The 203200-nt window shown below is 40.8% G+C and overlaps 1 protein-coding gene across 1 annotated transcript; it reads right to left on the bottom strand.

Moving 5' to 3' along the window:
• Positions 1-3734: 3734 nt before the first annotated feature.
• KCNH1 (potassium voltage-gated channel subfamily H member 1) lies at positions 3735-198204 on the bottom strand. Its single transcript, XM_052805900.1, has 11 exons — positions 197972-198204; positions 184069-184192; positions 183716-183822; positions 173118-173246; positions 164427-164545; positions 156686-157078; positions 143752-144181; positions 109024-109223; positions 105270-105522; positions 90152-90348; positions 3735-10774 (listed from the first exon to the last, which is right to left on the bottom strand). Exons 1-11 carry the CDS (start codon positions 198042-198044, stop codon positions 9926-9928), a joined length of 2874 nt encoding a protein of 957 aa, XP_052661860.1. The 5' UTR covers positions 198045-198204; the 3' UTR covers positions 3735-9925.
• Positions 198205-203200: the final 4996 nt, after the last annotated feature.

Raw genomic sequence — 203200 nt, 5'->3', positions numbered from 1 at the left:
GTCTACCACTGAGGTCAGAGCAACCAGCCTGCAGCTTCTCAGCACGCCCGCCTACAGCTGCTTTATTTGCTGCTCACAAATGAGACATGCCCACCCCCTTTTTCCAGAGCTATTTACAATTCCTGTGGCCAGAACTGTAATTTCATGTAGTTCATGCACAATTTCTGCACACTTTCCTAAAGGATGCTTTTTTCAATTTAGCTTTCAGCTGAACTGTTGTAGTTTGTATTTGTCTCCACACTTCCAATAGCCAGGTTCAATGTGGTTGCATGTGCAGTGTTATCATTCTAAAGGAAAACCAAAACAAATACTTTATTTTGACTTGGGGCTACATATGGATTATCTTAGCTCTCTTTCGTATCCTCACACCACAGCTGAGAATGTTCAATAAATTTTCCTGTTATTGTTAGTTCTTCTAAAATACCTTCTGCTTAACTGTAAAACTCTCCAAAAAAAGATTGCCGGAGAGGTTTGAAAGCAATCTGTATTTCTGTTCACTGTAAGCCACTGCTTGCAGGGAACCATTTCTTGTTGAGCTGTCTTGGTCCCATTACTGAGCACACAGTAGCTCCCAGGTTTAATACCGCACTCGGTGTGCTACCGCTGCTTAGCATTCCCCCCACCATGGCAGCCCCTGCTGAAGAAGAGGCCATAGTCCTCCTTTTATAGGAAATCCACACATGTAATAGATATTCCAGCACAGTTACTTTCTCCCCGAGTTCTGTATTTCAGCTAGGCGAATGGGGGATGTGGAGGCAAATACCCGTACTAAAGCACGTCCCCCTCAGATTTGCACGTACAAACTGGAGTGACATTCGCAGGGGCTGCATGTCCCCCCAGGCAGACTTTAACAGCAAAGCCAAAGTACCATTGCCTCATTCCTCATCTGCCTGAACAGAAATATGTTTGAGGAAAACTCTAAAAGTGAACAAAGCTTAAAAAAACAAAAATAAAAGAAACACTTTGGAGAACAACAAAAGCGTGTTGTCTCAAAAGCAAAGTGTCTCCGTACCTGCTTTTGACAGACACATTAGGAGTTCAGTTACTCTAATGCCGCTTTTGGATCTCTCACAGGTTTTTACTCATTCTGCCTTTCAAGAACAGGACAGGTTATTCCCCCCAGCTTCCACATACTGTCACTGAGGTTGTGGTGAATTAGAATGAAAGGAGCAAAAATGCATTTTTCTCTGTGAAAAATATTTGTATTTGCTGATATTTTTTATATGCTATATGCCTGTTGCTTGCAATTAAACCCCTCACACCACTGGCCGTAGTAAATACCATAGCAACACTGCATCCTTCTCAGCATTTTCCAGTTGGTTGGAAAGGCAGCCTTACTAACCACCTGACCTCAGTGGAGCACAAGTCGAGCATGGAAAGCAGCTCATCAGCCAAGATCTCAAGTCTCAGTGCCCACCGTGGGTGGGCAGGTTGGAGCGTAGCGGCCATCTCTCACAAAGTGAGGGGGCAGACAGGCGCTAGCCTCATCGCTCCCCCAGGTTTTGGTGGGCTGTCCCGAGCATCCTCCCACACCAGACACACACATTGCTGGCACACACAGAACAGGAACAGTTTTGATGTTCCTTTAGTGATGGAGGGGGGGCAAATAAAAGACATTGCTATTGCACACATGCGCGAGAAGGGGTAAATTTGCTACAATTCAGTCCCACAGGTTCTCACAGCACAGAAGAGCTGGTTTATGCTAGTTGTACTTGCTGCAATGCAAAAAAGCATTGGAGCCTGAGTGCTTCTCACCTCAACAGAGATACTAAAATGCACCACCGGACAATTAAAGAACACCCATTACCAAATGCAAAATTCACAACTGCATAAGCAATGCTCCCCTCCCCGCAAGCCGACGCACCGCCGACCGCTCCAGGAGTTGTTGTTGCTGTCCCTGCAGCCGAGTGCCCCAGGGCTGCAGACCCAGCCAGGTAAAGCCCCCACATCCCTGGGAGGGGTCCCCAGCAGCTGCCACACACACGGCAGCGTAGAGGCGAGGAAGGCTCCATGGGGTCCGGCCCTCTGTCAGACGGTACTACCAGCAAGGGGCTCCTTTACAGCCCCGAGGAGGCTGTACAGCGTTACACAGGCTCCAACCGCAAGTCTACACACCTTCAGGTATCTTGTAGGTGCTGCCCTTTGCACACTAACCGATAACAAAACAGAAGCAGCAACACCTGCAGCTATTGCTGAGAGAAGTCAGAAGCTGCAGCGCATACCCCGTGGTCTAGGAACCTTTAGTCCCTGCTCTGAACATGCTCCCAGGTGCAGTGAATGAGCAGCAGGGGCTGGCACAGGTGGGCCAGGGGGTGCTCGCTGCTCGGCTGAGCCCAGGCCTGACAGGCCAGCAGGTGGAACATGAGCTTTGCAATGTGGCACACAAAGCTGGGCAAAAAGTGCTGCAGTTAATAACCCTTGGCTTGAAATGCTGGGGGGCTGACAAAGCGGGGGAAGCTGGGATGGGGCACATTGTGTGGGCAATGCTATCCCTCTTTGTACTAATTTAAGCTTGCAGCACAGCCAGCGAGGCTGCTAAGAATGCAGGAAAAGGCAGAGCAAAGACAATAATGGAGAGTTCAGAAAATGAGAACCACCACCTCTAGAGACCTCAACACACACCCTGTCCCGCCAAGTACATGCCTTCACTATGGTAATTTACCCTTTTCTCATAAGTACAGGGAACACTGTATAACATTAGGAAAAAGAAAGCTGGATTTTCATTCTGGCCAGTGAAACAATGCTAGTGACTGGAGATCCTGTCGCACCACGTACTACAGTGGATGCAGAAATGGTGTTAAAAATAGCTCCTCATTGTATTCCCTGGCTGCTTTCAGTACAGTTTAACCTCAGCTGTGCAGTCTGAAAGCTTATGCTTTATTGCTGTTCTTTTGAAGATGAGACTCAGAATCCCAGGAAGTGTCTTAATACAGGTGGCAGGCACGTTCACTAGACCCTCAAGCAAGAGGATGGAGAATGAACCACAAAAATGGGTGCGAAGCTCACGGGGTCCAGGCTGACATCCTGAAGACTAAAACTTTGTTTACACATGCAGAGCGGCTGCTGGCCTGCAGGAACAGCTGCGGTGCATGATCCTGTCATGTATGCCCGTCCTGACCTGAAAGGATCTCCCCGTCACCTTTGGTTATCGATTTCTTCGCTGAGGTAGCCAACGAAATAATACTCATTGCTGCCTGTTGCAGTAGTGTCACTGGCAGGCGACACACTACTAGGGGCTTCATTCTTGTTGTTTTTGTCCTCATGTAAGTCTGTGGTAAGTTCACCACCTTCTGCAGCAGATGACAGGACAGCATAAGCCTGTTCCATCTCTAGTACTCTGGTTTCCAGAAGTTTCGTAATAGTTCTCAGATACTGCAGTAGTGAACACAGTCTAAAACAGACCGACGACGGACATGTGTACCCTCAGGTTATCAAACGATCATTTCAGACAGATCACAGCCAGTCCTCTGGCCCAGACTGGAGTTCAGTTTACAGTGCCCTGGAAGTGTAAATCCCGACTGTACTGATACACAGCAGACAGAAATCTGAGGAAACAACCGGAATTGTTTACAACCAAAACAGTAATATCAAACTTCTCTACTGACAGCACTCAAGATACAAAACAACAGCAACAAAATGGCTAGCCGGAAGTTCTAGAGAGTTACTTAAAACCCCCTCGTTGATCTTATAAGCACATATTCAACACATAGAAAAGCACACCAAAACAACTAATGTAATGTATAAAATAGTTTATTACTATAATAAATAAAATTAAACTTTTTTTTACAAATATTATTTGTGCTTGTTTAAAAATGTTGAATAGGGATATTGTTAATGTAGGTGGCTGCATTTGTAACTGAAACAATCCCAGACAGTGTGTATACATACATACACACACTGTCTTACCTACTGGCAGCTGCTTTGCTGACCACAAAAATAGTATCTACTCGTTCTCTTTTTTCTAGTCATGCTTCATTGAACAAAGTGACAAATGCAAAGAAAAAGAACCAAGAGTATCTGGTGGATTTCTGAAAGGATAAAAACAAGTGAAGTACATTGAAAAGTGCCAAAGCAACTGCATTAACTGCATATCAATAAAGTGTCCATGCAGTGGTGGCTAAATATTGAAACGCAGACAGGTCTCCAACAGATGTACAAATATTGATTGTATGTAGGTACAATAATATTACACATTCATTAGAAAACTTGGTATTTCTTTATATAGCAGTTCATCCTGATACAAGATTATTGAACTTCTTTCGTCTACAGCTAAAATGATTCTTTTTCTATGTTAGTGGTCACAGATTCAGTGGGAAGAAGAAAAAAAAACCATGAGCCTTTCAGAACAGTGAAAACCCCAAACTGTTTTGTTAACACTAGGCATTTAGATCCAGTTACAGAGATGTTCTGGGATTACACATCAAATATGTTTACACAACACTCAACAATCAGCTTGAAACAAATTACAGTTGCAGGTAAATTCACATTAGCTTTGTCGAACTGTAAAAAAAAATCTTTGAACACTTTTGCAATATGACAGGTTGGCTCCCTGATATACAAAAGTGTTTAGACAATAGTTATGTCTCTTTGTTTTGTGAGGGGAGAGGGCTATTGGAGTAATTCATTATCCTAATAAGGCGGCAATAAGTGGAGAAAGAAATGTGATTACCAGCAAGTGATTTCCATTAGATTTAGAAAGCTAATCAAAAAGTGCTTCATCTTTAGGCAACACTGTAAATACTACAGAACATTACGAAGGAAGGAGAATGGAATCACAGTTTGAATTATATCACTTATGAAAGGGTCTTAAGGCTAAATGTTGGATATATCTTATTGCAAAAAGCTTTATTTAATTGAATCAATGCTTGCCACAACAATGTGGTCAAAACTATGTCCGATTGGAAGATACAGTATCCTACTGTGCCTCACCTCAAATTTCTGGAGCTTCCCCTGCGCGGGACTCTCTCTGAGAGGTTTGTCTTAATGAATCAGAAGTGCAGCTGAAACACAGACTTTGTTATTGTGAATACACCCACAGGAGACTATGTTGAAATGAAGAATTCAGTAGAAGATGCTTTTTACCACCTAACATCAGGACAAGAAAGCAGAGATGCAGCAACCATGTGTTAACTCTGCCCATGAGAAGAAGGATAGGCTCGGTACCTTTGAGACAGACCCTGGTACCAGGAAAAAGAAATCCATTTATTCCATCATCTCTCTTGCAGGAAAAGCCATGAGAAGCACTACCAGGGCAGCTTAGCTTCAGAGATACTGTGAGGAACAAATAGTGGCTTATGAGCCTTATTCCCACCAACTATGATACGGCGTTTTTCCAGTTTCACATGTATTTCTGTTTCCTGACTATCACAATGCTTGCCAGATATTCTCAGTCACAATACTCGCCAGACTAACAGTATAAAGTTGAGGCCAACTAGAGAAACCAAAAGTCATGGCCTTAAAAGTTCAACAGTTAACAAACAAGATACTAACTAGGACATTCAGTGGATGTCTACTGGGAAGATTTAGGCTCCCTTCTTGAACTGGAATCATTAAATGAGGGACGTGCTTTTATGTAACAGAAACGCAATCCATAGACTTATCTATACAGAGATATTATATATATGTGTGTATGTACACGCATCTGCACAAGTGTAATCATACACATTGCTGTTTATATAGTAAAGACAAATTATGTATTCAATTCTTTCACAGACTGGTTAAGAGTGATTGAAAATATATCACCAGATATTCACAGTAAATATCTTGTTCGGTTCATTAAAGTGAAGTACTGTAGAAACAGAACATCACCTTCGAAGCTGTTAAACAGGGTGTTCGCTGGGATTCAGGGCAGCACTGTGAAAGAGATTTAAAACAAGAATGGTGTTTTTAAAAGTACACATGTAATACCAGGCAGAATTAAATGTATCTGAACATGGTAGGGGTTAGGGTTGGGTTTTGCTTTTTTAATCCCGTGCTGCATATTGGTATTCTTTCTAACAGTTTAAGCATGAATTTTCAGAAGTTCCCGTTTTACCAAATCATAACCCGGGCTCTTTCACTCAACTATCTTCTTTTGCCTGAAATCTAATTCCATCATATAGTAAAAATGCAACACACCATCTCGTTTAGATTAATGCAGTTATTTAGCAGCTTGTTAAATAGCAGAAGCACTATGCCAGAACACAGTTAAAACTGAGGCTTTTTGTTTTTTTTTTTTTCTTATAGTATGTACAAGCATTTGCTTGTTAAGGGGCAGAGTCTCATGTTCAGAGATCATTCATTTCTAAGCTGGAAAATAATTTAAGTGAAAAGGCTTAGCCAACATGTAGAGAGAAACAAAAGAAAAAGGAAAAGCTGACAAATAAAATGAAAGAACAAGTAACAATTACACTGGGTATGCACACCATCCAGCCGTAGGCATCTAAGTGTAAGGCTCAATTGAGAAAGACAGATTTGTAACACTGATGCTTTTAACCGGTCTCTAAAGCAGAAGTGCTGCATTGGCAGAGCATGGGCACCACAGCACAGGTCCAAATTAGTCCGAGGTTCAAAGGAGTTACTAGTCCCATAGCAGGCAAGGTTTTGCTCATTTTAACCACTCAGTAGCCCAGGGAATCCAAAGACCAAAGTTCATTCTAGACAGTATATTTTTTTCAAATTCTCTTACAACATATACAGGTTACTGAGGGATGATGCAGTCTCCTACAACTAGTTTTAGTGCCTGCCAGTTCATAAAATCATAATAAAATGGGTCTAATCTCAGTTACAGCTCTGCAAATCTGAATGACATTGACCGCTGTCAGTGCTGACCTGGAGCAGTCACGCTGAAGGTGTCATCGTAAGGAGCAGAGTTTCTCTGGAGTTTCATGACCATAACAAAATCAAATTTGGCCATAATCTTTAAAGACATTAAATTTTAAGCATAATTCAGGAGTATATTACAATCTTTGAAGGCTTTACAAATGGATTATAAATGGCTTTATAGGCCATTATAAGAGCCTCATAAAAGCCTTAAAAAAGGACTCCGTGCTGCACCCACCCATTGTCATACAGGGTGTGCAGGAGTACAGTATCGTACTGAACATCAGGCTACGCGAGAAGTACCCCCAGCAAATGGGGACTTGTCTTCCTTTATTCACAGGTGTGGCTAATTATGCTGACCTAGCGCTGACCCTGCCAAATAACCTTTAACATATCCCTGAGGGCACATAAAAATACCACTGAGATACTTCAACTCCGTATCAGCAACAAAGGGCCAGGTAACCTGCAACTGCACATTTAATTCTACGTCTGCACTGCAATTCTGGAGATACTAGGCACACACTTTGAAGGTTATAAGCAGTTCCTCCCTCACCCACCTCGGATAAGCTAATTTCCGTGTTTATCCAATTGCAGGTAAATGAGTGACACTTTCACAAAACGTTTCCTAAGTTCAGCAAGACTTTCAGCCTTTCAAAAATTTTACGAAGAAAACCTAGTATCAGGAACATAACACTGATGAGGAATTTGCCTGGATTGGGAAATTGGCTCCAAGCCAATCTCTAAAAACTTGCTGGAACTTTTGGGCATCAATTATAAATCCTTGTATATCAGTACACCTGTGTTCTACTTCGGCATAATTTCATTATCCAATGAATTTACTGACTGGGGAGACTAGAAAGAAAAAAATCATTCAACAGTTCCTAACTGAAACCATTGATGTATGGATTTCTTACGGCAATCACGCCATCACTATTACAGGTAACTGTTGCCACTTACAGTGATTAAAGCACCAAACACACAGCGTGACTTTGATCAAAGAGAGCCTTCCTCGGTACTGCATGTCTGCAGCGTGCAACTGTAAAAGACACCAGTTACCACTGGAAAATCCTAAACATGGAACCAGAAATAAATTAAGGAAATAGCACCTCGGTTTCAGAGCAAGTCACCTCCCTACTGCCTTTTCTTGTGGGACGGAAAAGGTAACCTACAGATCCCAATAGCTGTTTCCTGGGAATATTTCAGTCCTTGGATAAGAATTCACAATCTGTGGGCACTTCTATGTCAAACCAAGACCCTTGAAAGCAAATCCTAAACCAGCTGCCTCTGGACCTGGAAATGGTGGTGCTGCGCTCAGAATAATCAGCATCTTTGAGAGCAAGGGCAGTTACTGCAGGAACAGATACAAACAAATATACTGACTTCAAGACCTGAGCTGGTAGCTTTGCACAGCACGGCCTCACCACTGTGCCGGTTCATCACTGGACCTCACACTTCCCCAGGGATGTCTGACACAGTTCTGCATTGCACCGTGCAAGCATCAGGCCAGCAGAAATCCTTTCAAATGGGTCATTTTCCCTGCCTCTTCCTTACTTAACATGAACAAAAATCTTCCCCCCAAAATCATGTGGTTTTTTGTAAATGACTTAGTAGCATGGAAAAAGAATGAGACTTAACTACTGCCACACTGTGTTAAGACCTATTGCCATTAAAAATGAAAACCCCAAAAAGTATTGCACCATGCTTCTGAGCTCTAACCTACTGTTAAATAGTGAACATACCAGATCAGTGGAGAGAATATACTGTGAATATACACCTATATCCCAAGGTGATAACCCAAGCCATGATAACCAGCTATGCTACCCTATCTAATGGATAATGAAGAGTAGTTTTGGTAAAGTGCTTCAATCTTCCTCCAAAAAAAGTTATGAAAATATAAGTTTTGGAAACATTTCCTTCTTTAAGAAGCAGATCTTTTTGTTTCCTTGCTACAATAGCACTTGTATACAGTAAGCACTGTATTTCTACCTCTACTATCCATTTGCTTACTAGATAGATTAGATCAGGAACAATACATCTGGATGTAGAGGAAAATGCCACAATCTAAAATCTTTAAAAGTTCTGTGAAAGCCTTTGGCTACAATGAACATTATCAAACCAGAAACTTCTGAATAATTATTTAACAAGAATTAAAAGAGCACATTCATAGCAAAACCAGGACATAAATGCCACAGTATATTTTCATGGGGAGGCAAATCTGCATGACCTGTTATTGATGTTCACAATACGTTGTGCAGCAGGCTGTGCTCAGGTATGCTGAACACCCAACCCTCTGTCCTCCAGTGGCTGGAATTAAAAGCAAACGTAACAAATATTCAAAGACATCTGAGACAGAAGTTAAGTTTTTGAAAATCAGTATCCTTGACTCAGTGAATGAGAATGTGGAAGATCCCATTTACTAACAGACCTGAAATACTGTGGCTATTGTTGAGGATGTTACTAAATATAATTGCTTTAGCAATATATCAGTTTGCAATTAAAAAGTACATTTTTTTTCATCTTTTTAGCCCTTCCTTGACTACCCAAAAATAACTTCACTACCAAGTAGCACACATTCTACTGAAATGAAATATATGTCTCCTACTGCTCTGTGCATTATTACAGATATATGAAAATATACTGTGACATTTAACATGCTGTACAGGTGACTGAGACAGTGACAGCAGCAGCGAACACCCCCCCCCCCCAACGCTGAAAATTTAAGCACCCTGGCAAGTGCTTATTCATATATTCATATAGGCGAAACCCAAGCTAATGACATAAGGCATGCTCCAAAAACCTCAGAGGTCACCTGGGGCTCATGGGGACGGCTGCTGCTGTCAGGATTCTTATTCCAACATCCCGAGGGAGACAGGGGGAGCAGGGGGGAATGGGCACCAATGGAGAAAAGAAAAACTTTAGAAACTGTACCCTTGCTGTCAAAAAGGCTTCAGAGTCAGCTGCCATCTTGACATGAGGTTGCAATTCCTGTTACCGTACCTTTTTAGACACAGGGAACATGCTTAATGAACTGGTCCCTCACTCGTTTTCAAGAAAGATTAAATTTAAAATATTAGGGGGGCTGTTGGTTGGTTGGTTGGTTGGTTGTTTTTTAAAAAGAAACACCTCAGCTAGCTCCAAACATGTCTTTTTCTGATTCTGGAGACTGGGGCCTTGATATTTCAAATAACTCCTGTGGCGACTGGGAGCTTCTTCTTGAGGTTAATATCCTAAGTATCTCAGCAAGCTGTTTTTCTATATTGGTCATTTTTGTGTTTAAAGCCTTGATGTCCTCTTTCAACTCGTGTTTCACTTCTAGCATGGTGGCCTGAAGAGTCTGTTCTGGGATGGGATAAAAAGAATGCTTGACCTCGGTGAGGACGGGGCTGCGGTCCTGCGGGCTTCTTGTCTCCCCAACGTTATCTAAGCGCAAGTCACTTTTCGTGATGCCACTATCACAAGAGTCTGTCTTCTTGAGGGTAGCTTCTCCTGAAGCTTTAGTTCTCTCTGGTAAAGTCTCCATGGACTCTGCTTTAGAGACCTTGTTCCAGTCTTCACCCTTCCCACAGGCGTCTCTGAATTTGGCCCAGCCTTTTCGTCGGGGGTAGTCCCCCGACGCTTTACACCCTGCGTAGTCCGATGTTGGGGCCTGCAGCTTTGCCTGGTCAGATGCCCCAGATGTTGAAGCGGACTGGTATGACACAGGGGTCGCCGGACTCTCCCGTACAGTCACAACGCTGGCTTTGACCACCGAGCGGGTGGAGGAGTGCTCCCCTAAAACGTTGCCCTTCTCCACGTCCAGGTCATCCGGATCTCTGCCCCTCTCTGCTGCGAGCCGCGCTTCCTTCTGCTGTCTGAACCTCTGGAACAGCCGGCGGACGGGGTGGTCTGGAGGTAAGATCAGAGGTGCTTCGTTCTTCCTCTTCATTCTTTCCTCTTCTTCACGTTTGACATCGCTGATTTTCCGGAACACAATCTACAGGGGGAAAGAGATTTCACTCTGTGATTAACTGCACATCCATTAAGGGAGAAAAGTTATAGAGAAAGAATTATTTGAAAGAATTTATTTTAACTGACAAATGCACAACCTCTGCACATTTATAGCAACATTGTCAAGTGTCTTATCTTGTGTGGAATGTGGCTTATTTCATTATTTAAGAGCATACACCATCTGTCTTATAACACCAGAAAGGAAAAAAAAAAGAAGAAAAAGATTTCTCCAGTTACGAGAGGTCAGCAAGGCAGTGCCATTGTAAACATAATGATCCCAGGAAGTTACTGGTTATATTTTGTGTTAAAAGTGACTTCTTACATTTGTTTTCCTGACTCTATGGTTTAGCACCAGGTTTCTAATATTACAAAGAGCCATTCCCATTCTTACATCAGTCTCATCCCAGAGCTTGCTCACTACATGCCATGCGATTTATTATAACTATTTTAGTATAGCTTGGCCGCTAACGGGGTCAGTACAGCAGGGACTACTCTGGACTCTCCAACAGCAGTTTGCAAAGTGCTTCATACCCTCCCTCCCTTCCCATACCCTCTTCTGGAAGCAACTTGCAGTTTAGGGATGAGGCAAAGCTCAAGTCAGTCCCATAGTCAAGGGTACAAGGACAGTGGGGAATGGGCTCTGCAAGACATGGGGAAGCTGTTTGTGGCTTGATTACTACAGAAGCTTGAAGAGCTTCATGTCTTGATTTATTTCTTTATTTCTATGGAAAGAGGGACATTTTGGACACAGAAACATTAACTTTCCATCTACCCTCCTAATTATATCTTCCTGAGCCTGTAGGCTAAGTGATCTCTGTGGAGCAGCCCAAGGGTCTCAAGGTACTGATGAAAGCTTCACAGTGCCCCCACACAACCCCAAAGTGCAGCCAGGCAATGTTTCCTCCCTGGACTTGATGGCAACACATTCTCTTCAAAAACTCCATGTGTTTTACACTGGTATTCGTATTGGTATTTTCCAAGCAAAAAACCTCCAGTGTGGTATTAAAGGAGAACAAATAAGTAAGTATTCTGGTTTGAAAATGGGAAGTCCCCTAAGCTGAAGTTTTCAATACAGAGTATAAAAGATGTAGCCCCCAGCTTCTACTGAATGCTGAGACCTGATCTCTTTAGCTGCTTTGGGGAAAATCCACTCAAAGTCCTTACATTCCAATGCAGAAATAACTTTCAGATTCAAATCATTATTAGGAAATGTGTAAATAAACCCATCCCTCTGTTGCAGACAGATTTAAATTAAACTAAACATAATAAGCACTGCTTCACTGGCACACACAAAATGCATGTTTCTCCTGACTCCAATGCTTCTTGACAGTTTTGTCATTGTGAAGCAGGAAAAAAACATCTTAACACTGCATTTTTGGACGGAAGAACTTGTCAGACTTGGCAGCGTTTCCCAAATACAAAAGAATAAAATTAGCAGGAAGGATATTTTATTTCCAAGCTGCAATTAGGAAACTAATTGTGAGATAAGAATAAGAAAACAGCGTTCTTGACAGTATTTTTTTTTCGCCAGGAAACTCGGTCTGCAGTGAGCTCAGTAGAAAGTGGACAAAGCAGCGTAATCCTTAGAAGTGAAAGAAAAGCACTTACTCAGTGGGAAGGGAGAATCAATACAATGCTCCAGGCTAATGGCTTCCCACACGCTGGCAGTCCCCTGCTTTAATTGAAGGAAGAGCGTCAGCCCAGCGTTAGAGCGGCTGCCCTGCACAGTCAGACGGAGCCTAGCGATGCCAGGCAGGGTCTCAGGGGGTCATTCCAGCAGCAGGCTGAGGCTGGCTCTGGTGGCACAAAGCCCCAGCAAACCAAGGCAGCTATAAGCCAGGTCAACTTGTCTCTGCAAAATTCGGTGTCCCCAAGCCCTCCCTCTCCCGGAGTCTGCATGTTTGGCGCTGGTGTGGACATCCACATTCTGCACGGCGCTGTGCTAGATGGTCATGCAGTTAAAGGGGCTCACTGGTACATGAGCATGTCTTTGTATGTGAGCGGTTTCAGTCTGACCTATGAATCTGGACTGTGTGTTTTCCTTAAATGCTCAGAAGGGGCGTATGACTGGGTGGTACAACAGTCACCCTCACAGGGGTCATCAGGGAAGGCACTTGGGTGCTTGAAAGAGCTAGAGGCTGGGCTACCTCACAGAGTCCTTGTCTAGTCCAGCTCCTGCTCCATGCAGCCTGCTCAGCACCTTGTCTGGTAAGCACTGGAGTACCTCTCACTATTTAATGATTGGCTTTTGTAACATAAATGGGTAAGTTATTTGACAGAAGCTGCCTCTGCTATGGCACCACACATGTAAGAGAGCAATGGAGCAAGTCTCAAGCAATAACTTATTAACAGCCTAGCCCAACCCATACTTGTACTAGCCACTGCATCTCACACAGCTGGTAGTGTGGTCACCATGCTGGAGTACATGAGAAGCAAATTTACTAGCAAATGCAAAAAGGTGAACACTGAAAGACAAGTTGTTGGTAGTGCTTATCTCCCCACAGCCGCCACTGCTTTCTGTTGCACTGCCTAGATGAGCCCTGTCGATGCTACTAAGTACATCAGCCATGGAGGAGCTGCCATCAGCTTTCTCACTGTGTGGTGCTCAGCCTCAGGGCCCTGAACATACCTCCACTCCTTTACCTTGAGGAGATCAGACTGCAACAGAAACAGGAACATACGTGGAGGGAGCAATTACATAAATACTGCCTTTGCTATGGGTAACTGCTACCACACTAATGAGACCCCTAATTTCCATTTTCTACATGAGGCCTTACACCAGCTACAAGGCAAGTACACCACAGCAGCAATCACCTGCGTGGACGCAGAAATGCAATCTTCAGGTCTCCCATCCTGTTCAAGAACTTTTATACACATGTGACGAGCTGCACTCATGCGGTGCAAATCAAACTTACGCACATTTGCCAGAGGACACAGCCTCTGACTCTTGGGTTGGCTTCTTTTAACTAGCTCCTAAGACACTGGATAAATACCTGTCAGAGAACAACTTGTCTTTGGGAAGCCCACACAAAGCTGTCGCTGGTCTCCTTTTTTGCAAGCTCCCCAATGCCGTATTTTCTCAAGACAGCTCCATATTTATGTATTAAGTGTAAGTGTTATAACTATGCAAAGCTCAGCAGTAACTGAAAAGAGTTTACATAACTGCATTTTGGATTTTTTTTTGTTGCTGTCTTTTTTACGATTAAGTGCAAGTCCTTAGAAATAAAAATACAAATAACTGTTTTGAATGGACTGTTTTCTTACAATTGTTAAGGAAAAAGCAATTTTTAAGTGGTTAAACAGCTTCAGCAGCATCCAAGGTATTCAGAAAATGTGGTTGTTACGTTGATGTATGTACACCTGCTCCCACAACCAGTAAGAATACAAAGGGAAAGAAAATAGGTTTCATTTGTTATAAGGAAGAGAGGTCTGAGCCTACACAGGATTTTTCATGTGGAATTTGATAGGGCTACAGTCATGGACCTTAATCAAAATTAAACCCAAAATATTATGGCAAAGATCCAAAGATAGTTTTTAGAGCAGTTCCTCTTTATCTCTCTCCAAGCATTCATTTTTGTCTGGGAAGGGATAGTGCTTTGTACCCTCAAAATCTCCTAGACTGTGTGTTACACACCATGCAAACACAGGAGACCTCTACTTCACAAGCTATGTAGTTCTCCATAACATCATCCTCTTCGAGACCTAAGCACACAGAAACAAATCTAGTGGGAGCATTTTAACAGTATGTGAAGACCAAAATATGGACAAAGAACCTGAACTGAAATGAAATAACTAGAAATTTAAACACCAGGCCTAAAAGTGCATAGATCACGCATCCAATCTCAAGTCTCGTTTCATAATTCCATTTTTATTAAAAAGGTGCTGAATCTTGTAGCTCCACAGGAAAGCCTCCCAAGCCGCCAGAAATGTGAGTATTGTGGGGGTATCAGCCTAGATTTGCCAAAAACTTGAAAAATAGCTATGTTAGGCACAGATTGCTGCAATCATATAAATATTTAACTGATGCCTGCCATTATGATGACTCAATAAAAATTTTATTTTTGGACAATGCACTCAGAGGAGTGAAGAAATGCACTGACATGTCCATGTGCAAGCACGCACCGTATGTCCCACTGACCTGTGAGAGCACACACCCTGTGGCCACAGTGCTGCCCGTGCATGAGCTGTGTCCAAGGAAGAAAGACAGGGTTACACCCAGCATGTTTCCCTTTCCTCAGTATTAACTAGCTGTGAAGTCTTTAGTAAGTTTTGGGGAAAGACCCTGCCTCTTCTTAATCTTCAAAGAATTTTCAAGCTGTATTTGTAGAATCAATGTCTTTAGAGATTAAGGTCAAGACTTCTCCCCAAAGTATTAAAAAATTAGGTGGACATAAATGAATACTTGAAATATCTTATTTGGTTGTCAAATGTGGAGTGCCCAGCAACTGTTACTTGGATTTTCCTGTGCTCAGCACTGAAACCCAAGCACCATTTAAATAACACAACATGGACATTTTTCATGAATATGACTTTCATAATTTCTTTATTGTAAGACCAGAAGAACAGACTGCAATGTGACCTCCAGCATAAGGCAGGACATAAGATTGCTCTGAAGGGGCATTCCCTGAAGGGAATCTTGTTACAACTAGATTGCATCTTTTAGAAGAACATCCAGTTTGACAGTAATAAAGAATCCATCATCACATCTTGATAAAAGATTCCTGCAATTTTTGCTTCAAGACTGAGTTTGTCCAACATCAGTGATGTTTCTGTTCCTTGCTCCCTCAGACGCTTAAAAATTCACTTTTAGACACTGATTCTAGAGTCTTATGTTTAAAAATCTCTGCAGAAGTATTACATCTAGTCAGTTACTACTGTGAAGGATTTAGACAATAGTTTTATTGATATGAAACAGGCAAAGTTCACACTTTTAGAATTTTCAATTTAACTCTAAGCTTTCCAATTTTAACTCTTTGGAGATGTTTGAATTATTTCCTACCTTCCAGCATCTTTAACAGGCAGTGCTCAGTGCTAAAATTCTCACTCTTGCCCAGAGCTAGAATATGTAGTTCATTTAGTTAAATACAAGGTTCCTTTTAAGAATTCAAGCAAAACAACTAATCCTACAATGAGTCTTCAAGCTGTTTCCCTCTGCTGGCTCACTGCTACCCACTGCTTTCCCCATCTCACTACTTGCTGATGTTTCTGTAGAACTATCCAGCATAGCTCCAAGTTGTTTTTACTGAGCAGTAATAAGAGGGGAACGGGCACAGGGGTACTCACTTTGTTTCATAAAGACATTTCAGAGAACCTATGCTAAGTTGGCCATTAAAACTGAAGACTGCCATGCAAGAAGACAAAAAGCTGACACGCTCAACAACAGCACTATCTCATCTGACCAGATGCAAATACAGAGACAGTAATTTAAGCGCCTGCTTCCTTTACACAAGATGGGGGCAGGTGAGTGAAGAATATGACAGTCGTATATAAAATCAGACAGGGCATGAACAGGGGTAGGCAGGGATTGATTATACAGTGTCTCATCTAATATGAAAACTACAGTATCAAATGACAGCAGGAGGAGTCACATACAAACCAAAGACAAGTTCATGGTTCTTTACCTGAACGTATTAGACATGTCTAAGATGTTAATAAAGGATGCTCTGAATGCAAAAAGTCTGCACGGATTCAATAGACTGGGCAAGTACTTGGCAGAGAAAGCCATAGAGGGCTACCAAACAGACAAAACTGGTATCCTGCTCAGGATATCTCCTGAGGTAAAATTAGTTGGAAGCTGCAAAAGTATTTGTAGAAACTGCCACATAGGAAAGCTTTGTTCTTATTGCTTCCTTAGGCATCCCTAGGCAACCCTGAATAATTACATAGGCCAAATCTGGAACTGCTGCCTCAATCACTACTGAGGAAACATTCCAAATGAGTGTGATAGAAGAAGTGCCAGAGGGAAAAACATCAGAAGAAACTATAATAAAGGCTCAAAGATTTGAGCCTTAAACTTCTCAGCAGGCTGTCCACCTATTTCAGACAAAGGTTTATTCCCATTGCGCCCTTCACTTGCATATAGGGAGAGGCAGGACCCAATGAGCCATTAGAGTGTAGTACTACGTAGATTTGACATCGCTTTGGAACTTGCCCAGGTTTGAATGAAACAGCTAAAAATGGCATGTTGTTTTGTTACAGTAGGGAAGACCACTTGGTGCACATGAGGAATTCAGAAGTTCACTGTCTCTAGTTGCTCTTGTAACAAACAGCTCACTGAAGAGTTTCACCATCTCTGAACTGTTGATAGCCCACAAAATGCACTAGAACGATGCTGCCTGCCAAACCGTAGCAAGTCATGTTCTTTAACACTCTGCACACTCCCACAAAGGTAACCAACAGAAGGGCAAGGCAGAACCAACATATTAGCAACCGTATTCTGGTCTTGTTGTTATCTGATTGTAAATGCAACCACTGTGCCAACACTGCCTGAGACAGTCTTAAAGATCAGGGGATGCTTCATTTAAAACACATTATGAATAAATTGAAAACCTTATCCTGTCAAATGCTAAAAAAGACCTGCCTGCATCTGAAGAGGAAAGGATCTTTTGGTCTTATGCAAAACCATCCAAACTTCTTTTCAACTTTGATTTGTAAGAACTGATCCAAGACCCACAGGAATAGATAGAAATAAGGATTTCATCATGTTTTGAATCAGACTGTCATCATGGAGTTACAATTATGAGGCTCCTAGCCACACAGCTGCTGCTATTATTAGCTCCGCAAGCTCCCCTTCTTTCCACCTCTATAGCATGCACAAATACTGCAAGGTTTGGCAGGTCTTCCTCAGCATTAACAGCAAGTAGCATGGCAACAGTTTTTTCTGGTGCTTAATAATTGTCTTTCACAGATACAGAAACATTCACAGAGTCTGGAAGCGCCAGATATCATAAACAATTAAAAGCTTAAAATTACTTCATACGGTGCTCACAGAAAATGGACTCAAGTGTGAGGGAAACAATCACAAAAAGGCATTTATTAGTACGCAGTCCATCTAGCATCTGCCCAGAACTGATGAAAATATCTTCAGGCTGATGTTAGTCTGATGAAAATTGGATCCAATCTTTCTTTCTTTTTGTTTTTTAAAGAAGAAAGCAAGAGGAAAAAAAAAAAGGAAAGAGACAGGAGGCTTGACAATAAACATGCTTTTGACACTGATGTCAAAGAAACCAAAGCTGCGTGCAATCAACGTAGACTACAATGATGAAGAATCCCTATAGCAGCGTATTAGCAGGTGTCAGGGAAAATGGTGGAGAAACGAGACTATGTCTTTTGCAATTACATGGGATGGTTTGTCAGAAAGAAAGGAATTACTAGTCCCACCTTCTCACAAAATATAGATCAACAGTGCAGGCTCATGAAGCTTCCCACCAAAATCTACAATGGGTTTCACTTCCATTATCTATTACCGCAGACAATTCCTGGGTTTAATGCTAGTCTCAGTTGCACCTCTGGTATGTAGAGGTTGTAGGAGTCGGTCAGAAAATCAGCATTGTCTCAACATTGTCATCAGGAACATGAACAGTACGTTACCGACAACGGCCTGCTTGGAGCGCAGTGGCCAATCCCAAGAACGGAATGTGCGGTACAAGGCTCCTGGAAGGCACCTGGCTAGAGCCCTTAGACTGTCAGAAAGGATGGATTGCAACTGTTGCCATAACATCGATGAAGAAATCATGAACTTTAGACGAACTTTGCTTCATTATAATACCAAAACACACCTCCTGGTCGAAGGCTACACGCCTCCAAGACTTACCAGGCCTCGGACACTGACCCTGCGCCTGTGTGATAGCCTCACTCGAGAAGGGCGGAGACTCCTGAGGCAGAGGTGGAGCAAGGTGTGTTACTAAGCATAAAAGATGACTTCTGAACAACGGAAGTTTGGAGCTTCCCCACCAAGGACCACGACAATCGACGACGCAGCGTTAGCTGGACCCGGGACCGTTAGGACGTCTTGAGATCAGAGGTGGTAGCTATAACTTCTCTTTCTCCTCTCTCTAAACTTAACTTTACTTTTCTCCTTTCTTTCACCCATCCCTAACTATCGCGTGCCTCTTCACAGGCAATACAATAAAGTTTTACTGCGTGATTATTGCTATCCCCTTTGGTGTTGGTCACCTTAATTTTGCACTTTCGAGATCATAGCAAACGAACCATCACGAGTCCACTGAGTATGTATGTGAGAAGGTATATAAGTACACAGGTCACATTTATGACAGGTGAGAGTGCAGATCCCATTATGCAGTTTAAGTTTCAAGGCACAATCCTCAAAGTCCACACACCTGTTAAAAGGCAAATTACCCAGTTTGTAGTCCCATGTTGTTTGGCTTTGACCCTGGGTTTCAGCAAATGAATTGTGCATGGGACTTGGGGCCACACAAAAAAGCACAAGTCTACAATAACGCTGCAGATATCAATAAGTTTTCTCTAGATTTGCTGGCTACAACAGCAAAATTTGGTTTCTCCTTCTGAAGAGGAACAGGTTTCTCCCCAGCTAATGTCACATCCCTCCAGGGCACTCCCAAACATTTCTAGTTTTGAGTAATAATCTGAAAACTCAAAGCAAACTAAGATTTGGAAGGTCCTGGCAGTGGGGCTGCAAAGGACTGCTGGTATCAGGAGTGCTGGTATCAGGAAACCTCAGGTATATACCTGGGCACACACAGCCTGAGCCCCAACATGTGGATGGGCACAGCCCTTTTGCATCTCCAAGAAGTCTTTGCTCTGGGGGGGAGAGTCAACCCTGCCCTTCAGATAGAGCAGTACCTGCTTACTTTTAAAAAATCAGGCTTCCGTGCAGTACTGGGTCATTAATATAGAAGTGCTTGGAAGAAACATGACTTCATAATTTAATGAGCATCCATGCTCTCCAGATGAATAGAGGTAACAAGGTTTTTAGTCTATACAGAACAACATCTGGGCTAACTGTAACTGTCATGAGCACCATTGGCTTCAACAGTACTGAAGCTCTTCTCTGTGACAGCATATTTTGTAGCCTAATTACAAATTCTAGAAATACTGACTTGAATATTAGTGTTTAATCATGTCACTATCATTTACTTAGAAGTTCTGCACAACTCAAGACTCTACTCCTTTATGTCACACTCCTCATCCTAACTCGTGTTTACAGGCTAGGCTAGTGTTGAAAGAAAAGGAAAAAGATTTTACAAAAATACTACTGAAAATAAGACAGAATTATATGTCCAGAGCAATTAGTGGAAATAATAGACAAAACCTCCCTGATCTACAACAGGCTTACTAGCAAGTTTTGAGGCAACAGGAGATGTCTATTCCCCCAAGTAGGCTCTAAAACATTGTCATTAATAAAGTTAGACAACCACACAATTAAAACTAAAACCCACATCATTGACACTGGTCAACAGTTTGGACAGACATTCACAATTACAGTACACTATAGCTCATTTGGCAACCTTCTTCACTAACTTACAAAAAGAATAAAAGAATAATATGAAAAAACACTGAAATACATATTGCTAAAGATCTACTAGAACTTCATTATTTCTGAGAGGAAAAGTAGCTGTTACAAGCAAATACCTAACATGTAGGCAAGGGCTTTGTGGAAATTATGCCAGATCTGAGGGGGGGAATGTTGTACCACTTGAGAACTACTATGTCCGTCAAAACATGAAATGCTCTGTAGGAAATTCTTGTTTGTAGTTAATGAGGAGAAAAGAATGTTTTTCCTTCCTGCCTGCCAAATGTCAGCAGTTTCTAGCAGCACCACCTATAAAAAAATATTTTCATGTTTGTTTGGGGCTTTTTTTGCCTTTTTCTTTGCGTTTTTTTAGCACATAGGGAGCTTTTGTATCTGTGTACACACATCAGACGCACAAACAGCCCATATAGACTCATCTTCTACTCCAGATCAACATACTACCCTCATTCTTGGGCAGAAAATGCTGCCTCAAAAAATGCTTTAAGGAGAGCCCAAGGCACAGCAGGATCTTACCTCTCTGTCACCTAAATTAGAACTATACAAAATGTCATATGATGTGTACAACATGCCTTCTCAAGAGTCAGAGTCTGTTTCCCCAAGCTCCCCGTGGCTTGCTGCCATTTACCAAGTGTTTCCTGAAAGAAATTAGCAATTTGTGTGAGTCAAGGATTTGGGTGTCGTCGTCCCCCCCCCCCCGAAACAATTTCACTTGAGATCTGAAGCGGATGCACAGGTTGTAGAGCTCAGGAAAGCAATGATGTGTTGAGATAATAGTTAAATTGTATAGTTTATTTTCAGTGATTACATTTTAGACACTAGCTTGCCCTTAAGATAATTTCCTCTTAGCCAGTGTCTTTCTTTCATGCACTTTTTTTTCCTGCTTTCATTTATCTGCTTTCTGTCATTAGGCTTATAGTGGTTGACAGGTATTTTTCATTCCAAGAGGGTATCAAATGTATTTTCAAATATATTCAAATCAATCAGGCACCATCAGTCCCAAGAGCTTACGAGTCATTCAGCTACCTTTGAATGCCCACTCACAAACGAATCCACACAAACACAACGCTCAGTGTCACTGATGTACAAGGCTTGTGCAGCTCTTGAAATTATAAACTGAGAATTACATTAAGCTCAGCTGAAATTTCCTTGCATAAATTGCCTATGATAGCATGAACTCTTCTTCATGTGTCTCTCTCTGAGTTAACAGGCTTAAAGTTCAGCTATAGTATTGAAGAAAAACAAACTAACCTGCAGCTCTGCATAAAAAAAGAATAAATCTTCTACCAGACTAGGTAGCCCAGTGCCACTCAACCAGTCTGTCCTTTCCCTGTTCAGAGCACTGCTTGGATAACATTATGTGAGAAGGAAACAAACTGTTAATAACTGAATGAGAAACAGCAATAAAAAGTACATCGCTTGCTATTTCCCAAAGCAGCTGTCAAATCTCTTCAGCCCTAACTAACAGCCAGGAGCTTAAACCTTGAAGGGAAGAAAACAGTGGACTGTAGTGAGCTGTCTCGGATCTTCTCATTACGAGGAGCTCCTCTAAGCTAGCAGTTCCTAGGAATAGGTCTCCACCAGTTTGCCACAGTCCTGTTGCAGCTGGTGGTAAGTGATGGCCCTGTCTTCTTTGTCAAGTGTCAAAACTGATAGCTGTCTCCTGTGTGGCAAATGCACATGTGAACTAATTAAAATAGCCAAGAACTGACAGATCGCTCCAAATAACTTCACAGAGAATCCTTTAGAGCTGTACTTCTTGATTTTGTTTCAGGTATTTTTATTCTGTGAAAGCAGACACTTAGGTCCCATGGCAAATACAGATTCAAATACTGACAGACGTAGATGCTTTCTGTCTTATCGGTGTATTTCATTCACACATCTCCAAGTGTTTTACAGCAATTCCTCAATCCTCTGAATATCACCAATGCCATTATTTTTATTTATTATTTACATAGCAGCAAAGCTTAGGGTTGTGTTAGGCTTTCAGTTTATACACACACACACACAGAGCAAAATGTCATTATTCAATGAGGCAAAATGGCCTGTTTCATGGGAAGACATCACAGGCCCAGCACATACTGCAATGTCTGATGTCAGCCACACAAAAATTTATGAGCAGTTTGAATGTTACTTGTGTAACATGTCCCTTTCTGTTATGACTGGTAAAGGTTCACCCTTACAAGGTCCAGGTAAGAGATCCTGAATACAATTTGTCAAGAGAGTTGTGATTTCAAACACACTGAACTTAAAACATTCTCAAATTTCTCCTGAAGAAAACAACTGCTCTAGAAGAGGAAAACCAGGATAATTCAGCACAAGCATATTGTTTCCTCACAAGTAGACTGAAACACTCATTTTAAAAATATTTATGATCATGTGTATTCAAAAAATGACAAAGTTAAATCTGAATATTGAAAACCTCTACATGCCGACGTCTATTACCAGGAGCAGTAGGAACCACAAACTCAAGATTCCCTGGCACCATCAAATGTAAGCCTAAAAGCTGCCTTTGGCCCAGCCTTCATTTGTATCACACCTCTCCCTCTTGCATACAGATATGGGCAGTGTGTATTCACAATGGTTTATTCATCCCCAAATGCCATTTCAGTCATCATAAATTCAGACTGCATTTGCAACTGCTTTTGTTAAAATGTTTTGTTTAGAAAAAACGAGCTTGCATCTGACTCTTGGACTACACGGTCATGGTGTTGTCTCCCTTTCCCTGAGTAGTTGAGAGCACCCATAGACAGCTGAAAGCGAATTCCCTTTTCCCCTCTGCCAAAAGGATTTGAACACCCCTTTCAGGAGCACGCTCCAGTCACCACATTATGGGGCAGGGCTGCCCAGCCAGCACAAAAACTCAGTTCAAACTCTGAGGTGCACAGAGACGCAATGAGGGAAGCTCTCCCGCCCTTCCCTCCCTCCCCAGAGCTTTGCACTGTGACGAGGCAACTGTGACAAGAGATGCCCGCTCGCTGCAAGAAAGACACAGGCCAGAATGGCTGAGGTTACTCTGGGGAGAGCTGCTCTCAGTCTCCCCTGCCATTTCACTTCAGATACATACACAACGGGGCGTCCTGTCTTCAAGGCTACAGAGCCAGGCTGTCGTGTTTCCAAACAAGTGAAATGAGTCCAATAGGAAGGGCTGAAGGAAGTCCTCCTGCTTTCAAAAGCAGGGGTTGGAACTGAGGTCCCCCAGCTTCCCTCAGGCAGGTGACAGAAATGGTGCTCCAGCCTGGAGACACAGGCCCTCACCAGGAGGTGGGATCCCCACGTTCTGGCTCCTGCTTTAGCAAACACCCTCGCCGTTGGTTCAAAACAGAAAGTCTCAGTCGGAGAGACTACAACACCTAATCCCAGAAACCCCCCTGGATAGCAGTTTTACCATTCTCTTCATCTTCTCGAATCAATGAGAAAAATGAACTTCCTGGACCTGAAAGTTAGCCCAGTTTTATCTAATAGCCACCTCCTTCTGCTTTGCAACTCTAACCCTTCATTTCCCCAAACTAAAATGTTTCATTTCATCTTACAGGCAGCTTTTCATTTAAGCTTTCTCTTCTTCTCCTGTTTTTCCACTTCACTGAGGCAATGCAAAACATTTGATTTTCATCTGAGAGGCCGGTTTGAAGAGTTCAGCTGTAGCTTAAGTGAGGCAAAGCACAGACTGTACATCAACGTGGTTACGTGCCTTTTAGTGATCGATAAAATATTGATTGTTTAACTATCGTGCTTTGCCATCTCTACCTCTTCCACGTTCTAACGTCCCATTGGGCTAAACTTAAATACCTGGGGTGACGTCTCCTTGCTTCCTCCTAAGGGGCACTGTAAAACAGTTTTCTCCTTGATCCACTGTTCTGAGGTGAGGAAAGAGAGAGACGTGACACAGAGCTTGCCCTTGAGCAAGCTGCCTCTCTTCCACTGGTAACACTGGGATGGTAACTCTTAACCTCTAAGCCTCACTGAAACATGTCATATTTTGAGTTTCAGAGTTGTACCAGTATCCAGAAGAAGCCACCACCAAAGCCGTATCTCAGGTTAGGAGTGCAGTGAAGCCTTGTAATCTCAGTTTAACTCCCCCCTCACACTGCGCCACAGGCTCTTTCATTCTCCGTGTGTATTTACAGTTTATATTTACAAAGGATAATTTTCTTATTTTTAAAACAAGAGAAAGGCATTTTCAAGGAGGTTGTCATACTATGTTTTATGTCACCCATTTTCTAGTCTCGTATTTCACACAAACTGATTCTTATCCCAAGTGTAGGAATATAAAACACCATCATCCTGATCAGAAATAAAGGCTGTGAGCAGCATGCTATACTCTCATCTTCCTGAAAATGGGAAGAACTGCAGACACAGAGATGTTGGAGAAGCTGCTGGAAGCCCAGTGGGTTTCACACTGCCACAGACCATCGGCAGGTGCTGGGACATTCTGCTTTATCACCATTACATTGCGCTGTTGTGCATGGGGAGCGGAAATAAAGGTTTGCCATGTACCTCATACAACTTGGGGGACAGAACCAGGGCCTCATGCACTTGAGATCCCCTTGGGAACAGCTCCCAATGCAAAGCATAACATAAGAGTGGACACTTCAATGGTGCTGTAAAATTTTTCTGTTATGACAATGATTGTACTTGACTACAGTGTACAAATTAATTTAACTGTTCACAATTAAGCAAACGAAACCAAAAATTGCTCTCTTCCTGCCTCCATGAGAGCTCTCCTCTCCTTTCTGCTCTTTGTTATGCCTTTGTAAGACCTCTAGCCTGCAAGAATTACTAGTCCCAAAACTCACTTAAATATGTTCAGGTGACAAGATGGATGATCTCATAAAACAGGCATAAGCTGAGACATGAAAAATATGTATCAGGAAAAGGAAACTATTTCTTTAGCGACTGAAGAGTGCAGCAGGCACTTCAGCAGTTAAGTACACAAAAAAAGACATTATTATCCAAAATAATGTTAGCCATTGTCCTGGTTTCAGCGAGAAAGCTGGAGGGGCACAAGAAGTTGGCACAGGACACAGCCAGGGCACCTGACCCAAACTGGCCAATGGTGTATTCCATACCATGGGACTATTCCATACCATGTGACGTCCCATCTAGTGTAGGAACTGGGGGGAGTGTGGGGGGGGGAATCGCCGCTCGGGGGACTGGCTGGGTGTCGGTCGGCGGGTGGTGAGCAATTGCGCTGCGCATCATTTGTACATTCCAATCCTTTCATTATTACTGTTGTCATTTTATTAGTGTTATCATTATCATTATTAGTTTCTTCTTTTCTGTTCTGTTAAACCGTTCTTATCTCAACCCACGGGTTTTGCTTCTTTTCCCGATTTTCTCCCCCATCCCACTGGATGGGGGGGGAGTGAGTGAGTGGCTGCGTGGTGTTTAGTTGCTGGCTGGAGTTAAACCACAACAGCCATGGAGCTAAACTCAAGCAAAGAAAACAGCAGGTATGGCCCAGTGTACCACTCTGAATCTGAGTAAGCAATGGTTAGATTGACCTGTTATGTGTGCATATCTGACAATGACACAGCTGGACAATTTAACAGAAAGCTCAGAAAAAATAAAAGTATTTGCACATACAGCAAACAACACTGAAGAACCTCTTCCTGACATTGTTTTCAGCTAAGAGGTTATAATCCTTAGAAACACAAAGCAGTCATCATTATACAACCAGCACCAGCGACTGAAAGCTGGATTTTGGCAATAGCTTCAGCATTCCACGTAAAGGAAAAGTGCTCTTCGTTTTTCACGTAATGACATCCTAATCAAATGAACTGCTTTTAGGACCATCTCCCTTTCTACATAATAACGCAGTTTCTCACAGGCACTCACCTGCCAGTTAGGATTTGACACCTAACTTCTTCTGTGCACCCACTTCTCTAAGAGAAGTCGTACTGAAATCACAGCTCAAGAGCAGGTGGACCCGAGCCATCATTGTGTCTTTCTAATCACAGGCTATCCGGGGGCTGGGAAGGACTGACAGATTTTAGAGAACTCAGAGGCTCGTCAAGAATGCATCTCCTCCCCCACCCCTGCTGTCCTCTCAAATGCCCCTAACTGTCCCAAAATGCATTTTTTATCACCAATCTGCCCACGGCATAGATTTTTATCAGGCTACAAAATTAAGTCCGTAAAAGGACTTAATCTGGCTCTGTGCTACTGACAGCACAGGGGCCTCGCTGCAGAGGTTTTGGCACCAGGTTCATAAAAAGGAGTTACAGCGCTTTCAGATTTCAAGCAGGTTTTTCAAAAGGCCACAGGAGCAAACATTTTAACTCGAGATGAAACCACAGAACTCCTACAACTCCTGGCGTGGGGACTCCACATTGCCCCTGCTGAAGCAAGCCTAGGACACGTGCACACACCTAGGCTAGTCTGCACAAAGCAGGTTTGCATTCTTCTAATTTACCCATTTCCCAACACTTTGAGCTACTATGACATACTATGTAACGTCCAGAGAAACTTATTTTTTAAAGTTGTGACTTCTACGCCTCCCTTCCTGATTTTTATCTAATGCTGGACTTTCTAGCAAACACTTGACTACAAAGGCACAGAAGGGACAAAGAGATCGTGCATGCGTTACGCCAGCATGCTGGCAAATTTGCTTCATATTCAGATGGAAACCATTTGGCTCAGAGGCACCACTGCTTAGTAAATCAGCTGTAATTTCCATTGTTCTCATTGTGCTACAGGGGCATCCAGCCCAAAACGCCTGTTTGGCTGAAGTGGATGGGAGCACCAGGCAACTGCCTGGATCCGGCTTTTGTTCTTTGGTGACAGAAGGCTCTGGAAAATGCTGTCAAGGAGTGCACAGCAATGCCAGCAGAGATTGTTTAATCCCCCTGAACTCCGAAACCTGCTCGCTTGTAACTTGGATCTGATGCCAGCCCTCAGGACAAGAGTCCCCCAGCAGGATGCCAGTACTGGAGCATCTCTTGATGTGCCTCATGATTTCTTTACGTGGAAAAGCTGTCCTCTAGCTCAGTGGTGGGTAAATGAGCTGCCCCACTGTGTGCCTCGCCTGGGCGGCTGTCCCTGTGCTCAGAGGAGAGCCCTCAGGACCACTAGTCCTGCAAGCAGAGGGTGGCACAGTGGCACACAAGGCAGGTGGGGTGTCCTTGCTGCAGGGCAGCATGGGGAGGAGGTGGCACTCTCGAGTGCTCTCACTGCCTCTGAAAAGTGGGTGAGAACAGCAAATACACTGCCTGCCTTTGCTCTCTCAAAGCCGGGTCTTGCATCAGAAGAGGTGAAGAATTAAAATACTTGCAAACTGCCCTCTTCTCTCCCTGCTCCCCAAAGCTCAGCAGCAGAACAAGCAGGGGACAAAAATCCTTTTCCACTGCACAAAGCTGGACCCACGAGGCCCCTCTCTCATGGACAGACACTGGGAAGTGCTGGGTATCACCAGTTTCACCTGAAGTCCATTTATCTCTAACACAGTGCCAGACTCTAAACTTTTTAAAAGAGATTTCTGGGGGGAAAAATAAAATCATATATATTTGACATCTCAACTCTTAGAAGGCCCTTGGGAAGATTTGTCAGAAATGTACTGTGCAGGCTGAACATGGGCATTGCGAGGAGTGGGAGATGTGTCACTAACACCTGCTGCCTGGACAGGCGTGATGTGCAGGGCAGTGGAAGGTCTGCAGGCAGATGTGTGGTGCTTGGTTGCAGACCATGGCAGAACATGAGCTCGGCTGCTAATAGGCATTCCTGCATAGACAGATGCAGTAACTTCCACAGCAGCTCCAAGATATAAAGTAGGTTTCACTTGTGACGCTGGACTAAATGAAAACACCCTTTGAAGAAGCAGTGCCCAGGAATCTTTTCAATTGTGTTTCCAAATTCACTTTTTCCCCTCAAACAATCTTTCTTACCCAGTTAGGAAAAGCCCAGTCCAGCCTCTATTAGACATTTCTCTAACAGGAAGGTTTGCCAGATCCAACATTTTAAACAGATTTTGTCTTTTGTATTTCTTTTACTTAGCATTTGTAATTTCATACATGACTTCTTAGAAAATAAAGCATCTGGTTTATTAATAAAGAGGATTTTTTCTAGAACATTAGCTTGGGTTAAAACAGCTAAAATTCAAACTGCTGCTCTTCAAAATCATCATCCTTAGAATACTATAAGTTGAAAAGCTGTTACTTTAGTAAGTCACGCAATTTTTCAGCATTTATCTTAAATATGGCTATGTATCATCACCTGTTCTGCAAGCCAGCTGCCCATAGCACATGCTGTCTGGAACTGAGTTTGCTGAAAATACGAGTTACAACAGCATGATCTGATTTTTCTTTGCTTTTTTTTACACTTATATCACCTGCATCCAACCTTCCAACCTTGTTCAGGTGCAGTGGTGATTAAAAGATGATCTTTTTAACTTTGTCATCACAACTTCTCCCCTTGAAGAGCCTCAGGTTTGCCATTAAAGGGTATGGAGCTGGGCATGAATGGCTGGCTGCCTGCTGCTGCTGTAGTGTGCAGACCCAGAAGGATTTAGCAGATGATGCAGCACAAGATGCTGCAATGACTCTGTTAGCTGAGTCAAGTTACTTCACAGGGGATATTGTAACTAACCAGCATACAAGCTTCATCTTTGCCTGACTCAAGAGAACAGGATACCTGAGAGGGAAGGCAGAAGTTTTTCTGTCTTAATAGATGTTTGACGCGTCATGTTGCATTTGATTATCTTCCTGAATCCATCATTCGCTGGATGCATCCACCACATCAAAGCTTTGAAGAAGCAATTATCAGGCAGACAAGACGACTTAGTTAAATGTGAGAATACTTTTACTCCTTACCTTGGGGGCAGGGAGAAGATACGTTCATCTCTGCACCACATCCAGCTACACTGGGTTAGGTGAAACCTCCACTCTCTGAAAACACTTGGCCCTTGTGCCTGTATTGGTTATTGAAATTGCCTCTTGCCAAATGATCCCCGGCACTGGTGCTAAAGCAGTGAGTCACTCTCAATTGCCTGAGAATTTCCAAGGCGTTTACATGCTTCAATACAACATGCTGTTCTTGTTCGCAGAGAGGCTTCTTCACATTCAAAACTTGTTCAAGGACAAAGCTACAACAAGCAATTATTGACAGCAAAGCAAATGACAAGAAAACATGCCATTCTTTGCTGAAGCACTCCAAAATTTGTTGTTGCTGTTGGCTTTGTAGTTGTTTCTGTTTTTTCACACTGTCAGAGACTGAACGCTACCCCGTTACTGCTGTGTCCAGAACTTTAGCTGTGCTTACAATGCCTAACAGGCAGCAAGGGTGAGGAAGCAGCCCAGCTACTCCCCTGCCAGCTTCATGCAGCAATTCACAGACCAATCACACAGCACAGATGTGACCTGGCTGCTCTGCAGCCTCTAGCTCAACCCCAATGAAATGGGAGTCCGATGGCAAGGCTGCTCTGTTTCCCTTTTGGGTACCTCAGGAGATACAAACTAGCCTCCTGAACTGCATGAAAACATTCTGATGACTGTGGGGACACCTGCCAAACAGACGAAATCAAAACTCCGAACAGACCACGTTATCCTTTCTATACACACAGACCATTAATTCTCCTAGCCGCAGTCTGGCATGATGATGCCATATCTGTTTTATAGACAGGGAACAGAAGACAGAAGAAAATAAATTATTCGTTAGACGCCACCGGAGAAATCTTTCTGCAGAGCAGAGAAGTGGACTAGTATCTCCCAAGTCTCAGATTAATACACCACACAAAGGTCCCTCTTCCTCTTGTAGGCTTGGGACTAACTGATCAGAAGCTTTCTATGCAGCTTAGTAATACCAGCCACTGCAGAGGTCCTGCAGGACCTAAATGCTGCATAGTGCTGCATAATGTCAATAGGCTGATGTAGGAATGTGATGATCCAGCTACTCCTTGCTGGATTTGTAGTAGCCACACACACAGAAGCTAAACTCAGAAGGCTTCTGACTAACCTAAATGGCTCCAAACAGCAACAATTCACAGACCAAATACCCAAAGGGAATATTGACTGGCCTACGTCCTCACTTTAATTCCAAGAACAAACCAGGCAACAAATTTGCAAACGCATCATACACTGCATTGAGATGTGTTTTGCATATAAGGGAACCAGGACTAGGATACCTCTGACTCCCTGTGGCTGATGGCAGCAGCTCGGCTATTTTTGTTGCTTGCTAATCTGGCCTGACCAAAGGAACTAGGGTCAGGAGCCAGGACTGAGCTGCGCTTGCTGCTGGGAAGGTCAAGCACTCCTGGGCAGTGGAAGATGCAATGGGAAAATTCATTATCTTTGATGAGGCCATCACTCCAATTCGATCTTTTAAAGTCAGATGTTTATAAAAGAAAACCTAAATGCCCGAACAGGTGAGAGTGACAGTTCTACTTTCTCCTTTACTTTGTCAAAGCTGAGATAGGGTCTGGACTCAGATGTATGTCTTCCCTCTTCCCATACTTCACTGCCAGATTGAGGCCTAAATTTTGTGTCTAACTATAGCTGATGGCACCCTCTTAGCACTGGCAGTTTTAAGCAGCAAGCAGATGTCACTATGGCCTCTAAGACATTGCTGGACATAGCTTTAAAGCATCATAATTTTGTTGAAAACATTTCCAGTTTGTATTAGTATTACAAAACCAAACAAGTAGAATAGAGACAAAGTTCATAGTGTTTAGCACATAACAAATTCTGCTTCATAACATGCAGGAAATATGTGTCACAAGCAAAAGGCTCAGAAAATCAAATCCTGGCCTCAGCTGAAGAAGCAGGAATCATCCATACTGTTTCATTTCCTGGCCACTTTCTATCAATCCTGTAAATATCTGGCAATCGAAATGTCTCCTGCACTCTGTCCTATATAGGAAACAGACCCAGAATCAACAGAAAAATAACAGTCAGAAGGGAAAAAAAAACCCAAACCAACCCACAAATATTTCAACTAAAGTAAGTGTCGGATTTTACAGGTAGTTTGGTATTAACATGAATCACCATACTTAAACCCCTCCACAGGACAGTTACTGCACATCTCTTTTAACTTTTTAGGCCTTTTCCCGCTATTCTAAGAGACCTTTTTAAGATTAGAATAAAAAGCTCCAGCGATAGTCTTTACGTCACTAAAGATGTTTTCGCATGCTCCAGGAGCTCCAGCAGCCGCTGTCCTCCTCACAGGAGGCTCCAAGACAAAAGGATTCAAAAGTTCCCGCTGGTGTAATGACATTGAGGAGGAAGACAGGAGGTATATGTTAAGTCTTTAATTTCAACTGGAAAACTAATAAGCACTGTCAAAACATCAGTCTTGCTGCACACATAAGAATCGGTAAAAAATCCCAGTAAAAACAAGTACGTTAGGATTTGATCCAAAGTTTATAAACAACAATAGTCAGCTTCATTTTTTTTTTTTTTTGGACTACTTATCTAGGTTGTGCCATAAGCTTTAGTCCCTCAAATAGTATCTGTCCACTTCAATACCACCTTTTACCTGGGAATCTTAAGTAGATTCAGCTTTGTAACAGCTTCTGAGGCAAGGAAAACATAATTGCTTTTGCTGCCTGGATGGAGAGTGAAGAGAGTGAATAATCAGTCCAGTCCTTATACTAGGTGACTGCAGTAGAGAGAAAAGCAATCCTAATTTTCCCAGCAATACAGGATGTTCATTGTAAGACTAAATATTCCAAGGAGTTATATATGCTTGCAGAACAGTTATACACAGTGCATTTAATTGCCAGTGCTGTAAATAAATTGCTTGGACTTGTGTAACGCAACAGGAATAAGCGGTCCCTACTTTTAGTTCCCCATGATCTGATGCTTTCAGGCAAAATGGAAGACATAGTGGTAAAGCAGAGATTCTAACTGCTATAACCATAATGGAAATGAGAGGAGTTAGTTTATCCAAGGGCATTAATTTGACCATGCTCTGCTAGACTTATGTACAGATAAAAAAAATTCACTTCAGGTAAATGCAAATTGATCTCACTCCCATAGTGGTGTGCAGGTCCCATGAATTTGCATTACTGTAAAGAAGTTCATATTGCCAGGTTAAGTTTCTCAGGTAGAAAATACTGCATACATAAAGTCTGTAATTTGCATATCTTTCAATCTCCAGAGGATGATACTTCAGCTTCTGAATGCTGGGGGATTTTAGCAAATTCACAATCAAAACCAGTTTGATTTAAAAGCCTAAACAAGCTTAAACAACCAGATTCTTAATGGAGCTGAACGCCCTAGACCTCCCCATAGCTCAGTGGCTACACAGAGTGCTCAGCACCAGCGCTGACCTCAAGCACTGCTTCTCAGCCTCCAGGAAACCCTCCACAGGTAGCCCTCCCTCACACACACATGCACGCACGCTCAGAAACTAACTGCACTGGCACGAGGCTCAGGCAGGGCTGGAGTGTTAAGAAACCCCAAGCTCTGGTTGCCTCTGACAACCCTCCTGTTATGCCATGGTCATTATTTATGAAAGCTCTGCCCTCTAACCCAGGGCTCCTGTGTTATGAGCAGTGCTGAGTTCAGCAGGTGCTAATTTTCACAGCATTTTGCATGACCTGGTCTTTCAACCACTAGCATACGCAGCATCCAAACCCTGCACAGCCAACAGAGTAATTTCCTCATGGGCTTTTCTTGTTGCAGTAGCTTTATCCTTTCCACAGATTAATGAATTCCTCTTTGCAATGCCCTGTGACATTACTACCCATTTACCCGCAGAAGAAAGATTGCACGACTGCTCCTAGTACAGGCTCGTGCTTTATAATCAAGCCAGATTGTTTCTTTAATATCAATGCATGTAGTTCATCCTTTAACTTAAATCAATAAGGATCAAAATAGGTTATGACTTCTATGCATACAAAAAGGCTTGAGGCAGTCTGTAAATAGCTACGGATTTTGTGGAGCCTGAAGGATGACTCTGTCAGAAGCATGGAAAGCTGCACGTTTTCAAATAGAAAAGGAGGAAAATGTCATCGGCTAGCATCAGTGCAAGTGTGTCTCTCAGGAATGCCAGAAACTAAGTAGGATTGTGGAAATAATTAAAGCATACTGCAATGCAACACTTACACACACACCTCAACCCATACTCCTTTATATAAGTGAGAATTTAGGGAGAACCCTTCAAACTATACTGTGATCTATCTTCCTGTAAGATAGCTGTTTGTAATTTTTTTCTAGGCAGCTCTTTAAGGAAGAGACAGATACAATGAAGAAACAGAAGTTGAAAGCAAAGAATTTCCTGAAAATGAAAAGTCTGTTTTCAAGTAATTAAAAAAAAAATCCAAAAGAAATAAAAATGTACGTGCATTGAATTTTTTTGTAATGAGAATCAGCGTTGTGAAAATAAAATAATAAAAAAAACCTCTCCAAAGACCTTTGTATGCTAGGGCAGTAGAAATTTTTCTTAAGTCTAAGGAAAATTGAGACAGAGAATAGCTATGACTCAAGAAAATGTATCTTCTGAAATGTCTGGTTTATCAATTTGATACATTTACATTGAAGAATGTTAAAAACCCCATGCAATGGAAAAAAAACCTGAGAGGCATGAGTCAGCAATAGGACAGGATCCATCTTTCATTTGATTTAAAAGAGCTTGAAGAACCTCTGAAACATAGAAGCATTCAGAAGCAAGCAACCTGAGGAACATTATACTTTTTTCAATCTATACAATGGGGACTGATTGGACAGAATTAATGGGTGTTTTGCAAGAGCCCTGCAGTCATCGTGAGATGACTAGTGCTATGTTGTTCTTATACAGCACATGAGTATGGAGATCTTTATATCATATTTATATGCTACAATATATTTACATTATATGCAAAGATTTCATGTGACCAGAACAAGAAAGTGCTTCCTACACTGAAAAAATGTCATTTGTATTCTACTTTAATACAACTAACACCAAGCAAAGAACGGTCTGCAATGCACACACTGTGCAAAGCCACCCTCACCCTGAAAAGAAGGAATTGCTGGCTTTCCAACCAATACCCTCTGTAACTCTGCACAATGGAGAAGAGATGCCTCAGCTAATGGGGATTTCATTAAAAACAGGCAGCAAGATGCCACTGAGCTCCAGCAAGGAGCTGCTTCTACTGCTGACGACAGTGTAACGGAAACGTATCCTGGACAGAAAAATTTTGAGAAAAATCTCCCAGTTAAAAGTTTGTTTCATCGTGTATCCATGTGGCATAACTGTAGGTAGCTCATTTTAGACAGTACAAAAAGACCAGACTTCTGAGAATGGCCACACAGAATCCGAAACGTTACAGGTTTTCTCAGTCTCCAGACTTGTTTCACCACCAGTTGCATTCATAGAATCATAGAATAGTTTGGGTTGGAAGGGACCTTTAAAGGTCATCTAATCCAACCTCCCTGCAATGAGCAGGGACATCCTCAACAAGGATCATGTTGCTCAGACCCCCATCCAACCTGACCTTGAATGTTTCCAGGGATCGGGCATCTACCACCTCTGGGCAACCTGTTCCAGTGTTTCACCACTCTCATTGTAAAAAATTTCTTCCTTATATCTAGTCTGAATCTACCCTCTTTTAGTTTAAAACCCTTACCCCTTGTCCTATTGTTACAGGCCCTACTAAAATGTCTGTCCCCATCTTTCTTATAAACCCCTATTCATTTTCTCCTATTCTTATTTTTAGGAAAACATAGTTGGAATGTCTCTGTGAAGTGCTACAACATGATTGTGATGCTCCTAGAAGAAAACTGTAAGGTGGGTATGGAGCAGAAGCCAAGCTTCTTAACCCAGAGTGAAATTAAATGTCCAACAAATGGCTGAAGCAAGATACCTAATCCTCAGCATATCAAGAAGGCAACTTCATTGTTTGTCTGGTGCACTAGAAATACATTTTCAGAAGTCTATTAAATCCCTCAGAGATTTCATTGCTTTGTTTTGGTTTTCCAGCTGCACTGGAATCAGTTATCTCATACCTTTTTAATTATTTTGTCCAAAACATAACTTACTCTCCATTGGTTCAATCACCCTTTACAATGAAAATCTTAGAGGAGATTATTTTGCCTTGGCTTCACTTCTTTTATTCTGCAGGAGAGGATAAGGATGCTGAAAAGGTGCCTTATAAACCTACTGCCAGCAGAGCAAGGTCTCCTCTGGTGACAGTGCTGTGGACAGAAGCTACAGGCTGTCTTTGTGCACAGCCGCTTGCAGACACTTGAGTTAAGAAAACCATTCTGGACACAAAGGTCTGTGAAGGACACAATACTGCTACAGGTGGTACAAGCCCTGGGAGGTTGCCATAACACAGATAGGGCAATAGGTCTGCTAAACTTCACTATGGCCATTCCTGCCCTTAAAACAGCCCAATTTAGGAGCACACAAAACTCCTTCTTATCACATCCTTCAGAGGTGCAAGTTCAGCATAGCTTCACTGAAGTTACTGAACTGCCTAAATTGAAAAGCAGTTACCCAATCACTGAAACCCCTGGTTTCAGTAGTAAGAATAAAACTATACAAAAATCCAGCAAATGAAAAAAACATCTGAGTAATTTTGGAAGACATTCAACCCTTATCTCACTTCAGAGCTTGGCATCTTATTTCTCTTACCAATTTCTCTAAGGAAGATTCACAATATTTTTGGTGATCACAAACATAACTGTTACAAAACATCTTTAAAGCTTTAGCTGAAGTAACTTCCACAGCAAGCTGAAATTGGGAGGCCAAGTGGTGCAAGCAGCTGTAGTTAGAGCCATACCGGAGCTCTTAGGACACCTGAGCCACAGCTTGCTTACAGGCGTAAGTTCCCTACAAGTCACCAGCACTTCTCTTGAAGTGCTACATACTTTTACAGCATAAGCTTTTAAAGGAAAAAAGGCTTTGTGACAAATTAAAAGATTAAAAATTTCAAGTATCTAACAGCATCTTACAGCGATGTTCGAAAGTTGCCTACATGCAGTCATTATTCTGCCTTTATTCACTGACCCACATCACTTCCTTACTGTGCTACAATGTTAAAGCCAATGAGAGTATAGCCATTTCACATTCACTTTTTGCTCAGTCTGAATCTTTAATGTCCCTATTTTACCATCCTAGATAAGTAAAATGTCCTACTGAATAGCAGTGCACAAATTAGTAATACTACTGCCTGTTAGATTTATCTTTGCTTCCCTCACCTGAGGTATGCTTTAAAGCATCAATCTACTGTCAGATTTGCAGTGAAAACCCACTACAAATTTAATGCACTACAGTTAAATGCAAGTGTGCAGCCCAAGCCTGCATTTTTGAGAGATGTAACTCTAGGAAGTGAGAAGTAGTCAAGAACCCACCTAACACATTACCATTTTGTCCTGCTTTTCAAATCCTATCAAAGGTTGAGAGGAAGGCAAGTACATGCACACACTTGCTGTTCAGGGTCTCCAGTCCCTCTTCGCATTCTAGAAAGGAGCTCTTCTAGGTTGGTGGGTTGGGTCTGGCTGAGATGGAGTTAATACTCCCCATAGCAGCCCTCATAGCACTGTGCTCTGCGTCAGTAGCTAGAAAGGTGTTGATAACACACCAGTGTTTTGGCTACTGCTGAGCAGTGCTGGCACAGCATCAAGGCTGTCTCTCCAACATTTTTGCCCCCCCCTCAATGGCAGGCTGGGGCAGGGCGAGATCTCGGAAGGGGACATAACCAGGACAGCTGACCTGATAAGGATGAGCAATAAGGCCTGTATTTCCCAGTTTATTGAGGCTGAGCAATATCTTTTACCTGCTCTAATGCAAAAGCATTGAATTGAAGAAAATTGGCATTGTACTGCCATGAGTCACCAGAACAGTAGTGGAATAAGATTTTATCTACAGCATAGGAAATCCAGTGTGTTTCTCTAAAAAGTGTATTAATGTGGTCTTTTGGATTCTGAACCCACAAGCACATGATAAATCCACATGCCTCTCAAGTGCTGTATTTTGGTTTTGGATCCAATTTGCACAGATACTAGTTTGTAAAAAAACCCAACAAAACAAAACAAACTGAAACCAAAACCAAACAAAAACCTCAATGTATGTGCTTCTAAAAACTCCCAGGAAACTCTCATATGGGGTAGCTCATGCAAGTACAAGTTCTACTATTTATCATTGGCATTAATGTATTAAAATCTTTCTCCTCTGGTCAGTAATTGCTATTTTTTACATCTGCCAGCTTTAGAATGTGCCATGTAATTGCTGCTTAGTCCCACTTCAGGTCAACCAATTTCTTCATTTCAACTTCCAACATAAATGTGAAAAACACATGGCCTGGAAATTTGCCTACTCTTCATTGTAAGAGGCACACAGAGCAATACACAGAGATTGCTGATAGCTCACTAAAAGCCAAATTTTGAACAATCTGTATCTATACTTTGGAGCAGCCCAACTGTAGTGGGTTGACCCTGGCTGGATGCCAGGTGCCCACCAAAGCCGCTCTATCACTCCCCCTTCTCAGCTGGACAGGGGGGGAGAAAATATAACAAAAGGCTCGTGGGTCAAGATAAGGACAGTTTAATAAAGTTGAAAGCAAAGGTCGCGCGCGAAAGCAAAGAAAAACAAATGATATTATTCTCTACTTCCCATCAGCAGGCTGTTAAGAAGGGGTCACCCAAGAAGAAGGCTGTCAGTGTCGTTGCTGTAGAGGCCCAAGAAAGCAACCAGCGATCCTCCAGGCATAGAAGAACTGAAATGACCTCCCTTGACTCTGGTGAGGGGACTTCTGGTCTGGCACCGCAAGGGTCAGACAGTGAATACTCTGATGAGGAACAGCAATAGAGGGTCCCTGCCTTCGGCCAGGAGGAGGAAAGGGATGACCGGATATACTGGACTGTGTGGATTCGATGGCCTGGCACATCAGACCCACAGAAATATAAGGCTTTGGTAGACACTGGTGCACAGTGTACGCTGGTGCCATCAGTGTAGAGGGGCACAGAACCCATCTGGATCTCTGGAGTGACAGGGGGATGCCAGGAATTGACTGTATTGGAGGCTGAAGTGAGCTTGACAGGGGACAAGTGGGAAAAGCACCCCATTGTGACTGGCCCAGAGGCCCCTTGTATCCTTGGCATAGACTACCTCAAGAGAGGGTACTTCAAGGACCCAAAGGGGTACCGATGGGCTTTTGGTGTAGCCACTGTAAACGCAGAGAAGATAAAACAGCTATCTACCCTGCCTGGCCTCTCGGAAGATCACTTCATTGTGGGACTGCTGCAAGTTGAAGAACAGCAGGTGCCAATCGCTACCAGGACGGTGCACCGCCGGCAATATCGGACAAACCGAGACTCCCTGGCTCCCATCCATGAGCTGATTCATCAACTAGAGAGCCAAGGAGTCATCAGCAAGACTCATTCACCTTTTAATAGTCCTATATGGCCAGTGCGAAAGTCTGATGGAGGGTGGAGGTTAAACAGTAGATTATCGCGGCCTGAATGAAGTGACACTGCCACTGAGTGCTGCTGTACCAGACATGTTAGAGCTCCAGTATGAACTGGCATCAAAGGCAGCCACGTGGTATGCTACAATTGATATTGCCAATGCGTTTTTCTCCATTCCTTTGGCAGCAGAGTGCAGGCCACAGTTTGCTTTCACATGGAGAGGTGTCCAATACACCTGGAATCGACTGCCCCAGGGGTGGAAGCACAGCCCTACCATTTGTCACGGACTAATCCAAATAGCACTGGAACAAGGCGATGCCCCTAGACATTTACAATACATAGATGACATCATCGTGTGGGGCAACAAGGCAGAAGAAGTGTTTGAGAAGGGAAAAAGAATAATTCAGATTCTTCTGAAAGCTGGTTTCGCCATAAAGAAAAGCAAGGTCAAGGGACCTGCACAGGAGATTCAGTTCTTGGGAATAAAATGGCAGGATGGACGCCGTCATGTCCCTATGGATGTGGTTAACAAGATAGCAACTATGTCTCCACCAGCTAACAAGAAAGAAACACAAGCTTTCCTAGGCCTTGTGGGGTTCTGGAGAATGCATATTCCAGGTTATAGTCAGCTTGTGAGCCCTCTCTATCGAGTAACGCGGAAAAAGAACTATTTTGAATGGGGCCCTGAACAACAACAAGCCTTTGAGCATATCAGACAGGAAATAGCTCGTGCAGTAGCTCTTGGGCCTGTCCGGACAGGACCAGATGTACAAAATGTACTCTACACTGCAGCTGGGGAGCATGGTCTCACCTGGAGCCTCTGGCAGAAAACACCAGGAGAAACCCGAGGTCGACCATTAGGGTTTTGGAGCCGGGGGTACCGAGGATCAGAAGCCCACTACACCCCGACTGAAAAAGAGATACTAGCAGCATATGAGGGGGTTCGAGCCGCTTCAGAAGTTGTTGGTACAGAAGCATATCTTCTCTTGGCACCACGATTGCCCATGCTACACTGGATGTTCAAAGGAAACATCCCCTCTACACATCATGCAACCAGTGCTACATGGAGTAAGTGGATAGCATTGATCACGCAATGGGCTCGACTGGGGAAATCTAACCGCCCAGGAATTCTGGAAGAGATCATGGACTGGCCAGAAGGCAGAGATTTTGGAGCATCGCCTGAGGAGGTGGCTCGTGCCCAAGAGGCACCACCATATAATGAGTTATCAGAAGATGAAAGGTGTTATGCTTTGTTTACTGATGGATCCTGTCGTGTGGTAGGGAACCATCGGAAGTGGAAAGCTGCTGTGTGGAGTCCCACACGACAAGTCGTTGAGGCCACTGAAGGAGAAGGCGAGTCAAGTCAGTTTGCAGAAGTGAAAGCCATCCAACTAGCCCTAGACATTGCTGAACGAGAAAAGTGGCCGGTACTCTACCTCTATACCGACTCCTGGATGGTGGCTAATGCCCTATGGGGGTGGCTACAGCAGTGGAAGAAGACCAATTGGCAACGCAGGGGTAAACCCATCTGGGCAGCAGCATTGTGGCAGGACATTGCTGCCCGTGTAGAACACATGACTTTAAAGGTACGTCATGTAGATGCTCACATGCCCAAAAGCCGTGCCACTGAAGAACATCGAAATAATGAACAGGTAGACAAGGCTGCCAAAATAGAAGTAGCTCAGGTGGACCTGGACTGGGAGCGTAAGGGTGAGCTATTTGTAGCTCGCTGGGCCCATGAGACATCGGGACATCTAGGGAGAGATGCAACATATAGGTGGGCTCGTGATCGAGGGGTGGACCTGACCATGGAGGCCATCACACAGGTCACTCATGAATGTGAAACATGTGCTGCAATCAAACGAGCCACCAGAGTAAAGTCTCCCTGGAACAGAGGGCGGTGGCTGAGCTTTCGATATGGCGAGGCCTGGCAAATTGACTACATTGGACCACTGCCACGAACACGCCAAGACAAGCGCTACATACTCACGATGGTGGAAGCAACTACTGGTTGGCTAGAAACGTATCCTGTAAACCATGCCACTGCCCGAAACACCATCTTAGGCCTCGAAAGGCAAATTTTATGGCGACATGGTACCCCGGAAAGAATTGAATCAGACAATGGGACTCATTTCCGAAATAACCTCATAAGCTCCTGGGCAAAGAAACACGGCATCGAGTGGGTGTACCACATACCCTATCATCCGCAAGCATCTGGAAAAATTGAGATATAATGGACTGTTGAACACTATGTTGACAGCGCTAGGCAGTGGGACATGGAAGCATTGGGATACAAATTTAGCAGAAGCCACTTGGCTAGTTAACACCAGAGGGTCTGCTAACCGTCCTGGTCCTGCCCAAACAAAACCCCTACATACTGTGGGAGGAGATAAGGTCCCCGTAGTGCACATGGGGAAGTGGCTGGGGAAGGCAGTGTGAATTTCTCCTCCCATGGGAAAAGGCAAACCCATTCGTGGGATTGTCTTTGCTCAGGGACCTGGGTGTACTTGGTGGGTAATGCGGAAGGATGGGGAGACCCAGTGTGTGCCTCAAGGACATTTAACCTTGAGGGAAAAATAATCTGTGATGTGAGTTGTATGTTGTAGGAAGTAATGTAGCAGGAATGACCTGAACTGCAGAGCAGTGAACTTCGTAAGGAACCAGACAAGTGCATCGGTGACCCAAACCAAGCCGGTGTTGGTGCCCAACGATCGAACATACTGCTTCTCCTGTCCTGACCACTCATCTTGATGGATGGGGCCCAAGTCATAACCTGTGTGTGAACATCTGGAGGAGTGGAAGAAGCCCACGGAATATCTATCTCTTAAAGGACAGGGGATAGTAATTAATAAGAATGTATAAATCTGTATGTTGGGTATAAAAGTGGTTTAAGTATGTAGTTTCAGTTGTAAGTGTTGGTAAGAAGGGATTTCAGTAATGAGAATTAAATACAATGGCATGGTTAGAAGATATCTGTATTAAATTATGTGGGACCTGAGCATGACGCAAATGGTATGGAATAAGGGGTGGAGATTGTATTGGGTCTGGCTGAGATGGAGTTAATACTCCCCATAGCAGCCCTCATAGCACTGTGCTCTGCATCAGTAGCTAGAAAGGTGTTGATAACACACCAGTGTTTTGGCTACTGCTGAGCAGTGCTGGCACAGCATCAAGGCTGTCTCTCCAACATTTTTGCCCCCCCCCCCCCCAACGGCAGGCTGGGGCAGGGCGAGATCTCGGGAGGGGACATAACCAGGACAGCTGACCTAAACTAACCAAACAGATATTCCATACCATATGATGTCAGCTCAGATATAAAAGCTAAGTAAAGGGAGACGGAGGGGGGGCATTTTTGTCTTCCGGAGCAACCACTACGCGTACTGAAGCCCTGCTTCCCAGGAAGTGGCTAGACATCGCCTGCTGATGGGAAGTAGAGAATAATATCATTTGTTTTTCTTTGCTTTCGCGCGCGACCTTGGCTTTCAGTTTATTAAACTGTCCTTATCTTGACCCACGAGCCTTTTGTTATATTTTCTCCCCCCTGTCCAGCTGAGAAGGGGGAGTGATAGAGCGGCTTTGGTGGGCACCTGGCATCCAGCCAGGGTCAACCCACTACACTTTTAAACTGGTTTTATAACACTGCATTTGATCAGTCACAGCTGAAACGGAAAGCTCTCCTACAAAATCTAAGAGATGTTTTTTGCATGATTTGCCATCAGTTCACACATAAGACTCAAAAAATGCCATTGCAAAAAAATGGCTAGGAGAGAGCAAAGCTAGGGAACATCACAATTGAAACAACAAGATTGTGCCTTGTGTGCATGACCCTTGTGCTAAAATACTTCATTCCCTTCTGCATGATGCTACCCTATAAAAAGGTCAGCTATATTGTATTACCAACCTATAAATAATTCAGGGTTATAAAGCTTCTTATCTGATGTTGAAAATGCAGAAGGCACACAAGAGTGCTCTTCGAATAAAGTCTTCATAAACCTTACAGATCAGAGTATGTTAAACTGTGCTGCCTTTACCACAACCCTGAAGAAGGATGCATTATTCCCTTAGCCTACATCATATGCCACTGGCAGGTCCCTGAGATTGTCTGCACAAGTTCCCTGGGAAGATACATTGCAAAGAAGTTTAGCTACCTCAGCTCCTGACTCGAAGGCTGAGAGCACAGGCTACTCTGGGCTCAGAAGCTAGAAAGAAACCATTGATTTGCATGTGGGCTTTTTCACACTAGACTTTGTACAAGCACAAAATAATAGCCGATGTTTTCCACAGTGAGCTTTGGTCTAAATGCTCAGGAGGAAAAGATATGCTTTCTATTACCCCAGTGCAAACACAGATACTTATCAGAAGTCAAGATAACACTGACTCCATACTTCCATACTCTAAACCCATACATTGCTGCACCTGCAAACTTAAATGTGCCAAAAATGTGAATACATTCTGGTGACAGCTCTGATGCCGCTATCCATACATTGCCATTTTCATGTAACACGCAGCTTGCTTTCTCTGTTTCTCTTAGTAGAGAGATTTTAAAGAGTAGTATTGGAATTTTTGTTTTTACAAGTATTTTAGCATATGGGTTTTCAACTTGTTAAAGCAGACCTGATATTAAATACCAAAATGCCAGCCATTTTTTAATCTCATTTCCTGACAATTATTAACAAGAATTAAATCACCTTCTTTCTTCTTTTCCTTACTTGTGACTTAGAAAGTTCATTCTGCTTCTGTATCAAACAAAGAAGGAAAGAGACGGCTTTGAAAATGACTGGACTTTATTAGATAAATCAAAGCTAAATGTTTTTCTTTCTAGATGACATTTTAAAATATTTGCAATAAAGCAAAAATATACCCTTAATCTGTTTGAACCATTTTTCTTCTTTATATATTTTCCCACTGTTTTTATGGATTAAAAAAAATGCTTCAAGAAGAAACATCTGTTTGACCTTAAGGCATACAATCTGTCCATTGTCTCCTATGGAAAACAGAAATTATATTGATTTTCCAGCTTTTTTTCCTCCTCTGCAATGGAAAATTGAAAATGACTTCAGCATGCTTAGATGACCTTACACTAGATCTGTATGGTCCAGCTGGCAATTCTGTAGGCCAAATTGATCCTTTGGGATTTTTTTCTACCTGTGCAACTATCTTTTCCTCAGAAGAGATTGGGAACAGCTGCAGAGAATGACTGCTCAGCACTGACAGATGACTGTCTCTGCCTGTGTCTGTACCTACACCCCAAACTACAGGCACATCACCCACTTTGGTGGCAGGCATGGGGTTATGATGCACCTAAGATGCAGCCCAGCACTTAAGAACACTTATCAGTAGGAATGGGGGAGATGGAGGGGAGCCATGATCCATTTCTGACAGCTGATGGGGATGGATCTGCAATATTATTATCTGAATATGTCACTATCATTGCTGATTGTTTAAATATGAGCCCAAAGCATGCTATGTGCTATACAGGCATGTAAAAAGAAAAATCCTTGGCTTAAAGGGAGGTATGCTGTCCCATATTATATGGCTACCACGCAGAGACAGCCTTGAATAGCTTCCTCACACCTTTGAGCACACGTGTGGAGAAGCAAGGCGCCTGCCTATCTGATCAGGGGCAAAACACAAGGGAGCCAGCCCTCACCTTCTACCCTGATGAACCAGCCACACAGCACAGGGGGAAAAACCCCACTAGTCAGGAAAGGTAACAAATGCAATGCTTCTCCTGAAGGCTGCAAATTACAATTTTCTTGGAACAAAGTGGAGAAGTGATAATTTTTTTGGACGGCAAATCCTTTCTAAGGTGCTGTGAGGAGCAGCACAGCTATATACTGCAATTTACAGAAAGATTATGAACTGTGACCAAAGCCTATACTCCCCAAGTTAAATCACTCCTTCTACAGGACTGAATTCTACCAGAGACCTACTGCAATCAATCACATTCTCAGAGAATAAGAACTGCAGAACATAGAGCGGCAGAGCAGCATCTCGAATAGGAGAAGAAAAAAAGAACACAAGGAGAAATTGTCATGACTTTTGTTTTCTGAGTATTATTCTTCCTTTTCACTTGTTTATCTTGTGCCAAAATTCTTATTTCTGATACAAAACAGGAAAGCAGGTCCAAAATGCATTATATAAGTGCCTTAATAATATAGTCTTAAAACGTTAAAATGAATGCTTACAATTTTTTTTCATTTTATTTTGGTGAGAGAAATAATTAATATTAATGCAGGGAGCACATTATCAATTTACATTCATTTTGCTTGCTGTTAAATTGCTGTAAATTCCCTACTCACTCTTATTACTCATTGCTATTTTCCTGCTCCCACGGTAGCTGTAGGAGTGAACTCTCAGCTGCTGTCTGTCCGCAGCACGTAGCTGTCTCTGTCAGCTTTAGAGCATTAACAGTCATGCTCTGATAAACCTGCCATGGTAGGAACAGGATTAGGTCTTATGTTACTTTAGTAGGATCAGAACTAAGCTTTGAATCCTTGCATATGTTATACACGCACACACCAGCAAGCAAAATACGTTAAGTGATTCAAGAGCCCTGTGGTACCTCAGCTTTGCACCATTTGTTGTAAAGACTATTAGGTAATTCAATCAACAGGAGTCCTCTGTCATATGAGTCATGGCGTGGGGATGGACATGTAGTTCAAATGAGTGATACCAAAGGAGCCCCGCCAAGGTAGCACGGCAGAGCCAGGGAGAGCATGGCTGCCCAGGGAAGGCACAGCAAGGGATGCTGAGCACAAAGCATCGCGCCAACAGCCCGCCCTGTCTCCTTGGCTGCTGCCACACACCAGAGATTGGCCAAAGTAAAGGTGATTGCAATGCCCAGCAAGCAGCTAAAAAGCGCTGACCACTGAGAAGAGTTCAGTGGATGGCAGCAGTGACAGCAGCACAGAGTGGATCATGGACTGCGTGCAGGTGTGAGGCTTTCCAGGAGGCTTTCTCCTCGTGGTGCCCTGTGCCAAATGCCTACTCTTGCAGCCCTGGCTAAGCCTCCTTCCAGAGGCACAGGAGAGGAGCATAAAGGGACACAACCTGTACATCCATCCTGTATGAAAAGCTTTGTGCATATGTACCCTTAACACATGATTTGGGGAACAGGAAAGCTTCCTATGTTCATAGTAGCCCGCATGGTAGTTGGGTTTGCCTTAGAGAGCCAAACATCTCACTTATCCAGCGACCCAGCTGCAAAGACATTGCCCCTTCCATCCACTACAGAAATGGTGTGAGAGCAAACAGTACATTCCCTGAGATCCCACAGCACGGGACAAAATTTGACTCGAGGACTTCCATTGCAGCTTCTTGTCATCATTCTCCAAAGACAACTGTGGCTTCAGGTCAGCACAGACAAGTGTGACCCCCAGGAGGGGCAGAATTGCAATTGCAACATTAAATAACAACTAACTAGCCATAGCTACAGATATCTCTACAAAAACAGAGTTATACAGAGATAAACTACCATAGCAATATGTAAAATAGAAAAGCCTACTTTGTGCAAAACACACAGCAATGGAAGCATGTAACCGTCACATCCACTGCTTCAATTTCAAAGGAAATCTAATTTTCTGACATTTTAAAGTACTTCAGAAGACAAAGGTAAATCCTCTGTCACCTCTAATCAGCTGCAGCTGCAACCAAGGAATGAGAAATCACACCAATGAATGTAAAAACTAGAGCAGTTAACTGCTTAGTTGAGTGGACAGTCCATTTGAACATCTGGGATTCATGTTCTTTTTTCAAACCTAGCTGATAACAGGCACAGAGGCACAGGGCAAGTCACTGGAGAGAGACTTCACTTGGCCTAAAATGTATGGCTAGGCTACCCAGTTAATATTTCTGTAGTGACTTGTGAAACTGAAGATACCAGATCAGTTGAACTTTGCTGAAACATTACAGTATTGGGAATCCACTGCTTCTTTATTATAAGGAACAGTATTATTAATGTATTTTTCTAAACAAAAATTGAAGAAAGAGATGGAATTAGTCATTGTAACCACAATTGAACATTTTGCTTAAATCTATCTTGGTGTTAAAACCCTCATTTAAAAGAAAACTAAATGCTCGTACATGGCACACCCCACGCACACAGGTGGCTTGGAGGCACATGCTCTCACAAAGGCAGTGCCTGATCTCTGTTTTCTCTATTAAGACTAAAAGTGCCATGCAGCTAAACCACATGTAAGCAACAAGTGCCTGATGATCCACTTGCACTTACATTTTCCATAGTAAAGGAATTATTAAAGAAAAATAAGTAGTCAGAAAGGGGCAGTTTTAGAGAAGGGCAAATGAAACTTTTTTAAGCTCCCTTTGCCTCCCCAACAGCTGTTTCTGGCTTTGCTTTAAAACTGGCTGAAAGATGCCAGACGTGCAAATCCCTTCCCCTGGCACCTGCTCCAAGAGGAGCAGAGCTGCAGCAAAAGGAGGAGCAGAGACCAAAGCTGAACATCTGCTGCATTAAGTGGCAGCTCTGCGGCCCCCAGAGTTCTCTCTGCTCCTTCCAGCCCCAGCTGCCCTGTATCACCCGCCTGTCCTATGAGCCACTTGCTGGAAGAGGTGGTCCTTGTCCTTTATTTCTCCTTCCAGTCCCACAGCTCCAGTCTTGGAGCAGAGTCAGCTCCTCCCCTGGAATGTGTACTGCTCTCCTGAATTAGGGAACACCCACCTCCCACACAGTTGTCAGACAAAGCCCTAAATAGTACCCTTCTCAGTAAGAAACCACTGAGCAGTTGGCTAAGACTGCTACAATAGAAACTGTTACTGGATTGGGGAACCATTTAGGAAAATCTCAAAGGGATAGCAGGAAAAGAGCAGGCAGAAAAGAGGAACTCAGCTCAATCTGATTTGTAAAGCCCTGGTCCAAGTATTGCTGTATTTACTGTGTCCTTCTTTTGGGACCTGTACATGTGCAAGGATAAGTCTATGACATACGTGCAATTTTCTCCAGAAGGCACATTTTCAGGGAAAATGCTCAGTGAACTTCAGGTTAGGAAACGTGGCTTCAGTTACCATCGCTGTCCCAAACAGCATTAAAACGTCTGTGCAGTTTGTCACGTCAGCTACCAACTGAACATCTCCTTCTACCTCTTCAGAAAGCAGGAAAGCCTCGCTCCATTTCCAATGAAGGCAATATCAATGATCGAATTAGACAGTGGCAAACACCACCCATGTCTGTAGAAAATCAGAGGCAAGTCTCACTCAGAAATGAGCAAGCCACCTGTGTAAGCATGCAGCATCTAACCGTTAGGCAACACACTTCGTTCAGTGCGTCCCCTCAAAAAACTTGAAACATGTCCCTGCTTTCTAGCAAACCATTCTGCAGACACTGGTAAGACGCTTTCCAGCCTTCCCATAGAACATGCAAGGAGCAGCAACTATTCTCTTATCTCAGTGGCTGGGTTTTAGAGTATGGAAAGGCTTTAGACTCTGCTTTTGTACCACAGAAAGGACCATCAGTACCCTTCTCCATGTGCTGGCTTCTCAAACATATGCTACAGAGATCGTCTTAACAACTGAGGATCAATTCATTTCCCTTCAAAAAATGAATGGAAAATTCTGATGAAAACCAGTTTCTGCTTCTCACAGGAGGCATTTTCAGAACCATCGCACTAGGATGGCAAAGCTGCTCACAGTGAGCTTGCCTCAGAAGGGCAAAATGTCAGGAAAAAGGGTGTTAGTGGAAAAAAGCCACAGTAGATAACCTTCCACAATAGGCAAGATCCATTTGCGTGAGAAACTGTGGCTATCCCTTTAGCCACCTTTAGTGCAGTCCTCAAGGAAGACAAGAAGTAGACTCGTTGGAGAAATTGGGGTACCCCTGTCTGAAAGGTCTAGAGAAAACACCCACTGACACATACCTCAGCACAGGGTCATTACCTGTCACTGAGATTTCATTCACATAATTTCATAAATAACTGTGTATACATCACTTCTATTGCATTTATCAAGCTGACAGCTCTTGCTTATAAAATATAAATAGAATAGATAACAACAGGATTAGTACAGTTTCATCTAACTCAGCACTGTTAATATTTTTCCATAAAAATGCACTCAGGAGTCTGCATTGCACTCATCCAGGCATAACTTTGTTATCGTGAACTAATTATTATAGACAGTTTGCAATGGCTACACATTTCTGTCTCTAGTAAACAGATTAAATCACTGCAAGACGTCTACAGCAATAATCATACAAGACAGTTATGGTGAAAACTCCATTTGCTGGGTCTTTTTCCTTAATGCTCTGAATATTACAACCAACCAGTTCAGTGGTGAGGATGCCTGTAGGACTACCAGTGAACATTTAGTATGAACACAGTGCCGTAGAGAAAAATGCCAATATCTTTTGTGGAAGAACAGGAAAAATACAGCCTCACTTTCATAATTTTTTCCTCACAGTAAGAAAACAGTATCTCAGTGCTACAAGACACACCAAATTAAAGAAGTTCATCCCCTCTCCCTACACAGGTGGTCAGAAAGAACAAATACTAGCCACATACAGGGCGAGAGAGAAAGTGGACAGCCTACAGTAATGCAGGACACAGCTGATAAGCAACAGCATTGCCAATCATCTATCTACCAATCTGCAGCATATAAATGAAACCCCATCTCACTGATGGTTGGTTTTCTACCTGGGCCTCATCACCCTCCTGTAAATTCTTTCCTGGAATTTACTGGAGTTGACACCAGCTACAGAGGCAAAAAGCAGGCACACCACCCACACAGACCTCTTCCAAAGCAATTTTTTGCGTCCGGTGCTTTGGCAGCTCCAACTAACTGACAATAAATCATAGCTGTTGGCTGAGTCAAGAATTGTTTTAAATGCCATTGTCTGTAAAAACTCATACCAATTTACTGGTGCTATGCTCCGATGAATGGAAGACAACAGTGTCAAAACCCAATTTCGAGTGACACCTTTACTGGCAGTATCTTGTAAACACTGTTGAGGCTGATCTGGGTTTCAGAAAGGAGCATGTAAATATTTTGTTACAGCATTTATTGCAGGGATTTTATAAATAAATAAATAAATGTATATAAATGTATATACACAGAAATTGCAATTAAAATCTTGGTTGATGTTGTTCAGTCCCTTTGTTCTTTGAAGTAAAATTCAGGCTTGTAGGAACCTCACAGTACTGTCGCAGCATTTAATTGGAAACAGCTGTTTTCCACCATTTGCTTGATGAAGTCCCACAGAAATTTTGTTTTGCTCCTGGTGACAAAGTAAACTTGGTGTAAAGTTCCAGAAATTAGTGATACACATCGGCAGAGCCTGAATTACAGATTTTGCCAATACTCAAAAAGAAAAAGGCAGAAGCAGATTATATACACAACGAACTAGCAGCTTTCTACCTTAGTCTTAACCTGAGGGTTGAAACCAGACTGGCTGGCTAATCCAAGATACACAAGAGTTTCCTAGAGCCACTTCTATGAAGAGGATAAAAAAATAAATGCAATCAAGTATAATGGAACTTGTTTTTATCACTCAATTGCCTAGAAATTACCAGGTACATTCATACCACTGTTGGAAACCTATTATCATTAACAACCATATTGATTTCCATTTACAAAGATGTCTTTGAAAGAGATAATTGCCCAGTTTGACTAGACAATTCCCTTTTAACACCACACAGAAATCTGCAGCATTACGACCTTCTACTCAACAGCTTGTTCTCTAGTAAAGAAACACTTGCTCCTTTTGTATTTTATGATTTATGGTATAATTCATGGGATGGCCATGCTTTTTCCTTTACTGCCCTCCCAGTGTGACTTAAAGCTGACTTGGAAGAATGGTATGTAATATTTCTGTCTGCTCAAGCTGTGTGTAAACAAACTACATCCATTAAAACCATCAAGTGTCTCTATGTTTGTTAAGATGACAACCAACTAATAGTTCTGGTTTTGTGATGTACACTTCACTTGAAAAAGGGGCTGTTGGTATTGTTCTGCTAGTCCTTTAAAAGAGGAAGCTGTGATCTGCGAGGTGCGATACTGAAGGGGAAAACTTTGCGTAATCTACAAGTCCTGTTCAGGTTTCATCAAAAGGTTGGAACAAATGGCATGAATCTGCCATGAATTTAGTCGCATGATGGAGCAGATGTCCAAAGCGGAGCAGGGCTGGTCAGGGGTGCCGATCACACATGAAAAAAGGCAAAAGCTGTTGCTGATCTTGTGCCTGATCTTGTTGCCGATCTTGTGCCTACTGCCTAGTCCCCAGATCAGTCTGTCCTGAACTACTTGAGGGTGGAAGAAGATTTGACCCTACCTACGCTAAGTCAGCGGACAGTATACTTCCTTCTAGAAGCAAGTTTTAATGAAATTAAGATTCTCCCTGTGACTACTTCTCTTCTAGAAGTAAAACTTCTGATGCATCAATGTGAAAGCATAGACCAGCAACAGCGTCACAGTCGTCAACAAGGATAATTTGCCAGCAACTCCTAGACTCTAATTTGAGAAGGAAATAATATATTTAAATTACATTGCAGATTCAACAGTTCATAACAGATTTCTCTCAATTACTATGAGAAAAAGCTTTTCTCTTAGTTCTTTTATAATGCTTATTTGCCTTTTAACTAGTTTTCCTGCAGGCGTACACTATAAAGGCATAAAGGCGAATTTTTATACTGCAACATCTTAAAAGCTGCGTGCCTGCAGCTACCTTAATGTTATTCTTTATTGAAGTCAGCACCATCAAATTTATCCTTTTATCATTCATAATCTTCAAATAGCTGATACAACTGCACTAAGATCCAAGCACATTTATTTCCAATGCACCCAGGATCGAGCCATTTATTTTGCTTGACTGCTGACAGTCCTACACAGTAGTAGAAAACATTTTTGATTAGCTGAACTAAAGCACCCTTCTAGCAAATGAACTCTTGACGAGGGTGTCATTTTCTATCGTTCACTGAATTTGTTGGAGTTCTCAATATTTAAAGTTGCTTAGACTGATAGTTCATTTGGGCTGGAATGTTATTCTTTATACCTATTTATACTACAGTTTATAAATTATTACTTTGATCCTGAATGGAACACCTGGAATGGGGTAATAGAAATATTTCAGTTGTTGTAGATTTAAGGATTTACCTTATCTGCTTCTCTGTCCAATATGGAGCCAGAAAGATTTTACTCTTTAGGGTTTCTGGGATTATGTTTTTCACTCTTTTAAGCCAAGATCTTGACTTCTGCTCTTCTATGTACAATTCCCTACTCATCCTCCTATCCATTAGAGCCATTCAAAACTTATACTTACTTACTGCCCACACCATCACCTGTGCTGGTCCTCTCTGGTTATGTGACACAAAGCAAGCATTCTTCCCTGCTTTTTTCCTCCTATTGGAATTACATCAGACTTATGATGCTGTCAGAGGACAAAGTTGGACCTTTCCTAATGACTACACAGAGAATCAATAAAAACCTAAAAATAGATTTCCCGAATAATTCTATAAAGGTACCTTTTCTGTTCTAAAAGTCCATTTTGGCTAAACACACCCTACAAATATTGGGCCTTACCCTGTCATAACAGCTCAACACTGAGATCTGCATTATCATCAGTCTGTGCTGCAGCCTTTAGACCTATTCAGGAAGGTTTGTACAGTATAACAAGGGCAAGCCAGTGGGTTGTGGGGCAGCAGAAGGCAAAAGTAACCCAATGTGATTTTAACATAAAGGCAAACTCAGCCGCAAGTGAAGAATACTGTAGTGTCATTACCCTATGCAAAACGTGCATGTAAATTTGGAGCAGATTCCACCTATGGTTAGCTAAGCACAGGTGCTACCTCCACCTTTATATTCTTTATGGAGAGTTCAGAAAGCTTCTCCTCTCCCCCATCCCTTCCCTTCATGTCAGCCATAGGCCCTTCTGCAGTGGTAATTCCCTGAAACCACCACTCGCTTCCAGTGCCCAATTTGAACAGGAACACACTTTTCCGCTTCCTTCAGAGGAAAAGGAACATTTCAAACACAAAGCAGCACAGATCTTCCAAAATCCCTCTGAGAAGCTCATGGCCTCTCCCCAGTTCTGTTCATCTTTCATGCTCTCCCTGGCAAATGCCGTCAGTGAGCCCAAGGAGCAGGGACCGCACACTTTGGGGCTGCTGGTGCATGGTCCTCAACTGAGGTTCCTCAACAGTGGCCCACCACAGGAAGCAATGGAAGGAGAGATGACATTTGCGATTAAGGAATATTTCAGTTTCCCTCTGACATTTAATTGTCCACAGTTGCCTTTTCTTGGTCGTGAATGCTATTCTAAACATCAGCTCTTTGTTGCATTCAATGCCTGTCCATTCCCAGCACTAGCAAGTTCCTGCAATGTTTTGCTTCCAAGGCAGAGCACAGGTTCTGTAAAATGAATGGAAACGAAGAACAGATTTGGAGGCAGGAATGCAGGAGGGAATAGGGAGAAGTGTTCCCTATAGTGAACAGTTCATATAGATACACTTGTGTGCTTTTCTATCTATAACACACTGGCAATGCTTTGAGAGGCACTAAGAAGATCACTGTTAAAAATGGATTAGGAGCAACATCACTTTTATTTGCTGGGTCATGCTTTAAATATGCTAAATAAAAATAAATTCATTGTGCAATCAACGGAGAGTTAAATCACAAAACATCTTTTTATCATCTCTTTGTCAGGAATACTTCTGTATCACCAAAACATTACAGCATACATTGAAAATTAGCAGACAAAACCTGCCATGTTTAATGAATGTTGTGCCAAGATTGCTTTTTAGCAGGGCAAAATCACCGAGACAAAGACACTGTTACTGTTGTGGCAGTCACAGTATGAATCAGAGATACCCTTCTGTGATGGGTTAACCCTGGCTGGATGCCAGGTGCCCACCAGAGCTGTTCTATCACTCCCCCTCCTTCTCAACTGGATAGGGGAGAGAAAATATAACAAAGAGCTTGTGGGTCGAGATAAGGATAGGAGAGATCACTCACCAATTACCGTCACGGGCAAAACAGACTCAGTTTGGGGAAAAATTAACTTGATTTATTACAAATCAACCGGAGTAGGGTAATGAGAAATAAAACCAAATCTCAGAACACCTTCCCTCCACCCCTCCCTTCTTCCCGGGCACAACTTCACTCCCGGATTCTCTACCACCCCCCCCCAGCGGCACAGGGGGACGGGGATGGGGTTTACGGTCAGTTCATCACACGTTATTTTCTGCCGCTTCATCCTCCTCAGGGGGAGGACTCATCACACTCTTCCCCTGCTCCAGCGTGGGGTCCCACCCACGGGAGACAGTCCTCCACGAACTTCTCCAACGTGGGTCCTTCCCACGGGCTGCAGTTCTTCACGAACTGCTCCAGCATGGGTCCTTTCCACGGTGTGCAGTCCTTCAGGCACAGACTGCTCCAGCGTGAGCCCCCCACGGGGTCACAAGTCCTGCCAGAAAACCTGCTCCGTGGGCTCCTCTCTCCACAGATCCGCAGGTCCTGCCAGGAGCCTGCTCCAGCGCGGGGTTCCCACGGGGTCACAGCCTCCTTCGGGAACCCACCTGCTCCGGCGTGGGGTCCTCCACGGGCTGCAGGTGGATATCTGCTCCACCGTGGACCTCCATGGACTGCAGGGGGACAGCCTGCCTCACCATGGTCTTCACCATGGGCTGCAGGGGAATCTCTGCTCCGGCGCCTGGAGCATCTCCTCCCCCTCCTTCTTCACTGACCTTGGTGTCCGCAGGGTTGTTTCTCTTACATGTTCTCACTCCTCTCTCCGGCTGCCGAAATACCGCCATCCCAACTTTTTTCCTTCTTAAAAATGTTATCACAGAGGCGTTACCACTATCGCTGATTGGCTCGGCCTTGGCCGGCGGCGGGTCTGTCTTAGAGCCGGCTGGTATGGGCTCTGTCGAACACAGGGGAAGCTTCCAGCAGCTTCTTACAGAAGCCACCCCTGTAACCCCACCCGCTACCAAAACCTTGCCACACAAAACCAATACACCTTCACGTTGATTTTTCCAGTCATGGCTAAGTGACAGAGAATCATTTAGCCTTTTAAATGCCAGCTTTCTTAAAATGTGAGCTGGGGTAGTTGTATTCTCTGAGACATGTTTGAATCCCACTGCAATAAAGCCACGTTTAAAATTAGCTATCAACACAACTCTGTCACGAGGCTAACTCTTTTCTCTCGAGAGGAGTTAGAAAGACTTCCTGTATTGCAATATTGCAACCTTATCAACAAAGCTAATTCTTACTAAGCTGTTATTTTTACTTTTTGAAATCCATTAATACCACCATTTAAATACAACATACCTTATTTTTGCATTTTAAAATGCTGCTTCAGAGAATTTATTAAGTTATAATCAAATGAGAATCTAGCCCAGGATATAGAATACACCATCTGACAGCAAAATGTCACAGACTAAAAACATATTAATTTATCTTTCTACTCTGTAAGAAAAAGATTTTGCCTTTTAAAATTGTCTTAAATTAAAACAAAACAAAAAAATCCCTTAGCTTAATCTTCTTGTGGTAAGGAATCACATTAGAGGTAGATACAAATCACTGTTACCTTCTCAATCTATTTTCATTACACAGGCAAGGCAGTCCATTGGCAAGTGGCAGATTTAGCACGGGGGGTGACTTCAATGACTCATAGACACCCCACTATTGCAGAATCATGCAGGAGAAGATGCAGTGGCTTCAGCTCAAATTGCTTATTTGTGGAAGCAATTATAACTAAGAGCAGAATAGTTGCATTTATTGCAGCTGGTAGATGCATTTATGTAATAATTTAGTGTTGACGGATGCAAAAACACAGGAAGGACATTTGCTGTATAAGTTACTTGACTTGATGTCTCAAGACTGACAAACCCAAGTGATTAGACTTACACAGAAAGAAGCCATGCTGGAATAAACGCTGGAAGTGGAGGCCTTATAGACACCTCAAGTCAAAGACTCTTTCACAAGTGTGTGTGAGCATTTGTACACACAGACCTGTCTCTGTAATAACAGTAAGATTTGAGAGGGCCAAGGAAGGGAGTGTGAAGAAGTGCCAAACATACTTTTTGGTCCCTTCTGGCTCTGCCAGCACCTCTGGCTCAGAAATACTGTGAAACATGGAACTGACTCAGCAGGTTTCAGACTTTGCACCTCAAGCATAAACACCCTCACATAGGCATGGTCCTAAGGGCCCATGTGATTCCTCCAATTACATGGAATAAACAGATCAATAAAACAATTCTTGCCAGCAGGACAGGGGAACATAGGCTTGGAGGGCAATGACAGTTCCTCCAAGTCCAACCCTGTGCTGTCACAGACAACTGCATCCTCTCCATCATCTTAACAAGTTCTGTCTTGGACCTAATTTGACTGTTTTTAATTCTTTAAAAGCCAGTTTCAACATCTCATCCTTTCAATAATTAGAAAACTTATTTTGAATTGCATTTAAATTTATCCATGATCAATGTAGATCAATTTGGCATAAGCCTTACTCTTTCTTTAGTAAGTAATGGTCCTGAAGTCCCATTTTATTTCCTCTTGGAGTTCACCACTATAATATTTTATATCAAAAGCAATGCTATGCCATTCTCTGCTTTCAAATGAAAGAAAACACATTGGCAGAAAATTATTTGACCACCAACTCTAAAAGGACTGGAAGAAAAGACCAGCACATGAAAAACAAAGATTTCTGATGAATGCCATATTGACCTTGAATAAGCCTGTGAAACATTCATTGTGGCCAGGAAAACGTTTTCAAAAAGCCAATTTTGGCAGCAAGGGCAGGCTCCCAGCTGGCAGTGAGGTTACTCCATATCTGTTAAGAAGCAGTACCCTGTTTCCTATTACTTGGAAATTGTTAGGAATTCTCCACAGTTTCTCCAGGTAGCTTTTTTTTTTTACTATTCATACTTATTAGTTGTAAAAGAAGGACCATATTCCTAAAAACATCTTGTCACAATATGTTTGTTTGTTATTCAAATAAATATAGTAGGTGGAATTCAAAAAAAGGTTTAGGGCATTTTATTGAGTATTAATATATCAGTATGTCTAGCAGAATTTCTACTTAGTGCTTTCATCAGATGCTTACAAAAGTTAACTGCACATGCATAAATATATATATGTTATACTTCTGTGTGAAGTAAAATGCAGTTATGCTGTAAGAGTGTATGCCTACATCTTTACAACAGAATAACAAAATACATTTCTGTGAAAACGTTCTCATACTCAAAATCTTTAATGAAAGTCCTATGGCTTGTGACTAGATTCTTTTTCCTTTCTCTTATTTCATATTGAAGCAGCTATTTTATAAATAAATGTTATAGCAAACAAATATAAAAGCTTTATTATTATTATTTCAGTGCTTTTAAAATTACAGCCTAATTTAAATAAAAATAAAATTGTTGATTTAAAATATGTTGGTTATCTATAAAACACAGGATCAATAAAAGACCTTGAAAAGTAATGCTAAGAAGGGTATAAAATAACCTTGCTGCTTTTTTCCTCTTCATAATAGGGAGAAAACCATGTTATCAACAATATTATTGCTTATCATCATTAAAAGGCCATGAGAGTAGATTTGGAATTCACAAGATTAAAAACCAAAAATACCCTGCTTTTTAGGTTTTGTATCACACACGTTTCCAAAGATTTATAATTGTGGGATTCCTAAATGTATGAGTTGGGTTTCTTGCATAGATGCTTGTCTCCAGGAATTGTGCCATCAGGGAAAAAAAGCACCAAATGGAGTCTTTTCATGAAATTACAGGTGCTGGCAAGTGCTGTGACTCTTGCTATTTTATTGTGAATCTTAAAGTGGTGTGGGGTTTTTTTAATGGTCTAGTTCTCAGAACCAAATGGTGCCTGCAAATGAAAATACTTTCAATATGCAAAAAGAAAGAACTAGCTGTTGGTCTACAACGGTAGGTTGGCTAGCACTCAGAAGTGTTAGTTTAATGTGCGGTTAAAAAATTCTTCACCTTCATGTGAAATGAGATTTCTGGCCCATCCTGAACCCTTCATCTTATACCATCTGCTCTACCTCTTCTGTCTTGTGAAGGCAGCTCTGCCCCCACCTTTGACCTCTAGAGAGGCAGAAGAGATGCATGCTGCTGAACATTGGGCAAGTGCACTTTTTTCTTCTCTGGCTCTTTCGTTACTATCTCTCATCTTCCTAACACTATAGTAAAGGTAGAAAACCAGTCAAATACAAGCCGTTCATCATCCAGAGTCTGTGTCAGAAACAGTGGTGAAAATTAAGAAGTAAAAAAGAATACATGCTTTTTTAGCAGAGGCAAACAGTAAAAGTCCATCAGAAAATTGAAAAACCATTGAGAATTATCACAGCTTCAGAATCTGAAAAATTCAAAGCAACCAAAGGGAAAAAAGGAAATAGCTTGGGGAGTATGTCTGCAGATCCGTTACACCTCATTCAAGCAACTAAGCCAGCCTCAAGTGGGTTTAGAAAAGAAAAATACACCTTGGATGTAAAGACCATTCAGAGCAAAATGCAGTTCTGCATTAGGATTAGATTTCATGCAGCATTCACATCTCAGCATAACCTGGAGGCTAAACGGCAGCAGACAGCAGAAGCAAATGGGGGAAGGAAGAGCAGTAAAAGAGGAAGAGCTTTATCCCATGTCACTGGTGTGCTGCTGTCAGTGTCTGGCTGCCTGGCTGTTTATTTGGCAGATCTCAGCTAGGATTAGACTTTTCTATAATTCCAAGTATGTTTTACCTTTTCTACAAATTAAAATTTTAAAGCTAATACCCAAAAGCAAACCATTCATATTGCAATATTTTCATTTTACTTTTCTCTGCTTTGGAAGATTCTCAGCACTGAGGCTTTTAAAGTAATATCAAAGAGAATTACAACGATATAAGCAAAATCATGGGCTTCACTTAGAAAAATTAAGTCAATTAAGCACCTGAAAACTGAACTGAATGCTGAAATACTAAACTGCACAATGAGTGGAATTGAGAAAAGCAGGTTGCTACACAATTTTAAATACCATGATGAGGTACATTTGGAAAAGAAACAAATTAAAGCCATTTCTACTAACATCAATGACTTCACTTCCACAGGAATTACTCAGACAAGTTACTCATCCACGTTCCCCAAGACTAATCAGCGTATCTCTAACATATCTAGAGGACACCATGGAGAATGTCATTTAGAAGACAGACGTGCAAGAAGGGAAAAGGGGCTGGGAATGGAGGAGGGGGGAGCCAGTGCTGGAGTCGCTGTCATTGTGACAGAAGGAGGGGGAGCAGGGTCAGGCCACAATGAGTAACATAGGGTGGTCACCACCCCCAGGATCTGAAGCCTGGAGCATCTGAATAAAGAATGTATTCCAATGATACTGTGGGGGAAACACTAAAGGACTTATCAGCCAAAGTCTTACAGCCAGCTTCCTTATCACTACTGGTTGTACAGCAAGGTGTTGACAAGCCCCTACTCCACACGGCCCTGTGTGACCTGGGACCTGACCATTTTCCATCACAAAAACTATTTTACTCAGAATATTCTCCAAAAATTCTTGAAGCTGCTCGTTCACTTCAGGTCACTCCCTTCCCTGTGTTCAGCAGCTCACCAAACCTCTAGCTTAACAGCAAAAGATGGTCCACATCACCGTTCATTTTGTACAATTTTTTTCAGTATTGTTGACAAAATAACTCTGATTCTAATGCTACTGATTGCAACCAAATGTAATGAATTCATTACAGATTTCATTTCATAAATAACCATCTTGCTCTTGCATTATTAGATGCTTTTAGAAGTAATAAACCAATTAATAAACACAGCAAGTGGCTTTTCTTTTTCAGTGTTGACAAGGTACAAATTTTGTTAATTTTAGATGTCAAAGTCTATCATTAAACTAGTAGGCATACTCTGCATAATAAATATCCAACCATCACCCTTAATTCCAGTTTAATGTTTGCACTACGACACTGTGTTTACATTTGAGGAAAAAAAAAAAAAGTTGAAAATTATCCCTGCTGTGACCAGTTATCCTGAAAGAAATGAGAAAAAAAAGGCAACTTGTTATCAGATTGTTTTTATTTCATTCTCTATGTTTTAATAATTCTACTTTCTTTTTCTGAACAAATATCTTTGTTCTTTACTGGAATGTTCTGATGGGAAATCACAGAACATATAAATTGGCCAAAAAATTGTAAGCAAGTTGTTAGAAAAATTGGTAAGAACAGCAATAAATAGGCAATTCAATTACAATGTATGCATAACTATGAAACAACTGTGTGCTTTATTCTGTCTGGAAACGTTGATTTGCAAACACTGGGGTAAGTAACGTGATTCTAGAAGGACATTTGTATCTCATAGCAAAATGGATATTCACATTCTAGCAATATAAAATATTTTTTCTTTGGGATCAGAGGTAGAAAAACTGTAACCCGAACACTCTAAACTGGAGGGAAAATAAGCAGACTTTGCCTTTTTATAGGTAAGCCCAGCCGACTTGAAACAGCCCATGCAGGGAGGAGAGTCCTGCAAAAGGGCATCATCAGGTTATACTGAAGTATTTATATTTGAGCTCCTTGTTCTCTGCATCAGTTTCCAGATTTCTTTCAGACAAGTATTTTCATATTCTCAAAGAGCTGAGGTTGAACTTGGCTGTTAAACTTATTCCTCTATACCGAATATGCTTCTCTATCAAAGACTTCTAAAAATCACCTCAAAGAAGTTGACACCTATCTGCAGCATGCTTAGCTTCCCAGCACAAGTAATACCAGCAGAAATCTAACCTGATGCTTTTGTTTCTGAAACTCTCAATGGCATAACTCAGACACAAACAAGAGAAACACGGGAAATAAATTTGCCCATCATGAACATTTTATGATCATTTGAATTTTGTGTCATGTTACAGGCCATGTACTTTTCAGAATTGGACAAATTAAAAATGTCAGAGATGTTAAAAAATATTGTTAAAAGATCTAATTAGCCCAGAATTAATTTGGGGAAGGAGGGAAATAAATTTTTTCATTTAGAAGACATAATAACAAGTATGTTTGGAAAAAAAAACCCTGTAACTTCAAATAATTTTTTGTAGTTTCAGAAGATGTTCCCCAGTAGTAATTTCCTTTAAAATTTCTGCCCTGCTCCTCATAAGATTTACAGGAGTTTGGGTTGCTGGGGTTTTAGGACAAAAGGAAGAATAACTAATATACATAGCACTGTCTTGCACTTCTGAGTGCTAACTTTAGTATCAAGATTTATTTTTAAGGGTTACTTTTCCAAACTGGCTAGCTCCCTAATTTTACTGACTGAAAAACAACTGAAACTGAGTAAAGGACACTTCTTTTTCCTCTTTCCAAATTCTTTTTTTTCAGCATTTCTGTCTGTTTGTTTGCTTTCTATTATAAGATAATTCTCAAAAGGACGTTTTCAGCTAGAAATATTTTTTTTTTTCCTTTGAAAACTTCCAAGGAGATAAGTAACCTTTTTGGTCATTTGCAGTATTGAATCTATGAAGAAAATGCTAGGTTATAGCTGCAACTACTCTCACAGCTCAGACCAAGTCTGATTTCTGGTATCTGCTGATAAAGCACTAACTTCCCAGAAGAGACCACTACTTAATATTACACTGTTCATCATCTCACAGATTCTCAAAGTGCTGATTAAGCTTTCAGTTTAATGAATGGTTACCTTAAAGTAAAATATGTTTCTAATTTTAAAAAGTAATAAATGAAAGGTTTGTGTTGAAGGAGGTAGAACGTCTGTACACTTAAGTTCTTCAGTATATGCTCTTCACTATATATTGTTCAAAAAAGCATAATGTTGCCCTAAGCAAAATTATGTGGAATCATAAATGAAGGTCACTGCAATGGTGGCTGAGCCACCTTGTCTCTCCATCAAGGAGGAGTGCAGATCCACTGCAAGGAGGAGAGGTGGTCGACTCAGGTCCTGCCCGTAAGAAGCACACAGGTAGCATGATCCGGGGGCAGCATACCATTTTCCATTGCTACCACCATGGATGAACTGCCAAAAGTGCACATGGCTCCTATACATGCAGCAAGAAGAGTCAAATGGCTGCTAAGCATGATCACTATTGACCATACTTTTTATCAAAAGCAAAGGAGAGTGCTAAACTTTAAACACAGGTAAAGGTATTCACCATGGATAAGAAAATGCTTAACAGCAGCAAGGAAACAAGTATTTTATCTACATTGATCATCTCACATATTTCATCACCATGCCATGGAAATTGAAGTCCACGTCTTCAGTATAATTTTAACTCTCTGCAAATACAATTCTGAATGGTATAGAGCTGTGATATTCCCACTTTGGTCTTCACATATATCAAATGAGTTACATTGGCTGCCACCATGTTGTTAAAAATAGAAAAGGGAAAGAACTGCCCAACCATCTATTCCATTTCTAAGCCAAGGAAAGGTTTTTGTTTGTTGGGTTTGGGGTTTTTTTTAAAGTATATACTTCAATGATGTGCCCAGAATAGATGGGCACTGTGATTTACATTTCTTTTGTGATACTTTTTAATGAACTAATTAATTCTACCAGTAATGACCTAGATAGTGCTTGAAATTCTTCTTGCTACAGGAAATAATTTGCATAGAATAATAAAACAAGAGAATTTTTTTTCTTGTTGAACCTGTGCTGAAATATGGCACACAGAAAATCTCATCATCTAGCATGTTGCAGAGGAACATCTATCCATCTAGGAAATAATTCAGACCCCACAAAGTAACAAGCAAAAGTGCTTGTCCCTTGCCACTATTGCTACTTGTGAAAAAGCAAACTGGGAGAAACCCAATAGTTGAAATCTACTGGCTTTGAACTACCCACTCATTGCTATTCACACAATTACCAGCCAGCATGTGCATTTCTATTTCTCATTTCTCCCTGGAACTCATCTCCGGGCTGAATCACAACCACATGAAAGATGACTTTTCCAAGGCAGAAGCATTTCAAAATTTAGTGTGTGCATCAAATGTTGCTTGCTTAGTTTGATCACATTGCTTTTACTGAACACTCACCAAATTATTGCGAGCAACACCCCACCCCCCCTGCTGTCCCTACAGCCAGTGGATTCTCTGCAAACCACCTCATGATGAAAAAAGTAAAAAGGGTTTGGTTAAAAGGTACTTTCCAGGAAGTTTGTCAGCCTTCCTCAGCAATAGCAAACAGATCTGATTCCATACATTTGCTTCATGGGCAAAACCAGCCATGCAGTCTCAACCATGTCGTGAAAAAGATACTGGTTATGAAGGTTTCAAGGCAATAGTGAAAACGGTTTTTAACTGGAAAAGCAATTCCAATATTTTAAAAGAAAAGAAATCCAAATGTTCCAGAAAGGAAGAAGGACTACAAGAAATTCTTCTGAAATATAAAGCAAGGTCCCTGCTTTGACACAGCTACTCACACATCCCGCCCAGACACTTCATCCTTCTATTGAGAGTTAGAAAAAGAATGACCGAAGATCAGTCAGACAGCGTAATCCAAAACCAGATTACAATATCCCTCTGTCTTTTCACCCATTTAAAGATCCCAGGCACTACTGTAAATTGTTATTAGCCCTGCAGTTGTAGTAGCTATGTTTTGAGTTTAAAATCAAGAAGTAAATTAATAAAAACATAAATCTGAAAACAACAGCAGGCTCCAAAATTATTCTCTGCTATCCCACTGACACACAGAGTATTTGTTTTTAATTTCCACCCAGTGAGCTGAAAGCAGTATGGTCTTCCAGAATTTCTTATATGCACGTCCAGCATTCATGCCGCTTACTCCTCTGAGCAACTTTGCATTACCATCTCCTGTTTTTCAAAATGCCTCTGCTGTGTGAAAAATAAATAGCTTCCCTCCTCTACACTACTATTCACTTAACATTGTGGTGTTAAAAAAATATTAATGTAAGACTAGACTCAGGCTTTTTTATTACTAGTACGTGGTACCTTACTCTGCAGATATTTCCGTTCTCTTTAACAGAGCAAGGTATTACTCTGCAGAAGTAAAGGAGGCAGAGCCTGGCTCAGCCCAGCAGCACCACTTACTCCTCTTCCCCCCCTTGCTCAACTCGGTCCACTTGGGCTCAAACACAGAAACCTGCTGTCTCCAGGGAGGAGAGCAGAAGATGGAGACAGCTCTGCAAGACACCACACTCAGCTCCAGAGGACACTGACATCCAAACACATCAACCCCTTCCACCACACCACAACACCATGCAGCACCCTTCCATCTCTTTTCCTCTTGGAGAACTGCACGTGAGTGAGGCCAGGGGACAGCAGCCTGGGCCAGAGCCTCCAAAATACAGCTGGCATCTAAGCTGAACCCGCTGAACACTCAGGCGCAGGAACAGTGTGTCATGAACGTGCACATTTATGTACTTGCACCTTTTTTTCCCTCTTGGGTTACAAGAACAGAAATCTAACTCCCTTGCTTTTTGAGAAGGGGACAACAAATAATGTGGCGTTATCGAGGCTTGTAGCCACTTACCCACCTAGCCAATTCACCTTGCTGCGTATCGTCAGTTTGTAAAATATTCCCCTTCCTTCAAAGACTCATCTAATCTCTCCAGTTTTACTTTGTGGTACTTAGAATAAAACACCAAACATTATGCTGCTCTGTGCCATTTCTCCACAGTAAAAAAATATTAAAAGCTGCAGCTTCTTTTGCTCGTTTTCTGCTGATTGAATTTTTTTTTTCTTTCTTGACTCCTGTTTACTATTTGTATTTTAATGTACACTGGATTGAAAGACTGTATTTTTAAACAGAAAATGTTTAAAGGTATTTAATCATACGCCACATTCCATCCAATTCATATACTGAGTTTCTATTGAGCTTCCTCCAGTTTGTCTTCCTACATCTTTCTAATAAGAAGATGCCAGCAACTAAAAGCAATACTTAAGTTCAGCCCATACACAAGTTGCATATAAAAAAGCATATTAATTTTCATCTCTGTATCCCCCCATCTAGCACTATTTCCAGATTTTCCTCACCATTTTTATTACACTAACTGCTCTAGAGTTTGCAGAGCACTTTTTTTTTTTAATGGGGGGCTCTAGCTTGCCACTTTAAGCTTTTTGATATGCCACATCATTGAAGAAACTGTAAAAGGATAAAATGTGACTTGTCTTCATTCTACTTCTTCCAGGGTTTGTGCTAATCATCTAGATGCCAGTTGGCTTGAGATGTGCACTGATGTACCTATAGAGAACAACCATTTCCCTACACATATCTAGAGTATTTTTCCTCTCAATCAGGTTTCACACTTTTCTCCATTACAAAGAAAACTGAGCAGTAACAGCTTAACAAATCACTACTCATTATCAATCCCCATATCATTTTCTCAAATGTTCAGCCTCCGTGTACCTCCACAATGTTCTAAATGGATAAAGTCTGTTGAGAGTCACTAACTAAAAAATTCTCACTACCCTCATTATGTTTGTTATTGCTATCTAAAACGTAATTAAGGATCAGAACAGTTACTTTGCTGTGGAACAGACAGCATCATTTTCCTATTTCACCTGTTTGTAAATTGAGTCTGAGAAAGTTCAGTCAACATTACCTAAGAGATCGCTATTTTGACCAAGTCCATTTTAGACCTCTGATGGGAGACAGGCATGGCAGAATAAGGAAAGCATGAAGGTGTCTACAGAGAGCTGTAAAATCACTAGTGTCACAGTAGAGGACAGGGAACAGTTACTCACCCTGTCTTCTGATAAAAGAATTAAGGGTTATCAAATTATATTAGCAGGTTCAAAAGAAGAAAGACAGCTCTTCTCACGCAGCTGGTTACTAACCTTTGGATCTCCTTGTCATGGGCCTTATGAATTTTTTAATTTTAGCTTTGAGGAGATTCAAAAGGTACCAGGAAATAGCCATAGACGAAAAATACACAAAGGGTTATTAAATACCAACAAACTGCTTCTGATCCTTTCCCCTAATTGGTTGGGTGCCAGGAAATTATTCCAAAAAGTACTGTGATGTTTTCATCCTGCGCTTGTGCTGTCCACTGGACACTGTCCAACACTGGACACCCGGTTAGATGGACCTCTGAGAGGAGCAATCTCTTTATGCTTGCACCTGTGCTCTTAAGGACGTTGAGTAAATATTTGTTGCAAGATACCAACCCAGCTAGAGCCACATAACCGTGTAGTCCACAGTTACTATCCCAGACCACACACTTTTTTTTTTCCTGTTTTACATAACTGACAGAAAAGCAGAGGTCTCACTTTTATCTTCACCAAATAATTTCACTGGCTTTGCAAAACTGCATTCCCCTCAGATGAAGGTGGTTTAGAAACCACAGCATTCAAATAAATTCTCAAAAGATGTGCTGGTAAAATTGCAAGCACAAGCACTCTCATTTATCAGGACAAACTGAATGATTGCATGCACAGTTCTGGAGCACAACTGCACCAAAGCCATGCATGCTAATGCTGGCAGGCAGAAATGAATACAGAGTAACTCTGGAGCTGCCTCTGCCACTAAGTGTGAATTACAACATTGTAAGTCAGGCTTTCATCAGGTCCAAGTTTGTGTATCTTTAAACATTATAACATCTTTAAATGTTAAAACAAATAATTATTTGCACTTACGGTGTTCAGGCACAATTTACTTTGCTTAACAATTACATCAGAAGTTCAGCAGACTGACAATATACTTTGGACTTAATAAGGAAGAGTACATATTTCCTAAGAACTTGATAAACGCTTTTAAAAAAGGTAACTAACACAAAAACCACAGACATCAGTTTCAGCAGCAGTGTAAATTAAAAATTCCAAAGAGTCTCAGTGAGGAAAGAAAGAGAAAGGAACCCAAAGTCAGGGATTTAGACTTAACAGACTCTATATTGACATGTAAAATGGCTACTGTCATGCTGTTCTGTGATCTTGAAATTCTAATACGATGATACAAATCCTGGACAAGAGCTGGAAGCAGGCAGCATATGTCCCTGCAAGCTCTTTGCACTTTACTCCAAACCTTCTACGTAAGAGCAGAAGCCAGAAAGAGATGTGATTTATTTATTTTTAACAGTTTACAGATCTATTAATTATTACTAAGCACACACATGACCTGAAAGCTATGTGCAGTCTCCTAGACTTTATCAAAATCCTTCCTTAATTCATTGCTTATAGGCAACGCACTGCCATCATACAAAGATCTGAGAGGACAGCAGAAAGATGCTGTGACAGGCACAAATTTTATACAAGTGATTGTTATTTGCACTACAAAAAAAGAGGCTCAACATAACAATAAAAGATTGCAGGAGCATCCCATTGTGATTTTTGATAGAGTAAGTAATACTTAGTATTCAATCAGATATCTTTACAGTAATGCGAAAGAAGAACGCAACACAAAGAAAGCCACAGAATCTCTTACTATTCAGGCTGACGCACAAGGTTAGAAAGAAAATCACATTTCTATTTTTGGCCTCTGTGACGTTGAGTACATGGGGTGCATGTAAACCTAACAACTACCATTTACTGATTGCAAACATTTAGCAGGCATGCTGAGAAAGTCTTCATTGTAGCTCTGCAGAGACAATGCCATGAAGGAGACTTGGTGTGAGAAGGAAAAGCTGCCTACCTCCTCAAACTGTGAGCAGGTGGCATGCCCGCTGAGCAGCCCCATCTCACCAGCCGCTTGGGTCTCACAGCTCATTCTCAGGGCAGAGAGGACTACACGTGACATGGGGTCCTGTCAGCGTCCCAGGAAGGTGGGAAGCTGCAATGGGCTGCAGCCAGCAAGGGACTCTGTGCAGTCTGTTCCCAACTGCTCCCTTCTTGGACATGACTTGGGAACTTGCCGTGGGCTCCTGGCTGTCATTGTCACTAAGGATTAATGAAAAGGCCCTGAGCAACCTGCTCTACATGACACTGCTGAAGCATGGGGAGGTTGAAAAGGTGACCTCCAGAAGTCCCTTCCACCCCCAACCAGTCTGTGATTCAATGAACAACTGAACTGAGAGAAGAGTCACCAAGGTACGAGGGATGCCAGCACATTCCTGTATGTTGTATCTGAGCCTGTTGTCATATATGAGGCTGTAGGTATTTTCACATCCCAGAGAAAGGTGGTGAGTGGAAGCTCACTATGGGAAAACCCAGCCAGCCCTTGCTCTGCTCCTGAGGGGCCCTCGGGAAACAGGGTACCACAGCTGGGTACGGCACCAACCAAACTGTCCTTGGAGGTTCACAGATTGGGCACCCCTCCTCTAGGTAATTAATTTTCAATCTCACAGCAAGAATTCAAAAGAAATAGAAAGTATTTTAATACAGTGGCTGCACTGGAGACAGCAGAACTGTGTGGCTCGGAGCTCCTTTAGGGTGACAGAGCTCTGCCTCACTGTCTGAGCTGTACCCAAACCTGGCAGGAGACTCTAGTTCCAGCCAGCCCATAGAGAAACCTCTAAAGGACACAGTGCCCCACTACATCTCGAGGCCAAAGTCAAACTGCCACAACAGCACAAGGCAACAGTGAAATTAAATTGCAGTCCCTCACTCTCTGAAACTTTGCCATCAGATAAATGACATCACCACAAATTAGGCACTGTGGACGTATAGAATTAAGTCAAGGTGAGTTGTCTCTGCATAGGGTTCTCTAGCTAAGCATAGGATTATGATTAAAATAAGACTCAGAGATTTCTGTAATTCAAGATTTCAAATGACAGTTTTTAGCGATGCGTCACTAAAAGATACACTAACACTGTGCAAAAATGGCTACAAAATGCAGGTTTACTCTGTAGGTTTCTAGTCTAAAAGGTATTATGGCTTGCTGGAAGTGCCACTTGACTGACCAGCTCTTTTTCAGGATCTAGCTTACAGAGAAGCCACCCCGGAAAGTTCCTAAGGACGTGGACTAGAAGTCTGGCCATCTGGGTTTAAATCCTAAGCCTGTCACAGATTTCCTGTGTGAACTTGGACAAGTCATTTAATGTCAAGGGATCAAAAATAAGAAAGATGTGGAGTAAAATTATTAATAAGGTTAAGTGACTATTATGGGCGACTGGACCCTGACAGGCTTAGGAAATCCCAGAAGGTACTGAACTCTTTTGTAAATTCCAACCCTTCAGACAAAAAGAGATTAATTCCCTGTCACTACAACAGGAATCACGCGTCCTCTGCCTTAACCTGTTTTGCTTCAGACCAGTATCTTTGACATGCTGACTGCTCCTTGCAGGCAGCAGTAGCCAAGTCTGAGGGTCTCGATTTGCTAAGGACATTTTACTGGTACTGAATTGAAATAATGAAATATCACCACCGCAGCCACTGCCCTCAACCCTCAGTGAGGGCACAGGTAAGCAGGAACTTTTCAGCACCTTGCAGTAACACTTACCGCTGTCCAAACCCAACTTTTTAAAATGAAGTCTGAGGTCGGAATAGTGTCAGACAAGTAAATAGCCATCACTGGCCTATTTTGTGTTCTGAGCCAGATCTCTTGAAATTGAAGAACAAAATAAGCTTATTCTGGTTGGCATAGCAAAGTCAATTCCTATGCTCAGGAGTAGCCTGTAACGTGAGCAACACTTTGATCATCTCAGCTGTCTGATAGAGATTCTATCCCTTCCTCTCCGATGCTAAGCTTATTTACTCATCTCAATTCATTCTTAATTAGACTACAGACTGATACACAACGCACAATTTCTAATTACTGTAGGTGACCAATGTGAACCCTCAGTACCATCATCTTTTGTGATAATAGTATATACAACCTCAACTTTTCACTGAATTCCCAAGGAATGTAAAATCTTGCTCAGTTTCCCATTTTCTCCTCAGCTCTATAACTTTCAGGGGTATGTTAAAACCATTTAAGTTCTAGGGGAAAATCCTTGTAAAATCTTCCGTCCATCAGGATGGAATCACTTTGTACTGTAAAGGCAAAGCCTACTTGTGCAGGACACGAAGGTCTCTTAAGGGTCAGAAATACCAATAGAAAAAGTACCCTCACAAACCTTTCAACTTTCAGTCTAAAGTTGACAGATCTTTTCCTGGCCTTTTCTAACAAAAATAATGCCACACGTGCAAAAAAATTAATGTAAATACACAGTGAAAAGTAAGCATACACAACTCTCCCCCAAGGGAGGAGAGAGAGAAGACATGTTGGTCAAGTTGCCAGATGCCCTAGACAGGGGGGCAGACCATACACTAAAAATGTAATGCAAGAACCTGCCCAGAATCAGAGAGAATGAAAGGGACGGAGGAAGGGCAGCATGACCTACAGCTCACTGCAAGACTCCATAGAGCTGGCAGACCAGGGAGGGGAAAAAGGCAGCAAGAGATGACAAACCTTTTTTTCATAGGGAAAATTCCATGCAACAGTTGAATCTATCAGCTTGTTGCTGCCAAAACGGGGGAGACCTCACTAACCTGCTTTCGACTCCAGCTCCTTTCTCACTCCTGCTTCGCAGCCACCCGTGGTCCCTTGCTGCTACCCAATGGTGCTCATCAGACTGGAATTCCCATGACCCATCTTCTCTCTTTTTGCCAGGTCAGTGAACTGAATGGGCCTGCAGATGGGGTCTGAACAGTGTCAGAGTTGCCGGGCACAAAATAAGTGACAGAAGTATGCAGCCAGAAACAGGGAAGAGGAAAGAGCAGGAATTCCTCCCTCTCAGCCACTGAGGACTACCAGGTCAGGTCAAGTCACCTCATGCAACTTTAAGTTACTTGAAGCTACTCAAGCTTCTAGAATATAAACTGTCTTTCAAAGCAAGTCTCTCAAAGGAAGAACAACCTGAGAAGCCCTCTGTGTAACTTTTTGGATTAATGGTATATTCCAGAATCACACACAGGGGAATGCATTTTTAGAAGATTGCAGCACTACTTGAGTGCAGAAAAACTATCCCCCTGACAAAGCATACAGAAAATTTTCCTACAGTTATGAGATGTTACCCATTCTTCATTGTTCAATGGAGATGCAAAGCTGCTTTTTTATTGTGAATTACTAATATCTTTATTTCTATGTATACGGAAAAGCTCCATTTTTCTCAATACTCACAAAACCTCCTTAGGTATGAGATCTTATGGAAGGAGTTGCATGAATGGCTCCTTACCTTTCCCAGAAAAGTGGAATGCCTAACAGGGCAATAAGAATGATAATAGGTCTCCAGCACTAAAGAAATGACCACAGATAATGAAGAAGAACTGTTCTAGGGGAGGAAGGCAATTCAGAGAAGACTTCAAAGTGATTTCCTTGCAGTTCCCAATACTATTAAGAGATGATAAAAAAGAAACTTGAATAAAGATAAGACAGATGAAACAAAGAGGGTGAAGATTAAAGAGCTACTAGGAATGGAAAGGACAGAAGTTAAAAGCAAAAAGAAAAGTGATTATCTAAATTTCTTAATGCACAAAGTACTGGGAGATGTATTGAAAGAAGATGTGTCAATCTTTCCAAGAGACACCATCCTTGCTGTGTTTGCCCCAGGAGCCAAACTCATTAACTGGAATTATTATTAGGAAGAGGAAAGAGCAAGTACCCACAGGCTTTCCCTTGTTCAGCTCAGCTCGACCAGTAGGTGTCACAGCAGTCAACGTTATCGTTGTATGGCAGTTTTGAATCCACATAGGGATCTAGTTTGAAGAAAGCTAAATTACATTAGTCAAAATAAATCGGGTTTAATTAAAAAAAAAAAAAGAAGTAGTCATTATTCATTTCTATGATTTTCTATCAGACATTTCAAGTATCCTTAAAGAGCTTGGAAAAAATGCAAACCAAACAGATTGCCAAACATGTCAGCAAATACCACCACTCTTACGCCTGCACTTAGGGCTTTAGTGAGGCATTAAATACTCCATGCTGGCACAGGTAAAAAGAACAAAGATGCTTACTGCCCCCTCCCCAGTTGTATTATCCAACTGAACTGGCACGTAGGGCTGAGGTTTCTTCCCAGACATGCCTGGTCTGCGAACTACAGCCAGCAAATGTCAGGCTGTCACAATACAAACATAAAGCCAAAGCAGTACGAGTTGCCGAAGGAAGAGAATTTCAAAGAAATTTTAAAAATTCTGTTCTTCAAAAGAAATGGGAAACAAACACATCTGAGAGAGCTCCTTGGGTTTAGCTTCCTTTTTGCTGGCGTGTATGCTCCAGCAGCAAAACTTTGGGCTGAATGTTTTCCTACCCTTCCCCAGCACTAAGGGAAGCAGATGGGCTCTAATCATGCTCTGATATAGCAAAGAAGATGAAAAGCATATGATGGCATCCCCCATCATGAGTCTACCTTTCTCCTTGCCAGTCAGCTGTGCACATATAAAGCGATCATGACTTTGGCATTTCCTCTGGAACATACGGTGATTTACTATGCAGTTTCCAGCATGTATTGACACTGTTTTGAATTGCACTTACATCCTTCTCTACTACACACACAAACATAAATACATGCGGTTTATGTTTAGGGGCATGTCTACCTGATAGCAGAAGAGTCCTGCCAATAGCCATACAGCAGCTGCTGAAAGCCCTCCTGTCCCCAGTGCCCAGAGATTTAAGTGGGAAGAAATGGCTTTGTATTTTGGGGAAGACCATGGCAACTTGCTACAAAGCAAGACAGCTTTAAACAGACCACCTGTGCCCAGAGGACCCCCACAGCTTGGCTGAACACACCAAATGGTTTATGTTTATCAGCACCCAGTCCTGCTCTATCCCTTTCTGCCTAGTCCCACTGAGTAGTGGGTTGCATAATGATCCAAAAATAGATCACTAAAGTATGAAAATTATTAGACATACTTAATAATAATCCCTGCAGCTACAACACTTTTCATAGCAGGCAATTGGCTGGCAGGTTACACAATTTAACATCCAAGATGTGAGTCAGAGCAAAAAAGAGGGAAGTTAAAAGCACATCAGTTAAAAAGCCCCACAGATTTAGGCAGTGCTCAGTTCATTACCAAGATACAGCAACTGTGACAACTGGATCTTAAAAAACTCTGCAACTTTGGAACAAGTAACAGTTTTCTTTTCTCACCAGTAACTGAAGAGACCATCCAACAATTAATTTTCTCATGCTAGAAAATACACCTTTTTTTTTTTTTTTAAAGCAGCATTAATATGAAGAACATAAGTTAGATTTAGCAGAGTCTGGGATTTCACTCAAATTTTGTAAAATCAAAAGAAATATTAAATAACATGTTCTGTGAAACACCAAGATTGGAATATTGTTTTATTGTATGTTTTTCTTAAAACAAGACAAGAAAACCCATTGGATTGCCGCTGTGTTAACTGCTGATCTTTATATAGTCCTATTTGTAACACTCTTGAAACACGTAAAAGAGGAAACATAGTTTGTCTTTTAAAAGACAGAAGTAATTCCAGTGAACAACCTTTTAGCCCTTCACTCCTAGGGAAAAAAACTGTACTGCCTGCAAGATGCATCTCATCAAGAAAATGTAATTATGTATAATATTAGATGGGGCTCTACTTCATCTTGCTTTTAAGAAGCTATTACCATTTGCTGTTCTCAGTGCATAGACTCCACCTTCTTCAACATAGACAAACTAAGAAACCCTACCAAAATAAACCAGTATACTGAACATACATTTACTTCTCCAAGGAAAAGAGATGAGAAAGAATAAACTACATGTGTGGGATGTTCAGATGTTAGTGCTTTTGCTTTGTGGCTCACCAGAAGACACTGGGATAACATGGTAATAAAGGCAGAATGAGAGCCTGCGTAAACAGAACTAAAGTTAAAAGAAAAAAAGAAAAGTCAATACACTATTGCTATTTCAGTGGTACAAGTACTAGAACTAATTAGGTGAAAACAGGTTATTAATAGCACTTCTAGAGCCTGAGAAAGTGTCATGCAAGCAAGAAGTCTGCCTTCAAATGTCTTATCTTAGAGTGCATTAAGCAAGCCAGATAAGAAGCACTCACGATTACTCAAGGTACTTAGGTTAGTGGTTCACTCACCTGGAGCTCCCAGGCTTCTGCAAAAAGCTGCTGACTACTGGCTTCGAGATCTGAGAAAACTTACTAAGGACCAAGAATGACATGAACAAGAGTGCTTCAAGTATCACATTCAGTCATCAAAACACTGATTTCAACAATAGCCTTATCGAAACAGTTAGATTTATAAGTTAAAATTAGACTATTGTTGTCTTCCAAAGCCCCTGCTCCAATCTCACCTAAATGCTGCATGCACGCAGATCCCCACTTAAAGGAGGTAAGAAAAAGCTTCAGTGTTCTGCATTAAATAGCTTTCTGGAGACAAGTCATTGCCTTGTAACTCGGGCTCTCACAATGTAACTCACTCCAGGTTGTAGGGGGCAGATGTTCTCTGGAAAGCACAGGTTCCAAGGGAAATCAAAGCGGGACCTCCTGCCTGGGCAGCAGCACTAGAATCATAATCAAGGAAATAAAAGGAGCTTGATGGAACCCTAACAAGCATGAGTCAATGTATTGCAGGCTTGTCTGCCATCAGGTAAGGCAGACACACTTTACCAGTGCCCAATAAAACGAGCAGTTTAATTTCCAAGGTCTAGCAAGCAGCTTGTTCCAAATCTGTTGTTTGCTTCATTGGAGTATAAACCAAAATCAAAATTAAATCATTTGTCTGTTTCTCTAAATCACTTAGGATGTCTAAAGGCAATTGAAGCTTTTTAATAGTAAACAAAGAATATTTGTATTGCAAAGCAATCTTTACCAATTAATATGCTATTAAAGTAAGTCTTTCTGAAATCTTTTCTTGTTCACTCTCTGCATTAAGTGCAAGTTACAATATCTATACCCTAAAGAAAAAATAAAATGGGAAGCCTTCTAATGCAATGATGATTAGAATGTCCTAACATAAGCATGCAGGAACAAAAGAGCCACCAATCCAGCAACAGCCAAATAGCGACTAACATTAGCTACCTTTACGCTACACCCATTACAAAGGTAATTTGTTTAGCTTATTATTGTTGTATTATAGACTTCTTCCCACTCTACTCCTATCTGCTCACTCTTGCCTTACTGACCATGCAAAGAGTTGATTCAGCATGTACAAAAATAAAGGGACTAGAAACCTCTGGTTAAAGAAGGATCATGAAGTTCTTCGATAGAAGCGTTCTCCGCTGATGTCAGATCCATTTGAGGAGGCTCCCAGCCATAAGAACTATTCCTATTTGTTTGTTGTACAACTCCATGAACCACAAAATACTCTGCACTGAACTTGCTGGATTTGTAAGCAACAGTTTATGCTTTGAACAGTTCGCGCTAGAAACCTCTGAATAGCTCAGAAGAACAGTAATCCTTTTTAAAAAGTTTGTTTTCTTCCAGATCAATTAATGCTGACACTCCTACAGTAAAATTAACAATAATCAGTGTCACACTTCCCTTTCAGAACATTCCTGAGTACTGTGTATGCAAGATGACCTCAGGCTGAACCATGAATGTTATCTTCTCTGCTGCTGCCCAGCCTGGTGTCTCCAGCAGGCTCTAGCTGTTCTTCAGTGCAACTCTGAGAGGGCACCTACTGCCAAAGATACCACCATCCCTTGTAGCTAAGCCAGTTTAGTCTTTAATACACACATTGTCTGTCCACACCATACACACTCCCATAATACAACCCAGTCCTACGGAAGGGGTCCTGCCTAGCTCTGCTACCTGCCAGCATCTCTTCAGGCAATGTGAGGGGAACAGAGAAAGAAACCAGAACCAGGAAAGATCCAGATCTCTGAGAAATCAGCCTTTCTCATCTACCTCCCTAGGCCCATCAGGGGCCATACCTGACAAGCCAACCACCACTGAGCTCTAGGTGCTTGTCCCAACAGACCTGTTTGCTCACATGGGGCAGAACACCCATTCTCCCCCTTCCTCAGGCTCTTGGCTCCAGCACTTCTCCTGAGAAGGTGCTCTCACAACTCAGCAATATGACTGGCCCAGGTCACCTTCAAAAGCTGCTCAGAAGGCGTGGGGCTCACTTGCTGGTGGGCAGAACAGAGCAAAACACCCATGCAGAGTAAATCTCAAGGGAAAACATGACCTGGTGGCATGCTCAGGCAGGGGTAGACAGCGTGGTGTGCTGAGACTGGCTTGGCACATCCCAAGCACACAGGCAGTTGCTAAGTGAGTCTGGGTAGTCTGACAAACCCACATTTGGCTCTCATCCAGCAACTGTGGAGCAGCAGCCTCCAGCTTGATCACATGTTGTTTCTCTAAGGTGGGAGGGCTGCAGGATGCAAATGTTATATCTCTTTTGGTCCCTAAAGCAGCTTTGTCACTCATGTTCACATGAGAGGAGCAGAAGCAGGATCAATCATGCACCATTTGGGTTACCATGTGGAAATACCAATTAAGATTGCTTTTGGTGATCACCATGGCACAGGCCCAGCAGCATGACCTGCCCAGTGGGAGAGGTGGGCTCCATATCCATGCCACACAGCTTTTGAAGCAGCATGTTGGGTATCCCTGGTTCTAGGACACTTTGTGGTAGTAGGAAGATGTGAAGCAGCCTGCACCACCATGGTCTCATGTCAGACTTTCTGGAAGGCACTGTTTTGTATTGGTAGGGTTAGACTTGGGTACTAGAGCAACCTCAGATACTAGGTCATCCAGATAGCTGAGAAAGCACCTCAAGTGCAGTAATGTCACTAGAAGGTCCTCCTGACTTCTCCATCTCCTTCTGTTGGCTGCTTTAATAATATTCCCAAGAGATCATGAGAGCACAGATGTTGCTGTATTGCAACTTCTGTTGGCCGGAAGGGGTGGCAGATAGGCTGTCAAATGGTGTAATCAGAAGGGTTTCCTGGGTGGCCAGCTAGGGAGAAGCTGGTGAATAACACAATTTGAGGTTGCCCTTTATTGCTTTTATTGTGTCCACCTGGTCTAGGAAAACACTGAAAGAGAATGAGCTGCCTCTGTCCCCAGTCACCTACTGCTGTCCTATAGCCTTGTGGATCACATACTACCAGCTGCTCCCTTCATCCAGTTTTTTCCACCCATCTCCATGGAGAGATACCAGATGATCCACTCCTTTTCTCTCCTGCCCTTTTCTCTGTTTACCTTGCTTATCTACAGAGAGGCTCTCTTTGTACATGCAGTATTTAATAGGGGAAGAGGGACAAGCTTGTGTTCCAAGTGCCATTCTTCTAGTCTCTCTTGGCAACCTTGTCCTTGTTTTTGCTCACTCAGTTGCTTCCTTTAGAACACTTTGTATGTACTATTAAATACTTATTCATAGGGTGGCTTGTCTTTCAGACAGAGAGCAGACACAAAGGCCTTTTACAAGACTGCAGCACAAAATCAGAGTCTGCTCTTCCACTACACACGGCATAATTCAACACGCTATACTACATGCTGCAGACCTTCAAAGTTCTTCTACACTGTGTAGAGCATATGGCTAGAAAATCTTGGTTCTGTTTCTCATCATCACTGACAGATGCTGTACAATCCAGCAAGTCACTGAATCCTCTACATTTGAGTTTCCCTTCATATAAGGACAAGAAATTATTCAATATCTTATAAAAAAATAAAGAAATAAAACCCCACATGAGATCTTTGGATGAAGTGCTCCATTTGCATACCTTAAATTGTTCAGTAAGGAAATTCCAACATGTAAGAAAATGACAATATTATTAAAGGTAATCTGGTAGGGGCCTTATAATTCTACAAAGTATGCCTTTCTGAACAGCTCTGTGGTGACAATGATGGGGTTTGGAAAATCTTACTGACTGGAAAATGTGGTGAACCAAGCAATATGCAATATTTAATGATAGATTTTCAAAGAGCACAATAAGAAACACCCCCTCAGTATTTTTGAAGTTATGCCATCATAACACTAAAAAATATGCTAGATATCATAAAAATAACAGAGCAATAACAAATTTAGACAAACTATGATAAATCTCTGAAATATATTACAAACCAGAAGCCACAAGTTTTTCAAACTCCCTTCATGGCTGCATCTGTGTTACAGGATGGTTTAGGTATGAATGATGAAGGTCATTTATGAACTGTCTTGACTGTCAAAAGCAAATTACATTTCTGAATGCTACTGACAAAGAACATCATAATGCTTTTATGTTAAAGGATAGAACTGTTCCCAAATGACACCCCAAATAAAAGCTTTTCATTATTACTTCTTCCACTTACTCCAATGAATTTGTCATTGGACTAAATGTGAATCTCCTCTTTTGGAAAGCGTACAGGATAATCACTGAAAGCATGTAAGCCACTGAACTACCCAATACAACTTTTACTCCTACACAGCTTGCTCCTTGAGCAATTTGAAAAATGCAGGCAAGGGAAATCAAAAGCTAATAATATGTTTCTAGACTATACCAAAGTTCTAATAGCAAAGCCAATATCCATTTGTTAGAGCTAACGCTATTTTATTCCTCTGCTATTGCTTTGTATCTTAACGTTAGCAAAGATTACAGCATCCTCATATTTCATCTCCAACCTAAACCATCTGATCAAGTATGTGATGAAAGTCAACAGCAATTTTGTTTTCATTCATCAGGATAATAACTGGCCGTAAATAATATCTTTCCTGTTACTGTGAAGTAACAGTGAAACCTTGGAAAACAATTAACAAATTGCCCATCCCCTTACTTAGAGGAAAACTGTAAGATGCCTCACTTCTGCAACAGTGCAAAGAATGCTGGAGTTTACACGATTTATTCAAATTTCATATAAAAACTAGGCATCAACCCTGAAGACTGGAGGCACAGATTTACGTATTCTTGTCAACCGTCAACCTGGGTATACTATTAGCTCTTATTAGAGAGATTTGGGGGGGGGCAGGAGGGGGTAAGAATAAAGGAAAAAAATATTTCCAGAAGGGGAACATAATTCTGCATTTTCACACAAAGACAATGCTTATGGTAGTTTACAAAGTAAATCATCCAATGTGTTACAAAATTATTTTGGCAGAAATTTTCTTGGATTGTCTGATGTCAGCTGTGTAAATGAATCACAAAATAATTTTGTTGTGTGGTATATTTATTACAGAGCATATGGGAGAAATTATCAAGCATAAGGTTTATTGGATGTTGGAAGCACATCCTCTGAAATTTTAAGATGAAGGCATAATACCTTTAGATGAATTGCAAGGAAAGGCCAGGTAGGGCTGGCTGCATGGTTCCTGGGGACACATGCTGGGGACCTGGTGTAGATGTGGTTTGCCAAAGTCACAGAGACTTGGAACAAGGCATGTGTTGAGCATTTTCCTTCCTGTATTTGGAAAAGACCCCAGAAGATGGTGATGAAAAGAAGAAACACCTACGTATATGGTAACAAAAGCACATAGTATTCAAGTCTCAAATATTACTTTAATTGGGTGTCAGGTTTTCACACTCATAATGCTGTACTAATTAAAAATGGATTTAGCAGACTCAGCTCCTGATAAAAATCTGGTGAAAGCATTATGCAGTCTCACAGCTGCATAGAGAGACAATGGATTTGGACCTGTGGTTAATTAAGATTACTTCATGTCCAGCTGCACAGTTGTTCGTGGATAGCGCTATTCCCACTCCAAGTCCTATATGGACAGTATTTTGGGACACAGAGTATACTCAGAGTAGCCTACCACTGTATGCTCCTGCTTCAGTTGAGGGAGATATTACTGAACTCAGTATCTATCAGTGCCCTTACACAAGATACTGAAGTTCACACCCCATTTTGGAATGTAATAGGTAGAAAGAGAAAATGAATGGGAACAAAAAAAAGTGATAGCAAGAGAGAGAATACTGACAGTGTTTTCAAGTGGAGCTGAGTGTAAGTCCCTTCTGCAGTTTGCTAATTTAGAAAAATTACTCTAAAAACACTTAGTACATTCATTTGCATAGGGCTTTAATATTTTACATCAGTGTCAGATACCACATTTCTGTTTGAAAATCTGAAACCAAACAGATTGTTTGACACAATAATGCACTACTTTTTGAGGAAGGAATCATACACAGTTTGAGGAAAAACCCAGTTACCTGCTGCAAAAATAATACCAAATAAAGAGGGGTTGATTCATGATTCTACTCTCAAAATATTTCAGTAAGTTCTTATACTGAGCCACAGCCCAACACAACACCCTCCTTACTACTTGACTTTAGCTGTGGCAATAGTCAGTAGCTACGGTGATAGCAGGTGATTGGCAAGGTGCCCTATCAAGTTTTGTTTGCAATTGGTTCATTCCCATGATGGTAAATCTTACTGAATTTCAAATTCAAAAACTTTCACAAGGCCACACCTAGCAGTTACTCCACTTCACGTTCAGCAGTCAAACACTTCAATGTCACACTGGGATGGGCAGCAGCCTGTAAAGCAGGCTGACATCAGACACCACGCTACCTGTGTGACTATTTTGAGCAGGCTTGAGACTGAGGAATGTGGTACGCTCCTGGCTGTATCCCCCCAGCAAGATACTTGTCCAAAGGTAACTAGAAGGCTGATTCTCAAGCATAGATACAGGAAAAACATAAGTTGTCTAAACATAGTTTGACACAAATATTATGGGCACCTCCCAGTGTTCATAAATCAAGCTGGAAAACTGCTTTGTTTCATGCAAAATCTTAACAGCATTTGTCACGTTTAAGGTGAGCTACTTGTTTTATGCCCATCGTGGTGCATATCAAATAGAGTCCTTGGAAGAGCTGTGGACACCTGGCTCAGGTACACCAAGAGGAAAAAGACCTCCTTTGTCTCGCTGTCCAAGAGCTCACAGTTACAATAAAGGTCTCAACATTTAAGCAAGAAAACAGAGGACCTGTAGGTAGGGTTTGGTCTGGAGCAGGGATCACAAAGTCTCTACACATTAGCAATAGCCTCCAGAATTTTATTCCTTTTTTTATACGGGGTAATTATTTCAGCTTTCATTGGAGAGCTGAAGAAAGGACCAATCTGATCACTTAGATTATAAAGTTTGATTGCTCAAGGATGTAGGTTTGCCATTGCAACTCAGCTTGCATATTGCACAGCTATCTACATTCTCTCTCCTTCATGGAATGCCTTGAACAGGTTGAGTGTTTGGATTTGCAGTCCTAGGAGTTAGGCTTTTAGTGACCTTAGAGAAGACCAAAAGATTAAAGCTGTTATGGCAGGAAATCACACCCTTTTAGTAAGAGTTTGTCCTAGAGTCACCTGCTTCCCAGACCACAGACACCAGAGATAATTTCTACGGTTGAAAAAAAATAATACAGGAGGGTATTAGGTCACTGTTCTGTCTTTTGCTTGGTCACTAATGCTCCACAGTATATGAAGCACCAGTGTATATCAGAAAATACAATCACTAGGGCACCAGAGGCATGACATAATTAGTGCAGTTATAATACATGATAGAACATGGCACATACAGGCAAAAAAGCCTGGGCAACAGCATTCGTATATTACAAAAAGTGCATAATATTTGAATTACTTGAGAGATTCAGCAATAGGCCAGTCATTACACATATATATACACAGGTACACACACAGGGATGACAGGCACCAATAAAAAAATATATTTTACTTTTTAGATTAGAAATACAGAGAGATTTTTAAACTCTGGCTGCTCAGTCATGGTAAGCAGTAGAAGATAGACTTCAAGCTTTGGAGAAAGGTTAGGAACTCTTTGAATTCCCATGGAACGTCCCCTTCCTCTTTGCCAGCATGGTCCGAAACTAACGCACTTCAGTACACTTAACTATAAACAGGTGGTAGTGTGCCATGCACATACTGAAAATGAGAATAACACACTACACAGACAAGCTGCTGTTCAGCCTCCCTTATGTATCTGTATTAAACTTCTATTTATCTAAGTCAACACAATAGTAAGAAAAATATGAGTTTAAACTAAGGACTGATCCTTCCTACTGTAAAAATACTAGTGAGCATTTCACAACATTTTCACAACGAAGACCAGATTCCCAGACTGCGTAAGAGCAGTTACAGTCTTTTGGATTATTGTCTTCTGTCTCTGGTGGTGGGCCAACACTTAGAATTTCCACAGTTCCTAGGAAATTAATTTTCTATTTTAAAAAGGCTTGGGGGAGCTATTCTGGGGAATCCTCATTCACACTGAGTAACCTTTATCTATATTAAAATTGTTTCTACGCTTTAATCTATGTGGGTGGAGAAGGGTAAAAATCAAAGTAATGCATTTTCTTCTGTTGGGATAAACAAGCTGGTGTGGGTGGTTGTGCATGTTAAAAATGCAAGAAGACCCCTTTTTAATGTTAACTTTCTATTACTCATCTGAAAACAGCTTCACAAAAGCCAAATGTGCCTTTTTTTTTTTTTTTAAGGATTAAAATAGTCTGAAAACAAATTTTATTTTAATTCACCATCAACCTTGTTAACTGTATTTTTCATCTACTCAGAATAGCTTTACCATATATGGAAAGACTTTATGAACACTCTACAGATTTTGGAAAGGTCAGAATATTCTTCTTTTATATTTAAGGCTGAGTATTTTATGGGTCATTGAGGAAAAAAAACCCTTTCCAGAAAAATTCAAGTGGGTCTACTCAAAGTGTGATAAAACAAACAAAATATCAATCCTGTTTCTGGATTAATGAATGAAGTGCTTAACCTCAATTTCAGGATGACCAGAATTTGTTCCATTTACCACATCTTTTTTCCAAGTACTGACATATAATTGGAATGCCTTTCATTGACATAACATTGACATAGTTTTCCATACTTAGAAAACACATTGGGAAATAGCTAAAATTCTGATTCTATAAATTCAGTCTGTACAAATTTAATTTCTAATTCAGTGATCAGAATGCAAATGATCATTAAGTATTTAGCGACCAATGGGGGAAAACCTATAAATCTACGATAGCACAGAACAGGAAATACTCTTTTACTGAAGATACTTCAAGGCAGTTATGGTTTTAGTATCAGCGTCATAAAAGAATCATAGTCTTCCATTTTAAGACAAATTGTAATTCAAAATTTACCCTTACCAGTTCTTCCATCAATTTATTTTACTGATGGTTATTAATATCTATTGGTCACTAGGTTACTTTTAAAGTGATTTACTAGTGAATGACCTATCAGAATTTCAACAACTTAATATCCATTTGGGGAAATACACATGTTATTTTGTATGGTATACTAAGTTACTTCTTTATAACAATTGTACAGACATTATACTACACCATCTAAATGTATGAAAAATTGCTCATTATTCATAGTAGAAGAAGGCATCTCAAACAAGTGATGAATTCATCACATCAGTTTAGAAGGGATTAGTCATTTAAGAGCATTTTAAAGAAGCATTTCACTACTTACCACACAGATTAATCTAAGTTACAGCTAAAATTTACATGAAAATGTATCATGTACCGAATACCAGCAACAGAATAGTTTTGTTGTCTGTGTTGGGTTTATGTGGCAAGGATTTGGTAGCAGGGGGGCTGCAGGGGTGGCTTCTGTGAAGGCAGGCACCAGAAGCTGTACTCACGTTGGACAGAGCCAGTTCTAACAGGCTCCAAGACAGACCTGCCCCTGGCCAAAACTGAGCCCATCAGCGATGTTAGTAGCACCTCTGTGATAATGTATTTAAGAAAGGGTAAAAAACACCGCACAACAGCAGCAGAGAGAAGTGAGAATATGTGAGAGAAACAACTCTTCAGACACCATGGTCAGTGAAGGAGTGGAAGTGCTTCAAGCACTGGAGCAGAGATTTCCCTGCAGGCCGTGGTGAAGACCATGGTGATGCAGGTTGTCTCCCTACAGCTCATGGAGGCCCACAGTGGAGCAGATACGCACCCTGCAGCCCGCTGAAGGGAGCCCATGCCAGAGCAGGTCTTCTGGCAGGATCTGTGGTCCCATAGGGGACACACACTGGAGCAGTCTGTTCCTGAAGGACTGCACCCCATGGAAAGGACCCATGCTGGAGCAGTTCTTGAAGAACTTCTGCCCGTGGGAAGGACCCACATTGGAGAAGTTTGTGAAGGGCTGTCTGCTGTGAGAAGGACCCCATGCTGGAGCAGGGGAAGAGTGTGAGGAGGAAGGAATGGCAGAGAGCAAGCATTACGAACTGACTACAATCCCCATTCTCCAACTCCCTGCACTGCTCAGGGGGAGGAGGTAGAAGAGTTGGGAGTGAATTTGAGTCTGGGAAGAAGGAAGGGGGGGGCGGGGAAGGTGTTTTTTAGATTTGTTCTTATGTGTCAATATCCTACTCTGATTAATTGGTAATAAATGAAATTAATTTCCCTACATCAAGTTTGTTTTGCCTGTGACAGTAATTGGTAAGTCATTTCCTTGTCCTTATCTCGACCCATGAGCTTTTCATCTTATTTTTCTCCCCCTGTCCTGTCGAGAAGGGGGAGCAATAGAGCAGCTTGGTGGGCATGTGGCAAACAGCCAAGGTCAACCCGCCACATTGTCTTAGAACTTCTTAGTTAATTATGTCTTCTATTGTAAATCTACATCCCCACTATGTAAACTATTTGTCTGCAGCCAGATCTTCCTCTGTATAAGCATAGGACCCTAAGGCTCAAGGCCATATAGATTTAAATGGAACAGAAATAACTGTTAACCTCTAAAGTTTTGGAATTAGTTGAGACATGATCACTTCAAGATGATGTCTCTGAAAGGTAATGGAGTTACCCTGGGCTGAACACTTAACAATCACTGTAGAAATATGAATGTTAAAAGCTTGCAGTTGGTCAAACCCTCTCCAAGTCTGGGTTTTAAGGCTTTACCTGAAGGGGTGCAACAAGCTGCAGGAGAGGAGAAGGAAGAAATCCAAGGGCACATGCTCCTCAGAGCATGGGGTGTCAACCAGTCCCATCACTTAAATTATCCATAGCAGACATGCAAACCTAACAACACACAACATGCCTCAGAGCACTTTCAGTCCAGGGTGCAAAGACAATTTGCATAAAAATCTGTGAGCTAGATAAACAGTCATCTGTTAGGGACAGATAAAAGTTAAGTTGTCCAAGGCCAGAGAGAAGATGCAAAAATGCAATATGGAATCTACCACTGAGGAAACAGAATAAAATACATCTTGCTTAGATTGACACGGAGAAACAGGGAATATAGGAACATTCAACTACCTGAACAGCTTTTAAGAGGCAGCATGGGAAAGAACAGAGTTGATTACTTAAGTGCTTATTTACATTTGGAAGGTTTTTTGGAAAATGACAGTTTTGCCTCCTGGCCAGCTAATATGGCATAACTCCCAAGCCACAGACCCATCCAGACATCTCAGTCATGCCCAGTGTCCTGGGTTTTCAGTGCTGTAAGATGCATGCCAGTCAAGCATTAAACCCCTCTTCCCACATGACTTGTGGCATTGTTTTGGTGAGTACAAGCACAGGAGAAAGAAACAGGCTGTCAGTTTGACCATTCTGAAATCTACCATCAAATAGGCCAATATTCTAAAATTAAAACCTTTCACTCTTCTTATTTTAAGAAAGTTTTGTTAAGATCTTCCAGCAATTCAGCCTTCCATATCAGAAAGAATTCTGGAATACCATTTTGAACCTGTATCATAAAAAAAGAATTGGAAAACTTGTCATGTGGAAAGGCAGAATACAAGGCCATGGATTGCCTCTCTGAAAGCAACCTGCTGCCAAGCCCCCTGAGATTTAAAATCAAGGCTGGAAGCACTCCTAACTGAAATGTTTGATCTGAGAGAGGTTCTCTCTCTAGTTAGAGCTTACAGTATAAAAAGAAAAAAGGTGAAGCTAATGCTGAAGAGGAAGGCACAATTATATTTTTTAATTGCTTTTACAAAGACGTGGTGGGAGCTGTGTCCGCTGGCACAGTTGGAATGGCATAGAATAAGCATACCCCTACATGTACAAAAGCAAGCAATCTTACACCGGCAGGGAGACAGACTACTTTGTTGCAATCGTTGCTCTCTCAAGAAGTATGTTCTGACTAGGAGCTTTGGCTTTAAATCACTAAATCATGCTTGTTTTGTAAAAATGCAGGGTGTTCTTTGCCATTTCTTTCAGTCTTACAAAATCCCAAATAACATATCTACATCCTACTGCATTACTACTTTTATTCCAGGGCACAAATTTCAGCTTCTGGAAAAGCTACTTGCGCTTTCTATCATGATACTCCAAAGTATTCAGAATTAGTCATTTAATCTCTATCCAGGCTAAAATGGCTTACTAGAGAAATCTCAGCTTAATAAATTACGTATGAGAATTCTCTCTTTTACGTAGCGTGTGCGATCATTTGAGCTACAACATCATTTATGGCTGCAGCAGAATGAACTGAGCAAATACACTGTGGTACAACAGTGTAAGTTAATGCTGGTCACAAAGCTCACACACATGGAAAGAAGCAACTGCCAAAACCAGAACACTTGCAAGCGCTGCCAAAGGCCTTTCACGTTCATAAAGAAGGTGCCAGCAAACTTGCACCTCATCACAAGCAAAAGACAACTAAAGATCCATCATGCAAGCTTCTGTCTTGTCACTCTTCTACCAACCCGGAGCTATGAAGTCCAGGCTGGAAACCCAGAAATGTTTAAATATCTGTTGGGAAAAAATAGACCTCCATCCAGCCTGTGAATCTTGCTGCCCTCCAAACCTGCAGTATTCTCTTTCGTCTAGCACACCCTCCATAAGGGTGAGTTTGTCACTTGACCATCCCACATACCCCAGTGTCTACACTCTGGTTCCTCTCTGAGATTCCAAAAATGGAGAGAAACATCAAGTCAACCTGCTTTAATTTCACAACATTGTTACAGAAGGAAGTGCTCTGAGAAATCCTCTGTCAGCTTCCTTTCAGCTGCAAAGCCCTCGAGTCTGACATACAGCCACCTGCAGCCACAGACTGCAGTTCTAGTTTCTTAAGATGTTAGAGAGAGAGATGCAGCAGCTGATTCTCCCCCTGCTTCCAGTTAGATGAAGATTTCAATGACTAGCAGCAGAAAGAGTTAATTAAGGATCTCCGTTCTCTTCACCTTTAGGAAAAATAAAAAGTTTTCTAAGTCTGAGCTCCAGCCAGAGGCAACTAGACAGCTAATAACTTCAGGAGGGATTTTAGTAGCTTGAGGAACTGCTTGGGGAGTCACCTAACAGTGAGCTGACAGTTTTAGAAAAGAGGATATTTCACCAGTTTGTCGAGAAAGTGAGTGAAAGGAACTGTTTTCACAGCACAGCCAGCCAGCCATGGCATGCCAGGAACAGAGGACTGGAAGTAGCTCCCTTGGCCATGAAGTCCTCAGATGTCACAGGCAGTAACATTTCATAACTGCGGCCCTGTTCTAGAGAGGGCATAAGGGGGACACACAGACAGAAGCGTCCTCCCCTCCCAGCTCAGGTCAAAGCACATTCAAGACCGGTAGGAAGAGCAGCACAAGGAATGGAGGGAAGATGCTTTTTACTTTGCCTAAATCCAGCTCTAGAGTTACCTGAGGTCAAGACCAATTGGGTTTGGTACCTTACAATGCATCTGCATTTCTGCTTATTTCTGTCACAGTCATTAGCAAGTGGATCCAGACTCCAGTAAGCGTGGGGGACATCTCTACGATGAGCACTGCTCACTGGCACCAAAGGGTCTGGGTCAGGGAGTCCCATATCCACGAGGGAAGGGATCACTGGAGGAGACCCAGCAGCCAAGGAGTATGTGAACATGGTGAAAGAGAGGACCAACGCTAAAGCTCGCTTAAGCAGAGTGAAACCTGGCTAGAAAGCACCTTGCACTATGCAGTGAGACACAGTACCATGGCCAAGTGAAGGCATATGCACCCTGGAGTTGGGGACACCTCAGAGGAATAACCAAGTCTAAAAATATATCCATGAGATCCTTCAGGCAAAAAAATCCCCAAAGCTGCTTTTTCATGTATTTGGAATCTGTATGAATATATTTGGGATGAATATACAGTATCTACACTTCAACAAGTTGAACACTTTTGGAGCCAGAGATGAAACTGTTTATTGAAATGAGAAGTGCAATTCTGGTATTTATATTCCAAAGGATATGCAATACATTACAAACGTAACTCACAGAAGGTACCGGTTCATCTGAATTCTACAAAATTCCATTTGCAGAAATAGACTAGAAGTGTTAGAAGTGACAGGCCAGGGAGCTATTTCTATAAAAGATTCACAGATATTTAAACCAGATTAAATTCCAAAGTCTAAAAAGTTGCCTTTTAATGTGCATTATCTCCAATCTCTAAAGTACCATACCTTCTATGCATTTCTGAAAGTATATAGTATTTACATTATTTTGCATTCTGATTGCAATCAGCCTTCTTTCAATAAAATAAATAAAATTACAGTCTGTTAACCTAGAACCATCAAACCGTCACTTCCATTATCAATCAGTGCCACTTTTCTGCTGACTGCAACTCAATTAAAATCCAATTATTTGAATATCTGTATGAAAATTGCTATCATAAAACATACCTTTTTATTAGGAACATTTTGTGTAGAAAACTGACAGCACAGGAATTACAATACTGTGGTTAAAAAGTGTTTTGTAACCTGGGCTGGGAAAAACTACACTGATGAACATGGAGGGAAAGAGTGTCACTTCTGGAGTAGCCATTTGATTCCAGAATTGGGACTTCTGGCTCAGAGCAGATCCAAAATGATGCGACTCTGCTAGCGTTACTGTGAGCTTTAAGAGAGTTGGTCCTTCTGTGCCTCAAAGTTTGTCATTTCTACTGATGTTAGAAAAAAAAAGTAGTTAGACCATCTTACCACATCACCCACAGTGTTACTTTAAAATATGTCAGTCAGTTATACTGATGCTTTAGGTGATCTCGATACCAAATTCTTTCATTTATTTTATTTCTTACTTTAATTAACACCAGGTAAGTAGCTGGTTTTTAAACTTAGTTTTTAACAGGACATCTCTCCTAATCTTCTTGCAGCTGTATATCTTTTCCTTGTCCTTCAGGAACATAATGTCATTTGAAAAAAATGTCCTACGAGAAAATCCTCAAGTATAAATTTGCTTCTTAGTTTTTAATTACCTCTATTTTCTACTAGAGCTTTGATTTATTTGACTAAAGTGTGGATAGCACATTCTTCTTTGCCCAATACTGAAAAGCTGAATTCTTTGATATTGATAACACATGCAGATAGAAAACATCATCACACTATTTTAATTTCAGTGTGCCAACTCTAGGTACAAAAATTAATAATAATAATTAATAAAAAATATCGATACTCTAGCCTTAAAGCCTAATTTTACAAAACAGACTTCAAAGATGAAAAGGTTTCTATTTTTTCAGGTGTAATTATCTAGGACTTACTTGGCACCTAGAAGTTACCATGGAGAACTGTTTTTAGGAACAACAACAACAAAAATCTATCAAAAGTATTTCTTTAGCTGATCTCAAGTATCTCTATATCATAATATTTTAAAGCAAGTATTGGTGCTCCCATGTATTTACTTTCAATGTAATATTATTGTCTTCTACATTGCATCTTAAAATCATATCAACTGAATTATACCTACTACAGTTTTAATAAATATCTACAGAGGTGGTTCACTGAAGATTACACAGAGAATTTAAAATGGGATATGAGGTTATGATGATTCGCATTTGACAAAATAACTTGAACTGGCACACAGGAAGAAATGAAAAGAGCCAAAAAATCAAGGATAAGAAAATGGAAACATTATAGATAAGCAAAGTAATTCCAAAATGTGATTGATACTAAAAGAAACAACTCTTGATAGAATCAGTGGTGTTCATATTACTTTTCCATTGTGACTACTGTGGTTGACTTTTGTTCCATATATTAGATTTCATACCTTTCCTTCCACTTTCCTTGTAACTTCGGGCAACACCCCTAACATCTTTTTAGCTGCTTTACAAACTAAAGTTGCAGAAAGTAGTGAACACTGTTTATCACAAGTGCATGACTGTCCTGGTTTCAGCTGGGATAGAGTTAACTGTCTTCCTAGTAGCTGGTACAGTGCTATGTTTTGAGTTCAGTATGCGAAGAATGTTGATAACACTGATGTTTTCAGTTGTTGCTCAGTAGTGTTTAGACTAATGTCAAGGATTTTTCAGCTTCTCATGCCCAGCCAGTGAGAAAGCTGGAGGGGCACAAGAAGTTGGCACAGGACACAGCCAGGGCACCTGACCCAAACTGGCCAACGGTGTATTCCATACCATGTGACGTCCCATCTAGTATAGGAACGGGGAAGTGGGGGCAGGGTTTCGCCACTCGGGGACTGGCGGGGTGTTGGTCGGCGGGTGGTGAGCAATTGCACTGCGCATCATTTGTACATTCCAATCCTTTCATTATTGCTGTTGTCATTTTATTAGTGTTATCATTATTAGTTTCTTCTTTTTCTGTTCTATTAAACCGTTCTTATCTCAACCCACGGGTTTTGCTTCTTTTCCTGATTTTCTCCCCCATCCCACTGGGTGGGGGGGAGTGAGTGAGCAGCTGCGTGGTGTTTAGTTGCTGGCTGGGGTTAAACCATGACAATGACTGTTCGCAAATATGCTGGAATCTGTCCACTTCATAGAAATGTAAAATACTTTCACATATACACAGTCCAGCTCTCTATAAAACTAGCACTGAAATAAATACTTATAGCTTTTTAAACCTACATGCTAGCAGTGTCTCTTAGGCAAGCTCTGAAAAACCTTCTTATGAAGAATGCCAAAATTCAAGCAATTCTGTTTTTTCATACAGACAGTCCTTAAAAGTGATCATTTATATGGTGCATGTTAAAATCAAAGCTACTTACCCTTTTTCTCAAGTTGTAGGTCAAAATGAGATTTCTGGAGAAGGAGTGTGAAAAGGCCGTATAGAACTCCAGCACTTTCTGCAAGGCATCTCTCTTAATCACATGAAGATCACAGTAAGTCAGAGCCCTTACATTAGCACAGGACTGGGCGAGGGTAGACTCCTTCCAGAACACATCACCAAAAACGTCTCCTTTGCCTAGAGAAAAGCAGCAGCATTGCTTTCAGTAATGGTACTATTTCCACCAAAAATATAAAAGAACATGTATCTCACTTATGCAGTCAAGGTTCTTCTATTTTATGAAGTCAGAAAAAAATTCTGTCTGGAAAAAAAAAAATCTTTGAAATATGTCATTGATAACCTTTTCCACTATCTTTTTCTTAATTACAACAGCCCAGTAAAATTTCATAAGAATAAACCACAATCAAAAGTGTTTCATGTGACAAGTCCCCTTTAAATATCAGTAAAGGTTTTCCTCTAAAAAAGACAAACAGTTCGTTCTTGGTTCATGTTCTGTTCTGATCCCTTTCAAAGAGATTAATTAAGAGGAAATGCTTTTTCCCTTTCTTCTTTTACCTGGCAAGCAAAGGATTTGTTTCTCACATCTGTGTTGTTGAGTTTTCTTAATCTGGCTAACAATTACCCACTATTGTGTCAATAAAACCATCTTGTATAATATATCAGTGCAGTTACAGACCGTAATGAAACACTACCATACATCAGTATTAAAGTAAGTTTGCCCTAGTTTGCTAGATCATTGCCAGAAAAGTCTGTCTTTACAACAGTATGAAAGAGCAGATCTCTCAAATCTGGTGGCTCTAATGCTTTTCAGCTGGTAAGATTCTCAAGAAAATCTTTCAGTAGTTGTGCATGTGTGTCCCCATATAATACAGCGGAGGTTTGAGGTAACAACATAGTCCAAAACAAGAAGAGTACATGCTAGTTATTGCCAAGATAATACTGACAAGGCAAGAATATTTAGCTGTTACACCCTGGAAGAAAGAAAACATGGCCATTTCTTTACAACCTTCCCATGTGCCTGCCTCTATGAGCTTGGGGCAGCCAGTGAAGTCCCTACTGAGGAATATTGCAATGAGGGCATTTACACCAGTCTAGGCACTACAACGCAAGAACAAGTATACCAAAATCTGCCTGAGGAGCAGCCCCCAGTCAGGATTTCACTGGTTATATTCCAGCTTAGGCTGGGTACCAAAGGGAGTGTTTAGGAGAAAGTTACAAGCTCCTTTAAAGAGTAATGGTCTTTTTTTTTTTTCTGTTTTCTGACATATAATGATAACAAGATAGAATATTCAGTTGTTACCTTGATAATGAAAAACTGCACTGTTTTTGTTTTGAATGGTATTTTCCTCTTAAACCTCTGCTGTGTTATATCACCACTGCACATCACTTTTAACACAAACAACGAAGAAATACATTCACAGTGTCTATCAAGTTGTGGTAGGGATGGACCAGATGGTCCCTTGTCTTACAAGTAATACTTTGCCCGTAGCAATTCTTAAAGCCAAAGCATCAAAATATATATTCATTTATTGACTTCACCCGGGCCCTTTTAGATTTCATTCCCTAAATAAATAGTCATGTATGAGAGTCTATATGAAAGTCAAGACAACCATCGTGAGTAAAGAGATCAAGAAAACTTCTAAATTAAACCCAGAAGTCCCATTTCAGCCCTTGAGCTGCACTTCCACCATTATGCAATCTCCTCCATTAGATGATAAGCATTTTCTCTTTGAGGAGAAGCTATCAGCCTGATGGTAATCTACGCCGTAGTGCAGTAAGTTGTGGTTCACACTGATGTGCCCCCAGTCTTCCACAAAAGCCCTATGCAGTCCACCTGCCAGGGACCAGTTTAGTCCCTGAACACTTTGGAGGAGCATAGACTATATTTCCATTTTAAATGCATATATACACTGAAACCACCTGCTCAATATACACATTTTTTCCCCACAAAGTCAGGCAAAGGCACCATAATGATACCCTTCCTTCCACCTCTAGTCTCTTTATATAGGACAGTACCAACATCCAGAAATACTGCAAAGGCTGCATATCAGTAAGCATGGTGGCAGTCCAATAGCCCCATGCAGTAAGCAACTTTTCATTTTAATGGCAATGACTTTTCACACTTTCAATTATTTAAACATACACTTTTTTAGTAGATACATTAAAAATGGCCTAAGAAAAAAAGCTTCCATGAACTTAAAATAGATCATCATCTACAAGGCTTTTAGACAGACAAACGCACAATATATTCAAAATTGAAGTAAAACAATTTTTATGCACCATAAAAACTGATATGCTTCACTGGGTAAAAATGGATTGTTTGCCTTTGGAATAAATATGCTTTTACTTGCAATCTTCCAGGCAATTAGCTAAACAACTGTTTTAATTAACGTTCTGGAATCTATCAAGCATTGAAATGTGCCATCACTGATGAGCAACAGTTAGAGCTGGTAGTCCAAGCGTAAGGGAGAGGAATTCTAGCTCGATTCTAAGCGTATTTCTTAACATCTCCAGACAAGTTTCCCTACCTTAAAATGACAATAATTATTTTACTGCCCCACAGTAACATGAAGAATAATTAGTAGAATGCAAGTACAAACAGCATGGTGCTGCTTTGCCTGCATATGAAATGGCATACAGCAGAAGTTAGTTACATCTTACTCTTTTTAACATTTCATTCTGCTTTCAACATAACACAGAAAGACACAACTCTTTTCTTCACCTGTGGCAGCAACCCCGTTTTTCCCTTGCTATTTGTAACTCCTGAAAAACTCCCCCTCCTGCAGTTTCCTGCCACCCCAGGGAGCCGCTTCCCTTTGGTGACAAGAGCAGCACATGAAGGAGCTACATCTGCTGGTGCCCACTGAGCCAAACCAAAACAGAGAAAAGCAACACATGAACCACAGACTGAGTCAGATCACAGAAGCCTCAATTTTTTAAAAAAAGACAAACCAGGCTAAAACAAGAAGTTGTACTGTTTTCTATCATTAAGAATTTCCTTGAAGTTCATTGAGTTAACAGCCAGTGATCTAGTAAAAAGTCAATCCTACATTACAATTCCATTTCCAAAGCAAGGCACACGCGCAAGCATCACACTGCTTGCTTTCTGTCAAGTGCATTTTCTAAATGATGCACACCAAAACTATCAATCTAGATTGTCAGATTTTAAAAAATTTGTGTTTGACATTCACAGAAAAATGGGGAAAAAAAGGAGCAGTAGCAAGTCTTTATAGCAAGCAGGAATTAAAATTCCACCCAGGAGTACCTGCACTGGATTAGAACAATAATCTTAAACATAACAAGGAACTGCATACCATCTCCCTTCGTTTATATGTTCTCCATAAAGTAAGATCAATCACTCAGGAAAAAGGAAGGAAAAAAAAAGGGAAGATTAAGTGGGTGTTTTATCAAAAACATCTGTAACTGGGAAGCAAGAAGAGTAAGATGAGACTTATAGGTGAGTCAGAAGGTGGTTGGCAAAGTCTAACGGCTGCATTAGAGAAACTGAGTCAAAAGCCTCTTTTTACATATAACTCCAGGCTTTATATATTTCACCTTACCTCTGAAGAAAGATTAAAAAACTAGAGAAATGCAGATGGCCGTTTGTAAGTACTTTACATTTCTCATTCCCAGCTTGCTGAATTCCAGACATTTGCCAGGAACACCATCAATCACACTTAAAGTGGATGATCTAAGCTTTACCATCAATCATTTGTATCCCCTGCTGGATTTGTGGGCTGAGGACCTTTTCCACCATCAGCTCAGTATGCACTGGAAAGCCAAACAGTTTTCTGCCTTTTATGTTTGCTTGTTTGTTTTAATTATAATAACAAGTCCCCAAACCCTCATATATTTAAACACTGAAGAATTATTTTATAAAACCAGCACCTTCTGTTTCCGTATTTTTTCTTTCCCAATCTTTTCTCCATATCAGATTTGCTATTCATCTTATAAGTGAAAAGATTTCTCTGTTACCACTGCAAATTCAGCCTGAGTCAGCCAAAAGGTCAAGCCACATCCATTCCGTCTCCTGAAAGCAACACCAGTAATGAAGATCTGATTATTGCAACTTAGCCAAGTGTTTTGCTGATTCTGCTTGAGAAAAAAAACATGCTTGCACATTACAGCTGTATTGCCTTGATGTGCCTACCAGAACAATGCTTAGTTTTTTCACTTCTACAAACAGGAAGTACTGAAGAGCTCTCAGACAGAAGATATTCCACCCTACTCTGAAAAAATATGACTCTATGTGCAATATTTTGACTAATAAGCTACTCAGTTCACTTTTGGGTTCTGGGTCTCTGGGGGTCATGGTGCAGTTTTGGTGTGATAGCAGCTGGGTGAAAAGATGAGGCCACGGATTCATGTGCTAAAGGTCTTCCAAGTCAGTATGGACTTCGATGGGATTCACATGAATCCATGGATTTTCAGTATATCAGACAAAATATTCACGTTAGAATCATTCTTAAATCACTAGTAATAGTTGTTACAGCAATCAACACCAGAATCTAGCTGAGGCCCCTTCCAGATCTGCCTTCATCTGCACGTTTGAACTATAGAAGTATTGTGATCTGACATAGTCTCAGCAAACCCAAAGATAAGCTAGAATGACCAAACACTGCTTGATGGTTCCTCAGTAGCAAGGCAGCACTAAGCATATCTTGGAAATCAGGTGTTAGCAAATACAGTTATCTGTGATGCTGATCCACAGCTGCTGCCACACCTGCACAACGACTTTCCCATCACAGCTCCCTGAGGCACCCAGACTGGCCTGTGCCCTCAGGATTTGTTCTCCACCTCCAAGCAGAGGGAGACACCAACAGCTGTAAAGGCAAACACAGATTCTTTGTGTGTTGGTCTCTATTTTATTGACTGCTCAGTAAAAATGCTGCTGAAATTCAAAAACAAACAAAAAACTTGGCCTGATCTTTCTCTTTTTTTTTTCACCTCCTAAACAGATTTGAACAGAACCAGAGGATCTGAAGTTAGTCCATGTCACAGGGTCCTACCAATTGTACTCAAGCATAATTCCACTAAGGACAGTGTATTTACCCCTCGTGTTCAAAGCCAGCGATAAGAGCCTCGGGTCTGTTGTGGTTTAAGCCCAGCCGGCAACAAAGCACCATGAAGCTGCTCCCTCACTCCTCCCCCACCAGTGGGATGGGGAGGAGAAAATATAAAGAAAAGCTTGTGGGTCAAGGCAAGGACAGGGAGGGATCACTCACCACTTATGGTCATGGCCAAAAAACAGACTCAACTTGGGGAAAAAACAAAATCAATGTAATTTACTACCAATCAAATCAAAACAAAGATAATGAGAAGTAAAACCAAATCTTAAAACACCTTCCCCCAGCCCTCCCTTCTTCCCAGGCTCAACTCCACTCCCAGTTTTCTCGACCTCCTCCCCCCCAGCAGCACAGCGGGACGGGAATGGGAGTTGCAGTCAGTTCATCTCATGTTGTCTTTGCTGCTCCTTCCTCCTCAGGGAGGACTCCTCACACTCTTCCCCTGCTCCAGCGTGGGGTCCCTCCCATCAGAGACAGTCCTCCATGAACTTCTCCAATGTGAGTCCTTCCCACAGGCTGCAGTTCTTCACAAACTGCTCCAGCATGGATCCCTTCCACAGGGTGCAGTCCTTCAGGCACAGACTGCTCCAGCGCGGGCTTTCCCATGGAGTCACAGCCATCTCTGGGGGCATCCACCTGCTCTGGTGTGGGGTCCTCCACGGGCTGCAGGTGGGCATCTGCTCCCCCACTCCCCTCCATGGGCTGCAGGGGGACAGCCTGCCGTCTCACCACAGGCTGCAGGGGCATCCCCTCCTCTGGCGCACCTCCTCCCCCTCCTTCCTCACTGACCTTGGTGTCTGCAGAGGGTTCTCTCTCACATTCCAATGTCCTCCCCCACTGCAGGTTCCCCTTCTTCAGCCTGTTCTCCCAGAGGCGCTACCATCATCATCATCGCTGATGGGCTCCGCCTTGGCCAGAGGCTGGTCTGACTTGGAGCCGGGGAATCTTCTAGCAGCTTCTCACAGGAGCCACCTCAGCAGCCCCTCCCTCACTACCAAAACCCCACCACACAAACTCAAAACAGGGTCCAACCCACTCTGTGATCACCACATGTCTGCTTGGCTTCAACTGAAAATCTTCCCTCACCACCTCCTTATCTGAGAAAGGCATGCAATTTAAATTCTCCCATTTTACAGAGAGAAGGAAGATTCAAAGGAAGTAGAGGCACCAGAGCAAAAATAATTTTTCCTCTTGGTGCATTGTTTTAAGGCAATGAATATCTGTCAGCCAGAAAAAAACAGAGCTACCATTTGGTATCAAGGTAGAGCATTCTGTACCCGTCCCACAGATAAATTGCACAGCTTGACAGCCACAGAATAGCCTGTAGTTTGGTCCTCCAACACAGTACGGCTGGCAGATGATGATGCATGGAGGTGATTTGCTGCTTTGGACTTTCTTAAGATTTCTCAAATGCAAACTGAGACACATAATGAGAAGCAAATGACCAACTGCACTGCAGAGAACATACTATTTTTCATTAACCAGAGGCTTTAATCACTCTTTTCCTCTAGTAAGACCTTAAGGAAAAAAAGCCAGAGTATCAGTGCCACAGTAACCCAAAGAAGTGTTACAGTGATAATAAACTGAAGTTACACTTTCAGTGATTTGCCTGGTACACAAATAGAAACACAGTTTATCTGTTCATGTTTTAAAACACAGCTTGGCAACATTTTGCAGACAGTTTACTATACAAATGCATTAATTTTCTCTGTTGAAGCACATTACTGTACAGACAAAATAAAAACATTTATTTTAGAGCACCAGATGAGTAGCAACAACATGAATTAGTTACAGCTAAGATTTCTATTATTATTATAATTAATGTGTTTATTTGTCTCACTGAATAGAGTGTGGATTATATGTCACTGCTTGACTTACTGTGATGAGAAGAGTTTTAAAATGTCAACTGGGCCCTACCAGGCTTATTCACAAAAAGCTAGGAGGCTTCAACAGAATCCGAATTGTTTATCTTTATTTGATTTTTAATGGTTACTGTAAAAAATGTAAATATGTGGCTAGTTTGTACAAACCCTGAAGACATGGAAGTTGCCAACTCAAATAGCTAGTCACAAATGTATTTGAATTTAGTTGCATTGGTTAAGTAATAGGAAAAACACTGCTCCATCTGTGTTGTCATTGCATGGACAGTGCTAGTTCTCTGATTGAAAAACCTATACCAGAGGCTCAAATTGCAATATCCTCAGAGTTATTCTCCAATGACTTCAAAACAGGTTTTATGTTATAGCTATTGCTTGCAGCTTACATTAAAGCCCCCAAATTTGATTTTTTTTTATTTCAGACAAAAGGATTCACAGGAGTTTAAAATAGTAGATTTTACTTTATGAAATATATAAAGTAAATATTTTGAAAACCTCGCCAAGTTCAGAGCTATGGTATACTTAATTTTATTTAATATTTCTAGCAACTCATTGAGGATAAATTTAACAATGTTTCAGAAACGTACCTCTGAAAAAAGTTTTAAATTTGAAACCTGGAGAAAACAAAGAAAAATAAGTGTTCCATGAAGATTTATTTTTTCGATTTTTTTTTTTAACCTGGCTTTTCAGTGAAAAAAATTATTCTTCTTCCTCCAAAATTCTGAGACATAAACAAAACCCTACCCAAAACAAAAATGAAAATTAATTCAGTGGTTCACCTGCCAGAAATCAGGGCCTTTATAGAAATCCAACTTCTTTGTTAAATTATAGTTTCTACCTCTTCATATCTCTGGCTGGAGTATGCACACAAATGTGATGGGCAAGTCACCTTAACACAGCCTGAGATATCAAGGAATACACTGGAAAAGAGCGCATCATCTCCACCACATCTCAGTTTCAGCTGCTAGTACATCACGGATCACTGTTGCCAGTAGCCTGCCACCAGACATTACCATCTTCCAAAGGGGACTTCTTCCACATGTGGTGGTGTCAGACTACTTAAGAGCACATTATGCAAAGTTGCATAAATTCGCAACAATAAAACATGAAACTCTAGAAGAAAAATAAACTGATTTGAAGTGCCAAGAAGTTCACGACTGAGGCCTCTATTCACAGGGAATCCCCCTCTTCCCCAGTTATTCCAGCAAGTCATTAATCAAGTGTTTTAAAAATCTGTTTCTCTAATTCCCTACACAGTCTTAGACCATCTATAGATAGCAGTGGACAAGGGCTTGGTGATTCCTACTTTTAATGCGGTACCAGAAGTTAGACACAGAACAAGTAATGTCTGGCTGAAGTCTCAAAATAGGCAACTCCTGATGTCAACCCACATTACATTTTCTAGATGCCTGGCGCACATAGGAATAAGGAATACTCTCTGTCCAAAAACACCACTTGGAATAAACCTATACTTCTCAATAAAAGTTTTAGTGCTGCTCCTACATCCACTGTGAAATAAAAATTTTTTATTAATGTAGACCTCTTTATGTTACTGTCTTTTAAAAAGTTTAGCTGGATCTCCATTTCTAATACTCTTGCTAACACTGTGCTTGGACACGTATTGAGGAAATCAGACTTTAAAATTGTTCCTGATGTTTGCTGAATCACTTCATAGAAACATACAACTTGTCTGACCTGCCTATATATGTAAACCTGGAAAAAAAAAAGCTTTAAACTATAAATAGAAAAAGCACAACAGAGCTACTGAAGATAAAGCTGGATTTTAATTTCAATCATTCCTTTTTCATAGCACCGCTGGTCACATTACAGTCTTATTCAATAGCATAAACAATGCTGTTACGTTAGATACTGTCTTTGAAAATAGTAACAAAACTCTAATGCCATCCATAATCCTGCAACCACTTCTTAAGCCTAAGAGCACAGCAGCTTGGCATTTTTAACACAGGGAGATCTAACTAAATTTATAACTCAGGTGAAAAATGAAGTAGAGAAGTAAGGGACTTTTTCAAAGACTTGGCATTAAATAACAACAGGCCCCAAAACACACAATGAAATTCTCAGAATGGAGTTGTACACAAAGCAGTTTAGTTTAGGGAAACCTGAGTTAGCTCAGGTACTGGGGATAGTCTAAAGATAGCCTGTCTGAGCCTGGGCTCAGCACAGTTAACTTACCTGACATCTTCAAGTCTGCTGAGATGCAATCTGTACACGATTGTGTGGAAGGTGCAATGCTTTCCCACTGAGTACATCTAAGACAGACAATACTTCTGCATTGCTATTTTCCCTCCTCTAAAATAAACCATGCCTGTGGTGCAGTTGCCCTTGCAGTCTGCACTGTCCTATCTGGATGCAAATCTGTCCCACCAAAATCTGAATCAAACCCCTTGCGTCTACATCTGAATGAAATGCTTATGGCTAAATGAGTAAGCTAAAACAATTGTAAAGAAAACAAACAATTATTCTTATAACGTTCCTTTAAGATTGCAATTAGATCAAATTAAATCAGCAGGAATTTCTCTACACAAAGCAAATGGAGCATTTAATATCCTGCTGAAACAAAACATGGTACACCAAGCTCTCCTACAATATCATGTTAAAACCACAGTCTCCAATCTTGTCAATGTTATAGCTTTGTAAATAACGATAAAAGATCTGTATTTCAGGGACATCCAATTTTCACTTCCTCAACTCACATACGATTCTTTGCACAATTCCTCCCTACCCCCACCAGAAAAAAAAAGAACGAACTGATATATCCCACTTTCCCCCTGATGGTGAAGAAGGCAGCCAGGTCTAGACTATAAATTCCCGTTCTTGACATTCTGTTACTGCATACTTTCACACTTATGTAATATCTACATTCTGTTATTTCACTTCAGCTTTGATAGCAGCAAAAGAAATAGCATCAGCAAACTGTCCTTGTGGAGGGCAATGATTTTCCTTGCTCACAATAAATTACTGCCTTGATTTCCCTTCCTATCTCATTCACTTTACCTGCCCTTTGTGGAGTCAGGAGTTGGACTCGACAATTCTCCTGGGTCCCTTCCAACTAAGGATATTCTATGATTGTATGATTAATACTCTTTGCTAAACCAACAATCAATAAAAAAGTTTATTCTTTTCAAAGTTTGTAGCTCAAATAAGGTTAGCAAGAACATAATAAATGCAGAACAGCTGGGATGCAACACTTGGGATAAACTGCTTTACTCTTGGGATAAACTGTTTTGTGTGGGGGTTTTGTTTTCTCAACTAAACCTTCTAGTAAATGTTATTTTTCTCATCCATTGCTCAGCTCTGAAGATCACAGTGGTTTTCAAGGACTTGTTTTTTAATTGCCAAATAAAGGCTTAAAGGCTCCCAGTTTCTAATCAAGTCCGCAAGACTAACCTCCAGTCTTATCATCCATACACACAGGGCCCCCTTGCAGGGATCATCAAGACCACTTCAGCAACTCTGAACGATTCACATAAGTGAAGATCTGCTGCTCAGTCAGGCCCTCTAAGAGTCATTAATTGACAAATTTTGCAGCAGTCTGAAAATTTATGGAAAGACACCACTTTCCCCACTGCTATCTAGAAAAAAAAGCCTGTCACCCTAATTTCAAGGTCCCTCCTCTCTCTGGCCTTTTACTGGAATTTCCTAAATTTCAAAGATTACCCCAATTTTAAGCAGAACGGGTTGGAACCAACCTGGGTCCGAGAATCACTTGCTTCCTTCAGATTTCCTAGAGAAGGGGGATTTTCTGTTCAATCTTGGAGTACAATTATGTCAGTCATATCTAACTTAGAATCAATTATTTTCTAATAAGATCAAAAATGGTTCTCTCAGTCATTTGGATATTTGTACATAAATATTAACACAACATAAATCCTTTTCTAACAAGGCCTCCTATTCAGTCCTTCCATGTATTTCCAGAAAATACTTACAAAAGTTAATTTTGCTACTATGCCATTATTTTCTATAATTCTCATTAAATTATCTACGTACACATTCAATTGGAGATGTAACACAAGAACTAGCACTTCCTCTAGCAGTGGTGACGAGAAATTAAAAAGGTCCAGACTAAAAGACTGGAGGACCAGGGAAGTACCCTGTTAGCCCCAGCAATGGTGTATCATCTGCTCAGGTAGACTTCTAACAGCTTCTTGATTAACGCAGTTCCAAACAATCTACATTCTCACACTGCACTAAGGAAATGTGTACCTTCATAGTGTAAAAAAATATAAAAAGCGCATTGAAAGACAGTTTAGGTCTTCAAGCTACCCTAAATTAAGAAACAATAACCAGCTATGCAGGCTTATTTCATGCTTCCATTACAATCCCTTTTCCCCTGCATATTTCAAAGAAAGCTGCAGCCAGACCTTATGGTCCCTACCTGGAACACATTTAATTCAGGAGGAATCTTTTAAGAAGACATTAATTAGATTAAAATGTAGCAAATCTCTCCTGAGCATGTGTAAATTTTAACTTTTCAAAGACCTGCAATAAGGTCAAGTTTTCAGATGGCCAGTGGCTCAGCCTGAAAGGTCTGCTCCAAAGCAGAGAAACTAGAGCTACCAAATGAAGTGCATGTAAATGGTTGATTGTTTTTAACAGTGACAAACCAACGCATTTTCTCTAACTACATTTGGATAAATGGGTAAGTTTCTAAGCAAGAGTAGTTCAAAGACATATGTCAGTCTCAGATGAATAAAGCACCATCAGCCCAAATGGGAAGGCTTAGAAAAGTTAAAAGCAAAGCCAAGTTGAAAACAGTCTCTTAATGGAAGTCCTGCACGACCAGTGCTTCGCTCAGTTCTCTTCACGGCAGGGACTATGGGATTTGTCTCTATCTTCCATAAAGTGCTGAGTGTACATCAGCACTTCACCCTACGCAATGACAATGGTGTAAATGGAAGAACAGTGAACTACAGGAAACAGAATTGTATTTCATCCAAGCACCTTTCCTCTAGTTAATCTTCACTTCTACATAGTCCCACTCATATATTTACACATTAACTTAGAAAACCATAGTAATACAGTGGCCTTTCTTGCTATGTCCTCCTTTTCTGACCCATTTGTATTAGAATGAATCACAAATAAATAAATCACCTGGCTTAAAGGTAATTTTATACTTTTTTATTTTTGTTTCTTTGACACATCAAATCCAAAGATTGTGTTGCATGAACATCAGTAATTTCTTTATTTCAGCAGAAATTTTGGACAGAGTTCAGAAATATGTCTTTCACCCCAACAAATCAAACTTCATACAAAATGCATCAATTACTTTAAATTTTGCAAAGAATTTCCGTAAACATTGCAAAGAATTTTCTTTTTTTATTTGTTTACTCATTTTTGTGTTTTTCTCTAAGTCAAATTAATGGGGAAGGCAATCTTAGGCGACACAAAAAAAAAAAAAAGTACATTTCTTTCACTGCTGGCCTGTGTGCAATTTCTTCCAACTCAGTACTCATATCAATCCAAGTCAATCAAAGTCAGTGCTTTGTTATAAGAACATAAGCCTGAACTGAGAATATACCTGTCTCTTGCGTATTACACAGAACTGATCTGGAAGGATATTATGCAAGTGTACACAACACACTCCAAACTCCAGGGCTACGCAATACAATTTTATATGCTAGTCTGCAAGGCTAAATGATTTCAGAACTTGAAAATGTTTCATATGAATTGGGTCCTTTAAGGATTAAGTGTAGTTTGCCTTTGGTTTATGTAATGCTGTACAGCAGTCACACAGACTAATTTAGAGATGCAATTTATTTCTCTGTTGTAAGGAAGATAGAGGCTACATTGTAAATTGCAAAGGCTGCTTTATTAAGTGACAGCTAAAGCTGAGCAAACATTCACCTTGAATAATTTATGCACTTACTTTTTATTTTTATTTCAAGAATACCTGAGAGAAGATTACGGTCTCTCCAACATACCTGTTAACTGACATTACCCTACAGAATTCCTCACATGGTTTGCTGTTACATGCCTGATGTTAATAGCTATGTTTAGCCGTGATTAGTAAACAAAACTTACAGCATAGGCTGTTCTGGCTGAATGATCAGCAACAATCACGTTTCTTGTACAATATAGATGTTATTTTTTTTTTGCTTGTAGTGCCCTGTTCTATCTGCGGTACTTTTATCAAGAACTTGACAAGTTTAGCTGAACATGAAATTAAAAAAAACCCAAACATTGCTATTCTACAGATAAGAAAACTGAGAGTAAAAAGGAGTTAGGGAGAAAATCCTGACCCATCTCCTGCAGCATCCTTCAGTAATGTGGTGCTTACATTATGCAATGCTGAAGGAGAAGAAAGTCCAACTGGTTTAGAATAGGGATTAAAACAGTGAAAAATTTAGTTAACCACACCATTTCTTATCAGGATAGAGAAACCTTCAACAGAAGGCTTCACAGCCTGGGGGAGGAAGGTACACACGTGCGTGGAAGGAAAGGGATTCCTTAGTCCAGAAACTGAAACACAAAAATCAATACATATTTATCCAAAATGAAATCTGTCAGAATGACAAACAGATCCCACTTCATTTTACTTTCCTCTCTGATCACACTATTCACAAAGAAAATGACAGAGCTCATCAACTTTAGTGCAAGCCAGAGAACTGACTCCAAATTCCAAAAAAATAAAGGTGTGGAGGGAAGACGATCAATAGTTACTGTCCCAGGAGAACAGCAATAACAAAATATTTCTATTCATTCAGATACCAAGGGATCAGCCTCATTTATCTGTAGTTATCACTCCGCAGCAGCAGAGATTAGGGGTTCATGTTTCCTTAACGCTGATTTCTCAAGGAATCTAGGCCAAGTATTTTCTAAAGTGAGTATTATGATAAAACATGGAAGATACCAGTAAAGGTGAGGAGAAAATTGGTATCTTTAAAGGACATTTTAAAAAATTTTATTTCAGTGCTTTTTACCTATACTGATTAAATAGAGCAGCAAGATGTTTTGAGGTTTTCTTCTTGTGATGGACACAGGAGGAGGCATTATGGGATAAAAGGTGACACAAACTGAGAGACTTTAGTTTGTTCTACATTTGCCATGTTAATTCATGAGAGTTCAGCATGGCAAAAGGTAGTAAATTCTTCACGTGCAACTTATAAAAGCAGAAGTTGCTAGTATCATATAGTACTGAACAGCACAGGTGATTCCCGAACAAAAGAGAATCAGTTATCCCCCTACTTCTCACCGTTTTAGTTTCTTGTGTGGCACAAAATATTATGAACTGGATTCCCCAGGACACTAAATTCACCCTATGCTGTATATGCAATCCTGTTCAGAAGTCGAGAAAAACCGAACTCAGTATATTTATTAGCCCCCTCATCTTCCAGTAGACATTCCTCTTAGGAGAGTTGGATGTATGTGTTCAGAAACAGTAAGGTTACCAAGCTGTTTTCTTCTCTTTTTCCGGGCTGCTATGAGTGACAGGTACTGGATTAAGCCACCGTGAGAATTTACCTTATCACAAAAGGGTCTGACAGAATCAAATGATAAGTATCACCTCCTCAGTGCTCCAGCCACCCCATGATTCATATACATCTATTGGATTATCACACTCTTTTCTCCTAGCTTTGCCTCAATGTTGTTCACACCACTATCAGCTTCTTTTTAATGCCTCCAGCTGTCATTCCAACTTAACACAAATCAGCTCTAAATTTTTATATTACTTTGACTTTAAAAGAGAGAAATATTATACCAACATGAGATCTTAAATGAATCTAATAGGAAAATTTCCAGCAAAAGTGGATTATTATCCGGGGGGTGGGAGGGAGGCAGGGAAGCCAGGCACTTTAAAAATAAGTTTTCTGAAGTCCTCAATGGAATTTCTAATGAAGAGAGATGTGGCGAGACAGGGAGAACACCAATAATGACCAGGATCCCAATGCCCAAGTAGAGTTTCCATTGACCAGAAGAAATAGGGTTGAAGCAATCTGGAGATGAGGTGCTTGCCCTTCCTATTTACCTCTGTGGAACAGGAAGGACAATAAAATATACTTCACCAGGCCATGCTAAAGCTAACTTGACTGAAGCTTTTTAAAGAATGAGTTAAGTGCTTGAGTAGAAGAGGCTATAAAAATGCTCTATGCATCTATATTTGTGCACAATGCATATTATCAGCTGTGAAACTCACCCAATATAGCAACGACTTCATCATCCTGGATTACTTCCAAAGACCCCGAAACCACAAAGCAAAGGCTGTCGACACTCTCGCCAGCGTGGTAGATCAGGTCTCCGGGGGCACAGTGCACTGTCTGAAATTCCATGGCAAGTGCTCGAAGGCACCCATCGCTTGCCAGCCTGAAGGCTGGGTGCTCCTTGAAAACTTTGCGGTTCAGATGCACACAGATATCTGCTCTCATGTCCTTAGGGCATATCTGCAAAACCTGAGAAGGAAATTAGGCAATCAATTCCTGTGCATGGCTTATATGTGCCTATTATCCTTAGTTTACTATACAGGGTTTAAGAACTACTTTCCTCCTTCTTTTAAGATTTCTAATCTTAGTCTGTATATTTATTTTTATATTATTTATACACATAAGCCACAATACTAACTTAGACTACTTTACAATACCTGAAGGAAAATAATGTTTTCATCTCAGCAACATGCTCTGCTGGATATTGAATTACCAGAATAAGGCCTCAGGTTTTTAAGACAATAAAACTGAGAGCACAGCAGTACAGAAAGTGGTGGAGAAAAGCTTCCTGAAGGATTGTTTCTAGATTGTCACTCGTTTGATAGGCAGATTCCATGAAAAGCCTGCACAAATTATACACTGCAAGTAAGAGAATATTGTATAGAGGAGAAGTGTAATCTCATATCCCTTTAGTAAAAAAAAGTTATTAAAAGTTTCATTAACTCATAATACTGAGATTTACAGGTATTCAAATTCACCCCTCAGTGGCAGTAACAAGTTTGTTGTTCACACAAGAAAGGGACTTTGAGGTATGATACTGTGTTGGGCAACTTTTGATCTTCCAAATGCAATGTTCCTCACGGCAGTTCATGATGTGTGCTCCTAAGGGTACACAAACTGATGTTTAGCACAGCGGGTACCCATCAGGGCCATTTCTGAAGGTTTTTAATACAATACAAACAGCCGAGTGGAAAGAATACAGAATTACTACTGCATGTACAGATTAAAAGTTCCTGGCAAAAACACTGGAAATACATAACAGGAACAGGGTTTTGGGATGACAAAATCCTTGGAGGATAGTCTGTGATGAAGTACTTCTCAGGACATATTATATGAGAAAAACATTGAGTAGTGGAAGTCTGCCTCATTTTTTTTTCTTAGTAATATCTATTCCATCCAATTAATGAGCACTCTGGGTGAGCTTCAGAGTTACTCCGACGCATTTTCCTGGATGGAAAGAGACGGTTGCTTCAATGCAAACACTCCTGGAAAACAGGAAGCACTATGGCTATGCCTACACCTTGCGATAGGGCTCTGTGCAAGATCTGAGCAGAGAACCAAGCTCATAACTCTGTGCACGGCACTGGTTCCAGATATTACACTTGCTACTCCAAAGGCAAATGATTATCACCAACATCATCATCTTTGGCCCACCTCCAAGCAGACCTGCTATTACAGATACTACTTCTGAAAGAGATATATTTCCATAGCGCTAAGTGTAGGGCACTCATGGATGATCTCTCTTGGCTGCCCCACAGGGAGCAGCATCCGAACCTGCCAGTTCTCAGTTTTCCAGGCTCAAAGTAGTGGGTCGGGGCACCAGGACCTGCATTTAACATGGAACACAGGCAGCGGCTATAGCTGTCTTTGCAATTATCTTATTTACACTGGCAACAAAACCATTCTGTATTTGCAGATGCTTGCCAAACTTTGCTACTGGAATTACACACACACACTTCACAGTTACTTGATTATCACGCACAAAAAGGGTTGTTGTAATAGAAATAGTAGTAAAAAACCCAGAATATACAAGAATATATTTAAAATTAGGCTCTTCGCCAAAAACCCCTTGGTTTCCCAGTCTCAGAGGAAGTTAACTCATTTTCCATTCTCCATTTAGAGAAGTTGTCTGCAGACTTCACAGAAATTAAAGGGATTAAAGACATTTGAGAGTTACAGACAAATGGCAGAAGACTTTCATTTGTATGGGAGGTAAGAAACATCTTCATGGATTAATTTTAGAATGTTTCAGCAGCTCTTGGTTAAATTTTGTTATACTGGCATTTTCTAGACTTACAGACTTTGCTTTTAGCTGATTATTCACTCCTTGGCATGCCTGCAGTTAACACCAAACTAACAAATTTGTAGCCTACAAAATAGCGAGAAGATTGATTCTGTGCTGAGTTCATCTTTAAGTATCTGCCTCATCTGTAGAAAACAGCACTGCATTACACAGCAGCACAACTACCACTGTTCTGTCACAGGAGCAATACATGTTTTATTCATTGCATGACATCCTAGCAGTTATACACAGGCATCAAACCAATGGAGCTCAGACCTGAGAGTTTATGGATTGGCACAGCCATTAGTCGGTCTTATATCTGCTAGCTTTTGCTATGCAGATGAAAGTTGATTTCTTGGTTTTACAGTCATCACTACCGGCAGTTCAGCTATGAACACACCAGTTACTGAAAACAACACCATATTAAGCTCTTTGATGTCCTGATAATTGGAGACTTTTTTCCTGTTTATTAAGATAATTCTCAAAGGCTACAGTGAGTTGTACTTGGTTTGGTTATCCTGCTGTCTCCAAAGGCATTTTAAAGCATTTCTCTCCTTATCAGAGGAAGCCAAGAATGAACTTTGAAGATAAGCTAAAACAAACATGTTTTACATAGCAATTTTTTCTTGTTGCTTTGTTAAAATGATGAGAGGGACTTGTACTGGGGGAATGAATGAAAGCACCAGCATTCATTACACTATGTGTCCTCAGATGTTGTCTCTCCACCTTCCCCAAATAGCTCAAACTCATAACCCCACACAAAGATATTTTATGAGAAAACAGGCAGAGCAGTTTCTAATCAGCACTATCCAGTACTAAAACACCATTTCTTTCTGACAGCTAGTATGACGGAGAGTGCTTACCAGAATCATGGTCTGGGATCTAAATGGCAGGTACGCTGAAGCCCGTTTAGGAAAGCAAACAGTACTCTGTGTACCTATTGGTCTCCAGACAGCCCAGTGGAAGGCCACATCTGTTCTACTCTTTCGTAATGACACTTTAACAGCTAGACAGAAGTGAGATTGTTTGCTCTTTAACTGCATCATCTACAGTTTAGAATACTAAATTAAGCTGCCAACCAGAAGGCTGGTGACCAGAGCATTGGTATGATTTCCTGAACGAACGACCCCACAAATCATATCTCTTTACAAACGGAAGAAAAACAGTATCTATCTCCATAAAAGCTAGCAACTAATATGAAAGCGGCAAGTAGTTAATTAGTATCTTTAACCTGCACACAGAATATTACATTCAAATTCTATGAAGAACAAACAAATTTTACTTTGTATTCAGGTCCACAGAGCTGCAAACAACCTTACACAACAGAAATATTGCAAATAAAAAACAACACAAAAAACCCAACATTTGAAGAAATTCTGAGGTTGTGTTAGAACTTGGAACTTTTTTAGTTATCTTCTTTACTTACTGAAAACCAAGCTCTTTCCTTCATCATTTTCATACTATTTCATGCCGTATCACGAGAAAAACATATGTACTTTTACCACTAACATATGTCAGTATGATAGAGTAGCTGAAATACTGTATTTGAAAGTTTAAAATTAAGGGAAGCTACTACGTGGAACTATTTAAAGAATATTTGTCGTCTTTACTAAGAAAGTACCTCCTGTTTATTTTCATGAAATACTTTCAGGATGTGACTTCTTTCCTTGCAGTTTCACTTAACTTACCTTTTCAGTATCTATTCCTCTGGACATTGACCAGGTGGAAACGATGTAATCCATCACACGTTCACTCAGTCCTTTAGGGACCTGGTAGAGCTTTAGAAAGTCTCGGACACTGTTCAGCATTTCATGATATCTGTTTGTATTAGCATACATTTGCTGAAATATGGTTGTCACGTTACCAAAAATGGTTGCATACAGAAGGGCTGTAAAAAAGAAGAAAAACAATAGATATAATACATAATAAGTTGTGATCATCAGTCTGTGTTTCACTGTGCTGTAAGACAGGAAATTGCCAGGCCCATAGAAATTCATGCAGTATCAGTGCTTTGTTAGGAAGGCCTGATGAGCACAAGCATTTTATAGGTCACCTTCAGCACTACAAATTGAGGACCACCACCTACTTTTGTGATGGCGAGTCCTGCAACACAACTATTTGTCATTGTCCATCAAACAATTCAGTAGTATCCAAACCCTTACAGAACCACAATAGAAGACACAAGAATTTTAAGACAAATAGCTGGACAGCAAATACTTTAAAATTTCATCTCTGGTTTATAGCGTCTGTGTTGAAATGCCATCAGTGACAGATTTCCAAGCTTTAAGTGCATTACCACAGTAGTAAGCCGAGTCATCATTACCCACCTCAGTGTGACAACAACAATGCCTCAAAGCAGAAGATGGAATATGTAATAAACAGCTACCATGCTCAGTGATTTATAGATGTAAGTTTAATAATACATAAAAATTCGCATTATGTTTTATATTCTTCAGGCAAAAGAGCAGCAAGGCCTGAGGCAAGAGCTCGAGCCCTCAAAGGCAGACTGCTGCACAGCCCTTCTGACTTCACTCAACACAGTTGTGAAGCCAGCTGGTTCATCAGGATGGGTTTAAGAATAAACATGAGAGAGAAAAAACAGACAGTATTTCCAGGTGTGGAGAGAAGCAGATGAAAACACACAGGACTTGAGAAGATCCGCCTGCCGAAGCCCAAGACAGAACAGCAGGCTGGTGGCAGTCTCAATGGTCATCTTTTGATGGCTTGCAGAGGCTGGGGCGGAAGCTCTTCCAGCCAATCCAGCCCTGAATGAAAGGGAAGGACTGGAAGCCTCAAGTGCAGTTTTCCTATGTTGTGAATCAGGTTAGTGATACGTGAGAGGCCGGCTGTAAAGGGAGACGAACAGTCAGATGGCAGATGCACCGATAACCACCAGTAAGTGCTTTGGCTTGCTGAGGAAGTTCTTCCTCTTTATCATTTCCTATCCCCCAAAACAGGCACCAAATTGTCCATATTATATCTCTTCCACTCAAGATGAAAATAAATAATTGAGAAGTGAAATTTTAAAAAATAAGAAAATATTTTGCCTTATCTAAATATACCCTAAATAGACCTTTTTGCTGTTTATTTCCTCCCTCACCCCCTCTTAAAAAAAAAAAAAAAAAAAATCTATTCCCTCATCCCATTAATTCCTTTGAGAATGCAGCTATTTATTCAGGTCAGTATTATAGGCAGATATCCTTAAGCCAACTAAAATGCTTTAAGGTTTTATGACCAACAAAAAACCTTTGATAATGTGCAAAAGAAACTTACAGAACTGTCTTTTCCCTTATCACCAAGAGATGTAATTTAAATTTAGACTTACTCAAGGCCTTTACACTCCTGATGCTCTATAGAATTCCCTCTTGATGCTGTATGACTTCTTTTCTTTTTATGAGTTCCTGTAGAGACCAGCTCTCCCCCTTTCTAACTACTGCTCTGTACAGACGGGTATAAAAATATATTAAAAATGTGCAAACTCAGTTTAAAAAGAAGTGGAGTATGAATAGGGATACAGTGACCAGAAATGTATAGATTATTTCTCTGCTTAACCTTAACTCATGCCTGAGCTAAACCATACCAGGAAGTCTGATGCAATGAGTACTGAAGAATGAAGAAATGCTTAAAAAAAAAAGATTTACTATAAATGCTCCTTAATCCATGAGTATTTTGTGTTTGAACAGCATTACCTTTCCCTATGTCCTGTTTTGCTCTCTGTTATGCAGATGCAAACACAACCCCACAATATTGCTACCTTAGGCCCTACTTACATGGACTTTTACCAGGTTCCCTAACAGAACATGAACCCAGGGCCTCCAAAACTGCAAAGTCCCACTGGCAGGACACTGCAGCAGCACAAGGCACTGAAAATAGGTGACAGTTTAGGAAGAGGGTCCCAAGCAAATTCTTATCTGCAGATTTCTGGGCAACCATACTTGTGTGCATACAACTATCTCTTGCTCTCTGGTGAACAGTGAGACCTGAGGGTTCAGTATCTTGGGATGTATAGCTCTATGCCAGAAAAGGTAAAATGGAGTCCCTACTCTGTCCCGTTACTGTCCAGCTACATGAAGACTAAAGAAAAACCAGAAATTTGGTTCCTCACTTTGATTATTATGAGGCAAGCAGTCCTAGAGCAATTTCCACTGCAAATTGCAGCTACTATGCTCCACTACGACAATTATTTTGGCAAGAAAAATTATTCCTGCCTACATTAATTTTTTATTTTTAAAAAAAATCCCCGAATTTACAATCCTTAATTTATCATTAGCTAACCACTTTATTACTATTAAAGACACATTAAAACCAACAATTTTTGCAGCCTAATATTGGGTAGACACTTTAGCATATTAAACATTGACCTCTTCCGCACAGAAATAGCTTGCTGTGTGCCTTTTCTTCTTTTCAAAGGAATAATGAAATGAACCCACTGCAGTACACTGCAGGCCAAGAAAGATTTCAGAAACACACACTCTACTACAGGAAGACAGTTGGGCAATTTATGACAGAGCACAATCTCCAACATCTCCTCTCCATGAATGTCAAGATCCCTCAGAAAAGATAGAGCCCCTCACCCTTACATTAATATTCTTTTCTGACAACAGATAAAGAAAAACACATTGTCCCCAACAATGTGGCTACTCATTTACAATGCAGTCTGTGTCACCCCATTTAAACCAGTGTTTAAATAACGTCAAAGATAAAAGCATAGTAATTTCAATAGCCAATTACCCGCACAAGTGAATCATGAAGGTCAGACACAGGTTGGAAAGGTCACCAAATCATCTGCTCCTTTTAATAATGTAACAAATAAGAATAGAGACATAAATACAAGTCAGTGCAGGTCTCAGCTACCACAGTAAAAGATCTGGGATGTCATTTTAGAATTATAAGAGGAAAAATTTCTATCTGTAAGAATGAGAGGTTTGCAATTATCCCAATTACAGATGTAAGTGCTGCATGCGGTTCCTGAGATGAATCATTAGATTGATGATGATTTGTTCAAAATGCACTCGTTCAAAGCCCTTGCATACAAAATGTGTGCATAAAACCTATACAGCAACAAGAAAGACCAACATCAACTAGTGAACAACTTCTTACATCTTGCCCCCAAGACTTGCAGTGCTTTCTAAAACAGAACTGCCTTCACTTTCACTTTCTGGAAAGCTGATCCAGAAAGTCTGTCTGCCTGCATGTAAATTCCCCTTAACAATGAAAAACCCCAAACAAACGCCTTTTACATACTTAAGGAGCAGCCTGTGCTAATCTAAATACCATTCAAAGAGCAAGCACCTGGATTTACAGACAGTAGATGATTTAAATGCATAACTGCACTTTTGTTTCACTAACAAGTTCCTAGTTCACAACAAATTATTGAGTTCATAGATGGCTGAGAGAAAGCACAGCCTTGAAAACCTGTTGCACTATATCACGTCTCACTGAAGATGAAACATAACCATAAATTAACCACAAAAATTGCATGCCTCAAAGGCATTTTTCAGATAACACGTTGTGAGGTCACACAAAATTAACATTGATCAGATAAAAAGAAAAGCAGAAATTAATAATTGTATGGATTATAACACAATTATATGAGAAAAACACATTGTTTTTAAATGTGCAATTAGAACCATGTAAGAGCTTATAATTGCTTGAGATTAGGGGTCTTGATTAGTGATAATTATGCCTACTTATGGGTAGACAGCATGCAGTTAAAAGTAAAACACTGAACTGTTAATTACAGTCTGCAACCAAATACCAAACTGAACAGGTATCTATCAATGAATTGTTTACAGCACTAGTTTAGATAGAATTGTTATTTGTAGTGTTGCAACTTGAAACCAAAGCATCTAAAGCAAGATTTACTTATCAAGTATCTATATAACCTTCTAGAATAGTACAGAATTAAATAGGTTGCCCCATTTTCTATCAAGACAGATGCAGAGCTGCTTAATTTGCTACTTCTTAGGAAGCGTTGTATATTATAAAGTTTCCTATTTCTAATCTTTTCTCTACCTTTTATTTTTATTAATACAACGTATAGAGATATAATTTCATTTAGCTAGTAAAGAATAAATGGAAACAATTTAGCCATAACCTGATAGGTCAATTAATATTATGCACTTCATGAATTTTCACAATATATTTACATAACATTTTCACGTGGTATAAAACAAATTACAACTGCTACTATCTTCTTAGCATGTACATCAATTCCTGAATTTCACAACTTGGGGAAAAAGACATTTTTTTAAGTGAAAGTAAATTCCCAGAGGAGCTGTCCTCCATGCTGTTCCAGTGACTGCTAGATCCTGCTCTTCCCACAGCTCTCTATTCTCCCAGACTGAACCAATACACTGCTCCACCTCCCTCCTCTTTCACTCCACCAGCTTGTAATTTGCACCTCAGCTTAGGTACCCTACAAGCAAAAGCAAGGCAGTAGCAATGGCAAAGATCAAAGAACTGGCACACTACTGTCAATTGAGCAAGTCTAAACATCAATTCAATGGCAAACAGCGAAGCAGAAAGACTGACTAGGCCTTAAGGGACATGAGCATCAAGCTATGTGGCAGAACCACTTGACTTCTAGGATGAAAGATGAGAAACCACCGGCAAATTTTGTTAAACTCTCAGTCAAATCCTACCGCAAATCTTCTCACACTCATCACATTTGCTGAAATCATCCTGTGACAACAGATGGGACATAGAAGGACCACACTAGGCTCCAGCTACAATGAAAATGTCTCCCCTGCAGAAGGATAGGCCACCAGTGAGGACACAGTTGATAAGGGCTAAACAACAGCACATCAGAGACGTGATTTTTTTTTTTCCTCTTCCCATCACCAGAAAAAGCAGGAACTGCAATGAAATGAAAGTCAGAGACATAAACAAAGGAACAGCTGGTCTAATAAGCCACTTAAGCAACTACCAAGGACTAGAGTAGTAGAAACATCTGTGCACCTTAAAATAGGCTGTCTGCAGTGTGTAAGGGCAGAAAGGGAAGAGTTAAGAACAGCTATGGAACAAACACCACAAACAGCTCCCACTGCTTCTCTCCTCACACCCTTTCCTAACTCTACAAAATAAAAGCAGACTGCTACTACTGCAGCACAGACCCACAAGCAAATAACCTCCTGTTATTTCAGGGACTTGAAACCACTTACATTTTGCCACTTTAAAGCTTAATGTGGAAGAAGAGAGGTAAGTGTTGGTAAAACACCAAACCTTCCAAAGATGCTGAACTCCAGCATCCCTCAGGACGCTTCAAAACTGAAGTTTTTTTACTTTGATTTGATCTGGTAGCACCCACACAGCTGGTAGCAGCAATCACAGGTGTTCGGCTCCCAAGAATTCCACAAGCCTGGGCATTGTGGGCAGCAGAAATCTCTAACCGTTTTTGCTTATGCCTTCAGCATGTTTGGGCTGAGATAAACAGCATGGGAAAACACACAGACCAAAACTGATCAGAGGAGCAATCAGAGCCAGAGTGAATAAAAGCCAATAAAACAAGCTTCAGCATCAGCCCTGCAAGAAAGCTCCTGGTTGCAAAATTAAGGAAGAGTCTGGTCGTACATTACATTTGTGCTGTAAAGGGAAGCCAACAGAAAATGACACATGCATGACACTGAAAGGAATTAAGAACATCCTGGATACAGAGACTTCAGGCTGGTAGACTTTGAAATCCCTAACCACGATCTTCTCTCACCTTCAGGAAAACAGGGCTGCACGTTCATATTCTATAAACAAACAGCACTTGCAGACCAATGAGTTCACATGACTCTTCTCAATTAAATTATCAGAAGGCATCAATATTTCTGTACCTCCACTGACTGGTTAGACACAATGAGGCAACATCATTTTACATCCAAAGGTACATCATAAACCAGATATGAAGATACATGTTTTGCCTCAACTTACAGGTAAATTCTTCAACCTGCCGGATAGCCATGACTAACTGCAAACACAGTAATGCTTAGTAATTCATTGAAATTAAGGCCTTAACCCTTGATACCAAAGACTTTCAAAGAACCATTACAGTTTAATCAATGAGTCCACAGAAAGCTCCTTGCGGAATCAAATTTTGTTTCAGTCAAAGTACAACAATATGGGAAAGCAAGAGCAACAGGCAAGAAGATTTGCAAGGGGAAACGTCAGCATGATTACTCAAAGGTAAGACCAGAGAAAAAGGAAGATAATTCCACAGAAATGGCGCTTTCTGGTTACCTCTTCGTGTTTTATCCCCAGCAAGATAGGTTCATCTCTAATAAGGTAAGACAGAATGGCCAGGAAACATACTGATTTTCACAACTAGTTAAAACAACTAAAATTCCTGTAAAGAACAAGATATTTATCAGAACATTTTCAGGAGGGTCATAAAGGGTTTTAAATGTGGAGCAGGATCTTGATGATGCTCTATGTTTTAAGCATGTGTACTTCAGTGAATGCTAAGCCTTGCTCTAGCGTAAGCCAATTTGATTATCAAGAGGAAACTAACTGTACAAACAGATTACAGCTGCAAAAACCATCTGTATTCCAAACAAACAAGGCCAGACTCACCAGTAGGACACTTAACAAGGGATGACTTCAGGTCAATGTATTCACCAGTGGGTTTTAGCATGATGAGAATTATTAAAATGGCAAAATCTGATTAAATCCTCTGCAATGTGCAAGAAAGCACACTATTTTACTGTTTTGTAGAATTTTATGGACAATAAAATTTAAATTGTCTAGAAAATTGAAATGGATTTCCATTTCATTCCCAGCACTAATGAACAGATCACCATTTAAATGACAACTGAGCCATTTAAGGGCATCATTTTTCTTCTACAATTTATACAGAGTAATGCATGGCCATTTTCAATTACTTGGTTAAAATTAAATCTCCAGATACTCCTTCTAGGTTTTTACTGACTTGCACCAATATGAAGGCTTTTACTTTGAAAGCTGTTTTTTTATCTACCCTCAACTTATCTGAAATGGTTACTCCCAATTAGAAGCAAACTCTCATTTTTTAAAAATCTATTACTGAAATAGAGCTACACATAAAAAAACAGTTAGGAAAAGATTCAAGAAAGGAGTGAATAAAAATGAAAAGTTGTTCTCTTTTCATGTGAAACTGCTTACATACAGACTTTTTATGGTTCCTCTGTCTACCCTATTTCCTCTATGATTTGTATGATGTTTTCCACAAAGCCTTGCAGGAAGGAAATCTAGAGAGGCTCGAGGAGATCATCTTTTACCCAAACTTTCTGGCCCTTTCCCTACAATACTGCCACACGTTCTCCTGGGCTTTGTACTGCTGGCTCAGGCCCATTCCTGTTGGCAATTGCTGAGCCTGATTTTGCAATAACCTACCTGTGGCCTTTGAGAGTTCAGAACTGGATCTGAATTTTCTACACCAAAGCCATTATCCAGCACTTACGCATACTGAATTCTAGACTGCACTTCCCCCCGTCATTGATGCAACACAAAAGTTTGATGGCTGAAGTCACTTGCTGACAACTGCCCAAGCAGCATTCTCCAGTGTGATTACTTTTGGTCATTGCTCCAGACCTCATTTAATTAAGGTATCTTACATTCGAGTGAGATATTTAGAGTAATCCTTTGTTCCCAATGATAAATGGATTCAGGTAGATTCCTCTACTCCTACCAGAACGCCTGTCTGGAAAGTTGGTAGTTGGCTGCATTTCTTGCCGAGTATGTTCAGATCTGAATCCACCAGTGAGACTACAAGGAGGAAGGACCCAAGGCGTCCCCTGAGGCTGCAGTGATCTCACTTCTCATTAGGCTTAAAACCTCAGCTCAGCTATGCACTTAAACATAGGCTTTAAACACTACTCCATAGGTGTGAGCATGTCTGCCTGTGATTAAAGTTAAGGACACAGGAGAAATACTGAGACAAAGCAGCTCTCTTCGACCACTAACTATCATTCACTGACTTACAAAAGCTTTTGCTGTCCATGTAGCAAGTACATCACAGTCTTTTTTTAGGCTTTGCCTTCTCTGAGAACAAAAGAAAAGGTAAAATTTTAATGCCTAAAAATTATCGCAATATAAAAGCAGGGTGGGATGAAGGTAGTTTGGTTTCATTGTGAAGTGAACCAGCGGTGGGTGGTAGAGTGCTGGCCTCACCCAGCCAGCTGATGTAAAAATTGCACATCCCTTATCCCACAGATTCCAGAGAGAAGTAACTTCTCTGGATTAACTACATTGTCCCCAGACCAGAAACTAGTTAAGCAAAACCCTTAAAACAACAGAAAGTGTGTAATTGAGTCAGAGCCTGGGTCTCCTGTAGCTTACCTGGCTTACACTCACTAGCACCCTTCAAGCTGACTTTTCTCCAAGCAGTCACACTGCAAAACAACCAGGGATGGAGACATTGGCTGCACAGAGAGGTTGTGTTAATCACCAAGGAGCTGTCAAGCCTGTTCAGTTGACAGGCCAGGCAGCTAGGGTTAAGAGCATGGCTGCACCTGACGGGATGAATGGATACCAGAGTTAAGGACAACAATTAATTCTCAGTTCAGATTGACTTCGCTGGGAAATTAAGCCCCTAAAGCTATTGCACTTAACTGGACTGTGCTGTACTTGACTGCTTTGCTTCTCCGCAGCTCAGTCTGAAGTTTCTGATGCAATAACCTTGGTAAGCCAAGCCCCCGGCGTGTTGTTACTTCAATAACCACAGAATGACTGCAAGATGCTCTTCAGCCAACACCGAGTGACCTGCCAATCCTGTCTTGCACATGCACATCTTTTACTTCTGGGTGCAACAAGTACAAACAAGTTATGTGACTATATACCATACAGGGTTTTCAAATGCTTACCAAACAAACCTAAAGACAAACTGGTCCAAAAGCTTCCCTTTTCTGGTGTCATTAAATAGTTACAAATATTTAATGGTGTTTAACACAAATCAGAATACTGAAGTTTTTTATTAAGTTGAGTAAACCAATGAGGTCTGAGATAAAGATGACATTCACAGATGAAAACTAATTTGAGGCGGTTAAAGAGTAACTGTCACTGGAATGACTAGGTCTGAGTCATGCTCCTCCCACACACTAATCACAGATATGCTTGCAGACCAAAATCAATAGGTGCACACAGTATGTAAAGGAATGTGAAATGGGAAAAGCTCATAAAACAGCGTCTTCTCTAGAGGGCCTGCTTTACTGATGAGTAAAAAGATGCAGGTTAGTGAAGATGCATATGGCTTATCAAAAAAATAACCAAAACAACTATTTGGGTTTTTAATGAGAAACCATGGATGACTGCATGTGAGAAGAATACTTTTCTCTGGAGTGGTGAAGAGAGTTATAGACTAACTTTCAGAAATGGGTAATCGTTACTGTTCCTTTGGCTCCAAACTTGACGATGCTTGTCTTCCAGGCTGACTCTGCTGTTTTATTAGAACTCAGCAGGACTAAAAGCTGCAGTAAAGGTAAGCATGCATACCGCTGGGAGTTCCACACCTAACTTCTAAAAAAGATACATCATTATATTAAGGGGTAGATGTCATTGCATAAGAGATACTGCCTGATTTCTTTTTAAAGCAAACATTACGAAGAAATCATTTGACATTTAAAAAATGTCAGGTAGCTGCGTTTTGTGCTTTGGTGAGTTTGTTAGCAAGCCAGCACAAAATGCAAATATATTTGCACATATACAAACTTGTACAATCAGAAGTAATGATGTAGTAATAACCCACTGGGACCTTTTTAGAGAACTATACGGCTTGTGCAGTGCCTGAACCCGTGAGGCACACAAGAATGGCATTTGCAGATGGTAATAAGCTGAAGCTGGCCAACAGAAAGTACAGAGGACTCTCAAAGGTAATGAAATACCTCTGTCAATAATTTGCAGCTACAAACCTCATCCTGTAATTAGGGGCACAAAGCTTTTCCTTGCTTAGGGAAGAACAATTTAGGGAAGACTGCAACCATACTCCCTTGCAATCAGTGTACATCTGGGATACAACAGGCCTGCGTTTCAAATCTCAGCACAAGAGTAGAGACCTAAACTCAGGTCTCCCATTTTCCTTCACCTGAAGGTTACTGGGTATTTTGAGAGAAAGAGAAAGGAGAAGAAAAGAGGTTTTACTGTTAGACCTGTTCCAGTCTCCATAAATACAGCAGGGATACGTACCCAAAATTTCCATATCCTTGGAGCCTTTTAACCATGAAGTAATTGATTAGAATGGGAGAGGCAGATATCTCTGGCCATAAACACAGACCTCTCTGCTCTCATCTCTCCACAAACTAATGCATTTTCTGGCAGGCATGCTCTGGGAAGCTTTACTTGGCCAGCCCCAGCAGGTGGAGAACACCTACTACTAACCTAGCTCTCCTAAAAGATCATAGGAAAAAGGTAATTTCTAAGATTGTTTTAAGTGATTTCCCATGTGTGCAACAACAAAGTCTTAGGGACCACAGGAATATAAGGTGACTGTAGCAATTGGTAAAAGTAGCCAGAATCTCAGTTTAAGTTAGCCCTAGTACATCATCAGGAGTCATCATCTGTTTATCACTGTGATACAGGGCACATAATATGAGAACAATGGCTCCTCCTGAACTTAAATCCTGATCTTTGGATTCCAAAATGAAAAGTCCTGACAGTGCAGATCCCCACTCTCTGCTGACGCAACACTGGATCCAGCCTAATACTGCAGCAGTCCCAAAGCAGTCATTAAGCAAGCATTCCCTGATAATTCTTTCAGGTCAGGGATCACTTTCACAACATCAGAGGATTTCTAGAAGAGTTTTTGCAGTTATCACAAGTCTTTCCCTTGTGTAAGCACTGAAGAACTTGCCTTCTGTAATTCTCTGCCACATATATTATCACCTAAGTAGCATCTACCAGATCTTCTTAAATTCTACCTTCCCACTGATGGAGGCAACAAGATCTTAGAGCTCATACAGTAACTGGAGACTAACAGTAGGAGCTGGGCAAACAATTGTCATAAATATATTCCATGTCATTCACAGGCATTGAAGTTATCAAATTATAAAGAAGTAAAAACTCAGGAACTCATTTTAGCATTTAACTTAACCTGCATGCTCACCTTTTAAAAGCTATGTGAAGTGAAGAACTGTTTGTAAGCTGTGTGTGCTACCATGAATTTTCATTTACCAGTCTTAGGAACAAGGCAAGGATAGAATGCTTCTCAACAGCTCAAATTTTTTATATTATATAGCTACTACTGGCTGAAAGATATTAATGATTCTTGACAGAATACTTATCTTTGATCTGTTGCTGTAATCAATCAGCACATGAGCACCGGGCTATTAAAATATTTTTCTGTCAAGCTCACTTGACATGCTTTGACTGGTACACAGCCACAGTGCTGGTTTGGGGTTTTTTTTATGTTTTTGGTTTGTTGTTTTGTTCATTTGGTTTTGGGGGGGGGGTTGTTTGGTTTGGTTTTTTTTAATAACAGAGTCTACCTGCAAACCACACGGCTAGATTTTCTGGGTAAGCGTCTCTTGAAGCTGTCCCTAAATATCACTCCTGATGTTGAGCATTCAGGATCTGGTAACCATGGTTTCAGCTCCCTCTGACAAATGTCCCTCTGATGGATAACAACCTATTCTGCCTTCCTCCATCTACACACGCATACACACACACTCTTCTTTAAACCATTTCCCACTGTCAAATTCTTGTCATCTACCTGGCCCAAAATTACTCTTCATGCTTCCTTCCAGAAGTTCTGCCCTCCTGTTTTCTTTCACCTCTTCCAATTTTCTATTCAATACTCTGTCTTCCTCCAGCCTTTCAGAAACCTGTCATGGGAGCAGTGATTTAGCAGTCTCTCTGCATCACAGAGCCTGCAAAATTTAAATCAACCACTTAGCAGACCCATCAAAGAGGCTGCCAGACCTTCTTGGCCTCAAAAGAGAAGCCTAATGACTAGGAGGGAATCAAAGTTAAATTAGATGGTCAAGAGAACAGGGAGTCTTCACAGCTTGGAGGAGGGGAGGAAGGGGAGGGACAGGGATGTAAGCCTAAATAAGTAAGAGGGGGGATGGAGGAGCAGAAGGGGAAGGTAGGTGAGGTTAGGAACGTGGAACACAAAGCACCAGATGATAGCTGAACTGCTGAAAAATATAGAGAGAGTTTAAATGTCCAGTTTTCTGTACAGGCTTGCCTTTACTGAAACCAGTACCTCTGAAGTAAAAAAGACACACTTCAGTAGCACTGCAGAGGGAGGGAGTAGCTACACAGTGGTACGGTATGTACAGAGCACTGAGTAAAAGGCATTCTGCAAGATGTGAAGAGTTAGGGAGGCAAGGCAGGCAAAGCAGAGACACGGAGCAGTTTGCATAAGGTCATACAGGGGAGTGTGTGACAGAGCTGGGAACTCAACCCAAACCTGCCAACTCAGGTCCTCTCTCTCCCCTGTGCACTAGAGCCCCCAGTGGCTCCCGCACTGTACTTGCGGTATTTTTCAGCACTGATGAGATAAGCAGCAAGGTTTTTTTCACCTTTTGCTTTGCCTTTTGCCTATCAGCTTATTTCCTTTGCAGGCCATAACATCCATTTTCTGTGTCCAGAACCTTCTGCAGTTTCTAGAGGATAACAAGCACCAATTCTCTCTGAACGTTTGGTAACCAGCTCCCAGGAGAAAACAGAAACACTGTCTCTGGGTGAATCTCCATTTCTCCAGGAAAAAGAAATTGTACCAAAAGTCTGCTTAATGAAGAAACTGTTTGAGTTAAGACAACATTCACTAAGATCAACAAGTGAAATGCAGCAGTAGTAGGCTGAGCTGTGGCTAACAAGCACTCCTAAAAGCTTTGTTTGAAGAGTGTGTCGGCATTGTGGCTGCAATGCAAGACACTTTAGACTGTGCAAGTCAGACCATAGAAACACAGTGCTTGTAATAACAAATAGTACGGTGAGAATGTTGTCTTTGCTAGAGGCTAATGAAAATAAATTGCTCATTTTTTATATCTTAAAGCAAATACTCTGTTATTTTTATTTACTTTTCTCCATTTTTTCAATGCTGAAAGCTTAGGCAATAAGCCAGAAAGATGAAAGAATAAACACTTTAGGACAAGCCAAGGGGACTAGACAACAAATCCAGAGAGATTATCACAGAGGGCACTAAAGAGAACAAAAATGTTGGGTCCTAACAGTATCCTTCATACAAAGCCTAAGTAAACAGGTTGTCACCACCAGGGTGTGAAAGGGAGGGATAAAGTCCTGTGTGCTGCTCTGCAGACTGGCAGAAAAGAGCTTCAAGAGCTTCTGCACAGCCACAAATCTCTTCAGAGCATTTTCACTTGCCCAAATTCTTCTAATCACTGTGCCATCAGGGACAGCATCCATCCATCTAGAGATCACTGCTCCACAGTTGGAAGGAGAGGAGATACTGGTTCTTCTGAGCATGCTGCCAACATCTTGAACCATTTTTCCTCCCCAGCTGTGTGGCTCTATTTTGCTAGGAGCCTTTCCTATTTGACATTATTTTTCTACCACTGACAAGGTAGAGATGTGAAATCCTGAACAGTTCTAAATGTTACCCCATTCCATGCTTCATATTAGTGTGGTCTGAGAAGGGTACAGGAAGGAAGGAAATTGCTCGGTAAACCATTTTTGACTGGAATCACCATCAGGATTCCCAAACCAGAATACTCAGGACTGTGTTTTCATGTTTCTAATCAAAGTGCAGCAGGGAGAAAACACATATGTGTATCACTCAGAAGGCAGCAGATTCTTAAAGGAAGTCTTTTCATACTTCACCCCACACATTAAGAATATGTTTCCCCTTCCAGATGATGATCACTGTGACCTGAAAATCTCCAGCAGTTAATGCCCAGTCCTGACTCCCTCTGCTGGTACTTGCATACAGTGTCCTCTACCTCAGCCTTAGAAAAGGAGCAATGTCCTTTAGCGTATCCAAGAGGAGTGTGATAGTGGGAATGTGTTGTCACAGCAGTTTAACGAAAAACTATAAATATTTTGTTAAGCATTTAAAAAAATGCTTTGGAATCTTCCGAGTGTTCATTATCTGGGTTTTTTTCCTTCCTGTATTATACTACCCTTGTACTGTCTGATAGACTTCCAGCTAAACTAAAGTTAGAACAGAATTAAGTTGTAATGAATATAAAACCTTTACTTGCCTTCATCCATGGTTTCATAATCCACGCAAAAGGGACAACTGCTAATAAAAGTCTTTAAAAAAACCAAAACACTTCATCAACATTACAATAAGAGTGAAAGCACAGAGAAAGCTTTAAATACTAGAAGTTGCAAGTTGGAAGTGTGGGAGCTCATTAAAAAAAGCACTGCACAAGAATGCTCAAGGCAAATGCCATTCAAACTTTTTCTACTCTGAAGTTATTTAATCGTCACAGCAATCACATGGGATAAGGCAACGTATAAAGGAATTGGCTTCTGTAGGCTTGCTGCTGTTCAGTCTTCTGGAAAGGTATTCACTGCAAAAGTGCCATCAATTTAAAATGCTTCTCAGTTCTGAAAAGCAATCTTTCTAACCTGAGGCTTGATACTTCAAGCTGCAGAGCATCCTCAGCTGAAACAAGCCAAATGACATGGGGCTTCTGAGTGCCCCAAAAGACCAGAACACCAAAATAGGAGCAAACTTAAGTATTCAGCAAGTAGAAATACTTGTTCTATACACACACCTTCCCCCCCCCCCATTCCTTCTTTTTTGTGTGTGTGTCACCAATTCCAACAATCCACCATTAAGACAACATAGTTCCTGCATTAGTTCTTTCTGCTTATTCCCTGAGCATTAAAAGCTAAGCTAGTGGGCAGCGTCAGGAAAGTCGGTTTCCACATAATATACGTTTGCATGGAACTGCCCAGTTTCCCTTTTCACAGCATTTACAATCACATAGACCGTTCTGCACAGACTGGAGATGAAAACATGCTACAAAATCAGCATGGAAATTTTTATAGGCATATAAATTATTACATTTAAATTTTTATTTTATATATATAATTATATATAAATTAATTGCTACAAGGCTGTGGACAAACCAGTCCTAGGCCTGTGCTTAAGTACTCAAATTTAAAAGATCTGAGTTATTCTGAAAAAGGTGTAGCAGCATCAATGTTGCCATAGGACTCACTCCACCAGAGTTACAGTCCTTTCTTGCTGAAGTATCTGTTTCCTCATTGCTTTCTGTCAGCTAACAATCCATACGGAAGACCTACATTCCTCCTTGCTTTCAGGAAAGCCACAATGTATCCCAGCCTTCGCAGCTGTATGTTCAACAAATTGCTGTGAGGGGACACAAGTGTGGTTGGACTACAGGTGCTCGGCTGAGCTGAACCTAGCTGCCATCTCTGATGTTCAACTTCTAGGCACAAACCCTTTGCATTGGCTTTATGTGCAATGCATCTCATTTCTAAACTAGTACCACGTCCCCATGTCCACACCTCCTGCTCCCTCTAAGTTACTGCCAGAGTACCCCTGATGAGAGCTACTCAGTTCAAGAAGAACTAACACAAACCACCAAGTCATTAAATGATACAGTCTGTCACCAGGCTCCCATTCAACAGCCCCATATTTGCAGTGTGTTTGAATTGCTGTTGCCTGGTCTATAAAGCCAGTCCAAGGGCTAGAGCTTTTGCACAGATAAACAACTAGACAACACGATGAGTGGGAAAGGAAAGGAGTTTCTTCACCGACCAAGTCCTTCTCTCCCTCATAGGTACTTCAAGAAGAGCAGCAGGCAGGTACCCCTTAGCTGACAAACACTGAACCACTAGACTGACACTTCTGCAATGAGAATTAATAGCCACTGCAATATCTCCATGCAGGAGATAAAGGAGAAGCAACCAGAATTGAAGAGTGCAAGATTTAATCAGTGAGTCTCTGCCATTATCTACTTCCAAGAAGTCAAAATGCTACATTTCTTTTCTACCCTGAAGTAAATTTTAAAAGTGCTTTCCACTGAAAATCCACAGGCTTACCGATTTGCACCAGATCTTTGCAGACTTTCTAAAGAGCAGAAACACCAAAATTCACCACTCATTTCAATATGGCTACCAAAGATGGGAATATCTCATAAAGCTCAGAAACAGTACCTTCACTTTCCTATCATGCTATGCCACTGCTGGTTCTGCCAGAGCTGATTCTGGAGTTCGTTGTAGCTCACCTCCCAAATCCTGCCCCTTTACAAGTCAACAGCTCTCCAAAACAAGCTGTGATGCAAAACAGCTAACTGTACCAGGGGGAAAAAATTATATATATTTTTATATATATATATATATATATATATATATATAAATGCTACAGCAGCAAAGCAAGGCTTAAGTTTTTCTCTCAGGGTCTGTGCATCCAGCACAGCATCCATAAGCATAACACAAAGTGCACATATGCACCAAAAGTCAAATTAGCGTAAACTGGTGCAAAAGACTCTCCCACCACCTTGGAGTCACACTTTCAAGAGCTTCCAAAGAACAGCAGTATAGAAGTTGATCAATGACATTTAAAGTTTTACAATAGGGTTTTAATAAGAGAAAGTTTAAGATTAAGGGGAAAAGAGTCAGCACAGTGTTGGTGCCGACACACTTATGTCAGTATCACACACTCATGACTCAACTCTGCCAACCCAAACCAGCAGGTTTCAGAATGACCCCAACTGAGGGGGAGCCTGAAGGCAAATGATTAAACAGCTGCTGTCCAGGACAAGAGTTTAATTAATGTAATCAAACCCATAATTAGGTTAATTGCAGCACGCAGACTTCACCAATCAACTCACAAATTGCCAGTCCCACATATCTAAAAATCAGTGCCTGAAATCAAGTGCACACAGCACTCTCCGGTATCACAGCAGGCTAGAGAGGAACACAGCAGAAGGGAATTTACTCCCCAAAAGAAGACACAAAGGAAGATGCTTTTAAGGATCTCAGCAAACAAAATAATGCAAAAACCTCCAACTTTAGACAATACAAAACACACCAACAAGTCGCACTTGGCTGACAGACAGACATGCTAACAAACACCTGTGCGTAGCAACACAGCTTGGGCAAAGTCTAGCATAGAACTGACTGTGCAGAAAACCATGTCTGTACTCTTTGAGGCAAGCTTACAAAGACAGAGGTACCAAAGATCAGCTTAGCTAACCCAGTAGGTACATACTGTCCAGTATTTAAAAGTTCAATCTGTCCCTCACCTACCACCTTTTCCCAGATGCTCCTAAGTTTCACACGTGCCCTGGGCTCCAGGCAGCACCACTCCTCCACCAGATGCTACTGCTGCCGCAGCTGGGTGGCCAGCCCATGCTGCTTCTCCCAGTGGGTGCTTCCCCGTAGCACCCAGATGTGGTCAGCCTGCCAGGCTGGGCCACAGGCACTGGCAGCTAAAGGGTGCCTATATGTCTTAGCTTGTCCTCAGAGCAGTGGCTTTCAGGAGCTAAACATGCCCATCTTTTCCTGAGTCACACTAAAGTCAGGTATCTCCCTGTCGCTTCCATGATTCATTCTCCTGTGATTCATCCAGAGAAGGCAATACATGTAATTTTTATGTCTATTCAGCACTTCCACTGACATTAAACTATGTATATGGCTAGCTCAGTAATTGCATAATTTTGTGTGTCTTTCAAGGTCAGCATTGTCCAATGGGTCACTATTAAAGATCCTTATATAGTTGGTATCTTTCTTGAAAGAAGGCTCAGATTTTTTCTAAGAATTCTCCTCTATGAGTATTCTCTTGCTGCCAAATTTCAATTTCCAGCCCTGCTGTTCTTATGTATCTGCTCTGAAGATCAAAATCTTGCTTTGTTAAATGGACAAACAACACCCTTGCTCTCAGAAATGGCTGACCTTGATTATCTCAACTTGGAAATTGAAAGATTTAGAAAGTTAGGAACATGAGTCAAATGGAAAATAGAAGGAAAATGTGTAGACAACCCTAATTATAGATGTTGCTACATTTTGTTTCTAACACTACTGTGATGGCAGCAGACAGATAATAGCAGTAAAATCAAAAATCGTAGGAAGGACTCAGAACACAAGCAATAACATAAAATACATCATCAGCCTGTGGAAGGCACAAAGCCATCAGTAAAAGAGCTCTTTGTTTTGGGGTTGAGATTTTTTCCCTTTCTAATGGGAAGACACTGGTCCAATCAAGCTGTTTTGAATTGATGATCATAGTTGTTATGCTCTGTTTACTTGTCTGATTGTAATTTTTGAAGTCCACAGTCTGAATTACAGCATACCCAGTGTATTCACTACACAATGATACAACACAGAAAAGCACAGAAATCACGCAAGGAATACAGAAGCACAGCATGGTTTTGTTGTTGCACAGGTATCAGCACTAAGCTTATCAGCTGATACTGGGAAGGTGCAGTCATGTCTCTCACTAGAAAGACTGCATATCTGCAAGTTGCAGCTCCTTGCTGACAGGACCAGAAAAATCAGTATCAGCATTGAAAGTGCAGTTGTTTCCACAAATAACTAGGAGGTTTAAGCTGGCAGAATTAGCCTATGCTACTAGGCTTCTCTATTAAAGTTTTTCATTCACATTTTAACTTTTACAATCCCATCTAGATTTTCTCTATTGAACATCCTGCTTAGGTGCCATTGACATCTAGGTATCTACATCGTTAACTTGAAAAATCATATAGTCTTACGCCTGTCTTACCTCCTGTTGTCCAAGGTCAGAGTTTTCCAGTGGGTCACCAGTATAGATAGTTATAATTCTTAAGGCCAGGTTCATTGGTTTTTATAGGTGCTAAGTACTCATAGCTCTATTTTGCATCAGAGGCTTAGCAACATAAAGTCTGGTTTACCATGTACCAAGTGAGGAAAATCAGAAGTTAAAGCACAAATGATCAAGTACCCATGAAAATATTGGTCAAAATAACTTGCCAAGGGTTAACAGAAAAATGCTATAACAGCACATGAAATAGTCTCTAATTCTGTCAACAGGCAATTTTTTGTTTGAACATTCAAAACTGACATAATTTGAAAATCTGCCCCAATAACATTTTATGAGGAAGAGTAAATCCATTTACACGCAGAGATTCTGAGTCAACCTGAGAAGAAATCCAACCCTTCAATGAAAGATGTTTTGCCTTCCTATTTACTGCAAAAGCTCTCAAAACACTGGCAGCTCCTGCAGGGTCAGAGCCTTTGAAACTCGTCCTGGAACACTTCAGTAACAGCACCGCTGGAGTCAGCAGAGGAGAAATCTGTGCAAAAGTAAAATCTGATCCGTGGGGTAAACAAGTTTTGTGGATTGTCTGTTGATTATTTCTGTCAGCTGGCACATTTATATGCTGTCCTCTCTCTCCTAGAGGACCTGATCATTCAGAACTGGGGCACAGAAGAGCAGCTTGCTTTCCCTACCCACCCTGGACACAGGCTCAGCCCAGGCTCTGGAGGAAACTTGCTGTTTCTCAGCTATAATTACAGCAAGTGCTCTTCTTTCACTTGAGATGAATCTACAGCCTGTTGAACTGTGAGAAGCAAGCAGTCCTGCAGCATTTAAAATGACCTGCAACTAATGGGCATTTCAAACAGCAGGTCGTTTGGGAAAGTAGCCCTGCTTTACAAGAATGCACTTGGTCCACCAGGCAACCAGTGACTGACGGCAAGGTCCTCCAAAGCTGTTAAAACAGAAGTACTACTGTGTAGCTATTGAAAGACAAAGCTTTTCTGTTAGCAACTGGTGGGGAATTTGGCTGTGCGGCCTCAGGCAAACATTACAGAGTATCAACCATTTTGTGCATCACTGCATAGAAAGTGGTACAGAACCAGATACTTTCCTCTTAAAAGTATAAAGCAGTACTCTCTGGCAGTATAGGGTTAGAGACAGCAATGGAGGAGGAAAGCAATGCTAGCAGCACACGTACATGCACAAATATAGCAGTCTCAGATTTAAGTCCTTTTTCCTCCACCCATATTGCTGCCTTCTGGGAAGCAGCTTCTTTCACTGCCCATTTACCCAAAATTAATGAAACTCTTCAGCCACCTCCAGTGCTACCTTAAAGCCTGGGCCTACAGACCCTGGCTCCAACACCTCCCAAGCCCTACCAGGCCAGTACACTATGTTTGCATATTGTATGGGATATCTGCCAATACCCAACATCAAAAGCTTACAGAAAACAGCATTTCTCATTCATGTGCAGCTGCCAAATGCTTTCCCAGATTCCCTCCCCACTGCTCTCCACTTCTGACACTATCTCATATTAAATCTCTGCTGAAGAGAACACAGCCATGATGTGGCTTACAGAACAGCTGTAGGAAGGAAAATGCATAGCTACTACTATGAGGACAGTATTTATGTCATAAACACTGATTTATGCATGTTTGTGCAGAGTGTGCTAGGCTAGAAAGTTAGTTCTGTTCCTCACCAGTTCTACCACAGCTACTCCCCTTAATGCATCAGAAGACAAGCTTCATCGCAGACTGCTGTCCTTCTCAACTGAAGGCGAACAGCTTGAGAAATGTGGTTGCCCTCACGATCTCGTCTCTTCCCTGCTTTTCTGACCCAGTATTTCACTGGCCACTGAACTACTGAACTGCCCATTTCATGGCGCTGCGGACCCTTGCAATCATCCCAGTACTCCATGTACTGAACCATTCATACCTTTCTGCTACAGTTGCCTGCTGCATCATATTTTCCATTTCAACCCAAAGTGGTAATGACTCAGAACATTTTCTTCTGTCTGGCTGCCCAATGATACAACACAATGGTCCCATAAAACAGTAGTCTCCCCTCCGGTCTTGTGTATTATTGAAGTCTGTGTATGAATAAAAGAGAACTCTATTCTGGATCTGAACTACACCCTCATGAAGGGAGATTTCTTTTACATGATCAGAATCTCATACACTTTGTACAGTACAATAATCAAACCTGATAAAATCAGTACAGTCAACTGGCCATACTTACTAGCATGCACTCCTCCTCACATAAATAAGTATTTCAAATTCCCTTTTCAAGTCTTTGTCTGCTTCAAAGCATCATGCTTCAAACCATGCTCTTTCAGCTGCAAAGACTGAAGAAGAGAAATATTGCTCATCTGTTGGACTACAGGTCTGTAACTAGTACAAGGAAACAACCATCTTAAACATGCACTATGTAAGATTCTGTGTATTTTGGGAAGCAGTCAAAAAAGAAGTTCAAGAGTTTGAAAAGGAAAGAGAAGAAACCTTAGTTTCAACTTCAGGTTCTATTTCTCTCTCTCAAAGCCCCTTTTGTCCACCCACACACACCCCAGCATGAAAGCAAAAGCAGCAAGGGAAACTCAGTAGCTACATGCTTCCATCTCACACCTGTCAGTGCATTTACTAACAGACCAGCAGGAGTCCCAAAAACCAGATGGTCAGCTGTACTGCCCTGAACGGACAACCTTCTGATGCCATCACTGAAAAACAGGAGCATCCATCCACTTGGCAGCTCCAAGTCATACCCCAGAAGATCCTTGGCAGTGTCACACAGATCTCTGCCTCGCAGGTACTGCTGTTCCCATAGTTCTAAACACAAGTGGAGAAGCTTTGATTGACTTGTTTGTTGTAATTTTCACAAGGAGTGTGCTGTCTTCTCTTATACCAGCAAGAAAAAAAGAAAATTCTGACCCACCTGCCTCTCCCCTTTTCCTGTTTTTCCAGAAGACTGCCCTCATGGTCAGACAGCATATTCCAGTGCCATTCCCAGCCTGTACTGGGGACACAGCAAGCTCAGGTATCTCTCGGAAACACCTACAACAATGCAGGCAGCATGGGGAACAAACAGGAGGAGCTAGGAAGACTATGTACAGTTACAGGGAGATGACCTCATTGGGATCTCGGAGACATGGTCAGATGGTTCACACAACTGAAGCCCTGCAATGAATGGACACAGGCTCTTCAGGAAGGGCAGGCGAGGACAGCGAGGAAGGGGACTTGCCCTTTATTTGAGAGAGCAGCTGGATGCATGGAACTCTGCCTGGGGATGGGTCAGGAGCCAGTTGAGAACTTATGGGTCATGATTAGTGGGTACACCAACACAGGTGCCATTGTAGTGGGTATCTGTAATAACACCTGTTTGCATTTTAGCAGAACTTCAAGCTCAAGTTCTCACACAGCTTCCTGTCACTAAGTTTGCTATATACATGAAGGTTCAAAGCAGTATTAGACATTATTTTCTCTGCATGAGCAGATCAGAACAGCATAATAGGCCAAAGGTGGCACATAGGTAGGTCTTCTCCTCCTTCTAGCTGCCCACAGTCAGTGTGGCACCTACATGACACAGTGGTTTGCTCAAAGTAATTTGCCTATTTGGTAATTCCTCTATGATTTTCGCAGGAGGTTGCTAACTTTGTGTAGAATAAGGCTCCCTTCCAGAAAAATGCTCATTTTCCCCTCCCACGTTCTGTAGCTGTCACCTCATTATTAACCTGCAGTCAACTTATTTGCAAGGAGTGCGAGAAAGCCAGTTCCTAGAAATTTTAGTTTTGGCATACTTAGTTCCTGATAAAATTGATTTTATAATTTTCCCAGTCATGTGAAGAAAGGCTTTTATGAAGAAAGAATAAGCAGAATCAAAAATATTCAAAACAAAAGTGAATCAAGAAATCAAAGCCTATTTGGATCTTTGCAATACAGGAAATCACCTTCCTTTCCCCTCCCTCTGCATTTAAATGCACCGAACTGAATGAGAAGCTTAAGTCAAACAAATGTTCAAGGAATAAGAAGTTCCAGGAATTACTGCTTATAACAACTTCCTTCTCTAAAAGCAAAGGGGCAGAACAAGGCAAGTTGCATATCTTTTCCAGTTCCTTGTTTCTTATGAAATTCTCTCTGTGCAAAAAAAACCCAAACCAGGATGAAGCTGCTAGTGTGGGATGGCGAAGCTCAGAGCAGTGACAGGCCCAGAAATGAAGGTTTATGCAGGGAAGTGAGAGAAAAGTAGGAGGAAGGAACTGGTGGTCCATTATAGGAAAGAAAACTGGAAATAGGAGAATGGCCACATCAGATTTTAGGTGCACTTCTATTCTCAGTGGATACTGGGTTGTTTCCAACACCACAAAATCCTTGCAGAACCTGTGTGTTTGATGCAAAAGGACACGCACTGTCCAGAACCACACTCGCAAAGTGCCACAGTAGACCTGACCATTAGGAGGTAGAATTCCACTCATTTGCCCTCTGAGTATGAAAGGGGTGAAAGATTTTGAAAAAGGAAAACTAAGATAGGGTTGGTTCAAAACTGGAGCAAGTGTGCTACTTCATATTTTACAAAAGTTGTACTAAAAGTACGAACAGTCAATAAGTGATACAACTGTAATAAGCAAGCTTACGGTTTTCAGAATTCACTTAAACTGCCTAGAAGCTCTGAGACTGTTTAAGGTCTCCGTGGACCAGGATGATCCAGAAAATAACTCACAAAAAACCTCATTCAAGTTCAATTTCAAAGACAGAAATTAATTCTATCTTAAGTCCAATTTTCTCTCCTTCAGTTTGGCCTCTGAACACTTGGAAGATGTTACCAATCTCCAGCTCCCTCTTATTTTGTAGTGAAAATCCCTCAGGATCTTTCCATTAACATTGAAGAATTACCAAACTGTGACCCTGAATCATCCCATTCACCTGCACTTACCAAGCAACCCATTTTTGCTTTTGAGATGGTGACAGGGGAGAGCAAGGGATGCCTATGATCTGACCAGAAGCATTTACTTCCACACCACCTGGAAGTTACTGGTTTGATTTCAAAGCGGAAGGAAAAAAGCATTCCCCATTCATGTTGAGGTGAGTAAGAACAGTCAGGCCTTAATACCTGAACTATTTCATTCTTTACCACAAGGCACTTAGGATTTTAGACCCTACTGGCTGTTGAAACACTTCAGTTGGAATAAATTTTCTACTTTTCTTCCAGGCAAGAGGACCTATTAATAAGTTACTTGTCTCCTTCCACATTTTTCACACCAGTTTCAGCAAGAATTGCTGTACTGTGGATAAAAGATACTGACATTTTCACATATATTCCATATTTTCTCAGGAGATCAGATTTTCTTCCATCAGGCTGCTGCTTATGAAAGGATATGTCTTCATATAGCAACTCAAGTCCTGATCTAGAATATTTCAGGGCTCTCATCTCCAAGAAATAAATTGCATATGACCCACAGCAGCATCCACATCCTCTAGAACATTACTTATCATTTTATAAACTGACAAATCTTTCTCTAAAATATAAAAGCAGCCAAATGCATTACAACTCACTGATCTGGCAAGCACAACTAATCCTTATTCATTCTCAAGATGTCATGAGATAGCTCATCTGAGTGGTTAGGGACATATCATGATCCATAAACCATTTATATACTACAGCTAGGCAAGCTGTTTCTACTCCAACATTTTGTAACCTACAGCAGGCCTGTTTGAGTCCAGTAGCAATTAGCTATTAAAATAACTATATCGTTTTTGAAGCTGATGCAGAAGTAAAAGGTGCTTAGAAGATGCTTCAGATCTTCTGTCATATTCCACATACTAGATGACAAGTGGCACGATGTGTCATATGAGTGGATGTGCTATTTTGCTATTTTTTCCTATGCCTATCTAACTGGATTTTTCTTAGACAGAAATGGCTTTGAAATACAGATTATTCTCATGTAAAATCAAATTCTTGTCCAGGATTTCTCTCCTTCAGCAAGAGTTGGGCTTAAGGAAAGGCCTCTCAGGAGCTTTTTGTGTGCTATAAGTATTTAGCCAATTTCACAGGTGGGAATCGAGAATAAAATTCCAACAAGACGAACCATGCTGTTCTAGATTACACTTGTGTGCCTCAGTAATTTAAGAATAAAATTATAAACTGAACCTCCAGGTTTGCTGTCCTGCATATCAAAACACAATGTTTCTTGCAGATTCTTGAAGCCTTTTTCCTAGGGAACAAAACACTTATCTTGTATATTATCCCCTGGTTCACCTGCCTGAAATATTCTTTCTTCCTCTGACGCTCCTCTGTCCTCTCAGTTCATGTTCTGGATGCATCAGGCACTTCCCTCTCAAACATTAACTTGATTTAATGATGTTCCTTCAGGATTCAAAACAAGTTGGTTGTAGATGCTGATGAAAGTTTGAAAGAGCCAGGACGTTTCAGTGTTTCAAATCTACTTATAGGAAGAAATGTTAGAAATGGCCTAAAGAAAGCAAAATTCTGCACTAAGCAGCATGTGATATGAAAGGCATCAGGTGAAAGACAGACACCCACAGCTGGAATACCCATTTATTTTCTTTATCCTCCTCATTACTATTAAATAATTCAAGGCAAAAATTTAGAAACACTGTGCAACAAAGAAAAAAGGCAATTATCTATAACATTACTGTAGTGTGAGTTCTCCCTCATACGCTGAAAAAACCCGAACCATTAACACTTTATAGCTTTCATCTTCTCTCCTGTCAAACAGAACTATTTTTTCTCCTTTTGCATTTATAGTTCTTCAAAAGTTGTCCAGTGTCTTGGAGAGCAAGGTTAAGCTCTGCAGGAGACAACAGATTGTAAGAATCTTGAGAATTAAAAATTTTCACAGAAATCTCACTTCAAAAATTATCCTGATTGGATTTGCATGATATTGACAGTGATTTGGAGTAAAATTTCCTGGGACTATTCTAGCAATTAAGTTCTAGTATATTCTGAGGTAGGACCATTCCCTAGATTCATTAGGCTGAAGTACAGCCTGAAATTTTTGAAGTCATTAAGGCAAGATGACACATCATGAGACAATTCATCAAGCATATATATGTGATATAGCTCTGGAATTTTTATCTTCTTTTTTCCCCTCACAACCAAAAGTACATGAGCAATTTACCCTTGCCATTTGCAAATTGCATTTTGTGGGAAATTTAATAGCAATAATTTAATCTAGCTTTAATCTGGTCATACACACTTTAAATAACAAGAAAAAGAATACTGCTTACTCACTTTTGCATAGTAAGAAATAACATCTCACGATGAGTTAGTTTATGTTTCCCCAAACCAGGCCAGGAAACAAAGTACTACCATATTAATATACTCACAAAACCCATTTTCTTTCTTCCATAAATATTGCTTTGAAGTGTGTTGTGGTGAGGAGATGACTAACCCCACATGAATGGGCCACTCCTCATATAGCTGTGGTCGTTAGCTCAGATTTATTACAGCATTAGCACTAGTGTTGTGAACCTGAAAAAACCTTCCAGTCCATCTTAGCCTGGAGATGATGATTTTTGTAGGAGTTTACTATTTACATATGTGTCACCTAAAGTCTGCCTTTTTGCTGGCTTTGACACCAGAGTTCTATGTTTCAGTAGAAGCAATTCTTAAAAAATCTGCAGGCCTTGGATGTCCTTATCCAAAGAGGAGGCAACTTTTAAGAGCTACAGTTCAAGGTTTGGAGCTTGCCGTGTTGTGAAGTCTGTCAGCACTGACCACATCTCTCCAGCACGCCCTGTCTGTACTGAATATCAATGATGTAACTCTGTACAGTCCAGATGCTCCAGCTCATCAGTGGGTCTGAAAATGCCATCGTGACCTGGTGCAGTCCCATGCTTACTGATGAGAGATACCGATGCTCTTCACCAAAAACTGCATCCCTTAGGACTCAACTGTCTGAAGGATTGTTTATGTGGCCTAAAAGCCTAAAACAATGTTGCCTATCCGTTTTTTTGATCACAATGACTTTGGGGTTTTGGTAGGTGGTTTTTTGTTGTTGTTTTTTGGAGGGTTTGGTTTGGTTTCGTTTTTACTGGGGGTTTTTTACCCATTCTTTACTCTTAACAAGAAAAACTGAGGTATTTTCACATTTAGAGATAACCAGACCAAATCCTACCCTAACAGCCAAACCCTCCTTCTAACCTTCAGAGAAACTCTATCCAGATTTTCTGCTGGCCCTACCTCTTTGCTGAAACTTGGTGTAGCTGAGAAACACATCCACGACACTTCTGGTGGTTCATTCTAATGGAGAAAGCATCCAAGCAAAATAACATTCTGAAATCCCAAACAGTTGCTTAACAATTATAGCAATAACACACCAGCGCTCCAAATATCATGACTAGCTTCAAACAAGAAGTAATAAAGCATAGCAGAGAGGGGTGAGGGAATACATCTGCAAAGACTGTCCCTACTTATTAAAAAGAAATAAAAATTTAAAAAAATAAAATAAATCCAGGTCCTTAAATTAGGAATTAGTAGCTTGAGTAGTGCTGCTGGTGGCTAAGATAGATGTGAATGAAAAGCAATGCAAAACTATCAGCCATATGGAAAGCATGCCAACCGCAACCTCAGTGGCTAACGAGAAGTCTGTGGTATCCAAGAGATTTTTGTCATCTTGCCAGGGTTAGTGACAAAGAGCAAGTATCCAAGAGACCACTTTTGCAAGGCAAGTTTTCTTCTTCCTTTCCTAGCATGTTCCCAAATCAAAACATCACACTTGCAATAACCATGAATACCGAAAAAGTTGCTTTGAGTTTGAAGTCTCATAGGCCTTTGTACTCAGTCCCTGAATGATATCCTCAGCAAACCAAGCCAGCGCTTGGCACGTGGCTGGCTCTCAGTTTCAGGCCACCAACTTCCAGCAAAACCAATTTCAACATGCCCCTGCCCCCCATCCCCTAAATGGGGTACTAGGAGTATACATGCTTCACTCACAATTAAGTATGTGTTTGGTAAGTACACACACAGTAGGGCCACATCCATTTGCTCTAACAAACGATGAAATGCATTATGAGGGGAAAATCATGCCTCAGGAACACCATCAAACACGACGCTGCAACACATCTGTATCTTGCTTAGGTATTTTGATGCTAACAGTCTAATTTTCAGCAGTTCCTGGCTATCCTTGTTCACAAGAGCCTTTGAACACTTCTACCCTGCTGCGGGTCACCAAAGCACATTAATCCTCCCTCTGTGAGGCTGTGAAGGAGCAACACTGACCCATGTGTCATGATACCAGCCACCAAGATTTTCTTATAGTTCAGAGGGATGTTCACATTACTAGGGCAGATTTCTGTTCCTTTCAGCAAGAGTGCTGTAAATAAAACTACCTAATTATGTTTTCAAATTTACTTAATGTTATCCTCATTCCTGGTTTAATGTCTAATGAGAAAGAAGCTATTCACAAAGCTGAACAAAGCTGAGACAGCTACTCCACGCTCCCGGGATCTGCGTCTACCTTAATCAGAGATAACAGCTGAAGTGCTGCAGACTGCATGATGCTTGTGTTGCACAAGATCAATGAAGATGAGTTTTCGGTCTCTGGTCTGTTTTGATTAATGAACTTGGAGGCTGAAAATTTATGTATGTGGGCATGCGTGTCCTCGAGTCTGACCTTTTAACTCCTATTTTTGCTCTTTTCCATGATCCCTCTCACTATCTGGTCTAATCATAGTGTTCACAGGGGGATTTATGATTTAGTTTAGCATTCAAACATATGCCTTTTCCTCAGTGAACTTCATACTTTGGATGAGTCAAGCCCTGTAGTTCCAGGAAGTTCCTACTTAACAAGGACAATTTAGTGTGAACAGGCACCAAAAGCTTGGTATCTTTCAGTGCAACTGAGAACACTAACGAAGGGCTCCCAAACTGATAGGTTTTGCTCAGTTGCTCAAAATCCAGATAGGCAAGCATCCATCAGTATTATGGTATGTTAAAAGTGGAAAATGCAGAGCATTTTCAGAACCGTTCATCCCTACTCCACCTGCACAGCAAGGGGACTGCTGACACAGTGCCCAGATATGAAAAGAGCAAATGGAAGTCCTTGGGTTTCTGCTATTGCTTAGGAAAAATAAACAATGCGCAACACAACCCGACAGCTTCACTGAACAAAATATACGAGAACTGTTATTTTGAGGCATATGTCTCCACAGGGAACAAACTAAAAACTGAAATAGCTTTTTTTTCCCCCCAAGTATTAAAAATGGAAAATATATGTCTTTCCACAGACCCAGACAGTGGTTTTAAACCTGGTTTTATGTAACATCAGCCTCTCTAAAAGATCTGTCTGTAGACATATTCCCTATTAATTAGCAGTTTAGTGGCCATCTGTGAAAAGGGATAAGCAAATATGTTTTGATTCATTTAAAATGAAGCTGAGGAGTTAATTGCTTTTACTTCCAGTAGTAACACTCATACTTCTCTCTATATATACACAAACACTCAGTAAATAAAGTGAGGCAAAACCATGCAGGTCAGTTCACTGACAGATGTGAAGACAGTTTGCTTTACAAAACTATAATTTACCATATGTTCAGGAAAAACAGCTACATGGTAATATGAATTGTGTATCTTATCAGAGGCATCAAGCCTCCACAGAACAGAAATCCTTAAGAACAGCCACTGGATACTTCATCTCTATTTTAAAATAATTTGTTCTTCCCAAACAGACGTGCATTATTTGAGGTCAAGAATGAACAGTGCTTTTTACCTACCCACGTCCCCCTTCGGTGGAGCTGACCAATAGACCATACATCCCCAGGGCTACACAATGAGTATGCTGCAGTCCCTCATAAATCTCATTAGGGGTTGCACCTACTCATGTCAAAATAATCAACAGTAAAAACACTTTCTCCCTGAAAACTGCAGCCACAATGAAATCAGTAAGACAGCATGTGCAGTCATTGCATTTGAAAGCACAAGAACACCTCCCTGCAGAAGATGGCCCCAAAGCAGAGACCAGAGCCACCGAGACCAAGCCATGCTTTCTTATACTTTGCCCCAAGTGTAAAACCAACCAATCCAGCCAGCCCCACAGGCTCAATACCCACACGCAGCTTATTCACCTCCATCAGCCCTTCCCAGTGTCTACACACTGCTAACATGATATACCCACCCTTCCCTCTACAAGCTCACATACCTTAAACTTCTTACTAGGCCAACATTTGCACTCAAGTCAGCCAAAATTCCCACTGGTCCAGGTAGCTTCACTAACATATCTCTAAATTTTTAATTAAAAGTTACCTGGATTTATTATTTACCATAATGAAAGACTGAATAAAAAAGAAAATGGAAGTGGTCTTACCTACTTTTTTAAACAGCTATCTGACATTATAACAAAGTACTATTACTAGTGGTCAATGGATTTACAAAATTTTAGTGTAACACATGTCTTTCTGCCACAGGATCAGCTTTACAGAGGGAGTAAGCAGTGAGCAGAAGGGGATGTATCAGTGGCTGAGCAGCAGAGAAAACCGAATTTTGTCTTACGGAAGATGGAACATAATTACAGAGCATTAATTCTACCTCTCTATGCATAAGCATACTACACATATGGAAGGACACTAGTTAAAAACTGCTTATGCTTTCAAATACCTGTAATATTCCAAGCCCTTCTGACACAAATGTCCTGTTTGGATGTCACCATAGTCTTGCGCTGACAGTACCACAAGCCTTTCAGTCAGTTTGCCAGTGCAGAAGACAGCAATACATGTCTTAAAATCACTCGTTTACACAGTAACTCCTCTCCTGAAACAGAGAGGCTCAACACTCCAAGATCAAAGAAAAAAAGTATTGCTGCTATTCACAACTTTCCTCCCCCAAAACTATTCCAGATACTTGGCCAGTAAATCAAGTAAACAAAACCAAAACTAAAAACTAAGTTTGCTAGAAATAAGAACCAGAAAGCCTTGCAGAACTGCGCCACCTGGCAATGCTCCTCAGGGTAGCACACACCACCTCCAGCCTTCCCCAGAGATACAAGAACTTTGCACAATCAAATCCATTCTATCAAAAATAACTCCAGAATATCAAACATGGAGGAAAAAAATATGCTTTTTCTTCTTTTAAGCATCATAATACATGTGCATTCTCTCTGTGTATATATACACATATGCTATGTACATATGTATGTATGCATGTATATATATAAATTATTTATTCTTAAGTTCACTGAGTAGGATGAGTTCGCACTTCTAAAAGTAAATTCTTCCTTTCCCTCCACTTGATGCCAACATCTGCGCTCCAGGGAAGCAGTTCTTGAGTGCCCCTACCAAACCACGGTGGCATAGCTCATGGAGCAAACTGAAGTCAAGATCACTGACGCCAAAAATCAGAGGAAGAGCGCAAAGGCAGTGCTGTAACGCTAAACTGGATCCAGGAACAAGCAACCACCACACTGTTGTAGTTTCTCGGTCAGCCACCAGTGGGAGGCACGGGCTTACCGTGCACTGAAGTGGTACCTGCACCCTAACTTTCTGTAGGGTAGCTACACATACAGCCCATGCAAGGAAGGTGGGGGCAGCAGACATTTTCAGACATGTTGACCACCATCTCCATTTCAAGAAAATTCAGTTTCTTTCACAAATACAGAGAAGATCAAAATTTCAAAGGTGATCTTGCTAGTAAAACTGACTTAAGCTTAGCTGGCCACAGTGTTGTTTAACAAGCCACTAATTTTTTGACACAGCGCTTACTGCTATTCAAAAAGAGCAGAGGATAAAACACACAAGGAGAAGGAAACAGTCTAATTTTCTTTCTGCTCATCTAAATCTGTCCCCATCAGGCTAATGGAAGTTTTGCTATTTATTCACAGGAGGTTAACTGGCCCAAGGGGATAAAGAATTACCCTCCTATTAAAAATTTCCAGCCTATTTAAAGTAAAATTTTGCTGGAATCACTTTGAAATATTAATGCTGGCTGTTATACATTTGTCCCCAAATACTCCTTTTTTTTGATGACACTATAGTGGCAGTTTTGGCATCTCAAAACCAATCTTGTTAACATACTGTCTTACTCAACTAAACAAAAACGGTAACATCCTCAAACAAAAAGTGACAGTGTTGTTCCTATTTCATACAGAAAGGTTGTAAAATTACTTTACTTATTTCACTAGACTATTTAAATATACAGGTATGTATTTTTTCCCAGACTATACTTAGCCACTTTAAAAACAAGATAAATTCACACAGTTTTTAGAGACTTATCCTCTAGCAGGGAAGAATTTAGTGGAGAGATACGTTTGAGATTGGACTCAGCAAATCCCACTGATCTTCAATTGGAGTTTTAGACAGTCAAACAATTAACTGTCTCTGCACCCTTCATGGAAAGAAAATGGCACTCCCTGTGCTACTAAAATACAGCAGTAGCTTTTGAGAATGCATCAGTAGATAGGTGCTGAAATAAATGCAGTGTTAATAGCAAAGTATAAACGAGAAATCATATACCTTTTCCTTTTATTAGTGGAAAGTAACACATTAGCAGAATTGATTTGAAATCGTTTATTTCTGATGCTTTGGACATCCACAGCCCCTACCCATCCCATGTGCAAATCTATGTGATCTGAGATCTGCAAAATGAGGACCATAACAGGAACATGTAGCCACCAAGTGTGTTGTAAGTGAGGAGCTCAGCTCATAACAAACATGTTACTTCGTCAGGGACAAATATTATTTTTTCTGAGTGACATTCCTTTAGCCAGGAAACTTCTTCTCTCTCCCCCACATCTATCCCTGATATATTTGCTATGTACCTTTCAGGTTCCCAACAGATCAGACAAAATTCTTACTAAATAGCCCGAGTTCAAGCTCAGATCAATGTTTGAGAGCTTAATTCTACAGGCAAAATAGTGTTATTTTAACATAAAATTTTATAGTGGAAGAATGTCTAGCAACAATTAAGCTCTAAATAGCTGCAAACGAAACAAACCAATTTTGTTCCTCCCATCATAAGAAATGACCACAGCTCAAAACTTCAGTGTGTTAAAAGCAATCAAGACCCTACAAAATCCAGAGAGGTAAACTCAAAGATTGGATTACTTAGTTGCCATTCCTGCAAACACATACTGTGAATAGTTCTAATGGTTTCCAGGCAGCTGTTCACAGGATAAAGGTGCTCAGATACACAGACAGTTATAGGGTTAGAAATGTAAGGTTCCGTAAAACCAAATCCAAACAAAAGCATTTCCCTGAAATGTGATTGCGTTCATGAGATTTAAAATTGCCAGAATGCTATTTTTACAACTTGCTGAAATTAAAGTTCATTTTAGAATTCAGAGCAGATATCTATCAGCATTTATCTTGCACAAATTCAGTTTCTTTCCACCACATTTTCATATGAATAGTTTGGAGCAGGTACAACTCCAAAATATCTCCATGTACATTCTTGATTTTATGAAGGTTATGTTCATTCAGTATTCATAGTACTAAATAACAATACTGAATAATACTAGCTATTCTTGTCTAGCTAGTATCATAAGCATAACTCAATGAACAATAAGCCAAAGGTCAGGATATTTCCCATTAAACAGGTACCTTAATCAGGAAATATGTTTGGAAGCCTGTTTTGTACTACACTGCTACATTGTCTAATGCACCTTCTCATGAGGAAACCACGTAATTTTCTCCAAATTTTATATAAATTTCCCATCTGCTACATGGGTGTTTTATTAGGATGATGGGACTCTTAGTAGTGGAAAAAGCTAGAAGAACAAAATTAACAATTTTTATAGCTAAAATATCCCAATCCCTACACAATCAAGAATGCTTGCCTTTATACTTCTCACTAACCTTCAGCCTGCTTAACACTCCACACGTAATCTCAGTACATGATTTCAGTGTTGCTGTAAAATGACACATCAGAATCTAAGCTTCACATTTCTACCATAACAGGCACTGTGCTGCTAATTGAGCTTCATTATATATTTGGTTTTAATTTTCTGCTTAGCAGGGATTGACTTTTTTTTCCTCTAGATGTAATATTACCATACAGAAGCTTCTCTCTTTCTCCATACAATGATATGCTCTTCCATGTACAAAGTAGATTTTTTTTTTTTTCCTTATTTTGATACAAATTCCACCCTTATCTGGAAAACCATGACCTAGTTTAATGGTGGCCTCTGTATGGTTCTTAACTCCAAGTAGCAATCAAGGCACTTTGAGTGCAGATCCTGCATTGAAGTGACAACATGGCCAAAAGCTGGACAGCTTGGCAATATAAACCCCTTGTGATGTGACAAGGAAATGTGAGCCAGAGGTGCCCAAGGCCAGCATCATCCCAGTTGCTTTCGGATCTGACTGTATGTTCAGTTCACAGCGGAGTATATGGTCTCTAGAGAGCTACTGTTCTCTCTCCCTTATGAGATGCTCCTGGACCTCCTCCCACTCACCCACCTACTCGTCCAATATATACAGCTCTCAGACATACAAAGATTTTGCCGCATACCAAATAGAGGCACAGAGATTGTCTGCGCCTACTGTGGTGCATTAATTTTTAATATTTCAGGCTTTACACATTTTAAGGTTTACTTACAAGATAATATTTAAAGGATATTGACAGAATATTGCTTCCAAAATGACTGAATTTTTGCTAGTCACAATACTCCCATTTGTGATTTTAAAACTAAACAGTAAGCAAGTAATACCTATACTGCCACCAAAAATATTTTAGGCTGCGTAATAACATTTGACACAATTCCAGATGTTCTTATGAGATCAGTATTCATGACACACAGCTATTTGGCATTGTGTGTGTGAGAGACAGAATCTCTAATACTTACAGCCAATCATCATCATAGCAACAGCAAAGATCTTCTCCCCATCTGTAGTCGGAGCGATGTTCCCAAATCCAACACTGGTGAGGCTGGTCATTGTAAAATACAACGAGGAGATGTAGACCGAATCTTTGCTTGGTCCGCCTTCCCATTTTCCAAAGCCTGATGTGTTAAAGCGGTAAGGTGTTCCTATTGACATCCCCAGCTGATAGAGCCAGCTCTCAGTTCGGATAGTGTTTGTATCCTCATCGATAACTTCATAGTCTCCTATGCTGTACCAAATGCAGGCCAACCAGTGTGCTGCAAGACCAAACACACACACCAGCAGAACCAAGACTGCTGCTCCGTATTCAATGTAGTGGTCCAACTTCCGAGCTACGCGACCCAGCCGAAGTAGCCTGACCACTTTAAGTGAACTGAAGAGGCTACTGATGCCCTAGAAAGATAAAGCACAGCGACCATTAGAATTTAATATTAAAGCAACAATATTCATAACTGTGGTTTCCAGAGACACAAGGTGATCCATAACAAATAAATGGTCATCAGATAACACCTGAAAAGAGAGATTGTGAAACATGAAAAGGTTAGTGACCCTTTTCAGGGATGGATATATGCACTCTTGTCTTCATCCACTAACATTTTGTGGGTTGCTCTCTGAACTCCCCTTTCAGATTATTTGAATAGGTCTACAAATACATTTGTAAAAGACTTCAAATGACAGGCTAGTTATTGCACGTCCAGTTGTGCAAGTAGACCGTCCCTGAAGATCCTGATGCTACTTTAGGCTGACTGAAAATAAACGTGGAAGTCACTGACCATTAACCTATACAAATCTAATGTTGAGAGGAACATAACCAGACACCTATTGAATTCACTGCAGCATCTGGAGTCATGAACCTCTTATGGCTATTCCTGACTTCCTTATGATCCTGGGCAACACATGTCCCCTCATGTCTCAGATGTAACATGGTTTGCAGTATTTAGCTCAGATACAGCAGGAAGATAAATGAGGAAGGCCAAAAAATACTGGAAGTACCTGGCGATTTGTAATTTTTCAGTGTAACAGCAGATTTCCTATGACTTTACTTTCATATAAGAATTCAAACACTGATAATCAGTCCTCTGACATTTCTCACATGGACTACACAAAGCTTAACTATTTCAAATATCTCACTGTCTAATCCCCACATCACATTCTTTTTATGACAGCTTTGTTATCAATGTAGTATTTCTGTGCTGATACTAATACAGCTCCCATAAAACAGAATTAAGCCAGCATACAGGATTTTGTATTGTTAACTTTTCGATAGATTTGCAATTCCATGCAGAAGAAGTTAAATAAAAAAAATCCAAAGGCATTTGGGGCATGAGAAGATCTGAATAGCCTTTCATAAAAATACTTTTTTTTCTACTCCCTCTTATTAATATTGTTTCATACATAGAAGTCTGATTAAAATTTAAGCAGACTGGTTTAATGAGTATTTCTGGAAATGCATAATTGCATACTTCTGGTCACCAGCTTTTACTGGAAGTTTGTTTATTCCTGCATAAATACAACTGCTTCAGTATCTTAGGCTGGTTCAATGCACTAGAAGAGATGTTTTATTAAATAATTGCATAAAGCATATTGACTCATGTTGCCCAGGACTGCAGCAATGTATTTCGCCTTTATTTCATGAATTTGTCATGATTACATTGACTCATTTTCAGAGACAGATGTAATTTGTTACGTGGGAACACACTACCAATTTCTATTAAGTATTTGGACAAGATCTAACACAACCAGGGGGAGGGGAGTAAAAAGGAAGAACAAAAAGAAAAAAAAGCAGCCTTCCTTTAAATCAGAGATATTTGCAGGGACCTAGAAGAGACCAAGTGATCTATTCTTTTCATGATTATCTATGCCAAACTTTTCAAGTCTTCCTTCACAAAGTAAAAGTTAAGTTCCATTTCCCATTCATTCCATACCCTGCTTCATTTTGTAAACAATGGAGCAAAGCCTTGATGCCAATTCGGGGAATATGACACAGAAGGCATAAGGCCTTCATTTCTAGGGGAGGGAAAAAGCAGGTACTTCTGAACACTCAGTATGGAGAGGAAAAGCAAAGGGAAAAAACACAAAAAAGTATAACACGATAACTGTATTTTAGAACTGGATATGCAAGTCCCTGAGTGACAAGCACATATAGTCTCCACCTTTTAAACATCCGCATTCTGACATTACAACAGCCTTCTGGCCTTTTTCCTCAGGACCAATGCCCATTTCTCCCTTTCCTCTTTACAAACTTTAACAGCAAAACAATAATGTTTTACATTTTGAGAGGTCTCCAGTAATAGCCTGCTTTTAGCTTCAGTCTAAAAGCCAAGCTTTTTAAACACAAAGTGCTTACAAGTCTCAGGCAAGGACAAGAAATTTTTCCATCCCAACATTCTAAAAAACAGTTTCATTTTTGCTCAAAAATAGTGGTGCAAAACTTGTTCTTAAAATTAAAACTCATCACTGGGATTTTAAAAAAAAATAAATGCTGTTTGTCAGTGAGAGTCCTACCAAAGACAAAAATAATAATGATTCAGGAAGGACTTAAAAGTTTGGAATTTGGTTAATTCTTAATTGAAAAAAAAAAAAAAGTCAAGGATTAGAAATACTTAGGAAAAAAAAAATCACAGAAGGAGAGTTTAAGAAATTGGATATGAAAAATTGGAATACAAATTAAATATTTGAAATTAGATTTAAAACGTTTACGGCAAATTACTTTGCTTTCAGAGTACTCTTATCCTAATTTCCCTTGTGAAATTCACAGAATGAAATTTTGTAAAAATATTTAAAATGTGATAGAACTGCATCATTTTGGAGAAAGTAATTCTACCAAATTCTGACCAGAGGTAGAGAGAATTAGGTTTTTTTGTACAAAAAGAACTTGCTTATTTACAGTAAATATATACTTGATTTGGTTGCATTGAAAGGATGCATTTAATATTCAAATTAGTCACAATATTTCACCTGACTGCATTGCCAATAAGATTCTAAAAGTTCAGAAAAAGCTTAAAAAAGAAAAAAATTATTTTATTTCAGCATTAACAGTATTTTCTATTTGATTTCCTCAGAGGAAAAGATTTGTCTATTTTAAATGGATCAATATCAAGACGAAGGAATGCCCAGGGAAATAATTATTCATATAACTCTCTTAAAAATTTCTAAGTGACAGAATTTCAAAAGGGTATAAACAATGGAAACTTAATAGACTGTTTCATAGATGATACAGTAGAAAAAAATCATATAATTTTCCAATACTTTAAACAGTACTTTTTGTCACTAAATTTAGCAAGTAATATTTTAATACTCACAGGAATAGATCTGCTGGATTCAAAATTGACATTTTTAGATTACCACTTTCCAAAATAGAACTGTACTTTTAGATAACTGTCCATTTTAATGCTCTTATCAGTGCAGATTATTTTTATGCTTTTATCATACAGATGGCTCCACGATGTCATGCAAAAGAGCCTGAACGCAATTTACTCCTCTTGATGCATGTCCCACTCTCTTAGCTCTGCTACTCCTATAACCTTTGAGAGTCAGATTAGGAGACACTCAGAACTCCTTCTGCCCAAAGGAAACAGATGAACCTCAGTTCATAAACAGCTAGAAATTGCACTTCGGGTCCCAAGCAGGCACCCCCAGATGCTCTGCTCTGAAGTATCACCATAAGGAACGTCTGAGTGGCAGTCAGGGTAAGGACAACACTAAGTAATATCCCACAAAGTTCTACCTACACCTGATTTACTCAGACACAGTTCCAACTATTAGTACTCTATCCAACAGAAGCCTTCCCCTCGGGGTATACAGAAGCTAAGAAATCTGTTATATGGCCAGGGTAGACAAATAGTACATTTTTACTGTATTTTGTTACAGAGAGAACTTGAGTGCAGCACTTACTTAAATACACAGCACTTAGTCAAGTACAGCAGAAAATGCTGAATTTCACACAAACTTATACTTCAAATTGTTTGAAGTAACTGAATGACACTAAAAGATTCTACTACTGATACCTGCATACAGTTGTTGACAAATATTTAATAGGTTGGCAGGTTTACTTTCATTGCCAGTGATGGCTGCTGCATAAAAATGGAAGAATCTGTAGCGAGTCCCCTCCAAACCAAAGGGCAAGCTCAAAGCACCGAGAGCCAGAAGAGATAACTCTGTATTCACTGATTGAGCAAATCTGAATGCCAAATGCCCTTAAAATAATAAATACAACCACTCCCCCTTCCTCTCCTCCTACGCAATCTTTGCAGAGTGAAACTGCACCTCAAACTCAACAGAAAAACAGACTAGACTCAGTCCTAGAGGAAAGCAGGACCCACATTTTACATTCAAAGAGAACGTTTTGTAAGTTTGTTCATGAAATACTACCAAAAGTAAATTCCCATGTATAATTTGTCATTAATTAGACCTACTCACTAGATACTGTGCACATTTACACAGATTTTCTTTTGTATCTCCTTGTTTTCTGCAAGGTATGATCTACTGTCAGTGCACCCCTTGTCTCACACTGGTATCTCAGCCATGTAAGTAGTCTTCTTTCCAAACTTAAGATCCAGGATATCCATGTTTTGGCTCTAGCTTTGCATCAGACAATGCAAGATTTGCGCCATTACTTCCATATCCATAAAAAGAGATACAGAAGAGACACTGTGATGAAGTACTTTGTGAAGTGTTTTGAAAACATACGGGCTGTAAGCAGAGTAATTATTAGCTACTTGTGTCATTATGGTCCTCAAGAACAGTAACAGTGGACACTACAGTGCTAGATGCTGTACAAATAAAAAACAGTTGCTGCTGTTCATTTCCCATGCAAAATTAAATTCAACTCAATTCATCGAATAATAAAATTCTAACTAGAAAAACAAAATACAATTTTTTTGAAGAACAGCAATAAAAATTAACTACTAAAAAAGAGAAATAATCCATTTTCCCTTCCAAACAAGATGTAGGATGAACAACTTTAGAAAAGAACTAAAATGCAACTTTCATCCCACCTCCTACAGCTGTAGTAGCACTACACTTTAGTAATAGATTCAATCTGCATGACAGTATTCACTTTTTAGACCATTATTTACTTTCCACGTGTACAGAAAGAAAATGCACTTAACCCAAGCATTAAGATATTTTCTAGGCTCAAAGGAAGTATAATTTACTTCCTACTTACTATCTATTTTAAAAAAGAGAAATATTCAGTATTGGCACAAATCTGTTCTAAGTTTTCCAGCACTTTCCTCTCATATGGAACTGCTGAAGTTCAGGCTTCATCTCAATTAAAGGGAGATGCAGGAGACTAAAAGCTAACCATTAAAAGAATGAGAATGAAACAGAACAAAAAAATAAATTATTTATCCAAAAAAAGGAGGCAATGAACCAAATTTACCACTACCATAAGTGAGGCAAGAACCATGGAAAGCAGTGCCTTCTTTCTTGACATTTGATTCTGAACTCAGCTGTGCTGCTCTGCCTATCTGTAGTAACATGGCCACCCTGTCAGGTCATTATTAGGACTTCTCATTTCTGTTATTTGCTGCTTCTGATTTTCTTAATTAGGTCTGAGAACATGACCTTTCCTACAGATTGCCATATTTAGCAACCAAGAGATGAGATAACGTTATGCACACAGGTCAAAATCAATATCTAAACCCTCTGGTTACTGTTGTGGTTTTCAGCACTGAAGAAAGCAGATCTCTAGACTCAAAAAGCTTATTTTAGTCAGACATCTGTGAGCTTTGTTAGAATCGAGGGAGAAACAGCAATAATTCATCTATAAGAGCACAGGGTGTGAGAAGAGATAGAAAGGCTGATTTTTTCATTTATAAAACTATGTCCATGCTTGCTTTACACACATACATGCACACTCAGAAAACCAACAAATCCAGGAAACAAACTCTTTTTTTCACTTTGAGAAGAAGAACAAGGATAAAGATAACACATAAGTAATCTAAAGAAATCCCACTTTCCACAGTATCAAATAAAAAAATTACCCCTGACAGACAGCAATCTGCTTCCCAATGCTTGTGATTCAAAGAAGTGATCAGTTCCAGAAGCTTTTTACTTATCTTGAAGAGGCAAAACACGCAAATAAGATTTAGTATTAGAGGCATCTAATACCACTCCATCTTTCCAATTCTAATCCAATCCCAAATATGAAATGGACTATAAAGGAACCATTTAGTTACTCAAATAAATACCCTTTGCTGTCTCATCTGACTTTCTGCCTCAGATCGATACAAGTATGCTGAATGGGGGAAAAAGAACAGAGTACTGATCCCCATCTCTGAAACATGCTTCCCTTTATATGCAGTGTAAGTATCACTAACAGCAGCTTTTTGAAATAATTCAGAATCTAATGAATTCAATTTAGTCTCCTTCTTGGACAAAGGCTATCACCATATATTATCAGTGAAAAATGTAATTCCGTGTTTTAATTCTTATAGCCTAATACAGATTGAATAGCTTATGTAGACTACTATTCTCTCTTTAATAGTATGATAAATTATGTCGGTCTTTTCAAAGCTATGAAGAAGTAGCCCTGAAACCCAGTAACACCCTTACTTATCTGTGACTTAGCAAAAAGACTAATCTGAACATTAATAGTACAGAAGAGGAGTTAACTGGCATCTTAAAAGCCACAACAGAACCTACAGAGTGGGTGTTGGGCAGGGACACAGCAACGCATCCTGTTCTGGTATTCTCTTTTGGGAGGGGCTATCCATCAGCAGACAGCATAGATGTCTCTGAGCCACCAAGGTGTATGAACTTGGGGAAGACCAGGGAAGCGAGCAGAATTTAAATGAACTAAACACCTTAAGCAGGCTTACAGCAGAGGAGAGAATTTAACCCTGAATGGGTTAAAAGGCATGAGAACTCTGCAGTGCCTATATACACCACCAACACAATTTGGAAAACAGAGGATTTAGGGGGAAGAGGCAGCCTGCCCCTTCAGAGGGTAGCATAGAAGAGGCACTTCTTAGTACCATGGAGGCTGGGTTTTTAAGGAGGGAAGTTAGCGAAACTCATATCTGATTGAAAAAAAAATAGGAGGGGAAAAAAAGGTAGACAAAGAAGAGAGACACCCTGAATCAAATCCTCAAGAGCCTGTGAACAGTAAGTGCTTCTTTGCCTACCTGGTTTATATCCTGGCAGTCCGCTTTACCCCAGAATCTGCTTTACCCCATTTGCATTTCCCCAAACACTACTTCCACCTACCTGCCTGTTAAGGAGTAATTCCTGCCTGGCACAGCCCCTTGGGGCCGTGCTGCAGTACAGAGGCACCTACAAAAGTCAGTCAAGCAGCCCTTCTCCTCCATGACCACCTTTCCTTTCTTCTGCACTCCCCTTCTTCCACAGGTCAAGGCCCCCAAGCTCCTTCTGAAGGTCCCAACACCACCTAGAAGCCCCAACAACCACCCCCCCAGCCTTGCTCCAAGGGCTTCTGGCAGGTTACAGCCCAGAGCACACCTCCCTTGGGCTTTGCCCTATTTCCCAGGGGTCTCTCACAAGGGGACACCCAACCAAGTAAACCTCCACCACCACCAGCACACCCCCCAACCCAAGGCCCATGCTCTAGCCCTCCCACTGCCCTACCTGGCTACAGTAACCCAATTGCTTGGTTTTTCCCCAGGAGCACCAGTAAGGAGTCACCCAGTCCAGGGGTCTCACTAATCCCTTCTCATCTACTTTAATTATGTCCAATTTCTTGACATTTCCTCTATGCCTGGATCATAATTTGTGGTACTTAGCTGCTTTGTTATAGGTGTTACAAAGAAAGTAGGTTATGACTATTTTAATTTTAATTAGTCACAGAAAAATATTCATTCATTACCAGATCTATCAATAGACTCACATGCAAAACACAGTATTGCCTAATCAGACAGATCCAAATAAGAGCAGTGAATGACACACTGTTTCAAACAGATTTCATATTATACAGCTGTTTACAGTTTAAAAGACTTTTTGCAAAATTCATCTAACCCAAAATCTTTCTTTATAGGCCCCTGTTTCTTCCATAAAACTATAAATATGATAATTTATTCCCTTGCCCCTTATTGCAAGCAAATGGTAAAACAAGTCTAGGGAAGTTGCATGCTTTCCAGTGTAGCTACTTCAGTAATTCCTAGATAGCTAATTTGTATTAGCATGAGAGATTATTCCACTAATAAGGTTTAAATTAATCTATTGCAAAAGTACTGCCTCAGAGAGTTGCCAACAATCTGACCAGCAACACATTCATTTTTTCCTCTCTTAACTCACTGTTTACTTTCCAGCTACACCATGCTCACTTAGTGCTAAATAGCTTAATTTACTTCTACTACTTCTGTATTATGTTTTTTCTGGGACTTTTTTTATCATCATAAATTTTGTCCTTCCAAAGCTGTGTATCTTCTTTGCCTACATGCTAGCTTCTCTCTCACTTATCCACTTAAGTGAACACTAGATCATTTATATTGAATATGTCTTTCCTGATGATCTTTTACTATGCATTTATTTCTCTTCTACCTCAACTAATAAGAGTGATATATGGTTCTCAATTTGGCATCAGCCAACAATTGATCACAGTGTTCCATTCAAATACAGATTGCAATTACTACTACAAACTCCCTATTTCAGAGATTTCTATGGTGGTGACATGACTAGATTCCACTCCTACCATGAGATTTCACAACAACGTCGCATGTAATAAGTCAAATTTTTTCCAATATAAATTATATCTTATGTTATTATGGCTGAAAACCACAGTATAAAATTGCTCAAGCTGACACTGCAAAAATATGCTTCAACTTGCCTTTGGAATTCAAAGTCTTATATTGCATTGTCCTTAGCAAAAATTGTGGAATTTTCTTTAAACCTGTTTTTTATTAAATCTACTGACTGATGTCTGAACACAAAAAAGATAACATTATTCCCCAAAGTAGGTGGTATTTCCTTAAGTGAGGAATAATACTAATTACTGTAAAGGATTACTGACAAATGTTATTGTGATCATTCCAATTCAAAAGAGATTAATACCACATGTTTTAAGGGCTGTGTAAATTTTAGACCAATATTTTCTTTTCTGACTCAAACTATACTACAGCATGATATATTAACAGTAGAAAGTTTAAGCCTAGCATTAAGTTGATTCATCAATCAGTGGAATATTTTCTTTTCTTGAAGTTCTATGGCAGGTTAAGAAAGTAATTCGTATCTAACTGTATAATTAGCTTCCCATATAGAAAAGCCAGGAGAAACATTTATAACTTTTCTTTCATTTGGGTAACAATGGAAATTTCTCTACGGCTATTCATTCCTTCATTTGTTGAATTCTGTTCATGTCTGAATGTGAGATACTGTACTGTCTCTTTGAGCACAGCACTTGAGATCAGAAGCTTCATACATTCTCATATTTAATTCTATGGACTTGAACAAAGACATTAATGTTTTTTCCTTCCTCTTCAATCTGTAGAATGTGGCTATTCATACTTAAGTGCCTCTTGTATTAATTGTAGTTATTAATAGTTGTATTGATTAATAGTTAATGAATTCAAGTTATTTTTCTGGACAAAAATATTCTCAACCGTGCAGAGAGGAAACTGGAATTTCAATTATATTTAAAAATGTGAATTGAAAATACACCAATGTTCCAAACTGCAACAAACCCAAAGAATGTTGAAATTGCCTGAAAAACACAGAAGTCACACTCAATTTTGTTTCAAGAAAATATTTTCCATTATACCTTATAATGGAATAATGAAGTAAATTGCAAAACAAAAAGTTACTTCAAAATAGAAAAAAATCCAGTATCAGAATTTTTTAAAATTAGTATCTGCTTGTCAAAGATAATGATCAACTCTAGTTTCATACCTTATGATTAATCATATATTGGTGGATCACTTTAAAGATGACAAAAACAGTTTCACTATTAATCTATCAAGAGCTAAGTGATGGGACAGTCTCAAAATTACCCAGAGCCAAAAGAGCCTCAATACCCTATATACACAGCTTTTTACTTCTTTAGCTCCAGGTCCTGTGTCCCTTGCAAATCAATTCATCTCCATCACAGTAATTATGGTATTCTTAAAAACAAACTGACTTGTCAAGTTAGTTCCTCCATGACATCCTCAGTGTCTTCAGTGAAGTTTCTTTTAACAGAGAATGACAGCAGGCAGAAAAAACAGTGAGCTTCCACCTGTCCCAGTCCCCCTTCACTACAGGGACTGCAACAAAGCCAGGGTCCTATTTCCTCCTGTTTAAAATCATATATGGAAAACATAAAACCAGGAAAATAGCAATTCATATTCTTCATCTCATTTTATCACCACTTTTGACAATAGGTATCATTTACTCTCTGGCGATTCTTTTAAGAGTATTCACATAGGACTAAAAAAAAAAAAATCCCTGCAGCAGCCATGGCTGCCTATTAACTCCAGTCTCATGGCTCCAAGGGAATTCCCTTTAGCAAAATCAAAGTGACACACAGATAGCAATCCAGTTTGGCTACTTGTAAGGGGAACAGCGCAGCCTCGCAGCTGACAATCAACTGTGAAGTAGTGTGGTGTGTAATCCAGGGTGAGCGACAGGTAAAATTTAAACCAGCAAGTTCAAAAGAAAGGGAGTTGACCCACAAGGGAACGCTCTACGCAGCGGAGAAGATATAACACAAAGCCTTTCTACTTTCAAGACTCCTTCAATGTGGCTCCCCCCCGCCTTCTTTAATAAAGGTTATCTTTCTCTCTACAGGCAGTTCATGAAACAGCGACCAGCATATACTGTCATAAATCCCCACCTGATGTGCACTACGTTATTCTGCTGACATTGCTGGCAAAGCCCCTCAGGTCCTGTAAACCAGTCTATGAGCCCTTAATAGAAGTACAGCAATTTACACCAGTGGAAACTCTGCTCTAATGACTCTACAATGATTTATACTAGCTAAATGTCAGAACCCACTAGGGGAAACAGGGACAAACAGTCTTGAAAGAATAGCATCAAGAAAAATGTTTTTTTCCTTGGGCACGATAGCTAGAATAACTAAAACAAACACTATTACACTGATTAAAGAGACTGTTGAAGAGCCATAGGAAAACTGAAGTACCAATCAGCTTCTCATTGTTACAAGGCAACACTGAGACAGAGAACTTGGAGAAATTCAAACTCACACAACAAGAACTTCCCTGCAGAATTGCTACCATGAGTCTGAGAGCGCCTGTGCTCAGCTCAAGGGCTGTCACAGCCAGTGGTATAGACACTTTCCTCAGGTGATGTAGGTCACATCACCAGTCTACAGTTATGAAACGTTCCTCCAGCAAAATCATCAGCCGATTGATACCATCTGCAGTGGGTGAGAAAAGCCTCCTTCCTTTTTTTTTTTTTTTGGTCTCTTGCCTTTTTTTTTTAAATTTTTTTTTTCCTCTTTCAGTCTAAATGTCCAAAACTGACATATAGCCACTCCTTCCGCTGCTTTATCAGTGCCACGGCAAAGTAGTATGTGAAAACCCTGCAGAATAATCTGCAGTCTGGGTCCTTCTTATGACAAACAGGACAGGTCTCACAAGGCTTTTTCACTTGATCTCATTTGTGTTATTTCAGTCTGTAGCTTTATATAAAATGAAAACCTCTCTAAGGAATTAAATATCAAATAATGTCTTGTTTTTTCCACTACATTCAGTAGTTTGCCTACTTGTCCTCAAGTCATTGAGGAAAATACTTTAAATTTGATAAAAACCTGTGTAATGTATTTTTACAAAAGTAATGCGGTTTTATGCTTTTACCCAGATATTTCGCTTGGCATAATTTTCTTTTAATAGCTAGGTTGTCCTTTATAACATGGGCATATTTTAAAGAAACTCATAAAAATTAAATTTTACAGGCTAAAAATTAAATACTAAGCACTAATGAGATGTGTATGTATATTACAGGTTTAGTATGTGTCACAGATAAATACAGACACATAATTAGTTGTTGGTACAGATTTTGTAACAAGTAATTAGAAAGTGGACTGCTGCAATCCTCTTTAAGATTTTGTTAACAATTCATTAACTCTCTGAACTATTTAGGCATGGAACCTTAATATATTTAGTTTAGGAATGTTTTCTTGGCAGCCTGATCCAGTAGGAGAATAAGCAGTTAAAACAGGGTAGTATTGTGGATTTAAGTGTCTGAATGTTAGTTCTTTAGCTGGCTTGTGACCTGTTCCCAAAGAAATGAGCAAGAATTAAGGAGGAGTCTAGATTTCCAGATTTCTCCCTATCCTTTTGACTAATTATGGAATTACCAAACAAGCATCAAAACAGCACCTTTAATTGCTTCACCTTCCTCTAAAACAACTGTTGCCAAACAATGCTGCATGGATCACCAGATACCCACACAGTACTTTCTGGCAGTCTAAGAAGATTTAGTGAGTCACTGTCTGCCTCTTTGCCACCTGCTATATTGTATTAGAAGCAGCTGAGAAAAGTGTATTATACTTCCCAATTGTTCATGTGAAGAATTGCCATTAGTGGACATAACCTGTTCAGTCAACAGTGAAAGCAAGAGAACCCTGCCCCAAGAAACTAGCCTGACACACCAGTTCAAGCTATTCATGGTAAATCAGATGAAGCAGTTTTCCTCAGTGCTGTACAGAGGTTCTGCTGTCTGCTTCTGCCTGTCGTCCTGAACTCTGAGGATGTAGAATGAAGGAAAATAAATACAGATTTCTGACACCAAAAACCTCAGCCTCTCTCCTAGTGCAGTTAAAGATGGACCTTTCTGGCTAGGACTCATAAGCAAACTTCTACGTGCAGTGAAGACAGCTACTAGAGACGTACGTACACTAGTTCAATATATTTAAAAGCAAACATTTCTTTCTTCTCTCCCCCACCTCCCCCCAACCATTAAGTAATAATTAATGGGTGGAAGTGGAACTAGTATACTGACCTCATCGACATTCTCAAATGCATTGATGACATCATACGGCAAGCATGAGAGCAGATCGATCACAAACCAGGTCTTCAAGTAATTCATGCGAATCAGCTTTGGGTCAGAGATCACCTCTCCTGCTGGCCCCACAAAGGTGGTATGGAAATTAAGCACAATGTCTACCAAAAAAATGACATCTACAATGCTGTCAACTACTAGCCATGCTACATTGTTCTGTTTGGTTTTAAAGGAGACATTGTAAGGGACCAAAATAGCAGTGTAGAAGGTTAAAATCAAGATGATCCAGTCCCAGGTAGTCTTGAAAACACAATAATGCAAAATTATATGCGGCGGAGTCTTTGGTGCCTCTTGTTTGTACTGCGGGAGGATTTCAGAGCCCAGCTGCAATACCTGTAGTCACAGAGATTTCAGGAGAAAAAGAAAACATGCTTAGTTTTTTAACGTTATTTTTCACATCGTAGATTCTCAAGGTCAGTACAACAGTTGATAAAAATACATGTCCATTAACTCCTTTTATCATCACCAAATGGTAAGCAAGTCAGGATAAGTATTCTGTTAAACAAATCAGCATCAACCTTAGAACAGCTGTTGTTTCTTTTAATGCCATTAATTATTTTTTGACACTAAGCCTAATGTGCTGGGTCTCCAAGACATATAGAGAACAGACAGCTCCTTCAGCAGTCTAAACAGATGAGACAGATAAATGATGGGAAGAAAGGCAGTTACAAATAGAAATCAATGGCAAAACCCAGAAAAAATACCGCAACTTCTGAGTTCCAGTCCAGCACCAGGACCACTGGACCACATTGTTTTTCAACATTGTCTATTTTCTTCACTATACTGTATCTGAAATAGTCTTATACTACAATCTATCACGAATGCATAGGCTTTTATTCCTCTTTTCTGGACCGTGCAGGACCAAAGCCCATGGATAACTATCATTAGCCTCAATAAACTCATTTTGAACTTTAACTTTTCACTGAGAGGAGATCAGCGTCTTCACTATCCGATGGTGTACAGTCAAGTTACAATGCAGTTAGGTATGAATTCAAAAAAGCACTACAGCAAAAGATGATCTGTCAGCATGTGTTTTAAACCCTGGACCTCAAGCTGAGCACATGCTCCAAGTGTTTTGTATAACTGCAATCTCAATCAATGCTGCCCATTTTAAGTCTACTGTCTCTCCAGTTCTGCAAACTAGTGCAAAAACAGTATGATCATGTATTTAATTCTTAGAAACTAAATTTTCTTTTACATATCTATGAACAAGAATGTGTTTGTTTATATCTATGGATCTACACAAGGGTGAAACCAACATGAAGGACCTGTCTCCAAATAAAGACAAGTTAAATTTTAAAATGAAATTTATCCTGGGTGAGTTATGGGTGCAAACTGAAAGGAAGATGGAGGTTTGCTTGAGTGAGATGTGTTTGCTAATGCCAAATGCATAGAACCTGTGAGAACTATTTAGGAGCATGGTTCCTTTTTCACATTTATTTACACATAGTTCATAGCAATAGGGAGCAGAGAAGGAAATTAAATGGCCATCTTCCCATGGAAAAGATCAGACAACATAGCTTTAATAAGAGGATGTCTTCCTTTCATGCTCCTTATCTCAGCTTTTTTAACGTCAGTTATTTAGACACGGATTTTTATCTGCAGGCTTTTCTGAATGCTTTTTATTATTCTTTTTTTTGTTAACTGGCAGGCTTTTTTCCAACAGATTAAGCCAAAGGGGACAAAAGAAAACAATCAGCTACAAGAGTCCTACTTGGACAAAACAGCCTCAGATCAAGTTCCCTGCTGCTTTGAACCTCACATAATCACTTACTCTTGTGCACAACAGGGGTCAGACACGGTCAGATCACAGTCCCTTGCACATGTGTAAATGACAATGGGAGTTGCAAGCCTGCTGACTTTGAGCCCAGTATGTTCTCCAGAAGAGAAATAGCATGACTTGCTCAGGGAGACCTGCGTGTTACAAAGGCATCAACAGTTTGAAAAAAAATAAGAGGACTTAGTATTTTTGTTTCACTGAGTTTCTAGTATAACAGCAAAGAGGGAAAAGGAACATTTTCCCCTAAATAGAATGCCTGCAGACCAAACTAGGACTCGGACATGTCTACTGCAGTATTAACTACTCTGCCACTCCTGACCCTGATTCATGCAGGTTCTCCATTCTACCAAAAAAGATTTTTTTTAAAAGTTGCCTTATGGTGAGAGGAGCTGCAAGCAGCACAAGACAGAAGCAGTCTCTTCTCCGCAGGAGGCACTGGCCAGCCAGTGCAGTCCCCAGAAGTCACTGGTAGTGACTGGAAGGACGCATAGGTTGTGTACTGAGTTAGTAGGTGTACTCAGAGCATTGTTCCCTTCAGAGCTTGTTTGCAGTCCCAGTGACAAATGTTAGGATGTCTTTTCTTGACAAAAGCTCTAGCCCAAAATCAATATTGCAAATACCTCCTGCTCTCCCTTTTGAACATCGCAGCTGTACCTGAATCAGTTGGAAAGCACTGACCTACTACTGACTTTTATGAGGATTTGCATGAGTAGTGGCTCTAACATAAGATCCAAAGCCTGAAATGTGTTTCACTGGGCAAGGAGAGTCCTCTGCAATATTCACTCACTGGAATAACTGATCAGCAAAACCAAGCACTTTCAATCACATAGTAACATTTTTCAGTCAGTTAACTAGATTTCAGTTCTAATGCTGAGATCTTACTAGCATGGGGAGATTCTATCACCCCTTAAATGCAGGGTGAAAACATAATTGCTTCTTTTGCAATCACATGTCTCCTAGAGCTTATTTTTTCAGCCTCTGTTATTATCGGAAAAAGTCAAACATTTTTGTGACCATTCTAATTGTCACAGGAACCTCAACCATGAAACACTGAAAAAAATAATTTTGTTAGTTCTTGTCAGATTGATTCTTATATATACATACAAAAGTTCTAGACTGAGAATTGTGTAATGCACTCCATTTTGGCCACTGCTGGTCTCTTTGTACTTCAAGAACTTGTGGAAATTCTGCATCATCCAAACTAAAGTTACTGGAAAACATACTAATATATTGCCATATACCTGAATAACAGGAACAAAGGCAAGAACAATCTCTGTTTGGCAATAAAGAAGGGGCCAAATTATAGTGTCTGGTATTTTGCTGTAAATCAAACAAAATTACAGTAAAGCCAGTGGAACTGCAGGGACATTGAACTGAATGCAGAGAAAAACAGACTTCTAGTTTCAACTCATTAAGAAAATAAACAACTTTGCTGCTTCAGTGTTTTAAAATGTCATCACCAAGTCCAAAGCACTCTCCCCTAGCTTGTTTGAGGTTCAAGGGCTACAGCACAGGAAAATAAAAGGATTGATGTCTCCTTCCCTTTTTATTTAGAAAGTAAATGTACTCTAAACTATCTGAATGGCTAAGGACCTTACTGATAAGTCTTTTGAACTTCTGTTACCACCTTGGAGTCTCTGGTTAAGTTCTACCAACAGCTATTTAAAGTGACCAGGGGCCATGGCTTTAGCTGGTCTCCAGTGGAAGGATGTGCACCAGCAGTGTGGGTGTGAATCTCGAAAGGAGGGGCAGGGACAGGGCAGGAGATGGGTATCAAGGAATGACGTAAGGGTATCAATCACTCACAAGGTGGAGAAAGCCACCTGCAGCAAGCCTGAGATGTCTCCGGTCTTTTATTTGCGTGGGGGTAAAAAGTTCTAGCCCTGGCTCCCTCTCACTACATCACTAACGTGCACCTTGTAAAACCACTCCATCTTCCCAGCATTGCTAGAGAGATGAACTGTCATTTCACAGCTTGAGATAGAAGAAGGGCAGTGTCCCAGCTCACACTACCTCTCCCGGGAAAGGCAACTTGCTTTACAGATTGGCAAAGGTCTTGCAGCCCTCAGGACTGCCAGCCAAGAGCTTTCAAAGGCATCAAATTCTTCTTTTCATTGAAGGAAGAGAAAAACACCTATAATGAAGCTTAATTATCTCAGAGAACAAGCATTGGCTTTTAGCATTAAGTATAGTAAGAGAGCTCAGTGCTGTACAGAAATAATGGAAAGAGGTCCACAGAGCTCAGGGCTAAAGATCCAGGTTTTGTCAGGCTGCTGCACTGAAAGTTAGGAGAGCTCTTTTCTCCACTTTTCAAACCAAGGTCCACACACGGTCTATTTCTTCACCATCCTTCCAGACACACACCCCACCCCTGGGTCATCTGGAAATTAAGAGCTAATAAACCCCACTCTCTGCACCATACAGCAAAGCCAGGTAGATACAAAGAGAAGTACCTTCTGCCCTATTCCAAGGTGCTCTGGCTGCACTCCAGCCTCTAGGGAGAGTAGTGCCAACCTGAGACACAATATTTGCTGAAGCAGTCAGGTGTGGTTACCCACCCACATGAGCTAACTAGATTCAAACTCCTTTTAAAGGTACTTCTCCTGGAGAGGAAAAAAAAAACCCAAGAGATTAATATAAAAGTAATCATGAAGAAAATGTACACAACTATATAAACTGATATACTGAGCTTCCACCCGTGTGCACTGAACAAACCCTTCATTACTATCATTTTCTAAATAACCAAAACAGCTGTGGTTTTTGAAGATTTTTCCCTATTATGCAGTTATACCATAGTAAAAGAAATATTTGTTTCAGAAAGTTATTAATGAAAGTGTTATTCCAATTACTTATGATTCACCAGCCACTACAGATGTATTATCTGCGTTTATTATTTGTGGTAATAATGCATGATGTTTTAATAGCTCTCTAAAGCCAGAGAATATTATTTCCAGAGCAGAAATGACAAATTTCATCATGGGTTTCACAAGTCTGTGTTCATTTATTTTAACATAAGAATTTTATCCTAGATTTGTTAAAAAATGGTGAATATATCGCCAGTCAGGACTCATAAAAGTGCATCAACAAGTGGTTAAAATGATTTATTTAAGACTGCATGACTGGGGAAAAAAAAAAAAACAACACAGTCATTCATTTTCAGCTTAATCTCTCCCTTTTGTGTTTTCAACTGCACATATTTGCTTTCTCTCGCTCTCACTTGCTTCTGTTTTCACAGGCATCCACGCAAATTGCTCCCAAGCCAAGAGCTAGGTGGCAAGCCTCAACTTGAATTAGATTTTAATGGCAGTTATAAGTTCCTGGTAAACAAGGTTTGCAAAAAAAAAAAAAAAAAGGCAGAAGTTTCATTATTAAGCAGTGCTGCTAAGCACCATTATAAGAAATAAAAGCAGAAAAATTATAGCTATCACATTTTTTAAATTATGACACAATCTTGTTTATGCAGAACTGCCTGGTAAATATACAGAATACATCAGCTAACACCACAGGTGCAGAGGACACATGTACTATGCAGCGACCAGGAAAAATGGTTCCTACAATCAGCTTCTTGGTGATAAAGCCACAGAAATGTATCAATTACTTTACACTCTTATTGCAAAACAAACTCTGAGTTACCTAACTCCCTTGCATTAATTGCATAATTAATTTAACAGTTTTCATATGACTGCTATCAGAGAAGTCAGGCTAAAAAAATCTACTCATACTGGCAAAAGACAGAGGAGGCTTAACAGACACTGCTCGTATTAGCCATGGCCTGTGGATAAAACAAAGTAGTTTGTCACTAACACCTTTCTTAAACTAATATTTCATAAATAATGGAACAAATTGTAAGCTTTTGTGGCAGGCTCCTGTTTTGTATTTGTACAACACCTTGCCCCACTCAGGTTCTAGGACACAACTAGCTCCCCAGATATTCAAAAATATAAGTGATAAAGAACTAAGAGCAACACAAATAATATTCCAATAAACGAAAAGCCTTCTCGAGCAAACAAGATTGGTGTGAAATGTCATAGTAAGTAGGAAAAGAAAAAGGATTAATTTTAATTTGAACTTAAGATTTCAAATAGGCTACTGCAGAGATGAAGAAAAAAAATAAGGATTTGAAAATGCAACAGGAAACAAGTTAAAGATCCCGTGTTCAGTATTATTGAGAGATCTTTCCAGAATAAGAAGCCTGGCACCCCATATGTCTTCAAAGGAAGAAAAGTGGGCTTGTCTGTATGATTATCTGCACTCTGCTTTTCTCTAGTGTATTTCTATTGACTAAAGTGGAATTATGGCAGATATACAACAAGGTACCTAGCATCACAGTTGGGGCTAATCTTTTTAAAATAATGACTGCAATATTCAGTCAGCAATTAAAGAAACTAATTTCAGATATGTAAACTATACACTTGCCCTTTATTATTTGTAATGAATCAACTGGCTGTGCTAGTTAGAATACTTGCAAAGACTTGTTGAGCACATCGGCTTGCAAGAAGTCTCAGTAATGTGTAGTCACTTAGGTCCAGATTGAGGTTCACTGAGCCAAAGACAATAACCTCAGACCCTTTGTCTTGCATTCTGCTGCCTACGTTTTAGCATGAACTAAAATTCAAGGGTAGACATCAAAAGAGAAGAAAGGATTATTTGATGCTAAGCCTTGAGTAGGATTAGGAGGGAGACTATTCCAAATTCTAGGACACTAAAGCAACCTCAGGGTGGACATGTGATAATCACATGGTATTCCTACAGCATAGTGTCCATGTGAATGTCTGCCCCTCCCCTGTGCTAGTATGATCTATGTTATTTCTGTACTTAAAGCAGAAATCAGTTTTCCATTCTTGAGTGCATCTGTGTTACATACTGAATAGGTAACGTCCTGTCTGTGGGAATTTCATCATCACATGTGATAATAATACAGGCCTGGGCAGGAGTTATTTATTTTGCCTAGAAACTAAGACGTATACAGGGCAAAATTAACAGAGTACTGACTATATGGAGACCCCATGGAACCCATCAATGGCTTACACCTCCAGCTACACAGGAAGATTAAGAATTCTTGACAAGAGTCACAGCTGCTGCCATGGCATTCACAGCAATAGGTGACACAGAAGTGCCATGTTATATTGGCCATGCTATCATTAACACCATATCAATACTTTCCCAAAGCTGTTTTTACACCAGGGAGGGCCTGCTACTGGCCCAGGAGACAGCTACAGGAAACTTGGGACAGTCTCTCCCCCTCGTGGTGAAAGCCCTAAAACCCTAAGTACTTCAAGAAGCTGCCTCTGCCTGGAGCTTTTCTCAAAACTTTGAGAGTCTACTTAAATCACAAGGTTTCATTTTGCTCATCTGTCTGTAGTGTGGCTTGTGGTATCTTACAGCTGTTCTGCCCATAAAACCAGTAGCTCAAACATACATTTTAACCAGTTTGTAAAGCAGGACCGGGATCCCACTGAAAAAGAACCAGACATAAATGAATGCAGAGAACAACCGTGTCAAGGATTCTCCAGAATTCCCTTCTGTACTAGCCTGAGTTTTTCTCACCTCAGTTTTACACAAGCGAATAGTCCAAGTTCCTACTAACATTGAGATCCTCAGAAGAATGGAAACTAAGCAAGAAACTATTACTTCAGTAATAATGCCATTATAAGACTTTGCTGAGATATGGAACACAACACTGCAATTAGGTTACATGAAGTCTTTTGGAGACCTGTTTCCATTCCACTGTCACGGGACATATTTCACAGCATATGTGCCATATTCTGAGCTCCCATGCCAGCACCAGGCTTCAAATTCCCAGGGCAAGGGGGACAGACAATGCTTGGCTCACACAGAGGCAACATACCCACAAAGGCTAAAAACATTTCTTTACGGTCTCTCAGGGAAAGCAAACGTTACCTCAGCAAGTCGCGAATGCTTGTGAACGTTCTCTCCTTTCTGCACACTCGGAGCAAGCTGCTGCAGCACGCCTCGGCTGCTTGTGAGGGCACGGGTCAAGCGAGCAAACTTTCCCCAACCTTGAGAAAACATGAGAGATTATACACATTACCAAAAAAAGCTGCAAGTGTACCACATAAAGCCTCTCAAAACCAAAAAAAAAAAAAAAAAATTAAAAAAAAAGTGAAAACAGAGCAATCTGCTTTAATATTGACCACAAGGGAGTGTAATTTAACCAAGTGCAAGATAAAAGCAAGTCACAAAATAGGTGTCAGGGTGGTAAAGTAATAAAACCCATGACTGCAGTGACTTTGTATTTGATGACTCTACAAGAGTGCTGTTACATGAACTGCATCTTTTGTAAGGATAAATGTCCACTTTACAATAACCTTCCATTAAATCCAAAGGCCAGATTTGGATGTCACAGCACTCCAGAAGGCACTCCAGACTAATCACAATGTAAGACTAGAATCACGCACAAGAAAAATTACAGTTGCCTGTAACAGAAGTGAATCTGGCCTCAGATGTATCAAGCATAGATCTGGTGTAAGCAGAGAAATATACATAAGATAATAAAAAGCAGAGCAGACAAAGCAAAACAAAATTATTAATTTTATTCTCTCTAAACAAAAGGGGGAAATATACAAATAGATTTTTCTCAAACTCTAATAAAACATTTAGCAGCTTCCGGCAGAGAAGTCATATACTGAATTTTAATTCAGAATATTTTTAACAGTCATTTCAAATACCCCTCAAAACAGAAGACTTCAAATGACCGTCATAAGAGCTAGTTACAACTATAACCTTTATGAGCAGTACTTTGCCATAACAGAAAGTCAGGCAGAGTACACATCCAGATATTTTTGATACTCTGAAATGAAAGTATCAGTGTATTTAGTCCCAGTCTTGAAAATGCTGGCACCACCTGGGAACTGTTGAGTAGTCTCACCTCCTACCCCAGCTGAGGATGCTCAGCACTTTGCAGATTCAGTTCTTAACAAGAACCCGGTTCTGGAAAAAGTTTCCTCCACATTATGGTTTTATCACCAAAAGAAATGATACTATTAGCAGTGACTGGTTTTAAAGACCAGTCTGAAGTTTAGCCTGCAAGTGATCCATGACAAGTACAGGAATATGGGTGGTTAAAATATTGCCGAGTACTTTGAACATATCTTTGCTTGGCATCTCACTTTGATGGAGTTTGCAGGAACATATTTGGTAATTTGAGAGGTGAGCACAAAAAATAAACAAATTACATGGATCCAGTATTGAACAAGATCTTTCAGGGCAGACCTGAAAAGAGAGTTTAGCATTTTTCCCTCTACAAATATGCAAAATGGTGCATTTATTAAAGGGGAGGACCAAATCCATCTGACCTCTCCAAAATCAAGAATAAAATTGAATATTTTCTTATACCTTAAAGCAAGTCTGTCAGTGATAATTTAATAGCCAAGTTGAGTAGAATTAGCCAACACTTTTGGGCAGTATTCACCAACAAGTAGACTGAACAATTTCCATCCAGGAAGCCAGATCTTTCCTGATAAACCCATGTAAGATTAGCTACTGTACTAAAGGACTATTTCTCAGAGAAATAAATCAACATGACAGAACCTCAAGTGAGGTCAGTTTGTATCTGTTATAAACCTGACCCAAAGCACTTGATTTCTCACAATACATTTCCATGGAAGGTGGTGGGTTTTGGGGGTTTGGGGTTTTTTTAAAGATACCTTTATAAAGAGTATTCTTTCTCTACTGTACATGAAGAAATCCAACTACAATTGATAAACTAAGGCTTGAAGGCCCTACTACTCTGAGTAAAGCCAGTAGAGGTTAAAAGAATGGATCAGGTGGGAGAAACCACTCATAATGGCTAATCTTCAGCTGATATAAATCAGACTAGCCTTTGTAAAGCCAACAGAGCTACAGCAACTTACACCAACCTAAAACTTTGCTTTCGCAGAACTTGCATGCCAGCACTACGATGTTTTCTTACTGTTTTACAGGACCGTGGCAGAAGGCTATCAGCATCGGTGTACTTCCAGTGACATAAAGCCAGACTGACGAGGCCCGAGGGGGATTTGTCCCGAGAGGCTGTGAACAACAGCCCCGTTCCCCAGCCCCGGCAGACGAGTGCCCCGGGAGCGGGCGGCGCGGCGGGAGCAGCTGCCCGCGGTGCTGGCCATGGTGCTGAAGCGAAGGCCGCGCCACGCCGCGCCGCCGGCTGCAGCCGAACAGGGGTGGTTTGCAGACGACAGACAGAAAAAAAGACGACAGAGCTCGAGCTTCACATGGGAACTCGAAATCTGCCTGCCTTACCGGACACATAATGTTTTTAATGTCAGCTAACACAGACAGCCCCTTTTACCAACTCAAACAGACTGACAGGTAGGGCATTTTCCTGGAAGATTCAAAATTTGGTTCAAAACCCGGGGACAAACTTTCAGTGTGTATTTTCTTCCTGCCATCGAGTTTTCTAAGAACTGGGCTATTCAGATATAAACAGAGAGAGGAGTAAAAGGAAGCACCTCACCTGAGCTTTCTTGCACAAAAGCACTGCCAGACATCTCTGCGGCATGATTTGTGGCTATGAATGCTAAGCACCTTCGAGTACCTCTCCCTCTTCCCAAGAGTCATCTCCTTTTGAAAGGTGCAGCTTAACCCATTCCTCTGTCCTCAGCATCCCCTACAAGCACCTCCCCTGCCTTACATGTTGCAAATCTCATTTGTGGGTGCCTAAATGGTACATGAAAGAACCGTTCCCACGAACATTAGATCCCTCACCATATACTCTGAACTCTGATCTGAAAACAATAGAACTGTTTGTTATGGGCAAGAGACTGTGTCAAGAGGCAGGTCTTTTTAGCTTGGCTTTTTGAACCAGTGCTGACCTGAAAATGGCAGGCTGGGAGTACATACCTTACCTCTCTCCATACACTGGGTACAGCACATGGGAGCCCAGCTTGGAGTTGCGCATGCCGCTGTGTGATGAAATGCCTAAAACCAGGCACTGAATCACTGTGCTGACATCCCAGGTGTATGAATCTCATCTTTAGGACAGAACACTCTCCTCCTTGCATTGCCTTTTGTGTGTGTGTGTGTGTATGTGTGTGTGTGAAAGGAAGACAAAAACGTGGGAACTTCAAAGTATAACTATAGCAGACCTGCAGATTGTGGCATAGGAAAAATAAAATGAAAATGAGAGAGAATGCCAGTAGTAATCCTATTGAATGATAACTTCTCCAACACTGCTTGGAAAGACAGCAGTACCTATTGAATTTATTGCAATTTTTCCTCCAGAAGCCTAAGGACAGACACAGACTACAGCAAGTCAGATATTTATCCAGTAAAGAGAGGTCAAATAATGGACTTAAGCCACAGGAGAGAACATAAAAATTAAATTCTAAGGGTCATGGAGCTGATTACAGGAAGAAGATGGAGCTTTCCAAGATGAGAAACTAGGTTTCATAATGGTGTAAGAATATATTGATGTCAGTCCTGCTAGGATGGGGGACCAGATGATATGGATTAGGAATTCTCTTTCAACACAAGCAGTTGGTATATCCCTACATCCATTCTTTTCCTCTAGAAATAGAGAAAATATAAATTAAATTGAAATCTAATGACCCTAAGTGATTCTCATATAGGCGTATACATTTGTCAAACAGACAAGAGCTTACATAGCAGAGAAGACAGCTTGGAATTCAGGAACCAAACATAAAGCTAGATGCCAGCCCCATGGTTGTGTTTGCCTGTGCCTCTGTCTTTGATTCTAACCCATTTTTATCACTGTTTGGTCTCCTTTTTCAGTTCTGCAGAAAACATCATGCAGGGACAAAGCAATGAGATGGCACTAAAACATCTTCAGCTTCAAAAGGATGAAGAGCCTTCAAGATTAATAGCACTGACTTAGCTGTCCTGCATTCCATGATGCTCTTTCAGTTCTCCACCATTTCATTGCAAAGAGCTGAATAGAAACTGCTTCAGAAAACACCCAAGAAGACAAGGTGCCTACAACAGGGACAAAAACTGTCCCCTGAGCTTTGTTTCATGGGGAAACATGGCATTGAAATACACCTTTGTGATGTGATGTTTAACTCATCAAGACTTCTCTTATTTAAGGAATGAAGCTTCATTTAACAATGCTCTTAAGTTGAAGAAGCCCATTTTCTGTATTTTGAGGTGAGCATGATCTGTTGATACTCAATCCACAACAACATTTATTATTTATTTGTAGGTAGTTATTTGTTTCCTATCACTCTCCTCAACTTGATCATGATGACTTGTAAATTCAAACATTAGGAACTGCGGCAGTTACAGAACCCTTGTTATCAAGTTGCTGATCCATGACTTACACAATCCCTAGAGTTAGAACAAGGAGCCACTGCCTGCTAGAGAATAAGCTCATTTGGTCACGGGTCTATCGTTCACACAGAACTGTGTAAACGCAACTAAATCAGGATTCTAGCAGTTCTTGCCTCCACTCAAACCACCATTGTCTTCTTGCACATCAAAGATCCCTGCTTACATCCATCATACCTCTGTGCAGTCTTAACGCCCATTCCCTTTGAAACTTCATGACTAAAATGGTCTTATTTTTCCATCTGGACTGGGAAAGCATACCAAAGTTTTTTAACATACTTACCACTTCCCTTTCATTTGTTTCCTTTTTTAAGAAAATATTTCATCTAGATGAAAGTAAGAGTATAACAATCAAAATATTTCAAACACTGGCTCTGCTCATATAAATACATCTTTAAAAACAGAACAAAAAAACTAGACAGCAACAACAACAAAAAAAAGAAACAAAAAGGGAAAAGAAAGGAAACACTTGGAGTTCTCCCTGAATTAAGATGAAGGAGGCAGTCAAAGTAGCATTTTTTGTGTAGGCCTGCTTGTGATGCAAAGGACAGCTTAGCTGCAAAATGAAATAAAGCTTCTTCTGCAGAGGAGATGATAACTGATGATTGTTACAAAGCATAGGAGGTTACAATAGCTAGGAGGCTAACAACCATTCTCTTATGATTCAGTGATGTTGAATTTGATCACCTTTTTGTATAAAAACAAAGTATCAAAAGCAAAAATTAAGATCCAAAGCATAATTTCCAAACTTTTATAAAGCAGCATAGATGCATCTGAATATGTTCACATTGTATTCATATATGCAAAACCTGTTCAGGCAAACTTACTACTAGCTACTCAGAGTGCAGGCACAGATTCTATTTGTCTGCACAAATTATTGTTCTCATAAAGTGATGCATTCCACTTTATACACTATTCTCAAACATCTCATACTTGGTGTGTTAGATTTCAAACCAAAAAAGACATATACAGACAAAATGCATGAATTCCAAATATAGCATATAGTCTAAAATTCAGCTAAGAAGGTGACCTAGCACTTCACAAGCCAAATTTACCTATGCTATAGCTTGATTTTGCCTACTTCTATTCAAGTAAACCTATTTTTTCCTGATTTTTTTTTTTAAGAGGCAAGCATACAGGGAAGAGTGGAAAGAGGCTGTTTAAAAATATTGTATCATCAACGTCACTGACACACTATTTTTAAGTTGTTTTATTTAGAATGCACTATTTTTAAAGCTGCTGCATTTAAAAGCAGATTTACTTAACTTCTATGGCAGTCCTAAAATAAACATAATCTAAATTATCTGAATCAATTAACAAAGACTACAATTAGAAGTCTACTTTTTACACAAATTCAGAAATATTTTTTTGTTTCATCACCAATGTCTGATATTATTAATAAAAAAAAAATTAAGAATGAAAAATGGTACTGGGACCTTCTATCTCTCTGAGACACCTTTGGCTAACAGATGCCCGTTCATTTTTGTGTACAAGTCAAACACCTGTCATTAGAGCTCAACACTTTTCACTCAAGGAGTCACTACATCATTTGTGGCTAAATGATCATGCTTGAAATTGCCAGCAGGTGATAGAAAACTAAGATATACAACGGCTAAGCAGGTTTAGTCTGACAGATAAGTTGCTCTTTAAATTGATCATATTCTTGTACTACATAACATTTTTTCTCTACATAGACATACAGGCATTGATTTTGAAAAACCTAAATACTTTATGCTGTGCCACTCTGCAACTATGCAAATAGCACATGTGTTAATAAAACAGCTGCATTTGCAGGCAGCCTATTACGTATTAAGTGGTCATATGCACAGGAAACTCATTTCACATATAAACACAGTAAAGGAAAAGTAGTTGATAAAAGCTGATTGAAGGTGAAAGAAGGAAAAATAATTGATTTAGCAATCAGTTTTCAGTTGTTTCAACTAAAGAATATATCTCTAAGTTCACCGTTTTAGGTTTTCAGCTAGGGACTTCATTTGGTTTTAGATTATGAGAAACATTCCTACGAAAATTGCTATTCTTCAGAAGCATGCTACAAAATTCCTATGTAACATTGTACATGTTGCAAAGTCTATGCCCTCTTCAAAGCTCAGGTCTGTAAAAGCAATGATTCTTAGAAGAAGCTAATACAATTTTACCTTTTTTAGATCTTCTAGAAATGTTTTTCCCCTCCATGAATCCTAGAGCCCACTACGGACAATTGTCTGATACTCCATACCTGCCTTTTCCCCCCGCCACAGTATACAATTGCACAATGAGATCTAATATTAAAGACATCATCACATATGTAAAATTCTTTAATTGTTTGACAAATCAGCTCTTCTCTTCCAAGAAATTGCTCATCTAGCCATCAAGTGACTGATACAATATCACTTCCTGAGATGCATTCCACAAAATTCCAAAGCTAGCCTATAGCAAGTAACGTATGGAAGAAAGGCAGGCGTAGGGGATAAATTAAGGATTAGAACAGAATGTGCAGTTTCATTTATATCATGTTTGATTTGTGTATACAGTGACAGAGAACTCTTTACCAGCATGAATCTGACGCAACTTCATTAATTTTAGGAGATTCAGAAACAATATTTGGAAGACTCATTTAGTGCATGAACTCTTCTGTACATAAAGTCATAGCACTCGGGGAAGGAGTATAGAGCTGTGAGTGGCCTCTAAATAATACATCCAATTCTTCTGTCTGCAACTTTTGTTAGTCACTTAGCCAGTTTCCGTGGGCCAGATGAAGAAATTTTGCTTATCATCTTAACTCCTCTGCAAGTTGGTGCATTTTTATGTAGGTTTAGTGCTTACATTGCTTTAGATATGGAACTGCTAAGAATTACTATGATCACTGTAAGAATAGCATGATTTCAAGATCCAAAGGAGATTTTATAAAAACATTAATGTTCCCTTCCTTCACATACTTCTCTTGAAAACAAAACAGTTAGTGTTTCCTTCTGTTGAAAGTGAAGGACAAACTCTTTTCACAAGAGTGCATATCACTATCACATTAAGGATCTTCTGTGAAAGCAAAGAGAAAAGACACAGCTACCACCCCTGACTGAAAGTCCTGCTTATCAACTGACTAAATGAAGCAAGGGCCTTCACTCCCAGCAAATAAATGAGAACCAGCTTTACTGCATCATGCTGATTTATCTTTGCTGTCAGTCCTCATCAGGATACAGTGAAGACCACTAGGCAGAGAAAAAAAATACTGTAGACCCAACCTTTCTGACAAGATACATTTTTTAGTTTTATTAAACCAACGAAGAACCAAACAAATAGCATTAAAAAGAAAAAAATAACCCACATAGCCTGGAAGAGGGTATGTTTGTCAAGGTTGTACTTCCTTTTTCATGGTAACAGGTGTTTCCACTTTGAGAAACTATGTTTTTAAAGAATAACATTTTGAGCATAAATGTAAATCAGTTCACCTTCACAGTAAGTTTCCTGTTTAATTTAATACTACAAATATTATTAAATACTACAAAAATGCAAACAACAGGAGAACTTACGTCTTTTTTTACCCCAGAGGACGCAAGTCTCTGTAATGCTCCATATGGGTACAAAAGGTCTATTTTTGACAGGATCTGAACCTGAGTGCAAGTTTATGCTGCTGTCACAGCTGAGTTTGCTTCCAGGTTTCCAGGGTGTAACTCAGCAAAGGGTTAACAGCAAAACACAGCAATGCTACTTCAATCACCAGGACAGCTTAAACCTGATTCAACTTAAGACAATGGGAATCTCTCACATATGTTAAAGGAAACTAGTCCAGAACTTGAATGTAAGGAATCCCATAATAATGGTAAGTAACATCAAGCCAGGCAGAATGAAATTATTCAGATCTTTGCTAGACTCATACAGGGTTAATTCCTCAGTTTTTGCATACAGTGTCATGCACAATTTGTGCAGGCCCCCAAACCCTTCAGTTCCCTCTGACATCAAAGAGACTGTTTAGCAACATTGTGACTCCTTGAAGGCTATGCTGGAGTGTGGATTAATAATGAATTTAGAAGGAAGAGCAGCACCTATTTGCTAAGTAAACTCTGCTTCCTGAAGCACTTGAGGGTTTCATTAGCAATGACCCTTTCCAGTGCAGGCCAGAGCCAATTCACTTAAACCAGCAACCATTCCTTGCACAAATGCAGTCCCCAATGGCATGGCTACAAGCTATTTTAACATCTAATTCTTTGGCTTTGGTATTTAAAGGACTTCAGCTCTTTCAAGACCAGGGCAAACAAACAGAAGCAGCATAAATATATAATTGTGAAAAAGACAAACCTTTACATGAATCATCCTCAATGGGCTGCTTGAAAGCCGTTATGTCATTGAAAGTGCAAAGAAATAAAACCACTTTATCCTGCTCATTTCGAATTGGAGCAATTTTCACAAAGAACCAGACAGGTGTTCCTGGAAACAAACATATCAAAAAGTTGGTCACTGTTAGGCAGAACAGTAAATGTGCTAGTTTAGATGTTTAGACTTCAAAATCAGCCATCTGTAAATGTTATTTTAATGTTGGGGTTTTTTGCAAACACCTATTAGGAAAAATGACAAAGCAGCTGACAAGAGTGTTAGTTAAGTTCTCTGCTCTGCCTCTGATCAGCTTTTAATCTTCAGGAATCACTCACTATTTCCAGGTTTCATCTATCAAAGCAAATACTTGAACTTATGAAGTGCTTCGTGATCTCGTGAAAGAAAGTCCCATGTACTTGCAAAGGGTGCACAGAACAGTCTTGTTGGTTCTATGCAGGGCTTGAGAACACACGAAATGTGCCTGGACCATGACCATAATACAGAGTCTCAACTCAAGAGCATGACCAGTTTGGTTGATCTTATACTTCTCTGCAAACAGGGAACACCATTCCCTAACAACTACATCAGCCTACATCAGCTTCAAGGGCCAGGCTTCGGGAGCTCTGGTCTAGTCTGCACATCCTCCCATGCAAGGGAAATCCTTTGAAAGCTGCCTTTCAGCTTGCCTTGCCCTGAGCCTGCTCACGATCACTCTAGTGTGAAGCAAGACTCCACTGAATTCAGGAGAGAACAAGCCATCAGGACCAGACCATGGGCTGTCGATGGGAGCAAGTTGTACTGCATGAAACTGTACTTTTCTAATTACTGCAGTAGATAAACTGCTAATGAAAACTGCTTGAGAGATTAGAGCCTGCAAATCACAGGAAAAGATGATCCCAGATAATGACCCTTCAGATGCTGCTGTCAATTTTCCTTGACATCTTTCCACACAGATCACCTTGAGGAGAGAAACTGTCAGTCAGCCCTGCCTTTCTATATTTCTGGCAGTTCTGCTGAGGCTGCTGAAAAGACCCTAGTGATAGCAATGAAGTTCCATGTAACAAGTGGTGTCTACCACTCTTGTTTCACAGGAGTCACGACACTGATTTTAGTGATATTTGAGCATAAACTCATTGGAGGGCTCAGAACAAAGCAGTTGGCTCCTGTATGTCATAACATGGCCTCCCTGAAGGCACCATTTTTCAGTCTGCAGTCTTAACTTTGGTCATAAAAAGATGACTCCTCCAACTGTGAGGTACATGGCAAACAGGACACTCAAGGGTCACCAGGCCTGGGCCTGCAGGGAGCTTGTACATGAGTTTTCAGACTGTCCCTACACCCTCAATGATGATGAAAAAACTTACCGTTGCTTTTGCAGGCATAAGTAGTAAGAGCCAAAGAGAGGATTCAGGCTTGCTTGCTGTAAGCAACATTTCTCTTGAGTGTCCCTTGTGAGCCATGTTTGGAGAGAAGGGTCTACACACCAGGGGCCAATATAAGATGTAAAAATCAGCAGGATTTTGACCATCTGGGAAAGCCAGAATAAACAGCACCACACGTAATTTTTGTCACTCATGCAGGAAAGTCTATTTTAGAAAGGGTAATCTTAGAAGACTATTTCTTTTCTTTCTCAATCACAGGGCCCTCCTCTAGGCTAGAGATCAGATTCTCTTTCACCTGAATTGCTCAGTATTTTAACATGAGTACTACATGGTATATTTCATGCAATAGTTAGTTACAACAAGGGCCACTTGTGCTTCCTGACTGTCAAAGGGTCACAAGGAAACCTCAGGTAGTTCACAAGTTACTGTTCAGCAAAGCAAGCAAAGGCAGCTTTTCTTCCAACTATGTTAATATAACAGAAGTTGTTGCTACCAGTGCCTCACCTGCTGTTACTCATCCGCTGTGCTTAGCAATCTTTTCTGGCCACAGAAAGCCAAGGCATCTCCAAGACCCATGGACAACTTCCATAAATGAAGTTCAATTCCTAAGGCTCCCACTGTGCCTGCATAGCACAGGCAGTTTCAAACCCTGGCTGAGATTCCATGCCATATGTACAGCCACCTCTATAAACAGCAGGGTATATGATGCATGGAGGCCTCTGCTCAAAAAGCAGAGAAATCCAGATGGAATCACTGATGGCCATTTCTGGAGCATGCCTGCATGGCAGGAAGTATTTGGGGGTCAATTTTTTTTTTTCTTTTTTTTTTTAAGAGTTAGCATTTCTGAACAACCCCTTCCAATAAAGTATGAGCAAACAAAAATGCTAAATGCAAGAAAAGGTTCAGCAAAGTAACTGTGCCAGTAAAATCATCACTAACTTGCTAATGAGCTTAGAAGACACTGCCACAAAGCAGCCAACAGCAATTTTCAAGACACTAACACCCTTTACACTACCCTCTCTCAGGAGCTCCAAAAATTGCCTATCTCCATTTCTTCTTGCCTACTTGTTTTTCCCATCTTCACATGTGAACTATTCTGAGGCTGATCAAATCCATATCTTGCTTTTACACAGACTCCTTGGTGACTAATTGCTTTTTATTTTACCCACTTCAACACCCTCCACTAACACTGCAACTTTTTAATCAGCCAGGATCTCAATCTACAGCCTTGCTTTTTGATCTCCATCTACATGCACTTGTTTTTTTGACTAGGGATTTTCTCCCCCTCCCCAAAACCACTTTGTATTGTTTTCTACTTCAAGCTATAGCCATTCTACAGCCATGCTGCTATGGGCTGCACATAATACTAACCTTCATAGCACTGAGGCTGAATTACATACTCAGCTTCATCTCTGCCTCTCACTACTATAAAAATGTATTACCCTGCTTTTAAAGATGCTGTACATATCACAGAAACAGAAAGGATGCAGTTCACCCTCTTATTCTGGCTATTTGACAGATGCATGCTGTCATCTTCTCTATGATTATGGTATGATATGGTGTTGCAAGATTTTTCTAACATGTTCTGAATGCAGCAAGAGGAAAGACTTTTCCTGATAACCTGTAGAAGGCTGCTACAGGGCAGGGAGCTTGTATCAGCAGGGTTCTTGCTTTCTGACTCCCTTGACTCCCACTCCTTTGCTGCACTATTTATAGTAAAAAGGAAAACAAAACACTGTTTTACCTAGAACCAAGTGTAGATCTTAGTGATGTGCCCTGCAGACAATGAGAAAGAGCCAGATATCCTTGATAGCTAGAAGTAGGTGGTTTTGATGACTGTCACTATTTGGGTACCATTATAATTTCCAGAGCATCAGAGTGTCACAAACGGGGTGTATTCCAGGGCAGAATGTAAAATCAAGGTGGCACACGTGGTCTGTGTAAATCATCTTCCAGTTTTGGATCTACACAGTAACACAGCAACAGCAGAAGTAAGTAGATGGAAAATTCTGCCAGGCCATGTATCTGCCTCCACAACGTTATTCAGTATTTTTCCCTGCAGTGTGTTCCCAACCATCTTGGTAATCTCTTTCGTGAATAGGAGACAAGTGGATATAAAAATACAATCATGAGGTGAGTGCTCACAGTGGTGGGTTACATGGGCTTTCCACAGTGCTCTGCAACCAGGAGCTCATTCATAGCGTAACTGAGATCTGAACTGTGGGAACACACTGAAAGGCTCAGCCAAGATGTGGCTGTGCTCAGCTTTTTTCCTGCATACTGGTTTAATTATCAGAAGAATTTTACTTTTTAAACATTAAACAGTTTATTTAACTATTAAACAGGAAAGCTTAAAGTATAAACCACTTATAAATCAAGTTGGAAACTAGAATTTCAACCTCCTACAGGCAGCCCTCATACTCTTGGTGTCAAAGCGGATGTCCCTGCTCAGCCAGACAATCACTACTGGCAAGAGGCACAAAGCCGTTTTAATGAAAAATGGTGATTTTCAGATTCAGCCTATGGGTTATTCAGGCAGTGAAACTGCAGCATATTTCAGAGCTCTCACAGCAAAACAAGAGTAACTTCCCCATATGCCCCCAGTCTGCATTGATGTACAGCCACACGGAAACTGTTTACCAGTGTTTCCAACAATACATCTACTTTCATTTACATTTTGTGTTCAGTTCTGGCAAGCTCTCTCACTGGTGAAGTTCAATGATAATGCCAATGCACAAACAAAGAAGTAAACACTCGTGAGCCACATTGGCTTCTGTTAGATTTGGAATCAACAGTGAAAGAATCCAGAGTTTGTCTAATGGCATAGTACCAATCCTGCTAGAAAAGGGAATGTCACTTCAAAACTGGTAGAGAAGCAGCGTGAACAACTGGGGACAAATTAAAATATACAATGAACTTCTGACAGTAGCCATAGGATCAGCCTGTCTTGTGGTACCAAAGTTATGTAGCTAATTCCAGAATTACCAGATGCAGCTCTTAATATTATTCACTGGCCTGAGCACAGTACTTACAATGTTGCCTTAAAGGCAAGACTATTTTAAGAGCTGTGATTCAAGTCCCAAGTCTTCTCCAGACTAACACACAGTAAATGTCTCTACACCTTATAATTTCCCATCTCTAACACAAATACTACTGTCTCTTGCCTCTCCTCTTTTCCAGTCCTGTGTATTTCAATAGTGACATGTTCAATCCCTTGCTGAGCAGGAACACCAGCATTTAACACGCTATTTAACTTTGGTTGAGGTCCTTCAGAAACTCCCATAGTACCAAAGTGAATGAGATGTTAAAGGTCTATTCCGGCTTCTCCCCCTGACCATACTGATGACCTCTCTTTCAGTTTTCCCTCCTGTCAAATAAAAATAGGCTATAATGAAAATCAAAATCACTGTCTAAATATGCTCTTTCCCCATACCTTGAACAATTTAACCAAAGAGGTCAGCTGTTTTTCAAAACTACAAAAAGCGCATTGTTTAAATAAAACTGCAATACGCAATTTTTCTTCCCACAAAGTAAAACAAAATTCATTTATAAATAATACAATGAAATACTACATTTTGACAATTCAGCCAACATCTTCACTGCCCTTACTGAATGGGGCAACTTTCCTCAAAGCTGCACAACCTCTGCATTACTTGATAATGTCTCAATCAGTCACCAGACACATGCTGTGTCTCCACCAATTCCTACATGGAGCAATGCAGACAGCAGGACTTCAGTTATATAAACAGCACAGCTGACCACTGCAGTCACCCCCTTTGGAGTTTCACTTATGCCTAGGTACTCAGTATGAGATTGTTTCTCTCTTTCCCACACAGACCAAATAGTTTGTCCAATATCAAACTAGTGAAAGAGCTGATGAGGTGTGATCAGAAGGAGTTAGGCAAGCCACTATACCCACACAGATTTTAACTAGGAGCACAGAGGCGCCTGTGACATTTGACCATGCAAGACAAAGAGCAAAAGTCTTCCTATAGACTCTACCTTCTAGCAGAGAGTGCGCACTGAATGAGAACAAACCAACTCAGTAGGTAGCTCACCACTCTGTGCCAAAACTAATAGACCTTAAAATACATTTCCAGCACTTTAAAAGCTGTTACCTTCATGTCTTCCACATCCGGTGCTGCTATGCTCTGGCACCTAATGCTTCTAAAGGTCAGATCTTTACATGCTAAGATAAGGAAAATCAATTTCAGTCCCCAAAGGTGGAATCACTATGCACAGGGGTTATCCTATAACACTGAAACAACACAGTAGGAAAAAGGTTCAGCACACACCCTTATACTGCAGCAGTGTTGATATGGTTTACCTTATTCTGAGTTCTCTGAAGAACAGAAAGTGAGTACAAGGAAGGCAAAGAGACAGGGAAGTCTTGAAATCTTCTTTCCATTTACCCCAGATAAAATATTTAAGGATTACGACTGGGAGGTCTTACTGTTCTGTATATGTTTGAGGAGATGACAGCAGGTCTTGCTTGCCAGCACATTTGAAGTTGACAAGATCAATGGGAATTATCAGTTTTATGAATCCAAAATACTTAGATATGCCCTTGCTGAAGGTAACTGAACTCATGCAGATGGATTTCACAGAAGAGGAGAGGCAGGTGTGCATACTGTTTGACAAATACGAAGCTACATTTCAATGGGGGGCTCAGGAGGATACATGCCACTTTATTCCAACACCCTCATTCTTTCCTGCTTCTGGTCCTATGCAATGATTTGGTTTAGCAAAGGTTTCCATTTGGAGACACTACAGGCACAGCACACACAAATATAAATGGTTTTGAATGGTTTTAACCAATAACAATTATGAGAAACTCTCCCTAGTGGTGGGCAATCACAGGTCTACCACCCTGAAGTGAATTTTGCTCTCTATAAATTAGGATGGGGCTGTTTGTCTGTTTTTTAACTTTTGTAGAAAACACTGGTCCCAAAGATAAGTGCAAGTAGAATCTACCAAATCACTATTTTGGTCTTATTTGTCGTTCTTTGACATCTAAAAGCCTTCTAATACGCTGCGGGGGGGTGGTGCGTGTGTTAAAAAAAATCCAACAAACAAAACAAAAAAACCCCCCACAAATATTCGTGGTATTAAATTTGTTAAACATTCAAGCACCCAGAAAACCAGGGAAGTGAACCCCAGCACAAACTGAAAGTGAAGACCAGCCTTTGGGACCCTCACCATAATATATATACTCAGAGAACTACTGCTTATCCAAACCACTTTGCAGTGTGCAAAACAATTAGCTACAGCCAACCCTTTGGCTGCTGCCATTCCACTGGCCCCACCTGTAGAAAACCTCTGAGGAAAAAAAAAAAAAAAAAAGGTGCCTCATCACTCTCTGCAGCACTGCTGCAGACCATAAGCAATGGGAATGTCTTTGCTCAGTCAGGGGACAATTGAAGACTCTTTGTATCTCTTCATGCATTTTAGTTTTGAGGAGTCCAGCTCACTTCAGATATTGTTCCACTGAAGCAGATCAAGTACTGCATAGAAAAGGGGATTAGATTTCAAATGGACACCACCTCTTCAGAGGCAGATAGAAGCAAGTAAATTTATATTCTTACAAAAATTTACTTCAGCAATAATGGAAGCAAGTGTATCTAGAAGCCTGCTTTTGCACTGCTTGTAACCCAGACCTATGTTGTAGATGGAAAACTAGGCAATGAAAGTCCAAGTTTAATTTACTCAGCCATTTTAATTTATGAGGCTGACCATAAAGTGTAAAAACCTAGCAAATGGCTGTCAAAGTCTCATAAAAAGTTAGATGGTTAAGCTGCATCAGTTCAGATAAGCTAAGATATGACTAAGACTAGATACAAAATATTTTCTATTACATTAGGCCATATCCTTCCTTGGTGTAAGTTAACATAACTCCACTGATTTCAGTGAGACTTAGCAATGCTTTGATTTTCCCATATAAAAATAAACAATACTTCCAGCATCACTGGACACTCACATCTAATCAAACAATGGAACTGAAGCTCTCACATGAAATTACTGTCAACCTTGCCTGTTGTCATTTTGCAGTCCAGATTAAAGAAAGCTTTCACTTTGTCTCCTTCCCGGTATGACCATGAATCCCTACTGAATGCAACAGGATGGCATCAGAGCAACAATGACAAAAATCTGGTGGCTGTGCACCCACTTGCTCCAGTTGCTTCCAATTATCCTGAATGAGCTCTGCATTTCTAGGAAGCAGTTCTTCCAGAGAATAACGATGATCATCACATATCTGCTAACTAATCAAGGGCCTACCCCAAGGAACCATCAAATCTCTATTGCATCTTAACTTCAAGTTCTGAAAAGAGGAAGGATAGTCACTTTTGGATGGAGGGAGGGCTGGACAGAGAAAGGGGAGGCCAGGGTGGAGACAATATCCGTAAATGCAAACATGAAGGCAGCAGAAAATTGTATCATACTTCTGAATACTGCAACCTATGTTGTTTCTAGAGTTGACACTGTGAATTGCAATGAGGCTGGTGGACGGGGTATTCTTATCAGACAAGCAAGCACTTACTAGCACTGTGTCATGGAGTGTCTAGCACTCCATGGAGTGTCATGTCAAAAAAAAAAAGCCTATCACTTCTAGTAGCATTATTAAGTGTCTCAATCTATTGTTGACATGTCTAGTGTAAGATCAGGACATGATTGTTACTCAGAAAAAGAGAGAAATGAGTGCTGCTCATAAAGATACAAGATGAAGATGGACCTGCACTAGCAACATCATAGTTAACTTGGAACTCCTGCTTCTTTTCCTTTTTTCCCCCCAAAAGGATAGAGATTGTATTGTTAAAACAGCTGGAAGTACATTAAACGTGCAGGCTGTGGAAAATGTACCAATTATTGAACAACATAAAAATGGAAGAAAAACTTGCTATTTATCATGACGGTTAGTTTATAGGGAGGGAGTGGACAGGTAAAGAACAACAAAAATCTATTTCCTGTCTAATTTACTGGCTAATCTGAAGAAGAAAAACAGAATGCGTGAAGAATACAGAGACAAAAAAAGAAACAAAGAGCAGGAAAAAAGATGTCTAACAAAATTCAGGGTCCTTTCCAAAACCTTCAAATTGAGAGTAGGTTGAAACTGATCATGTTCGTTGCCCAAGCAGGCAACTGTCATAGTTGCAGGCAGAGATAAGGTGACCACAAAGGCACGACCACTTAGTCTGGGTGCTAAGTGACTGGTAGACAAGACACTGTTTTTCTATGATGTGGCTTACTCTGAGAAAAAGCTCCAGGATGTTCCCTTTTTGGTATTTTTCAGTTACAACTCTCTAGTGTTATTAGTCAGTCTCTGTAACAGTAGTTAATGTACCTCTAAAGCTACAAATCTAACAAACATAAGAGCACTGCGTTTTGTTAAAAGCGAGCTTTGTGCTTTCCTTTTTCCCATGCCTGTGACCCTCTGTGCACACAGCAGAATCATCGCAGCTCTGCTTTCTGGCATGTCGCACAACACAGCTTCTGTACAGCTGGACTTTGTTCTAGACCGCCTCTCCTCAGGGAAGTACACAGCAGTGCAGGAAGCATTCCTCACTCCACAGTTACCTTGCTTTAATTCTGCATAAAAGACAGAGGCCCCAGGCTCTACAACAGGCCATATGCTGCAGCAATGACAGAAGAGTAGCTGCATAGACTCTTGGTGCCAAATCACCGTTAACTAAGAGAGAATTCCAGACCCTCCTAGATCCCATGACTGCAGTTTATTTACATGGCTTTGGATGCATAGATGTGAGCATATGGTCCCTACAGCCACTAACTGAACTAGGAACAGAAAATCAGCTTTAATAAATAGGTAAACATTGGAGACAGGTAACACTAGAAGGAAAGCAGCACAAAGTAAGGCCATTCAGATAGCGCATATAGCTTTTCAAATGAGTTGGACCAGCAAAGCCGTGCTCCAGAAGAGCCCTGAGCAACGGCACCACGTCAGAGGTCATGATGCTTTGAACAGGCTAAAAAGAGAAGGAAAAGATGAGAAGAGAGATGAAGCAAAAATCCCTCAAGGATTTTTTTTTTCCTCTCTAAAAGATAAAAAACAATTCCATGTACTTTGCACCACCACTCCTTACAAGAACAGATTAATTCTGATAGAAAACAAGCAGCTCGACACATCCACAGTACTAGCATACATAAGTATTATCTTTTAGCTTTTGTGAAGTGCCTGTGGTTCTCTCACCAAACTCCATCAGTACTAGCTGGTCATTTCAACAGAAATACCAATGGTTCACACATACAGATAGATTGGATAACTTTTCCCCAGAAAACTGGTCTTTCTAACAAGAAAGAAAACAGCAATAAGGTTGACTGTCAAAAATTACATCATAACAGTTATATTTTGTGGTTAAAGTCCCCCATGCCCACTAATGTAGAACTGATCAAATTGATCATCACAGCTGTAATGGGAAGGAGCTGCTAACAGGATGCTCCTGCAAGGTACTCTCCCCTGTAAATAGACACTACCGTTTTCATGATTAGAAAGCGAAATTGTCAAGAGCAAAATAAGTTACAGAATGCAGACTTTCAGCTTAACATTTGACCAGGCTGAAGACCTCGGTGTATTTACACTTCAGGTGACATTAAGTAGATGAAAATAACTGTGCCAAGACATAGTCCACACTAGATGGGGCAACAAGTTTTGGGCAAGTAGTTCATCTGTTGACGTGCAGTTACAGACAGACTGGAATTCCTAGGAAAAAATCATAGCCCAATTAAGGAAATTTTTTCCAAAACAAAAGACAGTTTCATCTGAAAACTTCGGTAGTTCAGCTGCTAACACAAAAGATGGGTTCTTTTTTATTCCAAAACTACATCCAAATACTGGCTTTGCTATATCGACTTTTTAAAAATTTAAAAAGTATGTTCTCTGTAACAGAAATCATTTGCACAAACCCAGTTTGTGTATTATCATTGCTGATGGAATCTCGAATGTTGTCTTAAAGCATCACACACAAATTGCTCTACACATCAGAACAAATTAGAGAGTTTCGTCTGTGTCCCTGAGTGACTTTCATCCCTAGTGTTCTCATTTTTCCCTTGAAGATCAACTAGTAGAACTAGGGCTTATTTAACCCTAGATAAAGCACGGTCCTCCAGGCTGACAAAATTGCCGTTTACACTATAATTTAAAACAACTTTACACACCTACGTTAACAAACAAACCAAGCAACTACTTACTGTTCTTCTTGTACATCAAGATTTCAAAGGAGTTCATCTCATAGTTCTCAAATGTTTGCCGGACCTTGTCAATTGTATCTTTGTCTGTCAGCTCTCCATACATAAAACTGCAAATAAAGCGAGAAATTCAAGTCAGATGCTAGACAAAGACACAAAGCCATTTGTTTACAGCGTGAAAAGAACCTATTTGGAAATAGCCCTTCTTTGATTTTGTTTCACCTGGAAAGCATATTTGACAGATGCAGCCCCAGGAGATAAAAGACAAAACTGGAATAAACAGATTACTTTTCTCCTCAAGCAACAAGCACAACACTACAAGCTATTTAACAGAAAATAAATCTGTTCTCAAATACCTGCAGGTGCTGCTTTTTTGCATAACTTCTGCTCTGTGATATCCTGATAGCTTGCAAAATCCATCATTGCTGTAGACAATGGGCCAATCCACTATCTGGGCATTACCCAAGACAAAATTAGTATCTGTTTGAAAGAGCACATCAGTTAGACATTAGACAAGGCTATGGTTGCATTAGAGGAAATACTCATTTGAGGACCCAATCCTGATTACTTCAGTCCCTGCGCAGTTTTTCCCAGATACTATTCCCACTGCAGTCAACAGGATTATTCCTGGTTTTAATTTTAAGTAAATACTTATTAAAAAAAATATTAATTACTCATGCAAAGCTTAAGAGGATGGTTTTATGCAAATGAAACACATGATGGTTAAGCAGGTAAAATTCATCTCTTGACTGAGGACAGATTCACCAAACTGTTTCCCTCTGCACAACATGCATTGATCCACCACGACACTCAATTTGAATGTGAAGCCTCTAACACATGGCCAAAACAGCACATGAGCGATATTTCTCCTCTCTGAATGTAGACACAGTGGCTCCTCTCAATATTGCCTTCACTGCTGGCCACACAAGCTCAAATACTTCTTGTGGGATGTGTACGGCACAGTGCTCCAAACTAGACACCAGACAACTAGGGTTAGTACTTACACCAGTAGAAAGAACTTTTTATTTGCTGTACAAGCCAGAAGGAGTTTCAATCAGTAAGGAAAAAAAAACAAGTAGGAGTCATGCCTCCATTCTCACTGGATCCGCGTGTGCTACTTCATGATTGCGCTCTCGTTCAAATTATGAACATACTCAATGCTGGGCCCAGACCTTGCTTTTCTCAGCTGCCTTGGCTCTTGTGCAGTCAACTAACTACACCTGCGCCAAGACAGACAGCAGTGCTGCTGCCTGGGCACCAGCAGGCAGGCAGGAGATGGTGGCTCCTTTCACAGCTGCAAAGACCTCCTGGCTTTTGAAAGAAAGGCTAGGCAGCCACATGAGATTAAGAGGCATTCATATTTAAGGGGAGCCTTTAAGGGAGTTCACTACACTGTCTACTTTTCAGGATCTACCCCCAACTGCTCAAACATACATAGCTGTCATTAATGCTTCCTGCAACCAAGAGACACAAACAAGACATTTTACCTATTAATTGCAAAGAGTTTTGTTTATTTTAACTTTCCCTTTCAAAATCTTTTGTCCCATTGCAAACTTCAAGTGGGTTTGAATAAAACATTCCTGTAGCTGTCTAAATCCATTGCCCAGTCCCATGAGCATGATTAAGTGTATCTTTATACACTCTTTAGAATTAAATACACCAGTAGTATAAATTCAGGACATTTTAACTGCTTTGTTTCTCACAGTCTCTTTCAAATACCATGGGTTTTGCTTGGTTGAAGCACTTTGTTCCCAAAACAATACATGTCTTCTACCCCTTCCTATGAATAAGTAAGCCAAGTCATTTCTCATTGCTAAAGCAAGTGCTTTTGAGTGTCTATTATAAACACTGCATTGTACTGTGTTCGGATATTTTTAAATTTTCATCAGGAAGTACAAAAAAATGACAAAAAAATATGCAAATACAAATGTTAGGCCAGGCTCTGCCCTGAATGATGTTATTTCATGCATGCATTCCTTCTCACCGTCTCCCCTTCTCAAAAGGTAACTTACCCTTCCCTTCATTTCCTCAAGAGCTCCTTGAAGAGCTTCTATTAACTTAAGCAGTGGCCTTCCTTTCACACTTAAAGCTCACCATTTTCTTTGGATAAATAACCTTTTTTTTTTATTAAAAGCTATATAGGGCACTTTTCTGATGACCATTACTGTGCTAATCCGCCTTTTATCTAGCCTTGCAATGCTTCTGTGAGGTATGACAGTGCTTTTATCACCTTTTTACAGGTAAAAACAAAGCACTAAGTCCACAAGGGGATTTAAGCACCAAAAGTTGAGACTGCTACAGCCTAGGCCCTAGATGCCCAGCTCTCAAAGACTTGGCAGCTGGAAGCTCCATGCACAGTGTTGGTGAGATAGAACTGAAAAACATTAGCACAGCAAATAGAAACCTGACCAAGTTAAACTATGGAAAACAATGAAAAAAGGGGATATTTTAAGGGGAGGTGTGTGTTCCCCTTTCCTATATTACTTACAATACCTAATATTTTAACATAAGCCCAGTTCTCATAGATAATACCCAAGATTCTTTGATATTATTGCAGAAGCTAAAGAATCACATTCCCACTGCTTACCTTTCGGCCCCATGAAGCCTGATTTTTTTGGACTGGCAGTTTCCAAAGGATGCTTTGGAAACATGCACATATTTCCCTCCCCCCTGACAGCCTAGCAGTTTGGGTGTTCTCCTACAAGATATGGGGCTACCTGAGGACAGTGAAAGCTCAGCCTTCATTTCAACTCCTGAATGACTATTCTAATTAGCAAGCTTCCTAAGAGAACAGATGCCAACATCCTCACCATATGAGTTTTTAAGTCAGTGTGACTTGGCTGTTGTATTTTATGCATCCCTATTAGACAATCCTGTTAGTCTACATTGGGTAAGCCTCTCCAGGAGGTGGAGGTGGAATACTTCATCAGAGAGTCCAGGTTAGGTTTAGTTGGGAGTTACGACCAAGCTGAGAGATCTTTATGTACGTACAAAGCTTTAAAGGTAAAAACTTGGACACCCATCAATTCAAAGAGCAAGTCAGAGGTTTTGATGATCCCACTGTTTTGTAAGGGTGTCTCACTTCTAGCTAGTTCCCACTTCATGCATCTTCACCCTTCTTTGATCCAAGCCTTACATAGCTTACAAACACACAGGAAGTAAATACTGAAGTTGGACCCATCCTCTGGAGTCACCACCACAACCCTGACTAATCTTTGGGCTTGCTCCTCCAGCTCCATTGCCACACTTTTTTAGTGTTTGCCCTGGGGTGATCCCTAGATCCAAAAAAATGCCCTGAAGGGACCAGTGCTTGGGAACTCCCCATGTAGCTGAAAGCTGCAGGGAAGCCATTGGCCCCTGCGAGTACAGCAGCCAGGCAGCCGAGAGAAGCTGTGGTGTAGCACCATCCAAACTGCCAGGCCAGAAAAGAGGTTTCCAACCCACCACTCTCTGCCTGCTTTCCTTGGGAGGTTACCAGGCTCAGGATGATCAGGTCCTTCGTTTCTGATTTTGTTGGAAAGAGAGAGATGATCTGCATTGGTGGTTTCAAAAGTTCCTGTACCCACTTTTTTTTTTTTTAACTTGCTGTGGCCTAACAGCCCACAGAGTGGGAGCCCCAGCATCTGCAAAGAAACGGTCTTGGAGACAAATAGGAATTTCTTTCCAGTTACTCACTCCTCTTCACAGATCTCTTTAAAGACAAAACAATGACACAACAGTGGTTTCGTGCCTACCTGGAGAACACACCTGCATTTCTTCAGAAGGAGGGTCTCCGACAATGGTGTTTTGCCTGTGCAAACACTGGCAAGACACAGCGTAAAATAAGGAATCCCACTTACAAGTCCCCTGCATAGTTTATCCTGACAGATAACCAGGAGGTAGAAGGGATGTTCTCATTGCTATCATTTACATTCAATTGCACTGACAACCCTGACAATGTGCTGCTTGAAGACAGCTCATAATCTGTTAAACAATTGTTTCTAACATAAGAAAATATTAAATAACATCCACTGAAGCAAATATTGCCTCTCCATCTACAGGGACACAGGGTCCCAGAGGCCAGGAAACAGCTGTAGCTTTGTTGCACAACAAGCACGAGGGATGCTCTACTGAACTCTTTGAGCATCACAAGGCAAAGCCTGCTGGGGACTTAAAAGTGGGTCAACAAGGCCAGGAAAGGAGTTGGTCAGAGGAAGACCATGAAGAAATCCACTGCTAAATTGTCTTCAAAGACAGGGGGTAATAGGTACATGTGATAGCTGCAGTACTCAAACTATTTAGTGACTTGAGGCACCTCTTTGAAAGGTCTCAAAGGACTCCCTTACCAAGAAATCAATTTCTATCACAATGTCAATTGGGTTAGCAGTATTGCCTGGCCCAAAGAGAAGCTATAAGCATCATTGGCTCTTCTTATCAGCTCCAAGAAGAACTGAGCTAGGAACTGGAGAGGGTGGGCTCATATAAAAGAAGACCTGGGGTTCTGGCATGTGCTGCATTTGGCACAGTATGAGCAAGACCATTGGGAGGTGTAGAAATGTGTAGAAGCACAGCACAGAGCACAGCATGCTGCAGAAACACAAGTAAGAACTGTAGCACCTCAAAGGCAGCACAATTACTTGGATGAGTAGGGTGGGCTTCTGTGATGAGGGTCTGCAGCACTGGTTACTTTGTGAAGTGCCTCACTTCATATTTTCTAGACTGCATTTTCCACAAGTCAGTTCTGTTTACTGCATTATTTCCACATGTCAGCCTTTACACACTCAAATGTCAGACCCATTTTGGATTATCACTTTAAACTAGACACAGCTGCTTTAAAGCAACAAGAAAAACATTCTAACTCCTTCCAAAATGTAAGAATGGATTTTGCTCAGTCACTGAAACCAGTACTTCCCTCCACTCACAAAATACACCATCGCAGAAGAATCAGAAAATGTCTTTCCAAATAACAGCGATACGTTAACAACAGCGATAGCAAGTCTCTAGGACACCCAGCTTCAGCGAAACTACTGTTATCTACTAAATCTTGTTTTACATGTAGTGCTTGGTTTAACCAAAACCATCCATCAGCTCAAACCTCCACAATGCCTGAGGACAAGCAGCACCTCACAGACGTGTATCTGGTCAGGACTACCTGACTAAGGAGAGGTCACATTCTTGCAATAGCATGGAGCAAGTTACTGAAATGCTTCCTCCCTACCATTCCCTTGCACTGCTGCACATTCGCACCCATAGCATCCCAGCCTCTCCTGTAAGGGGGACCTTGCCAAGCTGAGCCCCCCACCTCCTTCCAGAGGCCAGCACACCAGTTCTGCTTCCCTGTTCCTTCAGTGATGCACAGGCCCTCTTCTGGGAAACACTGGCAGAAGGTCAGAGACTAGCAGCCAGACATATTCCCACAATGCTGCCAGACATGTTTCCACATTGCTGTCTGCACAGAGGAAGCACACAGGCGACCAAAGGGAAACCTCTGCTCAGTGAGTTGTAGCACAGACCTTGGTAACAACAGAGGCTGGTGCCCACTGTGCTTTCAGATATGCGTGCAGGTCTGTCAAAGCCCCCCACAAGTCTGCTCAGGTTGGCGCAGTGCACAAACGTAATTTAAATATATTAGTATCTTTTCCCACAGTCATCACACAAATACAAAACTCAAAAGATTTGCTCCTAATTTATTCCCCTCTCAGTGAAAGGAGAATCAGGCTCACTGTGGTGGGAAGACCTGTTCCTCACCAAACTTGCTAATGCTCCCATCAGTCTCCAACTGAACAGAAATTGCTCTCCTCATTCCAGACCACAGCCTTCATCATGTTGGGTGAGGACATAACCCTGGTTATTGAGACCAGCACATCTTTTTTTATCATGTCTCAAACTCCTCCCACGGATCTTCAGTGGAGCAAACCTGGACCTCTAGCATTACAAAGCACAAACCACTACTACAGAAGAACTAAAACAACTGCTTAGTAAATAGGTTTCTTACCCTAACCGTGGTCACTGGGGATATGGGTGGGGGATACAGCCTCCTTAGCTACTGTTCCATTAGCTGGGCATAAAGCAGCACAGGTGCTATGTCACAGCCAGCATAAGAAATGTGTGGTAGGCAAAAATCATGTGCAACTGTCATATGATTAAAGACTGTATCATAGAGCTTAAGTACAAGGGACAGATGAGTTTCTAAACAATTCTGGTATTTATAAACTTGTGACTTTGCATCACAAGTAGCATCATTTGGATATGGGGAAAAAAAGAGATGATTTCATTTTTGGTAAGGAACACAATGCATGGAAATAGAATGTTTTTTATAAGTACGCCTGTCAAAATTGCTACAGTCACACAGCTCATATCATGCTTTTGCTTTAATACTTTGCAAAGGATAGGTATGTATGAATTTTTGCTCATGTTTAGTCTTAGCTTTGAAAAAAGAAAACAGAAGAATTTAGTCACATGGATTAGTTACATTGTTCAAATTTAACTTCTGAGATCAAAATATGGCCCTAAATCAGTACAAATAAGTCAAACTGAATTTCAAGGAGCTATTCAATCATTTGCATACATGGGATTCAAGGCTCACACTTCAGGGAGGAAAGACACAGGAACCAACCAAATTTTCATCTTAATAGAAGTGCTGTAACTGTATTCAAAGCAAGTACAGAGCTGCTGAAAGCACCGAAAGACTATTCACATCATAGAATAAAAGTAATAAGACAAAATTCTGCTCTTCCACCCACACTCTCCTGTAAATGTCAACGGTGTTACACGGATACATCCACTCAGTACCTCCTTCTATTCATTCCTAGAATGGGAGTGCACCAACGTTTAAATAACCCATTAAAGAACTTGATCTCTCTATAGAAGAATGATATAGTGGCCTCAAAATTGTACATCCTTAATATTGAGACCAAATCATTTTAAACTGTAGCCTCACTCTAATACAAACCAACATATTATAAAACCCTATAGATAGGTTCATTTGGGCTTACATGTTTTATAAAAGTTTTATGTAACTCTTTATTTTACAGAAACAAAAATGGATTTAAAAGCTCCTTGGCTGCTACAGCATGAACACAATCCACTAAACGCAGGCATTTCATGCTTTATTCAAACATGACTTACACTGTCATGTGTACTCCAGAGCATAGCGCAAGTACAGGCTGAAAAGAATTATTAAAAAAATGTATTTAATCATACTTACCACAAATAACAAAAGAGACACTAAATAAAACAACAACTTCAAGCGACTCAGTTTGAATCATTACAGAAAATGAATGCTAATTTCAGCCAGCAGTATAGATAAAAATTACTGGTTCCATCTCAACATTTGTTATTTTGCATTGTTATAGCAAATATTTCATAGTAGATTTCTACCATAAGAAAAGTTTAAATTGAAAAGAATACATCCTTCCAACACTAGTAGCTGTAAAATCTTCATAATTGTTTTTTAAAAATAAAACAAATTAGTGCAGAATAATGGAACAAGAATAGCTGAAATTGAAAGTGCACATAAGCTGTGCACATGTACACATGTATTTTATGCATAGCATCATTCTTCACTTATCCCTGAAGTACTGTCCATACTGAGAAATTAAAAAAAAAAAAAAAGACAAGACATTTAGACAAAGGAGATAATTTTCAGAAATTAGAAAGTTCATCAGTTGCAAAAGTCATGCATTGCACTATTCTTAATAGAGGACAAAAATACTGTTTAGCAGTGAGACTTCACCATTTAATTAGTCAGGGTTTTTTTTCCCACATCTGATCTTAAAAGAAATCCAGGAAAAAGCATGTTTTAGTTGCACCGATTATATGGGTCTTCCATCAGTTTAAAGAAGCTATTTGACTTACTGATTATAGCTCCAGCCATCAAAAGCCTTAAAAGCACTTGACAAGACCTAACTCCCTGCTCACTTTTAGCTATATGAGTTACAAAAATGCATTAACAAATTCTCCAGTGAATGGGTTTCATTAAGATTTGTTTTACGATCTTGTTCTAGGATTTAATACAGAAATGGATTGATATGTTGAATTATCACAGTAGAACTTCTTGAGCTTTCAGAACATTAATCTTAAAACACATTATCTATCTTCTCTCCGTTGTACTTTTTTTTTCTTACTATCTATAAAAGTCATTTTAAGGAAATCAGGTCGTACATTTCTAAATGCATAAAGATTCTCACACAAAACTAGAAGCTTCTGGCCTAGTAAAAGCCAGGAAAAAAACATTTTATATTCAACTCAGGTGATACTGAGAAAAAAAAAAATAGTCAATACTGAATAGATATTTTGATGTACTGACCAATTGTATGAAAAACATGGATGAAAATAAAAGCGTCTCCACAGCTGTTAAGTTAGAAAAGAAGGAAGATCAGGAAGAAACAAACCCCTTTCCTCTGTTTTACTCTCAGTTTGGGAAAATGTCCTTAACACAGAACCTACAAGTCGTCCCCTTGTGGTTTTTGAAGCTTTGCTGCTTTCATGGCTAAATGTCTTGTTTTAGTCAGTGCCAACAGACCGACCTACACTCATGGACTTTACTCAGCCAAAAGTGATTTTACAGGAAATCTTGAATAAACTGAGTCTTGCAGGAATAGATACAAAACGGTAACGACTCAAATTCAACCACTAAACGCCAGATTTGTAGAGAATAACATTCACTTTGCCTTGCACAGGGCAAGCCATAGTAATGGCAAGAGAAACAAAATCTTCAGCTGAAGGCACTCTATACATATTATTATTGAAACAACATTTTTCCGTGCACTTTTTCCAAGGTGTGACTCTAGCAAAGAGCCTTCCATACAAGGGAAGAGAAGCATTCTCCAGGCCAGACCCCTCTATTCCATTATTTAGGGTTTTTTTTATGCTGAAATTAACCCACTGAAGTCCAGAAGGTGGATGAGACTTTAAACTGGCAACAGAGAGCAGAAAACCTTCTGCATATCTGCTACAGCCTTCCAAGTCAGCCCATTTGGGAGCTTTAAGAACTAGGATAGCTTAACCCAGACATTGCACCTCATAAGGAACACCTCAATATTGCTCTTCCCTGCGCACATTTAACTTTGTCCTTCTCTGTACTTGCATGTCTAGAACAGTCACTAAAGCACATTTCCCTATTCAATAGAACCTCACTGGGTCACACTAGGATGTAATTTACCTGCAGCACAAGGCTTCTGAGCTGGTCCTCTGCTAATAATGAATTTCACCCAGTGTTGCTTGAAGATTCATTGAAAATTATGGAAGTTTATGAACTGTCAGGAAACCAAACATATTCTATCAAAAGGAAACAGAAAAGTATACTTCACCCCCAAAATTTGCTTGCTAATTTCAACAAAAGCCGTCCTGTTCTCAGTATGAAAATACTTTCTTGATAACTGATACTATTTACCAAAAGTGTTGCAGTAGTATGAGGTACACCCGTGATGCCCAGGACCTGACTACCCTTGCCACATCACATACGGAAGAGTGATGCAGAGTTTGTCAAGTTCATGTATCTGTTCCCTACCAACGTAACAGCTCAGTCTGAAAGTGATTAGACCCACAACACTTAAGGTAGTAAACCCTGCCTTTGGGGAAGCACGCCTATACTGCTTCGGGACCCAAATCACTTTAGCTGCAGCCAGGTCTGCATCTCCATACCATGCTGCTCACAGCTTCAGGTTTTGAAGGGAAGGCAGGCAGGGCCAGGTTGCAGCAGACACAGCACTGTCAGGCCAAGGATCCTTTGCAAACATTTCATTTAAATGAACATTTTATTCAAGCGCAAAAGTATGAAAATAAAACTCAGGTTAGTTCTTCATACTCTGTTAGTTTCCTTTGCATTTCTCTTTAGCTGAACACAAAACCAGGTTTTTCAGTTTCAGTGCTGTTTATGATAAAGTTAATTTTTCTCCTAGGTCTCAGGCAATGGTACAACGTTAGTATGCCCAGGTTGCAGAATGGTTATTGTTCTGGGACTTTATACTCTCCAATGGAAGTAATGCCATAAATCACGGAAATGTCTGTTATTCTCAGGATTTGTGTCTGAAGGTGCTTTTTCCTTCCCTCTACAGGAAGCGCACTGCATTCTCCATCAAAGGGTGCAGGTTTGCTTCCATACCTGACGTCTCTTTAGGATGTTCCCAGGGGATTTAGTGAAAGCAAGACTGAATTCACACAAGCCTTATGCCCTCTAACCTCCACTTCTTCCAACCTCCTCGTTTTGTCAATAAATCAGAAAAGCATCTGTGACTTCCACTGAAATTCCAAAGCCATTTAAACACAGGGCTTGCTTTTGCCATCCTTACACATGCACAATTATCATGTACCTCAGAGAGAATTTTGACCAAGGAAGGACTGCAGAATCTATCTGGCATTTACATAAACTGAAAAGTATTTCTGCCTCCAGATATTGATAAAGCATTAGAATATTGCAAAGAATCAGTAGTCTCGTATGACACACCACGCCATTTGAATTGGGTGCCTTGGCCATGAACCAAGATTATAACTGTTATTGTTGTAGTGCTTGTATACTGTGGGTGTATTACATTACCTGAGAAAAACATTAATACCACATTAGCAGTAACCATCAGGGGCTAGTGATTCTTTACATACTGCACTGTTTTACAGCATTGGCTCATTTTCTGTCCCATTGGGTGTTCTGGTCTTTAAATATTTCAATGCTTCAAACAAATTTTTGTCAACCAAGCACTACATGCAACATTTATTTTTCTAGCTCTACATGGCTAGTATAGAAACACAGCTTTTAAACATTAAATACAAGACAAGCAGGATTATGGTGTCCCTCATTTCAAAGAGGAAAGAGCCTTAAATTCACACTTCATCCAAAGGTCATCATGTGAGAAGAAATCACAGAGGACCAGATGAGGTCCACAAGTCTAGGTGGATGACACTTTATAAATTCTTTCCTGTGTGTGCTATCACAAAGCCATCCCATCCCAGGATGGGCTGAGAAGTTCTCAATTCCTTCTTTACTCCAACGTGCGGAAAGGAAATACTGTGCAGCTTCTAACCCTAGCATAGCTCTTTTGCCTGGCATTTAGTGCACGAGAACCTGTCTCAGTCGATTTACAACCTAAGAAGCTCTTGTCCCTAATAACTCTGTTCAGTTTTGGGCCCCTCACTACAGGAAAGACATTGAGCTGCTTGAGCGTGTCCAGAGAAGGGCAACCAAGTCGGTGAGGGGCCTTGAGCACAAGTCTTATGAGGAGCGGCTGAGGGATGTGGGGTTGTTCAGTCTAGAGAAGAGGAGGCTGAGGGGAGACGTTATCGCTCTCTACAACTACCTGAAAGGGGGTTGTAGTGAGGTGGGTGTTGGTCTCTTCTGTCAGGTGGCTGGAGATAGGACAAGAGGAAATGGCCTCAAGTTGAGGCAAGGGAGATTTAGGTTAGATATTAGGAAAAATTTTTTTACTGAGAGGGTTGTCAAACATTGGAATGGGCTGCCCAGGGAAGTGGTTGAGTCACCATCCCTGGAGGTATTCAAAAAGCGAGTGGACAGGGTACTCCAGGGCAGGGTTTAGGAGGCATGGTTAATGGTTGGACTTGATGATCTTGAAGGTCTTTTCCAACTGAAATGATTCTATGATTCTATGATTCTATAAAGGAAACGATTCAGACCAACAGTGTTTGAGCTGAGTCTTGCTGCAGATGGTGACATAAACATAAGCAAAACACTAACCCTAACAGAAAAACCCTAAATTTGCATGCCTATTTACACTGCTATTACCTTTAGCAATTGAAGGTGCATCAGCTTACCAGTCCCACATGTAATATGAAAGGCTGTCCAAAGAATTCCTTGTTAAACTACTGGTAAAAAATGGTATAATTAGGGCTGTCCTTAGACCAACGCTTCCCAAAGAGGTTGCATGCCAACTACTTTGTTATTACCATATGACCTCTTTCACTGAGTTAACACCCTCTGCCCCAAAATATAACACACAGCAAGAATGTGTTTTCCTCAGTTCACCTGTGACTGTGGATGCATGTCATATACAAGTACCTTTAAGTGAAGCACTTATTCAGTATCTATTTCTGTTCTATGACCAAATTCCTCTCCTTTCAAAGGGAATCCTCCCCAAAGTAGGAACATTCCTATATCTGTATCAACTCAGTATCTGTTGGCACTACTTAACTTGCTTGCATGTGCCAACAAATACAGTTTGACAACAAGCCCAAGGTTTATTTGGCAAATCCCAAATGGCCTAGACAGTTTCATTGTGGGTCACGTTACTACCCAATCAAATGAAACCAAGAAGGGAGAGCCAAACCTCAAGCTTTATAGGCCCATTTAAACACTTATCCTGTGGGCATCCCAAATCATTTCAAAGGCCAAGTAGGCAGGCCAAGATGAGACAGGCAACAAGGAACCAGCATGTTTCCATGCTGCTCCCATACCCGCCAGCACAGCCCTGACAGACCAGGAGAGAAAGGAGACTATCCTTGTCTCCTGAGACAGAGGTTAGAAGAGGCTGATGGTCCCACGTTAGAACTGATTCATACAGCATTCATTTGTGACGGCATCACATCTACAGCAAAGCTGGACTGGGTCCAGCAAAAACTAGAAGGCACATCAAAGAAGAAATTGGCTTTTAAATCTGAGTCACTTCCCTAAGCTTCTCCTAATATGTCTGAACTGTGCATCACTTCCTACCAAGCTTAATCTAAAAACTTGTATTGATTACAGTCCTCAGGACTTGCTGAGCATTTGGAAATGGAATGCTGTCATTTTACCTGTGCTGTTTAGCACCACACTCTGTTATGACACCTTCTTAATAATGGGGGAAGAGAGGAAGAAACAGCATAGCTTCTGCTGCACGATTCCCCCCCATCTCCAAACCTCAACTTATTTTTTCCATCAAGGTTTTGGCACTGAAAGTCAAAAGAGAAAATTGTTTTTTAATGAAGAAAATCTAAAAACTCAAGACAGTTTTGAGAAAAGCCTTAGATAACTGGTGTTGAAAGATTTGAGAAGCAGCCTGAATGTGATGAAACGTAACATTTAAAAAAAAAAAAAAGAGGGCAAGATTCGCTGTAAGAATGGCGAGTATTTTTTCAGGAATGCAGCTTCCAGCCCCTTCCCTTCTACAGGAAAGTTGCAGAGGGAAACAACCTACAAAAAGACCCTCACAATTTTATGTGAAAATATGGTCTTATCAAAGGCTGTTTCTCCAATAATATCGCCTAATTGAAAGAATAAAAAGAAAACCACGCCAACCAATTGAAAATCATTCTTGGGATAATTTGAGTTTTTAGCTGCTTGTCAAGAGGGTTAATTGTCTTTGCCTTATCAGAATAAACTGACTATATTTTTAATTAATTAACTCATCTTGTCTTCAAACGGAGCTTGATCCTGCATATTCTCAATCATACAACAAGTTCTTAATCCCTTAAGTAACCCCATTGAAGCCAATGGAAGCATTAAAAATGGCAGAACTTGGGCTCAGAGCTCTAAAAAAAATGCACATGCCTAGGTTTAAACAAATACATAAACGCTTGCACGGTCGCAGGCTTACTGAGGGAGCAGCTTTCGGTAAGTCCCTAAGTGCAAGAATCTGGATAACATTAATGCATATTTGCACGCAATTGTGAAATTCGAGGCATTTCCCACTCCACAGTTTTCCAAGAGAAAGACCTGGTTACAGTGCACTACGGAAAAAAATAAAATTATCTACCCTCAGCCCTCAAAATGGCAAACTCTCTCCTCACTTATGACAAATCTTCCCTTTCAACTCCGACAGGCAGCCCTCGCCGATCCCCCAGCACCGGGCTTTCCCTTCCCAGAGACCATCTTGAATCCCCGCACCGCCTCCCCGGCCGAAGCCGCCGTGCCCCCGCAGCCGCAGCCCCCGCCGAGCGCCGGACCCCACCGCTGGCCCGACCCCTCCTCGCCCCCCGTGCCGGGTCAGGCCCCGGCGCTGCCCCCGCCTCGCCGCCCCCCCGGGCGCGGATCTCGCACGGCCCCGCACCGGGCACGGCCCCGCCGGCAGTTCTCCCCGGGCGCACCGCCGGGCCGGCGCACCTGCGGCCAGCAGCCCCGCCGGGAGGCGGCCGCCGCGCTGCCCGGGCCGGGGGGGGGGGGGCTCTCCGCAGGACTCGGGCGGCGCGGGCTCCGGCCCCGGCACCTGGATGCGGCCGCTTCGGCGGAACCGCCCGGGAGCCGCCGGGGCTCAACGCCCCTCCGCCGGGGCTGCCCCCGCCGAGGCGGCGGCGGGCTGCTTCGCCCTCCGCCCCGGGGCGCCGGCGCACAGCGGCGTCTCCCCGGTCTCCCCTTACCGTTAGACCTTCGCACGATGTTCTCCAGGAACGTGTTCTGAGGCGCCACCAGCCCTCGCCTTCCCCCGGCCATAGTCGCTCTCTGGGAGCGCGGCGCGGAGGCTTCGCTCAGGCCCGCGCCGACCCGCGCTCTGCCGCGCCGCTCCCCGCCCGCCCCGCGCGCCTCATGTCTCCGCCGGGACCGGCACGGCTGTGCGGCATCAGCCCTCCCGCCGCCTCCCGCGCACCGCAGCCCCGCGGCCGCCGCCGCCGGACCTCCCCGCAGCGCCCCCTGCCGGGCGCCGCCGCCCCGCGCCGCCGCGCCGCAAGGCCGGTGCTGCAGCGCCATCGTCTGGGGGCGGCGCGGCGCGGCGCTCGCTGAGGGGCGGCCGGCAGGGCCCGCCCGCCCCGGGAGCTCGGAGCCGCGAGCCGCCACCGGCACCCCTCACGGCTGCAGCTCAAGGGGGAAACGCGGCGCCGGCTGGCCGCGGGGCGGGCGCGCGAGGGGCCAGCTCCCCAAGGGCCGCGGAGCGGGGGGAGGCGGCGTCCCTGAGAGGGCTCGGCCCGTCGGGGGGCAGAGGGCGCTTCACGGAGCCCTCCACGGCGCCCTCGTCACCCGCCCAGGGGCGGCTGCGGCGGGGCTCGGCCCCTCACCGGTGCGCCCCGCAGGCTGAGGCGCTCCAAGTGCTTTAGAACCGCTCACAAGCTCGCGGCGGCAGCTCCCCGGGGCGGCGGGAGGTACCTCCGTCTGCCGTCCCGGGTGGGACGCTGCCGCGAAACACCGGAGGCTTCGCGTTCTGCCTCCCGGCCGGCTGCTGGCCCTTGCCACCATCAGCCCGGCTCGCGTTTCACCCTTTCCTGTGATGGCTACTTAGTATTACGTGGTCAAACTCATTAACAGCTCAGTGGAAGCAGTGAGATAAACTATTTAAATATAACCTTTGACAGGTCTTCAACTCTTTGAAGTATTTAATTTACAACAGTTTTTCAGTCAGGGATTAAACGACTTTCCCCTTTACCAATCTATCAGTAAATGGAAAATACATCTTTTTAATTTAAAAGGCAGATTTTCTTGTGGGCATTGGCCTTTACTTGCTGTAGCACCTCATTAAGTGCAGCACCTTCAGGCTCCTCATCTCAGGGCACATTCAAGACATGTTTCCGCATGATCACATGTCTGGGGAAAAGCTATTTCTCACAATACCAGCAAATAAAGCATAGCAAAGATGATGGTCCACGTCACTCAGGCTTTTTAAGCATTAGCACTGCTCCCACGGAATTTTGGCACTGCCCAGCTAGCTCTCTCCCAGGTAATGCTTGGGGCAGGGCCACAGCACAGCCAGGAACCGCAGCCAGCCCCAGTGCAGTCACACGCACAGTCCCATTCAGCTACGCAGCATGGCCCACGGTTGTGACCAAATGCTGACAGTATGCACGCGCTGCCGCAAAAGCTGGATCTTCCTGCCGCCAACCTCCTGCTGCCCACAGCATTTTTAAGTCACCAGACACAACCTACATATTGTGGAGAGTCGAGGGGTGGAGGCAGGTGATGACTTTGTTGCAGCAGAAGCTACCAATCGAGTCCCAGAGCGTCCTAGTGTCAGCAGCCCCTCACACAGCCGGAGACCTGGGCGACATCAAAAATCCCAGAATGGCGCAGCCCTGCTGCCAGGCATATGAAGTAGCTGTGCCATGGAAGCCACTTTTAAACTGGTCATGAACTGTATACTGGCCAACCCTGGATTTGCTGCCAGAGAGACACAGGTTAGGAGAGAAAAATCAAGTGCCTGAAGTTGCAAAAAGGCTACTAATTCTCCCTGAAATGTTGTTGGATTTTGAAAAATCCCATGGAAGCATTTATTTGCATCTTTACACATCTAAATCGATCCCCAACAACCGTACATATGGAGACCCCAGATTATTTAGTTCCTGCTAGCTTCAGCAGCACAGGCCAAACCTGAAGACATCTTAAACTCTCTAGCAATTTCCCCAGAAAAAATGTAACTGTAACCTTTGACACTGAATTTACACAACTGCTAACAACCAAGAGTGAGGTTTTGAAAAAAATGGGATCTGGAACACTGTTCCGTTACTCCTCTAAGCCACTGTGCCAGAGGGCTAGATAAGTGCATGCTATCTTAGCTTCTGCTGGGCTCTGCAGGAATATCTATGACTTGGAGACATCTGGCAGCTGGCATACATTACAGAAACTTTGAGGCCTTTAAAGAAAAAAAAAAAAGATTTTAAACTGAATCAGCAAGTACACAGAAGTGGGAGCAAGGGGGGACAGAGTAAGAAAGAAAAGCCGTATTTTTTCTGGAACTCCATGAAGTGTGGGCTGGCTGCAGTTTGTGCTGCATTGTGTGGTCCGGTCTCTGATTATCTAGCTCTGATTGTCCGATTTTTCAGAGCATCATGCTTAATCCTAAAAGTTCCATGTCAAAGGTACCCTTTTAGCTAGGTCGGCGCTGATATCTACCCTGTAACATCGCAAATGAATAAAATCTTCCATTTGCTGTAACATTTCTCCTTTATCTTCTACCTCCTTTAGACTTTCTCCCCACTGCAAAATATGATTCCTGCTGGTGATATGAATTTTTCACCACTAGTGCAGAGGGACACTGCGTTAATGTTCACTGTGATTATTCCAAATTCTATACTCATTTTCTTGCCATTACTGGTAAATTTTGAAAATGATACAAAGCTGGAAGCAAAGTTCCACCTGAAGCAGCACAAGTACACTGTCTGACTTCATTATTAGATGGTTACCTCTCTCTAGCTATCATTTTTTTGTAAAGTTGAAAACTGCAATTGCTTCATTTGCTTGTTTGCTAAAGCCTATTGGACAGAACTTAATTCCTAACACTTTATATTAGCCTTAAGTGGAAAGGTCATAGTTTGCTATAGAGGACCTTCACCTGTATTTTATTATGCTGCTCTTTCAGCCTGTTCTTTTTTCCTGAAAAAGGCCCTAGGTCAGGACTTGTAGTAATACCCCAGTAAGGGACCATCCCTTGGCTGCAGGACCTTAAGCTACTGTTCCACAGTCACTCTGAGCAGCTGCTGCTGCAAAAAGGACAGATTTGCCTTCATCTAAGCTGTGCATATTTGTCACCCCACTTGAATTGAAAACCAGCCTGGAAAGAAACCCAGAACTGGTGGCGAATGAGGAAAGGCAGCCGAGACACCTCCCATTTTGGCAGCAGCCTGTATTTATGCCAAGCCATTTACTAACATGACCGTAACTTCCAGTGTTGATACACACAAGTGTGTTGAAAACTGTATCATCAATAAAAACATAGTTCCAGGCACTAATTTGTGGGAATGTCACTAAACCCCATGGCGTCTATGAAATAGAAACGTTGGAACAGGACAGAGCTCATTTCTTTCATCTCATCACAAGGTTCACTCCTGAGAGACACTACTGTAAATTCCTTTAAAAACTTCCCCTTAGTCAGCCATACAGCGTCTCTAGGTAATCTGTTCCAACATCTAACAAATCTCATAAGAAAGCTTTTCTTAAAATATTGCTAAATCATCTGGTCTTCAAAGCTAGTAAAAACTCTTTCTTCTGCAGACACAAAAATCACCAACCCTTTTGCAAGTTTTCAAATGCACGAAAAGTTGCTATAGCGCTCCTCTGTCAGCTCTTGCTGCCTTTCAGTCTGAGCAAACCCAGTTTTTCTAAAGTTGTACAAGACTTTTGCTGTTAGACTTTGTTAGTTCTTTGGGATTTGGCCTTTCACTTTCACAGCATCAAATCAGTAAAGAAACACAGTGGTTAGGGAAGTCTCATATGCTCAAAATTTAATTAATTTATATTGAAAAGCACTGTTTTTATTCAAGGCCTTTTTGATTTCTACCCTGTTTTGCACACTAGCTTTTGTTCTTTGTAAAAGAAGTTCTTTGTAAAACATAAACTGTCAAAAAACAGAATTATAGTGCAAAGTTGTAACAAACTACCACCAACTCTGAAAATAAAAAGAACAATCGATCTTTAAAGTGAGTTCCATTTGTATACTACCATATGGCTTTTGCTAAACTGTCAAAATAAAATACATTAATTGATAGGATAACAAGTTACAGAAGGTAATGCACAAGTTACTCTGCCATACAGACACTAAACAAAAAAAGGAGATTCTGAATTCAAACTAACATGGAAAAACAATGATAATTTTTTTTTTTACATTCAAATCAATAAAGCAGTCATTATTCTAAGAATTTTTACCCCCAAAAGTTTGCAGGCTAATGCCCCCATCTAAGTACACACATACATGAATACTTAGTTGCTTGTGATTAACATTATTTGTTATCTTATGGAAAAAGCAATGAGAAACAAGTCAGTCTTTAAAAATAAGGTGAGTCAATAGTTTAACAAGTACATGCATGTCTACCCAAAGGAAAGGATTTGGGAAAAAAAATTGTGCATCTTACTGAAACTGTTCAATTTATTTCTACAACTCATTTTAATCAAAATGCTCCAGACATTGGCAAAGTTCAGCCTGAGGTTCCTAAACATCGAATTATTTCTGCAGTCTAAAATGAAATGAAACTTTTAACTGAAAGAAATATCCAGTTGCACAGCAGACTGTAGACCTAAGAATTGAATAATGTTAGTATTCCCAAATAGCCATAACAAATTTGTCAAAAAAATAAATATGGACACTTTTCCAGCTCTGGAATTACTAAATTTCCTCCAGACTTATGGGTAACAAATATGGAAAAATAACTAAAAAAATCCTACATTCTGAATGGAAGAAAAAAATATCAAAATAAAACTGATGAGAGAGTACACAGCCAGTCTTTTATTTATACATCTAACATTACAGGGAAGAACTGTTCCTTCCTAGAACAGCTCAAAAGGGCATAGAAAAATTTCCCCCATTTGGACAGCATGTCCATCTCCATTTATTTCAACAGCAGGTGGCATGCTGTCCTTCCAGATTTGGCAGGGGGGGGAACAAACCCCAAAACCAAACAAAACACAACTCCACACAAAAAAAAAAACCCACATCCTGACTGGGGTATCAGCTACTATCACTATTCTCCTCACTGCAACCCTCTTGGCTCAACCCTGTCCTGTCCTGCCCTGCCCATGGTCTCTCCCAGTCTCAGAGCACAGGCAGTGACCCACTGAAGTGTTATTACTCATAGGAGGAAAAGAAATTAACCACAGTTTCTTTGGGTCCAGGTCTGGTAGGTTTTTTGTTAATGTTTTTATCATGTACTTCAGTTGGCTTCATTTTTCCT

Source organism: Harpia harpyja, chromosome 13 (genome assembly GCF_026419915.1).
Source record: "Harpia harpyja isolate bHarHar1 chromosome 13, bHarHar1 primary haplotype, whole genome shotgun sequence".
NCBI lineage: Eukaryota > Metazoa > Chordata > Aves > Accipitriformes > Accipitridae > Harpia > Harpia harpyja.
Note: the sequence above shows the minus strand (reverse complement) of the source record. Positions and strands in the feature narration are given on the sequence as shown.

Excerpts from the sequence above, each read along its gene's own strand:
- KCNH1 (XM_052805900.1), bottom strand. The coding sequence starts at position 198,044 with ATGGCCGGGGGAAGGCGAGGGCTGGTGGCGCCTCAGAACACGTTCCTG. Across the intron at positions 184,193-197,971 it reads CATCGTGCGAAGGTCTAACG|ATACTAATTTTGTCTTGGGT; the intron begins GTAAGGGGAGAC and ends TCTTTCAAACAG. Across the intron at positions 109,224-143,751 it reads TGCTATGATGATGATTGGCT|CCCTTCTGTATGCAACCATT; the intron begins GTAAGTATTAGA and ends TCTTTTTTACAG.